The sequence below is a fragment of the Amblyraja radiata genome, chromosome 22 (assembly GCF_010909765.2).
Source record: "Amblyraja radiata isolate CabotCenter1 chromosome 22, sAmbRad1.1.pri, whole genome shotgun sequence".
NCBI lineage: Eukaryota > Metazoa > Chordata > Chondrichthyes > Rajiformes > Rajidae > Amblyraja > Amblyraja radiata.
Genome location: NC_045977.1, coordinates 22,713,720 through 23,002,077, shown reverse-complemented (window position 1 = coordinate 23,002,077; position 288,358 = coordinate 22,713,720). Strand labels below are relative to the sequence as shown.

At 44.2% G+C, this 288,358-nt stretch overlaps 5 protein-coding genes and 1 long non-coding RNA gene across 12 annotated transcripts in view; 4 read left to right on the top strand and 2 right to left on the bottom strand.

The window, feature by feature from the left end:
- LOC116985729 (coronin-7-like) overlaps positions 1–12,431 on the top strand; it is a 77,081-nt gene extending 64,650 nt beyond the window's left edge. Inside the window, exons 18-28 of the mRNA XM_033040664.1 lie at positions 863–949; positions 1,143–1,285; positions 1,910–2,014; positions 2,139–2,224; positions 3,976–4,117; positions 4,719–4,808; positions 4,926–5,042; positions 5,429–5,564; positions 6,448–6,539; positions 10,169–10,255; positions 11,983–12,431. Of these exons, the coding sequence (XP_032896555.1) occupies positions 863–949; positions 1,143–1,285; positions 1,910–2,014; positions 2,139–2,224; positions 3,976–4,117; positions 4,719–4,808; positions 4,926–5,042; positions 5,429–5,564; positions 6,448–6,539; positions 10,169–10,255; positions 11,983–11,991 (1,094 nt within the window). The 3' untranslated portion in view covers positions 11,992–12,431. The remainder of the gene's footprint in view (positions 1–862; positions 950–1,142; positions 1,286–1,909; positions 2,015–2,138; positions 2,225–3,975; positions 4,118–4,718; positions 4,809–4,925; positions 5,043–5,428; positions 5,565–6,447; positions 6,540–10,168; positions 10,256–11,982) is intronic.
- Positions 12,432–28,000: 15,569 nt separating this feature from the next.
- tbc1d24 (TBC1 domain family member 24) lies at positions 28,001–69,684 on the top strand. Of its 3 annotated transcripts, none has more exons than XM_033040660.1 (8): positions 28,001–28,113; positions 49,622–50,670; positions 53,785–53,790; positions 56,134–56,292; positions 59,595–59,658; positions 61,718–61,813; positions 63,664–63,931; positions 64,788–69,684. In XM_033040660.1, exons 2-8 carry the CDS (start codon positions 49,682–49,684, stop codon positions 64,940–64,942), a joined length of 1,737 nt encoding a protein of 578 aa, XP_032896551.1. In that variant the 5' UTR covers positions 28,001–28,113; positions 49,622–49,681; the 3' UTR covers positions 64,943–69,684. The 3 variants fall into 3 exon arrangements, with proteins under 3 accessions (XP_032896551.1, XP_032896553.1, XP_032896552.1); XM_033040661.1 differs by lacking the exon at positions 28,001–28,113 and adding an exon at positions 28,134–28,225 and having other exon boundaries at positions 49,629–50,670; XM_033040662.1 differs by lacking the exon at positions 53,785–53,790.
- A 3,901-nt stretch (positions 69,685–73,585) lies between these two features.
- LOC116985727 lies at positions 73,586–96,301 on the top strand. Its single transcript, XR_004415339.1, has 3 exons — positions 73,586–73,608; positions 77,615–77,617; positions 96,193–96,301. It is a non-coding gene; the product is annotated as an uncharacterized LOC116985727 (long non-coding RNA).
- A 2,223-nt stretch (positions 96,302–98,524) lies between these two features.
- On the top strand, positions 98,525–109,102 carry atp6v0c (ATPase H+ transporting V0 subunit c). The gene is made up of 3 exons (XM_033040659.1): positions 98,525–98,770; positions 104,728–104,911; positions 108,333–109,102. The coding sequence occupies exons 1-3, from the start codon at positions 98,695–98,697 to the stop codon at positions 108,535–108,537; spliced, it is 465 nt and encodes a 154-aa protein (XP_032896550.1). The 5' UTR covers positions 98,525–98,694; the 3' UTR covers positions 108,538–109,102.
- A 5,063-nt stretch (positions 109,103–114,165) lies between these two features.
- On the bottom strand, positions 114,166–132,597 carry trap1 (TNF receptor associated protein 1). The gene is made up of 18 exons (XM_033040658.1): positions 132,454–132,597; positions 131,484–131,615; positions 128,930–129,012; positions 128,680–128,820; positions 126,147–126,218; positions 124,903–125,063; positions 124,521–124,630; positions 122,745–122,818; positions 122,355–122,510; positions 121,806–121,926; positions 120,853–120,922; positions 120,215–120,362; positions 119,038–119,223; positions 118,336–118,474; positions 117,514–117,599; positions 116,806–116,951; positions 116,603–116,675; positions 114,166–114,431 (listed from the first exon to the last, which is right to left on the bottom strand). Exons 1-18 carry the CDS (start codon positions 132,578–132,580, stop codon positions 114,330–114,332), a joined length of 2,127 nt encoding a protein of 708 aa, XP_032896549.1. The 5' UTR covers positions 132,581–132,597; the 3' UTR covers positions 114,166–114,329.
- Positions 132,598–141,722: 9,125 nt separating this feature from the next.
- On the bottom strand, positions 141,723–279,337 carry LOC116985723 (CREB binding protein). 5 transcript variants are annotated; one of them, XM_033040653.1, is made up of 31 exons: positions 278,557–279,337; positions 274,616–275,331; positions 246,473–246,649; positions 244,381–244,636; positions 242,388–242,501; positions 241,828–242,061; positions 240,587–240,689; positions 236,668–236,802; positions 235,294–235,411; positions 234,529–234,724; positions 233,230–233,292; positions 232,468–232,565; positions 229,470–229,655; positions 224,104–224,529; positions 218,845–219,024; positions 217,703–217,898; positions 215,458–215,576; positions 211,307–211,546; positions 209,720–209,808; positions 201,534–201,644; positions 194,659–194,715; positions 189,393–189,470; positions 188,641–188,708; positions 184,740–184,890; positions 180,775–180,921; positions 179,699–179,812; positions 178,467–178,632; positions 160,096–160,263; positions 152,436–152,597; positions 148,842–149,123; positions 141,723–145,524 (listed from the first exon to the last, which is right to left on the bottom strand). In XM_033040653.1, exons 1-31 carry the CDS (start codon positions 278,639–278,641, stop codon positions 143,362–143,364), a joined length of 7,398 nt encoding a protein of 2,465 aa, XP_032896544.1. In that variant the 5' UTR covers positions 278,642–279,337; the 3' UTR covers positions 141,723–143,361. The 5 variants fall into 5 exon arrangements, with proteins under 5 accessions (XP_032896544.1, XP_032896547.1, XP_032896546.1 ...); XM_033040656.1 differs by having other exon boundaries at positions 201,534–201,614; XM_033040655.1 differs by having other exon boundaries at positions 217,703–217,871.
- Between the last annotated feature and the right edge of the window lie 9,021 nt (positions 279,338–288,358).

Below are 288,358 nucleotides of genomic sequence, written 5' to 3'. Positions count from 1 at the left end.
GTACTGACACTTCAGCGTCGGATCTCCCTGGGCAGGTCCTTTATTGGGGAGGCAATGTTGTAAAATGTTCCACTGAAACAGGACTTGGGGTGCAGGTGCACAAGGTGTTAGCTTGCGGATGTTGTCCCCATAGTAGGATGTGCTTGCACTGGAGCCAGGGGAGGGAGGGCTGACTGCTGAGATGATGGGGGTTGATGTATGAAGAGATCTTGACCAGGTTGGGTCGAAGGACATTGGAGAAGAGCGAGAGCTGATCTTAATGAACCACATAAGCTCTTGAGGAGGATCGGCAAGGTGGATGCAGAGAGGATTGAAGAGATTGACGGACCTTTGAACTACAGGGTCAGTGGTCTGTGGAGAGAGTGATGTTGAGGCATGAGAGGATCAGCCACAATTTTATTAAATGGTGTAGAAGCTGACGAGCCTTCTGTTTCTCCTGCCTCTAAATGTTCCTGTTGTCATTTCTAGCCCTTGTCCCTCAGCCCAAGACTTTCACTCCCACTCCACCACCTACAGTGGTTATCTCCCAGTCATCAGTGGTTAACCTAGTGAATGGGTCAACCTGTGAATGTAATCAGTAGCAGGGGGATCAGTAACCAGAGAACATCAATGGAAATAAAGAAGAGGTGACTTTCATTTGGTGAAAGGAGTTGATCTGATCTGCAACGTGCTTCCTGAGAGGGCAGTGGAGGCAGATTCTCTGAATGTAGGAAATGTCAGAGGGCTGTGGGGAAAGGGCAGGGCAGTGGGTGAAAGGAGAGCTCCTTCAGATGCACAGGCACAATGGGATTTCTTTGCTGTAAGATTCCACGAGGCTGGGGTTTTCCTGACTTCCTGGGTATGTTTGACTGTTTGGTTTCAGCTGGTGAAGATGCAAAGATCCGAATCTGGAGGGTACCGGCCGGAGGGTTGACAGATATGCTCTCCAATCCCGAGACCATTCTCCAAGGTGAGTTTTTGCGGAAAGACAGGCGATGATCATCTGGCGGCCCTTGTTTTACTGAATGTTATTGTAGGGAACAGAAATCATCATTTGTGGTATTTGTACATAGTCATGTGTCACAGTGATGGGTAGAGGGGTGCTTTGAGAGTTGATGCCATGCACCCATGTGTTGACTAAATCCGTTTTCCTTTCTTTACAGGTCACTCAGAAAAAATCTATTCCATCAGATTCCACCCACTGGCCTCTGATATCTTAGCTTCTTCCTCATATGACATGTCTGTGAAAATCTGGAACCTCAGCTCAGGGAAAGAAGAGATCATACTGAAGGGGCACACTGACCAGGTACAGAAAAACTCTGGTAATCGGCACCCTGTAAACTTCAGTAGCGGGCTTCACGGACTATTGGATATTGTTCCTGCTAATATACAAGCCCACTCTTATTTCACATTTTTATCTATCACACAAAGAATAAATTTTGCGCTGAATCCAGTGAATTGAAAGGGAGCAGGAAATATGCAATCTCCAGGCACTCGGGCTGGGGCTGCAAGCCTTATTGCTGACCCCTGGAAAGTCTTCTTGGTGTTCTTCTTGTATTTCTAGGACTTGGTATTTTAACAAATTATGTTTTTACACTAAGATCGTGTTTTTTGCACATTCTTCTTTTGGAAATTTTACGTGCGATTTATGTATAATTTCTTGGAGTATGTGTTATCTGAGTTATTCTGCAATACAGCTGCAAGCAGAATTTTCATTGTACCTGTCCCTCACTGCACTCACTTGACTTGAAAGTTCCTGTCCTCACAATCTCCTTCTTGCTTTCTCACACACTCACCACTTCTTCTCCCATCTTCCATTCTCTTGCTGTTTCGCCATCTTCCTTGGTCATGTGCTGCTGCCTTCTCTCCTACTTCATGCGTACCTGCCCCCCTTTCTCCTCCCAGCTCACATCTATCTATTCTCTTCCAGATCTTCAGCTTGTCGTGGAGCCCCGACGGACAGCATCTGGCAACAGTCAGTAAAGATGGCCAGGTTCGAGTGTATGATCCTCGGCGCTCCGTCGATCCACTTCAGGTGAAGTTCTGTCGTTTCTTCAGCTCGTACGTTGCAATATTTCCTCTCTTCGCACCCGCTGCGGCCAATGGAGTGGGGCAGTGTCTGAATAGGTGCTGATTCCAGCCCTGCTTGGGTTTTACAGGAAGGACCAGGTCCCGCCGGCAGTCGAGGGGCACGGATTCTGTGGGTGAGGCAGGGGCATTATCTACTGGTATCTGGCTTCAGCAGGTGAGCACAAGTAACATCAGGCAGAATGGGCCTGCATCACAGAGGTACTGGAGGGTGGGGGGGGGGGGAAGAGAGAGGGAGGGGGGAAGAGAGAGGGAGGGGGGAAGAGAGAGGGAGGGAGAGAGAGAGGGGGGGAGAGGGAGGGAGGGGGGGCGAGAGAGGGAGGGGGGGGGGGGGTGGGAGGGGGGGAGGGGAGGGGGGGAGGGGGAAGAGAGGGTGGGGAGGGGGAAGAGAGAGGGAGGGGGGAAGAGAGAGGGAGGGGGGAAGAGAGGGAGGGGGGGGGGGGAAGAGAGGGAGGGGAGGGGGGGGAGGGGAGGGGGGGGAGGGGAGGGGGGGGAGGGGGAAGAGAGGGTGGGGAGGGGGGGAAGAGAGGGAGGGGAGGGGGGGAAGAGAGGGAGGGGAGGGGGGGAAGAGAGGGAGGGGAGGGGGGGAAGAGAGGAGGGGGGGGAAGAGAGGAGGGGGGGGAAGAGAGGAGGGGGGGAAGATAGGAGGGGTGGAAGAGAGGAGGGGGGGGAGAGAGGAGGGGGGGAAGAGAGGAGGGGTGAAGAGAGGAGGGGTGTAAGAGAGGGGGGGGGAAGAGAGGAGGGGGGGAAGAGAGGAGGGGGGGGAAGAGAGGAGGGGGGGGAAGAGAGGAGGGGGGGGAAGAGAGGAGGGGGGGGAAGAGAGGAGGGGGGGGAAGAGAGGAGGGGGGGGAAGAGAGGAGGGGGGGGGAAGAGAGGAGGGGGGGGAAGAGAGGAGGGGGGGAGAGAGGAGGGGGGGAAGAGAGAGAGGGGGGAGAAAGAGAGGGGGGGGAAGAGAGGCGGGAGAGGGGGAGAGGACGGAGAGATGGAGGTGACGTCACTCGCAAGGCGAAGAAGACAATCGTAGCGCATGGGGGGGGAAGAGAGGGTGGGAAGAGAGGGGGAGGGGAAAGAGAAGGGGGGGAAAGAGAGGGGGGGAAGAGAAGGGGGGGAGAAAGAGAGGGGGGGAGAAAGGGAGAGGGGGAAGAGGACGGAGAGATGGGGGTGACGTCACTCGCAGGGCGAAGAAGACAATCGTAGGTCAAGTAAGACGGCAGCAAGCCGGGGGGAGGGGTAGAGGAGGAGGAGGAGGAGGGGAGAGAGGAGGTGGAGGGGGGAGAGGGACCTGACCCGAGATGGTTCCGACCTGAGACGGACCCGACCAGAGACGGGCCCGACTTGCTCGTTCTTTGCTCGCAGCGCAGTCTTCAGCTCTGATCTTTGGTCTTCAGTCGACGGGCCGACTGTTGAATAACAGGGGGAGGAGGGAGGGGTGGGGGGCTGACGTCACTCGCAGCGCGAACAGGCGAAGGCAGGCAGATCCATTGTGACGTCATCAGGGAATAAGCAGTTATTTTTTCCATGTTTCTTCAGATTTTCAAATGCATGAATTTTTCAGATAAGGCTATTTTTGATTTCGCGGGATAAATCTCTACCGGAATATGTAAATTTTTTATCGTTCGCGCGTCGTTTCTTCGAGTAGATGTGATCGCACACAAACAAATACACACACACACACATCAGAGTTTTATAGTTATAAGGATAGATGGGTCAAAAGCAGGCAAATGGGACTATCTTAGAATGAGCTTCTTGGTCAGCATGGACGAGTTGGGTCGAAGGGCCTGTTTCTCATGCTGTGTGCTCCTAAGTGTAATGGGCCCTAGAAACGGATCCCCCCGGACGTAAGTACGCATGTGTGTGGATCCAGGACGGCTGAGGGCTTGGCCTGATGCTCAGTGCTCTGTGTTGCAGCCGCAGTGAACGACAGATCTACCTCTACAAAGCGGGCTCGTTGTCATTGGGACCAATAGCAACATTTGACTTGAACTTAGCCCCGTCCACTCTCATTCCCTTCTATGATGAAGACACCAACACTCTCTATCTCACCGGCAAGGTCAGTTCCTGGAGGGTGTGTGGTGCTGTGAGCAATTTCTGGGAGATTGGGACCAGTGTATCCAAAGGTGATGTGAGGAAAACATCTTTTTACGCAGCAAGAGGTTGGGATCGTAAATGGCATCTTGGTGGGTGTGGAGAAGGGGACTGTATGACTCTTCCTGCTCCTCCCTCTGTCCCGCTCCCTCTTGGGCCTCTCCCTTTACCACCCTGCCTTACCCATCTCCCACTCTGGCCTCTGCTTCCCAGCTTGCTTAACAGAGAGTTGTGAATCTGTGGAATTCTCTGCCTCAGAAGGCAGTGGAGGCCAATTCTCTGGATACTTTAAAGAGAGAGTTAGATCGAGCTCTTAAAGATAGCGGAGTCAAGGGATATGGGGAGAAGGCAGGAACGCGGCACTGATTGTGGATGATCAGCATGATCACAGTGAATGGCGGTGCTGGCTCCAAGGGCCGATTGGCCTACTGCACCTATTGTCTATTGACTACTGAACGACAGATACCTGGCTGAGTGGTAATTGTGGGTGCCTTGTGTTGCGGGATACTGGTGATGTTCACTGTGTTGCCTCTTCCTTTGACACTAATGCTGCTGCATCCTCACAGGGTGATACTAGGGTCCACGTCTTAGAGGTACAGTCCGAAGATCCCTATTTCCTTCCGTGCAGCAGTTACAATTCTGCTAATCCGCACAAGGTAGGTGTAATATTACTGAACTTTCTCTGGGGCTTTACATGGACAGCTGACCAAGTCTTTACCCTACTCATCCAGGGGGTACCAAACTCGTGTCCACCTTTATCTGTTTCTTTCCAGGGACTCTGCTTCCTACCTAAGACTGAATGCAATGTGAGGGAGGTGGAGATCACACGAGCCTTGTGTTTGGGGAGCAATTCCTTGGAGTGCGTGAATTTCAAAGTTCCCCGAGTCAAGGTGAGAAGCTGGTGTTGTTGAAAATGTGGGACCCACAGGATATGTTGTGGCAAAACTGTGAGGAACTGTCCGGGCTCTGAAGTTTAGACATCAGCAGTCGATAAATCAGCAGACAGCACATCTGGGGAGCACTGGGCCAGCAAACAGCACATCTGGGGAGCACTGGACCAATAACGACACCACTGAGGGAGCACTGAGCTATGAGATGGCACATCTGGGGAGCACTGAACCAGTGGACACCACATCTGGGGAAAGCGTTGGTCCAGCAAAGCCATATCTGGCTGATTTGGGTGATGAGCAGGTTATACCTGTCCTTTCCCCATGGCTCCTTCTGCAGAACTCCTGTTATTATTTTCTGCTAATTATTCTTTAATTATTCTTCACAGAAAGACTTTTTCCAGGATGATATTTTCCCAGACACCACCATATGGTGGAGACCAGCTCTCACAGCCTCTGCCTGGCTGGCCGGAGCCAATGGGCAGCATCAGAAAATGGGGCTGAAGCCTGACAACATGACCCCAGGTACCTGCACCACCCCTACCTCCTCACCCCCCCCCCCCCCACAACCTCATTCCTAATAACAAGGGACGACCGATGCGTTGAGTCCCTAACAAATTATACACTGTGCAACCCAACACTCCCTCACTCACTCTGCCTCTTCACTTTCTCATTCATTCTCCCTCTTCACTCACTCCAACAGCATCCCTCTTCCCATTAGAACTGTCCCCTCCATCGACTCTTTTAAGTCAAGACTTAAAACCCATCTTTACTTTCAAGCCTTTCTTGACGTCCTCTGATGGAGGGCTATATGTATGTATTTATGTATGTACTTAATCTATGAACCACTGTTGTATAACGTTAGTACCTCCACCAATGTAAAGCACTTTGGTCAACAAGAGTTGTTTTTTAAATGTGCTATAGAAATAAAAGTGACTTGACTGACTACTCACTCACCTCACCCACTCGCCCCCTCTCCCTCTTCACTCACCCACTCACTCCCTCTTTCTTCACACACTCATTCACTCTTCCTTTCCCTTCACATATATATGATATCAAGGGGACCCCTGTAATGCAAACACTTTCCCATATTTATATACAAGAGATTGGAAATCTGAAATAAGAAATCCTGGAAACGTTCAGCAGCATTTGTGGAAAGAGAAACAGGATTAATGTCTACAATATACTCACCAAATTACAACTGCAGGCCACATCTTAAAGGCCAGTTGTATCTCTGCTGATGGTAGGATGTAGTTATGTGGCATCCATCCTATATTCTGACATGGATAAGAAGTAACAATTTTTTGATTGTGTTGTGCTTTAGCTCTGCTGTGTGTAATCTCCATCTTGGAGGGAACATGATTCCCATGTATTTGAGGCCAGTATTAATGGTAGATTTCTTCCACAGTGAGTGCTGTGCCTAAAGAGGCACCTGTCAAAAAGTACCAGCCCTCATCTTTCTACCTGGAGGAGAAAACAGATGAGGAGAAAAAGGAAGAGGTAATATTGACTTCAAAATATCTCTTTTATTAGCCTTTCTTTCTTCTTTGTGTGTGTTGTGTATGTCTCTCTCCCCTCGCACTTCATCCTGTGTTCTTTTTTATTGTCACTTCCTCTCTTTTTGTCAGTGTTTCTGTTTCTTTCATTATCTTTGTCCCACTCTCTTTGTTCATTTCCTTCTCCCTGTTAGTCTGCTTTTCACTGTTGCTATCACTGATAACTGTTTCCTTCATCCATCCTCTCTCCTCCATCCTCTTTAATCTTCACCCTTTGCTGTTTTTTAAGGAAATAATGTGATTGTATGTGGTTCCCATTTTCCACAGAGCACCCTCCATCAGCAGTCCTGCTCTTGTTAGTTTTTCCTTGTGCCTCACACCAAAGAATGACTTATTCAGAGTATCATTTACCGTGGATGAACAGTCGCAGGAACGGGTGATGGGAGATTCACAGGAAAGATCCAGAATTAACTCCGGCTTAACTGGAATTTTCATCACTATGATTGATAGTATTTTTCTAAGTACAGGTGATTAGAAATGTGGAGCAAAAATAGAATCTTAGAATTGTACGACACAGAAGCGGGCCCTTCGGCCCACCACATATATGTCGACCTTTTAACCTTTCTACAGTAATCCCATGGTTCCTTGAGGGAGGGGAAAGAGCGGGGATGAAAGGGACCTGGAGATAGGAGATAGTGTATGAAATAGGGGAAAAGGGCAGGGTGACTGTTCAAATGCACCTTAATTACACTTCCCAGTAGTCCTGCTCCTTTCCCCACCTTCACACACACATCTCCCATTCTCAAGGTCCTTATTTCCTTTATATTGCCTCTGTTTTCCCACCCCACCCAATTATTATTTATATAATGGTATATGGACACACTGATCTGTTTTGTAGTAAATGCATACTATGTTCTGTGTGCTGAAGCAAAGCAAGAATTTCATTGTCCCATCAGGGACACATGACAATAAACTCACTTGAACTTGAATTTGAACCCCCCTCCTTCTACAATGAGATTCCCAGACAATATGAGTGGTTAACATCACCTGCTGTCTCAGCCCTATTATTCTCACAGCTACTTTCGATCTCCCTACATATTTGCTCCTCTAACTCTCACTGACTATTGGTGGGGTCTATAATACAACCCTACCAAAGTGATCACCTCTTCTTATTCATGCAGTCTCAGTGGACTGTTGCTGTGTGACAAACACCCAACACTAGGAGCTGTACAGCAGTGGAAGAAGTGGTGTTGCTGTAAGACTTTCCAAAGGAAGTGACAAATATTGAATGATTGAATCTGCAGAACTGCCCGCAATACTCCGTGTGGACTAACCAGTGTTTTTTAAAGTTCCATCATAATGCCCCAACTTTTATAATCTATGCTCTGATCTGTGTAGACAGGCATGCATCTTCATAGGAAAAGGTGTGGGGTACAAAGACAGGAAGGTGATTCTTTATAAGTTCATGATGTTCATACAATGTTAGTATGCCATTCAACTGTGGTCATCACACTTAAGGAAAGACATGATGGCCTTATAGATATATCAAACAAATAACTGAACTGGTCTCGGGAATTTCAAATGCAATGTTAGGCTGGAGAGAAGCTGGGTTCCTCTTGGAGCAAAGATGATAGAGAAGAGATTTGATGGCAGTGGACAAGATCATTAACAAGATTAGCTTGGGTAAGTAAATTGATAGAAACTGTTCTCATTAGTCGCTGGGTTACGAAATGTAAAATAGATTTAAAGTGCAGGTCAAAAGATAAGAGAGTCAAGAGAGTTTTAATGTCATGTGTCATTGCCCGGCGCGGCTGTAAATTGCCGCGGACTTGCTAGCGTCCGCCGGGGGCTCCAACATCAAGACCCGGGGCAGGACCCTACATCGCCCGGCGTGGCTTTGAGTGGCCGCGGACTTGCTAGCGCCCGCCGGGGGCTTTGACCTCGACTTCGGGAGAGGAATGGAGAGCAGGGGAGAGACAAGTCTTTGCCTTCCATCACAGTGAGGAGGAGACTCACTGTGATGGATGTTTATGTGAATTGAATTGTGTTGGTGTGTGTCTTGGTTCTTTTTTTGTATGGCTGCAGAAACCAAATTTCGTTTGAACCTCATGTGAGGTTCAAATGACCAATAAAAGGTATTGTATTGTATTGTATTGTATTGGATCCTCGACTTCCTCATTCACAGACCACAGTCTGTCCATATTGGTGGAAGTGTGTCAGCCTCGATAACAATCAGCACGGGAGCACCTCAAGGCTGCGTGCTCAGCCCTCTGCTGTACTCACTCTATACTCATGACTGCATAGTGAGAACTCCATCATCAAGTTCGCAGACGACACCACTGTTGTGGGACGTATCACTGATGGAGATGTGTCAGAGTATAGAAGTGAGATCGACCGTTTGACCAAATGGTGCCAGCACAATAACATGGCTCTCAACACCAACAAAACCAAGGAACTGATTGTGGACTTTGGAAGGGGTAGGATGGGGACCCATAGTTCCGTTTATATCAACGGGTCGATGGTGGAGAAGGTCAAGAGCTTCAAATTCCTGGGCGTGCATATCTCTGAAGATCTCTCCTAGTCCGAGAACACTGATGCAAATATAAAGAAAGCACATCAGCGCCTCTACTTCCTGAGAAGATTACGGAGAGTCAGTTTGTCAAGGAGAACTCTCTCAAACCTTTGCAGGTGCACAGTAGAGAGCATGCTGACCAGTTGCATCGTGGCTTGGTTCGGCAACTTGAGAGCCCAGGAGCGGAAAAGACTGCAAAATGTTGTAAACACTGCCCAGTCCATCATTAGCTCTGACCTCCCTACCATCGAGGGGATCTATCGCAGTTGCTGCCTCAAAAAGGCTGGCAGCATCATCAAGGATCCACACCATCCTGGCCACACACTCATCTCTCCGCTGCCTTCAGGTAGAAGGTACAGGAGCCTGAAATCTGCAACATCCAGATTCAGGAACAGCTTCTCCCCACAGCCATCAGACTATTAAACTCAACTCAAACAAAACTCTGAACATTAATAGCCCATTGCACTTTATCTGCTTATTTATGTGTGTATATATATATATATTCAATGGTATATGGTCACACTGATCTGTTCTGTATTTATTTATGCCTACTATATTCTGTTGTGCTGAAGCAAGGCAAGAATTTCATTGTTCTATCTGGGACACATGACAATAAACTCTCTTGAATCTTGAATGTGTCCCAGATAAGACAATGAAATTCTTACTTGCTGCAGCACAACAGAATATGTAAACATAATTGAGAATGGGAGATAACGTTCAGTGTGTCTATAGAACATAGACCATATATACACAATAAGTAAATAGATAAAGTGCAATAGTAATAATAGACTGTTATTGTTCAGAGCTTATTTGATGTTATGTTTAATAGCCTGATGGCTGTGGGGAAGATACAGGGGGATGCGAGGAATTGGATCGGCACCTGAAGGACAATAATTTGTACGGCTGTCGCAATGGAGTGGAGAAGTAGATATGAATACTGGGGAGTCAGCATGGATTCAGTGGACTGAATGGCCTCCTGTGCCATACTTTGATTCTGTGAACAGATCAGATAGAATAGCCAGCCTTATATCGGGATGACTCATTAACTTCTCCCCTTGCAGCTGCTGAGTGCCATGGTGTTGAAACTTGGGAACCTGGATGATCCTCTGCCTCAGGATTCCTTTGAAGGGGTAGATGAGGAGGAGTGGGTAAGTACTATCGGTGGTGCACTGTGTGGGTGGCTGGTGGAGCCGGCAATAGGTGCGTAGTGTGGACAGGGTGCAACATGTCTGACGGTGATCTTCCTCCCCTCAGTGTACCTTGTACAGGAGTGTGCAGCAGAGTCCGAATTGCTCGCTCATAGGGATTACATAGAAACATAGAAATTAGGTGCAGGAGTAGGCCATTCGGCCCTTTGAGCCTGCACCGCCATTCAATATGATCATGACTGATCATCCAACTCAGTATCCCGTACCTGCCTTCTCTCCATACCCTCTGATCCCCTTAGCCACAAGGGCCACATCTAACTCCCTCTTAAATATAGCCAATGAACTGGCCTCGATTAGCACTGGGTCTCAGTTTTTTGGGGAAGATCAGCCATGTTCACATTAAATGGCGGTGCTGGTTCGTAGGGCCGAATGGCCTAATCCTGCACATATTGTCTATTTTACAATTTATATAAATGATCTGGGTAAATACTCTGAACTTTGGTTGCTAAATTTGGTAATGAACAAAGCTAGGAAATAAGTTGTGAAACGGACATAAAAAGGCCATTAAATTCTGCGTGGACAAATAGAATATAGTGTGGAATAATATTGCAACATGTGAAATTGTCCATTTTTAAACATATAATTCAAAATTGGGAGACTAGAGCTCCGATGGGTATCTGGTGCATATGTGAAGGTCGAGCAAGTAATAAGGACAGCTAATAGAATGTATTAGTATTGGTGTATTATTGGCATGTGTACTGAGATACAGTGAAAAATTTAGGTTTGTGTACTATCCAGGTAAATCACAGCATACATGAGTACAAAGGATAAAGCAAAAGAGAATGGAAACGGAGTATTGTCTTACAGCTACAGAGAAAGTGTAGGTAGAAAAAAGTGCAAGGGCTGCAATGAGTTGTTTATTGTGAGGGGAATTGGAATTCTGTGTAGGTACTGATCTAAAGAAGGATGTGAATGTGTTAGAAGCAATTCAGAGATTTATTGGACTAGTACATGGAATAAGCAGGCTATGTTAGGAAAAGATTGGACGGTCAAAGCTGAGAGGGGACATGAGGTCTCAGAGGTTATGGGGAGAAGGCAGGAGAATGGGGTTAGGAGGGATAGATCAGCCATGATTGAATGGCGGAGTAGACTTTATGGGCCGAATGGCCTAATTCAACTCCTATTCATTATGACCTTATGACTGGAACAGGATCTTGTGGTAGAATCTGGAACTGGGGATTGCTGTTTAAATATGGATTTCTCGCATGGGTCTTTGGAACTCTCTTCATCAATGGGAGTGGAAGCTGAGGGATTGTTTTTTTTTATAGGTAGAAGTGGATAGATAAGTAAGGATACAATGTTAGCATGGGTAAACAGTAATGCAGAGTTTAAAATTTCATTAATGATCTAATTAATGCCTCATTAATGATTTGAGGGGCTGATTTGAGTTGCATCCAAGGCTGGGAACAATAGTTGGAACTCCTTCTCTGCTGTTTCAAGAACCTTCTTTTTACTAGAAATGGACTGCAAAGTACCACACCAACCTCGTCATCCCCTTTCTGATGAGTGACACTGGATTATGGGTTGTTCGGTGCTCTCAACTCAGTACTATATCAAATTATCTTTCGATATCACAATAAAGTACTAGATGAAACAAATGTCACCCTCATGGCTCTTTCACAGTGCTACGTGTTAAAAGCTAACCTGCTTCTTTTCTGCTATTGCAGGATGACTAGATTTCAGCCAAAGACATTTCTCCGATCTTCATCTCCTGACAGACCCATCAGTCAACGGAGGAGCAACTTCTTCTCTGGTCAAGTGCCATTCACAAGATCATTAACGGGCAAGAGATCATTAACGGGCAAGAGACTGCCTCTCTCACCCCTCGTCACATTCACCATCTCCCTCACCTTTTGCTCATTCAGTGTCCCCCTCATCCCTTGCTCACCTTCACCATCACCCCAACGCTTCGCTTTGTGCAGCAACCCTCGCATCGCTGGCTGAAGCTTACCATTGCCCTCATTGCTCCCCACATTCACAAGGCCACCTTTGCTCCTGCCGCACTTGCTCACACCTCTCCTTGTGAATTTTTACCAGGGTCAATATTTTGCATTGTTGCTAATTATTTTATTAACAATCAGGAATGCATGTTTATTAAAAAATACCTCCAACCAAAGGTTGAAAGTTGTCCTGGTTTTTCATTGTCCATTGAGAGGAATGTACCCAGGAAATGGGAAACCTCAGACTCGATCAGCTTTTGACTGATACATAAGCCATGTCTTATATTGTGGTGTATGCTCATCAACTACCTCAGAACACACAAGACTGAAATGGAACTAAGTCCCTCTCAATCCTGAGAGGTGCCAAAGAAAATGATTACAATCGATGATTATAATCGGGATATTTTTAACCATGTAGACTGATCCAAAATAATTATTTTGCATCTCTGCCATGTCCTCATTTCCCATTACTAATTCCCAAGTCTCATTTAGATACTATCCTCCTTATTATATACATGTAGCTTTTACAGTATATTTTATACTATTGGCTACTTTACTCTCATACTCCATCTTCACCACTATAATTTGTTTTATCATCTTTTACTTATTTTTTTAAATTGCTAATCCTCTGGCCTACAATCAAACTTTGTAATATTTTAATTTGATACATCCAAGTCTGACTAGATATAACTAATTAACGCAGTAAATTATGAGCATCAAACAGTATTTTGTTTATAAGTAACTAGGACATTATTGAATCTGAACCAAGATGAAGTCTTTCACCTCTGCTTTGCTAATCCATTTGAGTGGTAAGAGGTTTGAACAGTTGCATTTCAATAGTTAACTGTATGTGAAGGCTTTACTCTCAAGTGGTGTGCTATGTTGCACACATATCAATTATCTTAATGTAGTAGGATAGGTTTCTGTTTTAACCATCTACAGATCATAAGATCTAACACCAAGAGTCTAGTTTACAAAGATCAATGATGGCAAGTTTTGATAAAGAACAAACTCTGACTGAAGATTTCTGTGCCAAGAAAGGAACTGTTAATAGTGATCAGGTACATTGTTCCCAATGGCCAAGCATTCATTCAAACATATTCCCGTGGTAAACAAAGATTGTGGGGTACTCTTGGCACTTAAATATATATAACTCTTTCTCATATATCACCAGCTCGAAATGCCCGAAAGCACTATTCAGAATTGTTGTACTTCATGGTTAACAGAATCTAAAATCAGCAACTATCCTCAACTATTAGATAAACTTAGAAAAAATATTTTATATTGGAAAACACTTCCTATATCCATGATTGGTAGAATAAGTGCCATAAAGATGGTATTTCTACCGCAGTTGTTATATTTGTTTCAGGCTATTCCTTTTTTTCTTCCGAAAACTTTTTTTTTTTAAATTGATAATATTGTCAATAGTTTTATTTGGGATTATAAAAATCACAGAATAAATAAAAAACATCTATGCAAAGCTAAGATAAATGGAGGATTAGCACTTCCAAACTTTTTATATTATTTTTGGGCTGTTCAGATTAAGAATATGAATTTCTGGTGGGTAAATATGGATCATGAACCGACATGGTTAAATATAGAAAAGGAAGACTGTCTACCTTTCAATGTAGGTTCGATAATTTTTGCACCAACGGAAGTACAAAAAAAATATTATAAAGACAACCTAATAATATATAATAATAGACGTATTTGGAAACAAATAGTTAAGACTCTACATTTGGATAATCTCTCATTTAGATTACCAATTATGAATAATCCATCGTTTAAACCTGCTATATTAGATGGGGGGTTTAAACAATGGGATGATTTAGGAATTACAAGGATAGAACACCTTTATAGAAAAGGAAAATTTCTTTTATTCCAGGAGTTACAAGATATTTATGGATTGTCTCCACAACATTTGTTTAGGTATTTACAAATTAGAGATTATATTAAATCCAATACACAAGATTATAAAAATAAAGAAGCAGGATTGTTAGACGAACTGTTTAATTTATATCCAAATACAGAAAAATTAATAGCCTATATATATAACATCATTTTGGATAAGGAGAATCCAATAACGGAAATATATCGTCAAGCATGGGAAAATGAAATGGGATTGGCTATAACAAAAGAAAACTGGGAAGAAAGTCTACAACGAATACACCGGTGTTCATTAAACGCCAGACATATACTGATACAATTTAAAGTATTATATAGGTTACATTATTCGAAAACTAAATTAAATAGTATTTTTCCGAATCTCTCCGCTATTTGTGATAAGTGCAAGAAAGCAGAGGCAAATTTAATACATAGTTTCGTTACATGTCCTAAATTGAATTATTACTGGACAGAAATTTTTAAAGTTATTTCTGAAGTCATCAAAGTTAAATTGGACCCTAACCCAAAGCTAATAATATTTGGAATTCCGGATTTACATCTATCACTTACAGTAAATCAAAGAAATTTCTTTGATTACTGTTTGATAATTGGGAAAAAAATCATATTGAAATTTTGGAAGGGAACATTATCCCCCACAACCAAAATGTGGGCAACAGAGATGATGGAGACGTTACATCTGGAAAGAATTAGATTTGTCCTATTGGACAAGTATAATTCTTTTGAACAGATATGGTCTCCATATATACAGTATTTAGAGAAGTAGCTGTTCTTGGCAACACATCTAAAATTAGCTCTATTTTATAAAGCAGAGGGAGCCAATCTTGTCTGAAAATAAACGAACTGGTAACAACTAGCCACATTTCTTTTATCCTGGATTAAATAACAAGGATCCATATGTTGTATTAAACCAATTAGATCTTTAATAGCTGCTTTCAGTTCAAGAGAGATCTCAGTCCTTTAAAATCAAGCTGCTAGAAATGAAAGTAAATTGGCAAACAGTTAAAATTGTAAATTTGTGTGTGTTCATCATTTCTGGCAGTCTTGGTATTCCTCCCTGTTCCCCAAACACAGATGTAGAAAAAAAGCAAATTATCTGAAGCTTAATCAGGAATTGCTGCAACACCCTACAGATGGGTTAACATATACGAACAGCCCCTGATCATTGGTCAGGTTGTGTGGAGAGAGAGAGAGAGAGAGAGGCAGTGACGACTACCAGATCTCTCTTGGTGATAGAAATTGAAGTGCCCAACCAGAGCACCATAGTTTTCTGGCTGAGAAGTAGGAATGGTACCCACAATACCATATAGTTAAATATATCACTAATCTGCTTGTGTAATTTTGGACATTAAGCACCACACCCTTATCCGATTCCTCTACTTTAATCTCAGGATCCATAACCCTCATTCTGTCCGTGGACCTCAGACTAGTGCCTAATGTTGTACAAAGTTTGTTATCAAAACCAATAGTAGATTATAATGCAGGATTTCATTTTGCATATCTGGCTGTTATATTTTGAGGGGGAACCTGCTGGTAGTTGGAAGTCTGTGATTGCTGTTTAGATCAATCTTCTTGAGGCCCATTTGATAGTGCATTGTGCAGCAGTGTACCCTAATTTGTAGAAGAAATGCATATTCAATTTGATCCTTCAGCTCTACAATATACTTCATGTGAGAGAACAGCACCAGTTGTAATCCAAAATAAAATGTCTAAAAATCAAGTCAAAGGCAAATCTTGGCCAAAAATCATCATTTATCACAGTGAAAACATGGAACAATCTTCCAAAGGAAGTTGTAGAGGAAGGTACAATATTGACAACTAAAAGACACTTTAAAAAATCCTGCAAAAAGTGCTCAAAGTTCATCAAATCAGAAATGGCTGAAATAAATGGTGAAATTCATTATACAAAACTGATGGAAATCATACCAAAATGTTGCCATGGTGATCTGTAAGGAACATAGTACTAGAACAGTACAGCACAGAAACAGGCCCTTCAGCCCACAATTTATGTGCCAAATATGATGTCAAAATCAATTCTTATCTGCCCACATGCAATCCATATCCCACCATTCCCTGCATATCTATGTGCCTATCCAAAGGTCTCTTAAATGTCATCATCATATCTAGGGTGTGTGCACTCCGTGAATGTTTGTAGTTTGGTATTGCAATCAAATGCCCCTTCCATGTGAGAATGCAAGTCACAATTTTCAAAATGAAGGTTTCCCACTCTGTTGGCAGAGTTGTTCTTGACAGCATGTAAGGACCCCAAGATGATCTTTGTGAGAGTGGGGGTGACCTTGGCTTACTCTGAGAGCATTTCTATTGGCTTACTACATGACGTTTGTATGACAAGCAAACATGAACGTTCTGCATGGTTCCTTGGTCAAAGTTAGGACTACTCTTGCTGCAAAAAAATCTCTGCAGCCTTCTTTCTGAGACATATCATATAAGACATTTTGCAATATTTTGGATAATTGAAAAGATTCACACGAGGTCGGAGCGGAACCCAATTTTCGTGGTAATTTCCCGTTGCCGAAAGGATAGTCCTATGATTGTCATTTTTCATCAGCATCAGTTGTAAGGTTTTAACAGCATCCTCGGGTCCTGACATGAAATATCACCTGTCTATTCCTTCCACAGATGCTGCCTGACCTACTGAGTTCCTCCAGCACCTTATGTTTTGCTCAGTCTTCCTTAGATGTTTGTGTATTTAAAGCTTAAAAAACACGCAGATGTTTCAGCTGACCTCCTGTGGTTTAAAAGGACCACAAATAGAAAAGAGAAACCATGTAATGTATTAAAAGATTAATTCATTAGTGCATGTCACATGGGTAAATTAAGTTACTTACCCTTGCATAATTCATCAAAAAATGCCTTTTCTTGAAAAACAAGTTGGGGTGTTTTCTATCAGCAAAGCATTTGATCCCAATTTTTTCAGCAAGGATTCAAGGGACTATCACTGGTTCATATAAGTAATCACAACAACAAAAAATCGAATTTAAATAGTGCACCTAATATAAATTGCCCCAAGATGTTTCACAGGAACATTAGTAATCACTGGTTCCAATTCACAAAAGGAGATATTGTAAGCCATTGGTTTTTAATGTGGTCTTAAAAGGGGAATAGAGAAACAGGGAGTTTTAGGGAGGAGACTTCGGAGACCAGAGTCTCATTGTGCAATTATTGAAGGCAAGATGCACAAAATCTCCTGAAATTGGAGAAGTAGTGGGGGTGTACTACGAACCTCCAAATAGTCATTGGGAATTAGAAGAACAAATGTGCCATGAGATTGCAGTCAGCTGCAGGTCAATTAAGGTGTAGTAGGGGATTTTAACTTTCCCAATATTGAGTGGGAAAATCATGGTGTGAAAGGCTTAGATGGGGTGCAATTTCTCAAAGGTGTTCAGGAGAGTTTTCTACGGCAATATGTAGAGGGATCCATGAGTGAGAGCAAGAGTGGAACTCGCTATCAAAACATGGACGGGACGGGGGACACAAATTTTTGGCACGCTCACACACGCGCGCGCGAGGCTTCGGAGGCTCAATCCAGCGCTAAAAGCGGAGATTGTAAAATCGGAATGACAAAAACTTGGGGGTAATGTCCCCACCTCTCAAAACATGGGGGCCTGGCCCCCCCGGGTTTTCTGCCCCTGAGTGAGAGGGCAACACTTGATCTAGTCCTGGGAAATTGGTAATGGCAAGTGATTGAAGTGTTCGTGGAGGAGCCTATTGGGACGAGTGATCACTGTTCAATTAGGTTTAAGATAGTTATGGATGGGGATATAGAGGGCCCATGTGTTAAAATGCTAAATTGGGGTAAGGCCAACTTTGAGGGTATGAGAGAAAGTGTCGCTCAAGTTGATTAGGGCAGGTTGTTTCAGGGGAAAGGAACATCAGCCAAGTGGGATGTCTTTAAAAGTGTGCTGACAAAAGCTCATAATATGCATGTCCATATTAGATAAGGGCAAGGCAGGCAAGGCTGACGAGAGAAATTGAGGCATTGGTCAAGAATAAGAAGGACCCATGGGACAGGTATAGGCAGCTGGGATCAAGTGTATCCTGGAGGAGTTTCGGGAACTAAGGAGCAAAGTAAAAGAGGAAATCAGAAGGGCAAAAAGGGGCTAGGAGATAGCTCTGGCAGGTAGCATTAAGGGCAATCCCAAGAGATTTTATAAATACATAAGGGGGAAAAGGGTAATGAGAGAGATTTGGACCTCTCGGGAATCAAAGTGGTCAACTCTGTGTTGAGCCACAGGGGATGGACAAGGTCCTCAATGAGTATTTCTCCTCTGTATTTACCGAGGAGAAAGACAGGAGGACAGAGGAACTTGAGGCAGTTAATGGAAGAGTCTTGAGAGCAGTCAGCGTTAAGGGTCGAAGAGGTGCTGAAGGCACTATCGTGTATGAAGGTAGACAAATCCCCAGGGCCTGATCAGATATATCCAAGGACATTGTGGGAAACCAGAGATGAAATTGCGGGAGCCCTGGTTGAAATTTACGAGTTGGCTTTAAATACTGGAGAGGTGCGGATAGACTGGAGGGTGGCAAATGTTGTGCCTCTATTCAAGAAGGGCTGCAGGGAAAATGCTGGGCGAACAAGGGCTGATTAGGGATAGTCAGACATGGGTTTGGACAAAAGGCATTTGGACGAACAAGGGCTGATTAGGGACAGTCGGCACGGGGTTGTACATGGGAGGTCGTGTCTCACAAATCTGATTGAGTTTTTTGAAGACATGACCAAAAAGGTCAATGAGGGCAGACCTATAGATGTATATATGGACTTCAGCAAAGCATTCGACAAGGTTCCGCATGGTAAGCTAATCTGGAAGGGTAGATCGCATGGTATCTAAGGAGAGAAAGCTGAATGGATAGAAAATTGGCTTCATGGATGGAAGCAGAGGGTGATGCTGGAAGGTTGCTTCTCAGACTGGAGCCCTGTGACTAGTGTGTAAGGAAGAACTGCAGATGCTGGTTTAAATCAAAGGTAAACACAAAATGCTCAGAGTCCCGCTGAGTTACTCCAGCATTTTGTGCCGACCTGTGACTAGTGGTGTGCTTCAGGTTTCGGTGCTGGGCCCGTTCATGTATGTCATCTATATCAATGATTTGGATAAGAACATACACGGCAAGATCAGCAAGTTTGCAGATGATACAAAAGTGGGTGGATTTGCAGATGGTGAAGATGGTTGTGAAAAATTGCAGCAGGATCTTGATCGATTGGCCAGGTGGGCCGAGGAATGTTTGATTGAATTTAATTGAACAGAGAAATGTGAGGTGTTGCATGTTGGAAAGTCTAACATGGGCAAGACCCACACAGTGAATGGTAGGGGTCTGGGGAGTGTTGTAGAGCAGAGGGATCTAGGAGTGCAGGTGCATGGTTCCTTGAAGGTGAAGTCGCAGGTAGATAGGATTGTCAAAAAGGCGTTTTGGCACATTGGCCATCAGTCAGAGTATTGAGTATAGAAGTTGGTAGGTCATGTTGTAGTTGTATAAGACATTGGTGAGGGCACATTTAGAGTATTGTGTTCAGTTCTGGGCACCATGTTATAGGAAAGATGTTGTCAAGCTGGAAATGGTACAGAGAAGATTTACAAGGATGTTGCCTGGGCTAGAGGGTCTGAGCTATAGGGAGAGGTTGAGCAGGCTGGGACTCTATTCCTTGAGGATGAGGGGGCATCTTATTGAGGTGTATAAAATCATGAGAGGAATAGATTGGGTAGATGCACAGAGTCTCTTGCCCAGCATAGGGGGATGGAGGACCAGAGGACATAGGTTTAAGGTGAAGGGGAAAAGATTTAATAGGAATCTGAGGAGCAACTTTTTTTACACAAAGGGTGATGGGTGCATGGAACAAGTTGCCATAGGAGGTAGTTGAGGCAGGGACTATCCCAACATTTAAGAAACAGTTAGACAGGTACCCATTGCTTCTCTGCAGACATACTGCCTGTCCTGCTGAGTTACTCCAGCTTTTTGTGTCTATCTTCGGTTTAAACCAGCTTCTGCAGTTCCTTCTTACACATTTGTACATGGATAGGACCGGTTTGGAGGAATATGGACCAAACGTGGGCAGGTGGGACTAGTGTAGCTGGGGATATGTTGGCCGGTGTGGGCAAGTTGGGCCGAAGGACCTGTTTCCACACTGTATCACTCTATGACTATGACTCTAGTGCATTAGATTCAGATTCAGAAAACTTTATTGTCTGTCGTAACAGAAAATCTTCTTTGACGTGGCTCAACATACAACCAGGACAATATACTGATAAGCAGTCATACAACACAGATTTCTGCGAGCACACACAGTGTGTAGTCAGAGGGTTCACAGACATGAGAAAGGCAAAAGGTGATTTGAGGGATCTCAAAAACAAGGACACATTTTTTTAACTTGAAGAATTGCCTAACCAGAGTCTATACAGGTTCTCATGTACAGCACTTTGTGGCAACTGTAGTTGTTTAAAGTGCTTTATAAATAAAGTTATTATTATTATTATTATTATTATCTCTCTCCAGAGATGCTACCTGTCCCGCTGAGTTACTCCAGCATTTTGTGTCTATCTTCAGTTTAAACCAACATCTGCAGTTTCTTCCTGCACATAGAATTCTGTGTCATTTATAGATCATGCCAAAAGGAGCTATCCGATTCATTGAAACTTATGGAAGAACAGGAGATCACTTGATTCATCACTTCAATGTTGACCAAGAAAGAGCTTTCCAGATCTTGGTCTATATCCCTGTGGCTAGCAGCACATCAAGAATCAGAATCAGAATCAGATTTTATTCGCCAAGTATGTTTTGCAACATACGAGGAATTTCACTGGCCAGGTCAGTCATACAATTAAAAGCAACAGATCACTCAAAACACATTTTAACATGAACATTCACCACAGTGACTCCTACACATTCCTCACTGTGATGGAAGGCGAAATAAAGTTCAAGTCCTTTCCCTTAGTTCTTCCTCAGTCGTGGGCCTCGAGCCCCCGTTGATGGGACGGTCTTGACTCTCGTAGCCGGCGGCGTTCGGGCCCTCCGCGTCGAGGCCATCCGCTCCCGCATCGAGGGGATGTCAGATCCCCCGCGCTGGGCAATCGAACCTCGAATTGTGGCTGGACGAACCTTCTGCGGCGTTGGAGCTCCCGACTCGACCTCACCCGAGACTGCGAGCCCTTGATGGTGGTCGTGGTGGGAGCGACCCAGGCAAGGGATCAGCTCCGAAGGTAAGTCCGCGCCCCGCGGTGGGGGTCACGACAGTCCGAGGAGGCTTCCAGCTCCATGGATCGAAGGCCGCAGAGGCTGGAGAATGTGATCCAAAAATTAATCACATCTCCGGGAAGGTAAGACCTTGAAAAAAAGTTTCCACCGAGAAAGAGTTGAGCCAGCCATGATTATTTGAAGACAGTGAGTTCCAGACCTCACTATCTTTAGGTAAACAAAATTCCACCAATCCCCTCTACTCCTTTTGTACTTTAAATCTATGCCTCCTGGTTATTGGCCTCTATACAAATGGAAATGTAACCCTCTTATTAACCTATCAAGTTCACAGAATGTTGTAGTCTCTGTGGCCTCCTCTGTTCCAGAAACATTTGTACCATTACCCATTCTGTAAACATTTTCTTTTCTTATTACTTTATTTCTGTGATTCCCAATTACCAATCATTATGTCAATGGAAGGTACACAAAAATGCTGGAGAAACTCAGCCGGTGCAGCAGCATCTATGGAGCGAAGGAAATAGGCAACGTTTCGGGCTGAAACCCTTCTTCAGACTGAAGGGTCGCTCCCACCTCCCTCAGTCTGAAGAAGGGTTTCGGCCCGAAACGTTGCCTATTTCTTTCGCTCCATAGATGCTGCTGCACACGCTGAGTTTCTACAGCATTTTTGTGTACCTTCGATTTTCCAGCATCTGCAGTTCCTTCTTGAACATTCTGTCAATGGAAATGGTTTATCTTTATTTGCTTTGGCAACTATTTATAATTCTTGACAACTTCATCCTAAATCTCTCCAAATAACAACGTAATGGTGATTCCAGCTAATCACCTCTGAATCCATTCCAAAGCCTTCATATTTTTTTTTAGTTCCGTTTCTTTTCTACCTTGTGGGGTCTAATATTTAACACAAGCTTCCAGTACTCTTGTTTGTGTCTCAACCAGTAATTTATCAACCAATAGTATATTTTCTTGTTGAAAATTTTTCCTATTCCCGAAATGTTTGGAAATAATTGTGTATTATTTACTGTATGAGTTTGCTATGTCTACTGATGGTGTAATGCTCCAGTGTCGAGTAGTTGTATAGTGTATTGCTGATGCAATTTATGGATTTTATCCACTTTCAGTAAGTACTTGCACTTCAGTTCATAGTGAGGTTGATGTCAGTGTTGTGATTAGCTCATTATGGATGTGTAAACTGATGAGGATTTAACACTGACTTTTTTTTTTGTCTCCACTGTTGCCAGGATAGTTCAACAGATGACTGGTACACTGCCAAATTAGTGAAAACCTTTTAATGAAAGAGAACAATAGAAAAGATCAAAAGGCAAAGTGGATGGGAATCCCAACTGGCCAGGCATTGTCTGTGATGAGGAAAGTGGACAGACAAGGCTTTGGGTTGGGACCCTTCTTCAGACCGATGTGTGAAATGATCAACATTTGAATAATGGACCTTTATTGCTGGGGTCAGGGCAGTTCTGTAGTGTGGAGTCAGGTTGGTACAAGGCTTATGTGGTGTCCTAATGCAGGGTTTCGATACTAAACACAACCGTCCCATTTCTCCACAGATGCCGCTCGACCCACGAGTTCCTCCGTCAGCCCATTTTTTTGCTTTGTTTTACAGTTGTTCATGTAAGGCACACTTTTGCAAATGGGTCAACGTCAATTTGAATCTTGACCTATGAGTTTGCACATCTACAAACCTTGTCTGTGATGGAGGTTATAATGGCATTTGTTCTTGAGCGGAATTATAGTCATACCACATTGGAGGCTCATTTGGCCCAACTCGTCTATGCTTATTAAGATGCCCACCTTTGCTAGTCCCATTTGCCTGCCTTTAGCCCATACCCCTCTAAGCCTTTCCTATCTATTTTACCAGAATGCTACCTATATTAGAGGGTATTACCTAATAGGAGAGTTTGGACAGACTTAAATTGTTTTCTCTAGAATGCCAGAAGTTGAGAGGCTGATAGAAGTAAATTATGAGAGGTGTAGCTTGGGTAGACAGTCAGAATCCTTTTCCTAGGGTGGAAATGTTAAAGAATGTTAGAAGGCATAGTTTTAAGGTGAGATTGGCAAAGTTTAAAGGAGACATGCAGCAGGGCAGGTTTTCCACACGGTGTGGTGGGGCCCTGGAACATGTTGCCAGGGTGGTGGTGGAGGCAGATATAATAGTAATATTCAAGATTCAAGATTCAAGAGAGTTTATTGTCATGTGTCCCAGATAGGACAATGAAATTCTTGCTTTGCTTTCAGCACAATAGAATATTGCAGGCATAAATAATACAGAACAGATCAGTGTGCCCATGTACCATTGAATATATATATATGCACACATAAATAAACATATAAAGTGCAGTAGGCTAATTAAAGTTCAGATATTGTTTGAGTTCAGTTTAATAGTCTGATGGCTGTGGGGAAGTAGCTATTCTTGAACCTGGTTGTTGCAGATTTCAGGCTCCTGTACCTTCTACCTGAAGGCAGCGGAGAGATGAGTGTGTGGGTAATATTTAAGAGGCTTTTAGATATATACATGGATAAACATGAAATCGATGGATACGAACCAGTGATGGAAATTGGGAGGTACGCTGGGGTACGGCGTTCCCCTAGTTTTCAATTTCCAGCTCGGGTTTAATGAGTACTGCAGAAAGATTTGAGTCGTTTCTCACTTTATTCAACTCAGACAATAGACAATAGGTGCAGGAGTAGGCCATTCAGCCCTTCGAGCCAGCACCGCCATTCAATGTGATCATGGTTGATCATCCCCAATCATTACCCCGTTCCTGCCTTCTCCCCATATCCCCTGACTCCGCTAACGAAAATGATTTGTTAACTGCCACTGTTAGCACTTGTTAACAGCCAGTAGTTAACAGTAGTTATACAATGTGTCATCAATACATCGATCCACATTCCTCAGTAAATGTAATTGTGTTTTAACACCGCATTCCTTTGAATAAAATTCAAGGGAGAATTTCTTAAACTCACGGTCAGGGCTACCGGACGGCGAGCACAGACTCAGGTAAAGTCACGTTATTTTATTATTCCACGTTATTTTATTTGTCTCCCTGCCTCCGTGCCTCCTCCGGCGCTCTCCCTTCTCCGCCACTCTCTCCTCTCCGCCGCTCTCCCCCACTCTGCCCGCTCTCGAAAACTTGATGATGTATTTTGGGAGGTATTTTGGTGAAAGGAGATGCATAAAATGTGCACATTTAAAAAATCAGGGTTCAGATATACAAACCTTCAAAAGCAAATGATATGCTACATTTTCAAATGGGAAATAATGCTTAAGAACCTAATAGAAAACTTGTATAAATCGTTGGTTGTGCCATAGTTAGAATATTGTGTTCAATTTTTCTGGAACGATATGTCCTTCAGCTAACAAAAATAATGAATAATTAGTCTGAGTTAGTCAATTAGTTAATGGTGCAGTAACGCTTGGCTAGCAGTCATCGTTGAATGGTATTCGATATACTAGTTAAGAGGAGAAGGATGAGTCAGAAAACAAGGCTCTAAATTTAAGTAAACTTTGGGAAAGTGAAGCAAAAGAGTAGACTATGTAGAGCATTGACAAAAAATGCGAAATGTTCCAAGATCTTCTTGGTAATAGACCTGTACATTTTTAATTGAATTGAAATTATTTGTCATTCAAAAATGAATGAAAAGAAATGGATGTTATCCCTAACAACTGTTCAGATAGACAATAACATGGATAAGGGAGAGCCAGTGGATGTAGTGTACCTGGACTTTCAGAAAGCCTTTCATAAGGTCCCACACAGGAGATTAGTGGGCAAAATCAGAGCACATGGTATTGGAGGTAGGGTATTGACATGGATAGAAAATTGGTTGACAGACAGGAAACAAAGAGTAGGAATTAACATGTTTAGATGCTGCTGCACCCGCTGAGTTTCTCCAGCATTTTTGTGTACCAGTAGGAATTAACAATTCCCTTTCAGAATGGTAGGTAGTGACTAGTGGGGTGCCTCAAGGCTCGGTGCTGGGACCGCAGCTATTCACAATATATATTAATGATTTAGATGAAGAAATTAAAAGTAACATTAGCAAATTTGCAGATGACACAAAGCTGAATGGCAGTGTGAACTGTGAAGATGATGCTATGAAGATGCAGGGTGAGTTGGATACGGGTGAGTGGGAAGATGCATGGCAGATGCAGTATAATGTGGATAAATGTGATGTTATCCATTTTAGTGGCAAGTACAAGAGGCAGATTATCATCTGAATGGCAGGTAGACACAAAATGCTGGAGTAACTCAACGGGTCAGGCAGCATCTCTGGAGCAAAGGAATGAGTGACGTTTCGGGTCGAGACCCTTCTGTATGGCGTCAGATTAGGAAAAGGGGAAGTGCAACGAGATCTGGGTGTACACTGAAAGTAAGCATGCAAGAAACAGTAGGCAGTGAAGAAAACTAATGGCATGTTGGCCTTCATAATGATAGGATTTGAGTATAGGAGCAAAGAGGTCCTTCTGCAGTTGTACATGGCCCTGGTGAGACCACACCTGGAGTATTGTGTGCAGTTTTGGTCGCCTAATTTGAGGAAGGACATTCTTGCTATTGAGGGAGTGCAACGTAGGTTCACGAGGTTAATTCACGGGATGGCAGAAATGTCATGTGATGAAAGAATGGAACGACTGGGCTTGTATCCACTGGAATTTAGAAGGATGAGAGGATATTTTATAGAAACATTAAATTATTAAGGGATTGGACATGCTAGATGCAGGAAACATGTTCCTGATGTTGCAGGAGTCCAGAACCAAGGGCCACAGTTTAAGAATACGGGGTAGGCCATTTAGAACTGAGATGAGGAAAACCTTTTCACCCAGAGTGTTGTGAATTTGTGGAATTATCTGCCTCAGAAGGCAGTGGAGGCTGACTCATTGGATGCATTCAAAAGAGAGTTAGATAGAGCTCTTAGGGCTAGTGGAAGCAAGAGATATGGGGAGAAGGCAGGAATGGGGTACTGATTGTGGATGATCAGCCATGATCACATTGAATGGCTCGAAGGGCCGAATGGCCTACTCCTGCACCTATTTTCTATGTATCTATGTAAAATGCTGGAATAACCCAACGGAACAGGCAGTATCTATGGAGAGAAGGAATGGGTGATGTTTCGGGTCGAGACCCCTTTTCATACTGATGTCAGGGATGAGTGGGACAGAGATAGAATGCAGTCGGAGACAGTAAGACTGGTGGGAGAACTGGAAAGGGGAGGGGATGGAGAGTGAGGGAAAGCAACGGCTATTTGAAGTTAGAGAAGTCAATGTTCATACCGCTGGGGTGTAAGCTACCCAAGCGAAATATAAGGTGCTGTTCCTCCAATTTGCGCTGGGCCTCACTCTGACAATGGAGGAGGCCCAGGACAGAAAGGTCAGATTGGGAATGGGAGGGGAATGGCGTGAATTCACAGCTTTATCCTGCGCTACTTAATCCAAGGGTGAGCGAACGAGCAGACAGACGAAAGCAACGATCATAGTGGAATAGATGACATTTCAGGTCGAGACCCTTCAGAGTGAGTCAGGGGAAAGAGGAACAAGAGATATAGACCGTACTAAGGCCAAATGAATGGAAGATATGCCTATATCTCCCGTTACCCTTGACTGTCAGTCTGAAGAAGGGTCTTGACCCGAAATGTCATCTATTCCACTCTATGATCATTGCTTTTGTCCATCTGAGAGAGATGCAAGAGTAGCTATGACATATAATACACAATAAACTATATTATAAATACACAATAAACAAGTTATGCATTCTTGTACTCTTACGTGGGTATGACCGCACATAAACCCCCCCCCCCCCCCTCCCTTCCTTACCAACATCAGCCTCACAGACCTTAGAGTACCCCTAGTTCCTAAAACCCATTTCCATCACTGAAACGAACAATGTGTAGGTGGATGAGTTTAGTTCAAGTCAAGTCAGGTTTATTCGTCACATACACATACGAGATGTGCAGTGCAATGAAAAGTGGCAATGCTTGCGGATTGTGCAAGAAAACTATAAAACAGAATGGAACAGAATCTTGGCATCATGTTTGACATTGTGGACCAAAGGACCTGTTCCTGTGCTGTACTGTTTTATGTCGTATCCACGTGCCTGTCCAAACGTTTTTTTAAACGTTGTTATTGCACCTGACCCAATCTCTTCCTCTTGCAGCTTGTTCCAAATGTCCACCACTCGCTGTTTGAGTAAAATTTGCTCCCAGATTCCTATTTAATCGTTTCCCCCCTCACCTTAAACCGGTGCTCTTTAACTCTCGACCCCCCCTACCTGGGGAAGAGGCTGTGTGCAGCCACCTAATCCATTGAGCAATGTTAACGTCTAGTATAGTTTGGCGGTGTGAAGCGCCAACTATTTGCGTCAAGCAGCTACAGCTTTATGTTTTAAGGTGACTCCATGGGCATCACCTTCTCGAGCATCGGTGGACATGGAACCGCCAGTGTCGGCCACTTGCACCGTCAGCTGCTCCTCACCGCAGTGCCATCAGACCTCGGGCGCTGCGGGGGTTGATTATTCCGTCGACTGGGGGTTGAATTTACCTCAGAATTAAAAAGACTATTCAATTAGTTCAGATTATCTCAGGCGCTTGGGGGGGAGGGGGTTGGTGCTGGCGCGCGCTTGCGCATTGGCGGGACGGCAGTGGGGAGTGCGCGTGCGCGGCGGCGCCGACAACGACAACGACAACTACAACGGACGACAGCTGCTCGAGACGGAGACGCGCTGACAGGAGAGCGGGAGACCTGAGCCGGTGAGACTCCGACAGGACGGCGGGGGACAAATTGACCGGCAGAGGGGGAAAGGGGTGGCGCGGCGGGGAACCGGGAACACGCTGACAGAGCGACGGCGCTGGACTCAATCAAGTACGGCTTGGCTGCCTTTTTAATTGCTCCTCGGGGAGTGTTTATGAAGCGATGGAGTCCGAGACTTAGCAGTCGCCCACTAGGGCCGTGCACCGGAGCGTCGGTCGGTGCACAGCTGCACGCTGGCCATCACACTCCGGCTTGGCTTGATCGGTTCGGCTTCAGAAGCCCGCAGGATGCAAACGAGTTGTCTTATTGTCGTACAAACCGGTACACGATTTGTAAAGCAAATGTAATCAAGAAGTACTGTAGTTTAAATGGTCAGAGTGTCAGGTGAGGTCTTTGGCCCAGCGTGGCCATGACAGCCGTGAAGTACCTATCTCTACTATCTCATTTTCCAGCACTTTAAGAACTAGACAAAACTAGACATTGGACAAAGTCAGCATGGATTTATGAAAGGTAAATCATGTCTGACGAATCTTATAGAATTTTTCGAGGATGTAACTAGTAGCGTGGATAGGGGAGAACCAGTGGATGTGTTATATCTGGACTTTCAGAAGGCTTTCGACAAGGTCCCACATAAGAGATTAGTATACAAACTTAAAGCATACGGTATTGGGGGTACAGTATTGATGTGGATAGAGAACTGGCTGGCAGACAGGAAGCAAAGAGTAGGAGTAAACGGGTCCTTTTCACAATGGCAGGCAGTAACTAGTGGGGTACCACAAGGCTCAGTTCTGGGACCCCAGCTATTTACGATATATATTAATGATTTGGACGAGGGAATTGAATGCAACATCTCCAAGTTTGCGGATGATACGAAGCTGGGGGGCAGTGTTAGCTGTGAGGAGGATGCTAGGAGGCTGCAAGGTGACTTGGATAGGCTGGGTGAGTGGGCAAATGCATGGCAGATGCAGTATAATGTGGATAAATGTGAGGTTATCCACTTTGGTGGCAAAAACAGGAAAGTAGATTATTATCTGAATGGTGGCCGATTAGGAAAGGGGGAGATGCAACGAGACCTGGGTGTCATGGTACACCAGTCCTTAAAAGTAGGCATGCAGGTGCAGCAGGCAGTGAAGAAGGTGAATGGTATGTTAGCATTCATAGCAAAAAGGATTTGAGTATAGGAGCAGGGAGGTTCTACTGCAGTTGTACAGGGTCTTGGTGAGACCACACCTGGAGTATTGCGTACAGTTTTGGTCTCCTAATCTGAGGAAAGACATTCTTACCATAGAGGGAGTACAGAGAAGGTTCACCAGACTGATTCCTGGGATGTCAGGACTTTCATATGAAGAAAGACTGGATAGACTCGGTTTGTACTCGCTAGAATTTAGAAGATTGAGGGGGGATCTTATAGAAACGTACAAAATTCTTAAGGGGTTAGACAGGCTAGATGCAGGAAGATTGTTCCCGATGTTGGGGAAGTCCAGAACAAGGGGTCACAGTTTAAGGATAAAGGGGAAATCTTTTAGGACCGAGATGAGGAAAACTTTTTTCACACAGAGAGTGGTGAATCTGTGGAATTCTCTCCCGCAGAAGGTAGTTGAGGCCAGTTCATTGGCTATATTTAAGAGGGAGTTAGATGTGGCCCTTGTCGCTAAAGGGATCAGGGGGTATGGAGAGAAGGCAGGTACAGGATACTGAGTTGGATGATCAGCCATGATCATATTGAATGGCGGTGCAGGCTCGAAGGGCCGAATGGCCTACTCCTGCACCTATTTTCTATGTTTCTAGACACAAAAATACTGGAGTAAGTCAGGAGATCAGGCAACATCTCTGGAGAAAAGGAATAGGCGACGTCTTGGGCCGAGACCCTTCTTCAGACTGAAAGTCAGGGAAGAGGAAAACGAGAGACATAGAAGGTTCTGAGTTATCCAACTTTTTGTGTCTATCAAGACTTACTTACATGGCTAAAATACGACAAGGTACATGGATAGGAGATGTTAGGGGGATAAGGACAAAATGTGGACAAATGGGGCTAGTTTACATGGGGCCTCTAGATTGGCATGGATGAGTTGGGCCCGAGGGCCTGTTTCTGTGCTGTATGACTGACGAAAATAAGAAACATTTAAAAAAATTTAAGTGAGCGGTGAAGGAAAGGCATTGAGAACTTAGCACCTTAAGAGTTTCGGTCATGGCTGATGACAGTGGAATGATTAAGGTCAGCAAAAGTCAATTCAAATAAAGTCAGGAGAAGCAAATAATTTAGAGTATAGCAGCGATGATGAGCTTTGAAGGTGGAAAGAAATGAAGGTGCTGAGAGAGTTAGGTGCAAAGGTGAGTGTTTCAGGGCTGCCAACATTGGGTGAGAGTTGGGAGTGAGAAATTTGCGAGAGACCAAGCCCGAGGGAGCATCGCGACCGGGGAGGGGGGGAGAGGTGCCCCCTCCCATTGGTATGGAACATTTGCATTTTTCACCTTGAAATTGTGCAATATGGTGCATACTGTAGGGAGTCTTATAACTTACACTTGAATGCAATATATATGCTTTAAATTGGATTGGAGTGTTTTTGAAAGGGGGGAGGCTGTGCGATCACTGATCATTGGCCTTGGGGGTACCCGGTGAGGGAGTGGAGCAACCGAGTGGGGAGATGGTGTGGAAGAAGGGTAGGAACTTTTTGAAATATTAAAATCGTGTTTTAGTGCACTGTAGAAGTATGATTTCAATGTTTTTTGTATGAAGTATTTTTAAGAGGTAACTTTTTAAGGGGTAACTTTATCCACACAAAGGGTGATGGGTGTATGGAACAAGCTGCCAGAGGAGGTAGTTGAGGCAGGGGCCATCCCAACATTTAAGAAAAAGTTAGACTGATACATGGATAGGACAGGTTTGGAGGTATGGACCAAAAGCAGGTAGCGTAGCTGGGACATGTTGGCGGGGGTGGGCAAGTTGCACCGAAGGGCCTGTTTTCACACTGTATCACTCTATGACTACATTATACCTCCACCATGCATGAATGCTTCAAAATCAAGTGATCGAGTTTTATTGCCATATACTCAAGCATAGAAACATAGAAAATAGGTGCAGGAATAGGCCATTTGGCCCTTCGAGCCAGCACTGCCATTCAATATGATCATGACTATTCATCTAAAATCAGCACCTCTTTCCTGTTTTTTCCCCATATCCCCCTCTCTCTCTTCCCTCTCTCTTCCCTCTTTCTTCCCTCTCACCCCTCTCTCACTTCCCCCCCCCCCACCTCACTCTTCCCCCCCCTCTTCTCTCTCTCCATTCACTTCCCCCCTGTCTCTCCTCTCTCTCCCCCTCTCTCTCCCCCCACTGTCTCCCTGTCTCCTTCCCCTCTCTCTCTCTCTCTCTCCACCTCCCTTTGAGAGTCTGTCCCTTCGGCACAGAGACTCTCGCGGCAGCGGCAGCGGCGCAACGCTTCTGACGGCCCGGGACATGCACTGCCCGGAGTGCTCCATGGCCAGAGCTGCAGCGAGCGACACACTGGCCCCGGCAAACACTCGTCCGTCCCGGCTCCCCGCATCTGTTCCGGCCGCTGGTTCTGCTCCCATCCCTCCCGCAGCCTGGCTCTCCAACACCCGTGGACCATGCAGTTTATCCGAGTCTTGAAATTTTCGTTGATCACAAACTTTCTCACCACTGAGCGTGAGAAATTTCTGATGAGCGTGAGGGCGTGAGAGTTTGCTTGAGGGCGTGAGAGTTTGCTTGAGGGCGTGAGTCTCACGCTCAAAGCGTGAGAGTTGGCAGCCCTGGTGTTTTGAATCTGACGTGTGGCTATCTGAGAGCTGATGTATGTCAATAAGCAACAATAATAGTATGCAGACACAAGGAAGGAAAAAGACGATGGTATGCGTTATGGCAAAGTTTTCACTGTAGGATGAGGAACACTATCCACAGGTATAAGACATGCAAGATGTTAAGGGGGTTGTGGTTTTTGGTGGTGTCAATATGTAATCGAAGTACGATCATGTTGTGAAAAATGACCCGATAAAGATTAATTTTGGAACTGAAGATGCTGGAGAAAAGTTCTGCTGATCCAGTTCTTGAAAGTGGTCGAGCATTGGGACAGTTTTGAAACAGTGAAATGGAGTGGCAGTGGAGGAGTAGAAATGAATGTCTTCAGCATACGTGTGAAAGCTATTTCTGAGTTTTCAGGTGATGTTGTCGAAAATCATATGAGGTTTTCTCTGTACATGTGATTACAAAAATATATGGATGGAAATAGTGGGGTCTAAGGCGAGACCTTTGTAAAAACTGAATTAATGGGAAGGGAAATTATTACTGGTGATTCTTTGGCAAGGATCTGATAGATGAGAATGGTTCCGTTCAATTGATGATAGTGGAAGTGTAATTGGCAGTATCAAAGTCTGCAGGTAAATTTGGAGGGATAAGGCAGGGTAGATAATCTATGTCATAAACAAGTGGGATGTTGTTTTGTGATTTAAGAGGTGTTTTAGTGAAAATATGAGTCTATACAAGGACGAAGACATGAAAAATAAAGGCAAGAGAATTGTTGCCCAAATTTGTAGTTGCAGAAATCTCCTGGTTAACAGGGGACCAAAGGATAAATAAGTGGGTTTTGAATGTGAATTGTAAAAAAAAAAGCTTATTCCTTGGAGGGCAGTGATAAAAAGGAGCAAGGTGGAATGGGCTAGGGGGAGAGGGGATGAATGGTGAGTAGTCCGAGGACACGGTGAAAGCTTTCTGGGTCTGCATTCACAGGAATGGCATATCAAGAGGGGAATGTTTATGTGCAGAGAGATTAAGGAGTGAGGGAGAATAATTAGGTAGGATATCAGTCAATTCCTGAAGGGGGAATTTAATGGAGATTAAAATCTTTCTGAATTAGAAGTAGAATGTGAGGGTTGAAAGAAGTGAAGACATCTCAATCAGAAAATGTTTAAGGCATTTGGATGAGAGTCAGATAATTTTAAATGTGTAAAGAGTAGTGGAGCTGAGTAAGATTCTCAAAGGTGGAGTAAGTGACTGAGAAGTAGGATGAAACCAAATTGTAATTTGAAGAGTCTTCCCCAAACTGCGATAGTCTGTGTGGGACATAGTGGACGGTATATCCAGGCAACAAGTATTCAGACAGTGGGGGTTGTCTGCTAGATTTCTCCTTAATACGGTTTGAGGACGGTTTGGTATACTCGGAAAGCGCACTTTTAATTTAGTGCACACAATAACAGCCGTTTAAGCTGTTTAAAATGTATCTTCATACTTGCTGTTAATAATAACAGCTGAATTTTGAGTCTGTAGATCTTGTTTAATTCATACTCCTCCAACTTAACAATGCCAAGATAAACACTTCAAATATTCACATGATCACATTAAATTGGAAACGGTTGTCTGAGCAGGAGCCTGTCTGGCAGCTTTCATGTCACTCCAAGGTTTGTTACATAGCATTGTGATTTTAAAGCAGGAGAAAAACAAAAATGAAAATTGATGTCCTTGGTATAGCCTTTCTAACCGTTTGCTTCAAGCCTCACGTTAGTTTTGTGTCTGTTGCTACTTTCATGAGGAAAGAGTTGGCCAGGACAGGATTTCAAAGAGCAGGACAATTATTCAGCATTAACACTAGTCCTGAGTGCTGCGACATGACCATGCGATCTGGCATTTATTGTCTTTTCAATCACATATTAAGCAGAAGCTGAATTATTATTATTTATTTTTCAATAAGCGCACCTATCCCCATCCACCCACAGGAAACTTTCAAACTTCCCCCAGAATTTATCTTCATACCTGTACTTGATTCATACTCCTCCAACTTAACAATGCCAAGATAAACACTTCAGACCAAATTTAAGTCTCTTATTATCTGCTAGGTTATTTCCTTTAGATTTTATAGCTGTTTTATTTATTTTTGTCAAGAAATTAATGTTCCAGTCAAATTTGAATCTTTTAGCAACTCTGCCCCCATAACAATTCTCCGGTCCATTGGAAATGGATAATTACTGATATATAGTTTGCTGAGGCATAGTTGTTCACAATATCCAGGACTCAACAATGCATTGCTAAACAAAGGAATAATAATGTTGGTGTGTGGTGCCAGCTGGGGACGGGTGTAAAATGGCACTCTTGCATCATATTCCTCATCTCCATAAACATTTTTTAGTGCTGATTTTAGCTTGAACACTCGCTAAACTGCACAAAACACTAGTTGTGTTCGCAAGAATTGTGAATGTCATAGATATGTACAGCATAGAAACAATGCCTTTTTATGCTAATCCCACTCGCCTGCATTAATTATATGCCCCCCCATGCTTGCTCCTTCAAGTAGGGTTGAAACCTAAAGAAGGGTTTCGGCCCGAAACGTTGCCTATTTCCTTCGCTCCATAGATGCTGCTGCACCCGCTGAGTTTCTCCTGCATTTTTGTGTACCTTGCTCCTTCAAGTAGCTGTCCAGACTCCAGATGCCTCTTAAATATTGTTACTGTTTCTGCCTCCACCACCTCCTCTGGCAGTTTATTCCAGGCATCAACTCCTCTTTGTGTGAAAAATAATGCTCAGTGTGGTTAGAAATATTCCTATTATTTCAGTGTGGGAAGTCACTAACTAGACATTGACAATTAATAGAATGTGATTCCATTGTAAATACTTTGCCTGCTTTCCAGACCATTAAAAAATATTTTCTTACATACAGCCCAGTAAAGTATTGCCATACTTCACATCCACGATTAGCAAAGTGTACATATATAGTCTGCTGAGCCTGCATGCAAGAGGCACCATGCAGGAGGTAGGCCAAGCCCTGGTTCCCTCTCCTACCAGCCTTGCTCCTCTCCGTCACGTCCGTCAAAGCCTATGCCTAAGTAGTTATAGATCATATTGCACAGAAACAGACTCATCAGCCCACTCGTCCATGCCAACCAAGATGCCCATCTAAGCTAGTCCCATTTACCTGTGATAGAACCATATTCTTCTCAACCTGTCACATCCATTGACGTCCAAATGTTTTTCAAATGTTGTTATTGTACCTGCTTGAATCACTTCCTCCAGCAGCTGGTTCCATAAAGGTGTGGGGAAATAGTTGCCCCCTAGGTTCCTATTGAACCTTTCCCCTCTCACCTTAAATGTTCCCTCTAGTTCTTCTTTTCCTTTACTGGAATCAAATACGACATTCACCCTTTCTATGCCATTCATGATTTTATACACCTCTATTAGATAATTCGTCAGTCTCCAGTGCAGCCTGTCCAACATCTTGTACAGCTTAACATCTCAAGGTATCTACTCCATATCCTTACTGATGAAGGCCAGTGTGCCAAAGGCCTTCTTCACCACCCTGTATACCTGTGACGCCACTTTTAATCCTCAATCTCCTTGTCTACAATATTCCCCATAGCCCTACCATTCATTGTGAAAGTCTTACTCTGGTTTGTCTTCCCAAAATGCAACACCTTGCACTTATCTGAATTAAACTACTGATGCCGTTCCTCAGCCCAGATGATCAACATCCCACTCTCATTCCTCAGTCTCTACAATACCCTCTATATGTGTCGTCTGTAATCTTGATAGCCATGCCTTGTATGTTTCCATCGAAATCATTGATATAGATGACAAACAACAATGAGCCCAGCACTGATCCCTGAGGCACACCTTTAGTCATGGGTCTCCAGACTGAAAAACAACTTTCCACAGTCACCCTCTGGTTCCTACCATCAAGCTAATTATGTATCCTCACTTAAAATCTCTTGGGTTTGGCAGTGAAGATTAAGAATACAATCTCATGACCCTTTTTTACTCTCCTAATTCCATCCTTTATTACAGTCTTGCATTCCCTATATTCCAGGGATTCATTTGATTCCAGTTGCCTGTACCTGACCTCTGCCTCCTTTTTTTCTGACCAGAGCCTCAATATCTCTTGTCATCCAGGGTTACCCATTGCTGCCAGGCCTGCCGTTCACACTAATGGCAACAAATATATGGCATAATTTTGCTTAAATCTCTGAATACTCTTGGTAGCTGGAGGAGGGTTGTGTCTCTTGGAAATCATGTTTATGCTGTTGTAATTTTTACCTGGGCTTTTCACATCATGTTGTTGGTTTGGGAATAGTTTATATCCATGCAGATTCTGTTTTATTCATTGTTTTTGAAAGTGTGGGCAAGCTCCCTTGCTCATTGTTGATCTGCCATTGAGTTAAATCATGTAAATGCAGTCCACTCGGCTGATTTTTGCTCCATGTTATTTCTTATGCCCCGCTTTGAAAAAAAATGCATTGATCACAACACAAATTACTGCAAAACAAACACTCTCTTCATGCCAACACTTGGCTGATCTGCGATGTCCCGTGTGATCCTCGTGTCCTTTAATATCTTTTACTTCAATCTGTTAACAAACATAAAATTAATATGTGTAGGAAGGAACTGCAGATGCTGGTTTAAACTGAAGATGGACACAAAGCTGGAGTAACTCAGCAGGATAGGCAGCATCTCTGGAGAGAAGGAACGGGTGATGTTTCGGGTGGAGACCCTTCTTCAGACTGGATGATCCATTGTCAAGAGTTCTCCCTTGTGTCATTGAATGAAAAGCACATGATCTAAGCAGTGATCTTGATGTGCCCAAGACTACCCAAGTCCAGCATGTGCTCAGACTGGCACTGACCATTTACTTTTTTTCAGACTTTATTTCAATAATATCTTCTGAGTGTAAACTTGCATTTGTGGTTCTAGCTTAAAATTGTACATCTAATAAGAGTGGAGAATGGAACTGACTGAATTGCTCCACAAAGACCCAGCCACAAATGTGATTGACCACATGATCACCTATGCTGTTATTGATTCTAGTACAGTATATCTATAGTTATTCCCCTGCCCACTTAGATTCAGCCAAGACTGGTTTATTAAAATGCCGGTTTGTGCCTTGCATGCATCCTACCACTCCACATTCCTTTTTGATTGTTTTGCAAACAATATTTTAATACTCTCTATTTGTCTTCTGTGCCAGATAAACCGAACTTTATTGCAGGACAGTGGGTTAAAGTATCCCCTCTGGCAGAGAAATTATTACATAAGCAATGCTTGTATTCTCTAGAACAAAGAAGGTTAAGGATTGATATAAGATTCAGGTTAATGAAATGAGTTGGTTGGGTAGCTGAAGAGAAATTTGTAGTGAAGAAATAGAAATAGGAAGACACAACAAAACTGAGTCTAATTTTGGTTGAAAATGGAGATTAAGGGATAATTTGACAGTGGCATTTAAAATATTGAGGGATGGTACAGGGTTGAGGTATACAGATTTTGCCAGTGATTGAGTGGATTAGAACGAGATATTATAGAAATATGATTAAATGCATGAGGCTAGGGAGGAAAAGCATTTTTCTCCACGGGGCTGAGGTTGTAGAACATGCTATTGCACTTAGCAATGAAAGCATGGACTAAGTTAACATTTAAAATGTTAGTTTATAGATTGCTGAAATAGGAATAAAGATATGGGTTTGAGATAACGGCCTAGATGGTGGGTAAACACACGTGTGCAAATTGGGCTGAATGGCATGTTTCTATATAATGTCTGCAGCTATTTTTGTCCTCAAACCATCTGGTTGGTTAGAAGATTGAAAGGTCCAGCAGATGAAACAGTAATTGTCATTCCATTTAAAAAATAAAACACAAGTTGTAGTTTGTTACTGTACATGTTCTTCAGATGACATTTTTGTATAATATTAGCACTCCTTAATATGTTAACCTGGTCCTCCTGGCTTAAATTCTAGCACTGCATTGGCCGCATCCATCGCGGGGCACACTTGGATTGTGAAGTGGGTTTGTTGGAGGTGGTGGGGGTTGGTGTGAAGGGAAAAGGAAGGTCGGTCCCGATTAATCGCTTAAATTACTAATCCATGTAAAATAGCACACAGCACAAAGCTAATGGCCACTTGAGCATCACTATAATAACCAAAGCTGTCCATTGTCACATGAGCCACTATTAAAGTTTTGTAATTGTAAAATAACTCAATAAAGCTGTTTCTTAATATGCTGAATGTATTGGCAGGGACTCGAGGTGGAAGATAAACTAAGTTAGCCGGTAATGAATGCAAGCAATGATGGATTATGTCGTTGTTTGAAAATAATGTCTTCCGTAATCGGACACGAGTTACGTGAAAGTTTCCAAGGTCATCTGCCAATATTGCAATGTAATTGTATTTTGTTTGGAAGATGTGTGTGATTTACCAGTAGTAGTGTATACAGAATTTCTTCTGCGATCCTCCCTGGATTATTGCCAGGAATTAGTCAACCAGTGATCTTGATGAGTAACTTAACCAAGCCCGGCTATCCTTAACTGACTGTATTATAAAATATTTTCAGAATCCTATTTCTTAATTTTAGATATCTGCCATTTGCATTACTTTGCTTATTGTATCCCTAAAGTTCCTTTTGGACTTTGTTATTTTTCTACTTCTGTATTTACAACCTGTATGCATTATCAGGCAGGAATATACTGTTGACTTTTGTGTGTTAAAAGCACTATATTGCATTGTAATTAGTCTTCTAAGCTAGATTAGTCACATGCAAGGTTGTAGTACAACCAATTTACCCAAGGTCAGCACCTCTGTATGATGTAGGAAGGTATTTGCACTCTGACCCAATAACCAAGTGAATTTTAACAACCAAACTTTTTATAATTTATTTATAAATAATAACCAATCTTTTGGAAATTCTTGGTGCAGGTGACTTTTTAACTTGAAGTGCTGCTTCTGATCTCAAACACAATACAGGGACTGGAGCATATCCATTAAAATATGATTACAATAATAATTTGTGGTGATTGACAGAATGCTGGGTTCTGGAAAGCAAGTTAGTCTTGAGTATTGGCATAAGAATGTTCCATAAGCAGAAATGATGGAAATTTTCAGCACATCTGTTTTGGTTGAGGACACTTCCAAACTGAAATATGAGCATGGGAATATTATAGTTTAAACAAATGGGAAGGACAATATATACTCAAGCTTGGAGTAAATTAATCTACAAGTAATGGACAAGAGAAACAAAGTGATATATAAATAACTTAAGAAAAGGCAAAACATTTTGTCAGGTGCAAACTTGAGGTATGTTGCACATATTCCATTTTGTAAGTCATTATTTAAATTGCAAGCACTCCATCATTCAGTGATTCCACTGACAGTTAAGAGCCTGTCCCACTTTGCGATTTGTTTCGGTGACTGCAAACGTCAGCGACTGACGCCTGTAGTTGCCCTAAAACCCGTCAAGTATAATGATACTCCGCGTCACTGTCACGTCAAGCTACGATACTCCACGACACACGCCTTCACAACACAAGAAGGTTACACCGAAGTATAATAATCACATTGGAAATGAACCTATCTGCAATAAATCTAAGGACCAATAACCTTTTAAGAAATAAATTCTTTATTTAATGTCAGCGTCACTGGGTGTCACCCGCAGGACAGCATATGTCAGCGTGTGACGGCGCACGACATGATAAGACACCCAGATGTCGCCTGAAGATTTTGAACATTCCCAAATCTAGAGGCGACAGGGAGTCACCGCGCGTCACTACATGCCACGTCACTACCACGTCACGGCCCGAACATGCCGCGACAACCGCTTTTCAGGTTGTCGCCGAAAATGTCGCCCAAGTGGGACAAGCCCTTAAGTTCCTATTCAGTCACTTACATGTCAATGCCCATTGCTGTTCAACTTTTCATCTTTTTACTAACTGGAGTTCAAATCTATACTTTTGTAATTAGCTGATATAGAATAGCTTAGTCTTTGAATGTTTTCATGTGAATCTCCCAGGTTCATAAGAGTCCCAGGCCTCCTGCACACTTAAAAACTTCAAGAGAGTTCAAGAGAGAGAGTTTTATTGTCATGGGTCCCTGATAGGACAATGAAATTCTTGCTTTGCTTTAGCACACCAGAACATAGTAGGCACGAATACTGAACAGATCAGTGTGTCCATATACCATTGCATAAATATATACACACACATGAATAATTAGACTGATAAAGTGCAAATAAACAGATTATTGGTTATTAATGTTCAGAGTTTTGTCCAAGCCGAGTTTAATAGCCTGATGGCTGTGGGGAAGAAGCTGTTCCTGAACCTGGTCGTTGCAGTCTTCAGGCTCCTGTACCTTCTACCTGAAGGTAGTGGGGAGATGAGTGTATGGCCCGGATGGTGTAGGTCCTTGATGATGCTGCCAGCCTTTTTGAGGCAGCGACTGTGATAGATCCCCTCGATGGACGGGAGGTCAGAGCCGATGATGGACTGGGCAGTGTTTACCACTTTTTGTAGTCTTTTCCACTCCAGGGCGCTCAAGTTTCCGAACTAAGCCACGATGCAACCAGTCAGCATGCTCTCCACTGGGCACCTGTAAAAGTTAGATAGAGTCCTCCTTGACATACCAACTCTCCGTAATCTTCTCAGGAAGTAGAGGCGCTGTTGTGCTTTATTTATGATTGCATCAGTGTTCTCGGACCAGGAAAGATATTCAGAGATATGCACGCCTAGGAATTTGAAGCTCTTGACCCTTTCCACGATCGACCCGTTTATATAAACAGGACTGTGAGTCCCCATCCTCCCCCTTCCAAAGTCCACAATCAGTTCCTTGGTTTTGCTTGTGTTGAGGGCCAGATTATTGTGCTGGCACCATTTGGTCAGTCGGTCAATCTCACTTCTGAACTCTGACTCGTCCCGATCAGTGATACGTCCCACAACAGTGTTATCGTCAGCGAACTTGATGATGGAGTTCGCACTATGACCGGCTATGCAGTCATGAGTATAGAGTGAGTAAAGCAGGGGGCTAAGCACGCAGCCTTGAGGTGCTCCCGTGCTGATTGTTATTGAGGCTGACACATTTCCACCAATACGAACTGACTGTGGTCTGTGAATGAGGAAGTCGAGGATCCAATTGCAGAGGGATGCGCAGAGACCCAGTTCTGCGAGTTTGGTAACCAGCTTGGAGGGGATGATTGTATTAAATGCCGAGCTGTAATCAATGAATAACAGCCTGACATATGAGTTTTTGTTGTCCAAATGGTCCAGAGCGGAGTGGAGAGCCAGCGAGATCGCATCCACCGTTGATCTGTTGTGGCGGTAAGCGAACTGCAGAGGGTCCAGGTTTTTGTCGAGGTAGGAGTTGATTTGCGCCATGATCAACATCTCAAAGCACTTCATCACCACAGACGTTAGTGCCACTGGTCGATAGTCATTGAGGCACGTCACCTTGCTCTTCTTGGGCACCGGTACAATTGATGCCCTTTTAAAGCAGGTGGGAACCTCAGACCTCAGAAGTGAGAGGTTGAAAATGTCCATAAAAACTCCAACCAGTTGGTCCGCACAGGTTTTTAGAACACGACTGGGTATACCATCAGGTCCAGGCGCTTTTCGAGGGTTCACCCCTCTGAAGGATTTTCTGATGTCGGCCTCTGTGACTGACTGAAATGCCATCACAGCGAATGGGGGCTCGAGAAGGCACATCAGTGTTCTCCCTATCAAAGCGTGCGTAAAACGCATTGAGCTCGTCAGGGAGTGATGTTTCACCGACATTCGAGCTGCCTCCTGATTTCGCCTTGTAGGAGGTGATTGCATTCAAGCCCCGCCACAACTGCTGAACATCTGTCTCATCCTCCAGTTTGGAGCAGGTCCCTTTTTGCCTTTTTGATGGCCTTACCAAGGTCGTATCTGAACTTCTTGTAGACCTCTGTATCATCAGACATGAATGCCCGGTGTCTGGTCTTCAGAAGAGTGCAGATCTCATTGTTCATCCATGGCTTCTGATTGGGAAACACTTGGAAACAGCAAGTGATTTACCGAAGTGAGGGTGAGGGATAGAGTGATAGGCATCCTTGATGGTGGTGCAGCAGTGGTCGAGGGTGTTTGGTCCTCTGGTGCTGCAGGAGACATGTTGGTGGAAGTTTGGGAGCAATTTCTTCAGGTTGGCTTTATTGAAGTCCCCAGCTATGGTGGTGAACGCCTCGGGGTAAGGCGTCTGGTGCTTGTTGACTATGGCGTGCAGCTCCTCCAGTGCCAGACGGACGTCTGCCTGGGGTGGGATGTAGACCGCGGTCAGGATGATGGAGGTGAATTCCCTTGGGAGGTAGAAGGGGTGGCACTTCACCGCCAGATGTTCGAGATGTGGAGAGCAGGAGTTGGACAGGACTGCCATGTCTGAGCACCACGCAGAGTTGACCATGAGGCAGACGCCCTCTCCCTTTCCCAGATGCCAGTGTACGGTCCATACGGTGGATAGAGAACCCTTCAGGCTGGACCGCTGAGTCTGGGGAGCTAGGGGTGAGCCATGTGTCTGTGAAACTGAACACAGAGCATTCCCTCAGCTTCCTTTGATAAAGCAGCCTTGCCCCTAAGTCCTCCACTTTATTTTCAAGGGACTGTACATTGGCCAGTAGAATAGTAGGGAGAGAGGGCCGAAGTCCCCTGCGCTTCAGTCTGGCCTGAAGTCCTGCCCGTTGGCCACGTTTCTGGACACAATGGAGGCCTCCCCTTTGTTTCCAGGTACTGTGTTTACTGTACCTGCTGTTTCTGCGAGCCTGCGCTGGAACGGGGATTCCTTCACAGATGGCAGCTCCAGCTCCGTAACGAATGGGGGTACCTTCAAAATCGGCAGCTCCAGCTTCATTGTTCCTGGAAGATCCAGCTCGTCAGCTCTGGAGGCCATCCCGGAGATTCCAGGTACAGTACCTGCGTTCCTCCGTCGGGTCGGGAGTTTTACAGCGAGCGTGAGAAAGTTTAAAGTCCTGGGCTCCCGCAGCTGCGGGAGAACGCGAAATTGCAAGAGCCTTCATGTGCTCAAGCAGCTTGTCCGAAACGGCACCGATTTCTGCTCTTTTCCAGATCCCGGTGAGTTGCTGGGAGTTGTAGATAATTATTTTCTGTTAATGTGCTTTGCAAAAGTCGCCGCAGGCAGGCGCCATCTTGTAGATATCACAACATTATCATTAAACCCGTTGACAAATGAGGTGCCATTGTTGTCTGGCAGGCTGACTTGGACCAACCATTATAGGCGGAGTATTTTCTTTATTGGTTTTATTTCTAATTAGATGACCATTTTCATGCTAACATTTATTTCAAGAGGGCTAGAATACAAAAACAGGGATGTCATGCTGAGGCTCAATAAGGTGCTGGTCAGGCCGCATTTGGAGTATTGAGAGCAATTTGGGGCACTGAGCAACGATGTGTTGGCTCTGGAAAGGGTCCAGAGGAGGTTTACAAGAATGATCGCTGGAATTAATGGGTTAACATATGATGAGTGATTGACGGCACTGGGCCTGTACTCGTTGGAGTTTAGTAAGATGATGGGGCATCTCATTGAAGCTTACCGAATAGTGAAATGCTTGGATAGAGTGGATGTGGAGAGGATGTTCCCACTAGTGGGAGAGTCTAGGACTAGAGGTCAAAGCCTTAGAATTAAAGGGCGTTCCATTCGGAAGGAGATGAGGAGGAATTTCTTTAGTCAGAGGGTGGCGAATCTGTGGAATTCTTGGCCACAGAAAGGCTGTGGGTCCAGGTCAATGGATATTTTTATGGCTGGGATCTATCTTTCTTGATTAGTACAGGTATCTGGGTTTGAGGGGGAGAAGGCAGGAGAATGGGGTTGGGAGGGAGAGTTGGATCAGCCGTGATTGAATGGTGGAGTAGACTTGATGGGCTGAATTACTTAATTCTGCTCCTATCACTTATGACCTTATGACCCATTTCTATATATAAATCCTATATTTTAAGAAAATCAAGGAACAGGTGGCTTGCCCTTCCCATTCTTGTGCGTATTGTCCATTTGGCAAGTCGTCAGCCTATTGAGTTGAAGGAAAACTAAAATACAAATAAATTGGTCATTTCTGCATTGTTGTCATTTGACCATCAAGTTTGATTATGTTGATAAAGCATTTAATAAATTGTGAATGAGTACAAGTCCTATCACTTATGACCTTATGACAAGTATGAGATATTCAGTGAACAAATATCCACTTGATATTTAGATTTTTTTAAAAATAAAATCCTAAATATCAAGTGGAAATATATCCACTTAATATTTAGGATTTTTGGACACTTGGTTAAGTAAGAGATGTTGGGGATTCCAACAAGAGATAAGATTTTGAGCACAAAATCACTAAGTGATATTGTTGAGTGAAGATGCAGTTTTAAGGACATGTATATCAATCTCACAGCTTCTTATATGTTCTCCAGGACCAATTAGGTTTGGGCAATCAGATATGGGAGAATAAAGGCCAACCTTGTCAGCAGTATTCATGATCTAAGAACTATTTTGGTAAAATGTGGTTAAAGTACTGTTATGCATTGTGTTTTGTTCTGCACTACTACAGATTAGTGATAATCCCAGATAATGTTGATCAAAATGTAACTATTTACATTTTTTTATGCCTCAGTAGCATTGACTTTGCTTCGTTTTTTTGTGGCAGTACAGCATGTCCAGTTGAATTGGATTATAACTTGTTTAGCTTGAGGCAGCGGAATCTCTTTTGTGGGGCATGATGTGCCAAATGTACATGGTGTACACAAGTTTCCAGACAAAATATCAGAATGAGGAAACTGTTGTATGAGACGATGGGATTGGATTGGTTTTATTATTGTCACATGTACTGCAATGCATGAACTGAAATTTTCTGTTTGCGTGCCAAAAGAATGAATCGTGACTTGCATTCATTGTCTGCTATCTACATTATCCTCCACGTATCCTGTCGACCCTTGTATCAAACAGTTCCAATTCAGTCAGGTATAGCTGGTAGGTAACACTCAAAATTCCAAGCAGTGAGCGCTTCCAACACTAATCATTCATATACAATGACATTACCTTTGCTGAGGCAGTCGTCATCATTAATGTTCTGTTGTGGTGGGTAGGAGTGGTCCCAATGACTTGAAACAACTTGACCATCTACATTACAGGAGCTACACCAGCAGAGCTTTAAACACCAGGATTACCTGGGGAACATTGGCCACGCACAATCAGAGAGATTTCCTTCATTCTATGTAGAAATAAACTGCAGATGCTGGTTTATACCAAAGATAATGCTGGTGTAACTCAACAGGTCAGGCAACATGTCTGAAGAAAGGGAATAGGTGACGTTTTGGATCGGAATCCTTCAGACTAATTCCTTCATTATATCCTTGCCCTCTCTACTTAAAACTTAAAACTGACTTGTTTTATCCATCTCCCAGTTCCTAAAGTTATTGACAAAAACCTTAACTCCGTTCCCTTTTTGGTAAGCGCTTCCTGCACTTTTTGTTTTTATTTTAGATTTACTACATCTGAAGTTTTTTTTGTAAGTTCAGCAAGATGGGTGCTGAATGGTTCTTTCAAAAGGAATCGCACCATCATTTCTATTTTCAGCCTTCTCCCAGTGTCAGTAGATGAGTGTTTATCCACCAACAGCCCAGAAACTGCTTTGATTGTAAGTTGAAAGATTCCCCAACTAATTTCCTTAAATTCTTGCAATGTTGTAAATTTGGTTCTAATTACCACATTGCCTGATGAAACAAAGGGGAGGATCATCTGAGGGAATTGTGTTTTGATCACTGACACCATATTATTACACTCCTCTTAAACTGTGTGACGCAGAAGTATCGCAATATAGCATTAACAACATTCTATCTGTAATCTTCGCATTAAAATTAATTGGTTGAGGATATTTTCTGGCTCTTGGGATTTGTGGTGAACCAGCAGGCATTCATGTTCTTGACTGCATTCAGACTTTGTTCTGACAATAAAGTCATATCGTATCGTATTACAGTACCTGAAATGTACGCAGAGCTGGTAAGACATCAAATGGTTACAGGTTGGAGATAACACTGTCCTTTAAAGCCAATATTTTGTCACTAACCCTATGAGTACAAATGCTGGAGGAACTTGGGGGAAGCATCTCTGGAGAGAAGGAATGGGTGATATTTCGGGTCAAGACCCATCCACAGACTGGGGAAGGGTCTTGACCCGAAACATCACCCATTCCTTCTCTCCAGAGATGCTGCCCCCAAGTTCCTCCAGCATTTTGTTTCCATCTTTAGTTTAAACCAGCAAATGCATTTCCTTCCTACACATTATTAATGGATACTGGGGATGCTCCCGAGTAGAGCCCAGTATACATCAACTTCATCTGTAGGCTAGTGGAAATCAGTTCAAGCATGGAAACAAGCCCTTCAGCCCACCGCCCATGCTGACCATCGATTACCCGTTCACACCTGTTGTACGTTATCCTACTTTCTCACCCACTCCCTACACACATGGGACAATATACAGAGGCCGATTAACCTGCAAACCCACACATCTTTTGGGATGTGAGGAAACCGGAGGACATGGAGAAACATCACGTGGTGACAGGAAGAACGTGCACACTTCACACAGGCAGCATCTGAGATCGGGATTGAACCCAGTCTCGAGCTATGAGGCAGCAGCTGCGCCAGTGTGCCACTCATCACAGGAGAGACAAAACATAAATACAAGTTCTTGCTGTCTGAAAGTGCATGGTTGTGCCTGAAAATTGGAATGGCTGTTGCAGGTATTTAGTGAATGGAGGATGAGAATGTAGGTTTCTGCAACCAGGAATTTTAGAAAAAGCCATTGAACAAATAAGCCCAGAATATGCAATATAAACTGCTCTATTCAGCCCTAAATAAGTTTGGATCACATGGGCTCACAGAACTCGGCCTTGAAGTTTGAACTCTGCAGGAATAAAGAGGACGAGTTTTGTACTTGCTTTTAAACTTATTTCAAACTAAAACAGTTGTGCTACTTATGTACCTACAGTTGTCACTATCTTTAGTTCAGTGACCTAGGTATTAATGAGCTCAAAGTTTAACACCAGTTTATTTATATTACATTGAAAGTAATTGTTTGGAATCAAGATGTCCAGATATTGTCAGTTGATCCAGCCTGTAAGATTTGTACACACTGTGTGTTGACTGTTAAACACTGACAGGATGATGACACATTATCAGCGCTCACAGTCTGCACCAGTGGCGCTGTTATTGGTCTTTGTTTTGACTGGATTAAACCACACAATAATATTTTGGATAATAAAGAACATATAGATCATGTCAATTTCTCATTTTTCTCTGTCAAAATAATCCTCCCAGGAATATTAAAATTTAATTTTATTGATCTACGTGGGAGCAAAACTGCAAATGCAAGAAAACCAAAATTAAATGTTTGCAGCACTTAGAGGGTCAAGCAGCATCAGTGGGAAGAGGGTTCTCCCTCCATAGATGATGCCAATTATTGATTTATAGACTGCTCAATCTTCTACTTTCATTCAGACAATTAAAAGATCTTGTGAAAACAAAATTAGCCATACAACATAAGAAGCAGGTCCTTCTGCTCAACTTATCCATATGACCACTGTGCCCATCTAAGCTATTCCCATTTTCCCACATTTATCCCATATATCTCTAAACATTTTCTATCCATGTACCTATCCAAATGTCTTTGCAATGTTATTGTAGCTGCCTCAGCCACTCCCTCTGGCAGTTTGTTCAATAACGTACCACCTCTGTGGGGAAAGGTCGCCCCTTGGGTTCCAATTTCCCCATTCACGTTAAACCTAGAAGGAACAAAGTGCCGGAGTAACTCAACAAGTCAGGTAGCATCTCTGAAGAACATGGATAGGTGACGTTTCGGGTCAAGACCCTTCTTTAAACTGAAGAAGGGTCTCAACCTGAAACGTCAACGAATGCTGAGTTACTCTGGCACTTTGTGTCCTTTTGTGCATTATCCAGCATCTGCAGTTCTTAAATCTAGTTCTTGATTGCTCAGCCCTGGAAAAAGACTGCATTCACCCTATCTATGCCCCTCCTGATTAAACATTGAGGAGAAAGATGTACTCTTTGGCCTGTATAACTACTTGCACTTTACTAAGTTTTCCTTAGTAAATTTGTGGATAGTACCATTGATATCTCGATGGTGAATGAAATTGTTGCAGTTATGAAGGATGAATGAAGTTCTCCATCTTCTGATGTGCACTGCAACTAGTGGATTATTTTTTAAGTGCTGGCAGTGTTGTGTGGATAAACCTGGCAGCTAGTTTAAAAACAACAAGATTACGATGTGTTTAATATAAAGCTGAATGAAATTTAAGAAATGAATAACCAGATAATCCCTGTTCTGTTGAAAGAATGCCAGGAAAATATCACCGCATCAGAATTGCGGCATGGTAATTTTTACATATACCTGAATGGAAAGCAAGGGCAGTAGTTTATTATTTCCCCATATAAAGTGAAAGGCCATTTATTCTTTAAAATTTTTTCATTGTATAGGTTGTGTCTGTTTATTGCAGTATTGTTAAGAGCATCACATTAAAAAGGACTTGTGAGACTTCTTCAGACTGATTGTAAGTAGGGAGGAGAAAGCTGGAAAAGAGAGGTGGGGTGGGACAAAGCCTGGCAAGTGACAGGTGGATACAGGTGAGGGGGAGGGTTGGATTGGAGGAAGGGACAAAGGAGACAGGAAGGTGTCAGATAAGGAAAGAAGATGAGTGAAATGTACAGGCAGAAGGTGGGATATAGGTGGAAGGCTTTAGGGATGATGGGTGGGGGGGGGGAGATAAAAGGAAATTAGGGATTTGGGGATGGAGTGTACAAAGGAAGGGAAAGGACCAGGGTTACTCGGGTAGGGGAGAGAGATGTGAGAAATGGGCATGCACTAGTGTGAAGGGGAGAGACAGAAAAAAGAAAGGGGAGTAAGGGGGTATTACTTGAAATTGGAAAATTCAATGTTCATACCGTTGGATTATAAGCTATTCAAACAGAATACAAAGTGCTATTCCATAGGTTTGCATATGGCCTCACTCTGGCAATGTAGGAGGCCAAGAGTAGCAAGGGGAGTTAAAATGGTTAGCAACCGGGAGATTCAGCAGGCCTTGGTGAACAGAGTACATATTGGCTAAAACAATTGCTAACCATTTTAGCTCCCCTTTCCATTCCCATACCAACTTTTCTGTCTCTGGCATGATTACCACAAGTAATGCTTACAGTTTCATTCTCTGTTTTTAAGGAAGAATGTGCTGGCAGTGGAGACAGTGCTGACGAAGTTCACTTGGTTAATTATCCGATGAAGAAGCAGACATATGAACAGAGGTTGAGCTGGTTGGGTCTGTTCTCATTTAAATGCAGCGAATGAGAGATGATCTTTTAAAGCATAAGACTTTGAGGAGGATTGGCAGGATGGATGATGAGAGGATGGATCCCTATCTAAAAATAGTTTCAGAATAAATGGCATCCGCATTTCAGAGGAGACATTTCATCTTGGAGTTTCCTAACTGTATGGAATTCTTAATCCCAAATGAGGTGGAGTCATTGAAGGCAGAGATTAACAGAGCAAGAGAGTCAAGGGACAGTGGAAGGGAGTAGGAAAATGGTGCTAAGGCCAACATTAGATCAGCCAGGTGTTGCTGAATGGAAAACAGACACAAGGTGCTGACTGGCCCACTCCTCCCATTTCTTGCATTCTTATGTAATGTCTTAAATATTACTGGTGCAGTGGATATAAAAAGCTAATTTGTGTTTTCTTCAGCCAACAGTGAAAACATGCATCATCCCTGAAGACTGAATAATCCACTCTTCCTGAACTGCAATGGAAAATTCAGTAAAGTCTTTGCCCATGACTGACATGCAGGGTAATCAGTTTGTCGCCTGGGACAAGATGACTGATCTGGAGAAGGACTGTCCTGTGGTGCCAGCTGTTATTGATGACGACCTATTAAAGCAATATGCCAGGCAAGGTTACTGGGCAAAGAGCCATTCTCTAAGAGGTAAAATATATGAACAAATCATCAAAGCTGTGCCGTGCAGGACTGTGACTCCTGATGCTGAGGTGTACAAAGATATTGTGGAGAAAATTACTGGGAAATGGAACACTTCCACACTTTCGCTGCCAGAATTTGTGGATGGTAGTACCATCCCGAACTATTGCCTGAACGTGGATGGGATTGATGCAGTCAGGAAGATTCTGCTGTGCATATCCAGCCAGTTTCCAGATATCTCTTTCTGTCCTGTGCTTCCATCAATTGTGGCGCTGCTCCTACACTACAGTGCAGGCGAAGCCGACTGCTTCGAGAAGGTGTGCCGTCTCCTGGCCTGCAATGACCGCACAAAACATTTCTTCGACCAAACGTTTCTGGCATACGAATCCTCCTGCATGACCTTTGGAGACCTAGCTAACAAATACTGCCAGGGTGCTCACAAGCTGATTGTGAGTTCTTCAGAGGATGTACTTGAGGTGTACTCTGATTGGCTGCGATGGATGTTTGGAGAACTTCCCTTTAACTATACAGCCCGTGTGTTGGATATCTTTTTTGTTGAAGGGTGTAAGGTCCTGTATAGAGTGGCATTGGCTCTCCTCAAGTTCTTCCAAAAATCTAGAGCCAAGCAGCCTGGGAAATCTGCCAACATTCGAGCTGACGTTCGGAGTTTTGTCCAGGAGATCAACAAACATGTCTCGGTTGAGAAGCTTTTGGAGAAGGCTTTTGCCATCCGTTTATTCTCCAGGAAAGAGATCCGTTTGCTCAGAGATGCTAATGAGAAAGCGCTAAAGAAAAAAGGCATAACTGTAAATCAAAAGAGGTATTTAATCTCTTTTATTTTCAACCTGAAACTTACTTATAAATCTGAATTAGGAGACCTAGCTTTCTACTTAAATATTATTTTCCAAATGTCTTGTCAGCAATTTAGTTAATTTTGATTCTAGACTATCTATAAGTATTAATTGAAGACTAACACAGTCTCCAAACCATTCTTAGAATGAAGAAACAATAGACTGCAGATGCTTGAATATGGAACTAAACTGCTGGAAAAACTCAGCGTGTCAAGCTGTATCTGTGGAGGCAAAAATAAGTTCTGGTGCAGGGTCTCAACCTGAAATGTTGATCCATCCTTTGTCTCCATAAACGCTGCCTAATGTATTAAGTTCTTCCAGCAGTTTATTTTTTTTGCTCTACATTCTTGGGAACTTTGCATGAAACTTCAGAGTTCTTGAATGTAAGATCCAGTTATACAATGACTCTGTTTCCTGTCACGGCTTCAATAGTGTTCACTTTAGTTCTGTGTCACGCTGGCATAATATGCACCCAGCAGTCATTTTGTCCAATGCACCTAGTTTCGCTGAGCTGTTGATCAAGGTGCAATATGCGCCTCCTGCTGTGTCTTTTGCTTGTGTTTCAGCAGCACCTCCTGGTGGTTGTGCCTGGATTCAGCAGGTGCCATATTGTGTGCTTTCTCCTCAAACTAATCTAATTACTTATTCCTTTTGTTTCTCTCTCTCCTCCCCCCCCCCCAACACCCCCCCCCCCCCCCCCCCCCCCAACTGTCCTCTTTCCTTCTCCCGCTCCCTCCACCACACTCTTCCTCCACCCTTGCTCTCCAATGTTTTTTTTCCCCATCCACTAGTGTGAATGTATTGCTCCATAAACATTGGCTTCATTTAAATCTTAGTGCTGGAGTAACCCAGTGGGTCAGGCTACGTCTGTGGTAAGAATTGATAGGTGACGTTTTGGGTTGGGTCTCTTCAGACTCATGATTTTTCTCACATATTTTACTTGGATTTTACTCAAGATTTCAGCATCTGTAGTAAATTGTAACACCATTTAAATATGTTATATTTCTATTCTTGTGCCTCAGCCTGAAAATGTCATCCCCCATGACTTTCATAATTGGCCTCCACAAAGAATGAATAGCATAGCAAAGGAACAAACTCACATATGCCTGTGCTAACAATGATGATAATTTAAATTGTACATCTGCCTGCACGGTCTATATCTCTGCCCACCCTCCTCCCCCATTCCCTGCCTATTGATGTGTCTGTCTAAATGCCTCAAACTCTTCTATTATTTCTACTTCTACTTCCCCTGGCAGATGATTCTAGGTACAACTCTCAAGGAGAAAAAAAAAAATGCCTTGTAAATCTTCTTTAAACTTTCCCCCTCTTACCTTACACCCATGCCCTCTAGTATTTGACATTTCCACCTAGGGAAAGACTGATTATCTAACCTATCTACCATTTGTTGAAGGATTGTGGAATTGGAAGCTATGGGAACAGGCACAGAAGAGAAGTTGAGGCCTGGTGAAGTTGTCTGTGGTAGATTTTAAGTTAATCAGCCTTGTCATTGATTTTCTATTTATTTGCCATTTCAGAAATATGTTTCTGCCAGAGTGTTTTAACTGAGAGATGGCCCTGAATATTGGGTTGCTGTCAGCCCACAGACGTGAATGTGACTTTTACCATCTCATAAATCTAGATTAGATTCAGAATTGGGTTTTAGTGCTGAAGGAATAATTTGGTAAGGGTTTTGTAGTTTGTTTATAGTACAGATTGACCAATAGAAACATAGAAACATAGATGCAGGAGTAGGCCATTCGGCCCTTTGAGCCTGCACCGCCATTCAATATGATCATGGCTGATCATCCAACTCAGTATCCTGTACCTGCCTTCTCTCCATACCCCCTGATCCCTTTTGCCACAAGGGCCACATCTAACTCCCTCTTAAATATAGCCAATGAACTGGCCTCAACTACCTTCTGTGGCAGAGAATTCCAGAGATTCACCACTCTGTGAAAAATGTTTTCCTCATCTCGGTCCTAAAGGATTTCCCCCTTATCCTTAAACTGTGACCCCTTGTTCTGGACTTCCCCAACATCGGAAACCATCTTCCTGTATCTAGCCTGTCCAACCCCTTAAGAATTTTGTAAGTTTCTATAAGATCCCCCCTCAATCTTCTAAATTCTAGCGAGTGCAAGCCGAGTCTATCCAGTCTTTCTTCATGTGAAAGTCCTGACATCCCAGGAATCAGTCTGGTGAACCTTCTCTGTACTCCCTCTATGGCAAGAATGTCTTTCCTCAGATTAGGTGAGATGTTAAAGATGGGAAAGTAATAAACTGTGTGTGACGGGCCATTGAATTTGGCACCTGCGATGCTAAAATGTTGGTCCTGGGGAAGGACTGTTATGCAAGTATGCTGATGTCCTTGTTCTGTACACAATTAACCAAATAAAAAAAACTAATGAATAGTTTTGGTTAAGCTTGTGTTCTCAAGTACATAATTTAAAGCCACAAATTATTCTGATTATTTTCTTAAATTGCCATTTTGTTCACTCTCTCAAAACCCCAGTGTGGATTGTGTTGATAAAAGAGAATTTGAGTACATGAATAAAGACTCCTTACTGAAATTATATGGGATCCAGATGAGACTGTGCCTGGAAAAATGTGTACAGATCTGGTCCCCTTGCCTAAAGAAGGATACAGTTGCAGTATAGCATCTAAATTTGGGGGAGGGAGCAGCGGATGTTTTCCTATAAGGAGAGATGAAGCAGATAGGGCCTGTATCATGAGGTTTAGAAGAATGAACAGCCACATCAGAAGATTAGTGGATAATTTGAGGTATAAAAATAGAGTAAAAAGAATGCCAAGGAAAAAGTCTATATGGATGTTTTTTAAACGTCATTTTTTAGAAAAATTCTCCAAACTCTTAGTGTGTGTGTGTGTGTATATATATAGAGACAGAGTAGGATATATTTAAAGGTGACTTTCTTTAGACCTTTTAAAGCATTATTTTATTTAGTGAGTAAAAGTATGTTCTTTTCATCTGCGATGTGAGAATGCATTGATTACTTTTTCTTTCTTTCCTACATTGATTCTGCGCTCTTTGTTCCTGTCAAACCACCTGATCAATATCCGATTTACAGAGAAAGGTAGGATGAGAATTTTCTCTATAAAATTTTAAATTCTATTGTCCCTTACCCCTGCAGATTAACACTAACTCGCTCGCTGCGGCTGCGATCTACAAAGGTACTATTAAAAGTCCAGAGGGATTATTTTCTCTGGAGCTTTGAAGGCTGAGGGAAGAACTGATAAAAGTTTATAAAATTGAGAGGCGTAGATTGGGTGCAGTCAGAACCCTTTTCCTATGGTGGTAATGTCAAAGATTAGAGGATACAGCTTTAAGATCGGGTGGGGGGGGGGGGGGGGGAACTGAGTTGTGGATGCCAGGAACACGCTGCCAAGGGTGGTGGTGGAAGCAGATATGATAATGTAAGAGTTAGTGGATTTTGAATAATCTCATGGAATGGAGAAATATTGGAGCATGTGAAGGCAGAAGAGAATAGTTTAACTTGGCAACATTCTCCGCACAGTTATTGTGAACCACAGGGCCTGTTCCTGTGCTGTACTGTTCAATGTTCGAAGTCCATGCCTGGTCTGATACCAAACAATAGAATCTGACGTTCCATGTTTATTCACTGGCTAGCAGGCTTGATCATCCAGCTTGGTAATGGGTGGTGAGTGAGCAGGGGATTGGTGTGGGGAGGGGAAAGTTGTATTGCATTTGGTACGACCGAGGAGGCAGAAAAGTGTGTGTCGGGCAGGGGGGGGGGGGGGGGGGGGGGAGGGAACTATTTGGCTATTCTTATTCTGGTGTTCCCTGACTTTTACTGGAAAATGCATGCATTCGTGTTTTCTTTTTGTAATGGGGCCAAAGGGATGATTCCTTAAATTCATGCTTTCAGAAGGTTGTTGACTGGAAGTTAAATTGGAAATGGTGCTGTAGAATTTCCAGTGTATTTGTATTATTTGATATTACAAACATATAAAGTATCAAGATCATTGTGTTGCCCTGCCACAGTCACTGGGCCACAGCTTCCAAGCTACTCTCATGTTGCCATTGTATATGAGACAACTCATCCTTATCCTGTAAAATTAACTGCCACTATTCTGAACAGGACTTGTCCGAGTTCTCACACTTGAAAGTGAAATTGTGAAAGTGTGCCTGATGTATCAATTTGTTCAATCATCCCTCTCCACCCCCTTCCATGCTTCATCTTATGAAAACCAACACACAGTTGATGACTTCGTAAGGTGCCAAAACTGCTGACCCATTGGCTCTGAACTTTATGCTCCGGACCACTTTTGCAGACATGGTGCCACTCCATTCTTATGATCACCCTAGCCACATCCAAGTGAAAACATGCAAATCCAACCAACAAAGGAGCTAACTAAATTGGTGCCTTGTATGTTTATCTTGGATCTCTATGTGTTTTGGCAGCTTTTGACTGTCTATTGATCTTAAATTGAAAAAGCAGAAAAGAGGTGATGGAATGAAGCTTAGCTGGCTTTGCAGATATGAGAGATTTGCAAAGTATATGAGTAAATGTTTGAGGGTTGACAGGGAAAGTGAAAGCAGGTGCAAAAAAAGTCCTGACTTTACACAAAGAGAGTGCAATAGTCTCCACTCCATATGAGTAGTAATCCACAAGTTCTATTTGAGGTTCTTTCATTTCTCCTCTTTGATTTGTCAAGGCAACAAATGGTACAAACGTCAGCCAATGGTGTAAAACTTCCCTTGCAGAGATAGAGTAGCTATGAAATGCAAAGACAAGGATGTTGTAATGGCATTAAATATTTAACTTGATGCAGTGAACTGGGGCATTTAATTTAAATAGGATGACAGAGCCAATTTGACCCAAATAATTAGCAGGTCATTTGGCTTAATGTTATGGAAGGCTGGGTATTTTCCCCTTTCTCAATTAAAACACCAATCTCAACCTTGTATTCTTTAAGTTAAATTTGTTGAACTGTAGAGATTGAATAAAAATCTCTTCTGCTAGCTTTTTAAAAAATAGTGTTATTGCTTTTTCCAGTAATTTTACATATGAAGAATTATCGCAGGAGCAGTATATTTAAAAAAAAGTTAGTATTAATAGGTTTTTACCCTTAAAGGCACAATTCTCCAGTTTGTTTGCACAGGTGCAGAATGTTTGCAACGACTCAAGTTTTCAGCCAAATTTTGATTGTATGTGTTGCTATGGAAATACTAAAGCTTGTACAACGGTGGCATAGGTGAATCTTTGGCTTTGCATGCATGTAACACATAGGTGTCAATAGGTTAACCTCCATTAAAATTTGAATGTGATTCTGATGGTGCTGGGCTACTATTCACTCTGCTGTTTCACAATCAACAGACAATACGAATGAGTCTACAGTCCTGATCCATTCCTTTATTTTGTTTTTTCCTGACATTTTGTATGGATTTCTTGCAGACACAATGTTCACCTAGCTGTCAATGTTGAAAATTTCACATCTAGTATTGTGAGTGCAAAGGAGATGCGAGAGATTTGGTCCTGGATCCCAGAACGATTTGCGCTTTCCCAGCCACTGTTGATCTTCACTACTTTGGACCATGGTTATAGTTTGAACAGGTAGGATTTCTCGCAATGAAGATTTTGTACAATTTCAAACTGTTTCCTGTGCGCTTAACAAGACAGGGCTAACTTTTTTTCTCTGTTTTCAGCCGGGCAACCTTGGCAGCTTTTTAGGTTGCCAGATGACAGTTTAGGTGGTCATTTAAGACGGCTTGCATGACGCGTGCGATAATGTGCTCGGACGAAGTGCATAGTTACCAATCGGAATTATGCTCAATGAAGCATTCACATATTATTTCTGCTTCAAATAAAGTCACAAACTTAACATATTCACCAATCAAGACATGATATATACCACAATGACATGCAGCAAAATTATAGTACAGTATCTCAACTCTTTTTACACGTTGCAATGATTGCAATTTCTATTATTTCTTTCCACTTCCAAACAAAAATGTGGTTGGATTATTCAGCGTATGATCAACCTCGGTGAGACCAAGTGCAGGCTTGGCGATTGCTTCGCACAACACCTCCACTCAGTTTGCAATAACCAACCTGATCTCCCAGTGGCTCAGCACTTCAACTCCCCCTCCCATTCCAAATCCGACCTTACTGTCCTGGGCCTCCTCCATGGCCAGAGTGAGGCCCACCGCAAATTGGAGGAACAGCTCCTCATATCTCGCTTGGGTAGTTTACACCCCAGCGATATGAACATTGGCTTCTCCAATTTCAGGTAGTCCTTGCTTTCTTCCTCGTTCCCAGCTCTCCCACAGCCTACTCTCTCCGCCTCTTCCTTTCTTTTTCCCGCCCATCCCCCCCCCCCCATCAGTCTGAAGAAGGGTCTCGACCCGAAACGTCGCCTATTCCTTCGCTCCATAGATGCTGTCTCACCCGCTGATGTTCTCCAGCTTTTATGTTTACCAATGGGATCTCACCAATGGCCACATCCTCCCATCTCCTCTCCTGTTGGCTTTCCGCAGAGACTGCTCCCTCCGTAACTCCCTGGTCAATTCGCCGATTCCCACCCAAACCACCCCCTCTTCTGGCACTTTCCCTTGCAACCGCAGGAAATGCTACACTTGTCGCTTTACCTTCCCCCCCCCCCCCGACTCCATTCAAGGACCCAAGCAGTCTTTCCAGGTGCAGCAGAGGTTCACCTACACCTCCTCCAATCTCATCTATTGCACCCGCTGCTCTAGGTGTCAGCTGCACTACATCGGTGAGACCAAGCGTAGGTTTGGCGATCGCTTCGCCCAACACTTCCGCTCGGTTCACAATAACCAACCTGATCTCCCAGTGGCTCAGCACTTCAACTCCCCCTCCCATACCTTTCTGTCCTGGACCACCTCCATGTCCAGAGTGAAGCCCACCATAAATTGGAGGAGCAGCATCTTGTATTTCGCTTGGGCAGTTTACACCCCAGCGGTATGAACATTGACATCTCCAATTTCAGGTAGTCCCTGCTTTCTCGTCCCCTTCCCAGCTCTCCCACAGCCCACTGTCTCCTCCTCTTCCTTTCTTCTTCCCGCCCCCCTCCCACCCTTATATCAGTCTGAAGAAGGGTCTCGACCCGAAACATCGCCTATTTCCTTCGTTCCATAGATGCTGCCTCACCCGCTGCGTTTCTCCAGCACTTTTGTCTACCCATTCACACAAGTTCTGTTATCCCACTTTCCTCACCCACTCCCTACACATTAGGGGCAATTTTACATAAACAAGTTAACCTACAAAGCCAATGCGTCTTTGGAATGTGGGAGGAAACCCACACACTTGCAGGGAGAATGTGCAAATTCAACACAGACATTGCAAATCCTCTTGCAATGAAAGCCACCATGCCTTTGGCTTTCTTCACTGTCTGCTTTACCTGCTGATGTACTGATGTACAAGCACACCCAGGTCTCGTTACACCTCCCCTTCTCCTACACCATTCAGATAATAATCTGCCTTCCTGTTCTTGCCACCAAAGTGGATAACCTCACATTTATCCTCATTATACTGCATCGGCCGTGTTTCCACCCACTCACCCAACCTATCCAAGTCACCCTGCAGCCTCATAGCATTCTCCTCACACTGCCACCCAGCTTTGTGTCATTGAATAATGTGCTTTACGTGTGAAAACTCTCAGTACTAAAATCATAAATGGAAGAAATGCACATTCCCACTGTAGTTTTGTTGTGCTATTCTTATAACAAATGTAAAGCACTTTGGCCAACGAGAGTTGTTTTTTAAATGTGCTATATAAATAAATATGACTTGACTTGACTAGTTTATTAATATCATGTGACTGTTTAAACTTGTTAATCTTTCCCATTATAAACTCCTGACTCGCGTGAATACTATATGGTCTGTGTGACACAGGAGATGTTTCCACGCTATATAATGAGAATCACTAGCTAAATTATGGTAAACCCATTCTCTGCTCACCGTCTTGCATCTTCCTGGTCTGAGCTACTTATACAGAACCCTTATTTGACCCATTCCAAGAGTCTTGCTCAAATTATTTCCCCAATAAAATAATTTAATCTGGACCATGGGTATAAAATCACTGGAAATAATGCATGGAAGCAAAGATATGTTGCTTCTGAATCAAAAGATTATGGTTCAAGTCCAACCTGGGACTCAGGGCTACATCTTAAGCTGTTGTTACAGTTTGGAGATGAGGGAATTCTAGAGCTGTGTCCTCTTGGATGACTGCTCTGCCTCTGTTTTCAGATTGGTGCAGTCTGCTTATAAATCCTGGTTATACAGATTGCTGGATCCCTACCAACCTTCCCTTGCCAGAAGCAATGTAAGTTTGTGAGCTTCAGACACAGTTTTTCACCCCAGTTCCATGGGACCTGTGTAACCATGGGGCTTCTGCAGTATCAGATGTTAGGGAATGACACTATAAATTATTGCAACAGATTTGTTGGGTAATCTTGCTCGATCTGTTGAATTTGTACACTCTATCTAGTTTGAAGGTTAATAACAGGAGTAATACTTTTCAGTGTATACTTATTTTGATGGAAAGATACAGCATGGAAATGGGCCCTTTGGTCCACCGAGTCCACACTGTCCATCGATCACCTATTTGCACTAGTTCTATGTCATCACACTGTTGCATCCACTCCCTACACACCAGGGGCAATTTATGGAGGCCAGTTAATCTACAAACCTGCACGTTTTTTGGATGTGGGAGGAAACTGGAGCAACCAGAGGAAACCCATACAGTCATAGGGAGAACATACAAACTCCATACAGACAGCACCTAAGTTTCAAAATTGGGTCTCTGATGCTGAGGCAGCAGCCCTAACAGTCTTTCAAACTTGAAGATTACAAAATTTGTCTAAAGAAGACAATGTTTTTTGGGTTTTTTTCAGATTTTATGCTCATTGCGAGGGGTATGAGCCAACCATCATTCTCATCAAAACCACAAAGGACGAGGTAGCATGTTTAATATGTTGGACATTATAATTTAATGTTTTTTTAAGCCAAGAGCAATGGTGACATCAAGTGCCAGCAGTAAATAAAATGCAAAGAGGCAACACCTACACGACAAGATAGAAGTATTAGTTTAACCAAATTATGGTGAGGAGAAGCCCTGTGAAAATTTGTAGCAATTAAAGGTCAGGATAGTAGACACATGTATCCTGATGATTATCACCCCAGAGAGAAACTGTAGGAGATAGTGTTGTGAGAGAAAGCCATGAATGACACCACGAAATGCAATGGATACGAGAATCGGGATTCTGTAGGTGCAGATTAGAAACAATATAAACGGGCACGAGTTGGTCATTTGTGCTCTTGAATTTGATCTGCCATTTAGTTGGATCATGGCTGATATGATCTTGGGCTCAGCTCCAATTTTATGCTTGTTCTCCATAAATGTCGGCTTTACCTATAGCCATAAATGTATCTTCCTCAGCCTTAAAAGTATTCAATGACTCTCCCCACAGATCTTTCAGTAGAGAATCTGAACAATCATTAGCTTCTGAGAAAATAATTTTATCTCCAATATTAAGTCCCCTAATTCTGCAGCAATAGATCTGGATTCTAGATCCCTTCATGAAGAGAGGCCTCCTTTACACATTTATCCTTCAAGCTCTCAAAGAATCCTTTATGCTTCCCCTCTTATTCTTCCAAACCTCAGAATGTAGATCCAATCTGCTCAACCTTTCCTAATAAGATACCCACTCCATCCCTGGAATCAATCTATTGAAGCTTCTCTGAACTGTCATGGTCCAAATACATCCCTCCTTAAATAAGGAACTATTATAACAAAACTGACGGGACCAACATTATACAATTATGGAGGCCAAAGAGACTGAAGATGCTGGAATCTGTATCTGAGGAGAGCACTCGAGGAACTTCGTGGGTCAGGCAGCATCTGTGGACGGAAATGGTCAGTCAGCATTTTGGGTCAAGATCCTAATGTCTCAGGTTGACTTAAGTGGTTGGAAGAGCATGCAAAATACTGGACTTTATATCTGAAGGTATTGAGGAGTATGGAAGTCATCATAAACTTTTATTAAGTATTCATTTCATAAAATTGATTAGTTCTATTTTCGGAAGGATGTAAAGCTTTCGAGATGAGATTAGCTAAAATATTTCCAGGGTTGAGGAACTTTAGAGATACACCGTGGAAACAGGCCCTTCAGCCCACCGAGTACGCACTGACAGCGATCAGCCCTGTCCACTAGCACTATCCTACATACATGGGACTATTTACAATTTTTACACAAGCCAATTAGCCTACAAACCTTTGGAGTGTGGGAGGAAACAGGAGCACTTGGAGGAAACCCATGCGGTCACAGGGAGAACATACAAACTCCGTACAGACAGCACCCGCAGTCTGGATCGAACCCAGGCCTCTAGCACTGTAAGGCAGCAACTCTACTGCTGCACCACTGTGCTGCCACAGTTCTGCAAATCAACTGGAAAAGCTTAGGTTGTTTTCCTTGGAACAAAAGGTTGCAAAAGATCTGGAGATATTTCAAATCATGAAGGGCATAGACAGAGTGGAAAGGCTGTTACCATTGGTGGTCAGGAATGGAATAACAATCTGAAAACTAGGATTCTTGAAGTCTGGAAGGAAACAGAAAATGCTGGAAACACTGAGCAGATCGGGCAGCATCTGTGAAAGGAAAAACCAAATCATAGCTCCAGAACTGTCAAAGGTTTTAAAGTGGAGATTGATAGGGTCTTGATTAGTAAGGGTGTCAAAGATTACTGGAAAAAGGCAGGAGAATGAGTTTGAGAGGGAAAATTAGATCACCCATGATTGAATGGTGGAGTAGACTCGCTGAGTGAATAGCCTAATTCTACTCCTATGTTTTACGGTAATGCAGTGCAGATCAATACCAGGAGCAGCGGGAATAAAAAATCTCAATGGATTAATGAAGAAGGTAGACAGGCTTGTGTCATCACTTGTTTCAGGTAATTCGAAATTGGGTCCTGCTGTCGGCTCTTGGCTGAATCTGTCATCGTGTCCTTGCTTTAACAGGTCTGTGGAGCCTACCTTTCAACAGACTGGAGCGAAAGAAGGCGAGGGGGAAACAAGTTGAGCTATTTTGGCACAGGGGAATGCTTTGTCTTCAAGGTACTGCCGGTGGTTTCCTTTCTGATTATTGCTGCTTTGTCTTTGGCTGATTGCTACTGAAAGGCAGACGTATATGCTAATCTAGCTTTGGCATATTAATGGAACCATGACAAACATAAAGTGTTTGTTAAAGCAGAATTGCAGACTAATTTGTAATGCCCGGTAAATGTACTGTGCCTAAAGAACAGCTTGTACTTATAGAAAATTATTTCTCGCAAGTGTTTACCCTTTGACTTATGAAACAAGATGTTGTTTGTGGGCTAATGTGAATTTTCTAGCTCCATACCGAACAGAATTACCATAATTCTCTGATATGTTTTTTTCGGAAAATCTACCTACCTATCAAATTATTTTAATCTTCAAATCTAAGCACAGGATTGACAGTAATGCTGTCCATTCGACTGGATATTCTGCAGCTTATTGTTTGTCTTTCCAACTCGGTTTTAAAAATTAGAGTTACGTTTGACTAAAGGAGCAGATTTTTTCTATTAAATACAAGATTTGGATGCTGGAATCTGATGCAAAAAACAAAGTGCTGGAGGAACTCAGTGGGTCAGCCTGACCCACTGAGTTCCTCCAGCAGACCTTTTATTAATTTGCCCTCTAAGAACAATTTGCATTCTTACAGCAGGTGGAGAATGCTTTGGGGAAACAACAATACAAGTACATGTCAATGCAGTACCTTTTAATGTGCCAAAATAACCAAGGGGCTTCACAGGAGTGTTACGCAAGAAGATAGGAGTAGGCCTGCCCCACCATTCAATATGATCATGGCTGATCTGTGATGGTCTCCTGCGTGCCAGTTTCTCTTTCCCTCCTTTCAAATATTTATTTCTCTACTCCTTAACGATCATCATAATCTAATCCTAATGATCATCTGATTTCCACTGCCTGCTGGGGCTGAGAATTCCAGGGATTCACTACCCTCTGAGTGATATTTCTGTACACCTCTGTTTTAAAATACCAGCTGCTTATTTTGTAGCTATGTAGCCTTGTTTGCAATTCTCCCTCTATCCTGTTTGTCCTGCCAGGTCCCCCTTGGATCTTGTATGTTTGTACATGATCACCCTCTCAATGAAAGACACAGCATGGAAACGGGCCCTTTAGCCCACCATGTCCATGCCGACCATTGATCACCCATTCACACTAGTTCTGTGTTGTCTCACTTTTGTATCCACTCTCTACCCAACTAGTTGCAATTTACAGAGGCCAATTAGCCTACAAACCCACACATCTTTGGGATATTGAGGGAAACTGAAACACCCGGAGGAAGCCCATGCGGTTGCAGGAAAAATGTGCAAACTCCACACAGGGAGCACCCAAGAACCAGGGTCTCTGACACTGAGACAGCAGCTCTACCAGCGCCCCACTGTGTCGTCATTCTTCTAAACTGTAACTGTCTAACCAAATAAGACACATAACTTCAACAGCAAACTAAACAACGAACTATTAGAACAGATGACCAAAAACTGGGCCCGGAAAAAGATTTGCATTTGCATATGGGACAAAGTTATTAATCATTTGGGCAAGCATTGAACAATACATAAACCAGCATAGGTTTGTTAAAGGCAAATCATGCAAGCCTTATTTGTCCAATGGTGCATTCATTTAGTCTGTTTTGCTACCTTTGTTTAGCAACATCTCTGTGAAATTCCTTGGAATGCTTTGCTGTATTAAGTGTTATATTAATAACTGCTTGTGTTGTCTCCTTGACATCCATTACAACCACTGCAAGTCTGGGGACAGGTCCTTTGAAGTTACTGAAATCAAAATCTGTTTCATATTCTCATTCTGTGTCTTGTGCATCTTCTGCCTGTGTCTTATATATCCATTTTTAATTTTATTCCTAGCTGCAACCTGAGATGGTGCGATATGAATGGGTTATCATTAAACATCCAGAGTTGGAAGCAGCTAAAGGTACAGCTAAAGACACAACGGCAGAGTTCCCTCAGCAGCCTGGTGTTCTGGACGCAGAGTTACCCGAGGACATGGGTTTAGTTGCTTCCTCCGAAGACCCCTCGGACAGGTTATCACCCTTTCTTGCTGCTCGTCACTTCAACTTGACCACCAAAGCAACAGCGATGTTCATGGCTGGAAGTCCAGAATCCATTATAGTCGGTAAGTGAAGTCTGGCTGCTATGAACTGTCTATATTTTGCCACATAAAATATTGTCAATTAAATCCAATCTTTAAATATCTGATTCCTATGCGGATCTCACTGGGTTGTACATCAAAACGTATTTGGCCGGCAAAGTAGTTAGATAAAGGAAGGATAATATCTGTGGCCCTTCTCTGCTTCCTCCATAGATTCCTTTAATATAAAGTATATTTTACATATGGTATGTTCTAGCAGTGGAGATAATTATTGATGTGTATGAATCAGTAATATTTCTTCCTTCTTTGCACATTGTCATAAAACAAAAACAAATTGACTAAGTTAGACTTGAAGAACTGCAGATTCTGGTGTATAAAAAGAAGTCAAGGAACTTTGTCCCACCCCACCTCTCTTCTAGCTTCTCCCCCCATGACAATCAGTTTGAAGTAGAGTCCCGACCCAAAACTACATCAGAGATGACGATAATGATACTTTATTGGTACAGATACCTAGGTACAGAGAATTGCATGCAACCCGGTAAATTCGCTACGTTTTGGCGCTGACAAAGTTACAAAAGTTCAAACATTCCTATCTAATTCCTGCTGCTGCCTGTAGGCCTCTGGAGGTCCTGGCCCCTTGCCAGGAACACCGTCGGGTGCTGCCGGACCCGCTGAGTAACTCCAGCATTTCAGAGGCCAATTAACCTACAAACCCGCACATCTTTGGGATATTGAGGGAAACTGGAACACCCGGATTGATATTAATAAACTAAACTGAAACTGAACTGAGCACTTTGTGGATTTTTTTTGTCTCTAAGTTAGCCAACTCCGTAAGCTTGTCAATGGAATTGTCAAAGTGTTGGTGTTGCCTCTCTACCAGGTGGTGGTGGCTGCCCTGCGTTGTACATCGATGAGAACCTGAACCGTGGCACGACTGGACGCTCCAGCACCTTTAACAATCATCCTCTGTGCTCGGAAACTTTCCAGATCAGCATGCTGGAGGTGTGGGGCTTCCAGGACAACGTGTACAGCTGAAGGCATCATATCATATTTCCAGGGAGCTCTTCAATCATATCGTCCCTTTTTATACAGGATCCGGCATCTGCCCACTGAGCTGGATTCCTGCGAAGATGTTTCTGATGGTGCAGTATTATTTTTACCTCCGGCGCTGAGTTAGAAGTAGGAGAATGAATCAGACTTTGGTGAGGAGGTAGAAATCAGGTCCACTATGATAGCACTCAAAGAGCAAAAAAACTGCAGGAAAACTAATTTTAAAAATGTTGGAGATCTCTGGTATCCGAGGAGAGAGAGAGAGAGAGAGAGAGAGAGAGAGAGAAACTGTTCATGATGACTGGCATTGAATTGAAAAGTTAATTCTGTTCCTCTTACCACAAATGCTATTTGACTCTTGACTATCTCCAGTGTTTTGTGCTTTTTCATTGATGAAAGTACTAACTGTATGTTTTTGACTTGCATATCTTAAATAGAACACAAAGTGCTGGAATAACTCAGCAAGTTAGTCACCATCTCTGAAGAACATGGAAATGCAAAGTTGGGGTTGGGATCCTTCAGACTGGAGTCTAGAATCTGACCAGCTGAGCTACTCCAGCACTTTGTTCTACACAAGATTCCAGCATCTCCTGTGTCTACACTTATCATAAACCTGTCTGTAGCAGATGTTTCAGCCATGTGAATTGGTCCCTCTGTAAGGAAGTTAAATGCCGTTCAGTGAAATAGCACTATATTTCATTTGCTGTACTGAGAATATGCTAGAAATTTGACCTCAGCCGTGTGCACTTGATGCAGAATGCAGGAGTGTCGTCCACCTCTGGCTTCAGTGGAGCTGAATTTCAGATGTGGAGTACAATAAGCAGAACCATCCTTATGCTTGGGACAAATTCCTAATCCCTATTCTGTCTTTCTAATACGTTATTTAAAATGGTTGTTAATTAAGTTGTCATGAGAAATTAAGTTCCAATGTGCACTGTATCAGATGATAACCGTGCACTGATGATGTGGGAGACTGTTTCTGTGCATGATGAGGTTGGAACAATGCCACTGTTTGTAGGGAGCTGACTGCCAAGCAAATTGGGTTCATTTATGAACATTACTTAAAGAAAAGTTTGCTTTTAATCTAATTTGGTCAATGTTATGCACAGTTCTAAAAGTTTTTTTCATATCATTTCAGTATTGTTTTTTAATTTGCACTTTTCAAGCTAAATGCAGGTAGCAAAACACTATTTCTCGTCAAGTGCACTATTTTACTTTAGGTGTAGACTAGTTGATGAGGCCAAAGGTTTGCCAACTGCAAGCTACGCCTATTCATCCTCGACATCAATTAATGCCCTCAGCTAACCCTGATATATGTTGAGATTCTGTCTCAAGGAGCAACTACACTTATCCTTATCTCATCCATAGCCCAGTTTTGGAAACATAGAAAATAGGTGCAGGAATATGCCATTCGGCCCTTCGAGCTAGCACCGCCATTTAATATGATCATCCACAATCAGTACCCCATTCCTGCTTTCTCTCCATATCCCTTGATTCCGTTATGGAATCTCTTGATTCTCTCTTGAAAACTCCATCTTGAAAACATCCAGAGAATTGGCCACCACTGCCGTCTGTGGAATTTTCTGCCACAGATTCATAACTCCCTGGGTGGAAAGGTTTTTCCTCTTCTCAGTCATAAATGGCCTACCCCTTATTCTTAAACTTTGAACCCTGGTTCTGGACTAGCCCAACATCGGGGACATTTTTCCTGCACATAGCCTGTCCAATCCCTAAAGTATTTCTTGTTTCTATAAGATTCCCTCTCATCCTTCTAAATTCCAGTCAATATAAGCTCAGTCGATCCATTCTTTAGCAGCTATCGCTGGCACGCTGGGGATCAGTTCATCAATGCTGGCTCCTGAGTGCAGCTGGCACCTTTAACATAATGGCGTGGCTGACTCAGGGAATCTATCATTGCTTATCATAAATGATGTTAAAAATAGTTAAATGTCAAGCAGAAGTGTGCACAAGTAACAATTCTTTCCACAGTATTCTACATCCTTTAAAAACAAACTGAATGGTAACGCTCAGTGTTATGATCAATCTCTTGAAAGCAGTTGCTTGTTTGTTTACATATAGTGGATGTCATGTCTCCTGAATTTTGTACGCCTGTCCTTTCATACCACGACTAGAAGATGAAGATTCACTCAAACTTTGTTCTCCCCAGCCAGGTGAAGTGTAAGCTGAAACATTGAGCAGGTAAAATTCCTTCAACACAAATCTTCAGAACATAGAGAAGTCTTTTTGACCATCTTTAATCAAGGAGATGGTTGTGAGCTTCATTTAAAAAAAAAAAAGTTTTTAAGGTGTACCATCTTGGAGAGGTTTGAGCGTGTGTAAATTGCTTTCATCTGTTAGCCGTTTAAAAATTCCAATGTTCCCACCAATATGAAAAAGGAATTGCAATGTCATTTTAACACCTTAAGCTCAAAACCACTGGTCCTTACTAGAAAATGGTCCCATCCACTGGGTTGAAATAAGAATTATCCTGCTTGCAATACATGAATTAAAGATGCCTGTCATACATTGGATAGAAGTGCCCCAGTCATTTGTACAGAGCATGAAGTTGGGGCCACTATTTCCATCTCTCTCCTTGGTCATTTATTTTACTTGAGGTGCTTCAGGGAAATCAGCGGTTTGGGCATCAAGCTGCTGCTTAACCCATTGGATATCCCAACTACCGGCAAAAGATCGCTCATCTTTAAATCCACCCTTCAGAATTGCTTGTGTAGAAAAAGAGTTTTAAAAAATAAAAAAATTGTCTTCAGTATCTTGTCTGAAGTTGAGCTTTTAAGATAACGCATGACAACCTTCACTAACTGGACACTGAATGACAAATGATCGTGAAAAGCAATGACCGCAATGGGGATGCAGTAAGAGGGAGGGCTTGTACTTCAGTGTAAAAAATCATTGAAGCATTGGCTGGTGTAACACAAGTCTGTTGGATATGAAAGAAACTGCCCTCAAAATACCCCTTGCTGCACCAATCCGCTTAAAGCCTGAGGGTCAGTGTGACAGAAGCTGCTGCTTCTGGTCACTGCATCAAGCTTGCCTGTTTGAAGGTCTCCCATCACCGGTATTCGTGGGTCAATTGTTTCACTTTGGGTTATAATGTTTACAGAACATTGGCTTCACATTTGCCAACATATCTTGTAGAGAGCATCCTGAATTATCAGAGTAATTTTCATTTGCTCAGGCTTTACAAGTTGAATAATCATGAAATCACTCCCAAGATCACCAGTCAAAACTCAAAATATCATGGTTCTTGGACAGTTCAATTGTTGCTTTCACAATTCAATTGTTATTTTAGATAAGTGCAATATTTTTTTCTTAAAATCAGTTAATCATATCATGGTAAACCTGGCAACATACAGAAATTAAGACTGCATTAAGTGGGATGTTTTTACATGTGTCCCAGCCAATATCTAGCAGCAGGAATGCCAGCAGTAGAGTTGTTCCTGCAAAACCAGTGGGCACACAGTGCCATGTTTCTGGAAAATGGGGACAGCTTTTTACTTTCATAACCAAACCATTGTAAATATCACCATGCAACTGTGACCTCGTGTTTGTATTTCATTCTAATGCATTACTCTTGTGAAAGTGGTCTATTGTCAATGTGAATGTTCTCGGTAAGTGCTGTGTGTGATATTAGACTTGTCAATTCTATTTATTAAGTATTATGTTTGAAGCTAATGACAGTTGGAGTGAGTGGTGTTTTTGGGTCCTTCATTGTAGCCGTAACCCATCTGTCCCTCGAGCTTCGTGATCTGTCTGTACCGAGCCCCTTCTGCATTGTGATAGCGCTGAGTGTTATTGTGGCATTGCAGCACTGTCTGGTTGCATCCATGTGCATTGTGTGGTCCATCCACACAAAGGACCCAGCCGGGAAGCAGCAAATGCGAGATCTCTATTTCTGAAGCCCCTTATATGGTGGGTGGAGGAGCCCCACTAATGACCCGAGACCCCACATGAAAGTTAGAACCAGTCCATTCTGCGATGATATCTCCTGCCGTCCCTGTAGCCTACAGATGCTCACAACTCCAACAAGCCTAGGTGTTTGTCTTTAAACTATGTGATCGATACATATCTTCTGCAACTTAATTGTAAAGGTTAATGTGTAATTTTAAGATTGCCCCATGTAGATATATTACTAGCTCTGTTTTCTACCCCTTATTTTGCTTGCTGACACACTTGCGTCCTTATGTGAGAGACCTTTGTACTATGAAGTCTCAGTGGAGCTCTATTCTGATGCCATTGCACCTGTACTGGCAGCAGTCTGTTAGTACCATTGAGTGAGTTGCAAGTGCTGAAACAAAGAACATATCCATTGTTTCGGTCTAGTGGTGACTCTATGGGTGATGTGGACAAGACTCCATTTTGTCAGATCTTGGTTCTAAGCATCTGTGTCACAATGTGTTCTCGCTCAGCTAGGTGAGTGAATGTGCACAGTGTAACGCTGTGTTCATGGATGACTGCATGAGCTGCAGACAATCGAGGAATTGTACGGACCCAGGGAGCACCATGGACCTCTCACTGCTTCGGGCTACTTCTCTGGAAGTTGTCAGATTTGTGTTGTTATCATGAACAATAGTCAGTCAACCTGTCTGACCATTAAGTGACTGAAGCTAACTCGAATGTACTCATGGGGAAAATAACATCTGCTTAAAGAAGAAAGCAGTTGTCGCCGTTGTTAAACTTGATTGTGCAATAAAGTGTGTAAACTGAAACTTGTCTACATTATTAACAAATGACGGAGAATTTACAGAAGTCCAACTCGTCCTCATGAAAGTGCTGATCAAATTAAACTTCAACTTACACATAGGAGGAGGCAGTCCTTGCGTGGGGTGCAGGGTAGAGTGGGATGGAAGGAGGTTAATTGACCACTGGAGAGGAGTATCCATTGGTGCCATTGGGATGAAGTAAAGTGGATCCTCTGGAAGAGGCTCCGATGGCCTTCCTTGTTCATAGGGGGCAGATGTCTGCACCTTGCAGGCCAGCTGATCAGCAGTGCAGATGTTTGTGGGAGCTTATTGGCTTACTGTGCACTCTTCACATTTAACAATAACGGCACTTCAAAAGGCAGCTGACAACTGTGTCAGCTTTCAGTGGGGGTGGGGGGAAGGGGGGTGGCAGGAGTTAGCAGCTTCAAAATCGTGGTCCCAGCACCTAGATGTACTCACAAAGAAATTGCACTAGCACCTCTATTACAAGTTTAAAGAGATTTGGCATACTATAACAAACTTCTACAAATGCACTGCAGGTAATACCCTGAGTAGTTGGATCATAGCCTGGTATGACAATTCCACTGCATGAAAATGAAAGATTGCATAGAGTGGTGGACTCAGCCCAGTCATGGGCACAGCTCTCAACCTCCATCAAATGTATCCACATGTGGCGCTGCCTCAAGTAGGCTGTACCTATCAAGGATCCCCACTATCCAGACCATATCCTCTTCCAGCTGCTACCATCAGGCAGAAGATACAGAAGCCTGAAGTCCTGCATCTCCACGTTCAGAAATAGCTACTTTCTTACGACGATCAGGATCTTTAACTGGACTGCACAACACTAATCAACTTCAGCAGTGGAACAGTATAGATCACTTCTTGAACTACTTGTTTTTTAATTGTGTATCTTAGTACTAATGTCTTTTATAGTCTCTTTCTTTTCACTGTCACAAAATTTTAGGTTAATTTGTGTATGATTCATGTTCATGTATTGTCTGTCATACTGTTGCAAGCAAGATTTTCACCGTACTTGTGCATATGGCAATAAACCAGACTCAACACTCTTGTGATGTGGTGCAAGGTGGTAATGCAGCAAAATCCGACTTGGTAACCCAATTATTCAGAACGCCCGATGGTTTCGCATCTCGCTCCGTGAGTGATGTTTGTCCTTCACGCTCATATGGGCCTGGTTCCTATGATCCCTTTAAATTTGATATGTTGCAAAAATTATTATAATACCATGTAACAACATAATAAATAGTAGTGAATTAAAAGAGTGATGGGTATTAATAGGAATAACATCCAGCTGTCTGGGAAATCTGCCAGTCCAGTACAACCAAAGACAAGATGGTAGGAGTAGGCCAATGGACCTCATTAAACCTGTCCCACTATTCAATATGATTATTGAACTTAAGCTACTTAACTCCTTTACTTTAGACTTTAGAGATACTGCACAGAAACAGGCCCTTCGAACAACTGAGTCCGGGCCGACCACCGATCACCCATCACCTGTACACTACTAGCACTAGGGACAATTTACAATTTTTCCGAAGCCAATTAACCCATAAATCTGTAGGTCTTTGGAGTGTGGGAGGAAACCAGAGCCCCTGGAGAAAACTCATGTGGTCACAGGGAAAATATACAAACTCCATACAAACAGCACCCGTAGTCAGGATCGAAGCTGGGTCTCTGGTGGTGCTATAAGGCAACAACTCTACTGCTGTGCCACTGTGCTGCCCTCTTCTGTGCCAGTCCCCTGAAAGCCTTAATTCCTCAATCTTTCAAACATTTATCTATCTCCACCATAACTAAATCTAATGATCTGGCATACCCACCCCAATTCCTCCCCTCCCACCTCAGGGGCAGAGAATTCCAGAGATTCACAAACCTCAGAGGAAATCTACACGCATCTCAGTTTTAATTGACCGACCTCTGTATCTTCTGTGTGATTCTCCTAAAGACCAGAGTGTGCCAATTACCAGAGTTATACTGCATGGGGATAGAAGACCTTTACTAAAACCATCTGACCCACCCCATTAATTCTGGAGATATTAACTGTTCTTGGCTGACTTTCTGTTGTGTTTGTGCCAAGACTTGAGTGTGAGGCCAAAAGAATTACTGAGTCGTCATGGGAAAGTATTCAGTCGAACATTGTCAGTGGGAAGAAAGTGTGCATTAATGCAAAGGGCATAGTCTGATCCATTTAGAAATGGCAAGACGTTTGACCAGACTGACTCATGGTCAATATATAACTGCCAATTAGTGTCTCTGACCAATTGAAAATGTTTTCTCCTTCCTGCAGTTTGCAATGGGTCCAGTGGAGGGAAACAGCGGGCCATGGTAATGAGCAATGGTCAGAAGATAGAAACAAAATGCTGGAGTAACTCAGCAGGACAGGCAGCATTTCTAGAGAGAAGGAACACCAGCATCCGCAGTTCCTACACAAAGAATGGCCACAGTTCAGTGAAGTAGCCCTTATTGCTTCTTGTTTACTGAATCCTCCCATGCACGTGGGTGAGGGTAGCCGAGGAGAAATCGAAGGTAGTCAAAAATGCTGGAGAAATTCAGCGGGTGAGGCAGCAACTATGGAGCGAAGGAATAGGCGACGTTTCAGGTCGAGACTCTTCTTCAGACTGATGGAGGGGGGGTGGGCGGGGAAAAAGGAAGAGGTGGAGACAGTAGGTTGTGGGAGAGCTGGGGAGGGGAAGGAGGGAGAAAGCAAGGAATTTCTGAAATTGGAGAAATCAATGTTCATACCGCTGGGGTGTAAACTACCCAGGTGAAATATGAGGCGCTGCTCCTCCGATTTGTGGTGGGCCTCACTCTGGTCATGGAGGAGGCCCAGGACAGAAAGGTCGGGTTCGGAATGGGAGGGGGAGTTGAAGTGCTGAGCCACCGGCAGGTCAGGTTGGTTAATGCGAACTGAGCGGACATGCTTCTAGCCGGTGGCATGTCAGATTCCATGAGGAAGAGCAGCATCACCCTAATCTACAAGCAGAAGGGGGAGATGAAAGATATAAGGTATTGGAGACCCATCACATTGTTGAATGTTGATTATGAGATCCTGTCTAAGACCATTGCCAACCGGGTCAAGTCTGCTCTGGGACGGGTGATCCAGATTCAGATTCAGATTCAGATCCACCCAGACCAAACCTGCACTGTACCTAACAGGAACATCTCAGACAGCCTGGCGCTGCTGAGAGATTCCATTGCCTACGTGCAGGACAGACGGGTGGATGTCTGCCTCGTCAGCTTGGACCAGGAAAAGGCCCTCGACAGGATATCGCACACGTACATGAGGGACGTGCTCTCCAAAATGGGCTTTGGGGAGGGAATCAGAAATTGGATCCAACTGCTCTACACCGATATCTGTAGTGCAGTCCTAATCAATGGGTGGGAATCAGACAGCTTACCCGTCAGGTCTGGAGTCAGGCAGGATTGCCCTTTCTCCCCTGTCTTGGTCATCTGTTGTATTGAACCTTTGGCCGAGTCCATCAGGAAGGACGCGAGCATAAGAGGAGTGATATTGCCAGGCAGTGGGAGCACTCAGGTCAAAACCTCCCTGTACATGGACGATGTTGCCGTCTTCTGCTCGGATCCAGGTTCAGTCCGTAGATTGATTAGCGTCTGCAACCAGTTTGAGTCGGCCACGGGAGCCAGGGTGGAACGCTCCCTCTCCATAACAGGGAAAAATTTGGTCATCAGGTGTGAGGTGCTCTCGGGCTGCTGTACTTGGCGCAAGTGTGGCCTGTCCCTCCTACGCCACATGGATCACCTGAGCCGTTTTCCAGTTCATCTGGGGGTCGAGGATGGACCGGGTGCGACGGGCCACAATGCACAAGTCAGCAGACAACGGTGGGTAAAAGCGTGCCTAACGTCGCCCTCACCCTGATGGCAACCTTCGTGTGTGGCTGCATCAGGCGGAGCGTAGAGCCAAGGCACGCGAGCACCAAGTGTCACTACCTGCTGAGGTGTTGCGAAGGATGGGCCTGGCGCAAATGCCACACAATGTGCCAGTCAGCTGGACATTGCCGCCCCATCTGTCGTCTGTGGAAAAGTTCTTCCGGACCAACACCTTTGACCACAAGTCCATCGGGCAGTGGTCAGCACGGAACGTCCTGCAGACAATGCAGGGAAATGACTCCATGGATCCTGTGGTGTGGTTCCCAGAGCAGACTGCCCAGCTTGTCTGGCAAAATGCCTCATCGCCAGAACTCATCAACAAGCACCAAGACCTGGCTTAGCTGGCGGTGAGGGGAGCCCTCCCAGTCAGATCCTTCCTGCACCGTCGGAACCTCACTACCAGCGCAAGCTGCCCTCGGGATGGCTGCTATGGAGAGGAGATGGTTGCCCACCTCTTTGCAGAGTGTGGATTCGCAAAGAGAGACTGGAGAGGTCTGCAGTGGTCCCTGTCACGGTTTATTCCGAACAACCTGCTTCACAGAGGACTGTTCCCAGGGACGCATTCAGAGACTGACATCGAGTGCTGCTGGAAGGTCATCAACTCGGTGAAAGATGCTCTTTGGTCAGCCCGAGCATTGTTGACCATCCAGCGGAGCGAGATGTCCGCCAGGGCCCGCTGCAGACTGCAGGAGCACATGCTGGGGGACGCACACTGAATCTCGGTGCAGCCAACGCCAAGGCTCGGTGGGGGAGGACCACAGTCTAGTGTCATGGGGGGCAGGGTGTGGTGGAGAAGCCCCTCAAAATAAGGGAAGGGATTCCACGCTAGTGGGCCACATGAGTGGCAAGGGTGTGGGGTAAAATTATGATTTGGGGAAACTGTATAGAATGTATGTATAGTCTTCGAGAATGTCGGATGGGGTTTTGTATGGATCTTGTACTGTATATAATTATTTCTCGAGTAAAGTATATTTTGAAATTAAAAAAAAGAACTGAGTGGAGGTGTTGGGCGAAGCGATCGCCAAGCATGCGCTTGGTCTCACTGATGTAGAGCAGTTGACACCTGTACATTGAGTACAAATAGTCATCAATGCTGAGTTGAACTTCATGGTAAGTAGAGGTGCATAGAATAGTACAGCACAGGAACAGGCCCTTTGGCCCACAATGTCTGTGCTAAACATGATGCCAAGTTAAACTAATCTCTGCCCGCATATAATCCTTATCCCTGTATATCCATGTGCCTATCCAACACACCACTAATGTATCAGCCTCCATCATCACCCCAGGTGGCTTGTTCCAGGCATCCATCATTCACTATGCAAAATAAAAATTTGTCCCACACTTTAAATGTTGCCCCACTCACCTTAAAGCTGTGCCCTCTAGTAGTAATCGTTTCATCCATTATAGGATGTAAGCTGATGGTAACTATTGACCATGATGTCCAGAAAATGTTCTTGAATTTTTGTAAAACATGCCCTGGATTTTTGAGAGGGCAAACGATTTAATGTCTAATCTGAAGGTCAGCAGCTGGGTTCAGGATTCCCTCAATACTGCCCGTCGATTTATACAGCACTTTCTTGGAATCACCCATCCAGCAGTGTGCCTCCTCTTCAGTAGTTCCTCTCTGAAAACGTCCCCAGAACTGCCTCTCCCACAGTGCTGCTCCCTCGGTATCGACCTTTCCACAGTGCGTGACCCAACGATTGGGGTTTCACTTGCAATATTGGGGGATTACACTGCAATATTCCCCCAAGAACTCTGATGGGGAAGGCTGTTGGAACCGAACACCCTGTTAAAGCCTAAACAGAGTTGAGTGTAAAGATTCCAAACATGTGACAGTGCTTATTGGGATAGTGCTGGACTTCTCATTCCAGGCAAGGTCTTTATCCCATCTCGTTCCATCCATGAACAATTATGTGACAATGACAATAACTCTTGACAATATGTTCCACTCCAGCGCTAGTAGAATTGCCTCCACTGCCCTTGTGTGGCATTCTGCAGCCTCATTGAGTTTGCCAGCAATTCTGGACAGCTAATCAATGAAACCTTCCAAGTGTCCAAGGGACCTAGATGGAAATTCCAATAACTTATTTTCAGTTGAATCCTCATGAACCAAGTCAATAATGACTTTCAAACCATTGGTTTTTACCGAACTAAAACACTTGAATTTAGGAGATTGAGAGGGGATCTTATAGAAACGTACAAAATTCTTATGGGGTTGGACAGGCTAGATGCAGGAAGATTGTTCCCGATGTTGGGGAAGTCCAGGACAAGGGGTCACAGCTTAAGGATAAGGGGGAAATCCTTTAGGACCGAGATGAGAAGAAACTTTTTCACACAGAGAGTGGTGAATCTCTGGAACTCTCTGCCACAGAGGGTAGTTGAGGCCAGTTCATTGGCTATATTTAAGAGGGAGTTAGATGTGGCCCTTGTGGCTAAAGGGATCAGGGGGTATGGAGAGAAGGCAGGTACGGGATACTGAGTTGGATGATCAGCCATGATCATATTGAATGGCGGTGCAGGCTCGAAGGGCCGAATGGCCTACTCCTGCACCTATTTTCTATGTATCTATGTATCCCCAACTTCTCTCATTACTCATACCAATTAATCTAATGCACTAAGGGATCTGTGTCTATTCTGGCTTATGAAGCGCTGTGTTAGACACACATAGACAGAAGGGTTCCTTGTAGTAAGAAACTGTTTGGGGTGCAATGATAGTTCATCAACTGTCTGGAGAGGAAAGCGTTACCTAATGAATGATCTCATGGAATCCCATAGCTGACCAGAAATAAAGCGGTGAGGGGAGTTTCTGCGTGTGTTGAGCACTTGGCAAGACTGGTACCATCACGGTCATTCCTCCTTCTCCCCACCTTCGTCTGGGAGAAGATACAGAAGTTTGAAAGTGCATACCACCAGATTCAGGAAGAGCTTCTTCCCCTCTTACCAGGTTTCTGAAGGGTCCTTCCATAAGCTAGGGTTCTGTCCGATTCACCTTGGATTTTATCAATGGAACTGATGCACTACAATGCTGAAAACTATTTTCTTCACTCTATCTTTCCCTTTGCTCTTACGTTTGTACTTAAGTTTGACTTGATTATTATGTATGATATTATCTGAAGAAGGGTCTCGACCCAAAACGTCACCCAACCCTTCTCTCCAGAGATGCTGCCTGTCATGTTCAGTTACTCCAGCTTTTTGTGTCTACCTTTGATTTAAACCAACATCTGCAGTTATTTCCTACACATATTATCTGATCTATTTGGAGAGCACACAAAACAAAGCTTTTCTCTATACCTTGGTACATGTGACATTAATAAATCTAAACCTAAACCCTGAGCTTGGGTGAGACCCCATCCCTGCTTAAGATGGAGTTCCGGCGCTGAACTGTCTTTGCATGGGTGATGTCCTAGATTATCCATTGGCGATAGTCAGGCCAAGGTTAATCTTACTTGCCAGCCCCTGCACAAACATCTGAATCTCACAGTTTGGACATTGTTGAGAGAGTGTAAACTGATTTACATGGTCCAGACTGGAAGTGAACACCTGTAATTCTCAGAAGACAGTAGGGGATAGGCTGGGGCTATCTCAGGGTAAGGCTGAGGAGTGACCATTAGGTCAGAGGGTGGACAAAATAGATGTGGGGGAACTCCAAGGACAGGGGTATAAACATACAGAAGTCACAAAGAGAACCAGGAACTTGGGGTTAACCTCTGTAGGAAGTGCTGAGAATGTGGAACACTGCACCACAGGATATGGTTGAGGTGAACAGTGTGCATGGACCCAAGTAGATCAGGAGGATGAAAGCAAGGAGATGGACCTTACCCAAAACAAGGTGGTCACAAGGTTGTTGGAAATCAGTTACCCCAGGCCTCGGAGATTACTACAGGAGGTCAGAGAGCCATAGAATTGTTCACTGTGTCTGTGCTAACCATACAAATATCAGTTGCCTACATAATTCAAATATCCCTTTATTCTCTACTCATTTAAGTACGCCCAGAGAGTGGTGAATCTGTGGAATTCTCTGCCACAGAAGGTAGTTGGGGCCAGTTCATTGGCTATATTTAAGAGGGAGTTAGATGTGGCCCTTGTGGCTAAAGGGATCAGGGGGTATGGAGAGAAGGCAGGTATGGGATACTGAGTTGGATGATCAGCCATGATCATATCGAATGGCGGTGCAGGCTCGAAGGGCCGAATGGCCTACTCCTGCACCTATTTTCTATGTTTCTATGCCCAGATTTACTTTAAACAATGTTACTCTTCGTGCCTCTACCATGGCCTCTGGCAGTTCATTCCAGTTACCAACTAAGCTTTGTGTGAAAAATTTACTCCTCTTATCCCCTTTAAACCTCCTCCCTCTCACCTTGAACCTATGTCGTCCAGTCTTAGTTTAGTATTTTTTTGTGTGACGTGAACAGAGGTACAGTGAAAAGCTATTCAGTCAACAAAATCAACTGTACAATCAACCTGTCCACAGTGCACAGATACTGGATAAATGGTACAACTTATAGTGCAAGACAGTCCAGTAAAGTCTGATTAAAGATCATCAAGTTGGGATGCAAACTCTAAACAGCATTGGTCCCAGTACCGATCCATGTGGAACACCACTACCAATCATTCATCCACTTTATTTCCCTTCTTGAAGCCATTCTATTGTTTCATCCCTTGCTCTGCCCCTTCTGACCTTAGTCATCAGATGCTAGTTTACACCGAAGACAGACGGAAAATGCTGGAGTAACTCAGCGGGTCAGGCAGCATCTCTGGGGAAAAAGAATAGGGTATGTTTTGGGTCGAAACCATTCATCAGCCTGAGAGTCAGGGGAGAGGGAAACTATTATAGATGTTTATTGAAAGTCTTTAGAAAATCTATATTTGTAAAATTTGCAACCAAACTAGAACATGGAGGGTCAAATATCCCAATTTCCGACTTCAGGGGGGAAGAAAGGTAGTTGGGTCCAGCACTCATGATACCCAGGGTGAGTAACCAATTGGACATAACATTAGCTTGGTGGTAGGAAGCAAAGGGTGGTAGTGGAGAGTTGTTTTATAGATTGGAGGCCTGTGACCAGTGGTGTGCCACAGAGATGCTGTATCCCTTGTTTATCGTATATATTAATGATTTGGATGAGAAACATTAATGATTAGAAAGTTTTCAGGTTGCGCCAAAATTGATGGCATAGTCGATAGCAAAAGTTTCCTAAGGTTACAAGATCTAGAACAACTGGGAAAGTGCGTGAGGGGATGGCGGTGTGCCGTTAAGTTTGGGATGTTAAACCAGGGCAGGATATACACAGTGAATGGCAGGCCCTGGAAGTATGACAAAACCTGTATGACAGTGCAGGTACATAGATCCCTGAGATGGGCAACATGGATAGACTGGGTGGTGAAGAAAGCACATGTTATGCTTGCCTTCATTGGTTGAAGTATTGCGTACAAGAGTTGGGAAGTCATGTTACAGCTGTACAAAATGTTAGTTAGGCTGTATTGGAGTATTGCATGCAGTTCTGGTCAGGGCTGTGTAGTCGAAGTCGGAGCAATTTTGATGCTGCTGAAGTCGGAATCGGTACAAAAGTCCCGACACCGACTCCAACCTCAACATAAATTTCAGAGACTATGTAAATCGGAAAAAATCCCCCCTTTTAAACATACCGCATACTTTATTTCCACCCGAGAGAAATGGACAAATGGCTAAGAAACTAGGAGTTTCTCTGGCAAGGGAGAGTATCAGAAATGTTATACAGGTACTTGAAGAAGCCAAGAAAGAAAAGGAAAAGCTTAGAAAAACTCTTAAGGGGCGGTTCATCTTCATTAAAATGGATGCCACCCACCACTCATCACAGAGTTGACTATTTTGCCATCAATGTGAGATTTGTTGATGAAAACAATAAAATAGTAACTCAGTCATTAGGAGTAAAGGACACCAAGGCACATCATGAGAGCATTCATCTCTAGAACTTAGTGGAAGGAATTTCGAAAGATTTTGAAATTAAGAAAGACCAGATTCTATGCATCGTCACTGATAATGCTTCAAATATGCTAAGCACAATAGAAAAGATTAATAAAGTTGAAGAAGAAAAAGTCACTACTGAAAGGGAGATCTCTGATGTAGATTCTGAAACTGAAACAGCAGAAATAGAACACAATGATGAAACTAGATGATATTGTTGAGGAGGCATCTCAGCTCTGTCTAATCCAACATATGCGTTGTGCTTTACATACTTTGCAACTAGCAATAAGAGATGGATTGAAAGAAATCCATGCAGCTACTCTGATAGGTAAGGGGAGGCAAGTAGCCACAGCAGCCAGGATCTCTAAAATTGTTGCTATCCTCCAGAGACGTGCAGGGAAGGGAGCTATTTTGGACCAAGCAACTCGCTGGGGCAGCACATACTGTATATGATGGTTAAGCGTTTGCTTGACCTGAAACCCTTTCTAGAAGACATTGATAATCCCAGTGTCTTAATAACTAAAAGTCAATGGAGGTTGGTATCACAATTAGAAGCTCCGCTTGCTCACCCTTATGCAGTCACCAAAAAGCAGATGATTTTACTCCTGGAACATTCCTATGGGAGTGGGAAAAAATAATATTTCACCTATCCAAAGCTGGAGGATTAATTGCTGAAGGAATTGTATTGTCAATGAAGAAAAAAGAGGGTCTGCTACTTGAAAATCAGATCTTGTTAGCTGCTATCTACATAGATCCAATGAACTGAATCTTGTTGAGCGAAGATCAAATTGCTAAAGCAAAAGAGGCCCTCTGTGATGTTGCATTTCGGATAAAAGGGCTACTACCTGAAAGGTCAGAACCACAAAATGAAGATGGGAGTTCCAAATCCTTCACATCCTTTTCAAATGATGAAATCAGATTTTTGCAAAATATTTAGATAAAATTGAACAGTTGAGAGCAAAGCATTCACATTAAAACATTAAATGTGCGCAGGCAGCCTTTTGATGTCAAACTAATGGAATTTAAGCAAGACTTTCTTGGTGATTTAAAAGAAGTAGAGAAATATAATTGCTCATCTAAACTTGCATCTAAACAAGAAGTCATCCCTGCTTATCCAGAAATAGTAAAATTTGCAGCTATGATAGTAACAGCCATACCACCCACTCAGGTCAGCGTGGAGAGACTGTTCTCCGCACCGAAAATAATTAAATCAGATTTAAGAGCTTCAATGAAAGAGGATCTGGCAGGAGCAATTCTGTTCCTAAGCACAAGTTATTAATAAATTTTAGGTATGTACTTTTGTAGCAAACCTAACTACCTATGCATTTAGTTTTAATTTCTATTGTACTTGAGAATTTTGTTGTCACAATTTAGCCATTTAGCTTTTACCTGTGACCTTAGTTTAATACATTTTGGAGTAATGCTTTTATAATTTTTATTTAATTCAATGGAATTTTAATTTTGTCATAGTCCTGTATGTAATTTTTTTTTCTTTTAGCATAATTAATTATGTATTTTTCCTCAAGAATAAATAATTAAAAAAGCCACAATAGCATAGCTACAACCATTAGACTCAAAACTTTAAGGACATGGGTTTAAAAGGTAGCCTGATGATTCATGTTTAAGAAGGAACTGCAGATGCTGGAAAAATCTAAAGTAGACAAAAAATGCTGGAGAAACTCAGCAGGTGAGGCAGCATCTATGGAGAGAAGGAGTGGGCGATGTTTCGGGTCGAGACCCTTCTTCAGACTGATTCATGTAGTTCTTATGAATTGCCATCTTGCGTAATGTCATTATAGCAGATTTAGAATTATTATACCTGGGGGTCGTACACAAGAAATCAAGGAGTCAGAGTCTGGTGTTTTGGGTATCGACTCCACAACCCTGGTTCTGGTCACCATATTATAGGAATGATATGATTAAACTAGAGAAACTGCAGAAAGGATTCATAAGGATGTTGGAGGGCTGGAGTTATCAGGAGAGACTGTATTTGCTGGGTCTGTTTTCCCAGGAGCAAAGGAGACTGAACTGTGACATGATAGAGGTATGTATAATTATGAGAGACATACTTGTACTTCTATTCTACTGCTCCACTGAAAGTTAGCCAGTCTGTTTCCCAAGATAGGCGTGTCTAAGGGCTGTTATCAGGCAACTGAACTGTCCCATCACCAACGAGAGAGCCATCCTGACCAGCCATCTACCTCATTGGAGACCTCTGAACTATCTTTAATGCTAGCTGAGGGCAGAAAATGCAAATTACTGGAAGATGTTTAACATACATGTAGAATGGGCAAATAATTAGCACAGAAACGGGTCATTTGGCCCACCACATCCATGCCATCTTTATTTGTTCATTCATTCGTTCATCCCATTTGCCTGTATTAAATTAATACCGTCCTGTGCCTTGCCTATTTAAGTGCCAATGCTTCTTAAACCCTGTGATTGTAGCTGACTCTACTGTCAATCTGGCAAAGAGTTCAAGATATCTACCATTCTATGTGTCAAACATAATGGTGAGGTAGTATTTGTGAGAGGGAGTGAAGAGATGAGGCTTATTATCCAGAAGCTGATAGTTTTGTTTGTGCAGAGGAACAAATGGATCTCGATGTAAAATTCAACAGTCACTGAAGTTGTGCCACAGATTCGCAGGACCATAGTAAAAAATAAAGCGGCAAGTTTATTTCTAGAAGGATAAACTAAAAGTATAAAATATATGCTGAATTTTACTTGGGCAGCTTACAACCCACTTACAACATTGATTTCTTAAATTTCAAGTAACTCCTGCATTCCCTCCCCTCTCCACTTCCACCCACCCCCCTCCTCCGCCCTAGTCGTCCTACCAGTTCCACTGTTCGCATCCTTGTATCCCTCTTGTTATCAAATCGTCCCCAGCCAACAATGGGTCATTATGGACTACACCCTTCCTAAGGTCATCCATTGCCAACCCTGATTTGTTCTGGTCTTTTCTCACCTCCAGTTTATTCCCCTCCCCACTTCTCCTTTCAGTCTGAGGCAGGATTCCCACCCGAAACGTCACCTATTCTTTTTGTCCAGAGATGCTGCCTGACCCGCTGAGTTACTCCAGCATTTTGTGTCTATCTTTGGTATAAATCAGCATCTGCAGTTCCTTCCTACACATACTGAATCACAACTTGGCGAGGGCCACTGAAGGTTAGTTTCAGTCACGGTATTACAAATTAATATAGAGGAACTGCAGAGGTTTGTTTATTTATAGAGATGGTATCAGAAATATAAAGATTTACATGTCAGGAAAGTATGAACTAACAATGCCACTTTGCTCCTGAGAAGGAATGAGTGTGAGGTGACTTAACAGGTGTTTAACATGCTGAAAGGCTTTGATAGAGGATGCAGAGAGAATGTTTTCATTTCTGGGGAAGAGCAAAATACAGTGGTCCCCAAGGAATCTAACAGACAACTCGGAGATTTCGGAAAATTAAAGGGCATGGAAAATTGAACATAAAACTTGGAGAAATCCTTTAAGTAAGGGAGCGCGGTGCAGTGTGTGCCTGTGACGGAGCACAGTCCAGTGTGTATCTAAGAGAGAGTGCAGTGTGTGTATGTGAGCACAGTGCAGTTTGTGTGTGTGTGAGGGAGCGCAGTGCAGTGTGTCTGAGAGTGTGCGGTGCAGTGTGTGTCTGTGTGTGGGGGCGCGGTGCAGTGTGTGTCTGTGTGTGGGGGCGCGGTGCAGTGTGTGTCTGTGTGGGGGCGCGGTGCAGTGTGCATGTGTGTGTCTGTGTGTGGGAGCGCTGTGTGTCTAGTGTGAGGTAGATGTGATTATTCATTACTTTTTGCACAACTTCATCTCCTGCTGCTGAGGGTTGAAACAAGAACAGAAACTTGCTCTCTTTTCAGCTTATGTTTCCAGCAAATGGATTACTTGCGATGGAAATCTCTGACCTTCAGCACTACTGAAAGAAGAAGGAAAGGTGGAAAACAGGAAGAGGGTTTATATATTAACCAGATCTTCTATTTGGAAATAATTTTCATGGGACACTATTGTGAAATGTGCTCCATGTTTTTGGCTGTTTCTGCATTCCAGTAGCATCTGCATCACCTGCTGCAAAATTGCGGCTGACTTAATTTCTTGGCAAAGTAGTAAATAGTCTAGTGTAAAAGGAGTTGCTGAGTGTGACTTCTGTTCACGTGCTCTGTTGCTGTGTTGTGAGCTCTCCCACTTCCTCTCAACGTTAAGGCACATTGTGTAACGTCTCAACTAATTCCATCCCTCAACAATGTGCGACTTTCCTTCCTCTGAACATCAAGTGTACTGTTGCCTAATCTTGCTCACACCCTGGAACGCAAAACCGTACATAGAACAGGCCCACAATGTCTTTGCCGAATATGCAGCCAATTTAAACTAAACTCCTCTGCCTGCACCTGATCCATATCCCTCCATTCCCTGCAAATCCACATACCTATCTAAAAGCCACTTAGACACCTCTATTAGATCTGCTTCCATCGCCACCCCTGGGCACCCACCATTGTTTTTAAACACATCTTGCCCCACACATCTCCTTTAAACTTTGTCCCTCTAACCTTAAATCTATTCTTTGATATTACCATCCTGGGAATTAGGTTCTGACTGTCTACCCACTTACCCACACTTCTCATAATTCCCATTTGTCTGCGTGTAGTCCGTAACCCCCCTAAACCTTTCCTAACCAATGTCATGTACTTGCCTCTACCACCTCCGATGGCAGCTCATTCCATGTAGTTATACAGCTGTGGATATTCGGCCCAACTTGACCATGCCGTCCAAGATGCCCCATCTGCATTTGGCCCATATCTCTCTAAACCTTTCCTATCCACATACCTGTCCAAATGTATTTTCAATGTTGTTGTGGTACACTTCTAGCACTTTGATTTTTGCTTAATATTCCAGCATCTGTACTTTGTGTCTCCGAGTTAACATTTTCGGTGAAGGCTCTGAATCAGACAAAAGCTCTTCAATCAAATCGTAGCTCTACTTCTTTTTGTAGATGAAGTCCGTGTATACCAGCAATGGTTTGGATGTAAGTTTACTGAAATCTGCAGACTAATGTATGACCATCATTATGGGTTGTACACTGTAAACTAGGATTGTGTACAATGAAAGCAATACCTTGTCTCTTGTAAACACAGGCAGTATCATTCTTAGGTTTTGGGTTGTTCTGAGATTCTGCAGCAGATCTTTGCTCCATAGTGCTTCCCTCGTGTTGGTATTGGGTTATTATTATCACGTACTGAGATACAGCGGAAAATATTGTTTTGCGTGCTATCCAGTCAAATTAAGCCATATAAAGTACATTCCGTGCAAAGGAGAACATAAATAGTGTAGAATATAATGTTGTAGCCACAGAGGAAGTGTAGAGTAGATAAAAATGTCTAATTAGTTTGGAAGATCGGTAATACATCCTAAGCTTATGAAAGGACCATTCAGTAGTCTGGATATGGAGATATGTTTGCTAGGTGTTCTATAACACTCCCTACCATTTACTGGTGTAAGTCCTGCCCTTGTTTGCCCTAGCAAACTGTAATACCTTGATTTATCTGAGTTAAACTCCATCTGCCTCTCATCAAGATCCTATTGTAATGATAGTTAACCTTTCCCATTGTCCAATATACCACCAATTTTAGTGTCATCCACAAATATACCATGCTATTTGCATCCAAATCGTTACAGTACTATAAATAGTATATGACAGTGGACCCAGCACCGATCCCTGTGGCACAGCACCACTTTCTCTGCTAGACCAACGACTGCATTTCATACACTCTTGTGGAATTTGTCAATTTTATTACCTGTGCCACTAACTTTCAGGGACAGGATGGACGTGGTGGGCAGAATGGCCTGTATCCATGCTAAACGGCTCTGTGATTGTGAGATCAAGCCCTGGGCTGGGAACATTATCTGTTGTGGGTCTAAGTGAATTTGCTGGTTTGAGGTGTTGGGAACCAACCCCCACTTCTCAGTGTCAGGGCTCCCTGGGTTTGATGGTACCTCAGGCAGACATTGCTCATTCTTTATCAAAAGCACCTCCTCCCACTTCCCGATGATCTCAACCACAAAGGAAAGAATTTTAATCTTGTTAACTTTTATAGATTGAAATTTGTCAAGAGTCAGGAGTTGTCTTCACATGAACCCTTTGGCAGTAAATCTCAAAATCAGTCTTCAGTTCATTAATTCCATGAGCCATTTCAACTCCATCAACTCCAATCAATGGATGAAAAGAGGATTCATAGCCACTGCAGCCCACGAGTCAACAATAAAATCTCTTTTTTAAAAATAAAATACACAATGTGCTGGAGTATCTCAGCGAGTTGGGCAACATCTCTTTAAAACATAGGTAGGTGGTGTTTCAGGTCAGCACTTACACTGGAGAGAGAATGGAAATGTGGAGAGAGAAGTCTTGTTCCTTCAGCTGAACCCAGGATCCCTGAACATTCAAACCCTGACATACCATTCAGGGCAGGCCAAGAATTGAGCCAGAGGAGAAAATGAAACTGCTGGAGGAAATGGATGGGTTGAGCAGCATCTGTAAAGGCAGAAGGATGTTCAATGTTGTGGATCGAGACCCTGCATCAGGGCAGTGTAGAGGGAGGGATGAGACAGAGGTGGCAGGTGGTACACAATGAGGGGGAAGGGTGGGACTGGGTGGGGGAGGGAGAAATGCTTAAACACAAGCTGATGAACTGGTGGAAACGTTTTAAAATGGAAATGGAACTGAGTGAAAAACACCCTGAATGGGGAAATAAAAGTAGATAGAATGTGTATGGTATGCTTGCCTTCATTAGTCCTAGGCAATGCTTGCATAGCATCGAGTACAAGAATCAGGAGTTCATGTTGCAGCTTTATAAAACTTACTGTAGGTTAAGCCACACTTGGAGTATTATGTAGGGTTTTGATCGCCCCATTACAGAAGAATGTGGAGGCTTTGGAGAGGGTGCAGAGGAGCATCGAGAATGCTGCCTGGATTAGAGGATATTAGCTGCAGTGAAGAGGTTGGACAAACATGGATTGTTTTATTTTGGAGCATCGGAAGGCGAGGGGAGACCTGAAGTGCATAACATTATGAAAGGCATAAATAAAGTAAATGATCAAAACATTTTTCCCAGGGTGGAAATTTCAAAAAGTAGAGGGCAAAGTTTTAATTTAGAGGGTCACATTTCAACAGATGAGCGAGGCACTTTTATTTACATAGGGTGGTGGGAGCCTGGAATGCGCTGCCAAGGGTGGTGGTGGAGGCAAATACAATAGCAGTGTTTAAAAGGCTTTTGGATAGGCACGTGTAAATGCAGGGATATGGATTATGTGCAGGCAAAGATTAGTTTATCTTGGCATTATGTTCGGCATGGAGATTGTGATCTGAAGGGGGTACTGTTCCATGAATGGGGTAGGTGTGGGGGAAGACAATGAGACAATGACCCTGCTGTATCTTACAATCGATCAGACGGGTGCTGGTCACGTATTAGTGACAGGCACTGATGCCCTTTGCAATAATGTTCATTCATAAAATCCACCCGCCCATCCAAAATGCTTCTTGAGTGAATCAAACCCCTGGTTTCCCGAGCAGGGAAGGGGCAGAAAACAGAAAGTAATATAGAAAATACAAATGAAGGGAGCAGAGAAGTAGATGGCCGGAAGGCAGGAGTGGTGCTGTGTACAGAGATCCCACATCATCAGTCACATGCTCACCAAACCACAGTCTGGGAGGCTGCTGTGTGGTTTGTGATCAACTCATGACCCTGGCTCTGCCTCTTCGAGAAAGATCTGTAAGACCCAGCTTTACATTGGCTATGAATCCATTATTTCCTGCAGTACAATACTCTACTTACAGGACTATTACTAACCCAATAAATGACTGTGCATTACATCTGTGGAACATCATCAACAAATAACTTCCATCACAATCGTTTAAACACATAATTGTCCAATCACACATTCTGTGATCATCTTTCCTCTCCATCCCCTTCCCTGGAAATGAATCTTCCAGCTTGCTGTGCTAAACACAATATGTTGCATTTTCACCCAGAGTTGTGAATCTGTGGAATTCTCTGCCACAGATGGCAGTGGAGGCCAATTCACTGGATGTATTCAAGAGAGAGTTAGATAGAGCTCTTCGGGATAATGGAATCAAGGGAAATGGGGAAAAAGCACGAACAGGGTACTGATTCCGGATGATCAGCCATGATCATATTGAATGGCGGTGCTGGCTCGAAGGGCCGAATGGCCTACTCCTGCAACTACTTTCTATGTTTCCATTTATACAGCACTGTTACAGTGGAAAGTTGTTTTCTCAGAGGATCCATGCATGAATATTAGAATAGACAGACTACGTCAGAGAGTGACACCAAGAACTGCAGACGCTGGAATCTTGCATAAAACAAAGTGCTGGAGGAACCTAGTGGATCAGGCAGCATCTGTGGAGGGAATGGACAAGTGACGTTCAGGTCAGGGCCTGTCTTCGGGCTGAAGGAGCAGAGGGAGGAGAAAGCTGGAAAAGAGGTGAGGGCAGGACAAAGCTGGGCAAAGGCGGAGAGCAGGTGAGGTGGACGATGGCAGATGGGTGGACGAGGCCAGAGATAAAAAAAATGCAGGATATGGAAAGAAGGGTGAAACGTAAAGCTAGAGAGAGGGGTATAGGTGGAATGGAACAGGAGGGGAAGGGATCAGGACAGTTGATGAAATGGGTGCACATCAGGGTGTGTGCGTGTGGGGGGGGGTACAGGAAAGAGAGAGGAAAAAAGAGGGCAGGATGTGATCTAAAACTGAAGAATTTAATGTTCCTACTGGAGTCAGGGAGGCATTGAAGATTTAGATGTTCTCAGTGTCCTTGTAACCTGCTCTTCACCACCCCCAAGTACACAGCATTTGGCCCTTCTTCCATTTGCTGTTTGTGGGATCGTGCTGTGTGACTAATCGTGCAGTGGTCAGCATTACCTGACCAGCTATGGACGGCCACTCATGGCAAGTGAAGTTCATCAGACATAGGAGCAGTAGTAGGCCATTCAGTTTCAATCCGCACACAAATTCAGCTGTTCACCCTCAGTAATTTGTATATATTCCCATGCATTTACACTAACATAAAACAGTACAAAGGAACAGGCCCTTGGCTAGTGTCCATACTGAAAATGATGCCAAAATAAACTAATCACTGTCTGTGATTCATATTGCTCCTTTCCCATCATATCCATGTGCCTAAAAGCCTCTTAAACACCTGTGTAAAAAACCTGTCCCGCACATCTCCTTTAAATTTTGCCTCTATCTCCTTAATGCCCCTGTCCCACTTAGGAAACTTGAACGGAAACCTCTGGAGACTTTGCACCCCACCCAAGGTTTCCGTGCGGTTCCTGGAGGTTCCTGGAGGTTTTTGTCAGTCTCCCTACCTGCTTCCACGACCTGCAACCTCCGGCAACCACCTGCAACTTCCGGGAACCGCACGGAAACCTTGGGTAGGGCGCAAAGTCTCCAGAGGTTTCCGTTCAGGTTTCCTAAGTAGGACAGGGGCATTAGGCTGTGTCCTTAGTCTTTATCACTTCCACCCTGGGAAAAAGGTTCTGAATGTCTACCCTATCTATGCTTCTCATAATTTTATATACTAATTCTCCCCTCAACCACCTGTGTTCCAGAGAAAACAATCCAAGTCTGTCCAACTTCTCCCTGTATCTAATACATCTCGACAATCTCACAGATTTATTGAAAAGTGTTCTAACTGTGGCCTTTGAAAAACTATGCCATTATTGCAAAAGGAGAAACCATTTCTTTAAATGCTGCCGTGCCCATGGAAATCGCTCGCTTCCAAGGCAGTCTGTACACCTGTTAAAACATGAAGATTCTGATATCGAGTACCAAGAGCTACCAGCAACTCCTCCAGTCGCTCTTCCCGAGCTTGAAGATAACATTCATAACATATACTCCCTGGTTGCTTCCACTAACAAGCAAGTCGACCCTGAGGTCTCACTTCGTGTCAACAATAGCATTACTGTTGCAAAGATCAACACCGGAGTCAAATGCAACGTCATGTCATTATCCGAATTTACATGGATCAAAAATGCCAAACGTATTGTAAACACTTTGGCCACTTTGTTAGCCTATAGGGGAGGGCAGGTGCATCCAATTGGAGAAGCTGAGCTGAACTGCCACCTAGCATCACAAGCTCACAAGCTGAACTTTTTCATTGTCCGTGGGAAGGTTGCAACTCTGCTTGGCATTAACACGTGCCAGGACCTAGGACTGGTAACTTTTGGGCCTACTGTCCATCAAATATCTCCTGCCGAGGGCTCCACCCAGCAGATACTTTTCCAGTACAAGGAACTATTTGGGAAGCTCCCCATCAAATACAATATTGTCACCGATGCAAATGTCTTACCGGTCGTACGAGCACCACACCGCATTCCACATGCTATGCGTGACAGAGTACACAATGAGCTCCAGCGGATAGTGTCCCTGGGTGTCATTGCCATGGTTACCGACCCATCCGACTCGGTTTCCACCATGGTGGTTGCAACAAAGAAAAACAAAGAAGAAATCCAAATTTGTATCAACCCCCAGAGACCTGAACACAGTGATCAAACGCCCGCACTACCTGATGCACACGGTGGAGGAAGTTGCTGCCCAGCTAGGCAGTGCCTCTGTGTTTTCCATTCTAGATGCCAAAAGTTTATTCTGGCAGATTCCGCTGGACCCCGACTCGTCCAATCTCACCACGTTCAGCACTCCCTTTGGCTATTACAAATTTTATTTACTCTGCCAGCGAAGTATTCCAACGTACAATGGAACATTTATTTACGGGGTATCCTTGTGCCATCATTGTCGACAATATTCTCGTTGCTGGACGTGATATTGGCTGAACATGATGCAAATTGAAAAAAATACTGGATCGTGCAAAAGACATCCATCTCAAGCTCAACCCCAACCCTCGAAGTGCAGATTTCGCGCCAGGAGGTCCATTATGTCGGACACGTATTCACCAGTGATGGCCTCAGACCTGACCCCTCCAAGACCATTGCCATCAACGAGATGCCAGTTCCCACTAACGTGACAAGTTTGCAGAATCCTGGGAATGGTTAACTACTTGGGGAAATTCATTCCCAACCTCAGCAAAATATCTGCCCCCCTACTTCAACTGACTCACAAGGACACTGCATGTGAAACAGAGCACCAACCGCTGGTCACCATTCTGAACAAACCCATTCATGCTGCTCCTGCTCACCTGCAACGGATGATGATGCAGCTACAGAGTTTTGGTTTTACCCTAGTCTACAAAAGGGGCAAGGACTTGCATCTGGCTGACACGCTATCAAGAGCCCCACGAAAAACCTGCGAGCAACAGTCATCTGAAAACAACCAGTTCACAGTAATTATAGTGTCGTACGTACCTACAGAATGCCTAAGCAACCTGGCAGAGCATACGGCTGCGGATACAACTCTACGGCTACTGTCCTCAGTCATCCGGCGTGGCTGACCAGATAAACAATATCGCGCCCCACTTCCTATTCGCCCATACTACCTGGTTCACGACGAACTGGTACTGCAGGACGGCATCATAATCAAGGATCACAAAGCAGTCATCCCAGCTGCACTACGGGACAAATACTTTGATGCCATCCACAGGGATCACCCTGGCATGGAAGCAACCTTACTACGAGCAAAGAGCATGTTTTCTGGCCCGGAATGACCAAATTTGTGCGCGTGAAAGTTCAAGCCTGTGCCGTCTGCAACAGCCTGATGCCACACCAACAGGTGCAGCCCCTGCTCTCACACCCTGTTCCTCCTCTACCTTGCTACTGACATATTCGAGTGGTGTGGCAAACAGTATCTGGTTCTCGTTGACTCGTATTCGGGCTGGTTCGAAATCGACCTGCTCCAAAGCATAACATCCGATGCAGTCATCCAAAAGCTTTCGCGCCATTTTGCCGTACATGGTGCCCATGCACGCCTCTTGTCAGATAACGGCAGTCAGTTCACTAGCCAGTGTTTCAAAAACTTTGCTTAACGATGGGATTTTTGCCATGTCACCAGCAGTCCAGAATTCCCACAGTCAAACAGACTTGCAGAACAGGCTGTCCGGAGCGCCAAGCAATTAATGGAGCGCTCACACCTTGCAAAATCCGATGTCTACTTGGACCTGCTCAATTTAAGAAACATCGTCTATGACTCAATACTGGGGTCTCCTGCCCAACGCCTGATGTCCCGACAGAACCGTGCTGCAATGCCTGTGCCCCAACAACTGCTGCAGCCACAGGTTCGTTCACCACTTGCCGTAGAGAAACAACTCCAGCTAAAACGCAATACCCAAAAGCGATTTTTCGATAAGTCCAGCAGACCTCTCTCCAGTGGGTAAGTCGTTCGCCTTCAAACCAACAAGGGCTATGGCCGTTTGGGTTTCATCCACAGTTCCGCAAAAGAGCCGTGTTCATACCTGGTGAGTGCTGACAGGGGGGATCGGTTACTGTATTAATCAGTCAGCACCTAATAATGTACTTATTCTTATTTATCACTTTATTTTAGATGTGTTTCACTTTTTATTCCTACAACGAAAAATGTAGATTGGTTACTTTACTTACTAACCAATGTAATGCTTTATTATTATAAGGTCCGTCTACTACCACACTGTTCATATTATCGCAACCCGACATATGCTGGCAGTCAGTGCTGCTGCACAGTAGAAGTTGCATGCTGTAGTGTGTTGTATGCATTACTCAATAATACTGTTGTACCAGATCAGTGAGTATGCTTGGTTCATTCAACACCTCCCACATCTCAAAGACGTGTGGGTTTGTAGGTTAATTGGTCTCTGTAAATTGCCCCTTGTGGGCTGAAAGACCTGTTTCCACACTGTATCTCTAAACTAATATATGGATAGCTGATCAGGTGAACAGAGGAAGCAGGCAACATGGGGATACGTATGATCTTGTTATCTGGTGCAGCAGAGTTGAGAAGCCGAATGGCCTTGTCCTTTCGGTTCTGTGTTTTGCCATGAGAAATTGCACAAGAATGTAAGCACAACCGAATTGATGTTTCCTCCTGTGGGAGTGTCTAGGACCAGAGGACACAGCCTCAGACTAAAAGGACTTCAGAAAGGATATAAGGAGGAAATTCTTTAGCCAGAGGATGGTGAATCTGTGGAATTCATAGCCAGACGGATGAGGAGGCCAAGTGGTTGAGTATTTTCAAAGTGGAGATTGACGGGTTCTTGATTAGCAAGAGTGGTAAAGGTCCCACGCAAAAGATTAGTGTGCAAAGTTAGAGCACATGGAATTGGGGATAGGGTATTGACAAGGATAGAGAACTGGTTGGCAGACAGGAAGCAGAGAGTAGGAATTAACGGGTCCTTTTCAGAATGTTAGGCAGTGACTAGTGGGGTGCCGCAAGGCTCGATGCTGGGACCCCAGTTATTTACAATATATATGAACGATTTAGACGAGGGAATTAAATGTAACATCTCAAAGTTTGCAGATGACACAAAGCTGGGTGGCAGTGTGAGCTGCGAGGAGGATGCAATGAGGCTGCAGGGTGACTTGGATAGATTGGGTGAGTGGGCAGATGCAGTATAATGTGGATAAATGTGAGTTTAGGTAGATTATTATAGATCCAAGGCGTAGCTATGGGCGCTCACATGGGCCCTAGCTATGCCTGCCTCTTTGTAGGGTACATCGACCAATCCCTGCTCCAGGTGTACACTGGCCCTATCCCAGAACTCTACCTCCGCTACATTGAGGACTGCATCAGTGCTAATTCCTGCACCCATGCAGAACTCACTGACTTCAACAACTTCACCACTAATTTCCATCCTGTACACAAATTCACTTGGACCATCTCCGACATCTCCCTACTGTTTCTAGATCTCACCGTCTCCATCACAGGAAATAGACTATTGACCGACACATCTACTACAAACCCACTGACTCCCATAGCTACCTTGACTACACTTCTTCCCACCCTGCTTCCTGTAGACTCTATCCCCTACTCCCAATTCCTCTCTCTACGCGCATCTGTGACAAGGATGAGGTGTTCCATATCAGGGCATCGAAAATGTCCTAATTCTTTAGGAAACGGAGGTTCCCCTCTTCCATTATAGATGATGCTCTCACTAGGGTCTCCTCGATATCCCGCAGCTCCGCTCTTGCTCCCCCTCCCCCCAATTCGAAACAAGGACAGGGTCCCCCTTGTCCTCACCTTGCATACGGCATATAAACCTCTAACATTTTCGACACCTCCGACGGGATCACACTACTCGCCACATCTTCCCATCTCCACCCCTTTCTGCTTTCCACAGAAACTCCCTGGTCAACTCGTCCCTTCCCACCCAAACCTTCCCTTCCCCGGGTACTTTACCCTGCAACCGCACCTACATCTCTCCTTTACCTCCCCCCTCGACTCCATCCAAGGACCCAAACAATCTTTCCAGGTGAGGCAGAGATTCATTTGCACCTCCTACAACCTCATCTACTGTATCCGGTGTTCCAGGTGTCAACTTCTCTACATCGGCGAGACAAAGTGCAGGCTCGGCGATCGTTTCACTAAACACCTTCGCTCAGTCGTCTTAACCTACCTGATCTCCCGGTGGCTCAGCACTTCAACTTCCCCTACCATTCCCAATCTGACCTTTCTGTCCTGGGCCTCCTCCATTGTCAGAGTGAGGCCAAGCACAAATTGGAGGAATAGCACCTCATATTTCGCTTGGGTAGTTTACACCCCAGTTGTATGAACATTGACTCCATCCCCTTCCCAGTTCTCCCACTAGTCTTACTGTCTCCTACTACCTTCTATCTTTGTCCCCTCCCCTGCCATCAGTCTGAAGAAGGGTCTCGACCCGAAACGTCGCCCATTCCTTCTCTCCAGAGATGCTGCCTCACCCACTGAGTTACTCCAGCGTTTTGTGTCCACTTTAGGTAGATTATTATCTGAATGGTGCCAGATTAGGAAAATGGGAGGTGCAATGAGACCTGGGTGTGCTTGTACATCAGTCACTGAAAGTAAGCATGCAGGTACAGCAGGCAGTGAAGAAAGCAAAGAGCATGTTGCGAGAGGATTTGAGTTTAGGAGCAAGGAGATCCTACTGCAGTTGTACAGGACCCGGGTGAGATCACACCTGGAGTATTGTGTGCAATTTTTCGTCTCCCAATTTAAGGAAGGATATTATTGCTATTGAGGGAGTGCAGCGTAGGTTCACCAGGTTAATTCCTGGGATGGCAGGACTGACATATAATGAAAGAATGGGTCGACTGGGCTTGTATTCACTGGAATTTAGAAGGATGAGAGGAAATCTTACAGAAACATATAAAATTCTTAAAGGATTGGACAGGCTATATGCAGGAAAAATGTTCCTGATGTTGGGGGAGTCCAGAACCAGGGGTCACAGTTTAAGAATAAGGGGTAGGCCATTTAGGTCTGAGATGAGGAAAAACTTTTTCACCCGGTGAGTTGTGAATCTGTGGAATTCTCTGCCTCGAAAGGCAGTGGAGGCCAATTCACTGGATGTTGTTAAGAGAGAGTTTGATTTAGCTCTTAGGGCTAAAGGAATCAAGGGATATGGGGAGAAAGCATGAACGGGGTACTGATTTTAGATGATCAGCCATGATCATATTGAATGGCGGTGCTGGCTTGAAGGGCCGAATGCCTACATCTACACCTATTTTTCTATGTTGCATGGAGAAGGCAGAAGAATGGGGTTGAGGGGGAAAAATAAACCAGCCATGATGGAATGGCAGAGCAGATTTGATGGGCCGATTGGCTTAATACCGCTCCCATGTCTTATGGTTTCAAGGTTTTCAAGGTCAGTTTATTGTCACATGTACCAGTTAAGGTACAGTGAAATTCAGATTGCCATACAGTCATATCAATAAAGAGCAACAAGACACCCAAATAAATTTTTTAACATGAACATCCACCACAGTGACTCCCCCACATTCCTCACTGTGATGGAAGTCAAAAAAGGTTCAATCCTCTTCCCTTCTTTGTTCTCCCGCGGTCGGGGCACTCGAACCTTCCGTTGTCGGGGTGATCAAGCTCCCGCATCGGGGAGGAACCTCAGCTCCCCACGCCGGGTGATCTGACTCCCGAGTCGGGGCTGATCGAACCTCCTGCGGCTTGGGGATTCCCGACATCAGTCTCTACCCGAGACAGTGAGCTCCTCAATGTTGAAATCCACAGGAGGGACGCGGTTGGAGCGTCGATCCCAGGCAAGGGATCGCAGGCTCCGATGATAAGTCCACGGCCTCGCGGTGGGGCTCAAAGTCAATCTCGAGCAAGGCCGCCAGCTCCATGATATTAGGCCACAGAGCAACCGGAGATACGATCCGGAAAACAATCACATCTCCGGCAAGGTAGGAGATTTTAATAAGTCTCTCCCCTCTACTCCCCTCCCCCCACACATAAAACAAACCAGAGAACGTTAACACAATACTTTTTAAAACACATTAAAAATAACAAAAAAGGCGAAAAGACGGCGCCACCCGATGATGCCACTGACTGTGCTCCCCACGCACTGGGTAGTAAAGATACTAGAGGAGCGCCTCTATAATCTTTGCTGGGTAGTGTGTCCCTGTGTGATGAACCGACCTACAACAAGAACTCCACCGATACCACCCGGCTAGAATAAGATATCTTGAATAAGATAAGAATAAGATATGTTGGCTTTAAACTAAATTCGAGTGGGGAGCCTGTCTTCATTGTTCTTGTGAACTCAAGGTCACTGCTTGGAGCCCCGACCGCGGGCATTTCTAGCCACTGTCGGGAGAGATATTTAGATTTAGCTCTTAGGGCTAAGGGAATCAAGGGACATGGGGAAAAGGCCGGAATGGGGTACCGATTTTGGATGATCAGCGATAATCAGCGGTGTTGGCTCGAGGGGCCGAGTGGCCTACTACTCCTGCACCTACTTTCTATGTTTTTGAGATCGTGTGTCCTGAATGTCGTCAGAGGGAGATGACTGCATATCAGCGTAGTGTTGCACACCCCGTCCGGCACGATCAACCAAGTCTCACCGCCTGTGCATCTGATGCTTTACAAATGTAGGGTGGTGTGATATGAGGCATATGTCCATGCTGAAACAGCCCGGCGTAAGGAACGCTGCATTCACTGCTCGCCCCGGCTACATTCACCGTAAGGGTACCCAAATAATGCATTTACTGCAAGATAATAATAATAATAATAAATTTTATTTATGGGCGCCTTTCAAGAGTCTCAAGGACACCTTACAAAAATTGAGCAGGTAGAGGAAAAACATGTAAGGGGAATGAAATAAATAGTAGAGACATGACTAGTACACAAAGTAAAGACAGAATTCAATACAAAACACCGTATGAGGCAATTAATGCACAGATGAAAAGGGACGGGGACGTGGGGCTAAGGATAGGCAGAGGTGAAGAGATGTGTCTTGAGGCGGGACTGGAAGATGGTGAGGGACACGGAATTGCGGATCAGTTGGGGGAGGGAGTTCCAGAGCCTGGGAGCTGCCCTGGAGAAGGCTCTGTCCCCAAAACTGCAGAGGTTGGACTTGTGGATGGAGAGGAGACCGGCTGATGTGGATCTGAGGGACCGTGAGGGTTGGTAGGGGGAGAGGAGGTCAATGAGATATGGGGGGGGCCAGATGGTGGAGGGCTTTGTAGGTGAGGATCAGGATTTTGTAGGTGATCCGGTGGGAGATGGGAAGCCAGTAAAGTTGTTTGAAGACTGGAGTGATGTGATGCCAGGATTTGGTATGGGTGATGAGTCGGGCGGCTGCGTTCTGGACCAATTGGAGTCGGTTGATGTAGGTGGAGCTGATGCCAAGGAGAAGTGAGTTGCAATAGTCCAGTCGGGAGGAGATGAAGGCATGGATGAGTCTTTCAGCAGCGGGCGGTGTGAGAGAGGGTCTGAGTTTGGCGATGTTGCGGAGATGAAAGAAGGAGGTTTTAATGACATGGCGGATGTGAGGCTCAAGGGAGAGGGTGGAATCAAAGATCACGCCAAGGTTGCGGGCCTGGGGAGATGGGGAGACAGTGGTGCCGTCGATGGTGAGAGTGGGGTTATTGATTTTGCTGAGTGTGGCTTTGGAGTATATGAGGAGGAATTCTGTCTTATCGCTGTTGAGTTTGAGGAAATTATGTTGCATCCAGGTTTTTATAGCTGACAAACAGGAGTTGATATGGGAGAGGGAGGGGGGGGGGGGGGTTGTGGGTGGATTTGGTGCCAAGGTAGATCTGGGTGTCATCAGCGTAACAGTGGAAGTCCAGATTGAAGTGGCGGAGTATCTGACCAAGGGGGAGGATGTAGATGATGAAGAGGAGGGGGCCGAGTACGGAGCCTTGGGGAACGCCTTGAGTGACTGTGGCTGTAGCAGAGGTGTGGTTGTGGAGAGAGATGAAGTGGGATCTGTTGGAAAGGTAGGAACGGAGCCAGCTGAGTGCAGAGCCTTCAATGCCGAGGTCTTTGAGTCTGGTGAGCAGGATGTTATGGTTCACTGTATCGAAGGCTGCGCTCAGGTCGAGGTGGATGAGGATGTTGAGGGAACCAGTGTCAGCAGAGGTGAGGAGGTCGTTGATAGCCTACCGCAAGACTCCCACCATTAATACATTCACTACAAGGTTCCACCACTCTTGTATTTCCCCCTCTAATGTATTCTCGAATCTTGCATTCCCACTCCTGCATTCACCACTCGACTCCTACATTATGCAAGGCTCCCCAACGAATGCATGCACCGCAAGGCTCCCACTCACTCCCGCCTCCCCCTGTTCATTCACAGCCACGCCCGCAATCGTCAGCCGGCACAGCGGCCAGGGAGAGAGGGGAAGCAGGGAGGCAATACAGCTGGCAAACATCATAGCAAGCGCAACAAAGACCCGAAATTATCCATGCAGAACACTTGTCATCGGACGATGGTAGCGAGGGAGATCGGTGCACGGGAGATGAGAATTGTGTTGAACGGGTGCATACACCCCCCTCCCCCCCCCCCCCGGACGGCGGCGGTGGTGCGGTCCCCGGGCGCGGTCACGTGGCCACATACGCCGCCATTTTGTCGGGGTTTGTATTTAGTCGGAGCCGGAGCCGAGTGGGAGCGAGTGTGTGTGTGTGACAGCGGCGTGTGCGAACAAACAAACCGGTGGGCAGCAGGCCAGTCCACCAGCACAGCAACTACAACCCAACCGCATCTTAGAGCCGACCACTAGAAACCTGACACAAAATGTCCAGTGCTGAATCTCCCGAGTATTCGCCCTTCTTCGGGGTGATAGGCGCCTCGGCCGCCATGGTGTTCAGCGGTAAGTGCGGCCTCGGGGGCGGGCGGGAGGAGAACCGGGCTGGGCTGGGCTGGGCTGACCGCGCTCTTCCTGGGCTGAGGGGCTTTATGCAGGTAAAATGGCCGCGAATGACTGTGTACTTGTCATGTCGTCTCTTCGCCTCAGTCGCTTCCTGCGGCGGATCCCCTCGCCCGCCGCTCCTTCTTCGACGACGACGGTTCGGGCCCCTGCGGCTCATTCCGTGGTTGTCGAGGCGGCTCTCGGGTGTTTACGGCGGCACAGTGCTGCAGCGCGGAGGCGGTGAGCGCTCGGCAATTTCCGGAGCGGGGAGTCCCGAGTCAGTCATATGACTTGGGTGCGGGTTTCACCTACGTGGACTGCAACATTTTCCTATCTTTTCTAATTGGGAAATATTTGGATGACATCCTGCATCTTCAAAGATCAGCTCTGTCCTCCAGCCATTAAAGAGCAAAGCCTCTGCCACGTCACTGAAATTATCGGACTGACGTTGCAAATTTTCTAGGGATGTTATAGGATTGATTTTGTATAGCATGATCATTTGCAGAGCCGTATGTTTGACTGCATAGGAGGTGTGATCTAGTTTTAGCACTGACAAATTTGAGCTGCAACTGGCGTGTAATTTAGGAAATTGTTGCCATTTTGGATTGCTGTTTTTTTATTTGACATTTGAGTATGTCAAATTTACAATATCAAGCCTTTGGAGATACTGTCTTTGAAGTGGATGTTTAACCAAAGGCTTGTCTATTGTTCCAAAAATATCCCCAGGCACTGACCTGAGTTGTCATTGCAAAGGTGTGGAAAGGTACCAAGAAGGGTCCTAATCTTAAACATCACCTCTCCATGTTCTCTACAGATGCTGCCTGACTTGCTGAGTTACTCCACGCTTTATGTCCTCTTTGTAATCCTGATAGATGATTGGTTTGTTAAAGTGAACACCAATTTAGGCTTCCCTTGGCCTCTTGAGATTTGTTTCTTAAACCATTATTTCAATCTCCAATATGGTCTCATTAAAGTTCAAGTTAGAGCTGTGGTTTTCTTTGACTAATTTAGCAATATAGCTGGCCTGGGTGTACACAACTGTAAAACTTTCCTAAAACTGGAGGTGACAATTTATGGAAGTCTTTCAGTGAAATCCTTAACCCTGTTAAATGAAAAAGTCTAATTGAGTTAACCAAGACTGAGTGAAGTACTGCTGAAAAATCTTAAATATCTGTGGTAAGAAAAATGGCTAGTGTTTTTTTGTGTCGGAACTACCCAGTAACCGGTTATCTTGGTTGTCATCTGAGACATACTATCAGTAGTCTGGTCGCGACTCGAAACGTTGTTCATTTCTTCACTCCAGAGATGCTGCCTCACCCACTGAGTTACTCCAGCATTTTGTGTCTTCCTTCGATTTAAACCAGCATCTGCAGTTCTTACACTATCAGCATGCAACCTCATCTGCAATGATCAACCACAAATTGGTTAACAAAATTAACATTTGAACAGATGTCAAACTTTACAATTTCAGATTCACATTCACATTTACAACATCAACCCTTATTGTTCATAAAATGTCCCCTAGCACTACTTGAACTAAGTTATCCCTGGTCAATGTTTATCTCTATTGTCCAGTCATTGCTGTGTAGAATTTAACTGCATGCAAGTGCTCATACTAATAGTACTGGAACACCCCGAGGACATAAATTGGTGGTAACAAATGCTGTAGTATAAATGCAGATTCTTCAAGAGGTTTGGCTGTGGCCTCTGCACACAGCACCCTCTCTCGTTCATTTTGAACTGCCTGTAACAGCCATGCTGTCCTTGAATTGCCACTCCTAGACTTCAATGTGTTACACGGGTTCCAGACAAAACATTTTAACTCTGCTAATGTTTAGTACACTGGGACTGTTAATTAATCTTCCTGCATCTGATATCACTGGAATTACTATGTGAAAAGTGATAATGTCATTTGCCAGGCAATGCTGCAGCATCCTCTTTAGGGGATTGAAATTGGCCACATTTTATTTGAGCCAATAAAATGGCTCAAATTATTTTTGCAATCATGCATTTGGATGGTATGACTGGTAAATGCCGACTGGCAGCACTATAGAGGTACCATTTCCCGTAATGTATTTAAGAAAATGATAAATTTGACAACATAAACATTGTAGATTGGCAAAAATCAAATTCTTCTCGGAGCATGCAGTTTCCTTGATCATGGTTGGTATTGGGGATGATACAATCTGTATACGGTAGTATTACGCTGCTTGGCATTTGATACGATCGCAGATTGTAACCAAGTCTGCATTCCTGCCTAGTCCTCCATAACACTTCATTCCTCTGCCGTAATTGTTCAGATTCAATTTCCACTACTCTTAAGAGTTCCAAAGTATCAACTCTCAAATACTGCCTTCTGTTTCATTCCTGCTGTTTGATTGTCCAGCAGAGGGAATGTTCCCTCTGCATCTACCCTGCCAAGATCCCTCTGATCTTGTAGAGACAAATGGTATTGAGCAAAAAAAAATAGTGCTGGAGGAACTCAGTGGGTCAGGCAGCATCTGTGGAGGGAATGGGCATGAGGTTTTGGGTCAGGACCCTTCGGACTGAATTATATGCTGCCTGACTCACTGAGTTCTTTCACCAGTCTTTTTATTCCTTCGGATATTGCTCGAATTAAGTTGTCATTTGGCATTCAGTGGTACAGGTGCGGCCTGTCTGATGTTTCTTCGTTACACAACCCATACATTAGATTAAACAAATCTTCAAGCTTGTTAAGTGGGCATATTGCCGTTGAATTTCAGATTCCCGCCAGCTTGTTCCAACATTTTATTCTTAACTATATAAAATTAACGGTGGAGGGGGTTCATGAGATGCTAGCAATCTGAAGTAAAGTGAGCTGCAAATGGCCTGTTTGGAAAAAGCCTAGGTAAATGCTGCCTTCAGGATATTTGCATTTGAATATATGTGATATTTAGAATAGCTTAAACTATCAATCAATCAATCAGTTTTATTCGTCACATTGCACATAAAGTGCAAGTGAAATGAATTTGTCAGCAGCGATACAATGATAAAGAACACACAAACACAATAAAAATTTAACACAAACATCCACCGCAGCATTAATCACTGTGGTGGAAGGCACAGAAATTGGCCAATCCTCCTCCATTTTCCCCCGTGGTCGGGACCTCAACCCTCCGCAGCCATCGCTGTGGGCGTCCAGATGGTAAAAGGACAAGGTAAAAGTCAAGGTAAGTCCAGGATCGGCTCTTCCCCACCGGAGACTGTGGCTTCAGGCTGGTGTAGGCTGGCGGTCGAAGATTTAAAGTTCGCGCCGCAGCCAGAAGCACCGCAGACTGCAGGGCCGACAGACGAAGCTCCCCTCCAGGGATCCCCGGCGAGGGACTACGCTCCTGATGGTAAGTCGTCGCCGCGCCCGCGGTAGAAGTTGGCTGCGGGCCAGCGGCGGAAGCTTCTTCTACGCCCCGGGTCCCCAACGTGAGATCCCGGGCTCTAGACGCCGCGCCATCTGGAGCTGTGCAGACCGCGGCTTCAGGCTGCCGGCTGCCACGGGCCAGCGAAATGGAGTGCTCCCCTCCGGCGAGCCCCAGCGAGAGCTCGCCCACCGCTGAAGCCCCGGGCGCGTCTCCGGGAAAGGCAGCGCCGATCCTTGTTGATAGGCCACGGGGGAGGCGACCTGGAAAAAGTCACCTCTCCGTGGAGGAGGCGACCGAAGTGGTTTCCCCCTCACCACCCCCACTCAAAACGCACAGAGGAACATTAAAAACATACTAAAAAAACAAAAAAAGTAGAAAAAAACGGGCACGCTGCTGACAGGGCGCCGGCTTGTAGCGTCCCCACCGACCATCATGTCTGGTGGTGCCCTTCCTCATTTAATGTCACTTGTTGAAATGAAGCTGGTTTGGGTTAGATTAATGATTTGCCAGATTGCTTAACGACATTGTTCTGTGATTTGAATTGTTCATTTATCTTAAACTTGCATCTAACTTGGTCAGCTCCCGTTTCTGTACATGGTACGAGTATCAAAGTAGAGTTGATGTGCATGAGTGGCTTTCAAGGAAATTAGATGGAAGCGACAGGAATGTTGTAAATCTCCTTAACCTTGAAGTTGATCTAAATAACTTTTTGCTATTTATTTTCTCAAAGCAGCTGTAGACTTAAACCGTAGCAGAATAATCTTGTCCTGAGCTGTTGAAACGCGTTCTTCCCAAATCCAAAAGTTATCTTTGGTTGTGGCTTGCTAGAACTGGTTTGGAAGTTGAAAACATCGCCTAACATTGACTAATAACTTTGGGTTTTAATCTGTTTGCACAACTAAAATATTCCCTCTCCCTTGAAAGTGGAACGGCCCAGTTTAGGGAAACAAATGGCAATGGATACCAGTTGAACTGGTTGACTTTGGATTTGTATGCTGTCATTTGCTTTGTCTTCAGCTCTTTGCTTAAAGGAATGCTGTTCTGATTGCTATAATCACAGCTTTATTAATCCAGTTTTGTTCCTGTAGTTTCAACAAGTACATTCCACAATCGTGGAGGTTCCATAAAATTACTGAAATGATTTTGTATTCTGGTTTATAACCTTTAATCATTGCACGTTGCCCAGAGTTGGTCTGAGGTGCCTTATGAAAATGATTGAGCATTAGAAATGACGCAGCAAGGTCAAATCCTTTTTAAGATTGGAAGAACGGTATGGGAGTTCCAGAGAATGGGTGTGACTGAAGGCTGTGCCAGTACTGGGCTGACAACAAGGGAGAGGATTTGGCTGGTGGAATGGGACAAAGCCTTGCATTTGAGAACCGCTTAAAATACATTGCATGAAGGAGGGGTGGAATAGGCATCTTGGCGTGTACTTCCAAGGTCCTTAAGTAGCATGGCAGTTGTGATCAAGCCATGAGATATTAGCTGAGCGATTCCAGTATTGCTTGAGGTGATTTTAGAACTCCAGGTTTCATGATAGTTTGAGTATTGCACATAATTCTAGTCACAATTCCAGTGAAGGTGTTTATATTGGAGAGGTGCCGATATAAGATATTCCAAAGGACTATAAATTGTAGCTGTGGAGATTTGATGGGGCAGAGTGTTTAATTTTGGAACAAGGCTGGGGAAGATTTAATTTGGCATGCATGAAATATGTCAGAAACCAAAGGAGATGGTTGCGGGTAATGACATGTACTTGAAGAACCTACCTGCAGATAAAGTGATGCAAAGAGATTGGGTTGTTATCCTATCTTTTTGAGACTATATTGTAAATGGCTGCACTAATTCCTCAGTCTTTCATTCAAGTTTGTGATTTCTGATTTATATTGAAGGTGGAGTAACTCAGTAATTGATCCAATCAAATGGCAAATGGATTTGAGATCAAACATTGCACACCACTTGTTCCTATTTGTAATTTTCCACCCCACTTTTCAATTGGAAGAGTCCCATAGGTTATAGATTATGGTCTCTGCCCTGGATATTGGCAAATGGTGCATTTTAGTTCTATCTAAACCTCTGAAAATTGACGTTAAAAACATTTGTGGGCTGTAGTTCTCACAGTGAACTTGCTCTTTGGTTAAAGATGGCATTGAGGCTGAGTGGTAATAGGCCTGTCCAAGACTTTCTATATTCTGGATCATATGAAGATTTTGAGCATTCCTTTCTGCAATCTTTAAACTTTCTATTGGATTTTATTCTGGTTAAAATGGATGATTTGCCAGTAACAATGATCGCAGCTGACTCGACCATCTGCTGCCTTCCTGTGCACGCTGCAGATCTGTGGAAGCAGTACACTGAATTATGTTGATGAATAATTTCTCTAGCTTCTGCTTCCAGTTACCGCTGTTCTGACTTGCTCCTGAGCAGTGTTGCAGCTAATGTACCAGTTTATTTTCAACGTGTGAACCATTCAAAGCATCTTGTACAACTGGGAATATATTGGATTTGAACAAGTGTTTAATTGGCCTCTTTCCTCCATAGCTCTAGGAGCGGCTTATGGAACGGCTAAGAGTGGTACAGGAATTGCTGCCATGTCTGTCATGAGGCCTGAACTAATCATGAAATCCATCATCCCTGTCGTCATGGCAGGTATCATTGCTATCTATGGACTGGTGGTGGCAGTGCTAATTGCCAATTCACTCACAGAAAAGATAACATTATTCAAGTAAGTCTCTCGCTCGGATACTTCACAGGTTGTTGTATTAAATTAACTAATTTTGTCAGCATAAGGAAGTGAATAGTTATGGGTGTTGTAGAAAGGTGACATTCATACTGAGTCAAGATCAGACTGCCTCCAGAACCTGCAACCTGAAGCTTTAATGTTTGTCTTTCCCATAGTGCGTGCGTTTTGGGCTTATTCCATTTAGATGATTGTAAGCCGCCATCTTGGTGGTAATGGGTCTACAAACTGCCTTGGTTGTCCTTGGGATATTTGTGGATATCATATAAGCTGCTCCACGATACCTAAAGAAAGGGTTGGCAGTAATTGCAGGGCAGAGCTTGTCAAATAATTTTAAAGGCCTTTGACAAAAATAGATGGAAAGGACTGGGGTGGCAGGGAGCGGAGTGGGTATGAGAAAGAGGGGAGTGGAAGGGAAGCTCTAGGACTTTGTCTTCAAAACAAGAGTAGTATTCTGAAATTGGCATATTGGTGGGTACAGTATTGGAATGGGCCTAGTAGCAGACAGCACTGTTTAAAATTGGTTTATTTTAATGTCCAGAAATCAAGATGGCAGCTGTGATTGCCAGAAACAATTTGTCACTGGCAAAATACACCATTTTAAGCGGTAGCTGTACACTTTAATCTCTTTGCCTCACTGGTGCTTTATAATTTAGTGGCAAGTAAATACTATCATTGAGTCTGTGGCAGAGGTGGAGCCAAATTGGAGAACTACCTAGCAGCACCTGATGTTTTGCAAGTGACCTTTGAGGTGTGGTGTCATGTAGCCTGCAGTTTGCTTTAGTCTTTTTAGCTTTACTTTGGCTTGGATGTTGTGCATGTTATTCCAGAGGAGCAGTCTGGCTCTAAATAGATTGCTGTAGGTGTACTTGAAGTGACAAGAAAATGTGATCTTGCAGACGTCTCCAAATAAGGACCTAACTAGTATCCACAACTGGGCAGGGACAGGCATTGTTAAAAAAAAAAAATTTTTAATTGTTCTACAGTTGTAGAATGGGATATTGGGGCTACCAGGGAATGGGCAAAGGATCTTTTATCATATAGTGAAAATTCTGAGTTTGTGGTTTGATGCTTGGATGAATTGCCCCTAAATGCATTATTTCCCTGAGCCAGAAGGAGATTTGTTCTAGAGCCTTTTTCAAATTACCATTTTGCATTTTTAGGTGGTGACTGCTGTTAGAAACCAGGCATAAAATGAATCTATGAAGGAAGGAACTGCAGATGCTGGTGTAAACTATAGACACAAAAAGCTGGAGTAACTCAGCGGGTCATACAGCACCTCTGGAGAAAAGGAATAGGTGACGTTTTGGGTTGAGACCCATCTTGCTGCAGTGCTGAGTTCAAGGTCTAGTTAGGTGATGCTTCTGAATTGTGCAGAGGAAATTCACTAAAGTGTTTGGAGCCTTGTTGCTACTGTTTGTAAAATATTGTGGTGCTGTTCCCTTCAGCATAGTTGTGCGGTGAGAACAGAATCAATAGATTAATGTTACCTGTCGATTGGTTTGGGTCTGCTGAGGATTGCTTGTACAATTAATCAGTAGCAGCAGCTAAACAAGTAAATATGGAGTAAGTTATTGTGTAAGAATTCAGATCTTTGAGCATCTGCCCTTGGCATAAAACTGAGATTGGGACTAATATTGAGATACAGGAGCTCTTGCTACCTTGATGTATTAATCGGCATAGATCGTGTAACAATAGATGTTGAATTCAGCAATTCCTGTTTATCCTGATGTCATTGTTGGGTAGAGACAATGTGATGCTATTACAGCTTTGTTTGCCTTCATGTATTTGTTGGCCTTTAGTGGTACCTCTGTCAAAGATGAGATATAATTTTGGAATTAGTGGCTGAGTTATACCTGATCATGAGTCTCTGAATTCCCAGAAACAAGATGGCTAATGGAATCTCTGTTGTCATTATATAATTGCACACGGAGGTTTATAGCACAGCCATAATATCTGAACCCAGCAAGGAATCTCCATGGCTCACGTGAGGGACGTTGGGCAGGCCAGGGTGGGTGGCATGGCTGCTAGCTGCTACAATGTGGGATTTTGAGCTGCTCTCTTTTTTTGCTGTATCGCTTTCCTAGATCAGATGTCTCCAGCAGCAAGCTCGCTGGGCTGGGAGCACTGGATCCACTTGATCTCTCCACATGGAGAAGCACTGACATGACTCGGGGATGTCCTGTGCTTGCGTTGTCCAGGGTGCAGCCAGGAGTCCATGCTGGGCAGGCAGGTTTTCGCACCAGCTATCGGGGTAGTGCCTCTGCTGCGGCTCTACCAGCAGAGATATTGCATATTCTCTGGAAACAATATATGGTTGTCTTTTTGACAGTAAAGCTGGCTATCTGCTTGATTAGAAATTCAAGGTCTAGTTCACCCCCCATCAGTCTGAAGAAGGGTTTCGGCCCGAAACGTCGCCTATTTCCTTCGCTCCATAGATGCTGCTGCACCCGCTGAGTTCCTCCAGCAATTTTGTGTACCTGCTTGATTAGAAATCTCTGCAGGTTGCCAATGTAACCATATTGTAGAGGTGCTGCCTGACCCGCTGAGTTACTCCAGCATTTTGTCTATCTTCGGTGTAAACCAGCATCTGTAGTTCCTTCCTACACGTATAGTAATATTGGCTTTAAACCTTCTAGTTGTAACATTTGATTAGAATGGGTGACTATGGGTATTAAATACTTTATCAGACATCAGAATTGCCATTGGAAATCATCTACATGCATCATTCAGTCTGTGTAGTTCGCAAACATTTGACCTTGCCATAGTTAATAATAGCACGAGTTACTGAACTTTGCCCTTGCCGTTAAATTTTGAACTCTATAGTGAAGTTTGTGTTAAAGAATCCATTGACTAGAAATTCTGCTAGATCAATGATGATCATCATCTAACCATTGAACCAGGGTATTTATTCTCTGACCTGTTTCTCAGACAATGTAGAAGTTACCTAGTTAAATCTGATGCTGCCTACATTCAGATTCTTATCATCCTGCAGGACTAGATCTGTGTTCCATGTGCACCTTCTTAAATCTAACATCCATCGTGGACCTTCTGCACAGATCCTTTGGAATTCCTTTTGTGTATGTTGCATGTCTGTGGATAATTATTAACCTGACTAGTACATTGGTAACTCATCTCCATGGCTTTAAACATGCCCACTTCTCCTGAATGTGGGCTTCATTCCAAATGTAAAGATGTGACATTCCCTGCCTGCAGTGGGTTATTCTGGCCTGTGACCATGCCTCAGTACTCACACTAGCCTGTGGTGACCATAGACTAAAGGAGCTCTGAGTGTAAAGTCAGTGTGAACATTCACTTGGTGTTACTCTACAACTCGAGCCATTGATGTGTGGTCTCTAGCTTTCTCAGCAGGTCGAACGGTTTAAACTTTTTTTTTGTGTTACAGGAGCTTCCTGCAGCTCGGTGCTGGATTGAGCGTGGGACTGAGTGGTCTTGCTGCCGGCTTTGCTATTGGCATAGTAGGTGATGCTGGAGTACGAGGAACTGCACAGCAGCCGAGGTTATTTGTCGGAATGATCCTCATCCTTATTTTTGCTGAAGTGTTGGGACTGTATGGCTTGATTGTTGCTCTGATCCTTTCCACAAAATAAATCTCACAAATATAACATTCAGCTCCATTCTAATGGTCTTAACTCCAGAATGTGTACAGTTGTCTCAATTTGGTAGTCAATCTCTTGTAAATGCACAATGTTAGTGATTTGTCTGTCGTGTGTGTATTAGGTATTGAATTTGGTTTTAAGAGCTGGGTTTAGTGGCTCCTAGACACGCGTGCAATTTCCAATCCATATTACTGTTGAGGAGCACTCAGATTAAATTAGAATTGTAAATTTCATTTCTTTCACTGGATTTTATTTAAGATACTCATACATTATTATAATGGAGCAAGATTTCTGGAGTCCCCATGATATAGTAGATTGTTGCACTGTCAGTAACTGTGTTGCTCAGATCTCCTTGGATGTAATAATTGGTAACGATTGGATCTGATCATAGTCCTTTTGTGTACTGGTATTGGAGTGAGTTCTACTTGTGTTTTTAACATCCTGAGACACATGTAAATGTTTCCAGTAGTAAAATGTATGGCTAATCATAAGGTGTGCAACCAGCTGTGGGCTTCACACTTCTGATGTTTCCAAATAAAAAAAATCTCCTCCACTATGTGGCAGCTGCCTCACATTTTATTATCTAAACACTGTTTTGGTTCAAGAGCATCTATCCTGCTGGAATTACAAACATGTGGCAGCAGCATACTGGAAGCCAGCATTGTTGATTTACCAGCCTGCTACTTGGATTTGTGCAAAGTGTCAGTTGCTCTGTGGTGCTGAAGTCAGTATCTGAAACTGCAGAATCACCCACCATGTCACCTGCTGATCCAGATCAGAACCCTGATCGAATGCTGGTTTGAGTTGAGCTCCATTTTCTACTTTTTGTACAAACATAGAAAATAGGTGCAGGAGTAGGCCATTCGGCCCTTCGAGCCTGCACCGCCATTCAATATGATCATGGCTGATCATCCAACTCAGTATCCTGTATCTGCTTTCTCTCCATACCCCCTGGTCCCTTTAGCCACAAGGGCCACATCTAACTTCCTCTTAAAAATAGCCAATGAACTGGCCTCAACTACTTTACTGTGGCAGAGAATTCCACAGATTCACCACTCTGTGTAAAAAATGTTTTTCTCATCTCGGTCCTAAAAGACTTCCCCCTTATCCTTAAACTGACCCCTTGTTCTGGACTTCCCCAACATCGGGAACAATCTTCCTGCATCTAGCCTGTCCAACCCCTTAAGAATTTTGTACGTTTCTATAAGATCCCCTCAATCTTCTAAATTCTAGCGAGTACAAACCGAGTCTATCCAGTCTACAAGATGGAGGCAAGCACCAGGTTGTAATGTGCCTTGCCATATATCAGCAGTTCTGCTTCATGCTTTGATATGGTGGCGCAACGGTAGAGCTGGTTGGCATAGGCTTAGGTGGCCGACTGGCCTGTTTCTGCACTGTATCGCTAAAGTAAACTGATCACCTGTGCCTGAAGCCACATTCACGTGGGGGGGGGTGTGGCAAGTCTTGCCTTCTCCCTATATCCCCTGACCCCACTATCTTTAAGAGCCCCATCTAGCTCTATCTTGAAAGTATCCGGAGAACCGGCCTCCACTGCCCTCTGAGGCAGAGAATTCCAGACTCACAACTCTGTGAAAAAGTGTTTCCTCATCTCTGTTCTAAATGGCTTACTGCTTATTCTTAAACAGAATATCCAAAACATCCTTGTCCAAATCATTAATGTACAACATGAAGAGAAGTGCCCCAGCACCGGGGGAACTCCGCTAGTCACTGGCAGCCAACTTTAACAAGTGCCTTTTATTTCAACTCTTTGCCTTCTGCCATCCAGCCAACCCACTATCTATGCTAGTATCTTCCCTTTAATACCATGGACATTCGTCTTCTCAACAGTCTAACGTGCGGCCCCTTATCGAAGGTCTTCTGAAAATCTAGGTAAACAACATCTACAGACTCCCTCCTCTCTGTCTTGCTATTAACTTCCTCAAAGAACTCCAGCAGATTCATCAGACAAGATCTCCCCATCATAAAACCATGCTGACTTTGGGCTATTTTATTTTGAACTACTGCATAATGTCATCCTTTATAATTGACTCTAGAATCTTACCAACCACAGAAGTCAGTCTAACCAGCCTATAGTTTCTGTTCTTCTACTTTGCTCCCTTGTACAGCAGGGTGATATTTGCAATTTTCTATTTCCAAACTTTAGTGACACTAAGGCCACCTTCAGAACCCTGGGGTGCAGTCCATCCAGTCCAGGTGACATCCACTCTCAGACCTTTCTGTTTTCCTAGTGCCTTCTCCTTGGTAATCGCCACTCCACTAACTTCCACCCCCTGACTCTCTAGCATTGCAGGCACACTGTTGGTGTCTTCCACTGTAAAGACTGATGCAAAAAAGATATTTATTGATCTCCAGTTATCACTTCTGTATCATTCTCCAGCAGCCCAAAGTCCACTCGTGCCTCTTTTTTTACTCTTTATATATCCATAGGCCTCCTGTTAAACAATTACGATGTACCGCTGTCATCTGTGTTTTGCATCCAAGGCTGGCACTGGAGTTGTATGAGGGATTGTACAGTTTCCAATCCTGCTACCATAAAACTTCATTCACCCTAACTGCTGTGTTTGGTTCCTCCCAAGTTCTGGAGTGCTTTAAGAATGGTTTTTGATAATGCCCGGTGTAGTATTGGGGGAATTTCCCACCCTAAACCAAATACAATGTTAAAAGTAGTCGCCTGATTAAACCCAAAGCCCCTTATCCATTCTGTTTATTCACTAAATTTATGAGATTTCAGTTTCCATTCCAATATTCAATCTGTCTCAATCTTCTTGTGTCCCCTCAGCAAGGACAATGCTGCAGTTGATTAAATAAACTTCCTTTGCCACAACTTTCCCTTGTTCATAAAGTCACTGGCACGGACATTTTTATTTTCCCAATCTTGCTCTTGCCAGCCTACCCCAGGACAACAGCAGGGACAGTGTGATGTTATTTTCCAGCTGGTAACAGCTCATTAATCATTCTCTGAAGTCCCTAATCCTGTGTCTGTCATTGCTCCAGAATGATCCATGACCTTCAACCTTTCCTCCGCTAGTGTCTTTCAGTCCAGCTCCAGGGAAGCACTGCATGGTTTGTCCCCCTTCAGTGGAAGCTGCAGCCAAATAGAAGGTCCTGACCTGAAACATCGTCTATCTAGGTCCTGACCTGCTGAGTTACACCAGCACTAAGTTCCAGGCAAGATTTCAGCATCTGCAGTTCCTGGTGTCTAATTCACACAATCAGCTTGTCAATCCTAAAATGCTAAGAATAGCTTAGGAGTGCAAAGAAAATTTATGAGGCTGCTGCCAGGACTTGATGGCCTGAGCAAGTCTTTTATCCAAGGTAGGAGAATCAAGAACTGGAAGATTATGGGCTTCAGGTGAGAGGTGAAAGTGCCCAAGAATTTGATCAGCTCTTTTTTTTTTCTAGACATGCAGCATGGAAACGGGCTCTTTGGCCTGGAGTCCATGCTGACCATCACCCTAATTCTGTTACCCAATTTTTGCACCTACTCCCTTTACACCAGGAGTAAATTATAGTGGGTCAATTAAACTAAAATCCTGCATGAATTTGAAATGTGGAGGAAACCCATGTGGTTACAGGGAGAACATGCAAACTCCACACAAACAGCACTTGAAATTATATCAAACCTAGGTCTCTGCTGTGAGGCAGCAGCTTAGCTGCTGTCCTTGATAGCACCTGGGATACTTTCTCTGTGTCATGGAACAGATAACAGTGCCATCCTAAGGACACTGCAGAGGAGGTGATTTATAACAAACTGCGTCGGATCACACACAGGAATTAACGTTGCTGCTGTGAGCAAGAAGAAACTTCTTGGCCACCCTTGCCTTTAGCCTCACCTTTAGTGGTGATCTGTGATTTGGAGTCCTGCCTATGAGGCCTGGTCCCTCAACTCCTCCAACCTTATATCATTGCCTCTTTTCCACCCTTTGCCACTCAGGAGTGTTTTATTGTCTCATGTCCCAGATAGAACAACAAAATTCTTACTTGCTGCAGCACAACAGAATATGTACAGTACAAATTGAACAATATGATAGACGATAGATGCGCAGTGCCCATATCTCTCTCCATTCCCTGCATATCCATGTGCCCTATCCAAATCTCTTAATGCCACTGTCGTATCTGCCTCCACAACCAGCCCTGGCAGAACTTTCCAGGCACCCACCGCCTCCATGTAAAAAATCTTGCCCACACATCTCCCTTAAACTTTGCCCCTCTCATCTTAATGCTGACTCACCCTGCATTTGATGTGGTTAAGGCAGTGAAGTGACGGGTGAACAGTGGGACAGGTTTGAAGGGCCATATGGCCTCCTCCTGCTGTTTGTCTCACTGGCTCCGTCTGCAAGACTCATTAACGCAGTGTTTGGTTTGCAACAGCGTCAACTATTCACCGGATTAATATTTCACGGCCAGTGGAGATTCAGCGACTGACACCAATTCCGGTAGGCTCAGGCTGGGCCTGGTGTAGAGAGGGACAGGGTTTATCTGCTCACCATCACATCCCCCTGCACCAGGGTCCCACCGGGCTATGCCAGGCCTCAGCACTGTGTGGGGGGTGGTATTGGGCACAGGATGGGGAAGAGATGGAGGAAGTGGAGAGTTGGAGGAGGGGAGGAGGTGACTACTTGTCTTGCTTTGAGGTGCTCAAAGACTGAATTAATCCTGAAAATTGTGATAGTTTGGCCCATGACTGCTCAGAACAGGGAGAGAGATGGTGAAGGCTGAGAAGAGATAAGACAGCTGGTGCCTGGTACACCGAGATCGGCTCAGTTACGACACTGCAGCCAGGAGTGCAAATGCCAGGATACAGCCAACCACAGACATGATCTGTACACCAGCTCCGTGCAGAGCCATTGCTTGCATCTGCCACTCACAGCCGTTCGCCTTCCCACTGCACACACCAGCCAACACCGTTTATTTTTAGACAGCACTTCCCTGTTGCAAATCTCATCTCCCACCATTTCTCCAGCTTTTATCTGGAAACATGCTCCATTCAGCCCATCCAAGCTCTGTACTAGTGCAATCCAGAGATGCTGCCTGTCCCGCTGAGTTACTCCAGCATCCCATTGTATTAGTCTCTTATATCTCAATATCTTTCCAATCCGTGTACCTGTCCAAGTGCCTTTTAAATGTTGTTATTAACATAGTTTAGTTTAGGGTTACAGCATGCAAACAGGACCTTCGGCCCTCTGAGTCCACGCCGACCATCGATCACCAGTTCCCACTAGTTCTGCTATCCTATTTTCTCATTCACTCTCTACACACTCTGGGCAATTTACAGAAGATCAAATAATCTACAAACCTGCACGTCTTTAGGATATGGGAGAAAACCAAAGCACCCAGAGAAAAACCATGTAGTTACAGGGAGAACGTACAAACACCATACAGACAGCACCCGAGGTCAGGAACAAACCTGGGTTTCTGGTGCTGTGAGGCAGCGGCTCTGGCTGCATCACATTACCTGCCTCAACCATGTCCCTGGCAGCTCGATCCATAGACCCCCCCCTCCCTCTGTGTGGAAAAGCTGCCACTCAGGTCCCTTTTAAATCTTCCCTCTCATAGGTAAAACATCACAGGATAGGGAGGCTAGTACAGAGTGAGACATCAAAGCTCGTAATGATTTTATTCACAGATTATATTATAGTGTGTAACATTTGTGTAATTTCACAGTCTAGGCGCAGGGCTGGGAGTGGGTGTCACTGGGGGATCATTGACATGGAGTATTACCGCACGTCACTGGGGTGGGTGACTGACCGATGGGTGATGCCTTAGCTGCGCTCCAGGGCCCGGCTCAGCAGCTGGTTCAGCCGCCCGATCATGGGGCGAGGGTCGTCGTTCAGCCCTGCGGCGATCATGGCGTTGTCATAGATCTGAAATGAAGCAGACTCTTGGTCACAGCAGGTCTCCGGAGGCCTCTGCTCACACCCAGCCTCACCGAACGCAGCACTCTCTGGAACCCGAGCCCACCGAAGGCATGGAACACAGCCTCACCTCCTGGTGCCCACTGGGGTGGCACACGCTGCCCCTCGGACAATTCAGAGCAGCAGGGAAACAGGCCATTTGGTCCAACTAATCCATGCTGATCACAACACCAACCAAGGCTAGCCTCACTTGCATGGGTTTGGGCCACCATTCCAATGCAGTTCCTACCACGCCCTCTGGCAGCTCGTTAGCAAGGCTAGCCCCACCAGCCTGTGGTAAAAACCAGTTGCTCAAGTCCTCATTAAATCGTTTCCCTCTCACCTTAAATCTTTATCCTCCAATCCTAGACACCCTGACCTGGATAAAAGACTGATTATCTACCCCAGCTATGTCCCATAACAGTTTCATACACCACCGTCTACATCTCATAATTTTATATATCTTATCAGGTCTCCTCCCCCCCCAACCTGACATTCCAGAAAAACAATCCAAGTTTGTCCAAAATCTCCTTATGGCTAATACCTTCCAATATTGGCAGCATTGTAGTAAACTTCCTCTGCACCCTCTTCAAAGCCTTCACATACTTCCTGTAACGGGGTGACCATAACTGCACGCAATACTCCAAATATGAAGTTGCATCATGACTTCTTGACTCTTATACTTAATGCCCTTAATTGTCACTTTCATAGAGCTATGCAGCACAGATGCAGGCCCTTCAGCTATGCCAGCCAAGTTGCTGCATCTACACTAGTCCCACCTGCCTATGTTTGGCCCACATCCCTCTAAACATTTCAGGGAGCCTTAGGACCCAAGATCACTCTGTTCATTAATGCTGTTAAGAGAAGCGGATCTAAGATCCATCAAAGAGGCAGCAGGGACACAATGGGCCGAATTACCGCAGAATGAAATCACACAGGCTGCAAACTTCCTGCTACACCTGGGCGAGTGAGTGAGGGAAGAACGGCAGACAGAGGTATGGACAGTAAATGAAGACAGGGAGGGTAAATGAAATCTGCCTACCACCTCTCCCCAGGCTCAGAACCTGTCCGCCCCTCCCTGCAGTACCGACCACCGCCAGCAGCAGCAGTGCAGCCCGCCCGCCCGCAGACTGCTCACTGCCGCCATCATGTGGCGGGCGGCAGCGCTGCAATGATCTGCAGCACCGGGTCAGGGCAAGGCCAAAGTGTGCTGGAGTAACTCAGCGTCAGGCAGCATCTCTAGAGGACGTGGGTAGGAGACTTTTTGGGTCTTCAGACTAATTATAAGGGGGAGGGGGTTGACAGGCAGATGGTTGGAACAAAGGCAAGAGATAACAGTAGGTGCAAGACAGGTTTGGGGTATTGCAGATTGTAAAAGCCAGAGAGGAAGGTAGCGGGTGTGGGGGGGGGGGGGGGAGAAATGGGCGGCAGTCCAGGTGGGCACAAGCGAGGGAAGAGGCATGTGTGGGGGAGAAAGGGGGGGGGAAGGGTTAGTTAGACGTTACCTAACCTTGGAGAATTTAATGTTAATACCATTGGGTGATATGCTACCCAAGCAAAATATGAGGTTTGGTTCTCCAGTTTGTGTGTGGCCTTACTCTGACAATGGAGGAGGCCCAGGACAGAAAGGCCAGTGTGGGAATGGGAAGGGGAGTTACACCGGTTAGCAACCAAGAGATCTAGCAGGTCTTGGTGGACCAAGCGCGTGTTCAATGAAACGGTCGCTTAGTCCGTGCTTGGTGTCGCCGATGTAAGGCCATCCAGCCACCCTGCCACAAACCTGCTGCTATCAATAGCTCAATGACACTTTATTGTCACAGGAAGTCTGTAGCAATGGTGTGGGGATACAGGAATTAATCCAAGCAGCAATCAAAAAAATGTCTAGTTGCAATACGAGCAAAAATGCTGCCAGGTGGTGTCGTCCAAGTCACAGTGCACACAGCATACAATAGTACAGCTCAGGAACAGGCTCTTTGGCCCACAATGTCCATGCCGAACATGAAGCCCAGTTAAACTACTCCCCTCTGCCTGCAGAGTCTGGATTACACTCCTGCCATTTGAAGGGCGCAGGACCTCAGTGCTCTAAACTGGACCCCTCGCAGCCTTGCCACAGTGCCGGATACCGATGATGGACCCCTCACCTGGTCAAGCAGCAAGCAGGCCAGCTCCGGATCGCCATCCCGCAGCTCGTTCAACTTCTTGATCAGGACGTGGCTGCAAAAGGACACATTGTGAGGGGCAGCTCTGCCAGAGTCACTGAACCACCGCCATCCCAAGTCTGCTCCCTTTCGGCCTGAGCCTTCTCCCACCCTCCATCCACAGAGCCCCCTCCCTAGATGCTGACCTGCTGTTGATCTCCAGGGTAGGCTGCAGGACCTGTGCCCGCTCCTCGCTGGAGCCGGCCAGCTGCTGTGTGCGCAGGAAGTGCCGGGCGGCGCCCATCTCCAGCACCGTCACCATGGCCGGGTGTGTGTCCAAGCGCGGCGTCAGCTGTTAAGGGGAGATACAGACTGATTGCACCCAGCACCAACACCCCTCCCCCCCCCCAACCCCAACCCCTCGTCGCAAACGCACATGTAGAGGGGGAGCGAGGGGTCTAATCGAGGTCTACAAACCCACGCGGGGACCATTGGGACCTGTTGCCACAAACCTCTCCGCACAACAGGGCATATGCATCCCAAGCGCTGGGGGGAGGGGGGAAGAGACTCACACCGTGCACAAAACGTGAAATGCGGCGGGGGAGCGGGGTGGTGGTTTACATTGTTGTTGGAAAATGGGGGGATTGTAGGTAATGGGGGGAATAGGGAGAGTGTAGTGAATGGGATCTGTGTAACAGATTGCAGTGCCAGAAGTCACAAATTAATTGCAGGAAATGGGATTAGTGGATGGCTGGCATGGATATGATGGGCGGAATGGTCTGTCTATGTTACGTGATTCCAGACCCTTCAATGGCCACTGCGTGAGGAAGGTGGTTTACTCAGTGGGTCAAGCAGCATCTGTAGGGGAAGGGTGGTTGACGCTACAGGTTGGGGCTCGTGCCTCTGACTGTTACCTTGATGTTGGCCACCCGCTCTCCGAGACCGTTTCTCATCCAGGCCACCAGCCCCTCCGCCTCGGCATCAGACAGGCGCTCCGTCGCTGGAAGGAGAAGTGTACAACATTATGAGAGGTGTAGACATGGTAGGCTGTCAGATCCACGAGGCCTTTGGGGGTCCGTTCTATCGACCAATGGGGTCACGGCTTAAACTGCGCCGTCTTCACAACCCGTATAATTATAATTGTTCAAAATGACAGTTTGAGACAATGTGAGTTCAACTGTTGCTTTTCAAACCTCTAGCAGACCCAGGCTCTCCGGTCCCCGTCTGATCGACCAGCCGCTGCTACTGCACTAAATCTTCACCTGACACATGAGGAACAGCAGGTGCTGAAATCCTGAGCAAAGTGCTGGAGGAATCCAGTGGGTCAGGCAGCATCTGTGGAGGGAATGGTCTGAAGAAGGGACCCAAATGAAACATCGTCTGACCATTCCCTCCACAGATGCTGCCTGACCCGCTGGGTTCCTCCAGCACTTTGTGTTTTGCTAAGGATCTTCACTGATCCCACTGCAGCAAGAGTAGTTCAGTGTGAGTGCAACACACCCTGAGTCTGGCCGGGCGTGGCCACCCCACTCTGTAGCTTCCTTGCCCTGGCCCCGCAACAGTAACGCACCCACCACAGTACCTGCCCACACCACACCCACCACAGTACCTGCCCACACCACACCCACCACAGTACCTGCCCACACCACACCCACCACAGTACCTGCCCACACCACACCCACCACAGTACCTGCCCACACCACACATACCATTGTACCTGCCACCGGGGGTCGTACCTGCCTTGCTGTCCTCGTACTTCTCCTCCTTGTAGTGGTCCACAACGATGCCGGTCTCCACCGAGATCATCTTCTTCTTGTCAAACTCACGCAGGTGCAGCAGAGTCAGCTCATCAAACTGGTCGTAGCAGAAAAGAACCTGCAGCGGGCACAACAAGGGGGGTTTTACAGTCACAGTACGCAAACAGGCCCTTCGGCCCACCCAATCCATGCCAAACAAGGGGCCCCTGTCCCTCAAACCAGGGGTGTCAGACCCATTTTAGGTCACGGGCAAAATGTGACTTCATGCGCGCCGGATCGTGCCGCGAACGCAGCCCCATCCGGCACTGCGGACAGCTGCAGCCTGCTCTGGCATCGGGTAAATCATCCCGTGGGCCAGATCGGACCCCTGTGCGTTTCACACCCCTGCTCTAAACCTTAAAAGACACAAAGTGCTGCAGTAACTCAGCGGGTCATCTCTGGATGGGTGACGTTTGGGGTGAGGTCATAGGGTGAATGTGCAAACACCACACAGACAGCACCTGAGGTCAGGATTGAGCTGACAGCAGGTTCCGGTACGTGTGACAATGGAACACTCCCGATTGGCGATGAGGAGGGGCTGCAGCCCCAGTGGGGGCTTCCCTTCTAAATCACCACCCCCCCCCCCCCCCCCCCGCGCCCCCACTTTGCTCTAACCCCACCCCCGCACTCCCCCACTCTCACCTCCATCTCCTTCTGCTTCATGGCCTCGAAGTAGGGCGAGTGCAGTGCCAGTTGGCGTGTGGGGGCACACAGGTAGTAGATGTTGCGGCTGCCAGCCTTCATCCTGCCGCCGTACTCTGCCAGACTGCTCACCTCTCCCGCCGGCAGTGCCGACGACTCGAACCGCAGCAGCTTCCCGATCTCCTCCTGGAGGAATAGGGCGCCCGTTAAAGGCAGCAGCTCCACCACAGCCGGGATGGTGCAGGGCTGGAGGGGGGGAGCGGCAGCGGCAGGACAGGCCCCGGCACTGCACTGGTGCCAATGTGGCACTCCTGCAGCTGGGAATGGCACTGCTGCTGTGGGCTGGTGTGCAGGGTGACAAGAGGTGCCCAGGCCCAGTCTAGGGAACTGCACACTAGACGTCGTGTTTGGTGTAAAGATGCAGCATGGAAACAGGCCCTTCGGCACACCGAGTTCCTGCTGACCATCGATCACCCGTTCACACTAGTTCTATGTTATCCCACTTTCTCACCTGCTCTGTACACACTAGGGGCGATTTACAGAGACCAATTAACTGACAACACCCGCACGTCTTTGGGATGTGGGAGGAAACCTGAGCACCCACGTGCTCACAGGGAGAACGTGCAAACTCCACACAGATAGCACACACGGTCAGGATCGAAACTGGGTCTCTGGCGCTGTGAGGCGGCAGGTCTACCCGCCGCGCCACTCTGCCAGTCTTATGTATGTGAGCGTTGGATAGAGATACCTCTCCCATCATAAACAGACCAGCTGTCCACACACTCCCATGGCTGGCTGGGAGCTGCTACAAATGTTTACTGAATCCATTTCCCAGGGTGGAAATGTCAAAGACGAGAGGGCATAACTTTAAGGAGAGAGAGGGGCAAAGTTTAAAGGAGATGTGTGCGGCATGTTTTTTTTTTACATAGAAAGCGATGGCTGCCGTGGATGGTGGTGGAGGCAGATGCGAGAGTATGTTTAGGAGTCTTTTAGATAGGCACATGAATATGCAGAGAATGGATGGATGTGGATCACGTGTAGGTAGAGGACGTCATCTTAACCTGGGATCATATCTGCACAGACATTGTGGGCCGAACGACTTGTTTTAGTGTTCTACGTTGCACTGAGTTGGGGGTGGCAGGGTGGGGCAGTGGTTCGGTGTGGGGGTGACACAGACCTTGACGTTCTGGTCTGTGGCCGTCACGATGCCCTCGCGGACGAAGAGCCCGTAATCATCGTAGAACTTGAGGAACTTTTCCGGATCCTTCTTGCCCTGCTCCAGGAGGAACTTGATCACCCGCTGCTGCAGCACCTCCCGCAGCTTCCTGCCACCAAACGCAGTCGTGAGTCGCCGGGACGGCACGGGGTGAGCACTGCGCTGGGGCACGGGGAGAGTGCTGCACTGGGGCATTGGAAGAGAGCGCTGCGCTGGGCACGGGGTGAACACTGCGCTGGGGCACGGGGAGAGCATTGTGTGGGTACGGGGTGAGCACTACACTGGGAGCCTGGCCGTCTGGGACAGCGGATCAGCAGGACCCTGGGGCCACTGAGCAGGTGGGGGTGCCGCGAGGAAATCAGAGACCACCAAGGGGCACAGGGACCATCGAAGGGAGGGAGAAGAGTGGGGTCCCGGGATCACCGAGGGCAGGCCCCACCCCCCCCCCCCCCCACGTTGCGGGGGAGGAGTCCCGGAGTGAGCAGCATCAGGACCCTGGGCTCAGAGTGTCTCCCCCCCCGACACCCACCCTCCACCATACCTGCCCCCCCATCATATCCCCCTGCCCGACCCACCCCATCTCTCCCCAGCACCCCTACCTGATGAGTGCGCTCTCCTGCAGCAGCTCCCTGCTGAGATTGAGGGGGATGTCCTCACTGTCCACCACACCTGCCGGGGACGGACAAACAGACAGACGTGAGGGTGGCCCAGCAAACCTCCTCTCCTCTTCCCCACGAGAGGCCATCGAGGCAGCACAATGTCACGTGGACAGGGGCATGGATAGGCAAAGTTTAGAGGGAATATCCTCGGTCTCCTCCATTGTCAAAGTGAGGCTAAATGCAAATTGGAGGAACAGCATCTCATATTTTGCTTGGGCAGCTTACAGCCCGGTAGTATGAATGTTGATTTCTCTCGCATCAGGTAGCCCTGGCATTCCCTCTCTCTCTATCCCTCCCCCACCCAAGTCGCACCAGCTTCTCATTTTCACCCTACAAACAACTTTCAATGGCCTGTTTCCTTTATCATCGTTACATTTTGCATATCTTTCATCATTGTTCTTTATCTCTCCACATCATCGTCTAAATCTCTCGTTTCCCTTATCCGAAACCAGTCTGAAGAAGGGTCTCGATCCGAAACGTCACCCATTCCTTCTCTCCAGAGATGCTGCCTGTCCCGCTGAGTTACTCCAGCTTTTTGTGTCTATCCAAGGTTTAGAGGGATATAGGCCAAACATGGGCAGGTGTGACTATTCTGGATAGGGGAAGTTTGGTCGGCATGAGTAAGTTTGGCCGAAGGGTCTTTTGACTTTTAGACTTAAAAGATACAGTAGAGAAAGTCCCTTCGGCCCAGAGTCCACGACGACCAATGATCACCCCATACACTAGCACTATCTGTACACAATTTACAGAGGGCCAACAACCCCGCACGTCTTCGAGATGTGGGAGGAAACCAGAGCACCCGGAGAAAACCCATATAACGGAGAACGTGCAAACATCACACTGACAGCACACAAGTTAGGATTGAACCTCCTTGTAGTGGTCCCCAGACTTACCCCGGAGGAAGCGCAGCCACTTGGGCAGGATGTCGCTGGCCTTGGTCAGGATCAGCACCTTGCGGCTGTACAGAGCAACACTCGAGCCCATCTCCCTGCTCACATCAAACATACTCGGCTTCTGCACGGAGAGAGGGACAGCCTCTTTATGTTTTGCCTCAACGAAGTCTACTATTCTGACTGTACAACTGTTGCACTTTTGTGATTTATGAATATAGTTTGATGTACAGCATGATTTTACGGAATCATTTGCTAAGACTTTAACTGTATCTAGGTAGGCTACAATAACGTGTCATTGCACCATTGTATGCCACCTTGGTCAGCATGGAGACAGTGGGCCGAATAACCTGTATTTGTGCTGGATTACTCTATTTTGGCTCCCACCCCGTCCCTCACCGTGCCCAGTGCGCACAGCTACCCTGGTTACGGGACGGTGTACCAGTGCGTGCTATTTACGTGGGTGCAGCAGTGAGCTGCCCCCTGCTCGGCCACCCAGCACCACCACCCCCCCCTCCCCCCCAGCCCAGAGCCGGGCCCGCTGCCACCCACCGTGTCGGGCACGTAGAAGACACTGCGTATGTTGAGCGGGGCGTCGGCACGGTACTGCAGCACGTAGCGCGGCTTGTCATATGCCTTGGCCACGTAGCGGTAGAACTCCTCGTGCTGCCACTCGCTGATCTCCTTGGGGTCCATCATCCAGAGGGCCTAGAGCACAGGCACAAGGTGTGAAACAGGCCAGCGGTGTAAGCTTGGCGGCTGGGGAACCGCACGCGGGGTGGAGGGGGAAATGTGCCAGAGGGAAGACGGGCCGGGCGATTTTTGCACCGGGCAACAACAGTGGCAGGAAACAGTGACAGGAGGGGGGGAGAGAGGGATTTGTGCCGGATGGGGCGGATCTGTGTCCGGAGGGTCCCTTCTGCACGTGGCCGCAACACCCACCTGCAGCGTGTTCAGGCGACGGCCATTGAGGTAGATGGGAAAGCTGACAAAATTACTGTACTTGATCACCACCTCTGGAAAATGAACCGAGAGCAGCGTTAGAACAGTCACAGACTCCCAGCAACAGGGTAGTTAGACCGGTTACCAGCTATAACCCAAGCCTCAGACCTGGTCACCAGCAGTAAACGGCTCAGTACTTGTAAACTTGTACTGAGCAGCTGAAACATTGTTGCATCATCCACAGGACGGCGCAGCTCTGAGCGACCCCCCCCCCTCACACAGCAGCCCCAGACCCACCCACAGTACAATCCCACCCCACATGCAAATCTGCCCAGCTCTTCGGATGAGACGATGTTGACCAGTGATGCAGCCAGACCCCAGACACATCCAGCTGTGGGCCCCAGTTCAAATTCAGCAGAAATCTCCGGCTGAGCTCCAGTACCGAGAGCTTCACGGAAAGTTTCAGGTTTATCATTGTCACGTGTGTCAAGGACGGAGAAGCTTTGTTTTGCACAGTATCCAATAAGATCAGATAATACTATACATGAATACAATCAAGTCAAACTCAAGTACAATAGGTAGAGCAAAGGGGAAGATACAGAGTGCAGAATATTGTTCTCAGCATTGTGGCACATCAGCTCCAATGTCCACGGAAGCCTGATTACAGAGGGGTAGAAGCTGTTCCCGAGTCTAGTGGTGGGCACTTTCAAGCTTCTGTACCTCTGCTGGACTGCATAGTATTTATGTATAGAAACATAGAAATTAGGTGCAGGAGTAGGCCATTCGGCCCTTCGAGCCTGCACCGCCATTCAATATGATCATGGCTGATCATCCAACTCAGTATCCAGTACCTGCCTTCTCTCCATACCCTCTGATCCCCTTAGCCACAAGGGCCACATCTCCCTCTTAAATATAGCCAATGAACTGGCCTCGACTACCCTCTGTGGCAGAGAGTTCCAGAGATTCACCACTCTCTGTGTGAAAAAAGTTCTTCTCATCTCGGTTTTAAAGGATTTCCCCCTTATCCTTAAGCTGTGACCCCTTGTCCTGGACTTCCCCAACATCGGGAGCAATCTTCCTGCATCTAGCCTGTCCAACCCCTTAAGAATTTTGTAAGTTTCTATAACATTCCCTCTCAATCTCCTAAATTCTAGAGAGTATAAACCAAGTCTATCCAGTCTTTCTTCATAAGACAGTCCTGACATCCCAGGAATCAGTCTGGTGAACCTTCTCTGCACTCCCTCTATGGCAATAATGTCCTTCCTCAGATTTGGAGACCAAAACTGTACGCAATACTCCAGGTGTGGTCTCACCAAGACCCTGTACAACTGCAGTAGAACCTCCCTGCTCCTATACTCAAATCCTTTTGCTATGAAAGCTAACATACCATTCGCTTTCTTCACTGCCTGCTGCACCTGCATGCCCACTTTCAATGACTGGTGTACCATGACACCCAGGTCTCGCTGCATCTCCCCTTTTCCTAGTTGGCCACCATTTAGATAATAGTCTGCTTTCCTGTTTTTGCCACCAAAATGGATAACCTCACATTATCTGATTTATCACATTATCTGATAGTATTATCTGATCTGATTGGCATGCAAGACAAAGCTCTTCACTCGGTAGATGTCACAATTACAATCCTAGACCCATGACAGGAGTTCCTGAGGGTGTAGCAGAGCAGGAAGAGGGGAGGGTGGAAGGCAGGGGGAACACCCCCCCCCCCCCCAGGGTCAACACACCTGATGTCTCACACCTCGGGCACCTTCAGCCTCTCACCTTTGACCCGGTCTTCATTGGCAAACTCCTTGCAATCTTCCTTCAGGTGAATGACAATCTTGGTCCCCGGCGTCACGTCCAACGCTTCAGTCACCTCGAACATGCCCGAACTGAAGGCAGAGAAGTCCAGGGTCAGCAGTGTGGCAGCACTGCCCACGCCCCCTCCAACACCACGCTCCCTCCTCTCACCCCTCTCCCTCCACCACACTCCTCCGCGCAGCGACCCTCCCCTCCATGACTCCACCTTCTCTGTGACTCCCCACTCTCTCTCGGTGCCCCCCCTGCCAGGCATAGTTTCTCACCACCCCTCCCCAACTCGGCCCGGTGAGGGGTGGTCTCTCACACCCCAACCCCCCCCTCGGTGCGTGATGTAGTCTCTCACCCGTCAGAGACCCAGTGGTGTGCGGGGCTGCTGGGCTCGGCGGCCTGGGTGAATACCTCCACTCTGTCGGCCACCATGAAGGCGGAGTAGAAACCAACTCCAAACTGCCCGATGATGCTGGAGCCGGCCTCGGCCTGGCCCTGCAGCGCCTGCAGGAACGCCTGCCGCAAGCAGAGAGGTCAGTCCAAGCCCGTCAATGCCTTTCCCTCCGCCCCGTGGCCCTGGGAATGACCCCTTGGCAATGACCCGTAAACATGATGCATGCCGGGAGAGGGGGCACAGCCACTAATGCAGGTGTCGGGAACCACAGTGCCAGAAGCTGCTCTGACAGTGCCAGAAGCTGGCTGTCTGCTCGAGTTCTCTGATCATCAAGATTCAAGAGTGTCATTTGTACCAACAGGGCGGCACAGCGGTAGAGTTGTTACCCCACAGCGCTAGGTACCCAGATTTGATCCTGACTATGGGTGTTGTCTTTACTAAGTTTGTACATTCTCCCTGTGACCTGGGTTTTCTCCAGGTGCTCTGGTTTCCTCCAAAATCCCAAGGACGTACAGGTTTGTAGGTGAATTGGGTTTGGTAACATTTGTACTAGTGTAGGGGTGACAGCTCGGATTGGCTGGGCCGAAGGACTTGTTTCCGCACTGTATCTCTAAAGTCTAAAGTAAAGTCTAACAGAACAATGAGATTCTTACTTGCAGTAGCATAACAGGCCCTTTAAACACAGTACACATTGATAATATATAATCAAACATTCAATAGAAATGTCACGTTCTGACGTGAAGGGGACATGGATTTTAACACCTTTTCTCTACAGAGGCTGCCTGACCCACTGAGTGGGACCGGCATTGTGGGTGTTGAATTAAAGAGACATACCAGGACTGCAACTGCAAGTAAGATTCATCCAGACGCACCTGGCCAGGATGGCATTGTCTGTGGAGACACATTGACCACCCGAGAAGGCAGAGCAGGCAGGGGTTGACTTGGAGGCACAAGGATCTGCAGGTGCTGAATGTTGAGCAAAACACAAAGTACTGGAGTACTGCAGCAGGTCAGGCAACATCTGTGGAGGGAATGGGGAATGGACAGGCGATGTTCTGGGTCTAAAGGGTCCCAATCCGAAACGTTGCCTGTCCGTTCCCTCCACAGATGCTGCCTGCCTGCTGAGTTCCTCCAGCACTGTGTGTTTTACTCAGCGAATGACGCAGCTTGTAACAAGAACATTTGACCCTCTGAGGCCATCCTACCTTTGATCCCGAATGTGCAATCGTTCCCAGATTCTGAATGAGCTCTTCCCTGGTCATCCCCAAGCCCGTGTCCTACAGGAGGGAGGGGGTGGGAGAGGGGAAATAGGTTACCGGCAACGTTTAAAGCAGCAGCTGGGATGAGCACAGAACAGCCACAGACTGGCAGCCCCACCAGGGCCCCACCCTCACCCCCACTACTCTACATCTCAAGAACCAATCTTGAACGCCTTAAATCATAAGTCATATGAGCAGAATCAGGCTGTTCCGCTCATCAAGTCTACTCTGCCATTCAATCATGGCTGATCTATCTTTCCCTCTCAACCCTTTCCCCTGCCTTCTCCCCATAATCCTTGACACGCTTACTAATCAAGAACCTGTCAATCTCCGCATTAAAAATACCCAATGACTTGGCCTCCAAGTTGCTCAGCATTTAATACCGGCACATCCGATTTCATCTTCTCCCTCTCAAACTGCAGGTTGAATTTGATTATATTATGGTCACCACCTCCTATGGGTTCCTTTACCTTAATTACATCAAATGGTGAGCTTTAGCCTGTAAGGCAGGGTGGAGGAGAAGGCAGGGAGCGGAGGGGGGGGGGGGGGGGGGGGGCAGGGGGGTGGGGGGGGGGGTGGTGGGGGGGGGGGCACCCATAAAGACCAGCACAAGGGCGGCTAATCACCATGGTTTCTACAGACACCCCCCATTTCCTCAGGACGGGTTACCCTGCCCCCACACCACCAGGATTTACAGCTGCCAACATTTGGAGATCCTGGAAGCAGTGGCACAGCTCGACAAGGTGGCCACGAGGGCATCCGGCACACTGGCCTTCATTGAACGGGGGGGGGGGGGGGGGGCAGAGTACAGGGGTTGGAGCGTCATGTTACAGCTGTACAAGACGTTGGTGAGATTGCACCTGGAGTAATGTGTACAGTTCCGGTCGCCCTGCTGTAGGAAGGATGTAATTGTGCTAGATATGACGCGGGAAAGATTCACAAGCATGTTACTGGGATTGAGGGGTTTGAGGTATCGGGAGGCCAGATCAGTTTTCCCTGGAGTAAAGGAGGCTGAGGGGTGACCTTAAATCACAAGGGGCCCAGATGGGGTGAACAGTCCCGGTTGTGTTTATCCTAAGGTAGAGGAGTCAGGCAACTTTTTCCATTCAGACAGTGGTGAGTATATGGAACGACCTGCCTGAGGCAGTGGTAGAGGAAGGTACAATTACAAAGTTTAATAGACATTTGGACAGCTACACGAATAGGAAAGGTTTTGAGCGTTACAGGTAAGTGGGACCAGCTTAAATGGGGCATATTGTAGCAATGTTACAAAATTTTGAGATTTTAAAAATCAAGTCTGTAATTTATCCCATCAGATAAAGCATAAAAATAAGTTTAATTTGACATCTAATTCACTTTCATATCTCAAGTATTTAAAAAGTTATGGCCATTTTCATACTCGGAAATGAGCATCTTGTTCCCTATTGATTTTCTATGGACATAACAAAAAAGTTGTGATCGTGAACAGTCAAAAGCCCATAACTTTCTTAAAAATTAAGAGAACTGAATGAAATTTTCAGTTATCATAGATTGAAGCATTCTGAAACAAATATAAAATAATCTTACTTGGATGACCTGAAATTAAAGCATATAATTAGTTAGTTACCTAATTGTAGCTAATTTCAGACTTCAATTACTAGATCTAAACATCTATCTATTTCTTAATAAATGATTAACATTTTTAAATAGCCTAAATGTCCAAATAATATTCACAAATAATTCACAATAAAACATGATTTTTAAATCTCATTTACATTAATTTATAGGCCAAATGGAAGGAATTCAGTGTTCAATTGCTGTAAATAAATGCCCATTTAAATCAGCTTTCTAGTGGGTCCCTGTGGAACGCGCTGGTTTAGAACGTTCACATTGTGGTAGATTTGTGCCTCAAATGCCCAGAAAAATACTGCGCGATATAATGGGCCCAAATTGAGCTACTCGCAATATTAAATTTTGTATAAAAGGATCTTTAGAAGCCCTTTTGAATGTAAAAATATACAGCATACCTTCTGCTATTTTCTTTATGAGACTCTGCGGTTGATGACGGTCGCGGGTTTAAAGATTGATTTTTAAACTACTATAACTATTATTCAAGGCCTTTAAACCTAATAATAGCTTTTGCGACGGGGTCTTCCAGCGATTTTTCGTTAATAATTAACTAGGCTGAACATTTTCGATTGGAACAGCTTAGAGAAAATCGCGTTTTAAACCCGCCCCCTCTAAACGGCGCCAAAATCGCGCACAGCCTCAGCAGCAGATCTTCAACGACGCTTCAGGTAGGCTTTGCAACATACCTACATATTGGTCGACATGGACGAGTTGGGCTGAAGAACCTGTTTCCCAGCTGTATGACCATGAATCTCCATAACCAAGTGTGTTTCCCCTGTGCTCTGGTTTAAGAATGGGACTAACACAGGATGAGTGTAATTAGGTGGCTGATGGCTGGCATGGCCTGGTTCTCTTGGGTTAGGATTCTCACCTGCACGGTTAGGGTCCTCTTGTCCACGTCGGTCTGGAGGTGGATTTCCAGCGGTCCCTGCGGGTTCCCACTGCTCACCAGCCGATGCCGCAGCTTCTCCAGGGCGTCGCTCCCGTTGGAGATCAACTCCCGAATGAACACCTGCAGTCAGCAACCGGATAAAAACCATTCAGGCAGAGGCAACGGCAGCGACCACGATCGGCAGCAAGGCAATGGAGCAGCAGAGCTCGGGGAGGGGGGCATTGCTCACCTCCTTCTCGGAGTACAGGGAACGCGCCACTATATCCAGAAGCTGCTTGGTCTCGGCCTGAAATTCGTGCTTCGATAAAGATCCTGTGTAAGGACATGCAGTGAGAGCAGAGTTCAAACAAACCGACAAGATTGTCAGACGGAAGGAGTAAAGAACCGGGGCCATTCCTCTCTGCAGAGGGAGTACCTCTGCAGAGGGGAGAATCAGGAACTGCTGAAAACCACGTGGGTCTTGTTTAAACAAACAAGAGTGCTACTCCTCTTTTGTCACGGATCAAAGAAAATTAACCGGAAACTGAGCTAGTGAGGGGAGTATAGAGTGGCAAAAACAGGTAGAGAGGTGAACTGTGTAGGCATAGCGTGCTGCATGATGTGAGCAGAGACAGAGGCAGAGTGCGGGAACTGAAGTGTTCAATTGAGTATAAGGGACAAAGAAAAAATATATTTTTTTAACGAAAAGAAACGGTGGTGTGTGAAGGGATCAATGCTGTGGCTAAAGGGGGGGGGGGGGGGGGGTGTTATGGGCAAGTGCAAGGAAGCTGTACAAGGCTTTGACAAGCTCACACTGCAGCTCTGTGTTGCCCTGGCCTCTGTATCTACTAGAGGACAGACCATGGAAGGGGTGGCGCTAGAAATCAGCAGCTCAATGCCCAGTGCAGGGGGCTGCCCTACAGGGGACAGAGCAGGTCTGACTGGTACCTCCCAAGGGAGCAGGACGGGGAGGGTGACGGCCCGGGGGTGAGAACAGCCGGTCCTTGTCCCGCCCCACCGGGTGTCGGGGGGGCTCAAACGTGTGGGGTACTTGTGGTTGAGCAAGCCCCCGCTCAGCCGGAAGTATTAATCGGACCCAGGCGCCGTAATCCATCCCGGGAGCCGGTCAGACACAATTTGAGCCTCCTTTCCTCGACACCCTTCATCTCCCTCCGAGACACAGGGAGGCGTATCCTGTACAGGCTCCTCCTCCACACACTGCACTTCCTCGCCCTGGTCCACCGTCCAGACACTAAGTGGCGGTCGGTGTTGCCTTCCGGCCGCGAGGGGCCCCCCCGGTGGGGGTCCCTCTACGCAGGGATTCTCCCCCTCTACATTGGGGACCTGGGGTGGAGGGTATTGCACCGAGGTGTTCCCTGCAACCTGTTTCTCTCGCGGTTCACAGACTCGCCAGCCGCCTGCCACTTTTGCGGGCTGGAAGAGTCTGTGTACCACGTGTACATGGAGTGCGTGAGGCTGCAGCCACTATTTGAATACCTAAAGGGGCTGCTCTTGCCTTCTGACTGCATTTTTCACCCACCATCCTCATCTTTGGACACCCTGTGCGTAGGGGAGAGGATAGGGCTGAAGATGTTCAAAAGGGAACTGCAGATGCTGGAATATCGAAGGTACACAAAATTGCTGGGGAAACTCAGCGGGTGCAGCAGCATCTATGGAGCAAAGGAAATAGGCGACGTTTCGGGCCGTCTGAAGAAGGGTTTCGGCCCGAAACGTCGCCTATTTCCTTCGCTCCATAGATGCTGCTGCACCCGCTGAGTTTCCCCAGCAATTTTGTGTACCTAGGGCTGAAGATGTCCTGGTTGGGTTGCTCCTGGGCCTGGCCAAGCTGGCGATCCGTGAGTCACGGCGCCAGGCGGTGGAGGGCTCTACCCGAGCTGGCTGCCTGCCCCTTTTCCGGGGATACGTCCGTGCCCGGGTGCAGTTAGAGAGGGAATACGCACTGTCTACGGGAACCCTGAGGGAGTTCCGGGACCGCTACTCTACAGGGTGTAGAATGTATCCTCAATAAGGATTGTATCATAATTGTATAACAGTTTATTATGGATATATGTTTGTATTGTATTATGGTGGTGGGTTCTGGCTTGTTTTATTGTAGTGTAAATATTTTTTAATAATTGAATAAATGTTTTGATTATATTAAAAAAAAATTAAAAAGGGAGCTGGACGGATGATCGCACTGGACATACAAGATGTGGAAAGCATGAGCAGATTACAAAACTGCAGGCTGTTTTGTCACATCAGAGACTGGGCCCTGGTGTCGGGCTTGGAAAATGAAAATAAAAATCAATTATTTTTTTACAGAGGGTGGTGTGTGCCTGGAATGCACTGCCAGGGGTGCATGGAGGGATATGGATCACGTACAGACAGAGGACACGTCAGATTGGATCATGGTCGTTATGGGCAGGCCAGGCCGAAGGGCCTGTTCCTATGCTGTACTGCTCGATGTACTAAAGGGCTGGCTCAATGCTGTAAATAATTTCCCCGAGGTCAGAGGGAGTCATTAGGAATGGACAGAAGGGCAGAGATGGGAAGCAGAATCACCCAGACCCAGGGTTGTGGCAGGCACCTGGTGTCTGAGCTTCTCTCTGCACAATTGGTGGGGACTGGAACGACCCAAGTGGGCGAGGGGAGGCAGATACGACAGTAATGTCAGAGCAGATCATTACCAGGGGGACCCGCATGTCCTGGGGAGAGAACTGGGCCAGTGTGGAACCGTCTAGACTGCCAGGCTGCCAGACATCATCCACATTACAAACTCAGTCATCCACGTCTGCGCGACCCACCTTTCAGTTTCTCTGAGTCGGTGATAATGTTGTGCAAGGATTCTTCCTCCGGACTCTGAGCCGACTGCGTGCTGTATGGACGCCAGGGGAGCGAGCCGGCACCCGGCAAAGATGGGCACTGCAACGTCCTGCCTGCAAAGATGCCCATGAACAGGCATCAGTAAACGAACATAAACGTCAGCGGGTTACCCCCCCCCCCCCTCCCCCTTTGCCACAGGAGCTGCTTCTCTTGTTGATCCCTCGCCCAGCCCAGGCCGTGGCGAGCAGCCGCACGGTTCGCGGTAACGCCACCCAGACAGTCAGCATCTGCTCCTGTCTGACAAACAAACTGTTGAGGAGCTCTCTCGGTGCAGCTTCCCGATCCCAATCCTGACCCTCCCTCCACCCCCAGATGCTGCCCGACCCGCTGTTCCTCCAGTGGACCGACTGTCACCCAGAATTCTCATCTCCCCCTCCCACCCCCCGTCTTGGGCACATTATAGGAAAGATGTTGTTAAGCTGGAATGGGTAGAGAAGATTTATGATGATGTTGCCACGATTTGAGGGCCTGAGCTATAGGGAGAGGACGAGTAGGCTGGAGCTTTATTCCTTGGAGCCCAGGAGGATGCGGTGTGATCTTGTAGAGGTGTATAAAATCATGAGAGGGATTGGTAGATGCAGTCTCTTGTCCATTGTAGGAGATTCGAGAGCCAGAGGACATAGGTTTAAGGTGAGAGAGGAAAGGTTTAATAGGAACCTGAGGGGTAACTTTTTCACACAAAGGGTAGTGGGTGTATGGAACAAGCTGCCAGAGGAGGTAGTTGAGGCTGGAACTATCTCGATGTTTAAGAAAGTTCGGCAGGTACATGGATGGGACAAGTTTGGAGGGATATGGACCAAGCGCGTGCAGGTGGGACACATGCTGGTCGGTGTGGGCAGGTTGGGCCGAAGGGCCTGTTTCCACGCTGTAAGACGCCATGACCCCTCTGACCTGCCGCTGTGCAAGTCCTCAGTCCCCGCACCAAGTGTCGGGGCGGCCGCGGAGCCTCAGGTGACGGGACGAGCCGGCGCAGCGCAGCCAGGATCCCGCGGCCGCGACTCGCTCCGCTCTGCGCCATCTTGTCGCGGAGTGACGTCAGGGCGCCGCTGGGTCCTTCCTGGTGCCGCAGCGGCGGACCTGGGAAGAGCTGCCCACTCAGCGCCTGATTGGAAACCGGAACATTCAAAGAATAGACAAAAATATAAACATCTGACCGTTGCCTCCCACTTCACTTTCTCGGGAAGTCTTCCCGCCACAACCTCCGCATTTCCCCAGCCTCGCGCTGCCTCCCTCCTGCCAGATCTTCTCCCCAGCCTGACATTGGTTTTGTCTTTGTGTGCCTAAAAGGTGTGTGTGTATGTATGTGTGTGTGTAGTGTGTGTATATGTCTGTGTATGTGTGTGTGTGTGTGTGTGTAGTGTGTGTATATGTGTAGTGTGTGTATGTCTGTGTATGTGTAGGTGTGTGTGTGTGTGTGGTGCGTGTGTATGTGTGGTGTGTATGTGAAGTGTGTATGTAGGTGTGTATGTGGTGTGTATGTAGTGTGCGTATGTATGCGTGTAGTGTGTGTATGGTGTGTATGTGTAGTGTGTGTATGTGTAGCGTGTGTGTGTATGTGTAGGTGTGTGGTGCGTGTGTATGTGTGGTGTGTATGTGTAGTGTGCATATGTGTGTGTGTATGTATGTGGTGTGTATGTGTAGTTTGCGTATGTGTGTGTGTAGTGTGTATGTGGTGTGTGTATGTGTAGTGTGTATGTAGTTGTGTGTGTGTAGTGTGTATGTGTAGTGGGTGTGTGTGTAGTGTGTGTGTGTGTGTAGTGTGTATGTGTAGTGTGTGTGTGTGTGCGCGCGCAGCTGAAGTGTCTATAACCAGGGTCACCATCTCAAAATGTGAGATGGACAACGATCAGAATGACACCCCAGAATTCTCCACCCACGAGTTTTACGGCAGCTAGTCATAGTCACACAACAGGGAACCAGGCCTTTCAGTACAACTCATCCATGCCCCATCTAATCTATGGACATTTACCCGTGTTTGCCCCATATCCCTCTAATTATTTATTTTCAATGTACCTATCCAGTTGTTATGGTACCTGCCTCAATTATCTACTCTTAACATCTCGTTCCATACACCCACCACTGAAAAAGTTACCTTTTAGGTTCCTATTAAATTTTGCCCCTCTCACCTTAAAGATGTGTCCTGTTTTTGATTACCATACCCTGGGAAAAATACACTGTGCGTTCACCCTATCCCCTTCATGATGTTATACACATCTATAAGATCACCCCTCAGCTTTATGTGTTCCAAGGAATAAAGTCTTAGCCTGCCCAACCACTCAATAGATCAGGCCTTCAGGTCCAGGCAACATCCTTGCAAATCGTCTCTGCACTCTTTTCTGCCTAACAATATTGGTCTTACAGCAGGGTGACCAAAGCTGAACACAATTCTCCAAACGCAACCTTGCCAACGTCATGTGCAACTGTATAGTTCACAGTTTATTTAGGGACTTCCTGATATTAAGAGAATCAAGGATATAAGAACAATGCAGGAAAGTGGTGAACATGTACAAAAAAGGGACTGCAGATGCTGGTTTACAACTGGATAGAGTCTGACGAAGGGTCCCGATCCAAAATGTCGTCTGTTCTTCAGAGATGCTGCCTAACTCACTGCCTTTTTTTTTTGCAGGAAATTGGTGTTGAGATAAAAGCCACAATTTCATTAAATGGCAATGGGAGCCGTAAGGAGCCACATGGTCATCTCCTGCTTCAATTTATGGCCTTATGTCCTGCAGCAATGAAGTCAGGATGATCAGCACTCTTCCAGCCCTGCATTCATACCATACCTGCCTCACACACAATGTCACACAGGCATCTCCCCTTATTAGTGATCCAAGAACAATCTTTGGTAGGCTCCTTGTAAGTTTCTATCAAAGAAGTATACCTATTCCTTTTCTGAGCCGTTAATACAAAGAAAAATAAAATATCATTGTGAACTCCTCAAACAGCAGATGATGGAACTACTCAGCAGGCCAGGCAGCATCTGTGGGCAGAGAAACACAATCAGCATTTCAGTTCAAAGACTGAATTTCAATTTAAGGAACCTGATTGGTTGAGAAATGCTTTAAAATGTTGAGGTTGAGAAAGCAGGTAGAGCTGCTGACTCAGCACCAGTTATCCGTCTTTGATCCAGAACACAGGTGGCATCTGTACGGAGTTTGCACTTTCTCCGTGACAGCGCGGGTTTCCTTCGGGTGCTCCAGTTTCCTCCCACATTCCAAAGGCATGCGGGTTTGTAGGTTAATTGCCCCCTGTAAATTGCCTCTTGGGAATAAATGAGAAAGTGGGTTAACAAAGAACTAGTGTGAATGGGTGATTGATGGTTGGCGTGGTTTCCATGCTGTATCTATAATCTAAACCAAATAATCTGCATTTATCTATGATACTTGTGTTTCAATCCGTTTGTGAGATTCTTCAATTATTTCATACATTCAGGATTCACCCAAGTCTTCAAGAGTCAAGAGTGTTTTATTGTCAAAGTGTTTAAGAAGGAACTGCAGATGCTGAAAAATCGAAGGAACACAAAAAAGCTGGAGAAACTCAGCGGGTGCAGCAGCATCTATGGAGCGAAGGAAATAGGGTCTGAAGAAGGGTTTCGGTCCGAAACGTTGCCCATTTCCTTCGCTCATAGATGCTGCTGAACCCGCTGAGTTTCTCCAGCTTTTTTGTGTACCTTTGTGTTTTATTGTCATATGTCCCAGATAGGACAATGAAATTCTTGCTTGTTGCAGCACAACAGAATATGTAAACATAGTACATAACCAGAGAAGAAAAAAAGTTTAGTGTGTGTATACCAAAGATCCTATAGCGAGCAAGATAGTCCACTCCTGCTAAATCCAATGGGCTGACGTGTAATACGCAACAGAGCAGAACGTCGGCCTTCTCTTCGGCCATTTCAGTAACCCGACCCGACTTTGTATATCCCTCTCGCAGTGTAATCAGCATTGCGGGGGAACAGTTTGTGTGTGCGATATAGGGTTAGATTCATAATTCTGTTAATTTATAATTCTGTTAAATTTTGTTAAAGATTAATATGTTAACAAATTATGATTCTGTTAATTGTCTTTTTTTATGTTTTTTTAAAAACATTTATTTTTAAATGGCTCATGTGCTGTGTTTGAGTTGATTTTTGTATTACACTTGCACTCTGTAATTCATCTAATCACACTGGGATTGTTCCTTAATGATTTTTTGTGTCTATGGGAGTGTTTTTCAACAATAAAATGGGTCTGGTCTTCCCAATAGCCAGAGAGTGGAATGAGATCTGTCTGTAATGGCGGGGTTATCTAAATGAAGTATTTAACAAAACAAAAATTGTTTTGAGCTAGATTAAAAAATGATGTATAATTTAAGGTTGGTATATTCAGCGAGCATACAACTGATTAGATTGTGTAGGAAAGAACACACATACACACACATATATGAATATGATATAGATGTATATAATCATATAACACACACATATATATTTCTCCAGATTTTGATATATAATGATAAACTTTATTTTGGACACAAGGCCCAGACAAGGGACATTACATAAAAACACATTACAAACCTCCCCGCAACTTTACCCTGGCGTCCCAGCCGTGCTGATCCGAGCCAGACTTCCCACACGCTGTGGAAAGAACATAGGCATCTTCTTGCTTTTTATTGTGAGGCAGAGAGGCAGAAAGAAAATGAGAAGATTTTTATCAAAGATCTTTGATTTTTACGAGAATGTTTCCGTAAACGGCTTCCGTCTCCGCACTAGTATCTTTGCTCCGCTATGGGATCTTTGGTGCAGAGACGGAAGCCGATTACGGAAATGGGGTCGAAGATTACCCATGACTCTGTCCATGACCCTACTTCGTCTTTTTCGTCGAGTGGACTATTTTGCTCGTTATAGGATCTTTGGTTATACACATGCACACATACTCAATAAATAACAAATACAGTGCAATAATAATGATAGTATGTTGCAGTTCAGAGCTTATTAGTTGTCGTGTCCAATAGCCTGATGGCTGTAGGGAAGCAGCTGTTCCTGAACCTGGACGTTACAGTTTTCAGGCTCCTGTACCTTCTTCCCGATGGCAATGGTGAAATGAGTGTGTGGCCAGGATGGTGTGGGTCTTTGATGATGGTGGCTGACTTTTTGAGGCAGTGACTTCGATACATCCCTTCGATGGTGGGGTGGTCAAAGCCGGTGATGGACTGGGCAGTGGTCACAAATTTTGCATTGAATTGAAAAATAGAAATATTCAAGAAAAACAAGTTTAAATGAAAAAAATGCACACATAGAACATAGAATAGTACAGGAACAGGCCATTCGGCCCACAAATTTCTGTGCTGATCATGATACCCCTCTATTCCTTGCATATCCAGATGACTATCTAAAGGCATCTTAAACGCCAGTATTGTGTCAGTTCTACCACCATCGCGAAACTAAACCCACTAAATTCTTCCAGCAATTTGCTTTTTCTTCCAGATTCCAGCATCTGCAGTCTCTCGCGTTTCCACGTCATATAACCATATAACAATTACAGCACGGAAACAAGCCATCTCGGCCCTACAAGTCCGTGCCGAACAATTATTTTCCCTTGGTCCTATCTGCCTGCACTCATACCATAACCCTCCATTCCCTTCTCATCCATATACCTATCCAATTTATTTTTAAATGATACCAACAAACCTGCCTCCACCACTTCCACTGGAAGCTCATTCCACACCGCTACCACTCTCTGAGTAAAGAAGTTCCCCCTCGTGTTACCCCTAAACTTCTGTCCCTTAATTCTGAAATCATGTCCTCTTGTTTGAATCTTCCCTATTCTCAAAGGGAAAAGCTTGTCCACATCAACTCTGTCCATCCCTCTCATCATTTTAAAGACCTCTATCAAGTCCCCCCTTAACCTTCTGCGCTCCAGAGAATAAAGACCTAACTTATTCAACCTTTCTCTGTAACTTAGTTGTTGAAACCCAGGCAACATTCTAGTAAATCTCCTCTGTTTTGTTGACATCCTTCCTATAATTGGGCGACCAAAATTGTACACCATACTCCAGATTTGGTCTCATCAATGACTTGTACAATTTTAACATTACATCCCAGCTTCTATACTCAATGCTCTGATTTATAAAGGCTAGCATACCAAAAGCTTTCTTTACCACCCTATCTATACGAGATTCCACCTTCAAGGAACTATGCACGGTTATTCCCAGATCCCTCTGTTCAACTGCATTCTTCAATTCCCTACCATTTACCATGTACGTCCTATTTTGATTTGTCCTGCCAAGGTGTAGCACCTCACATTTATCAGCATTAAACTCCATCTGCCATCTTTCACCCCATTCTTCCAAATGGCCTAAATCACTCTGTAGACTTTGGAAATCCTTTTCATTATCCACAATCTTGGTATCCATTATCTTGGTATCATCTGCATACTTACTAATCCAATTTACCACACCTTCATCCAGATCATTGATGTACATGACAAACAACAAAGGACCCAACACAGATCCCTGAGGCACCCCACTAGTCACCTGCCTCCAACCCGACAAACAGCCATCCACCATTACCCTCTGGCGTCTCCCATTCAGCCACTGTTGAATCCATCTTGCTACTCCTGCATTTATACCCAACAGTTGAACCTTCTTAACCAACCTTCCATGAGGAACCTTGTCAAAGGCCTTACTAAAGTCCATATAGACAACATCCACTGCTTTACCCTCGTCAATTTCCCTAGTAACCTCTTCAAAAAATTCAAGAAGATTAGTCAAACATGACCTTCCAGGCACAAATCCATGTTGACTGTTCCTAATCAGACCCTGTTTATCCAGATGCTTATATATATCATCTCTAAGTATCTTTTCCATTAATTTGCCCACCACTGAAGTCAAACTAACAGGTCTATAATTGCTAGGTTTACTCTTAGAACCCTTTTTAAACAATGGAACAACATGCGCAGTACGCCAATCCTCGGGGACTATTCCCGTTTCTAATGACATTTGAAATATTTCTGTCATAGCCCCGGCTATTTCTACACTAACTTCCCTCAATGTCCTAGGGAATATCCTGTCAGGACCTGGAGACTTATCCACTTTTATATTTTTCAAAAGTGTCAGTACTTCTTTTACTTTGAAACTCATAGTATCCATAGCTACTCTACTAGTTTCCCTTACCTCACATAATTCAATATCCTTCTCCTTGGTGAATACCGAAGAAAAGAAATTGTTCAATATCTCCCCCATCTCTTTTGGCTCTGCAGATAGCTGTCCACTCTGTCTCTCCAATGGACCAATTTTATCCCTCGTTATCCTTTTGCTATTAATATAGCTGTAGAAACCCTTTGGATTTACTTTCACCTTACTTGCCAAAGCAGCCTCATATCTTCTTTTAGCTTTTCTAATTTCTTTCTTAAGATTCTTTTTACATTCCTTATACTCCTCAAGCACCTCAATTACTTCATGCTGCCTATAATTATTGTAGATCTCCCTCTTTTTCCGAACAAGATGTCCAATTTCCCTTGAAAACCAGGGCTCTTTCCAATTTTTACTGTTTCCTTTCAGCCGAACAGGAACATAAAGATTCTGTACTCTTAAAATTTCCCCTTTAAATGTCCTCCATTTCTCTTCTACATCCTTCCCATAAAACAAAATGTCTCAGTTCACTCCTTTTAAATCATTTCGCATCTCATCAAAGTTAGCCTTTCTCCAATAAAAAATCTCAACCCTAGGTCCAGTTCTGACCCTCTCCATAATTATATTGAAACTAATGGTATTGTGATCACTGGACCCGAAGTGCTCCCCAACGCATACCTCTGCCACCTGTCCCATCTAATTTCCTAACAGGAGGTCCAGCACTGCCCCAGTATTCCCAGTATTCAGTGGTGTGTGCCCACACCACGATCCAAGACAACCTCTGATGCTCGATAGGAGCGATGCAAGGGCGTAACAGGATCGCAAAGGCGAGGTTAATGCACTTTAAGAAAGGCCGAGGTTGAATATCTGGAGTGATGCAAAAGCTGTTGTTATTGTGCTTCTGAGAATAAATGAATTACAATTGTAATATGCTGAAATCGGAACTTCTAGGCATTTGGAATTAACGTGGCATTAGTATAAATGGGCAGGTGATGGTGGGTCGAAGGGTCTGTTTCTATGCTGTATCACCACCTCTTGAACATAGAACAGTACAGCACAGGAACAGGTCCTTCGGCCAACAATGTTTGTGCGAGGCATGATGCCAAGTTAAACTAATCTCCTCTCCATGCACGTGATCCTTATCCCTCCATTCTCTGCATATCCATGTACCTATCCAAAATCCTGTTTAACACAACTTTCGTATCTGCCTCCACCATCACCGTGCATTGTAGTGCCCACTACTCTGTGTAAACAACTTTCCCGTTATACTTTCCCCCTCTGACCATAAAGCTATGTCCTCTACCTGCTGACATTTCAACCCTGGGAAATAGGTTATGATTGTCTACCCTATCTATGCTGCTCATCATTTTATATACTTCCTATCACGTCTCCTCTCAACCTCCAATGTTAAGGAGAAAACAATCCAAGTTTGTCCAACCTCTCCTTATAGCTAATGGCCTCTAATCCTGTTACACTTCTTCTGCACCCTTTCTAAAGGTTCCACATCTTCTGCAACGGGGTTACCAGAACTGCACAAAATATCTCTATCTGTTTCATGGTAGACTTGAACGCTTTGTGTAGCACCTTTGAACAATCTCGTCAAATTCACCTACAATCAGATTCAATCCTCCCATCCTAAACCATGCTAGAAATCACCATCTCTACATCATCAGGTAACAGCGAGTTGTGGGATGAGGACACCGCATGTGCTGCAGATGCCATACTGAGACAAGTTTCCAAAGGATTTTTTGTCAATGTTCCTCTCAAGTATCTTGGGAGGTTTGACATTAAGGGCACTGCATAATTAACAGAGTCATACAGTGCGGAAACAGGCCCTTCGCCCAACTCGTCCACGACAACCAAAATATCCTATCTATGCTAGTCCTATTTGGCTGCATTTGGCTCTATATATCCCTCAATATCCCTCATATCCCTCTAAACATTTCCTGCATATTTTTGGAATCTTGGCCTGAGATGAATAAAATTGAAATGCTGGCAAGAACTTTTACATTGAAACTCTCACCGTCTTTTGAGAAATAGAGTCATAGATTCATAGGGTCATACAGCACTGATAGAGGCCCTTTGACCCACCTCGTCCATGCCAAATGCACCACCTAAGGTAATCCCATTTGTCTATATTTGCCCATATCCCTCTAAACCTTTCCTATCCATGTGCCTGTGCCTGTCCAGTGTCTTTTAAATGGTGTTATAGTACCTGCCGCAACTACCTCCTCTAGCAGCTCGTTCCACACACCCACTACCCTTTGTGTGAAAAAGTTGCCCCTCTGGTTCTTATTCAATATTTCCCTTCTCACCTTAAATCTCTGCCTTCTAGTTCTTGAGTCTCCTATCCTGGGTAAAAATTGTGCACTCACACAATTTATTCTCCTCATGATTTTATACACCTCTATAAGATCACCTCTCAGCCTCTTGTGCTCCAAGGAATAAAGTCCTAGCCTGCCCAACTTCTCCTTATAACTCAGGCCCTCAAGTCCTGGCAACATCCTCATAAATCTTCTCTGCACTGTTTCCAGTTAAAATACAATAAATACAAACCACTGCGTGCAAGCATTCGCACACACACACACATAACTGGGCATGTGAAGTTATCTTCATGTTAATTCTAAAATAAGCATTTTCACAGAATTATCACAAATAAGCCACTTGAAAGCAGAATAAACGGTGAAATCCTGTAAAATGAATGTCCTGGGGAATGAGAAAGCACGTTAAACAGACACCAGAAACCACAAAAAGTTTTCAAAAACCAAACATGTCACATAAATCGAGGAGAGGAGAGAGAACAAAGACACAGTTGCTGCAGAATTTACACACATGATCCAATAATACAGGTTTTATTTTCATAGATTTTAAATGTGGTCTAGATAAGGTCAGATGAAAGGGATCTTGCATCTTAAAGCTTGCAAGGATCTCACAGAAGACAGGCCATATCTGCCTCCCAGTGTACATATGATCAATGCCACACAAAATCAACTCAAACAGAAACATATATAGAGCAAAAATAACCAATAACCCAAATACGCACCCACTGACTTCAGTTGAATGTATCCAGTGTCCAGGTTTTAATATTCTGACTTATCACAGTTCAGTACTTTGTTGATTTTGCATAATTCAGAATCACATACATAAACACCTGCATGCAGGCAGCTCAGATTAACCTTCAACCGAAAGAACTAGGTAATCTGATGGAATCGTTCACTGTCCCATCAGTAACCATCATTCTATACACTTGGCTGAAGTATAAGTTACACAAGTGGCGAGACCAGTGTGAGGCTGCATAGAAATCACGCCTTAAACGTTACACGCTGTATAAAAATTGTGGCATTCCAGAATTTTATTTCCTATTTTTATAAATGTTAATCGGCAAAACAAAAGCAAGACAGGTTACTGAAAACCTTGTGTTTGGGGTAAGCAGGGCTGGATTTCCCCAATCACAGGAATTGGTGACTATTTCTGGTAGTAATGTGTCACACAGGAGGGAAATGGTGTCCATGTGAGGATGTTTTTGCGTGTGTGTCTGATTGTTACACTTGTGCACATTTGTAATCGTGTATGTGGGTGCATTTGTGTGATTGTGTAGGCGTGCACTTTGTGTGGCTGTGTATATATGTATATTTGCGTGATTGTGTGTGAATGCTTATTTGCATGGACGTCTGTATGCGAACGTGGCCTGAGATTGGGATCATGGAGCAGGTGTAGGCTTCTGTTTTAAAAGCACTACTTTAAAAGGTAAGCTCTTTCAATTCTGGAAAGCTGAATTTGGAGGTCTACACTTGGTGGGATTGATCAACACCTTTAACAGTGGTGGGGAGTGTTAAGGAGTGGATTTTAAACATATATTCCCTTTTATTTTTAAAAACATTGCTTTAAATACTAAAGAAGTACAAACCTGTTTTCTGTTGCACACAGTTTATTTAACAATATGGTATATAAGTAAGAAATGAGTTTTAACCAGTTTATACAGTGATTGAGTTTTGTTTCCTTATTTATAGTAATTATATAACTTGCATGATTTACACTATAATTGCTTTCTTCTCATTTCAAGTTTCACAGAGAATGAAGGAGGAAAAGGAAAGATATTTCTTCTATTAAAATCACCACAATCTATCAGTGATCATCCTAGTTTCACTAAAACCAGTTTATCATGAAACAAAGCAACAATTTCTACATCTGCAAGACAAGGTTTGGCTTTAGCCAGTACATATGTGCAATGGTCTATTCCTATCTATACAAATTCAATACTTGAAACGCCCGCACAGACTTCACTATAGAAAAACCTTCCCAGAACACGGCAGAAAATTATTGGTATACATTATATGTTGCATTTTTAAGGAAAACTTTGTTCCTGGTTTTTAAACACAAAAATGCTTAAAGTCTGAAAAGTACAAAATAAAAAATATGAATAATATAATGAACGCATTCATTTCCATTTAAAAAACTCAGGCAGAGTCATTAGCAACAAAGGAAAACAAGAAACAAAATGAAAAAAAAAAAAAACAAAACTCGACCAGAATATGCAACCAGTCTGAACAAAAAATATATTCTTTGTATTTTAACAGCAAGTCATCCCAAAAAGTCTAAGGAAGTTGCAGTTCCTTCCAGGGGTCTGCACGGCCCCAGACAGCTGAAATTTTCAGTACAAAAAAAGTATCAGGAAAAATTTCTCCCAAAATGCTACAAGTTTTCTTCCACAAATTTTTCTAGTGTGTCACATGTAATGGTGGTGCTTGTTAGGCTGGAGGTGTCAGTGCCCAGTCCTAAGTCGCCAGTGGCGCTGTGTATAGCACTAATGCTTGGATTAGTCAGTTGTGGAAGCATTGCACTCTGTTCTGGGGTGCTAAAGTGTCCCTGATCCATGGGGTTAGCCTGGGATGCTGCCAGTCCAGGGTGCGGGGAGCCGGTCTGTGGCGAGATGTGGTGAGGGGAAGGCTGCGGTTGTATCCTGGGCGAAGGGCTGGAATGTGGAGGCTGGGACTGGGGCCGTGGGGAGGGCACCGGCTGTGGCGATCGCACCTGGTTGCTGAGGGAAGTGGCGATCTGCTGGTTCTGCAGGTGAGAAGGCTGCGGCTGTCCTGAGAGCATGTGCTGCTGGGGGCTCATGGGGTTGGGCTGTACTGACGAGCTCATCTGTTGCTTCAGCTGCTGCTGCTGGAGGATGCGCTGCTGCAACGTCTGCTGGATGGTGGGAGGCCCCTCGCCCGCTAGCTGGTTCATCTGCCCCAACTGGCTGATTTGCCCCATCGGCATGTGTTGCTGCATGCGTTGCTGTGGCATGGCTTGTGGGTACGCTGGTCCTTGCGGTTGCTGGAACTGGGTATGACCCGCCATGCCTGCAGCCATACCAGCACCCTGCTGTTGCTGCTGCTGTTGTTGTTGGATGAGCTGCCTCCTGATCAGCAGATCCCGGTACTGGGGGTTGATGGCCGGCAGGTTGGGGTTGTGGCCGGGGTTCATCATGCTCATGGTTTGACTCTGGTTGTTCAGGCTGCCTAGGCCTTGCTGCTGCGGGGACAGGGCAGGTCGCTGGGCAGCTGCCTGCATGGGACTCAGGTTCTGCAGGGGGTTCTGCATACCGGCCTGAGCGTGCATGCCCGCTTGCTGCACCCGGGGCTGGGGCTGAGCCTGCGCTTGCATGCCGGGCTGGCTGGCCTGGTACTTGGCCGTTCGCTGCTTTATGAAGGCCGCCATTAGCTGCGGGTTGGACTTGAGGATGTTCAGCACCTGTTGTTGCTGTTGTGGGGAGCTGGGCGACTTCAGCGTCCGTAGCAGGTCCTGCAGCGCGTTGGGGGAGATGCTGCCTCGCGGCAGCTGCTGGGAACTGGGCATCCTCTGTCCGGCCGTGGTCTGCGGCGACATCTGCATGGCGCCCCTGGGCATACCGGGCTGCAGGGGCTGCGACAACGTTGTCCCCTGTGGCCACTGCCCCGGCTGCATGCTTGGCATGGCCTGCCCCATCGGCAGCCGTGCCACCTTCATGTTGACCGGCGGCATCTGCCCCACGGGCCCCATCTGCTGCCCCATCATGTTCTGGCGCGCCATGCCCAGCCCGTTGTTCATGCTGGCCATCTGGTACAGGTGGTGCTGCTGCTGAGCCTCCAGCTTGATCTGTCTGGCCACCTCCAATGCCGCAGCGGGAGGGGGCTGTGTGGGTGGGGGTTGTGGCAGTGCCGGCACCTGGTTGCCGGGCTTCCCCTGCGGGACAGCGGCGGGGGGCTGAACCCTGGGCGGGTTGGGGAAGCCAGCGGGCAGGTTGTTGGACGGCGGGGTCTGGGGCTGGGGCTGGGGTTCAGGGGTCTGCGGCGTGCCCGGCGGCTGCTGCTGCTGCCCTGTGGGGGTGACGGGCGCGGCTGAGGTAGGGGACGGCAGGCTTTGCTGAGGCACATTCCCCCGCTGCATTGTGGCCATCCTCCTGCGCAGCATCTGCGCCTGCTGCAGACGGTGTTGCAGCTGTTGCTGCCGCAGCTTGTGTTTGATATTGAGGCAGAAGGGCACGGGGCATTTGTTCTCTTGGCAGTGCTTGGCGTGGTAACAGCAGAGAGCAATCAGCTGCTTGCAGACGGGGCAGCCTCCGTTGGTCTTGCGCTTGCAGCCCTTGGTGTGTTGCACCACCCGCTTCATCTTCTGGCAGGACGGCAGCGAGCAGTTGGCGTTGCGGCACTGGCAGGCGTGCACCAGAGACTGGATGCAGCGCTGGATGCTGAGGCGCCGAGACTCCTGTGGGCTCTTGGACAGCGGGTCGGGCTGGTTGCCGCTCTCGTCGTCCAATCCCAGGCCCCACTTCACCATTTTGTGCTCGTGGCCTTTAATGTTATGGCAGTTGACACATAGATCGTAATCCTAGACACGGACAAAGGAAAGAGAGATGAAAACCACTGCATTATAATGAACAAAGAGTCAGAGTGTACAGCAAGCTCTTTGGCCCACCTTGTGCCTTACATGATGGATTCTTAGAACAGCTTGTATTGGAGCCTACCAGGGAGAAGGCAATTCTGGATTTAGTGTTATGTAATGAACCAGATGTGATAAAGGACCTCGAGGTTAATGAGCCATTAGGAGGCAGTGACCATAACATGGTCAGGTTTAATCTACAATTTGAGAGGGAGAAGAGTAGATCGGAGGTGTCAGTGTTGCAGTTGAATAAAGGGGACTATGTGGCCATGAGGGAGGCCAAAGTTGACTGGAAAGATACACTAGCAGGGATGACAGTGGAACAAAAATGGCAGGTGTTTCTAGGAATAATACAGAAGGTGCAGGATCAGTTCATTCCTCGGCGGAAGAAAGATTCCAAGGGGAGAAAGGGACGACCATGGCTGACAAGGGACGTCAGGGATAGTATAAAAATTAAAGAGAAGAAGTACAACGTAGCAAAGATGAGCTGGAAGCAAGAGGATTGGGTAATGTTTAAAGAACAACAGAAGATAACTAAAAGGACAATACGGGGAGATGAGGTACGAAGGTAAGCTAGCAAGAATATAAAGCAGGATAGTAAAAGCTTCTTTAGGTATGTGAAGAGGAAAATATTAGTTAAGACTACAGTTGGACCCTTGAAGACCGAAAAAGGTGAATTTATTATGGGGAACAAGGAAATGGCAGATGAGTTGAACAGGCACTTTGGATCTGTCTTCACTAAGGAGGACACAAACAATCTTCCCGATATAGTAGTGGCCAGAGGATCTGGGGTGACAGAGGAACTGAAGGAAATCCACATTAGGCAGGAAATGGTGTTGAATAGACTGATGGGACTGAAGGCTGATAAATCCCCAGGGCCTGATGGTCTGCATCCCAGGGTACTTAAAGGAAGTTGCTCTAGAAATCGTGGATGCATTGGTGATAATTTTCCAATGTTCTATACACAGGATCAGTTCTTGTGGATTGGAGGATAGCTAATGTTATCCCACTTTTTAAGAAAGGCGGGAGAGAGAAAACAGGGAATTATAGACCAGTTAGTCTGACATCGGTGGTAGGGAAGTTGCTGAGTCAATTCTAAAAGGTGAGATAGCCGAACATTTGGATAGCAGTAGCAGGATCAGTCTGAGTCAGCATGGATTTACGAAGGGGAAATCATGCTTGACTAATCTTCTGGAATTTTTTGAAGATGTAAGTAGGAAAATGGACAAGGGAGAGCCAGTGGATGTAGTGTACCTGGACTTTCAGAAAGCATTTGATAAGGTCACACATAGGAGATTAGTGGGCAAAATTAGGGCACATGGTATTGGGGGTAGAGTGCTGACATGGATAGAGAAGTGGTTGGCAGACAGGAAACAAAGAGTATGGATTAACTGGTCCCTTTCAGAATGGCAGGCAGTGACTAGTGGGGTACCGCAAGGCTCGGTGCTGGGACCGCAGCTATTTACAATTTACATCAATGATTTGGATGAAGGGATTTAAAGTAACATTAGCAAATTTGCAGATGACACAAAGCTGGGTGGCAGTGTGAACTGTGAGGAGGATGCTATGAGAATGCAGGGTGACTTGGACAGGTTGGGGGAGTGGGCAGATGCATGGCAGATTAAGTTTAATGCGGATAAATGTGAGGTTATCCACTTTTGTAGCAAAAACAGGAAGGCAGATTACTATCTAAATGGCGTCGTTAGGAAAAGGGGGTCCTTGTACATTAGACTATGAAAGTAAGCATGCAGGTACAGCAGGCAGTGAAGAAAGCAAATGGCATGTTGGCCTTTATAACAAGAGGAATCGAATATAGGAGCAAAGAGTTGTACAGAGCCCCAGTGAGACCACACCTGGAGTATTGTGTACAGTTTTGGTCCCCTAATTTGAGGAAGGACATTCTTGCTATTGAGGGAGTGCAGCATAGGTTTACAAGGTTAATTCCCGGGATGGCGGGACTGTCATATGCTGAGAGAATGGAGCAGCTGAGCTTGTACACTCGGGAGTTTAGAAGGATGAGAGGGATTCTCATTGAAACATATAAGATTGTTAAGGGTTTGGACACACTAGAGGCAGGAAACATGTTCCCGATTTCAGGGGAGTCCAGAACTAGGGGCCACAGTTTATACCAAGAATAAGGAGTAAACCATTTAGAACGGAGACGAGGAAACACTTTTTCTCACAGAATGGTGAGTCTGTGGAATTCTCTGCCTCAGAGGGCGGTGGAGGCAGGTTCTCTGGATGCTTTCAAGAGAGAGCTAGATAGGGCTCTTAAAGATAGCGGAGTCAGGGGATATGGGGAGAAAGCGGGAACGGGGTACTGATTGAGGATGATCAGCCATGATCACATTGAATGGTGGTGCTGGCTCGAAGGGCCGACCAAGTTGGAATACAGGGCTAATTTCACACTCTTCTAAATGCTTCCTCTCCTGAAATGTCGCTTGTTCATTCCCTCCCCTGATGCTGCCTGACCCAGCATTTTGTGCTTTACACAAGATTCCGGCATCTGCAGTTTCTTGTGCGTCCATCAATATATTTGTCCAAATGTCTTTTTAAAGTAATAATTTTATCTGCTTCTATAGCTTCCTCTAACAGCTCATTCCAGATACAGACTACCCTCGAGTGAAAAAGTTGTCCCCGGTCCCTCTTATATCTCTCCCCTCTCACCTTAAGCCATTGCCCTCTATTTTTGGAATTCTCTACCCTGGGGAAAAGACCGTGAGCATTTACTTTATCCATGCCCGCACACAATACTCCAATCGCCTCAAACCAAAGTATTAGAGCTGCAATACGACTTCCTGACATTTATACTCAATGCCCCGACCAATGAAAACAAGTGCATAAGTGGGTGGCACGATGGCGCAAACCAGCGCCAGAGTCCCGGGTTCAATCCTGATTATTGGTACTGTCTGTATGGAATTTGTACGTTCTCTCTGTGACCACGTGGGTTTTCTCCAGGTGCTCCGATTTCCTCCCACACTCCAAAGACGTGCAGGTTAGTAGGTTAATGGGAATCGGTAAAATTGTCATTAGAGTGTAGTGTACAGGGTGATTATTGGCCAGTGCGGATTTGGTGAGCCAAGAGGCCCGTTTCCACGCTGTATATCTAAAGTCTAAAGTACCATTAGCCTTCTTTGCTACTTGTGTTAACACTTTCAGGGATCGATGGAGTTGGACCCAAGGTCGTCCATAATGGCCGGTGACTAGTTTTCTTGGGTCCCTCTAATGGGGCTCAGTGAGGAACCATCATGGCAAGCGGTCCTTACCTCACACACCGTGCAGTGCCACCGTGTTTCCACGTGATGCTTGCACTCGTTGCAAGTGTAAACGAAGCGGTCCTGGCCTTGGTTGTGCAGCTCCACCAGCATGCACATAGTGGACCACTTTGCCCGGCGCAGCGACGAGAACTCCAGGTGCTTGTCCCTGGCGATTGTTAGGAATGCATCTCGGCCGTCCATCAAGTCACAGCCGAGCATTGAGTCGGGGTCCACGACAGAGGGCAGGGTGTTCACCACAGGACCGGCATGGAAGTGGATAACAAAAAATACCTGAAAAACAGCCCAGCACCCTCATTACAGTGAAACAGCAGAGACAGGTAGATCAATGCAGGAGTGATGGTTAATGCTAGCTAGAAATTCAATGTGAATAGACACAAGGAACTGCAGGTGCTGGTTTACGAAAACAAAAAAGACAAAGTGCTGAGTAACTCAGCGGGTCAGGCAGCATAAGGGGAGGGAGTGGCTACGTGGCGTTTTGGGTCGGGAGCCTTCTTTATGTGAAGAAAGATCCGAAATGTCACCTAGCAGTGTTTTCCAGAAACCCGCTAAGTTACTCCAGCACTTTGTGGAGGAATCAATATTTTCAATGTTTTCAAACATTTAGGTTTTTGTTTGGGTGCCATCCAATCAAATCAGATAAATGCACAATCTAACAAACATAAGAACAACAAGTTGAGCAAAGAAAAAAATACCAGAGCGCAAAATAGATTCATGATTATTACGAAGATAGACACAAAATGATGGAACAACTCAGCGGGGCAGGCAGCATCTCTGGAGAGAAGGAATGGGTGACGTTTCAGGTCGAGACCCTTCTTCAGACTGATGTCAGGGAAGTGAGCGGTAAGACTGGTCGGAGAACTGGGAAGGGGAGGGGATGGAGAGAGGGCTACTTGAAATTAAAGAAGTCAATGTTCATACCATAATGGGAGGGGGAGTTAAAGTGTTGAGCATCGGGGAGATCAGGTAGGTTTAGGCGGACTGAGTGGAGGTGTCCAGCTAAACAATCGCTGAGCCTGCGCTTGGTCTTGCTGATATACTGGAGTCCGCACCTGGAACAGCGGATACAGTAGATGAGGTTGGATGCGGTACAAGTGAATCTCTGCCTCACCTGGAAAGACTGTCGGGGTCCTTGGACGGAGTCGAGGGGGGAAGGTATAGGGACAGGCATTGCATCTCCTGCGGTTGCAGGGGGAAGTACTTGGGGAGGGGGTGGTTTGGGTGGGAAGGGACGAGTTGACCAGGGAGTTGCGGAGGGAACGGTCTCTGCGGAAAGAGGAAAGGGGTGGAGATGGGAAGATGTGTCGAGTAGTGGGATCCCATTGGAGGTGGTGAAAATGTCAGAGGATTATGTGCTCTATGCTACAGCTGATGGGGTGGAAGATGAGGACAAGGGGGACTCTGTCCTTGTTACGAATGGGGGAGGGGAAGCAAGAGCGGAGCTGCGGGATATCGAGGAGACCCTAATGAGAAACTCATCTATAATGGAAGACGGGAACCCCCATTCACTAAAGAATGAGGACATCTCCGATGACCTGGTGTGGAACACCTAATCTTGGGCACAGATGCCGCGTGGATGGAGGAATTGGGTGTAGGGGATAGAGTCTTTTCAGGAAGCAGGTCTAAATAGAAGAAACGGAGGGTTTTAAGACCTTCCTGGGGGGGATGGAGGTGTAGAGTGACTGCATAGTAAAGATGAGATAGTGGGGGCCTGAAAGCTGAAGTCATTGAAGTGAAGAAAGAACGCATGGATGTCTTGGACATAGGTAGGGAGGGATTGGGCCGGGGGGATGGGATGGAGTCGATGTATGTGAAAATTAGTTCATGAACAAGCAGAAACAATGGGTCTGCCAGGGCAGTTCTGTTTGTTGATTTTGGGGAGAAGATAAAATCGGGCCGTGCGGGGCTGGGGAACAATAAGGTTGGAGGCTTTTGAGGACAGCCAGCCGGAAGTAATGAAATCTGAAATGGTGTGTGATATTAAGGCCTGGTGCTAGTCTGAGGGATCATGGTCCAAGGATACATAGGAGGAGGTGTCGCCTGGTCTCAGCCCGGTAGAGGTCAGCGCGCCAGGCTGTCACGGCACCTCTCTTGTCGGCGGGTTTGATTATCATGTCAGTGTGCTGCAGAGTGAGCGGAGGGCTGTACGTTCAGAGGGGGAGAGGTTAGAGTAGATAAGGGGAGTGGAAAAGTTGAGATGGATGATTTCACATCGGCAGTTGGAAATAAAAAGGGGAGAGGGCCATCCGGGCGAGTCCAAGAGGAGGGGGACCGGTGGAGATGGGAGAAGGGGTCGTCGCTGGGTGGTGAGGACTCCTTCCCTTAGAAAAGGGCATGGAGGCGGCGGAAGAAAAGCCCTACATCGTGGCGGGCCCGGAACTCGTTGAGGTTGGGGCGGAGGGGAACAAAGGTGAAGCCTCTGCTGAGGACAGACTGTTCCGTATCAGAAAGGGGGAGGTCAAGGGGGGGACGGTGAAGACGCGACAAGGGTGGGGGTTGGGGTAGGAGGAGGGCAGGTGTGTAGATGGAGGCCGAGGCGATGTCTGGTAGGGGGGGATAGTGAGTGTTCAAAGAGGAGGGAGGCATGAGGACTAGTGTATGGGTGGGGGGTAGCCCTGTAATTATAATAATCATAAGAATAGTCTATAATTATTACCTTTCTTCAGAGATGCTGCCTGACTCACTGAGCAACTCCAGCACTCTGTGTCTTCTTTTGTAAACCAGCACTGCAGTTCCTTGTTTCTACAAAAAAATTTCGAGTTTGCCTTTGAAGCACTAACATTAATTTAGCAGAGGATGAGGCAATTCTGTCCTCTCTGCCAGATAATCTTTTATCTCTCTCTCTCGCACAACACTCCAAAACCTTGGCTGCTGGAAACGCAGCAGTGGCTACCTCTGCGGTAATAAACAAAGCTGCAGCAGTTCTGCAAGGATTAAGCATTAACTGATGAGATATAATAGGATTAAGTAGGATTTTTCATAAACCTGAAATCTGATATGATAACATTTTCCACCTTATAAAGGTTTTCTGGAGTTCTACTGGTGATGATTTTCCTCCGAGATGTCCACTCCCTACATCTGGGATGGATCTGTTTTTGCAGCCTCAAGAGGTTCTTACTCCACTCCATTCCACGTACTGAAACTGGACACCAGCAAACTGCTTGGTCAAGGGGGACGTATTTCATTGCAGATCAATTCGACCACAAGTACAGTTACAAGGGAATTTGATGGACTTGGTTGTACTAGGGACTTGGGGGGCATTGTATTTATATTGTATTGCTTGTATTAAAGCATTGTATTGCTACTTTATTTTTATATATTGAACTTCTTGTTGTTTATTATAGTGTCTACTGAGGACTATGTACACATACCTCTTGTGCTGCTGCATGTAAGAATTTAATGATTCCATTTTGGAACATATGCCAATAAAACACTTTTGTCTAGACAGGAGTGCGGCCCTTCTACCTCATTCACCCCAGTGACTACTAGCTTTCTTAATATTCAGCAGATATGTTTGAGTAGAGCATGATGTGAAAACAAAGCATTGCTCAGGGTGGCTGAGTTTAAATCGCATGCAGACAGTACCTCTTTATGCTTTTCCATCGTGGCATACAGCTTCTGTGACAAGTCATTGGCCACGTTCGGCATCCCAGGCTTTTTCTTGCTAGCTCGACTGATGCTGCTCTTATTCTTATTAGTTTTCTTATTGTTCTTTTTCTTTGCATTTTTGCTGTCTCCTTTCTTTCCCTGGAATATATATAAGAGGGCACTTAAATTACTTCACAGTAGTCTTTTTCGAGATTAAAGTACAAACTGCTGGAGTCACTCAGCAGGCCAGGCAGCATCTCTGGAGGATATGGATAGGTGATGTTTCGGGTCAGGACCCTTCCTCAGACTTTTTACGGTTACTTTCTATGGAACATAAAATATTTTACCCAACTTCTTACAACTTTGCCAGGTGTATATAATCAAAAGGTAATCATGCTGGAATTCTGCATATTTATAAACACCTCTGTGAAGGAATATGGATTTACTCTTTCTGTATTAAACCACATGACCTTGCACCAAGCCAAGGGGTTGCACTTGAACAGAATATTGTAACAGAGGACTCCCTGGTCAATTCGTCCCTTCCCACCCGAACCACCCCCTCCCCGGGCACTTTCCCTTGCAACCGCAAGAAATGCTACACTTGTGGCTTTACCTCCCCCCTAGACCCCATTCAAGGACCCAAGCAGTTCACCTGCACCTCCTCCAACCTCATCTATTGCATCCACTGCTCTAGGTGTCAGCTGATCTACATCGGTGAGGCCAAGCGCAGGCTTGGCGATCTCTTCGCCGAACACCTCCGCCCGGTCCGCAATAACCAACCTGATCTCCCGGTGGCTCAGCACTTCAACTCCCCCTCCCATTCCGAATCCGACCTTTCTGTCCTAGGCCTCCTCCATGGCCAGAGTGAGGACCACCGGAAATTGGAGGAGCAGCACCTCATATTTTGTTTGGGTAGTTTGTACCCCAGCAGCATGAACATTGACCTCCAATTTCAGGTAGCCCTTACTGTCTCCTCCCCTTCTCAGCTCTCCCTCAGCCCTCTGGCACCTCCTCTTCCTTTCTTATTCCCGCCCCCCCCTCCCACCCTACATCAGTCTGAAGAAGGGTTTCGGCCCAAAACGTTGCCTATTTCCTTCGCTCCATAGATGCTGCCGCACCCGCTGAGTTTCTCCAGCATTTTTGTCTATCTTTCATTTTCCAGCATCTGCAGTTCCTTCTTAAACATTGTAACAGAGGGATCTTGCGGATCCAAGTCAACCACTCCCTGAATGTGACAACACAAGTAGATAGATTGGTAAAGAGGGTGGCTGGCGCTGACGATGGCTGCTACGGTGTACTGCTCCTTGCTGTTTTGTATGTGTTTGTTTGTTTGTTTGTGTCTTCTGTGGAAACCCCACAAAGATCACTTTCACAAGGGAGATACTCATTTACATCAGACATATGATACCTCCAAACATCGTTCGGGTTTATCCCACTCGCTGGATTATTTGGACATACTCGTTGGCGGGGCTGTGTTCAAGGTCGAGAGACGGAGAAGGACACGTGGGAAGTGCTCTGGAGCACTCACCCGACTCTGGAGACGAGGATTACGCACACTGTTCCCGAGTATATTCCTTGCAAATCTACGTTCTCTCAACAACAAAGTGGACGAACTGCAACTCCTGTGCCAAACAAATAAGAACTTCTCTCGAGCCGCAGCCCTCTGCTTCACCGAGACCTGGCTGTGTGAGTTGACCCCGGACAATGCGCAGCAATTGGCTGGCTTTCAACTACACAGAGTGGACTGCGAAGCAGAGGCAGCGAGAAAATCAAAAGGCAATGGAATATGCTTCTACACTAACCAGGACTGGTGCAGCGACATCACGGTACTGTCTAACTTCTGTTCTCCCAATCTAGAATCCGTCTTTATAAACTGCAAACCTTTTTATTCTCCGAGGAATTTACCTCTTTTATTCTCACTGGAGTTTACATCCTCCCCCAAGCCTGCGTACGTGAGGCGCAAACGCAACTCGCTGACCGGGTCATGAGGGTAGAGAGTGACTTCCTGGACTCCATGGTCATTGTTTTGGGGGACTTTAACAAGGCTAACCTCAGCCAAGACCTTCCAAAGTACAGACTTCAAGTTACCTGCCCCACCAGAGGGGAGAGAACACTCAATCACTGTTACACTTCAATCAAGAACGCATATCACTCTGTTCCCCGGGTGGCTCTGGGTCTCTCTGATCATTGTTTAGTTCAACTTATTCCCACCTGCAGGCAGAAACTAAAATCTGCTAAGCCTGTGGTCAGAACAATGAAAAGGTGGACAAGCGAGGGCATTGAAAACCTACAGTCCTGCTTTGACTGCACGGATTAGAATGTGTTCAGGGAAGCCTCGATGAGTGTACAGACACTGTGACATCATATGTCAGCTTTTGTGAGGACAGTTGCATTCCCACGAGACCCCGGATCTGGTTCAACAAAGACAAGCCCTGGTTTACAGCAGAACTCAGACAGCTGCGCTAGAGGAGGCCTAGAGCGGGGATGCAGGCCTCTACAGGCAGGTCAAGGACAAGCTGAGAAGAAGAATCAGAGCTGCTAAGGAATGGTACTCTGAGAAGTTGAGGAGCAAGTTCTCAGCTAGTGAATCTTCTTCAGTTTGGAAGGGCTTGCAAGAAATCACCAGCTACAAGAGGAAAGCACCCGCTCCTTGGACAATCAACAGCTGACCAACGACCTGACTGAGTTCTACTGCAGGTTAGATAAGCAGAAACTTAACCCTGGTACCCCCTCCCCAACCAACACTTCACACCTACTCATAGCCTGACTCCAGTTTGCAAAGACTGGACCCTTCCCCACCCACTTCTCCCCAACCACCACTTCATACCTACTTACAGCCTGACTCCAGTCTGCAAAGACTGGACCCTTTCCCACCCACCCCTCTCCAATCACCACTTACAGCCTGACTCCAGTCTGCAAAGACTGGGCCATCGTCCACCACCCGCCCCCTCCTTGCTGCCCAACATCAGTCAGGCCACTTCTCCATCACTAACAATAGAAATTGAGGAGGGCGCGAGGCTGTTCAGAAGACAGAAAAGCCGGAAATCTTCAGGACCAGACAATGTTTCCCCCTCTACCCTCAAGCTCGGTGCTGATCAACTGGCACCGTCTACAGACATTTTTATCCAGTCCCTGCAAACCTGTACTGTCCCTGCCTGCTTCAAACCTGGTGAGACCACACCTGGAGTATTGCGTACAGTTTTGGTCTCCAAATCTGAGGAAGGACATTATTGTCATAGAGGGAGTGCAGAGGTTCACCAGACTGATTCCGGGGATGTCAGGACTTTCATATGAAGAAAGACTGGATAGACTCGGCTTGTACTCGCTAGAATTTAGGAGATTGAGGGGGGACCTTATAGAAACTTACAAAATTCTTAAGGGGTTGGACAGGCTAGATGCAGGAAGATTGTTCCTGATGTTGGGGAAGTCCAGGACAAGGGGTCACAGCTTAAGGATAGAGGGGAAATCCTTTAAGACCGAGATGAGAAAAACATTTTTCACACAGAGAGTGGTGAATCTCTGGAACTCTCTGCCACAGAAGGTAGTTGAGGCCAGTTCATTGGCTATATTTAAGAGGGAGTTAGATGTGGTCCTTGTGGCTAAAGATATTAGGGGGTATGGAGAGAAGGCAGGTACGGGATAGTGAGTTGGATGATCAGCCATGATCATATTGAATGGCGGTGCAGGCTCGAAGGGCCGAATGGCCTACTCCAGCACCTATTTTCTATGTATCTATGTATGTATCTCCACTATTGTCCCTGTACTAAAAAAGACAAGGATTACTGGTCTTATTGACTACAACCTGTCGCACTGACCTTTGTAGTCATGAAGACCCTTGAAAGACGTGCTGGCCAAGCTAAAAAATATTACAAACCCCCTGCAGGACCCTCTGCAGTTTGCATGCCAAGGCAATAGATCGGTGGATGATGCAGTCAACCTGGGCCTGCACTTCATCCTCCAGCACCTAGACCGCCAGGGGACCTACGCAAGGATTTTTTTGTGGATTTTGGCTCTGCATTCAACATCATTGTGCCAGAGCTATTACACTCTAAACTCTCCCAGTTGACTCTGCCTGAACCCCTCTGTCAGTGGGTCACCAACTTCCTGACAGACAGGAAGCAGCATGTGAGGCTGGGAAAGCACATCTCGGAGCCGTAGACCCTCAGCATAGCACCGCAAGGCTGCGTGCTCTCCCCACTCCTCTACTCTCTCTACACCAAGGACTGCACCTCCAGACTCCTCTGTCAAGCTTCTCAACTTTGCGGATGACACAACCCTTATTGGACTGATCCAGGATGGGGAGGAATCTGCCTACAGACAGGAAGTGACACAGCTGCTGTCCTGGTGCCTTCGTAACAACCTGGAGCTCAATGCTTTTAAGACAGTGGAATTTATAGTAGACTTTAGGAGAGCTCCCCCTCCCCTCCCCCCACTAACCATCAACAACACCACAGTCACATCTGTGGAATCTTTTAAGTTCCTTGGAACCATCATCTCCAAGGACCTGAAATGGGGGGCCTCCATCGACTCCACAGTCAAAAAGGTCCAACAGAGGATGTACTTCCTGCGGCAGCTGAGGAAGCACAATCTGCCACAGGCAATGATGGTCCAATTCTATACAGCCATCGTAGAGTCTGTCCACACCTTCCCCATCATGGTCTAGTTTGGCTCAGCCACCAAGCACGACATCCGGAGGCTGCAGCGAATCGTCCGATCAGCTGAGAAAGTTGTTGGCTGCAACCTTCCCCCCATTGACGAACTGTACACTGCAAGAGCCAGGAAGCGAGCGGGTAAGATAATCTCTGACCCCTCACCCTGGCCACAAACTCTTAGAAGCACTTCCCTCTGGAAGGCGACTCCGGACTGTCAAAACCGCCACAGCCAGAGTACTATAAAGCTGCAACATACCTTCCTAACTCTCATACCCGACGGATGAAGACAAGTGTACTGAATGAATGAATAAGTTTATTGGGCAAGTATGTACACATACAAGGAATTTGCCTTGGTGCTCCTCTCGCAAGTAACAACACGACATACAATAACAATTAAGAATGACACATAAAACATGAATAATAAAACATTTAACTGTAATCCGTCAGGTATGAGAGTTAGGAAGGCATGTTGCAGCTTTATAGTACTTTGGTTAGGCTGCATTTGTAGTATTACGTGCAGTTCTGGCCACCCTATTACATGGAGAACATGAAAGCTTTGGAGAGGGTGCAGAAGACATTTACCAGAATGCTGCATGTATTTAGAGGCTATTAGAGGTTGGACAAACTTGGATTGTTTTCTCTGGAGCCTAAGAGGCTGAGGGGTGACATGATAGAAGTATAAGAGAGGCATAGATAGGGTAACCAGTCAGAACCTGGGGTAGAAACGTCTGGGTACCCAGGGTAAAATGTCAGACTAGAGGGTATAGGTTTAAGGTAAGAGGGTCCAAGTTTAACAGGTTTAACAGGTTTAACAAGTTTTATTTTTATTTTTACAGAGACGTGGCGCCTGGAATACGCTGCCAGTGTTCGGGTTGGAGTTAGATATGAAAATCTCCAAAGAGTGCTTTGCATAGGCATGTGAATATGCAGCAGTGTGGGTCACAAGCAGGCAAAGGAGAGTAGTTTAACTTGGCATCATGTTTGACACCGACATTGTGGTTCCTGTACAACTGCAATAGGACCTCCTTGCTCCTAAACTCAAATCCTCTCGCAAGGAAGGCCAACATGCCATTAGCTTTCTTCACTGCCTGCTGTACCTGCATGCTTACTTTCAGTGACTGATGTACAAGCACACCCAGGTCTCATTGCACTTCCCCTTTTCCTAATCTGACACCATTCAGATAATAATCTGTCTTCCTGTTCTTGCCACCAAAGTGGATAACTTCACATTTATCCACATTATACAGCATCTGCCCACTTACCCAACTAATCCAAGTCACCCTGCGGCCTCATAGCATCCTCATCACAGCTCACACTGTCACCCAGCTCTGTGTTATCTACAAACTTGGAGATGTCACATTTAATTCCCTCATCTAAATCGTTAATATATATTGTAAATAACTGGGGTCCCAGCACCGAACCTTGCGGCACCCCACTAGTTACTGCCTGCCATTCTGAAAAGGACTTGTTAATTCCTACTCTTTGCTTCCTGTCTGCCATCCAGTTCTCTATCCATGTCAATACCCTACCCCCAATACCATTGCACACTAATCTCTTGTGTGGGACCTTATCAAAGGCTTTTTGAAACTCCAGATACTCCACATCTACTGGCTCTCCCTTATCCATTCTACATGCTACATCCTCAATAAATTCCTGATTACTTAAGCATGATTTCCCCTTCATAAATCCATGTTGACTTTGTCACTGCTTTCCAAATGCGCATCTGTAACATCTTTAACAATCGACTCAAGCATCTTCCCCACTACCGATGTAAGGCTAATTGGTTTATAATTCCCCAATTACTCTCTCCCTCCTTTCTTAAAAAGTGGGGTTACATTGGCTACCCTCCAGTCCGCAGGAACTGATCCAGAGTCGAGCATTGGAAAATGATCACCAATGCATCCACGATTTCTCGGGTCACCTCCTTGAGTACTCTGGGATGTAGACCATCAGGCCCTGGGGATTTATCTGCCTTCAGTCCCAACAGTTTACCTTACACCATTTCCTGACTCATGTGGATTCCCTTCAGTTCCTCCCTCCCACGAGATTCTCGGTCTCCTAGTATTTCTGGGAGATTGGTTCTGGCTTCACTAAGGAAGACATAAACAATGTACTTGTTTAACTGTTCTGTCAATTCCTTGTTTCCCATTATAAATTCACCTGTCTCTGATTGTAAGGGACCTACATTTGTCTTCACTAATCTTTTCCTTTTTACTTGTCTAAAGATGCTTTTAGAGTCAGTTTTTATATTCCCCACAAGCTTTCTTTCATGCTCTTTCCCCCCCCTCTTAATTAACCTCTTTGTCCTATGTTGAGTTCTAAATTTCTCCCAGTCCTCCGGTTTGCTGCTTCCTCTGGCCAATTTATATGCCTTTTCCTTGGATTTAACACTATCCTTGATTTCCCTCGGTAGTCATGGTTGTGCCGCCTTCCCCGTTTAATTTTTTCGCCAGTCAGGGATAAACAATATTTGGTCTTTAAATCTTTGCCGTTGCATCACCACCGTCAACCCTTTAAGTATAATTTGCTAGTCTATCCTAGCCAATTCCTGTCTCATACCTTGAAAGTCTCCTGTCTTTAAGTTCAGGACACGAGTCTCTGAATTAACCGTATCACTTTCCATCCTAATGCAGAATCCCACCATATTATGGTCACTGTTGCCCAAGGGGCTTTACACAACAAGATCGCTAACTAATCTTTCCTCATTACACAATACCCAGTCTTGGATGGCCTGTCCTCTAGTCGTTTCTTCTACATATTGGTTTAAAAAATCATCCCGTATACATTCTCCTCCTCAGCACTGCTACCAATTTGGTTGGCCCAATGTATATGTAGATTAAAGATCATGATAACTCTTGTATTATAAGTGTGGTTCTATCTCAAAGCAATTTATGAAAATTTGTAAAGTGCAACCCTTGCTGCTTCAGAGGCCGTAATCGAAGCGTTAAAGCATTCAGTACATTTAATGTCTGTAACTGCCATCGCAGCCACTTCACAACACTCACCTCTGGCATTTCACTGGGAATGCTATTTTCCTCTCTCTTTCGTTCCTCTTCCTCCTGTTCCAATTCTTTTATGCTTTCTTCAAGAACATTGGGCCAAAAATCACCCTCGAAATAAGGCAACTCACTTGCACTGGTCAACCGGTCTTCTGTCGCTTGTTTGAAGATATCCTGCCAGAAAATCACAACTAAATTCACATCGAATGACATGCTGTTTTTCACATGGGATTCATGCAGCACTGTACGTACACATGGAAAATGGTCAAAGCTTGTAGCATCATGTTATTTAAATAAGATACATATTGCCCGCTACTATCCTCTGATTATCGAGAAATTTAGTGTCCCAAATGTCATTATCTTTGCCCTTTTGGTAACGTGATACTAATGTTGTGTCAGAGCTTCAAGATATTTGTACTAAAAAGGATTGATCTACTGAAGAAGGTTTTCCACATACTTAGTAAAAGCAGGGCTGCCAACTCTCACGCTTTGAGCGTGAGAATCACGCCTTCAAGCAAACTCTCACGCCCTCACGCTGATCAGAAATTTCTCACGCTCTGTGGTGAGAAATTCCGTGATCAACGAAAATTTCAAAACTCGGATAAACTGCATGGTCCGCGGGTGTTGGAGAGCCGGGGCTGAAGGAGGGATGGGAGCAGAACCAGCGGCGGGAACAGATGCGGGGAGCCGGGACTGGCGAGTGTTTGCCGGGCAGTCGAGTGTTTGCGGGGCTAGCGAGTCGCTTGCTGCAGCTCTGGCCATGGAGCACTCCGGACAGGGCAAGTCCCGGGCCATCGGGGGTGTCGGAAGCGTTGTGCCGCTGCCGCGAGAGTCTCTGTGCCGAAGGGAGGTGGAGAGAGAGAGAGTGAAGGTGACAGGGAGACAATGGGGAGAGTGAGAGGGGGGTGAGAGGAGAGAGAGGGGAGAGACAGAGGGGGAGTGAATGGAGAGAGAGAAGAGGGAGAGGGGGTGGAGGGAGGTAGGGGAGAGAGAGTGGGAAGAGTGAGGTGGGAGAGGGAGGGGAAGAGAGAGGGGTGAGAAGGAAGAAAGAGGGAAGAGAGAGGGGGTGGAGAGGATAGGAGAGAATGGGTGGGAGAGAGAGAGATGGGGGGGGCAAAGAGAAAGAGGAGATAGAGAGCGAGGGGAGAGAGAGCCAGGGGGAGTGTGAGGGGAGAGGGAGAAATGGGGAGAGGGAGAGAGAGGAGGAGAGAGAGATGAGAGAGAGAGAGAGGGGGGAAGAGAGGTGAGAGGAGATACAAAGAGAGCGAAAGAGAGGGGAGAGAGTGTGTGGAGAGGGAGAGGGAGAGAGAGAGAGGGAGGGAGAAATAGAGAGGGGGGGGAGAGGGGGAAGCGAGGGGGAGAGAGAGAGGGGGGGGAGAGAGAAAAGAGGGAGAGAGAGAAGAAAGAGAGGGGGAGAGAGAGAGGGGGGAAAGAGAGGGGAGAGAGAGAGGGGGGAAAGAGAGGGGAGAGAGAGAGGGGGAGAGGAGAGAGAAGAGGGAGAGAGAGAGAAGAAAGAGAGGGGAGAGAGAGTTAGGGGAAAGAGAGGGGAGAGAGAGGGAGAGAGAGAGGAGAGGGGTCGAGAGAGAGGGGGGAGGGAGAGAGGGGAAGAGAGAGAGAGGGAGAGAGAGGGGAGAGAGAGAGAGAGGGGAAGAGAGGAGAGAGAGGGGGGGAGAGAGAGGGGGAGAGAGAAGAGAGAGGGAAGAGGGGAGAGCGTGAGAGGGGGAGACAGGGGAGAGAGGAGAGACAGAGAGGGAGAGAGGAGAGAGAGCAGAAGAGAGGGGGGGGAGAAAGAGAGAGTCTCTGTGCCGAATTCACCCAGGTGACCGGCATGGATCAGGCTGCAGCTCGGTGCATCCTGGAGGACAACCAGTGGCTGCTGGAAATAAGTACCAAGCACTGGGTAGAAACCGTGGAAGATAGTGGACTTCAAATGGGGGTGGTTGGTGAAAGCATCCTGCTTGCCTGCTAGATTTTCACTTACTGGAACTGCAGGAAAAATGTTCCCGATGTTGGGGGCGTTCAGAACCATGGGTCACAGTTTAAGAATAAGGGGGTGGGGGGGTGGGGGGGCAGTTAGGACTGAGATGAGAACAAACTTTCTTCACGCAGAGAGTTGTGAATCTGTGGAATTCTCTGCCACAGAATGCAGTGCAGGCCAATTCACTGGACGTTTTCAAGAGAGAGTTGCATTTAGTTATTGGGGCTAACGACATCAAGGGATATGGGGAAAAAACAGGAAAGAGGTACTGAATTTAGATGAATAGCCATGATCATATTGAATGGCAGTGCTGGCTCGAAGGGCCGATGGCCTATTCCTGCACCTATTTTCTATGTTTCCATGCTTGAGTATATGCCAATAAAACTCGATCACTTGATTTTGAAGCATACATGCATGGTGGAGGTATAATGTAGTCATAGAGTGACCTTCGGCGCAACTTGCCCACTCCCGCCAACATATCCCAGCTACGCTACCTGCTTTTGGTCCATACCTCCAAACCTGTCCTATCCATGTATCAGTCTAACTTTTTCTTAAATGTTGGGATGGTCCCTGCCTCAACTACCTCCTCTGGCAGCCTGCCTCAACTACCTCCTCTGGCAGCTTGTTCCATACACCCATCACCCTTTGTGTGGATAAAGTTACCCCTTAAAAAGTTACCTCTTAAAAATACTTCATACAAAAAACATTGAAATCATACTTCTACAGTGCACTAAAACATGATTTTAATACATCAAATTTCAAAATGTTCCTACCCTGGGAGGGGGGACCCTTCTTCCACACCCTCTCCCCACTCGGTTGTTCCACTCCCTCACCGGGTACCCCCAAGGCCAGTGATCAGTGATCGCACAGCCTCCCCCCTTTCAAAAATGCTCCAATCAATTTAAAGCATATATATTGCATTCAAGTGTAAGTTAAAAGACTCGCTACAGTATGCACCATATTGCACAATTTCAAGGTCAAAAATGCAAACGTTCAGTACCAATGGGAGGGGGACACCCTCCTCCCAACCCCCTCCTCCCAACCCCCCCCCGCCACCCCCACCCCCGGTCGCTATGCTCCCTTGGGCTTGGTCTTTCACAATTTCTCACTCCCAACTCTCACCCAATTTAGCAAAGATTTTAGCAAGAAGATTAAGCAAATATATTAGTAAATTGATAAACCCTGATCAAACGGGGTTTATACCTAAAAGATACTCATTTAATAATCTGAGACGCCTGTTTAATATAATGTACTCGCATAAAGTAGAGGAAGAAGATATATCAATTATTTCTTTGGATGCAGAGAAAGCATTTGATCAGGTAGAGTGGCAATACTTATATAAAGTACTACAAAAATTTAATATGGGAGAGAATTTTATAACATGGGTAAAATTATTATATGATAAACCGATGGCAAGAATTTTAACTAATAACATGTTATCTCAAAAATTTCAACTATCAAGGGGTAATAGGCAGGGATGTGCACTATCACCCCTGCTATTTGCCCTTATGATAGAACCCCTGGCTGAAAGTATAAGAATTCATCCGAATATTCAGGGCTATAATACCAGGGACTCAAAGAATAAAATCTCATTATATGCAGACGATATACTTTTATATATTACAAAGTCACAAACGAGCATACCAAATTTATTAAACTTAATAGAGGAATTTGGGTCTTTTTCTGGATATAGAATAAACTGGAATAAAAGTGAAATCATGACATTAAAACCTCAAGAACCTACACACTTACTGAAGTTCCCCTTTAAAATCGCAACAGAAAAATTTAAATATTTGGGTATTCAGATTACTAGAAAATATAAAGCATTATTCAATGCTAATTTCATGCCTTTATTAAATAAACTTAATACGTTGATTAAATTTTGGAAAACACTTCCCTTATCATTATTAGGTAGAATAAATGCAATAAAAATGATCTTCCTACCACAATTACTATACCTATTTCAATCTATACCGGTATATATACCAAAATATTTAAAAAAAAATTAGACTCTAATATTACTAATTATATTTGGGACTATAGATCACATAGAATCACAAAAAAACATTTATGTAAACCAAAAGAGGTCGGGGGACTTTCACTTCCGAATTTTATGTATTATTACTGGGCAGTGCATATTAAGAATATGATTTATTGGTTGGATAGTTCTACCCAACAGACAGAATGGATAAAAATGGAGAAGGAGGATTGCCATCCTTGTAATATAGGAACGATCCTCTTCTCCCCAAAAAAACTGAATAACACAATATATAAGAAGAACCCAATTATATATGGTACAATAAGAATTTGGAAACAAATAAAATTATCTTTAAAATTAAGAAATCTATCACTGTTAATGCCAATAGCGAATAACCCTTTATTTAAACCATCTCTTATTGATAAGACATATAACCAATGGGAAAGTCTCGGAATTAGAAGGATCGGGGATATGTACGAAATGGGACACTTACTATCATTCCAACAACTACAATTAAAATTTAAATTGAAAAACAACCAATATTTTAAATATCTTCAGATTTGCGATTTCGTGAAAAAATATATACAAGGATATCAAAAAGTAACTCCTGACTTATTGGAAGAAGCAATGAATATTGAAGCTGACTCACAAAAATTAATATCATATTTATATAATAGTATTCTAAATATAGACCTACCATCGACAGAGGTACTTAGAGAAGAGTGGGAACGGGAACTAATGATAAAAATTACGAAGGTTAAATGGGAAAAATACCTGATATATATTCACAAATGTTCAATTAATGTAAGACATAATCTAATTCAATTTAAAATTGTACATAGATTATATTATTCAAAAACAAGATTGAACAAATTTTATCCAAATATATCCGCCACTTGTAATAAATGTCTAGCCCAAAAGGCAACTATAACACACTCTTTTAGTTTCCTGCATAAAACTTTATAGATTTTGGAATGATATTTTTGAAATATTTGTGGTGCAACACAATTGTAAAAAAAATAACTGTTTCAGGACTGGACGAGGGTTGGTCAAGACTATAAATAATGATCTCCTTTTCTTTTTTTATTTTCTTTTCTTTTCTCTATTCTCTCTCTCAACTTTCTTCATTTACTCGTTTTCTTTTTTCACACACTATATATTTCACATCTTTCTATCTATTATCTAACTTCTTTTTCTTATTCTAATCTTTTTTCAGTGTAATAAAAAAAAAAAAAAAGTTGTACATAAAATGTATTATGAAAATATATATTAGGCCCTTTGGTGCCATATGACTGTACTTACTTCTAATAACATAAAATATTTTTTTTAAAAAGTGTAAGTTAAAAGACTCGCTACAGTATGCACCATATTGCACAATTTCAAGGTGAAAAATGCAAACGTTCAGTACCAATGGGAGGGGGACACCCTCCTCCCAACCCCCCCCCCCCCCCCCCCCCCCCCCCCCAACCCCGGTCGCTATGCTCCCTTGGGCTTGGTCTTTCACAATTTCTCACTCCCAACTCTCACCCAATGTTGGCAGCCCTGGTAAAAGTGATAATATCAGGCATTTTAGGTACATGACAAAATGAAGGATTTCTGCTTCTGTAAAACCTGCTTGTCATCTTTTGCAAAAGCTGTAAGACTATGAGGATCATGGCTCCAGAAAGTCTGTGGCCTGGGAAGGGGTTGAATAGATGTTGATGTCCAGATGGCCTTTGTTAATATGTATGAGATTTTGCAGAAGGAGCTAGGTCCTGTTGCAAATGCATGCTTGGGATTGGTTGGGGAAATGTTGGGTTACAATAATATTGGGAGAATAATATTGCAGTCTTCCCGCCACTAATGATGATTGGTCCAGGAGAGGGCCCCCACCCAAGATGTTTACTTTACCTGGGAGAATGTTTCTTTACCTAACAGAAGTGGTAAACAGCCACGGTCTGACTTTCGCATCGGTTTTCCCCGTTCTGCTAGTCTGACGATGAATAGGTCATTCAAAGGTTATTTATTAGTCACGTACACCATAGGTGTAGTGAAATGCTTATTGCCAATGCAGCATATTAAAAAAACATATTCCGGTAGAGATTTTTTCCATGGAGTCCAAAAACCCCTTATCTGAAAATTTTATGCTTTATTTCTCGAGTTATTAATGAAAATGTTCAAGATTCTGACAAAACTTTGAAATAAAAACAACTCTTTCCCTGATGTCACAATGGGTCTGACGGTGTTCCTCACTGCTCTCTCCACGCTACTCCCCCCCCCCCCCCCCCCCCGCTGCTGCTGCTCCCGGCCTCCTCCTCTCCCCCTCCCACTCTCTTCTTCCCCCCCTCCTCTCTCTCACCCCCCCCCCTTCTCTCTCCCCCTCCTCCTCTCTCCCCCCCCCCCCGTCCTCTCCTCCCCACCCCCCCCCCCGGAGTCTCTCCCCTCCCCGGCCTCTCTCCCTAGTTTCCTCCTCCTTAATAACTCGAACGACATAGATTAATTGGCTTGGTATAATTATAAATTGTCCCCAGTGTGTAGGATAGTGGTAGTGTGCAGGGGTTGCTGGTCGGTGCGGACTTGGTAGGCCGAAGGGCCTGATTCCACGATGTATCTCTAAACTAAACTAAATAAGCTCTGTAGGAAAGAACTGCAGATGCTGAGTTTTATTAAACTCGAAGGTACATATAAAATGCTGGAGTAACTCAGCTGGACAGGCAGCACCTCTGGAGAGAAGGATTGGGTGACTTTTCGAGTTGAGACCCTTCTTCAGCTCCTACCCAACAGCCATCGACCTCTTGAATATTACAAATACTAACTAAACTAAGAACTACGAACCATCTTGGTTGCACTAAGGACTTTGGGGCTTTTTAGACTTTAGAGTTACAGCGTGGAAACAGGCCCTTCGGCCCACCGAGTCCGCACCGACCAGCAATCGCCCCGTGCACTAGCACTATCCTACACACTGGGGACAATTTTACATCTTACTGAAGACAATTAACCTACAAGTCTTTGGAGTGTGGGAGGAAAGCGGAGCACCCGGAAAAATCCACGCGGTCCCAGGGACAACGTATAAACTCCACACAGACAGCACCCGTAATCAGGATTGAACCCGGGTCTTTAGCACCGTGAGGTAGCAACTCTACCGCTGTGCCACTGTGCCGCTCCAAATAAAGTTTTTTAACGTATGATTGTTTTTTTTGTTTATTTGCGTTATCTATGAATAGATCTATCTATGAATAGATAATGGTTATATGAATGGATATTGTGTTATCCATGAATACTGTGCTTGCAGGCTTGTTATGCTGCAGCAAGTAATGATTTCATTGTTTAAGAAGGAACTGCAGCTGCTGGAAAATCGAAGGTAGACAAAAATGCTGGAGAAACTCAGCCAGTGAGGCAGCATCGATGGAGCGAAGGAAATAGGCAACGTTTCGGGTCGAAACCCTTCTTCAGACTGATGTGAGGGTGGGGGTGCGGGGGGGAGGAAGAAAGGAAGAGGTGGAGCCTGAGGGCTGAGGGAGAGCTGCGAAGGGGAGAAGAAAGTAAGGACCACCTGAAATTAGAGAAGTCAAAGTTCACACCTCTGGGGTGCAAACTGCCGAAGCGAAATATGAGGTGCTGCTCCTCCAATTTACGGTGGTCCTCACTCTGGCCATGGAGGAGGACCAGGACAGAAATGTCGGATTCGGAATGGGAGGGGGAGGGGGAGGGGGAGTTGAAGTGCTCAGCCACCGGGAGATCAGGTTGGTTATTGCGAACCGAGCTGCTGCTGGAAGGTCATCAACTCGGTGAAAGACGCTCTTTAGTCAGCCCGAGCGTTGTTCACCACCCAGCAGAGCGAGATGTCCGTCAGGTAATGTTGCCGACTGGCCGGCTGCAGACTGCAGGAGTATGTGCTGAGGGACGCACTGAAGCTCAGTACAGCCAACGGCAAGGCTCGGTGGGGGATGACCACAGTCTAGGGTCCTTCCGCCGCTGGACATAGGGGGCAAGGTGCGGTGGAGACGCCCCTCAAAACAAGGGAAGGGATTCCACGCCAGTGGGTCACATGAGTGGCAAGGGTGGGGGACAAATTTGTGAAATTTGAGCAATGTATGTAGACTGTATTGAATAATTTGTATAGCCTCCGGAAATGTCGGATGGATTTTTTGCACGATTTATGTATTGTATATTTATTACCTGAATAAAGTCTATTTTGAAATTTGAAAAAAAATTGCGAACCGAGCGTAGGTGTTCGACGAAATGATCGGCAAGCCTACGCTTGGTCTCACCGATGTAGAGCGGCTGACATCTAGAGCAGCCGATGCAATAGAAGAGGTTGGAGAAGGTGTACGTGAACTTCTGCCGCACCTGGAAAGACTGCTTGGGTCCTTGAATGGAGTCAAGGGGGGGGGTAAAGCGACAAGTGTAGCATTTCTTGCGGTTGCAAGGGAAAGTGCCCGGAGAGGGGGTGGTTCGGGTGGGAAGGGTCGAGACAGGGGAGGAGATGGGAAGATGTGGCAAGTGGTGGGATCACGTTGGAGGTGGCGAAAATGTCGGAGGATTATTTGTTGTATGTGACGGCTGGTAGGGTGAGGACAAGGGGGACTACCCTTGTTACGAGTGGGGGGATGGGGAGTGAGAGCAGAGTCACGGGGCCCAGGTGAGAGCCTCATCTATCCCTGAAGAATGAGGACAATGCCCTGGTGTGGAACACCTCATCCTAGGTGCAGATGCGGCGTAGAGAGAGGAATTGGGAGAAGGGGATGGAGTCCTTACAGGAAGCAGGAGAAGTGTAGTCCAGATAGCCATGGGAGTCAGTGGGTTTATAGTGGATGTCGGTCAGTAGTCTATCACCTGCGATGGAGATAGTGAGATCAAGAAATGGTAGGGGAATGTCAGAAATAGTCCAGGTGTATTTGAGTGCTGGATGGAAGTTAGTGGTGAAATGGATTAAGTCAGTGAGTAGTGTGTGGGTGCAGGAGGTATCACCAATGTAGTCGTTGATGTAGAGGATGTAGAGTTTGGGGATAGGGCCACAGTACGTCTCGAATGATTTCATTGTAGCATTTTTTGGTGCACATACAATTATAAACTCTTCTTGCCTCTCGCTGCAGGTAACAGAGAGTCTAAACCCAAGGCAAGGACCCGCGGCGGGGGGGGGGAAAGAAAGGCGTGGGCCCAGCCGGAACGGCGTCTGCCAGGACTGGGTTCAGATTCAGTCGTTCCCGCTCCCGCCCGGCGACAGGAGAACGGTTTCCTGGACGCCAGGCTGACCAGTGGCAAGGCTCTGACGCCACGGATGGAGGCAATGGACCGGGAGGGCAGACACCGCAGCCCCCCATGGGCCTGGAGAAACGGGCACTCGTCTTTTTTTCCAAATCATCCCGTGGGTCGGATTGGACTCCTTGCCACCCAGGATAAAAAGCAGGCTTCACCCCCCCCCCCCCCCCCGCAACGCAATATTCCACTACTTACCCAGAGCAGACACGAGGCATCGAGGCGATCTCTGTTTGTGTGGAGTGAAAATGGTGATCTGATCCCGCCAGGGCCCACTGCGCACGCGTGGAGAGATAGCGTCATTTTGCTTCGCCGTCACCGGCTTCCCCCAACTGCGCAGGCGCAGATGGTTGCAATTTTCCCCCCAAATCATCCAGCGGGCCGGAACCAGAATTTCAGATAATTTCCGTCAATGTGGAAACGCTGATTGTGCTCCAACTTTTTTTTTCTCTCGAGATTTTTTCTTACTCTGGGAAAAAAAGGGGGCGACTGCACCCAACGCATCCCCCCCCTCCCCCCCCCCCCCCCTTTTCGGACGGCCATGTGAGTTGTGGCCAGAAGGAGGGGTTGGAACCCTGGAGGGCGTGAGACATAATGAGAAGATTATTTGGCAATATAGTCAGTGAGATCGCAAAGGAACTTATTGGGCTGTGGAGACAACATCATGAAGGATTAAGAGAACGTAGAGGCAGCAATAATGCCGAACTGGCAGGAGGCAGCTTTAAAACTTGGAATAGAATTAAAAGATGATGAAGGGAATAAACCTCTGGATACCTTGAAAAAGGAATGCGGATGTGCTTATAAAGAACATAGGGAACGGGAGACTAAGAGGACCCCTGAAGGAAAAGTGATACTTGTAGAATTAGAGTTGAGGGACTCGTTGGTTGGCTTTGGTTTGGAAGGGGGAGACGAGGAATATTTGGAAGATTTGGAGAGTATGCGCATTAAGAGAAGTTTTCAGCCTCCACCTTATTCCCCTTGCGCTCCCGATATGTCACCTCCACCTCCAGCACCTTATGTACCTCACAGACCTCCTGTGCCGACAACACCACCCACATTCCCTGCTGATAGTGATCCTGTAGTATCACTTTCTCCCCAGACAGCAGCACCAGCACAGAGTTCCTTGACCCCAACAGCTCCAGCACTAACAGATATTCCAGTAGCGCTCAATACAAGGAGCAAGACAAAGAAAATAGCACCCGTATTTCGAGAAAAAGAGCGATCACCAGAACCAGTTTACGAACCTAAACCTAGGAGAATAAGACGACTACCCAGAGAGAAAAGACATGCTTTTAAAAAGTACCGCCTTCCCCCAAGTGATGAGGATGATACATCGGAGGGTGATGTAGTCTCTGGGGACACTGAGAGTGAGTCGGACAAAGGAAAAAATTATGCAGGCTGAGCAATTATCTCGCCGCCAGTTTCCAGTTAGGGAGATGCCTAACCCAGCCTTTGATCCGGCTAATGCAGTTAGTGCCAACAATCCTCGAACCATTGATGTGTACTCCCCATGGAAACCAAATGAAATGGTGGCAGCACTGAGTAAAATACCTGACAGAAAAAAAATCACCTGCTTCCTTTGTGGACTATCTCCGGAACACAATGCGGATTCGATAGATTTGTGAGCTGTAATACAATAGATCATAACTCCTACAGGGCATACCAGGTTCCTAGCCACTTTAGGACACCCAACTCATGAGGCACTGGCTAATGTAATCGCCAATAACTATGCAAGAGAAAATGCAGTTTTAACTGCCCTTGCCACTACCCTCAAAAAGCCAATAGACATCGCTAGGATTCTGGATGTAAGACCAAAGAAAGGAGAGGGAGCAGATGAGTTTCTAGAAAGGTTCTCGGAACTATATTTGGATCAGTCGGGAGATTTGAATATTCGGAATGGGGTAAATTCTCCCCAGTACTGCACAATTTTGTTAAATTGTTTGCCAACTAATATAGCAGAAGCAATGAAGACAAACAACATTGATTGGTCAGAATTTCGTGTGCTGACTTCCGGTTGGCGCCACGATGTGAGTGGAATCGCGCCATTACAGCTCCGCAAAAAACTGAATTTAAAACGGGGGTAAAAGGGTCAAACAAACGCACTTACCACAGGAGATTGATTGCGAACGGCTCCGGCAGCGTTTAAAAGGTGCGTGACGTCATCAGGCGCGCGATTTTAAGAAGAAATTATGACCCAGCGCTCCCCTCCCCCCACCACTGGAAAAAAATCTACGAGAAGGGAAACTGGCCTCAGCTCGGGTGCTGCTTCTGCTTCTCAAGAAGATGTCTCACAGAGGAAAGCTGAAATGGAGGAACTCAAGACTACCATTCTAGGTGAGATAAAGAAGCATAGGAAGGAGTATATGGAGGAGATAAAGAAGCAGAGGAAGGAGTATATGGAGGAGATAAAAAGTTTAAAAGCGGATATGCTGGTGTCTCACGAGAAAAATAAAGAAGACTTAATAAAACAAGTTATAACGACGGTAAAAAGTATGATGGATGAGTGGAAGGAAAAGGCTAATGCCGAGTTACAAACTCAAATTGAGGAGGTAAAGGATATAGCTGCTGGGATGGAAAGAAAGCTGGATGACAAGATAGATCCTACTATAATTTCGCTAGACCAACAAGGCGAAGCAATTAAAGAGCTAACTAAGATTGCTGAAGTGAATACTAAGGAGACCGAAAAACTCCGTGCCGAGAACAAACGCCTCTTAGAATTATTACGTAAAACAAACGAGAAATGTATTGATCTGGAGGGACGCCAACGCCGTAAAAATTTGCGTATAGTTGGTCTGAGCGAAGGTCGTGAGGGGAGTCAAGATCCTCGAAAATTTGTTGCAAAACTTTTAATGGATATTCTGAATTTGGATCATGAACCCCTGTTGAGCCGTGCACATAGGGCTCTAAGACGGGCCCCTGGGATAGGTTCATCGCCCAGACAAATGATTGTAAAAGTGGCCTTTGACCATGTCTTCGAAGAAATGATGAAGATAATAATAAAAAAGAGAAACCTGAAATACGAGGGAGACAACATCAGTATTTTTAGAGACTACCCAGCAGAAGTGGCCAAGAAAAGATCACTATTTAAAGAAACAAAAGGTATCCTGAGGAATTTACAGAATACTAAGGATCTGAGATATGGCTTGATGTACCCAGCAACACTGAGAGTAACTTATGATGACAAGGAATATCGTTTCGTTAAGCATACTGAAGCATTGAAATTCGCCCGAGGCATACAGCAGAAGCCAGAAGATGAAGAGAGAGAAGACGCGGAGGAAGAACCCGAGGGAGAAGGAGAGGACTGAACTTTTATCATCGACCTGTGGTTATGAAATACTCACTTAGAAGGAAGTGGAATAATGGACATTTAGTTGTAGTTCTGTATTAATTATTAGAAAATATTTAATTATTCCATGATAATAGTATTACATATTATAGTATTAAATACAATTGATATTAGTAATTAGCAAATAGTAATATGAATAATAGAAATAATTACTAAGTACTAAGTATATAAAGTTAGTACCCCACCCCAATATATATAGCATTTGAGATAGGAGCTGGTATAATTAACATCTTTTTTTTTAATTAAAAAAACGGAAGTCTTTAGATTAATGGCCACGTTAGTGTGGCTTTCACCTTCACATACTACACACTATACAAGTGTAGTTTCTTTTTTTTCTGAGCACCCTATTAACACCCTTTACTTTTTTTTTATTATTGATATTTCTTATTGTTTTTGTTTTTTATTGATCTTATATTATATATTATTTGAATGTAGATGTGAAGGATATTGTGTATTTAGTTTAAGAAGACATAGATGCGGATTAAGGTGGATAGAATTTCTCATTGGATTGATGTCCGGGTGCTGGGGGAGTCAAGAAGGCTACTCCAAAAAAAGCCACCCTAATAGTAAAATGCATGATATAAAGGTGAAGATTGGGGGTGATGGAGTAACCTTCTGCAGTTGGAATGTAAAAGGAATTAATGAACCAATTAAAAGGGGAAAGGTGTTAGCTCAGTTGAACAGATTGAAGACAGATGTCATTTTCCTTCAAGAGACTCATCTTAAAAAAGATGCTCAACATAGATTAACAGCTAAATGGATTTCTAAGGTGTATCATTCTACATTTATTCATAAATCTAGAGGAGTTGCAATAATTATTCGCAAAGGTATACCTTTCATACAAAGTTCTATTATAGAGGATAAAGAAGGCAGATATGTAATAATTACAGGGGAATTATATTCAAAAAAGGTAATTTTAATGAATATATATGCCCCTAATTTTGATAATCCATTATTTTTTAAGAAAATATTTAATAATATTCCTATATCCACTCAACACAATTTAATAATTGGAGGTGATTTAAATTGTACTTTAGATAACTATCTAGATAGATCATCTGCAAAAAGGAAAGCTGCCTCGAAATCAAGTAAATTCATAAATGCTTTTATCAATACATCTAATATTAAAGACATCTGGAGGTTAGATAATCCATCCGGACGAGAATATTCTTTTTTCTCGCCCGTACATGGAACCTATTCGAGGATAGATTATTTTTTAATAGATTCTAAATTACTTCCTTTTACGTATGATGCAAAATATCATAATATTATCATCTCGGATCATGCGCCATTAACATTTAAGATAAAATTAAAAGATATATCTAATAAAACTACTACCTGGAGATTTAACCCTCAGATATTAAAGGACAATGACTGTTGTAAATATGTGATGGATCAGATTAAATTATTTTTTGAAACTAATGATAATCCTGAAACTTCTCCATCACTATTTTGGGACACATTTAAGGCATTCATGCGTGGCGCAATAATATCCGCACAAGCACATCTCAATAAAGAAAATCGAAAAATAGAACAAAATTTAGAAAATGAGATAAAACGTCTAGATAATGAAAATATAAAACAGCCTTCCAAAGAGTTAAGTAATAAAATTGCATCAGTAAAATATAGATTAAATAAAATATATTCTAATCAAGTGATTAAACTTTTTCAACAAACTAAGCAAGTGTATTTTGAATTTGGAGATAAGCCACAAAAATTACTAGCACGACAGCTTAGAAAATTAGAAGATGAGAAGATGATACACGGAATTAGATCTGAGTATGGAAATATATTAATTACTCCAAAAGATATTAATGATAGATTTTTACAATATTATAAAAATCTTTATTCGTCAAAACTAACAGGACAAACAGATAGTATGGAAATATTTTTACAAGAATGTCAAATCAATAGCTTAGATCAGGAAGGTAGAGAATTGTTAAATGCTGAAATAACAGTAAAAGACATTATAGAATCAATTAGTTCGCTAAAGAACGGAAAAGCAGCGGGCCCAGATGGCCTGAGTGCAGAATTTTATAAAAAATTTCAAGATCTGATTTCTCCAAGATTACAAATAATGTATAGATATGCATATGACCAAGGAAAATTACCAGAATCTCTAAATGAATCCACAATTACACTCATCCCTAAAGTAGATAAGGATTTGGAAGATCCTGGATCATATAGAGCGATTGCCCTTTTAAATACAGACCAAAAAATATTAACTAAGGTCTTATCTAGGAGATTAAGTTTAGTGATCTCTAAATTAATACATTATGATCAAACAGGTTTTATCCCAAAACGTTACTCATCCCATAATCTCAGACGTTTGTTTAATATTATATATTCAAAAAGAATACGAGATACGGAACTAGCGGTTATATCACTAGATGCAGAAAAAGCGTTTGATCAGGTGGAATGGATGTATTTATTTAATATAATGGAAAAGTTTCAATTGGGGGATAGATTTTGTAAATGGGTAAGAATTTTATACTCGAATCCTATGGCAAGAATTTTGACTAACCAAATTTTATCAGCCAAATTCAAACTCTCTAGGGGATGCAGACAGGGATGTCCGTTATCACCCTTATTGCTCGCATTGGTGATAGAACCATTGGCGGAAAAAATTAGATCTGAACCTGAAATATATGGCTATAATACTGATACAACAATTAATAAAATTTCTTTATATGCAGATGATGTTTTGATTTATATTACAAAACCGGAAATTAGTATTCCCAACCTGCTAAACATTATAACTAAGTTTGGTGCATTTTCTGGGTATAGGATTAATTGGGATAAAAGCGAGATTATGCCAATAACAGGAATAAATCTAAATACATTACAACAAGACAAACTTAAATATTTAGGGATTAACGTAACTAAAACTCATAACTCATTAATAAAATCCAACTATCCCCAACTCTTAGATAAACTTAGAAAAAATATTTTATATTGGAAAACACTTCCTATATCCATGATTGGTAGAATAAGTGCCATAAAGATGGTATTTCTACCACAGTTGTTATATTTGTTTCAGGCTATTCCTTTTTTTCTTCCGAAAACTTTTTTTTTAAAAATTGATAATATTGTCAATAGTTTTATTTGGGATTATAAAAATCACAGAATAAATAAAAAACATCTATGCAAAGCTAAGATAAATGGAGGATTAGCACTTCCAAACTTTTTATATTATTTTTGGGCTGTTCAGATTAAGAATATGAATTTCTGGTGGGTAAATATGGATCATGAACCGACATGGTTAAATATAGAAAAGGAAGACTGTCTACCTTTCAATGTAGGTTCGATAATTTTTGCACCAACGGAAGTACAAAAAAAATATTATAAAGACAACCTAATAATATATAATAATAGACGTATTTGGAAACAAATAGTTAAGACTCTACATTTGGATAATCTCTCATTTAGATTACCAATTATGAATAATCCATCGTTTAAACCTGCTATATTAGATGGGGGGTTTAAACAATGGGATGATTTAGGAATTACAAGGATAGAACACCTTTATAGAAAAGGAAAATTTCTTTTATTCCAGGGGTTACAAGATATTTATGGATTGTCTCCACAACATTTGTTTAGGTATTTACAAATTAGAGATTATATTAAATCCAATACACAAGATTATAAAAATAAAGAAGCAGGATTGTTAGACGAACTGTTTAATTTATATCCAAATACAGAAAAATTAATAGCCTATATATATAACATCATTTTGGATAAGGAGAATCCAATAACGGAAATATATCGTCAAGCATGGGAAAATGAAATGGGATTGGCTATAACAAAAGAAAACTGGGAAGAAAGTCTCATTAAACGCCAGACATATACTGATACAATTTAAAGTATTATATAGGTTACATTATTCGAAAACTAAATTAAATAGTATTTTTCCGAATCTCTCCGCTATTTGTGATAAGTGCAAGAAAGCAGAGGCAAATTTAATACATAGTTTCGTTACATGTCCTAAATTGAATTATTACTGGACAGAAATTTTTAAAGTTATTTCTGAAGTCATCAAAGTTAAATTGGACCCTAACCCAAAGCTAATAATATTTGGAATTCCGGATTTACATCTATCACTTACAGTAAATCAAAGAAACTTCTTTGATTAGTTTGATAATTGGGAAAAAAATCATATTGAAATTTTGGAAGGGAACATTATCCCCCACAACCAAAATGTGGGCAACAGAGATGATGGAGACGTTACATCTGGAAAGAATTAGATTTGTCCTATTGGACAAGTATAATTCTTTTGAACAGATATGGTCTCCATATATACAGTATTTAGAGAAGTAGCTGTTCTTGGCAACACAGCTCGGCGTGCACCCTGCGGGATTTGGTGAGAATAATTCATTTTTATATTGGAATTAACATATATGTCTTTATTGATACTATCACTTGTAGTAGTGTTATTAATAATACATATTGTGGTTTCTCAATTTTTTTTAATTTTTTTTTTTTTTCGTTTCTCTTTTCTTTCTTATATATAATCAAATTATTATTTAATCACTCTCTTAATGATTTATAACTGTTCTATTCTTTCTCTATCATTATTTCTAAAAAAAATAGTAGATAAGTATTACTAGTGTTTTACTTAATGCAAATTGAATTAATTTGATATAAAGTTGTTTGAAGCATTGTAATTGATTACCTTTAATAAAAAAATATATTAAAAATAAAATTAAAAAAAAAGAATTTCGTGTGCGGACGTGGCGCCGACGGACGAGAAGCCGAAGCAAAGAAGTGGAAGCCAAATAACCGAATGGACACGAAGCCGAATCGCCAAATAACCGAATGGAAACAAAGCCGAAACACCAACTAACCGAAAGGGCGGGACGCCTAAATGCAAACTAACCAGAAGGCTGCGTTGCCTAAAAGCAAACTCACCGAATGGCCGCTCTGCCGAAACGCCACCTACCTGAAAGGCGGCGTCGCCTACAGGCCAATGGACCGAATACCGCTCAACAGAAAAGTCAGGTAACGGACATGACGTTGCCGGGAGGGGGGGGGAGCGATTGGGCCAGACCCCCGCGTCACTGTGGAGGGATGAACATTGTACCACACCTCCGGTCCACCCGACCCACAGCCCGCGGAGGGTGACCGTGGGAGAGTGGGGGCTGACCCGAGGGATGAGCACCTTCGGCCGCTTACAACTTGGTGCTTGGGTTCAGATTGCCCAGTCACCTTTGGCTTAAGCTTTGGAGCTGATGATTTAAACATACCGTTCTGTAATCAAGTTTAGGTGGAATTAATTGAATTACATGCTGTAGCTTTAAAACTTAAAACTCAAAATTAAAATGGAAAATATACATAGCAAGAAAGCACACCAATGTTCCTTAGAATACCTACCTCCTTAGAAGGCTTGGAAGTTCAGCATGTCCCCAACAACTCTCACCAACTTCTACAGATGCGCCATAAGTCTTTTATCGGGATGCATCGCAGCCTGGTTTGGGAGCAGCTCCATCCAAGGCCGCAAGAAATTGCAGAGAATTGTGGACGCAGCACAGACGTAAACCAACCTCCTTCCTATTAACTCTATCTGCACTTCACGCTGCCTCGCCAAAGCCACCAGCATAATCAAGGACCCGTCTCACCATGGCCATTCCCTCTTCTGCTTTCTGGCATGAGGTACAGAAGTTTGAAAAGGCATACCTCCAGATTCAGGGACAACTTCTTCCCAGCTGTTAATAGGCAACTGAACTGTCCTCCCATCAACTAGAGTACAATCTTTCCTTTAAAGGAGCTGGGTTACATTGATGAATGCACGTTAACTACTTGTTACAGCAGGGATAGAACAATAGAACTTCAGAACTAACCTTGTAATCGTGTATGATTCGTTCAGCAAAAGCTTTATCCAGCATTTTCCTATACCATTCCTGCAACCGTTTGGGCTTGGGAATCTTCTGATCGACCGGGTGGCAATGGAAGATGTAATCATCACCTTCACTGGGAGGACATGCCCATATGTGGCCCTGTGTATACCTGTGCATGACAGTGGATCACAGGTAAAATAAAGCATTGAGCTGTAGCCACAAATTGTTCTGAAGTACACAGGGAAAAGTGCAAGCACACCCATATATTGCAGGCTAAACAGTTCAAAGCTTCTTTATCTGAATGGAGATTATATTTCCCTTGTTTTTCCCGTTTCACAATACATTTTCATGTAAGTAATCTTTGGCTTTAAATACCTGTAGCAGTACTTCAATACAGAAGGAATGGGAGCAAGAACAGATCACCCAGCACATGATGATCACGGCAAGACCTCCAGCTCCACTCAGTGACATTGTGCTGATTTCCACTTTCCCACCTTATCGCCACATCCCTTGATTCCTCAGGCAGCCGAACATTGATCAAGCTTTCTTAAGTGAAGAATTCCAAACTTTCACAACTGTGTGAATGAAGACATTTCTCCACGCTCAGGTTTTAAAACCCCCAGCCAAGAACACTGCCTCTCATCATCCAAACTGTTAGGTATTTAAAACTAAAGATTACTTACTACAAAATGTATCATAATAGAAAAACAAAGGAAATATAATTGGAATAGAAGTATTTTGTTAGGAAAAAAGGACTTAGGATTTGTATGAATATTGAGAATGCACATACGCAAAGAGCGTGTCTAAATGACAAGAAACATTTTCTCATGCAGAAAAGTACATGGATGGTGGGATGGCTACAGTTCTTTTACAAAAGAAAATTGATTAACTATTCAATGAAGAAGACATTTCCAAATGAACAGATCAAATTGTTAATCAGTTGGGATTGTAAGGAATTATTGAGTATCAATGCACCCTGGCTGAGATATAGGAATCATCATCAGGCATGGGTGAGGTGCCAGGATAACTAGAAGATGGCTAATGTTGTGACCAGATGTCTGCAAAGAAAAACCTGGGAACTTTGGACCAGTGAGTGTAACATCTGTGGAATGAAATTTACTGGAGAGGATTCTGAGAGAAAAGATATACATGCATTTGGAAAGACAGGAGTTGATAGGCAGTAGTCAGCATGGTTTTGTGCGGGAGAGCTTGTCTCAGGGAAAATTGGAACTTACCCAAGCTTCTTCACATATTCCAGGTAACCAATTAAGATTTCATGATAGACTGCAGTTCGGAGGCATCTTGGGCGAAAGAAGTGAATACTATCAAGGTATGATATGTACACACGCCTGCAAGAGAAATAGTATCAGACATTAGCCAGAATCAAGTTCATTAAAGCTGAAGAGGTACCGAGTCGATAAACTTGCCAGCTCTTGAATGTAATAAAAAGGAACTACAGATGCTAGTTTATGCAAAAGATAAACACAAAATCTGGAGTACTCAGCGGGTCAGGCAACATTTCTGGAAAAAATGGATAGGCGAGGTTTCGGGGTGGGACCTTTCTACATTAGTCTGAAAAAGGGTCCCGACCCGAAACATAACTTATCCATGTTCTCCAGAGATGTTGCCTGACCCGCGGACTTACTCCAGCATTTTGTGTCTTTTTATTAACCAACATTTGCAGTTCCCTGTGTCTCCAACTTGTGTTTAACCGAACTTCAATTGATGAAAAATAGCAAAACACAAAATACTAGAGGAAATCAGCAGGTCAGGCAGCATCTGTGGAGGTAATAGAGAGTCAATGCTGTGGGGGAGAAAGCTGGAAAAGAGAGGTGGCAACGGATCAAAACCTAGCAATTGATGAGTGGAGAAACGAGAGAACGGCAGATTTTGGTCCATGGGTCACAGGAAAGATGTGACTGTGGTGAGATCAACCCCCCATCTCTCTTTTCCATTCCCCCTCACCTGGTGTGCACAGATTTCCCCCACCAATTCCCGCCTCTCATCTGCATCCAGTTGCCAGGCTTGTCCCACCACCACCGCTTTTCCAATTTTCTTCCCCCTCTCCATCAGTCTGAAGGGTCTCGACCTGAAATGTCGCTTGCCCATTCCCTCCACAGATGGTGTGTTAACCTGCTAAGTTTCTCCAGTACTTTGTGTTGTACTCAAGATTCCAGCATCTGCAGTTCCTTGGGTCTCCATTGTTAAAGTCAGATGAAATTTCACTTGCCCTTTCCCAACTGTATATGACCCAAAAGAGACTGTATCTAAATAACCTGCTAAGTATTTTGCAGGTATGTTGTGCCAGTACCTTGTATTGGGAGTTGGACAGTCAGAGCCATATTCCTGTACATGCATTCCAAAGAAACAGACATCCACACCGTCAATCTCCTCAAAAGCAAAGAGCGCTTTTGTTCTGTAAGGAAACGTTTCTGACATTTCACCGGTATCCACAAACCTGAAATATAATAAGCCACAATTAGGCATTGAGATTAGATCACAATCTTCTCCCAAGCACGAGTACAAAAAAAGTCTCCTATTTATAAAGTGAGACTATGGTAGGAATTGCATGAATTGAGAAAATAAAGTCTGATTAACATTAAACCATCTACAGTACCCCCCATAATGTTTGGGACAAAGACCCGTCATTTATTTATTTGCCTCTGTACTCCACAATTTGTGATTTGTAATAGAAAAAAATCACATGTGGTTAAAATGCACATTGTCAGATTTTATTAAAGGGTATTTTTATACATTCTGGTTTCACCGTGTAGAAATTACAGCTGTGCTTATACATAGCTCCCCTCCCCCCCCATTTCAGGGCACCATAATGTTTGGGACACATGGCTTTACAGGTGTTTGTAATTGCTCAGGTGTGTTTAAATGCCTCCTTAATGCAGGTATAAGAGAGCTCTCAGCACCTAGTCTTTCCTCCAGTCTCTCCATCACCTTTTGAAACCTTTATTGCTGTTTATTAACATGAGGACCAAAGTTGCGCCAATGAAAGTCTAAGAAACCATTATGAGACTGAGAAACAAGAATAAACCTGTTAAGAAACATCACCCAAACCTTAGGCTTACCAAAATCAACTGTTTGGAACATCATTAAGAAGAGAGCACTGGTGAGCTTACTAATCGCAAAGGGACTGGCAGGCCAGGGAAGACCTCCACAGCTGATGACAGAAGAATTCTCTCTAAAATAATGAAAAATCCCCAAACATCTGTCCGACAGATCAGAAACACTCTTCGGGGGTCAGGTGTGGATTTGTCAATGACCACTGTCCGCAGGAAACTTCATGAACAGAAATACAGAGGCTACACTGCAAGATACAAACCACTGGTTAGTCGCAAAAATAGGATGGCCAGGTTACAGTTTGCCAAGAAGTACTTAAAAGAGCAACCACAGTTCTGGAAAAAGGTCTTGTGGACAGATGAGACGAAGATTAACATATCAGAGTGATGGCAAGAGCAAAGTATGGAGCAGAGAAGGAACTGCCCAAGATCCAAAGCATACCACCTCATCTCTGAAACACAGTGATGGGGTGTTATGGCTTGGGCATGTATGGCTGCTGAGGGTATCGGCTCACTTATCTTCATGGATGATACAACTGCTGATGGTAGTAGCATAATGAATTCTGAAGTGTATAGACACATCCTATCTGCTCAAGTTCAAACAAATGTCTCAAAACTCATTGGCCAGCGGTTCATTCTACAGCAAGACAATGATCCAAAACATACTGCTAAAGCAACAAAGAATTTTTTCAAAGCTAAAAAATTTAATTCTTGAGTGGACAAGTCAATCACCCGATCTGAACCCAATTGAGCATGCTTTTTATATGCTGAAGAAGAAACTGAAGGGGACTAGCCCCCAAAACAAGCATAAGCTAAAGATGGCTGCAATAGAGGCCTGGCAGAGCATCACCAGAGAAGACACCCAGCAACTGGTGATGTCCATGAATCGCAGACTTCAAGCAGCCATTGCATGCAAAAGATATGCAACAAAATACTAAACATGACTACTTTCATCTACATTACATTGCTGTGTCCCAAACATTATGGTACCCTGAAATGGGGGGTGCTATGTATAAACGGTGCTGTAATTTCTACATGGTGAAACTAAAATGTATAAAATTGGCCTTTATTAAAATCTGACAATGTGCACTTTAACATGTCCCAAACATTATGGAGGGCACTGTAAAACTAACCGTTAGTTTATCCTTACTTTGCAAAACTTCCCATGAACTCTGAGCAAAAATAACAAAGCCAGGCAAAAAATCAATAGCAAAATGCTGCAGCTGCTAGATATCAGAAAATCCTGGAAATAATACGTTGGTACGGATTGCCTGACTAGCTGTGTGTGTTTCCCGCATTTTATGGTGTTACTATACTAGTAAATGTTGGTTATCTCCAAATGAAGGAGCTTAGTTACATTCCTTCTCACAGCCGGTGGTCATGAGCAATGAAATATCTAGAGCAAACTCCTGCTTAGTTTAGAGATACAGTGTGGAAACAGGCTCTTCAGCCTACCGGGTCCGTGCCTACCAAAGTTCAGAGGTACACTAGTTATGTTATCTCATTTTCACACACTACACATTAGGGACAATTTATAGAAGCCAACTAACCTGCACATTTTTTGAGTGTGGGAGGAAGCCGGAGCACCCGGAGCATACCCACACTCTCACAGGGGGAACGTACAAACTCCGTACAGACACCACCCATAATCATGATCGAAACTGGGTCTCTGGCTCTGTATGGCAGCAACTCTTCTGCTGCGCCACCATGCCGCCTTGTAATCGGATTTCCTTTTACTATTCCAATCGGATTTCCTTTTACTATTCCATCAGATGTCTTTCCTTTTCTTTTTACTTCATTATATCCTTCATTGCTCTCATCTAACTACCACAGCCTCAATCCTCAACCTTCTTCCCCATTTTTATCTGACTTTTTCAAGCTCATCTTGTCCAAGGCCAATCCCATTTATTTCTGGCCCTTTTTACTCAACTCAGGAACATCTTTCCATTTGCCAGCTTCCATGCTGACATTGATTGACATCCCCATCTCCTGTTGGGGGACACAGTGGTGCAGCTGGTAGAGCTGCTGCTTCCCAATGCCAGAGACACAGGACAAGTGTGAACGGGTGATCAATGTTCGGTATGGACTCCATGGGCTGAAGGGCCCTTTTCCAGGCTGTATGTTTCAATGCAATTAAAAATAAGACCGCATTAACCGACGAATCATCCAACTACAGTTCTATCCAACAAGACTAAGGAGTTGGTGGTGGACTTTAGGAAGAGAGGAACACCCCTATCCCTGTCTCCATCAATGGTGTGAATGTGCAGTTTACCAGGGAGTACAAATACCGTGGAGTGTACCTGGACAGTAAACTGGACTGGCCCAGGAACACTGAGGCCCTGTACAAGAAGGGACAGAGCCGGCTGTACTTTTTAAGAAGGCTCCGCTCCTTCAACATATGCAGTAAGATGCTGCAGATATTCTACCAATCGGTGGTAGCCAGTGCCATCTTCTTCGCTGCCGTGTGCTGGGGCAGCAGGCCAAAGGCTGCGGACGCCACTAGGATCAGCAAACTTATCAGGAAGGCTGGCTCCGTCCTGGGGGTGGAGTTGGATTCATGGGAGGTGGTCTTGGAGGGGTGGATGTTCCTCAAACATCGGAGCATCCTGGACAATACAGCTCACCCCCTCCATGACGCACTGGTCAACCTGAGGAGCACCTTCAGCATCAGACAAGTTCCACCAAAATGCAGGAAGGAACGCCTCAGGAGATCCTTCTTCCCTGTGGCTATCAAACTTCACAACTCCTCCCCCTTTTGTCATGGGATAGACCGACCCCCCCCCCACCGTTCACTTTAATTTCATGTTTCATGTATTTTGTGTTTTTATGACTGCTGGCAGATCAATTTCCCTCCTGGGATAAGTAAAGTTATATCATATCGTATCTTCAACTTCACCTATCTCCTGCGAGCTCTTCAGATTTATCACTGCTCTCACAATTTTGATTTTGTGTCGGCTTGTTCACAACACTGATGTGTCCACACAAAAGCCTTGAATATGTATGTATTTTCACCCCAGCCCACCTCAAAGTCCAATGTTCATCTATAGCTGGCTCATCATCCAGACCACAATCTTTGCCTTTGCCTTCACAAGACACCAAGTTTAGCTTAAGTTTTCAAACACATCCTCAGGGGTAAAATATAAATGAACTCCTCAGCAGGCACACCCTTCAGTGCTACACCATCTCCTGCTGCTTGTTTACTTGCCTGCTTTTCATTCCTGGTTTAACTTCCACTGTTTTATCCGAGCTAGATACTACACGGACAAAAACTTCCCCAGCTTCAGGATGGTTCTGACGCCGTAGAAATTTATTCACTCTGTCTTCCAAATGATTCCCTAACCTGGTTGTTTGTAACCCTGGGAACAGAAACTCAGCATAAGTAAACTCATCAGAGACAGTAACAATCACTTTATGAACTTTCTTTCTCTTAAGTACAAAAACCTCTGACTTCCTTCCAACATGTTGATCACATTGATATAAATGAATGATAAACAAGGGTTCAAATCCATCACAATGTATAATGATATTTTATCAACAGATCTTAAAGATCTCATAGACACAAGATGCTGGAGTAACTCAGCAGGACAGGCAGAATCTCTGGAGAGAAGGAATGGGTGACGTTTCGGGCCGAGACCCTTCGTCATCTTCCTTCAGATATCTTCCTTCAGATCTCTTGCCCAGAATAACAATTTAAACAAAGTGGATGTAGCTGCACCTTATTCTCAGCCACTCTTGCTTTCAGTAGTAGGCCAGGTCCAGCACAGATTCCCATTGCCAATTAAAACCAAAACCAAAGGATAGGTTGATGAGCAGGCTAGGACTTTGGAGCATAGATACATAGAAAATAGGTGCAGGAGTAGACCATTCGGCCCTTCAAGCCAGCACCACCATTCAATATGATCATGGCTGATCATCAGTACCCCGTTCCGGCTTTTCCCCCATATCCCTTGATTGCCATGGCCCTAAGAACTAAATCTAACTTGAAAACTTCCAGTGAATTGGCCTCCACTGCCTTCTGTGGCAGAGAATTCCACAGATTCACAACTCTCTGGATGAAAAAGTTTTTCCTCATCTCAGTCCTAAATGGCCTACCCCTTATTCTTAAACCGTGACCCTTGGTTCCGTACTCCCCCAACATCGGAATCATTTTTCCTGTATCTATCCTGTCCAAACCGCGAAGAATTTTACATGTTTCTATAAGATTCCCTCTCATCCTTCTACATTCCAGTGAATACAAGCCCAGTCAACCCATTCTTTCATCACATGTCAGACCCGCCATCCGGGGAATTAACCCGATGAACCTACGTTGCACTCCTTCAATAGCAATAATGTCCTTCCTCAAATTAGGAGACCAAAATTCCAAACAATACTCCAGGTGTGGTCTCATCAGGGCCCTGTACAACTGTAGTAGGATCTCCCTGCTCCTAAACTCAAATCCTTGCGCAATGAAGGCCAACATGCCATTAGCTTTCTTCACTGCCTACTGTACCTGCATGCCTACCCTCAGTGACTGATGTACAAGCAGGTTTCGTTGCACCTCCCCTTCTCCTAAACTGACACCATTTAGATCCTGTTCTTGCCACCAAAGTGGACCACCTCACATTTATCCACATTATACTGCATCTGCCATTCTTCTGCCCACTCACCCAACCTATCCAAGTCACCCTGCAGTCTCATAGCATCTTCCTCGTAGCTCACACTGCCACCCAGCTTTGTGTCATCAGCAAACCTAGAGATGTCACATTTAATTCCCTCGTCTAAATCATTAATATATATTGTAAACAGCTTGGGTCCCAGCACTGAGCCTTGCTGCACTCCACTAGTCACTACCTGCCATTCTGAAAAAGACCCGTCAATTCCTACTCTTTGCTTCCTGTCTGCCAACTAGTTCTCTATCCATGTCAATACCCTACCCCGAATACCATGTGCTCTAATCCTGCACACTATTCTCTTGTGAGACCTCGTCAAAGGCATTTTGAAAGTCCAGATACACCACATCCACTGGCTCTCCCTTATCTATTCTACTTGTTACATCCTCAAATAAATTCCAAAAGATTAGTCAAGCATAATTTCCCCTTCATAAACCCATGCTGACTTTGACCGATCCCGTCACTGCTTTCCAAATGCGTTGCTGTAACATCTTTAATAATCGACTCCAGCATCTTCCCCACTACCTATGTAAGGCTAGCTGGTCTATAATTCCCCGTTTTCTCTCTCCCCCCTTTCTTAAAAAGTGGAGTTACATTGGCTGATCCAGACCGGAGAGAACATTGGAAAATGATCATTAAATGCATCCACGTTTTCTAGGGCCACCTCCTTGAGTACTCTGGGATGCAGACCATCAGGCCTTGGAGATTTATCTGCCTTCAGTCCCAACAGTTTACCTAACCATTTTCTGACTAATGTGGAGCATAGGAGGATGAGGGGTGATCTTAGAGGTGTATAAAATCATGAGAGGAATAGATGGGACAAACATAGTCTCTTGCTCAGAGTAGGGAAATTGAGAACGTGAGGACATAGGTTTACGGTGAGGAATAGGTTTACGGTGAGGAAGGAAAGATTTAATAGGAACCTGAGGAGTAACCTTTCTTACACAAAGGGTGGTGGATGTATGGAACGAGCTCCTGGTGGAGGTAATTAAGGCAGATGCTATTGCAACTTTTAAGAAACATTTAGACAGGTCCATGAATAGGATGGGTTTAGAGGGATATGGGCCAAACGCAGGCAGGTGGGACTCATGTGTTGGGAGGATACGTATTTCCCGGCAATGAAGATGCACCCCCATTTTGAGTTGCTAAATTTTGAAAAAAGGCTGGCGGGACAGGACGAAGGGTTTGGTTTAGTCATTAGAAAGGAAGATGTGAAACTCCTTCAAGGAGGTAGAGAGGGAGAGAGGGAGAGGGAGAGGGAGAGGGAGAGGGAGAGGGAGAGGGGGAGGGTGAGGGTGAGGGGGAGGGGGTGAGGGGGAGGGGGAGGGCCTAGGACGGAGCAGACAGCCTTCCGCCCAGTAGCTACCCGCCAACCACCACCTCCACCGGTTGTGCCTGAAGGACACCATGGCTGGCTGGCGGGCGGGCAGGCTGAAGGCGCTGAGGTGGCGGCTAGTTTCGCTGCCCAGTCCCGGCGGCCGCTCGCAGCCACCCGCGCTACTGAGTGAGTTGCTAGCATGATCCCCGACCACCTCCTTCTCAACACTCCTGCCCTCCCCGCAACTTTACCCCTGGGGCAATACTTTGTGCAGCCCAGGCCGTGCTGACCCGGGCCAGACTCCCCACATGCTGTGAAAGGAACTCTTCCCCCCCCCAGCGGCGCTGTCCTTTTACAGCCGCTTCCCATGTTGATGTACTGAGGGATAGCCAAGTCGGCCTTTCTTGGCTAACAATCTAACCTTCGGCCTCCAAGACGCAGGTAAATTTTTGAGCCTTATTTTAGAGTAAAAAATAGCGTCTTCATTGCCGGGAAATATGATAGGCACATTAGCACCAATGAGTGAGGTTTTGATCATTTAGTATCGAGCTGCCTAAAGATGAAAGATTGAAGTGCAACTTGGCACACAAAAATGGTGGTGAACAGCAATACTTTTTGAAAATATTCATAGTATTTCTTAAGTGAAATTTTGTTGATTAATTTTATATTTCATTACATGTGGAGGAAGGTGGGGGTTAAATTTGTGACATTGTGCATAAGTGTGATTTTTATACCCCCCATGCCTGTAGCCTAGGCTCCTTGAGATTAGAAACTGTAAAATATAAAGATAACTAAATTACAAGATGACATCCGTGTTTTTAATAATTTTATGGAATGCACAAACGATGGTATTGTAATGGTTTAATCAGGTCTAATTTGTGGAGTTCACTGTAATCTAAATGGGTGAGACAGTGTAAGTTCCCTGTTAGAGCTGTAGATGATTTCAAATGTATGAGGGTGGAACAAGGCAGGCCATGGGATGTGTTGGAACACCCAATTATGGAGGTATGGATGAGGATTCCAACCTTGCAGAATTAGGCCACATTTCTCAGATGGAAAGAGGCACAGATATGGTCAGACGTTTTGTTCATCTGAAGATCAAAAATTGTGCACACCTCCTAAGATATAGAAATACTTACTTTTGGAACTGTATTTATTCTCTTTTCTCGTTTTACCCGCTTTTTTCAAGCAATTATCACAAACAAAGCTGTAAGAGAAAATCAATATTAATATTTGATTTACATTCATGATATCTGAACATTTCATTTTGAAGTTAGGCACTATCCTAACTTTCAGAAGGTAAAGACTAAACACCACTCAATTTTATGTGCATCAGTCCCTACTTCCATCTTTTTCCAATTTCTAAACCTAGGAGAGACAATTATTTTTAATTTGTGGTATCACAAATATCACACCATAAGAATTTGGGCCTATTGAAAGACACAAGAGAAATAAATTAAAAAGGACATGTGAATCATAAATATAAAGGTGCTCAATCTCAGCTTCTAAACAAGGCTGTGTCTCCAGTATTTAAGCTGCTGTTCACCAGGTCAATCCCAGTATTTGACTGTTAAATACACCAATGCATGTTGCTGTTGGCAATTCTACCGAAGAAAAGTACAGCACTTGGAGTTCCAGTGTCAACGCAAAGTAGGCCAATTTACAAATGTGGGATGTTGGAGTTATGAGATGATCCAATGTTCTTTTCTACAGTGTGCCAGTGGAAGAAAGAAACAATGCAAATACACTTTTAGGAACAGCCTGAATGTAAGGGATGAATGTTTTATGAAAATGATATTAATAGCGCCTAATTTAAACATATTATCTTAACAATCCGTTCACCCAAAGATCAGTTAAATAGCACACAACCTACTATCTAAACAATACCCACCCTGAAGGCCAAATAGTTTCATTATGGAGAACGCAGATCTGATGCATTTTGCGACCACATTCTTTACATTCAAAAAATCTAAAATAAGGAAATAAAATTGCAGGTGACCATTTTGAAAACACATTGTTAGCTTTGAACATCATTAATTCAAGCTGGTAACATTACCAAATATCCAACTCAATTTCAGAGCAAGATAACTCTTCTGCAAATTCTGCAGAGACCTGAAACTAAATTACTGCTCATGCATACACAGTGGAGGCCAAGCTTCTATTTTCTGGCCAAACCTACCATTAAATTATTAAAAGACAGGGTGCAATAACTACAAACTTAAAATTTAAATAATTAAAATTAGCCAATTCATTAGCACTTCCTGAAGAGTGCTCATTATAGCAAACAGGACATTGGAATAGATAGACACAAAATGCTGGAGTAACTCAGCAGGACAGGCAGCATCTCTGGAGAGAAGGAATGGGTGATGTTTCGGGTCGAGACCCTTCTTCAGACTAATATATATCCTTGGTACACAAAAATGCTTGAGAAACTCAGCGGGTGCAGCAGCATCTATGGAGCGAAGGAAATAGGCGACGTATCGGGCCGAAACCCTTCTTCAGACTGATGGGGGGTGGGGGGGAGAAGGAAGGAAAAAAGGAGGATGAGGAGCTCGAGGGCGGGGGGATGGGAGGAGACAGCTCGAGGGTTAAGGAAGGGGAGGAGACAACAAGGGCTAGCAAAACTGGGAGAATTCAACGTTCATGCCATCCGGACGCAAGCAACCCAGGCGGAATATGAGATGCTGTTCCTCCAATTTCTGGTGTTGCTCACTCTGGCAATGGAGGAGACCCAGGACAGGGAGGTCGGATTGGGAATGGGAGGGGGAGTTGAAGTGCTGAGCCACCGGGAGTTCAGGTAGGTTATTGCGGACTGAGCGGAGGTGTTCGGCGAAACGATCGCCTAACCTCCGCATAGTCTCCCCGATGTAAATCAGCTGACATCTAGAGCAGCGGATGCAGTAGATGAGGTTGGAGGAGATACAGGTGAACCTTTGTCGCACCTGGAACGACTGCTTGGGTCCTTGAATGGAGTCGAGGGAGGAGGTGAAGGGACAGGTTTTGCATTTCTTGCGGTTGCAACGGAAAGTGCCCGGGGAGGGGGTGGTACGGGAGGGGAGGGAAGGGAAGAATTGACAAGGGAGTTGCGGAGGGAGCGGTCTTTGCGGAAGGCAGACATAGGGGGAGATGGGAAGATGTGGCGAGTGGTGGGGTCACTTTGGAGGTGGCGGAAATGGCGGAGGATTATTTGTTGTATTTGCCGGCTGGTGGGGTGAAAGGTGAGGACTAGGGGGACTCTGCCCTTGTTGCGAGTGCGGGGATGGGGAGAGAGAGCAGTGTTGCGGGGTATGGATGAGACCCTGGTGCGAGCCTCATCTATGGTGGCGGAGGGGAATCCCCGTTCCCTGAAGAATGAGGACATTTCCGATGCCCTGGTGTGGAACGTCTCATCCTGGGAGCAGATGCGGCGTAGGTGGAGCAATTGGGAGTAGGGGATGGAGTCTTTACAGGGGGCAGGGTGGGAAGACGTGTAGTCCAGATAGCCATGTGAGTCAGTTGGTTTGTAGTGTAGCCATGTGAGTCAGTTGGTTTGGGTTGATTGCGTCCGGATGGCATGAACGTTGAATTCTCCCAGTTTTGCTAGCCCTTGCTGTCTCCTCCCCTTCCTTAACCCTTGAGCTGTCTCCTCCCATCCCCCCGCCCTCGAGCTCCTCCTCCTCCCTTTTTCCTCCCTTCTCCCCCCAACCCCCCATCAGTCTGAAGAAGGGTTTCGGCCCGAAACGTCGCCTATTTCCTTCGCTCCATAGATGCTGCTGCACCCGCTGAGTTTCTCCAGCATTTTTGTGTACCTTCGATCTTCCAGCATCTGCAGTTCCTTCTTGAACAACATAATATATATCCTTAATCAGCCTGCAAAAGGGTGTCGGCCCGAAACTTCACCCATTCCTTCTCTCCAGAGATGCTGCCTGTCCCACTGAGTTACTCCAGCATTCTGTGTCTATCTTCGATTTAAACCAGCATCTGCAGTTCATTCCTACACACCAGGACATTGGAAGAATCTGCAGAAATCAACGATGTAAGTAGCGAGCTGCTAACGCATTTAAATGTATTAGCGCCACTGCGAACTCCCGAAGATAGCGACTGCAAGGGAATCCCCGAACGGAGAAAAATCCCTGACCTCGCGGAGGCGCGCAGGTACAGTAAGTACTGTACCTGTAAACACCGGGGAGGCCTTCATGGAGTCCGGAATTGAGGCCGTCGGGCAGGATCTCCCAGCAGCAACGGAGCTGGAGGTGCCGACTGTAAGGGAATCCCCGATCTCAGGGGAATCCTCGACCTCGCGGAGACTCGCAAGTACTGTACCCTTAAACACCGAGGAGGGCTTCATGGAGTACGGACTGGAGTACGTCGGGCAGGACTACAAGACTGAAGCGTAGGGGACTTCGGCCCCCTCTCCCTACCATCCTACCGGCCAACGTACAGTCACTAGAAAACAAAGTGGAGGACTTAAGGTCAAGGCTGCTTTACCAAAGGGAGCTGAGGGAATTTTCTGTGTTCTGCTTCACAGACACATGGCTCACCCCCATCTTCCCAGACTCAGCGGTCCAGCCTGAAGGGTTCTCCATCCACCATATGGACCGTACGCAGGCATCTGGGAAAGGGAGAGGAGGAGGCGTCTGCCTCATGGTCAACTCTTCGTGGTGCTCAGATGTGGCAGTCCTATCCAACTCCTGCTCTCCACACCTCGAACATCTGGCGGTGAAGTGCCGTCCCTTCTACCTACCGAGGAAATTGACCTCCATCATCCTGACTGCGGTCTACATCCCACCCCAGGCAGACGTCCGTCTGGCACTGGAGGAGCTGTACGCCGTGGTCAATAAACACCAGAAGGCTTACCCAGAGGCATTTACCACCGTATCCTGGGACTTCAACAAAGCCAACCTGAAGAAATTGCTCCGTAACTTCCACCAACATGTCTCCTGCAGCACCAGAGGATTAAACACTCTTGACTATCAAAGACGCCTATCGCTCTATCCCTCGCCCTCACTTCGGAAAATCCGACCATTCAGCTGTGCTGCTTCTTCCTGCATACAGGCAGCAACTGAAGAGCGCACCCCAGAGATGAGGACTGTACAGAGCTGGTCGGGGGGGACGGGGACAGAGGAACAACTCCAGGACTGCTTCGAGTCTGTAGACTGGGCAATGTTCAGGGACTCGGCAACGGACCTGAATGAATACGCCACAGTCGTTACAGACTTCATAAGGAAATGCATGGAGGACTGCGTTCCAACAAAAACCTTCCGAGTGTTTCCTAACCAGAATCCTTGGATGAACCATGAGATCCGCATTCTTCTGAAGGCAAGATCCCGGGCATTCGGGCTTGAATGCCATCACCTCCTACAAGACGAAATCAGGATGCGGCTCAAACGACAGAGAAGCATCACTCCCTGTTAAAGTCATAGTCACAGAGGCCAACGTCAGAAGATCCTTCAGAGGGGTGAACCCTCGGAAAGCACATGGACCTGATGGTATTCCCGGTCGAGTTCTCAAGACCAGTGCAGACCAACTGGCGGGCGTTTTTGCAGACATTTTCAACCTCTCACTTCTGAGGTCTGAGGTTCCCACCTGCTTTAAGAGGGCATCAATAATACCGGTGCCCAAGAAGAGTAAGGTGATGTGTCTCAATGACTATCGACCAGTGGCACTAACGTCTGTGGTGAAGAAGTTGGTTATGGTGCACATCAACTACTACTTCGACAAGAACCTCGACCAACTACAGTTCGCATACTGCCACAACAGGTCAACGGAGGATGCAATTTCACTGGCTCTCCACTCCGCACTGGACCACTTGGACAATAAAAACACCTACGTCAGGCTGTTGTTTATAGACTACAGCTCGGCGTTTAATACCATCATCCCTTCCAAGCTGGTTACCAAGCTCATGGAACTAGGCCTCTGTGCACCCCTCTGCAATTGGATCCTTGACTTCCTCATCCACAGACCACAGTCTGTTCGAATTGGAGGAACCACTTCATCCTCCGTAACAATTAGTACGGGAGCACCTCAAGGCTGCGTGCTCAGGCCCCTGCTTTACTCACTCTATACCCATGACTGTGTAGCCGGTCATAGTGCAAACTCCATCATCATGTTCACTGCTGACACCACTGTGGTTGGACGAATCACAGATGGGGACGAGTCAGAGTATAGAAGTGAGATCGACCGACTGACCAAATGGTGCCAGCACAACAACCTGGCTCTCAACATCAGTAAGACCAAGGAACTGATTGTGGACTTTAGTAGGGGAAGGTTGTGGACCCACAATCCTGTAGTAAATGCCTACTATTTTCTGTGTGCTTAAGCAAAGCAAGAATTTCATTGTCCTATACAGGGACACATGACAATAAACTCACTTGAACTTGAACTTGATATCAACGGGACAATGGTGGAAAGGGTCAATAACTTCAAGTTCCTGGGCGTGAATATATCAGAAGATCTTTCCTGGACCCAGCACACCGATGCAATTGTAAAGAAGGCACATCAGCGACTCTACTTCCTGAGAAGATTACGGAGATTCGGCATGTTGAAGAGGATTCTCCTAAACTTCTACAGGTGCACGGCAGAGAGCATCCTGACTGGTTACATCTTGGCCTGGTTCGGCAACTTGAACATCCAGGAGCGAAAAAGACTACAAAAAGTTGTGACCACTGCCCAGTCCATCACCGGCTTTGACCTCCCCACCATCGAAGGGATCTATCGTAGTCGTTGCCTTAAAAAGGCAACCAAAATCATCAAGGTCCCACACCATCCTGGCCACACACTTATCTCACCACTGCCATCAGGAAGAAGGTACAGGAGCCTGAAGACTGTAACGTCCAAGTTCAGGAACAGCTTCTTCCCCACAGCCATCAGGCTATTAAACACAACAAATAAGCTATGAGCTCTGAACTGCAAAAGACTATATTATTATTTGTTATTTGCACCACATTTGTTATTTATTGAACTTTTTCTTTTTTTTCCTGTTATATACAATGTTTACATATTCACATATTCTGATGTGTTGCAGCAAGTCAGAATTTCATTGTCCCGTCCGGGACATATGACAATAAAACATTCTTGACTCTTAGTCCGTTTTGGACTGAGGAACAAAGTGAGCGACACACTAATGGTGAAATAATAATTGCATGTGACAGGGAAGAATGATAATCCAGAATACTTACGGCTCAGGATCCAACGTGTCATTTTTTTTCTTTTCAAACTGATCTTTTGAAATTGTTCTGAGGAAAGAAAAACATTCACAAAGCTTTGAGATAAACAATGCATGATACTTGCCCCCAACACCTGATTTTCAATACAAAGACTAAATGCTACACCATGTCTGCATCGCACACAATATTTAATGTTATTTGTGACAATGAACGAGCAACCATTCTGTGTAGCCAATGTACAGGTAGATGGCCTGAATCCAGGCCTATACAAACAATCATACACAGTTAATATGACAGTTAATGTGAGACACACCCCACTTAACATCTCTCCCTTCTTACAGAGAAATTACAAATCTTCGTTTGAGGAAATAAAAGCAGAAAATAATGGAAAGATTGAGTATGCCAGGTAACATCCGTTGAAAGTAAAAAGTATAATCTGTTTTAAGTTGCAAAGAAAGAGGAGTGAGGAGAACAAAGGAAATGACTGTGTTCGGATGAAGAAACTGAATGACATAAAATGCGGCTTGTTGATTGCCAGCAGATTAAAACACAGTAGGTAATATGACTCACAAAAATGCTGGAGAAACTCAGCGGGTGCAGCAGCATCTATGGAGCGAAGGAAATAGGTGACGTTTCGGGCCGAAACCCTTCTTCAGACTGATGTGGGGTGGGGGGGAGAAGGAAGGAAAAAGGGAGGAGGAGGAGCCTGAGGTAATATGACTCAGTCATTTCTGATCTTTTATATCAGTGTGACTTTCATTATCTTAACAGCCATATCTTAACATTGAAATCAGTCTGGAAGATTCTCAGCAATTCATTACTCAAGTAGAAAATTCAAAAAATTCACTTTTCTCTGAGCAAATAAATTTCTTCTCATCATCAGTATCCTAAATTGAGACTGACACCACTGGTCTACCCTTTATCCACCCTGTCAAACCTCAGAAGAATTTATATGATTCAATAGAACCATGGCTGTTAAACATTTTAATATGTCTTCAACAATGACCAGGGACTTTATCCACAGACAGTGGTAGAATCACATCCATTACCAGAATTGTGTCACCCTGTGGAATGTTCAATCTCATAACCACCTGACTAAACTAAACCAAACTAAATGGCTGGGTATTTTCAATGATTAATAAACATGTGTGTCACATATGTGGGTGCCAAACTCATGGATCTGGGACTCAACATCTTCCTCTTGACTCTGAACCAGAGAGACACAAGAGAGAAGATTGCAGGATGTGGGAAGTCAGGGGCACTGCTGGTGTCTCTGACCACTACACCTGTGGGAACTGTGTCCAGATGCAGCTCCTCAATGACCGAGTTAGGGAACTGGAGCAGCAGTTGGATGACCTGCGGTCCATCCGGGAAAATAAAAGCTTCCTGGATAGGATGTCACTCCAAGAGTACAGTAGGTGCGACTGTTAGAGACGGAAAGGAAGGGATGAAATGAGTGCAGGAGACTTCAGTGGAAGTACCTCTTGAAAACAGGTACACCCTCCTGGGAGGTGTCGGGGCAGACCACACTTCCAGTCCGAGCGGCGGACAGATCTGTGACCCGAATCCTGGCGCCGAGGCTCGACCAGCGAGACCGACGTCAGGCAGAGCCGTAGTGGTAGGTGACTCCATTGTCACTGAGAACAGGAGATTCTGTGGCAACAGGCGAGACTCAAGGATGCTGTGTTGCCTCCCTGGTGCCAGGGTCCAAGACGTCTCAGACCGACTTCAGCACATCCTCGAGAGGGAAGGGGAGCAGCTGGGAGCAGTTGTGCATGTAGGCACAAATGACATGTGTAAGAAGAGGAAGGTTCTGCAACGTGAGTAAAGAGAACTAGGTAGGAGGCTGAAAAGCAGGACCTCTTGGGTGGTTATCTCTGGTTTGCTTCCAGTTCCTCGTGCAAGTGAGGGTGGGAACAGGGAGATAAGGGATCTCAATGTGTGGCTGAGGAGTTGGTGCAGGGGGCAGGGATTTAGATTTCTAGACCACTGGGATCTCTTTTGGGGCAGAGATGACCTGTACAAAAGGGACAGGTTGCACCTTAATTGGTGGCGGACCAATATTCTGGCAGGCAGGTTTGCTAGTGCTACACGGGTGGGTTTAAACTAAATAGTGGGGGGGGGGGGGGAATCAACATCATGGAAGCGTATGCATGCAGTTAACGGGAAAGAGAGTGTAGAAAAGATCACGTTGAAACTAATAGGGCAGGGGAATGGGAACCAATGCAAGGAGACAAGGGGACATAAAATGAGGACAGAAGCAAAAGGTAGAAGGCTGAAAAGAAAAACAAACCTGAAAGCTTTGTATCTTAATGTGAGGAGCATTTGTAATAAACTGGATGAATTGAATGCGCAGTTAATAGTTAATGAATATGATATAGTTGGAATTACAGAGACATGGCTCCAGGGTGACCAAGGCTGGGAACTAAACATGCAGGGGTATTCGATATTCAGGATGGATAGACAGAAAGGAAGAGGAGGTGGGGTGGGATTGCTGGGTTAAAGAGGAGATTAATGCAATGGTAAGGAGAGACATTAGCTTGGATGCTGTAGAATCTGTGTGAGTAGAACTGCGAAATAGCCACGGGCAGAAAACACTTGTCGGAGTTGTATACAGACCACCAAACAGCAGTAGGGAGGTTGGGGATAGCAGCAAACAAGAAATTAGGGATGCTTGTCGCAAAGGTACAGCAGTTATCATAGGCGACTTTAATCTATATATAGATTGGGCCAACCAAATTGGTAACAGCGCTGAGGAGGAGGATTTCCTGGATTGTATACAGGATGGTTTTCTAAGCCAATATGTAGAGGAAACAAGTAGTTGGCAGGCCATCCTAAACTGGGTATTGTGCAATGAGGAAGGATTAGTTGGCAATCTTGTTGTGCGAAGCCCCTCAGGCAACAGTGACTATAACATGGTGGAATTCTGCATTAAGGTGAAGAGTGACACGGTTAATTCAGAGACTGGGTCCTGAATTTAAAGAAAGACTTTGATGGTATGAGACGGGAATTGGCTAGGATATTCTGGTAAATCATACTTAAAGGATTGACGGTGGAGATGCAATTGCAAAGATTTAAAAATTGCCTGGATGAAATCCAAAAATTGTTCATCCTGGTCTGGCAAAAAAACAAAAAAAAAACAGGGAAGGCGGCTCAACCGTGGCTAACGAGGGAAATTAAGGATTGTGTTAAATCCAAGGAAGAGGCATATAAATTGGCCAGAGGAAGCAGCATACCGGAGGACTGGGAGAAAGGGGTTAAGAGGGGGGGAAAAAGAGCATTGAAAAAAGGGTCCTTTTTAGAGTGGCAAGCAGTGATTAGTGGGGTGCCGCAACACTCAGTGCTGGGACACCAGTTAATTATAATAAATATTAACAATTTAGACGAGGGAATTAAATGTAACATCTCCAAATTTGTGGATGACACAAAGCTAGGTGGCAGTGTGAGCTGCGAGGAGGATGCTATGAGGCTGCAGTGTGACTTGGATAGGTTAGGTGAGTAAGCAGATGCATGGCAGATGCAGTATAATGTGGATAAATGTGAGGTTATTCACTTTGGTGGCAAGAACAGAAGGCAGATTATTATCTGAATGGTGTCAGATTAGGAAAAGGGGAGGTGCAACGAGACCTGGGTGTCCTTGTACATCAGTCATTGAAAGTAAGCATGCAGGTAGGTACAGCAGGCAGTGAAGAGCTAATGGCATGTTGGCCTTCATTGCGAGAGGATTTGAGTTTAGGAGCAAGGAGGTCCTACTGCAGTTGTACAGGGCCATGGTGAGACCGCACCTGGAGTATTGTATGCAGTTTTGGTCTCCTAATTTGAGGAAGGACATTATTGCTATTGAGGGAGTGCAGGGTGGGTTCACCAGGTTAATTCCCGGGATTGCAGGGAATGATGAAAGAATGGGTCGACTGGGCATGTATTCACTGGAATTTAGAAGGATGAGAGGGTATCTTATAGAAACATATAAAATTCTTAAAAGGATTGGACAGGCTAGAATGTAAAAATGTTCCCGATGTTGGTGGGAGTCCAGAACCAGGGGTCACAGTTTAAGAATAAGGGGTAGGCCATTTAGGACTGAGATGAGGAACAACATTTTCACCCAGAGAGTTGTGAATCTATGGAATTCTCTGCCACAGAAGGCAGTGGAAGCCAATTCACTGGATGTTTTCAAGAGAGAGTTAGAGTTAGCTCTTGGGGCTAAAGGAATCAAGGGATATGGGGAAAAAGCAGGAAAGGGGTACTGATTTTGGATGATCAGCCATGATTATGTTGAATGGCGGTGCTGGCTCAAAGGGCCAAATGGCCTACTCCTGTACCTATTTTCTATGAACAGCTTCTTCCCCACTGTTATCAGTCTCTTGAATGAACCTCTCATATGCTTCGGATGAATTCCCGGTCTTCCAGTCCACCTCATTCCAGCCCTTGCACTTTTTTAAATCTGCAATTTCTCTGTACCTGCAACACTACATTCAGCACTCTTTTTATTTTCCCTTGTACTACCTGATGTACTCACGTATGGTATGATTTGTCTGGTTCTGGATAGCATGCAAAACTAAGTTTCCTCTGTATCCCGCTACACATAAACTAATACCTAACACCAAAAGAGCATTACAATGGAAAGTATTAAAGACGGAACTAGAATTTGTCTCTATAAGTTTTTTTGGTCGATTGTTGCAGAAAGGTTCAGTGAAATTAACAAAAACAGGTCATGGATAACTGAACAAGTTATGCAAAGTACAGAGCTAAACAAAGTCAAAACACAGGGAATCCATATGTGGTCTCCATGTTCGAGTTCATTTCATGCAAGAAAACTTGAATGATTGATGATATACAAGCTGCACTTCAGGGAGAAACAGCAGATTTCTGGTAACGGTGACTGTCCCCAGTTTACAAGAACTACACAAATCATCAAAAGGGTTCTGAAATCCAAAGTTCATTTGTTTGGAGGATTCAGACGTGACTCCCTTCTCATAGAAAAGTTAGTCAGCTTAGTGTTTCATGCCCAAGTATTTTAATTATATTCAGCATTTTGAATATTCAAAAAACACTTTTATTAGGATGTTGTCACTGGTAGGTAGATAGTCAAGAAGGCTGTTGGTACATTGGCTTTCATCAGTCAGGATACTGAGTATAGGAAGGAACTGCAGATGCTGGTTTAAACCAAAGATAGACACAAAATGCTGGAATAACTCAGCAGGACAGGCAGCATATCAGTCTGAAGAAGGATCTCGACCCAAAACGTCACCCATTCCTTCTCTCCAGAAACACTGCCTGTCCCGCTGAGTTACTCCTGCATTTTGTGTCCATCTTACTGAGTAAAGGAGTTGTTACATAACAGTTGTGCAAGATATTGGGGAGACTACACTTTGAGTACTAGGTTCAGTTTTGGTCACCTGAACTGAGCTGTAGGGAGGATGTCATTAAGCTGGAAAGAATGCAGAGAAGAATTATGAGGATGTTGCCAGGATTTGAGTGCCTGAGCTATAGGGAGAAGTTCAACCGTTACAGAGGTTAAGCAAACTAGGACTTTATTCTTTGGAGCTGCAGAAGCTGAGGGATGATCTTACAGAGGTGTATGAAATTATGAGGGAATAGATAGGATGCATGCAGTATTTTACATAGTGCAAGGGAATCAAAAACAAAGAGGACATATGCTTAAGGTGAGAGGGGCAAGATTTAATATGAACAAGAAGGGCAACTTTTTCACTCAGAGGATGGTGGGTATATGGAACGAGCTGCCAGAGGAGGTTGGTGAGGCAGGTACTATAACAACATTTAAAAGACACTGGACAGGCACATGAATAGGAAAGGTTTAGAGGGATATAGGTCAAATATAGGCAAATGGGACTACCTTAGATGGTGCATTTGGCATGGATGAGGTGGATCAAAGGGCCTATTTCTTTGACCCTATGAATCTATCTCTCCAAAGATGGTGAGAGTTTCAATGTAAAAGTTCTTGCCAGCATTTTGTTTTTATTCATCTCAGGCAAAGGTTCCAAAAATATGCAGGTGTTATTTGGGAAATCAAGTGCTCAGTCAGGATATATTTTAGATATACGTTTATTATTGTCACATGTACCAAGGTACAGTGAAAACATCATAAGACATGGGAGCTGAATTAGGCCATTCGGCTCGAGTCTGTTCCGCCATTCGATCATGGCGGATGTATTTTTCCCACTCAACCCCATTGTCCTGCTTCTCCCATTAGCTTTGACGCCTTTACTAATCAAGAATCTATTAATCTCCGCTTTAAACATACCCAATGACTTGGCCCCCATCCCTGACTGAGACAATGAATTTGACGGATTTACCACCCTCCGGCTACAGTTATTCCTCATCTTCATTCTAAAGGTACGTCTTTTTATTCTGAGGCTGTCCCTCTAGTCTTAGACTCTCCCACTAATGGAAACATCCTTTCCACATCCAATCTATGTAGGCTCTTCATTATTTGATAGATTTCAGTGAGATTCCGCCCCCTGTTTTGCATGCTATCCAAACAGATCAGATATACCATACATAAATACAATCGTCAAACTCACGTACAATAGATAGAGCAAAGGGGAAGATGCAGTGCAAAATATAGTTCTCAGTATTGTACTGCACCAGTTCCAGAGACAAAGTCCAAAGTCCTCAGTGGGGTAGAGGTGAATCGAACAGTACTCTAGTTTATGAAATGATCCTTCAAAGGCCTGATATTAGAGGGTGAGAAGTTGTTCTCGAGTCTGATGGTGTGCGCTTTCAAGCTTCTGTACCTTCTGCTGGACGGGAGCAGGGAGAAGTTGTTTGTTCCAAAATATGAAGAATAAACAATCAAGGTCGTCATCATTAATTCAATTCCACAACGGAAATGACAACACACAGAAATAAATGAAAGTGCTACTTACGTTTGTGGCTGGGTAGGATCGTCACCCAGAGTGACACTGTCGCCTTGGATCTCATTGAAGCACTTCTCACAGAAGTGATACCTGTCAGCAAGAAGGCCATATTTGGGTGAACTGCTCGTCCACAACACAGCCAGCCCAGCAACGGAGCCACCAATCAGAGGGCAGGTCACCACGGCGAGAGGTTTGGTTGGTTGATTGATGACATTACGGGTCAGTGTTTTACCAGGGTTGGGTCAGGTCAATGTGGACAATGGGGAGGGGAGGTTTAAGAAAAAAGGGGAAGGAACAAACAGCACAGACAAAGTAAGACGGAACACCAAGACAACACAGAGCAGAAAGCCAAGGCAAAGCATATATTAGCATTTGGTCTCATTGGATAGGTTAAAAAGCAACACCACTACATAATTAAATTAAATCATTAAAATTTGATTCATGGGCATGTTGCATCTTTGGATTATTAGTGATATTACCAAAAAATAAATTTAGCATTTTCTCACTATAGGCTAGGTTACGGTGAGTAGAAAACATTGAAAAACATAGAAAAATAGGTGCAGGAGTAGGCCATTCGGCCCTTCGAGCCTGCCAGTGTAGTTATGCAGAGGGCAACATGCCCATCACTGCACCATGTTCCGGCAGTCTGCTATCTTTTTGTTTAACTTTGTTAATTGCCAATGAGAATTTTCCCTAAATAAGTTAAGAATCAATCTTCCTCGCTGAATTCTCAGTCAATATTCTGAACTGTTTGCAGGTGTGCAGGAATTTAGTCAACACATTGCAAATTTTAAGGAGACAATTATCCCTCTTCCATCCCACTTATGTCCAGAGTCAGGCTTTACAACAGGTATCATCGAAGGGGAGGGGCGTAACTGTGGCTCGCAAAAGCATGAACAAGTCATGAGCATGCAGTGTGTTTTATGGTTCACTTATTGCACTGTCAATAGTAAGATGCATGGAGGAAAAATTTTAAGTATGGGGGAAACTGGTGTCATTGCAGTTGGGCTAGGCAGCGATCAAATGCAAAGCCTCACATGAAGAAAATTTACACTATGCATGTCCACAGCTCAAATATTTAACAAATATTTGACTTGTAACTAAGCCTGAAATAGTTTGCTTTCTCTTCCTAAGGTTTATCCCCTCTTAAAATTGGCTGGATTCCTAAATCAAGTCTTGGGGAACAAGACTACAAAATGCCTTGGGGAACAAATTGCCAAAATAGGACAAACTTGTACTAGAGTTATATTAACTTGACAGAAATCACAAATGTACATGCCATCATTCAAATCCTCAATTAATATTTGAATGTCACATAACATACAGCATTTGGAGTTTCTGAACTGTCACGAGTGCTTGTTAATTTTAAGAAATCTATTGTGATACAACCACTACCTATAATATGCCTCTACAATATCTTATAATCTGTTTCATGGCTTAGACTTGAACAAATTTGGAACGAGTCAGGCTTGGTGCTGACAATGTGGCGTTAACCTCCAAGCCTGATGTGGAGACCACATATTAAAATTGCTGAATTTCAATTAAAACAACTCACTAACCAGTGAAAACTCACTGGTACTGGTCTGAGGTAAGCTAAAATGAAGCCCTTTTCAGGCATAGTTTGTAAATATGAAGATTCCAATAGTACCCTTTAATCAGGACAGTGGTGCAAGCTTGACAACTTTTGCCTGGACCTAAAATTCCAGTTGCTTTACTTAAATTAATTTTCTACCATTTTCCAGTGTTGCTTTTAAACTCTTTGCAATAATTGAAATCTGAATCAAGGTAAAAAAATAATACTTGGCCTAACTATGCACTCTAGACCATTAGAAAACCCAAATCCATGCTAAAAATTGAGTGATAAAATAATAAAAAAGCTGCTGGGCTGCGATAAGCTGCATGGCCACGGAACAAAGCAAATCTGTTCACCTATAGTAATAGTAAGGGTAACTATGCAAGACAAAGATTCACAAGAGTTTGAAAGTGAGGGGTGAGCAAAGGGAAAGTGAATGTATCCACAAACCAGTACCAAATATTACACAGAAGACATAAACAGATCAATGCAAAATGTATATTAGAACTAAGGGTGCCACAACTTAAGCATGTATTACAATAACAAATTTAATTTCTGTAATTCACAAATTACAACAAGTATTCTGATTTATAAACTTGTTTCTGCCCTAACAAAAACAATGCCTAACATGTCTTCTTCTTCTTGCGTATGACGTGCACAGCCTAAAGTTGTAGGACAACTTGTTCTATTTGATCTTATTTGATTGTGCACTTGTTTAAAAGCAGACTTACCTTTCATTTGTGGATATCTTGTCAGTGGTGTAACTGGGAGATTCCAAATTGTTTTTTAGCACAAGTACTTAATGGGATGTGGGGCAAATTGCACATGCAACTCCACCCAGACATGCTGTTGCAGGACAGGCCAGCCAGTTGCTCCTTCACAGAGACCTTTCCTCTGCCGCCCCTTGGATCAGGCAACCAGAGGTTAATGATGGCCGGTGCCGGCTATCCCAAGGATGGGCTCTCTTGTACTTTAAACAAAGCACTCATGCCTGCCTCAGCCAAAGGCTTGTGTGCACTCCTTGGATTTGGACACAGTGCAATTCAGGTGATGCTACATAGTATTTGGCTGCAAGCACAAGCAGCTCATAGTTTATTCCGAACAGCTCAGTCACAGAGAACTCTGTGATTTACGGACTGTTCCCAGGGATGCATTCAGAGACTGACATCGAGTGCTGCTGGAAGGTCATCAACTCGGTGAAAGACGCTCTTTGGTCTGCCCGAGCGCTGTTCACCACCCAGCGGAGCGATATGTCCGTCGGGGAATGTTTCCGACTGGCCCGCTGCAGACTGCAGGAGTATGTGCTGAGGGACGCGCTGAAGCTCGGTGCAGCCAACGCCAAGGCTCAGTGGGGGAGGACCACAGTCTAGGGTCCTTCCGCTGCTGGATATGGGGGACAGGGTGTGGTGGAGACGCCCCTCAAAATAAGGGAAGGGATCCCACGCCAGTAGGCCACATGAGTGGCAAGGGTGGGGGATAAATTTGTGAAATTTGAGCAATGTATGTAGACTGTATTGAATAATTTGTACAGCCTCCGAAAATGTCGGATGAATTTTTTGCACTGTTCATGTATTGTATATATTTATAACCTGAATAAAGTCTATTTTGAAAAACAAATAATTTTACTAAAAGAATTAAAAGTCAAACTATAATTGAGCTGTCTTAAGATGGATAAAAGTAGTATAATACATTGCCCTGCTAGATAATGTTCTGGAAAGTTTATAAAGGGGCTTTATACACTTTTATATTCAGGGCAATGTTTACAGATCGGTTGTGTACATTGCAGTGTATAATCCGGAGTCATAATTCTCTTTCTAATATTGCATAGCAATAAAATGAAAACAATATCCATCTACCAGATGTAGTGTTGGTGAATAGAAATATTTAAATACAGTAAATTCTTTAAGTTAATAGCTGATAAATAGTAACTGCAAAATTCTAAAGCGATTTAATTTCCATAATCAGAACAGAAACAAGAGCTTCTCTGACAATTTGTGAAACAGTATTACAGTCACTGTTACAAATTAACGATTTCACAAAACAATATAAAGATATTCTCAATATCATGGCACCCTTAGTCTAAGCAAATGTGTGGTTCCTATAAAAGGTTCAATTTACAGACAGTTTTATTTCTAAAAAAATCCAATCTTACTACCATTTAGAATAAGATACAAGTTTTTGTTCCAAAGCAATATGATGTGAAAGAAAATGATCTGTCAAATGCACACATATTAAAGAATATATTAAAGAACTGAAGCCAGTGAACAAAATTAACCTTAGGTATCCTGATTATACGGCCTGTCTTTGCCAGCTATAGATATTATAGCTACCATGATGTTCAACTAGTCAGTTTGCTTTGACTTTCTTATAGTTACGGATAGACACAAATCCTGTGGTCAAACTGAAGGATTTTGCACCTGGCCAAATAAATTTGTTTTACTTTTACCACAAAGATTTCCATGGGTTGATCTCATTGGTAAGATATATGAATGCAATTCCTGATTTTATGCATTTGGGAAATTGCAAGTGAGTTTTTGTGTAAAATCTAATTTCTCTTACTTTCACCGAAACCACTTTCAAAAGAGTATTCCATACTCAGTACAACATTGTTGCCTTTGGTTATGAGTGGATGTTGCTTTCTGGTAAAAACTTGGCACTGCTGTAAATGTAACTGTGTCCACATGACCATAAAGAAAGGAGAAACAACCAATAGGTGGATGAAGAGCGTGAGCTGTCGGCCCCTTGTTGGCTCTTTCATTCACACCCACCAAGCTCCTGCCTCACTGCAAGGTTCTGAATGGCACCAGGAAGTTCATTCATTCATATATCTGTGTACACTCAGCAAACATACACATTCACACTCAAATAATAACAACGTTAAAATAGTGGCATTCTGGAAGGGAAAAAAAACATTTAATCAAGTTGCACAGTAACTTTAAAATGCAATGTTAAATAGATTTGTAAATATGGAGATAGTTTTCTGACAATAAAATCCAAAATTTAGCTACGGTTTCAACTGCTTTTATCTTTATCAGTCTGTAAAATACAATACAAATCTGAATTCTCCTGAAATCCTATAGAACACTAACATGGCAGCTTGGCATGAGCAGACCAGATTCATCAGAATTAATTGGGCCAGCTTTCTGAAGAGGAAGACAAAGAGGCATGGATTTTCAAAGATGGTTGAAATAGTAATTAAAAGTACATCATTGCAATATTATGGGGCCTGCAACACATTACATCTTCTAACAATTGCTACACTTGTGGTTAATTATTTTTGTCTGTGATACATTTTACTTATGTAATATGAACTCTGTGATTTGGTAAATTCTATTAACCAAGATCTGCTGATTTATACTTTAGCTTCCAATTGACTCCTCTGAACGTTACCAGGGATACCGTTAACCTAGCAAATTGTTTAGTATTACCAGAGTGTTGTTTTGGTGCATGAAACCTTGCAGGCTGACACTGCAGTCTGACACATTCGTAAAGGGACAACTCTCTATACAAGCAGTGTTTTTTGAAGTACAGATACATACATCCTACGTTCCTTGGGTGCCAGTTAAAACCTTGCCAGTGATCCCTTTCTGTCCAGCAGCTCACAGCCACAGCACTTCACACAAAATGCTACTGAGTTCAACAACGGACAGCTGGCATTGATCAATGTAGCTGCAGTACAGTTATAGCAATCCCAATGAACAAGATTCATCAACCAGAGTTGTGAATTCACCCAGAGTTGTGAATTTGTAGAATTCTCTGCCACAGAAGGCAGTAGAGGCCAATTCACTGGATTAGTTTAAAAGAGAGATAGATAGAGCTCAAGGGGCTAACGGAATCAAGGATTATGGGGAGAAGGCAGGCACAGGTTACTGATTGTGGATGATGAGCCAAGATCACAATGAATGGCTGTGCTGGCTCGAAGGGCCAAAAGGCCTCCTCCTGCACCTATTTTCTATGTTTCTAACTCAATAATGGATCATTGAAACTCTTAGAGGACAAACCACGTGCATTTCAGATAAAGTCATTTAAATCCTCTGTACATTTCAAACTTGCTTTTTCCCTTTAACTCCCAACATTTCAGGTTTAAGTAGGTGATCTGTTATTAATGACCCCAATTTAAAGATTCTGTCAGGTGAGTTCGAACATACAAAACAAAACAGATTAACATACGTATTTTAAAAGCCTTTATAACATCTAGCTAGGAGCATAAAAGTATAATTATGGACTGCTAATTACCAGAGCTGCAAATTCAAAAACACAATCAAAACCTGAAATATTGGTTGGATTTAGTCAGCTCTTCAAAGGACCGGTATCAAATGTAGTTATTACCGCCTAATTACTGTTTGATTCTAAAATGATCTATATACAAATCTGTTCATTCCATTTCCTCAGCATATTCAACAAGCCCCGCCCACCTAGTCTGTTTACATAAAGCACTAAGGTTCGGGCAACAGTCATAACAATCATTCCTTTAACCTGTGATTTATGAGATTTGACTCAAGGTGAATATAGGTAGACCTATTGCCGCTTAAGACATGAAAGAGGAGTACATCCTGCACAATGCAGAACGTGCTCATCATCTCCTGACAAGCTAATTTCAAAAATGAGTTTTAAATTCCATGGCTGCCTCGCCGATGGTCTGTCTCGTCTTTTTCTTTCTTTGTGTTTTTAGTTTGTTGTAAAATGTATGTTTTAGTTTATCTTTAGTTTTGTATTATGCGGGGGATGTTTTTTTATCTCTTTCCTTGACGGAAATGCGACTTTTTCCGTGTCGTGTCTCCGTCCGCACTGTGCCCTAACATCGTAGAGCTGGCGGCCTCTTGCTGGGACCTTAGGAGCTCCAATTGCGGGAGCCTGCGGACTTAACATCGTGGAGCTGGCAATCCCTTTGCCAGGGATCGACCTCGGAGCTCCAATTGCGGGAGCTTGCAGACTTTAATATCGTGGAGCTTGCGGTCCCTGGTTAGCGACCGACTTTGGGCGCGCCAACCGCCCCGATCGCGGGAGCTTCGATCTCCAGCTGCGGGAGCTTCAATCGCCCCGACTGCGGATAGTTCGACTCCCCCGACCGCGAGAGAAAAGGAGGAAACGAAGATAAGACTTTATTGCCTTCCATCACGAAGGGGAATGGGGAGGAGCCGCTGTGGTGGATGTTTATGTTAAATTTTTATGTAGTTATTGTGTCTTGGTGTTTTTTTGGTATGACAGTATGGCAAATCAAATTCCTCGTATATTGCATAACATATTTGGCTAATAAATTACGATTAAACTTAGACATAGTAAAGAAATCATTTTTCTTCATGACATATTTATCCAAAGTTATAGATCTTCCCCACAAGATGACGGATGTGCGGGAGTGGGCTCCGTCTGTGTATGGCAGCCTGCCCGCAGTCCGTCTCTTCACCTTTTTTTTATTTTAAGTCCTGTCCAAAATGTTAGTGGAGGTCTTTTATGTGGTGGGTGGGGGTGGGGAAGGGGGAAACTTTAATTCTTAGTCACCTACCTGGTCGGAGAGGCAGCATCCCTCCGAGCTGCTTCTTCACCCTGTCCTCGCGGCCTACCATCGAGAATGGAGCGGCATTTCCTGTCGGGACCGGCCGGGACTACAGCTTCGGCGGCGGCGCAGCGCAAGGACACCATCACGGAGCGGGGCCACGGAGCGGGCGATGCCTTGCCGGGTCGCCGTGCAGTAAGCTCCGGAGCGCTGTGGCCGCCGACACCCGGCATCGCGGAGCTGTGGCTGCGGGCGTCCGGCCGCGGGCGGCGCTGGATTTGGAGCGCCGCGGAGCCAGGGATCGAGTTCGCCGGGGTCGGAGCTCCAACCGGCGCGGCCTGAAGTCTACGAGTGCCCCGGTCTCCGGTGAGGAGGCAGCCGCTCCAGACTTTCCAAGCTGCTTGAGGAATTGTTTCACCCGACGCCAGAGTTCCATCTTCACGGCAAGAGGGCCCTGAAAATCATCGGACTGGCTGCAAGGCCACAAATGGGCCCCGACCTCGGGTGTTTCAGAGGAAGAGGACTTAACTTTCTGTTGCCTTTCCGCACAGTGGAAATTTTTGATTCTGTTGTGGGGGGATGTTTGTGTTGAACTCTATAAAGTGTTGTGTCCATTTTCTTTCTTTCTTTATTTTTAACCTTTTTCTATGGTGTGTATGGAAACTTATTATTTAATTTATGTAAAGCACTTTGGTGTCAATGCAAGTTGACTTAAAACGTGCTATATAAATAAAACTTACTTACTTACTTACTTACTTACAACAATAATCAAATGCCGCTACAAACGCAATGGACCAAAATAAATCCCACAATCTATCCTAACTAACATATACATTTAGAATATGGGACCATCAAAACAGCAAAATCTCAAATAAATCAAAGTATTAAACAGTTCACAGTAACAGCTCCTACAGACCCTAATTCAGTGGCTTCCATCACCAAAGATTTAATTCATTCTAGACTTATAATAGTTGTACCACAGAAATAATCAAAATTACGCTTTTCGAAAGTTTGCCTGCAGCCGGGCAATGAACCTGGTTTGTCACCAAGAGAACAATTTCCATTCTGTGCCATTGTCACCCTTCCTTCACACAATATGCAACAACCCCACCCCTTACATTTCCTTACCTGTTCTGATAGCTGAAATACGTGGCGTCGCGAGGGATTGTACACAACTGTTTACCATAGCAGCACAATGTCTGAGGGGAAAACTCATACTAAAAAAAGAAAATGCAAAATAACAATTGAATCTGGTTAAAACCATGGCAATGTGTCAAACAGTTACATTCAGTTCAGGAGCAGACAAATTAAATGCAGCAAATTTAGTCTTCTCAGCACTTCAGTAATGTGAACATTCTGTGCTTCTTATTAACATTAACTGTACAGATTTTAATGCAGATTAGAGACAAAGGGCTAAAACAAACTCACAACACTAAGATAAACTGAAGACATGCATGGTCATATACCTTCGTGCTATTTGTGAAAATTGATTTACGAAGGTGAAAAATATTGGATCTGGAGAATCTAACAATTTCCCACTTCTACAATCAGGTCTAAAGTTTATTAAGGCATGGAAGGTCTTAAGGCTTCACAATGGTATTTGCTTAGCATGATTGATTTAAAGATGCACCATGGAAACCGTCCCATTGGCCCACCGAGTCCACGCTAATCATTGATCACCCGTTCACACTAACTATATGTAATCCCACTTTCACATCCACTTCCTACACTGTATGGACAATATACAGGGTCAATTAACCTACAAACTAATCTCCCTGCTAAATATTCATGTTTGTCCTACAATCATTAATATATATTGTAAACATTTCTGGTCCCTGTATCACCCCACTGTTTGTAATATATAACTGCTTCCAATAAACAACTAGTTATTGGTTGTCAAACTAGATGAGATGCCATCATCCCTACTCACTGTATCCTGCCTGTTGGTCCATCTATGCCAATATACTATCTCTGGCATCTGTGACCTCAAATGTCAAGCTCTTAATTTTGATATCTCTCCAAGTGCTTCACATCATACCCGATTGCCTTTGCTTGTGTTGATCATTAATTTTCCATATCATGAATACTTTGTTCATTGATACAAAACCGTTGTTACTTTAAGTCACCTTTTTTTACTCAATTTGCCTCTTGCCGTCAATTTCTCTGCTATGCACTCATGCACTTTTGCTTTCTACTGTTCTTAACTTAATTTCTGCCCTTGCTTTTCTCTCTCCTTAGACCCCTGGCTAAGTTCTCAACCCTCTGGCATTCCACTTTGAACCCCTCCCTCCAACAGCACCAGAGTTGGGGATAACTCACTACATGGATGCACTCTGATCCGGTGGGTTTTCACAGCTCTTTATTTCATATTTCCAAAATCTGCTGTTGTTGTTTTTGTTTTACAATTAATGTGTACAGAACTTTCACCTTAACCTTTGTTAAGGTGAAAAATTAAGATAAAAATATCTTGGAAGAAGATAACATGCAAACAAAACATTTCTCAAATTTTATTGTAAGTCTTTGATTGTCATAAATGAATACTGCCCTCCATAGTTACAAGACATGACAGTAATTTTCTAGAACTGACAAGAGTGATGACAATTAAAAAGGTAAATAAAAAAATTCACACCAATGACAGATCGACGATGCAAACTGCATATTAAATATTTTTTATATCCAAAGCACTTTAGCCTCTTTTGAAATAAAGGAGCTTACCTTTCGTCCACAACAGTAGCCAAGAGACTGCATGACGGGATCAATCTCCTGCTCGAAGACCTCGGCTAATTTTGCACAGTATTTATATACACGGGAGGTCTTGCGATTGTACAACCATGCATTGTTGAACATCAACCATACATCTTCTACATACTGCCATGGCTCCTGGTACTGCCCAGTATCCAGCTTCCGTTTTATTGTTGACAGATCCATAGGATTCTTCACTATGTCAAAATAATCCTGTACAGGAGATGAGAAGGAGAAACATTCAGGCAGCAATGTCAATGCTGTGCGGTCTCCAAGTATAACTCAATCCCCTCTGCAGGTTTCAGAACAAAGCTCGAGGACTACATTTTCCTCTCAGTTTGTCTGAAACACAAGTGTGGATTTGAGAAACTTAAATACTTTAAAATGAGGTAAAATTGTATGCAAATAGTCAGCATTCAATGGTCGAGGTAACTTCAAGGCTATCAGTATCCATTCTTCATGTGCACACTTTAAGTAAAAAATGGTAAAGCCTCGCTACATTTTGAACATTTTTATTTTTGCTGAAAAATATTTTGGTTCCGAGTCACCACTTTCCCAAGTGGTTCTTATATTTCTTCATTACAGAAACAGTTTAATCCCAAACAGTTGTTAAATTATGTTGGTATATTTATGTCGGTAGATTTGCAACATATCCACCGATTATTTCAAATATTGTAATAGAGCGCAGACTCGGTTCTTCTTCTATCTAGAAGGGCATTTTAATTGTCAAACAAGTTTGAACTTGAATAAATTTGAATGTTTAGTAGGTAAAATAACAAGTGGTTGGGTGGTTGCTGGTCAGCGCAGATTTGGTGGGCCCATGGCCATTTTCAGTAAGACTTTCTGTCATGCCATACTAAACAATGGATCATTGTAACAAATACACAGAAAACATCACCACCCTGTCTATTTGCACTGCTACTTTCAGGGAACCACGGACATGTACCCCAGGCTACAACGCTGCTCAGGGGCATCCTATTTACAGGACCAGCCCTACCTTGATTTAACTTACCAAAATGCACTTGTCCAAATTAATTTCCATTGCCAATTCTTGGCCTACTTTCCCAGTTGACCTAGACCATGTGGTACTCTAATATACCCTTCTTCCCTGTCCACTATACCACCAATTTTGGTGTAATTCACAAACTTACTAACCATGCCTCATCTCATATCATTCTCATCCTAGTTATTAATATAGATGACAAAGAACAGTGGACCCAGCATCGATCAGTATGGCACACCACTGATCACAGACCGCCAATGTGGAATTCTGTGTCTGTGGAATTCTCTGCCTCAGAGGGCAGTGGAGGCGGGTTCTCTGGATGCTTTCAAGAGAGAGCTAGATAGGGCTCTTAAAAATAGAGGAGTCAGGGGATATGGGGAGAAGGCAGGAACGGGGTACTGATTGGGGATGATGAGCCATGATCACATTGAATGGCGGTGCTGGCTCGAAGGGCCGAATGGCCTACTCCTGCACCTATTGTCTATTGTCAATCTAAAAAACACCCCTCTTCTACCACCTTCGGACTCCTACCAATAAGCCAATGTTGTATTCAATTGGCTAACATACTGGATTCCATGTGATCTAGCCAGATCTGTTTGAAGAACCTTTGGCATCAGTGCACTTTATTTATTTAGCGAATGCAAAGTCCTTTAGCCAAGCAGTTGCCTCTTGATCTGCTGTATGAAGGGTGACAAGTCCTCCTTTGAGTCTTTGTTGAGGGCATGCTTCAATGATGTGTTACATTGTTTGCTGTTCTCCACAAGCACACCGTGGGGTTGGGCTGCTGCCCCATTTGTGAAGGCTGGCCAAGCAGGGGCCATGTCCACTGCCAAAAGTGTATGCGACAGCTCAGGGCTTAGTGGGCTGTGTGCAAACCGTTTAAGACATTTGGGCAGGTACATGGATAGGGTAGGTTTAGAGGGTTATGGGCCAAGTGCGGGCAGGTGGGACTAGTGTAGATGGGGCATGTTGGTAGGCATGGGCAAGTTGGGCTGAAGGACCTGTTTCCATAGGGCAGGAAATATTGCAGGTAGTGGGGTGGGGTGCTCAGCAAAGCTCCCTCAGCATTTAACAGTACTAAATATCCAAACTCAATACTCTGTGAGTGTTACGAACCGGAAATTTGACTGGCTGAAGATCAAGTGGGAGGTGGGTATCCTGCAGTTGGCTCACCTCTCCAATTTACAAGGCACATGAGGATTGAGATGCTAAATCCTACAGCTGTTCAAATGAGTGCAGCTCCAATAATAACCAAGCCCAGTATCATTAGGAAAAAACACCCATCCACCATGCGATCATACACTTCTGCCTCTAGTGGGGCACCACCGTAGTGAAGTGGCACTGTTGTACACAGTAATGTTTCTTTGACTGGTGGCGCAGCAGTAGAGCTGCTTGTAGCGCCAGAGACTCACTCCGGGTGCTGTCTGTACGGAGTTTGTACTTTCTCTTTGTGACCGCTGGGTTTTCTCCGAGATCTTCGGTTTCTTCCCTCACTCCAAAGACGAGCAGGTTTGTAGGTTAATTGGCTTTGTATAAGTGTACATTGCCCCTAGTGTGTGTAAGATAGTGTTAGTGTGCGGGGATCACTAGTCGGAGCGGAGTCGGTGGGCTGAAGGGCCTGTTCCGCACTGTATCTCTAAACTAAACTACATCTCCCAAAGTCCACAACCTCTAGCTTCTAGGAAGCAGAAAGGAAGGACAATGCTAGTAGCCCTCACCGAACTTTTGTCTAATTCATGCCCATCCAGATGTGGCTATGTTCCTTCAGTGTCACTGAACATCTTAAGATTTCTTACCTAACAGCACTGTGGGATATGTTCACCACACCAACTGCAGTGGTTCATGAAAGGTGCTGACTAACATAGGAATGGTTATTGTACATGGATTATATTACCAACATCACAATGAGCAAACTCAGAATCAGTTTCTATTGCATCAAAAACCTACTATCATTTGCAACCACCACACAATGCAGCAGGTGTGCGGTTAAACTTGCAACTTAACTCGTTTGTGGATCTAAGAAGCAGGCGGTTTTAAATTTTCTCAGACTAACCACTAAACCACCAGCTTCCTCCAGAACAAAGAAAATGAATATCAGGCTGACAGTCTGATTGATTCAGTATTTTCCCTGAGAAACAAAAATATAATCACTGCATATATCGAAGTAACTACATTGATCAGGTAAAATGCAAGGGCCACTTTAAGCCATACAATGCTGTCAGTCTATCTTCCAGAACCTACCTCATGTTGGAAACGCCAAATTAGAATCTTTGCAACAAATAGAAGAGTATTTGATACAGCTTGCAATAACTTTACATGGGAGTACAACCAAATAAACATTAACAATCGATTCAGGGCATTTGTACATAATATAAAGGAAACATCATGGTCCACCATATGGCAGTAGTTTCCAATGATTTCAAATGGAACAGTCTTTATTTAGATGTCCAGATTAGATGTCCAGGACTTTCTCATATGCGTTGCCTAATGCACAAGTTCCAGACTATGGACAGTAATGGTCATGGTAACTGCTTAAGAAGTTCCGTGACTGGACTCCCAAGGCCAGCCGTGGCACAGTACACATGATTTCAATGGAGCTTGTGCAGCTGAACAGAAAATTGTAAAGGGGACCATGTACTTTAAAAAAAATCTGCACTTTCTCTACAGCTGTAACACTATCCTATGCACTGTTTCCTTTCTCCTTTTGCACTACCTGTTTTACTCATGTATGGTATGGTTTGCCTGGATAGCACACAAAACAGTATTTACAGCATTTCGGTAGATAGTGGAGTGCAGGAGACTGAGGGGTGATCTTATAGAAATGTATAAATTGATGAGGGGCATAAATAGGGTGAATGTACATTTTTCCCCCAGGGTAAGGGAATCAAGAAATAGAGGGCATAGGTTTAAGGTGAGAGGGGAAAGATTGAAGGGCAACATTTTCACACGAAGGACGGTACTCACATCTCCATGTTACACTTTAACATATAAAATGTTCAGCTGCATGAAACCCCAGCTACAAAAAAAAACTGTCACTGAAGGCATGGTTGAAACATCATCTAACAATACTAGCAGCTGCACACGGTAACAAGGTCAAACATATTCACCAATTAGTACTCACAGGAATTCCCAACAGTGAGGGATCTACAGGCTGCCTGAATGGCAGCGATTCTGGGTCTTGACGGTACAATGCTTCAAGCGTGGGCATAAGTGCTTGCCGCAGTTCTTCTGGTTTGAAAACTAACAGAAGACAAAGATCAGTGAGGTCAGCTCATCACAAGACCATGCTCTAGTTCAGTAGATAATGACACATTGCTTCTGATACAGTGCATTCAGAAAGTATTCAGACCTCTTCACTTTTTCCACATTTTGTTATGTTACAGCCTTATTTTTAAATGGATTAAATTCATTTTTTTATCATCAATCTACACACAATACCCCATAATAAAAAACAGGCGTTTAGAAATGTTTGCAAAGTAATTAAAAAGAAATAACTGAAATATCACATTTACATAAGTATTCAGTCCCTTTACTCAGTACTTTGTTGAGGCACCTTTGGCAGCGATTACAGCCTCAAGTCTTCTTGGGTATGACGCTACAACCTTGGCACACCTGTATTTGGGTAATATCTCCCATTCTTCTCTGCAGATCCTTTCAAGCTCTGTCAGGTTGGATGGGGAGAGTCGATGCACAGCTATTTTCAGGTCCCTCCAGAGATGTTCGATCAGGTTCAAGTCCAGGCTCTTGCTGGGCCACTCAAGGACATTCACAGACTTGTCACAAAGCCACTCCTGCGTAGTCTTGGCTGTGTGCTTAGGGTCGTTGTCCTGTGGAAGGTGAACCTCCGTCCCAGTCTGAGGTCCAGAACGCTCTGGAGCAGGTTTTCATCAAGGATCTCTCTGTACTTTGCACCGATCATTTTTCCCTCAATCCTGACTAGTCTCCCAGTTCCTGCCACTGAAAAACATCCCCACAGCATGATGCTGCCACCACCGTGATGAGCGGTGCTTGGTTTCCTCCAAATGTGATGCTTTGCATTCAGGCCAAAGAGTTCAATCTTGGTTTCATCAGCCCATGGTTGTTTCTCATGGTCTGTGCTTTAGGTGACTTATGGCAAACTCCAAGAGGGCTGTCATGTGCCTTTTACTGAGAAGTGGCTTCCATCTGGCCACTCTATAATAAAGGCCTAATTGGTGGAGTGTTGCAAATATAGTTGTCCTTCTGGAAGGTTCTCCCATCTCCACAGAGGAACTCTGGAGCTCTGTCAGAGTGACCATTGGGTTCTTGGTCACCTCCCTGACCAAGGCCCTTCTCCCCCGATTGCTCAGTTTGGCCAGCTCTATGAAGAGTCCTGGTGGTTCCAAAGTTCTCCCATTTAAGAATGACGGAGGCCACTGTGCTCTTCAGGACCTGCAATGCTGCAGAAATTGTTTTATACCCTTCCCCAGATCTGTGTCTTGACACAATCCTGTCTCAGAGGTCTACGGACAATTCCTTAGTCTTCGTGGCTTGGTTTTTGCTCTGACATGCACTGTCAACTGTGGGACCTTATATAGACAGGTGTGTGCCTTTCCAAATCATGTCCAATCAATTTAATTTACCACTGGTGGACTCTAATCAAGTTGTAGAAACATTTCAAGGATAATCAATGGAAACAGGATGAACCTAAGCTCTATTTTGAGTATCATAGCAAAAGGTCTGAATTCTTATGTAAATGTGATATTTCAGTTATTTATTTTTGATTACTTTGCAAAAATTTCTAAACACCTGTTTTCGCTTCTTCATTCTGGGGTATTGTGTGTAGATTGATGATAAAAAAAAATTTTTTAATCCATTTTAAAATAAGGCTTTAATGTAACAAAATGTGGAAAAAGTGAAGGGGTCTGAATACTTTCTGAATGCACTGTATAGTCAATTGTGCTTTCATCAAAAGGTTGCAGTAGCTTTTAGGAGATGGCACACTTGGAGAGTGGGTGCTCATCTAGATAACAGCTCTATGTTCACCAGGTTCAGATTATAGCAACCATTATAAGAGAGTTTTAAAGCACAGATGTTCCCAAGGAATGGACAGCTTCCAGTGATATGACCAAATGCCCACAAAAACCAAGTAAATCTGTTTCCCTTTCAGTCCTCACCTGTGCGGTTAGGGCTTGCCTGTGTGTGAATAAAACTCTTCATGCTGTGGGCTTGACTGCTTTGGCCTAATGCTTGATAGCACACTGCTGCTGGAGATCATGCACAAAACAATTACTGTGCAGCACTAGCTTCATGTACCCAGGGGTGTGAAATAATTCATATGCAACATCCCTGAGAGCTGGGTGCAGAAGCTATTTGAATGGTATATGAGTTTACTATGAAACACCTACACTTTCGACGTGACTGTGGAGGCGATGCTGATGACTGAGATGATGCATTGGCTCCAGTCTCCTCCTCCTCTTCTTTGGGTTCGGTTTTAATTTCTGGTTTCTCCTCCTCCTCCACCTCCTCCATTGCATCCTGCTTGTTTTCAACACTTTCGTTACTCTCTTCCTTCAGCTGTGGACATGAAGACACCTCGTCACTCTGCAGATAGATTAAAAACACAAAGCTACAGTGCCCTCCATAATGTTTTTTTCTATTACAAATCTCAAATTGTGGAGTGCAGAGGCAAATAAATAAATGATGGGTATTTGTCCCAAACATTATGGAGGGCACTGTATATCCCTCGATACTTGGAAAATGCATCACTTTGTTTCATTTCTCCTTGTTAATTTTCATTATATACTCCTGAAATCTATCACAACTTTCCTTACTTTTCCCCATACATCCACGTTTTGTGTAATTTGCTTTGATTAGAAATGGTGCTCTGTACACCCACACCCAACATTATCACACATTAAGAAAACTGGTGGTCGTGGTAGACCTCTGTGTAACACATCATTTTCTACAGCCCATGTAACACCCAATCAATTCATCTCTGTGTTCTTCCCTGCCCAAAGACAATTTTGTACTTGTATTGTCACTAGCCCTTTAATTCTTTGGGATTAAATTTATTGACAAGCTTTTTGTGGCACGATATCAAATGCCTTTTAGCAGTCCACGTGCACAACACCAAACCCTATTTCCTCAACAAAAAAATAAATCTATTTAGTTAAGTACAACTTGTCTTTAACAGCCCCATGCTGGGTTTAACGTACTATTACTACATATCTGAATAACTATTAAATGTGTCCCTGATTGTTGTTTCCATCATGTCCCCCACGTTCACGGTTGAAGTGTCTGCACATCATTGCTGGGTTTATCATTTCTCTCCTTATGTGCAGTGGGGTAGTAATTACAGTCCTCCAGCACTCTAGCATTACCCCATTGTCAAAGAAAAAAGGAAAATGATGGCCAATACCACCACATTTTCAACCCTTACTTCCCTGAGTCACCTAGGATGCAGCCCAGCTGGTGATTTATCTACCAAGGGTACAATCATTTTTGGGGGGAATACTTCAAGAGTTGTGATACTTGCTGACTTCTGTACCTCGGTTTTGACTTCCGTCTGGGCTTCTGGTGGCTCGGATTCCACTTCGTCCATTTTGGCCTCGGTTTTGGCTTCAGACAGCGGTGCTTCGGTGATGAGCTGCTGCGAGTTAGTGTCTGTACTAGCCACAGAGGCTGGGGTGGCCACTCTACCATCCATGCTTGCCGCAGATTGTGAGAGCTTTAACATTTAGAACAGAAACACACATGTTTCAATTGTAAAGATAGCTGCATCGTGCAATGAGAAATGGTGAACAAATAACCTAACATTAACAAATCTCTGGTGCAAGAGTTAATGGCAACAATCTAGATCATTTGTGATCTAGCAATCACACTACATATTTAAGCATAAACTATATTGGTGCATAGATTGTGGGATGGTTACAGAAACAGCACCACTGGTTTGACAGTTGAATTATAAGCAATAAAACATTATTGTTTAGTCTAGTTTATTGTCATGCGCACCGAGGTACAATGAAAAACTTTTTTATTGCATGCTATCCAGTCAGTCGAAAGACTATACATGATTACAATCAAGTTATTCACAGTGCACTGACACAGCAGAAAGGGAATAACATTTAGTGCAAGATAAAGTCCAGTAAAGTCTGAACAAAGATAGTCTGAAGGTCTCCAATGAGATGGATGGTAGCTCAGGACGCTCTCTAGTTGGTGATTGGATGGTTCAGTTGCCTGATAACACTGTAGAATTGCTTTATTCTATTTGAGTGTTCAAACGTTTTGTAAACGACTTAACAGGCACAGGTCTGGAGTTTAAATCATCTTTAATCATAAGATATAGTAGAGCAGTACAGTGAGTTGTTAGTTCATCGCTACTACTAGTATAACTACGCAATGTAGGAAATGGTCTACTAATGCGACCCGAACGCATACGGACAAACCCCTCTCCCTCCGTACCAGAAAAGTCAGTGGGGCTGGGAGGTGGGGAACCCGAAAAAGAGAGTGCAGCCGGAGACACTTGAGGAGACCGGCGGGGTGAGCATGCGGGAATTTTAACGTGGGTGGATGGGGTAACCGACCGAGGCAGAGAGTGCATGCTGGGACCAGGGAGAACAGGGGCAGCAGAGGGTTTGAACGGCAGAGGCGGTGCATATGGACCGGTAGGAGCTGGTCGAGGTTCGGTCGCAAGCAGTAGATGTTGATGGCTGTGCTGGTACAGAACACCATCGGCGTTGATAAGGTAGGAACGAGGTTCTTTGGATGAGCCTACAACAAAACCCAGATGGGTAGGTCCCACAGCAGCCTGCAAACGGACCACTTGACCTTGCATTAGAGGTTTTAGTGGTTTGCTGGACTTGTCATAGGAGCGCTTCTGAATATCTTGTCTCTCCTGAATGCGCATCTGGACCGCAGTGGGTTTGAGCACCTGTGGCCTCAGCTGTTGCTGGGCAACGGGTAGTGGAGGTCGTGTTGTACGAGACATCAGCCGTTGAGCGGGAGAACCCAGGACCCCGTCCCTGGAAATGTTTCTCAGGTTCAGGAGGTCGAGGTAGACATCAGACTTGGCAAGATGAGAACGTTCCATTAGTTGTTTTGCGCTCCAGACGGCACGTTCAGCTAGGCCGTTGGATTGGGGGTATTCAGGGCTGCTGGTGACATGATGGAAATTCCATCGTCTGGCAAAGTGTTTGAATGCGTGGCTGGTGAATTGTCTTCCGTTGTCGAGAGAGTGTCGGCGATGAGCATGTCTTTGCCTTTTTTGTAAATGATCTTGAAATCAAATTGCTGGAGCTACATCATCATGCTCTGCAAACGTGCAGGCGCTGCGTGAATAGGTTTGTTCAGGATGGTTACTAGTGGTTGATGGTCAGTTTCGATTGTGAAAGTTTTCCCAAAGATGAAATCTTTAAATTTGGAGCATGCGAAGACAACAGTTAGCAGCTCCTTTTCGATTTGGGCATAGCGCTGCTCGGTGTCCGTCATGGTGCGAGAGGCACACGATACAGGCCGCACTGTGCCGTTGGCAGATGTTTGAATGCAGGCTGCGCCCAACCCGTATTGGGAGGCATCACAGGTAATTGTGACTTGTCGCATCAGGTCGAAGTATGTCAAGGTGGGAGCGCTGGCCAGCTGTAGTTTTAAAGTCAAACACCTGTTGGTGTTGCTGGTACCAGATCCAGGCAGTGTCCTTGTGGGTGAGCTGTCTCAGTGGCAAGATGAGTTAGCTGAGATTGGGTATAAACTTTCCTAGATTGTTGACCATACCCAGAAAGCATTGAAGGCTGAGTACGTCGGCAGGGGAAGGCATTTCGTTGATGGCTGCAGTTTTCTTAGGGTCTGGCTTCAGTCCATTGTAGGTGAATACGTGTCCGACATAGGTGACCTCGGGAACGCGGAACGTGCATTTCTTGGGGTTGAACTTTAGGTTAATCTCACGTGCCCTGTCCAGAATCTGCTTTAAATTTGAGTCATGCTCCGCTAGGTCCTTGCCATGCAGCAGCATGTCATCAACAATGATAGCGCATGGGAAACCTGTGAACAGCTGTTCCATGGTTCTCTGAAAAACTTTGCTAGCCGAATTGATACCAAATGGCATTCTGAGAAATTTGAATCTGCAAAATAGTGTGGCAAACGTGGTGAGGTTCGAGGACTCGTCATCTAGAGGTATCTGCCAGAACGAGCTTTTTGCATCTAGCACGGAGAACACTGTTACGCGACCGATTTGAGCCGCGACGTCTCCGATAGTTCTCGTCAGATAGGGTGGGCGCTTGATGGCTGTGTTTAGGTCTCTTGGGTTGATGCACACTCTGAGCTCATCTTTATCTTTCTATTTCGTGACAACCATGGTGGAAACCCAGTCTGTAGGTTCATTGATTTCAGCCAGTACACCCATGGACACCATATTTTTAAGTTCAGTCTGGATTCTGTCACGCCTGGCATGTGAGGGGCACGGACGGCTGGGACGACGATGGGGTCAATGGCGATTTTGTAAGTCACAGGCAGCTTGCCCAGTGTATCATCGAACAGATCTTGGTAGTTTTGAATCGGGTCATCAGATATTTGTAGCTTGTGGACGGAGCGGCCGAAAGAGACTAACCCCAGGTCCTGGCATGCATGAATTCCCAGAAAAGTCACAGACTTTGATTTTAGGACGTAGAAAATCAGATTTTTTGTGACATTTTCCAATACACACTTGAAGCTAGTTTTTCCAAGGGGGTACATCACCTCCCCCCCATAGGCATGCAAGGTAGAGGCGTCTCTAGTCAAGGTCTCATTATTTCTTATCTTGTTGTAGACGCTCAGCGACATTACATTCACGCGCGCTCCAGTATCCAATTTGGCCTTCACAGGCTTGTTATTAATTAGCATGGAAACAGAGTGATCCAAAAGCTTACCAGCTGTGTGTAGGAGAGTGTGAACAGTAGACTCTTCATATGAGCTAACTGGATCATCCTCGCGGGCAGCTTCGAGCTGTTCTTGGTAGTCGGAGAATGTTTGGTCTTGTCGCAACAGGTGTAGATTAGATGCCAAAGTGGAATTGCGGTTCCCGCGGGACCCGCAGCAAACGGCGAAGTGGTTCATTTTCTTGCAGTAGTTGCATGGCTTGCCGTTCGCTGGACAGAATGGCCGACCTTTGTTGTGGAAGTAGTTAGTTAGGGCACCTTTGCGGCGGTTCATTCACAAATTTTCTGCTAGTTTTCAGCATGGCGTGTTTAGTGAAGCCCGTCTGGTTTATACTCTTCTTATGAGTGTCAAACAGGTCGCTCAGTGGGGCCACAACCTCCGACATATGGCAGGCATGCACAGCTTGTTCGAGAGTTAGGTCAGCATTACGGAGTAGTTCTGTTTTGAGCTTTTGATCAGACATACCACTAATGTGTTTGACACATATCAACTCGTTCATTATTTCACCGAGGCGACATCGCTGAGCCATGTATCTCAAGTCGCAAATGAAACGTTCAACAGATTCGTCAGGAAGCTGTTGTCTCGCGAAGAATTTAGCTCTTTCCAGGATGCGGTTAGAAGGCAGGTCACACAGTTCACGGAATTTACGCAGCAGGACATTGGGGTTACGCATAGTCTCGGCTGGTACTAGTACCTGACCAATACCGTTAAGTACAGCTTGCGCAAATTCGAAGGTTTGCGGGCGAATCAGAGCCTCGGGTCCCGCCAGGTTTAGCAAGAGCAAAGCCTTGACCTCATCTGGATCATTACGATGGACGATGTTGATATAGTGTTCGTAGTCAATCTCGAAAAGCCTCCATCGTTCTCCAATGTCTGAATCAAAGATGAGCTGAGCTGGCTTGCGGCACGAATGAGCCATGGTAATAAAAGATCAAACTAATAAAACGCAAATAAAACCCGGTATACGGACGCAGTGGGTTACTTCACGCTTTCTGACACCATGTAAATGACTTAATAGACACAGGTCAGGAGTTTAAATCATCTTTAATCATAAGGTATAGCAGAGCAGTGCAGTGGGTTGTTAGTTCATCGCTACTACTAGTATAACTACGCAATGTAGGAAATGGGTGTTAATATAAAGTGTACAGTAAGGTGGAGTTAGTGATGCTACATTACTCTGATTGGTTCACATGCAATAACCAATCTACACTTTTCATTGAAAGATTTTTGAGATTAGACAGGAATATCTGAACTATTTACAGTTCAGCCAAAAAGTGATGAATTAACTTGTAAAATCTTAACCAGTAAATGATATTGAAAATGGAGACACAAGAAACCGCATATGCTGGAATCCTGAGCAAAGCACAAAGTGCTGAAGGAACTCAACGGGCAGCAGCCGTGGAGGGAATGGTCAGATGACGTTTTGGAGTCAGGGCACTTCTCCAGTCTGAAGAAGGGTCGACCTGAATCATTGCCTGTCCATTCCATCCACTGACCAACTGAGGTGCTTTGACCAACTGAGGTGCTTTGTGTTTAAATCGGTGATATTGAAAACTCCAGGGATTTAATGCCTAAAATTCAAAATGTCTCCACATTCTTTACAGCATTTAAATTACTAATGAAAAGTGTTACTAATTTTATAAAAACTATGATTAGCATAAAAAGGAAAAAAAAAAAGATTCACCGATAGCATGAAATACTCAGCTGTCATTCACACAAATCCTTTTTGTTCTAAGCAATAAAATGAAAAAATACTGGGAATTCTTGGAATTCACTTCTGATGATGTGTCTTTGACCTGAAACATTAACGTGTGTTCCTTTCCACTGACTGTTTTCACCATTTTGTTTTCATTTTGGAATTGCATTATTGCATTTTATTTTGAGCAAGACTACTTACAGGAGTTGTAGGCTGAGGTGGCCCGACCGACTGTTGCATTGGCTGTGGTGTTGTTACCGACTGCTGTGATTGTACTGGTGTTAGAGGCTGCGTCGGGGTTTGGGTCCTAGGTGGAGTCTGATTTGGGGTGGTACTCCGTGCTGGTGTTGCTGTCGGTGTTGAAGTCTGACCTGAAGAGGAAGCTGGAGTGGAGGCCTGAGACTGGGAAGTTGCCGGTTGAGGAGAAGTCATGCCAGAAGGGGCCGAATGCTGGATGGATGGCATACTTCCAGCAGCTGTGGCAACGGCAGAGGCAGAGATGGAGGCGGGGGAAGGAGTTTGCCGGAGAGTTGGCTGAGATACCGGTGGACAATGCATCTGAGCACCCGATAGTCCAATCATGTTTACAGTATTGTTCAAAGGCAGGGTGGTTCCAGGGGCCTGTGTCTGCAAAACAAAATAGACCCCACAAAATGTCTTACTAGTTCATTAATACCAGGGTTTGCTACATTTGCTACATAATAGTTAAAGGAAATTTAACAAGTTTAATATACTGAGTGAAATGGGGAAGTTTCAAAGGCACATAAAGTGCACGAATGCAGTCGGAATATGTCAAAGCGTATCTTCCACGTCGTATTTTACATTCTATTATATTGTATTTTACATATTATTACTGTATGCTATTTATAAACAGTTTTAATTTACTGGATCATGAACAAACATAGTTCTAAAGAATGGGAATGAAACATTCACCTAGAGATAAATAAAACCACACAGGATACTGGTGCTCAGAGCAAATTTAAATGTATATTTTGTATTGAACAACTGGCAATTATATCAACATGTTCTGAAGCTTTAAATGCATCTACAGAATCTGGAGAAACATTATTCTCTACCCTATCAAACCTCTTAAGAACTTTGTACATTTCAATGCATCCTCTCCCACAGCTCCCTGGAGAGACTGGAATCTATTTCCAGAAAAATAGACTGGAATCCGGCTGGCACTGACGATGGCTGCCACGGTGTACTGCTCCTTGCTGTTTTGTATGTGTTTGTTTGTTTGTGTCGTCTGTGAAAACCCCACAAAGATCACTTTCACGAGAGAGGTACTCATTAACATCAGACATACGGTACCTCCAAACATCGTTCCGGATTTCTCTCACTCGCTGGATTATTTGGACATACTCGTTGGCGGGGCTGTGGCTGTGTTCAAGGACTAGAGACGGAGGAGGACACGTGGGAAGTGCTCTGGAGCACTCACCCGACTCAGGCGACGAGGATTACGCACACTGTTCCCGAGTATATTCCTTGCTAATCTACGTTCTCTCAACAACAAAGTGGACGAACTGCAACTCCTGTGCCAAACAAACAAGGACTTCTCTCGAGCTGCTTCCCTGTGCTTCTCCGAGACCTGGCTGTGTTTTCGACACCGGACAATGCGCAGCAACTGGCTGGCCAGAGTGGACCGCGAAGCAGAGGGAAAATCAAGAGGCAATGGAATATGCTTCTACACTAACCAGGACTGGTGCAGCGACATCATGGTACTGTCTAACTTCTGATCTCCCAATCTAGAATCCTTCTTTATGAACTGCAAACCTTTTTATTCCCCGAGGGAATTTACCTCTTTTATTCTCACTGGAGTTTACGCCCCCCCCCCCCTCAAGCCCGCGTACGTGAGGCGCAAACGCAACTCGCTGACCAGGTAATGAGGGTAGAGAGTGACTCCATGGTCATTGTTTTGGGAGACTTTAACAAGGCTAACCTCAGCCAAGACCTTTCAAAGTGCAGACTTCTTGTTACCTGCCCCACCAGAGGGGAGAGAACACTCAATCACTGTTACACTTCAATCAAGAACGCATATCGCTCTGTTCCCCGGGTGGCTCTGGGTCTCTCTGATCATTGTTTAGTTCAACATATTCCCACCTACAGGCAGAAACTAAAATCTGCTAAGCTTGTGGTCAGAAGAATGAAAAGGTGGACAAGCGAGGGCATTGAAAACCTACAGTCCTGCTTTGACTGCACGGATTGGAATGTGTTCAGGGAAGCAACCACAAGCCTTGATGAGTTTACAGACACTGTGACATCATATGTCAGCTTTTGTGAGGACAGTTGCATTCCCACTAGAACTTGGATCTGGTTCAACAACAACAAGCCCTGGTTTACAGCAGAACTCAGGTAGCTCCGCCAGTCTAAAGATGAAGCTTACAGGTTGAGAACCTGAGAAGAGGAATCAGAGCTGCCAAGAAAAGGTACTCTGAGAAGTTGAGGAGCAAGTTCTCAGCTAGTGACTCTTCTTCAGTTTGAAAGGGTTTGTAAGAAATAACCAGCTGCAAGAGGAACCAGCTACTAATTACCAGAGCAGCCCCCCCTCAACCAGGAGTGCCAGCACCTCCTTATCTTTTTATGCACGATTTGAGGCGGGGCCCTAGCTCTCCGGCTAACAACATCGTCTGCGCGCTGGCTAGTGAGGCTTTACTGAGGCACACCGCTGGGGATGTGCAAACATTCTCGGTGGCTGAGCACGACGTGAGGAGGGCTCCGGCGCGTATGAATACGAGGAAAGCTGTAGGCCCAGATGGTATATCTGGGCAAGTACTAAAGTCTTGTGCTAATCAGCTAGCTCCAGTGCTCACCACAATATTCAACCTCTCCCTGGCCAAGTGCGTGGTCCCTGCCTGCTTCAAGAGATCCACCATTGTACCAGTGCCTAAGAATGCCTCTCCAGCCTGCTTGAATGACTACCGACAGGTGGCCCTCACCTCGGTGCTCATGAAATGCTTCGAGAGGCTGATCAAAAACTACATCTGCGCCTTCCTTCCTCGCACCATGGATCCGCTGCTGTTCGCATACCGTTCAAACAGATCCACGGATGATGCGGTCTCCCAGGTTTTGCACACCATGCTCTCTCACCTTGACAGCCAGAAGGGAGGGTATGTGAGGCTGCTGTTCATTGATTTCAGTTCAGCTTTCAAAACCATAGTCCCCACCAGACTTGTTGAGAAGCTGCTGGAACTGGGACTGAACACTCCCCTGTGTGCCTGGGTCCTGGACTTTCTCACCGCCAGGCCCCAGGTGGTCAAGCTGGGGAGACCATCCAAACCCCTCATCCTGAACACAGGATCCCCCCAGGCCCTTCAGCCCAACTTGCCCACACCCGCCAACATTACAAACACCCTCCCCCTACTTGGTTGCTCCACTCCCTCGCCGGGTACCCCCCCTCCCCCCCAAGGACAGTGATCGCTAAGCCCCACCACTTTCAAAAACACTCCACGGCCCCTGGTTCAGATGGAGTGCACTGCCAGATGTGAGCGGGGAACTGAGGCCAGTTGTCCGTGATGTCTGCATCCCAATGCTCAGCGCTTCGTGTTTCGGAGTTGGCTAATGTTATTGATTTGTAATTAGCCTGATTTGTAATTAGTTGACAAAACCTTAATTTATTAATCCGGAATATCCAGGGGGATGGGATAAGTGCAATATTAAAATGACATGCAAGGTGTCGGGCTGTCTGTCACAACATACAGCCCCGATAACCCATTATTTCCTTCAGTTAAATATTGGGAAGGTAGCACTATTGTCATTTGCCACTCAACTATTATGTTTGTTTACCTCACTGACTATTTCTAACCCCCCCCCCCCCTCCAAATTCCTTTGACAGGTTGAATAAAAATGTCCCCAATCTCGGTGTTTTATTAATTGAACCCGTAGATGAACATCCTCAAGGAGTGTAATCAGATGGAAACTGATTCAGATGCGATGTTTAAGAGCTTGTTCAAAGAAGGGGCATATTTTAAAGGAGTGACAGAGATACTTGCAGGGGAATGTGTGAGGAGGTTATTATTTTTCTTACGTTTTAGTTTGAACCAAGATTCAAAGTTTAATATAGTAATTGTGCTGATACTGACTCCAACCAACCACGTAATGAATATCATCCATTCCGGAGGTTTTATTTTTCTGATGACATTTAAACTTCACTTGGATTTCAATCACTTCAATGTAAAAGTAATTGGGAATGGGGAGCATTGGAACAAAAAATTTGCCCTCGGTACATATTAACTGTAATATAATAATGTATGCATGTGGTAGGTGTAATCAAAACAAACATTCTTTTATCATTGTTGTGTTATGAATACCACAAAAAATACTATGTACTCTCAAGATCACAGTAAATAGAATATTATTGCTTAAATATATAGTTATTGGACGTTGCATTTCAGAATATTTCCAGCTGAGAGGAAGACAGCAAAATAATGAAAATATTGGGGGTGAAAATGACTTCAGGACAGTTTGTTAGGAAAATGAAGGAAATGGTAACATAATACTTATACAGCTGAGTGAGTATAATTTTGTGAATGAGAAATTGTGTTCAACCAATTGATGATTTCTTTGACAAAGTAACTAACATGTTAGATAACAAGGAAGCCAATGGATGCAGCAAATTTTGTTATTCAAAATTTGGTCCGTGAAGTGCCCCATGAAAAATTACCGCATTAGATAAGTACCTGTGGACTTGAACTTAATAGGTTAAGTCCAGGGGGTCAGATATGGGTCTTTATGTGTAGGCCAGATATATTGTCAGTGCAGAGGGGCTAGGAGCAAGGAGCATCCAGAGTCAAGGTCTGGAATAGTACTAGTCAAAGCTGGGACAATGGGAGTGTTCAGCACTGGGAACCTAAGCAGGTAAGCAGCTATGATTAGGGTAGAATAGGGGGCCAGGTGGACTCAGGGTCAGGAATGAGAGAAGGTATGCAACTGGAGTCAGGGTCAGGAGTAATACCAGGTGTGCAGTGAGACCCAGGTTGGTCAACATGAGCCAAGTGCTTGATTATAATCTGATTTCCATACATGAATACACTAAGATCATTCATGTGCTGCACCTGTTGATCAGAGCCTGGCTCTACTGTGGAATGTAGTTAGGAATGTAATTTAGCCTAACCCTATTCATAGCTAATCCAATTTAAAGCATAAATATTGCATTCAAGTGTAAGTTAAAAGACTCGCTATAGTATGCACCGGATTGCACAATTTCAAGCTGAAAAATGCGAAAGCTCCGTACCAATGGGAGGCGGGACACCCCCCTACCAAATTACCCCCCCCCCCCCCCCCCCCACTCCACCGTCGCTACGCTCCCCGAGGCTTGGTCTCTCTAAATTTCTCACTCCCAACACTCACCCAATGATGGCAGCCCTGTGACATGGACAACACACACTGCCTACACCATCCAGGATTACAGTGAAAACATCTGATCCACTTAGACAGCATTAAAAGTCATGCGCTTATTTACAAAGACAAAGTTATGACACATCAACATAAGCAAATTACATAGATTGTCATTCCTTGAAACATGATAACATTGGTGTTAAATTAATACGCAGATTCAAAGCCATTACCTGATTCATTACAGGCTGGTTTGCAGGTTGAGAAATCCCCACATTATTGACATTCATTCCACCAGAGGCTGGAGGAAACTGGTTCTGATTCAGAAACTGGTTTTGGGGAGAAGGCTGACCAATGTTGTTGGCATGCACTCCCATCAGACCTTGAGGATTTGATAGTCGGGAAGGTGACATGCCCATCTGGAAAATGACAAACAAATTATTAGAATAAACGGAATATTTGAGTTTGAGTTTAGTTTATTGAATTTAGTTATTGTCACGTTTACTGAGTGTTGAGTAAGTCACACATACTCACGGATCTGGTACAACAGTATTTATTGAGTAACACATACAACACTCAGCAGCATATCAATTCTACCGTGCTGCATCACCAACTAACAGCACACGTCGGGCTGCGATAATATGAATGGTGTAGTAGTAGGCTGAGCTTATATTAATAAAGCACTACATTGGTTAGTAATGTAACCAATCTACACTGAGGTCCAGTGAAAAGCCTTTGTTGCGTGCTAAGCAGTCAGCGGAAATACAATACATGATTACAACTGAGCCATCCAGTGCACAGATACATGATGAAGGGAATAACGTGAATAACGTTTAGTGCACGATAAAGCTAGTAAAGTCCGATCAAAAATACTCCAAGGGGCTCCAATGAGGGAGATGGCAGTTGAGGGTTGTTCTCTAGTTGTTGGTAGTGTAGCGGCAGATTTTTATATCGTTCAAGAGATTACTCCCTCTAGCCGCTAAGTGGACTGCATTATTAAGGAGAATGTCGTTATACGCATGTGAGCTCTCCGTCAGAGACCTTCAGAGCTTCTTCACAGATAAATCTTCATAACAGTCTTTTGATTAATAGATTCTTTATTGTTGATGAAAAACAACAAGGTACATCCAAACTTCTTCCGACTCTTAACACTATAATCTTCATCGAACTCCAGCTTATCGCTTTAAAGGTTAGAAAACTCCTCGTGTCTCCGTTACCCTCCGCATGGTCAAAGGGTATGCCTTCCCCATGCTGGTCTCAAACTAAACTAAAAAACTAAGCTTCTGCACAAGAAACCTAGCTCCAAACACGCCCTAAAATACGTCATAAATCCCACCCACAATATAACGGGCAGTCTAAAATTTAAAGACACATGCCATAATTAATGACACACAAAACAAGCCAAATGGCTACTACAGGTAGGATGGTTCAGTTGCCTGATAACAGATGGGAAGTAACTGTTCCTTAATTTGGAGGTGTGCGTTTTCACACTTCTGTATGTTTTGCCTGAGGGGAGAAGAGGGAGTGGCAGGGGTGCGACTCGTCCTTGATTATGTTGGTAGCCTTGCCGAGGCAGCTTGAGGAGTAAATTGTGTCAATGGAAGGGAGGTTTGTGTGATGGTCTGGGTTGCGTCCACAATTCTCTGCAATTTTTTGCACTCTTGGATGGAGCTATTCCCAAACCATGCTGTGATTAATCCCGATAAAATGCTTTCTATGGCGCATCGGTAGAAGTTGGTTAGAGTTGCTGGGAATATGCCAAACTTCCTAAGCCTTCTATGGCTCTTTACAGATTTACATATATACAAACATGAAATAAGAGAAGAGTAGACGACTTAAGTCCCTTAGACCTCCTCTGTAATCACAGCTGATCCAATTGTAATCTCAACTCTACATTCCTGTTTACCTCTCAGTATATCAAGAATCAATCAACTTTAGCCTAAAGAATATTGAACACTTGACTCTTCTTCCATTACCTGTTAAAAAGTGACCCTTGACCTTCAGAAAGAAATATCACAAGATCCATCTTAAATGGGTGCTCTCTTATTTTAAAGAATGATTTCACATTCTAGATTGCACCTATACAACTTGAAAAAAGTATTTCAGCCATGATCATATTGAATGGCGGTGCAGGCTCGGGGCCGAATGGCCTACTCCTGCACCTATTTTCTATGTTTCTATGCAAACACTCAGCAGGTCAGGTATTATCTTGGATTGGGAAATAAACTCAGGTTCGTCAATTCAGGTGACAGCAGTGATCTGAAATGTTAACTGTTTCTCTCATAAGCTGCCCGACATCTGAGCATCTCTAAAATGTTGTGATTTCAGATTTCCAACATACAGATTATTTTGCATTTGATGTGCCTTTATGAAATGCCTTTAAGGTGATAAAATACTAAGCTTCTCTCCCAGACCACACCGCCTAAAGGATCAAACTCAATAAATACAGGAACTCTTTCCCCAAGTATCTTCTTCAAATGTAAATTTTTATTAGGTAAACACAACTGGATAAGACCAGGGATAATTAGAATGAAAGTTTTAAAACTGACAATGTAGATTATTGAGGAAGGCAAAACTGGCAAATTGGCTAAAGCTCAGCTGCGATTTATGATGGGTCGTTGATGAAAGGCACTGGATTATTTAACCTGTTATGACAGCAGAATGAAGAAAGGACTCAAAGGGGCTGAAGTAGGAAAGAAAGTAAGGAAAAGAAGTGGGGGGAAAAAAGGAAACTGGGATATCGTTTATACATTCCACTGCATTAACTTAGTAATTTAAAAAAAGCCACTCACTTACTTCATGGCTGTATCTGATCCAGAAAGTTTGTTACACATCTTATTTCTTTTTAGTAATCTTAAATAGATTCATTTAATGCATTTCACTATTCCTTAAACTTGGATCACTACTTATTCTGGGCCAGATAGCTGGGTAGAATTAGCACTTACACACAACAAATTTCAATTGACCCAAAGACTCCCTCATTAGTAAATATATCTAAAGTAACAGCAATTCTCCAATCTCATTACCTATGGAACAGCTGAACAGAAAAGTAATTGCGTGTAGGAAAGAACTGCAGATGCTGGTTTAAATCGAAAGTAAACACAAAATGCTGGAGTAACTCAGCGGGACAGACAGCATCTCTGGAGAGAAGGAATGGGTGACGTTTCGGGTCGAGACCCTTCTTCAGAAAAGTACTGTAATTACCGTTGGAATAGATCCCATGTTGCTCACCTGTACATTATGGTTCATGGGAGGAGTTGCACGTGGTCCTATGGGTCCCTGTGGCATCTGAACATTCCCCAAAGACATGGGCCCAAACTGGTTCATACCTGAAAGAGACACATCCTTCTTGGTAGCTGGAATGCAACTGCACAAATTTAATTCTGTTTTCCTTCGAGAGATTTTAGCATTAGTTAGAGGCAATAAAAGCAACACTGGACTAAACTAGATGAAGGCAGATGATGTTTCCACCAGTTGCCTCTACGAACAATAGGCTCCACCCAATGATGTGGGATCTAGGCACTGGCACACCATTTCAGTGGATACTATGTGATCTTTCTTGTAATGACTGATAACCGAGGGGTCAATTGTTGGTGGCATTGACCATTTAACATGGGTTCCAAGCCAGCCTGGACCACAAAATGTGCATTTGAAGAGCCATGATCGGCAAGGCTACGATCAGGTGCTGCAAGGTAGGATTGGGCAGAGTTGCTCTTTCTCAGCCAGCACGATTTTAGAATGATTACTATTATATACCAATTTATAACTGCATAAGATCTGCAAAATCTTAAAATGTCCCTCGGTGGGACAGAGTCCATTTCCATGCTGTATCTCTGAGCCAAAATACTGCCGGCATTTCACAATGCAATTTCCATACATGGGAGTTTTCAAAGCATCTCTATAGTCAGCATTGTGGTATATTTATCAATATTACTATATAATTATATAATGACATTTATTAAATAAGAAAAATACAAAAAAATGATTACTTGCCTTGAGACCCAGGCATGCGATTTATGATTTGATTTGGCACATTTGGCATAGACAAGGGTCCATCTAAAAACAAAAGAAACTTGTCAGAATTCCACACATCAAAAACAACATGCCCTAAAAGCACGACTTCAAGACAAGTCAAGAGAGTTTATTGTCATGTGTCCCTGACAGGACAATGAAATTCTTGCTTTGCTTCAGCACAACGGAACATAGTAGGCATTGACTACAAAACAGGTCAGTATGTCCATATACCATTATATACGTAAATACACACATGAATAAATAAATTGATAAAGTGCAAATAACAGATAATGGGCTATTAATGTTCAGAGTTTTGTCCGAACCAAGTTTAATAGCCTGACGGCTGTTGGGAGGTAGCTATTCCTGAACCTGGTTGTTGCAGTCTTCAGGCTCCTGTACCTTCTACCTGAAGGTAGCAGGGAGATGAGTGTGTGGCCAGGATGGTGTGGGTCCTTGATGATATTGCCAGCCTTTTTGAGGCAGCGCCGGTGATAGATCCCCTCGATGGAAGGGAGGTCAGAGCCGATGATGGACTGGGCAGTGTTTACTACTTTTTGTAGTCTTTTCCTCTCCAGGGCGCTCAAGTTGCCGAACCAAGCCACGATGCAACCGGTCAGCATGCTCTCTACGGTGCACCTGTAGAAGTTAGAGAGAGTCCTCCTTGACAAACCGACTCTCCGTAATCTTCTCAGGAAGTAGAGGCGCTGATGTGCTTTCTTAATAATTGCATCAGTGTTCTCAGACCAGGAAAGATCTTCAGAGATGTGCATGCCCAAGAATTTGAAGCTCTTGACCCTTTCAACCATCGACCCATTGATATAAACAGGACTGTGGGTCCCCATCCTACTCCTTCCAAAGTCCACAATCAGTTCCTTGGTTTTGCTGGTGTTGAGGGCCAGGTTATTGTGCTGGCACCATATGGACAGTCGCTCGATCTCTCTTTTATACTCTGATCAGACTTTGTTCAGATAATTATAACTGAGGTATAATTATTGGTCAGATCTTTCCAATATCTCCCCGCTTGCCTTTGAATACTGAGATAACAAGCAAGAATGCAATTTTACACTTTACCCAACACCTCTGACAGCAGAGCAGTCCCTCGCTTCTATATTGATTTGTCAGTCTAACTTTGGCACTGAAGTGAGTTGAACCCTTTGTTCACTATGTAACCCTCCATCTTCACATGGTGAGGCAGGAGTGTTACCATTATGCATTGAATCCACATGCTGCGAATTGTTAAGACTCCCTGTAAATGAGATATACAGGAAACATACTTACTGGGTGGTCGGACAGACTGGACCTGAGCCATACCTGGTGTCTGTGACATACCAGGTGGTTGTCCTCCTGGTCCTGTCAAGGCACCCTGGTTTGGCAATATTCCCTGCTGCTGTTTTTGAAGTCGAGACCGTCTTTTTTCCTCGAGCTCTTTCTGAATCTTGTAAATCTTCTCTGCAAGTAAGTGATAATATTCATCCTAAATGAAAAAATAAGAAAAAGGTCAAGATTTAATATCTGCTTCTTCTCTTTAATGGAGGAAACGGGCTCTGATGAAACCTTCATTTTTATCTGAAATTGAGAGATCTTTGTAAGAGGATATAACTGTGAACTGCTATACCTGAGCAAAACACAAAGTGCTGGAGGGACTCAACAGGTCAGGCAGCATCTGTGGAAGGAATGGGCAGATGACATTTCAGGTTGGGACTCTTCTTCAGACCTAAGTTCCTCCACCACTTTGTATTTTGCAAAGTGTATTTAGTTGTTTCTAGGCAATGTCAATTAAGCAAGAAACAAAAGATTCTGGAATTGTACAGATCTTCTTTAGCATCTGATGAGTAAAAACTTGAGATTACACCTGAAACATGGCTATTGTCAATATCAACAATTGTAATTTTAATCTGTTGTAACAAAATTATGGACAAGTTGTTTTGAATAAAGGTTTCCAGTATGTACAGATTATTTATCTAAAATGCTTCATTTAACACAACAGCATACTATATGCCTTTATGGGAATTGTGGCAAATCATCTCAACTGTGATTACTTACCCTACTATTTGCAGATTCATACATATCTCCTTCCACTTTCCGAGCGTACGCCACAAGGTTTTCCATGCGACGATCCTTCAGTGCTGCTGGGTCAGGGGTTGGAAATATGGCTTGCACTCTGTGGGAGAATGGATACAGTAGCTCACGACAATTTAACAATCAAAAAGAAACTTTCATTTGTGTAGCATTGTTCCCACTATTAAGATGCCCTAAAGTGTTTTCCAAACAACAACTAGATGATTACATGTTAAACGCCTAAAATAGAACATGGAACTGTACAGCTCAAGAACAGACCCTTTGCCCCAATGTCTGTGCCAAACACGATGCCAAGATAAACCAACATCCTTTGCCTGCACGTGATCCATATCCCTCCATTCCCTACATAGGCACGTGAACTGAAACGCTATTATCGTATCTGCCTCCACCACCATCCCCGGCAGCAGTTTCCAGGCACTCACCACACTATGTGGAAAAAACATACCCCTCATACCTTCCTTACACTTCCTTACACATACTTCCTTAGTCCCTCTCGCCTTAAAGCTATGTCCTTTAGTCTTTGACATTTCCACCCTGGGGGAAAGTTTCTGACATTCTACGCTGTCTATGCCTCTCATAATTTTATATACTTGTATCATGTCTCCCCTCAAAATCCAACGTTCTAGAGAAAACAATCCAAGTTTGTCCAACCTCTCCTTGCAGCTAATATTCCCTAATCCAAACATTCTTCTGGTAAATCTCTTCTCCAAAGCCTCTACCACCCTTCCTGTGGTCAAGGTATAAATACTGGACACAATATTAGAGACTACCCTGCACTTCCTCAAATGGTAACAAGAGGTTACATCAACCCAACAGGACACAGATGAAAAACTTGAAATTATTTAATTTAGGCAAAGCATTTCACGACAATGCACAGGAGCCTTATCCAACAAAAGTCATACATTAAATTCACAAGTATACCAGTCACACACATTAATTAATGTAACACAAATATTTCATACAGAGTAATTCTTCTGGTTATTTTCTCTCTGAGCATTATCTTGCACACATTTCTAATTTTTATATTCCACTAAAGATGTTCTTTTAAGGTCAAGTAAGTTAATGTGTCTAGCTCAGTTTCACTAGCCATCAGTAGATCAACATAATTGTGGAAGAAGGAACTGCAGATGCTGGTTTAAACCGAAGATAGACACAAAAAACTGGAGTAACACAGCGGGATAGGCATGTCTGGAGAGAAGGAATGGGTGACATTTTGGTTCAAAACCCTTCTTCCAACTTATAATTGCCTCTGCTGCAACAGCACATCAAATATCAAACTTCTATTTATGGAGAGGTTAAGAGGATTTTTGAGCTTTTTGCAATCACATAAATACTTACAGTTTATGAACTAGGTGATTGCGCAAATCTTGAGTTACGTGTTCGTGCCATGGTTTTCGAACACCACTAGTGGAAGGTGCTGCAGTCGGCAACGTGCTTACATTACCAACATTTGTGCCATCATTCATTATTTGGCTAAAACAAATCAGGAAACAAGTATTACTTAAAGTGAATCCCACGTTATTGTGGTGTATTAATTTTTAGCATTATTTTTAGCATAAAAATGCAAATAATATATACAAAACCCCTAAGCTCCCAATTAGTTTTAGTCAGCAATCCATGTTTCAAATACAAATTCTGTACCCAGCCAAAGCTTTATCAATTCAGCTGAATCCAAAAGATAAAACAATCCACGATGGATGGCAGTGCACTCATTTTAAAGCATTGAAAATGTTTACTTGATTTTGCTGAGACCAATATGGAAAATGTGCACAAATGTAGCTAAGCTTTTAAATAGATTTGAAAAGAAAATGTGATTTATAAATGCAAAATGTAACAAAAAAACAAGCTGTTATTTGCATTATTGTAGTAAGACACATTTAGCATTTTACTTTTGGGCTACAAAAAACAATTATGTTATCTTCAAGGCTTTATAGTTAACTTTTACAGGTACAGGTAATAGCAAATATTTGTAATAGTTCAATTTCTCCATTCTCCAGCGAGTACTTCTTCATAAGCTATAGGAGCAGAATTAGGCCATTTGGCCCATCAAGTCTACTCCAGCATTCAATTATGGCTGATCTATCTTTCCCTCTCAACCCCATTCTCCTGCCTTCTCCCCATAACCCCTGACACCCGTACTGATCAAGCCGACTACTTACTACTTACGACTACTTAATTTGACCAGGGTCTATCTATGCCTTTCTGATTCAGCTTTCAGAATGGCTGAGGATGTAGGAATAATTTTTTTTGGTGGAACAAAATCTTGTGAAAATAAGGAATTGAGAACTTACTTACATTTATTAAATACAAGTTTCTCTTTACTTTCTACATTTTCTCTGTGGTGATAACACATTTTTCGGCACTTGGTTTATTTTCTGTTGTGCACTTACCTGTGTTCATGTATGATGTGATTTGCCTGGAAATTCCCACTAAACAAAGTTTCTCAATGTATCTTGTTACAAGTGATGATAATAATAAACCAAATAAAATCTCACTACTTTTGTTCCATTTAGTCAGCATCCCATCTACAATTATTTCCATATTTCCTTACAACATAGATGGAGGCTATTCATAGAAACATAGAAAATAGGTGCAGGAGGCCATTCGGCCCTTCGAGCCAGCACCATTCATTGTGATCATGGCTGATCGTCCCCTATCAATAACCTGTGCCTGCCTTCTCCCCATAACCATTGACTCCACTAGCCCCTAGAGCTCTATCTAACTCTCCGTTAAATCCATCCAGTGACTTGGCCTCCACTGCCCTCTGTGGCAGGGAATTCCATAAATTCACAACTGTCTGGGTGAAAAAGTTTTTTCTCACCTCAGTCTTAAATTACCTCCCCTTTATTCTAAGACTGTGCCCCCTGGTTCTGGACTCGCCCAACATTGGGAACATTTTTCCTGCATCTAGCTTGTCCAGTCCTTTTATAATTTTATATGTTTCTATAAGATCCCCCTCATCCTTATAAACTCCAGTGAATACAAGCCTAGTCCTTTCAATCTTTCCTCATGACAGTCCCGCCATCCCAGTGATCAATCTCGTTTCAGCTCATCACGTTTATGTTGCCTATCACTGCAATCTCATTCCCCCACTAATGTTTCCCTATTACATTTTCTCCCACAAGTCATCAATTTCCTCCTCATCTCCCAGATTTTGCAACTCATCCATACACAGGGGGGCAATTTACAGCAACCAATTGACTTATTAACGCCAAACCTTTGCATCGTGGGAGGAAACCAGAACACAGAAGAAATCCACAGTCACAGGGAGAATGTGCAAATTCCACACAGACAGCACCCGTGGAACAAAACGAGCCTGGTTAAAGTGGTTGCTTTTTTAAAAGAATTATCAAAGGTAAAAAGAGCAGAGCCTCAGAGGAGGAAGGACAGAGAAAGGGATGGATAGAGCAGCTGAGAGAGGTGGAAAGATTAAGAGAATTCCAGGTTTGGGCTGTGCTCTCAGTTTACCTTCCCTTCCATCCATTAGAAGTTTATTACCTATTTGGATCTTTGAAGAACCAGCTCAATTTTTCTATGCCTGTCGGAATGGACACAACCTCCAAAATTACATGTGTACAAAGGAACTGTAGATGCTGGTTTAAACCGAAGATAGACACAAAAAACTGGAGTAACTCTGCCGGACAGGCAGCACCTCTGGAGAGAAGGAATGGTTAACGTTTCGGGTCAAGACCCTTTTCCAGACTGATGAGGGATAAGGGAAACGAGAGATATAGACAGTGATATAGAGAGATAAAGAACAATGAATGAAAGATATGCAAAAAAGTCACAATGACAAAAGAAACAAGCCATTGTAAGCTGTTTGTAAGGTGAAAATTAGAAGCTCGTGCGACTTGGGTGGGGGAGGGATAGAGAGAGAAGAAATGTCGGGGTGACCAGAAGTGAGAGAAATCAATATTCATACCACTGGGCTGCAAGCTACCAAAGCGAAATATGGGATGCTGTTCCTCCAATTTGGTTTTAGCCTCACTCTGACAATGGAGGAGACCGAGGACAGAAAGGTCTGTGTAGGAAAATTAAATTGTCCAGCAACCGGGAGGGCGAAGGTGTTCTGCGAAACGATCGCCCAGTCTGTGTTTGGTCTCGCCGATGTATAAGATTCACATCTTGAACAACGGATACAGTAGGTAATGGTTGGACGAGGTGCAAGTGAACCTCTGCCTAACCTGAAAGGACTGTCGGGGGTCCCTGGACAGAGTCGAGGGAGGATGTATAGCGACAGGTGTTACATCTTCTGCGGTTGCAGGGGAAGGTACCTGGGTAGGGGGGGGTGGTTTGGGTGGGAAGTGATGAGTTAACCAGGGAGTTGAGGAGGGAACGGCCTCTGCGGAAGGCGGAAAGGGGTGGAGATAGGAAAAATGTGGTTAGTGGTGGGATCCCGTTGGAGGTAGCGGACATTTCGGTGGATTAGGTGTTGTATGCGACGGCTGATGGGGTGGACGGTAATGACCAGGGGGAACATCTCGGATGTTCTAGTATGGAACACCTAATCTTGGGCACTGATGCGGCGTAGATGGAGGAATTGGGAGTAGGGGATAGAGTCTTTGCAGGAAGCAGGGTGGGAAGAAGTGTAGTCGAGATAGTTGTGTGAGTCAGTGGGTTTGTAATAGATGTCAGTTAATAGTCTATTTCCTGTAATGGAGTCTGTGAGATCAAGAAAGGGGAGGGAGGTGTTGGAGATGGTGGTTGATGAAGTCCATGATTCTGCATGGGTGCAGGAGGTAGCATCTTTGCCCAAGGTGAAGTGTTTAATACTAGAACATTCGAGATCCTGGTTGCTGGACACTTTAATTCTCCTTCTCATTCCTACACAGACCTTTCTGTCCTCAGTCTCCTCCATTGTCAGAGTGAGGATAAACGCAAATTGGAGGAACAGGCATCTCATATTTCGCTTGGGCAGCTTACAGCCCAGTGGTGTGAATATTGATTTCTCTCACTTCAGGTAGTCACGACATTCCCTCTCTCTCTATCACTCCCCCACCCAAGTCGCACTAGCTTCTCATTTTCACCCTACTAACAGCCTGCAATGGCCTGTTTCCTTTATCATTGCTACTTTTTTGCAAATCTTTCATTCATTGTTCTTTATCTCTCCACATCACTGTCTATATTTCTCGTTTCTCTTATCCCTAATATGCATTCCTTTCCAGAGATGCTGCTTGTCGAGTTACTCCAGCTTTTCGTGTCTATCCAAAAATTACATTATGTTAGCAGGTCTTGTTGAAGAATGAAGATTCCTTACTTTGGTGTAGCAAGGGAAGGTGGAAGAGCAGAGTCAGACATCAGGTTTGACTGATCAGGCGTTGGAACACCCATCCCTCCAACCACATTCATCTGATTCGTACCTGATGCGAGAAAGGAGAAGTCAGTAACTCAAGCAACAGCTCAAAACAGTTCAAAATGTATGTTGTTATTATTAACCAAACAAACTAGGCACATTTACAGGAATACAATTCACTGGCATATACCAAAGAAAACAGGTGATCCTTACATTGCAGGGGGAGGAAGGGTTGCGTTTCTAGAAAATGGTCTGGATCGTGATTTTCTTTAATGCAAACACCCATCACCTGCACACGCATCAAGAAACGCACGTTGCGAAATAAATCTTGTGTTTATTTAATTACTTTTTCTTCATACAGATTCCATAAGAGAGAATTTTATTACGTATGCCAAACTTTTGTATTGGTGAATTTGGTGAACACCAAGCTCATCCATATTCTGCTATATTATGGGTTTGGAGATTGGCAGAGCTGGTTAAAGACAAAAGAAAATTGCCCAGGAGAGAGAGGGTAGATTTATGGCAATAATCCTCTCTTTTATTGACCTGTACTTTCAATTCTGAGGGTTAAGTTTAAGAATCACTTGGAAATGCAGGGACTAATCAGAGATAGCTTACGTCGCTTTGTCAAGGTCAGAACTTGTCTGACCAATCTGACTGAATTTAATGAGGAGGTAATAAGTGTATTGAAGAGGACAGTGCAGTAGACTTCAGTATGATGTTCAACAAAGTCCCACCTGGGAGACGTCCAAAAGGTTAGAGTCCATGGGATGATGGGAAAATTGGATCCAAAATTGGCTTGGCAACAGGAGACAGAGACTCATTTTGTGATTGTAACATACATGAAAGATTTGGCTATGAATGTAGGAAGCATGACCAGTAAGTTCACAGATGATACAAAGGTTTGTGGAGTTATTGGCAATGTGAATAGGTAGTTTTAGGCTTGAATGAATGTGAAATGAGCTGAGAAATGGCAGATGGAGTTTAATTCTAATAAATGTGAAGTGAAGCATTTTGGAAGAACTACTGCAGCTAGGACATACACCATGAATGTAATGACTTTAGGGGTATTGAGGAGCATAGAGACTTTGGCATGCAAGTACCAGAAATACATTGCCAGAAAGAATGGTGGAGCTGATAGCTTTTAAGCAGTGTTGAGGAGATTTATCTAATGTCTTTGTGCTGAGGCCTTACAGCATACTTACCCAAAGGGTTTGGCCTCATTGACTGATGGACTTGAGGCTGTGCTGTCTGCTGGCCTTGTACCTGAGGCTGTGACTGCGCTTGTGGTTGGTTACCATAGGGCAGACCAAGTGCGGCGTATGCTCTCTGCATTGAACTGGGGTCGATAGGATTTGAATTGCTGGATGTGCCTTGTGGACTACTCCCAACTGAACCCACTGTATTTGGTAATCCACTTGGCAAAGAGCCTAATAGGGCTGCAAGGTAAAATGTGGTAAAATTATCATTTAGATATAAAGCTGAACGGTTGTTACACATTATGCAAATATATAGATAACTTGCAAGCAAAGGTTACACTTCACGGAAATATTAAATTGACAAAATGCGCATCAATACTTTTCATAACTTTCCGTGTTCCTTTTCTGAAACAGGACAATGAATGTGTTTATATATGATCTATTCTAAAGAAGGGTACAAAAAAATGTCTTTGATGTAGAGAATGTCCATAGGGAGCAAGTTCATGGCTCAGATATGCATTCACTTATCCTGCCAATATTTCCACTTTGTAATGAAGGTGACTTACTCTGCTGATTCCTCTTGTCACTGGCGTTTTTCAGGGGTAGACATACAGGACAGTCATGTCGAGTGCAGTTTTTCCAGTGAGAAATGATCTGTCTTGATGATGCACAGTGAGCAACTGTGTCAGAAAAAAACAGAGCCAGAGATCTAACATTAACATGGGGGGCACATGGTCAGAACTAACTGGGCAGCTGCAAATCATAAGCCTTTGAAACATTAATCACAAGCTAAAACTTACAAAACCACACTAAAAAGACTGGCACAGCTGAGAATGGATAAGTGCAATTTGAAACATGAAGGTTCACAGCTATGCAAGTTAATAATGCGATGGGGGGGTAGTTTCAATTTTACACTGAGTACCCAATGTCAGTTACAACATCAGAGCGGGTACGTAAAAGAGGAGAGTTACACAACCACTGTCACACAGAGCCAGCTATCCTTTCACAAGACCCAGCCATTGTATCGATATAGTACAGCTCACCCCCTCCCCATGACATTATATGTTAGAAGGTGGGATAAAATATTTCTAGGGTAAATACAAAGTTTGAAATTGCATCAGCTATATACGTCCTGTGATATTTCTTACATCAACACCTTTCAGAATTGTACAACACAACACCAGAAAATAATTTCCATCCAAACCACATCCGTAACCGTCGAACATTAGAACCAGATAATACCATAAATTCCACAGATCTAATTATGAATTTCATTCCAAAATCACCTAAATTCTTTAAAAAACAGTGAACCAAAGATCATTTAAAAATTGTTTTAATGCTTCCTCACTATTTATATATTTTTAATACCACCGTAATGAGGATTGAAAATTTTGCAAAAGGCAAAAGAAAGTATTTTGTGTTCTGGCGCTTTAATGGCTCAATGACTGTTAAGTATCCTGACTGCAAAAGGACACAGTTTATGTTGGTAAAGTGGTCAAAACATTTCTGCACCAACAGCAAGTTAATCTATCGGGCACATACATAGATGTTCTCAAAAGTTCTGAATATAGGTCAGAGTGAAAGGAAGCCATTCAGCTAGTTGAATCTGCAGCAGCTCTCTAGGAATACAGTAAATACAGTTAATCCAACTCATCTGCCTCCCCCCCACTACAGACATGCAATATTATTGTTTTACAGACACTTAGCCAGCTCCCTTTGAATACTACAACTGAATATACCCCCCAGTACTATTCTTGTCAGTTCTGTTTCTCCATAGATGCTATTTGACGTACTATTTTTTTGCACTTTTATTATTTGAGAAATTTACGCTGATTTGCGCAGCATGGTGGCGCAGCCATAGAGCTACTGTCTCACAGCACCAGGGATCCGGGTTCAATCCTGACTACGAGTGCTGTCTGGGCGGAGTTTATGTGTTCTCCCTGTAACCGCGTGGGTTTTCTCCAGGTGCTCCGGTTTCCACCCACATCCCAAAGGTATAGGTTAATTGGCTTCTGTAAATTGCTCCTAGTGTGTAGGCTGCAGAAGTGGGATAACATAGAACTAGTGTGATGGTCGGTGTGATGCCGTTGGGCGTTTCCACGCTGTATCTCTAAACTAACCTAATCAAACCTTATAAAGCTGAATCTCCATACACAAAAATCCACACAGTAAACTTTCCGTTAAGTGCATCCTTTATAAACCAATGTTTTTGGATGAAGTTTCAACAACTGAAACTCAGTCTACACATATTGTGATAATTTGATCTTCAAAGCCATGTACAGGGAAACAAATAAAATGAACACCCTTTAAGATTCAATCCTGTTTATTATCACATCCACTAACATAAAAATGTACTTAAAGAATACAGAGAGGTCTTCTGACCAATACCATTGTATATATTTAATAAATGAATAAACATACATTTACTAAGGGTTTTAAATGTTCATTAGTAGTCAAAATAGATAACTTTGACGTCCTTATCTGTAAAACTCTATTTGAACCTCTCCATTTCTGACTACAACGTGCAGTTGCACAAAGGGTAACAGCAAGTATACTTACCCTGGCAGGACTTGCCTGCTTGACAGTGAGTCATGTGATTCAGGACGTTTTTCATGGTTCGGCAGTGTGGTAGTGCGCAGGGCCGCACCTCACCATTTGCCTGTTCCCTCCGCTGACATTTGTGGGCATGAAGCAGTAGGACCAGCTGCTGCTGTATCAGTTTGCGTTTTTCTGGATCAGCAGTTGGTGCCGATCCCATTCCTTGTGTTGGCACCTGGGATGGTACTTGTACCATTCCTACTTGCTGAACCTGGGAGGAAGAAAGGAAAGAAAGGAGGAAAGAAAGGAGGAAGGAAAGGAGAAAGGAAAGGAGAAAGGAAAGGAGAAAGGAAAGAAAGGAGGAAGGAAGGAAAGGAGGAAGGAAAGGAGGAAGGAAAGGAGGAAGGGAAGGAAAGGAGGAAGGAAAGGAGGAAGGGAAGGAAAGGAGGAAGGAAAGGAGGAAGGGAAGGAAAGGAGGAAGGAAAGGAGGAAGGGAAGGAAAGGAGGAAGGAAAGGAGGAAGGGAGGGAGGGAGGGAGGGAGGGAGGGAGGGAGGGAGGGAGGGAGGGAGGGAGGGAGGGAAGGAGGGAGGGAAGGAAGGAAGGAAGGAAGGAAGCAGTGAGAAACAGACTCAAAATTAGGATCTTTTTTCTCAAATGAAACACAAAAAACATTTATAAATGAAATTGAACACAGAGGTACTTGGTGAATATGGTGTTCACTCCCACCACAGATGCTGCCTGACCTGCTGAGTTCCACCAGCACTTTGTGTTTTGCATGAAACTAACGAATAAGCTATGGCTTTGACATGCAGATATGGAGCCATGCAGCTCGGAAACGGGCCCTACAGCCCACCTTGTCCTTGCTGACCAAATTGGCATACTGGGCTTGTCCCATTTGCCTGCATTTGTCCCACATCTCTCTTAACTCTTCCTATCCACATGTCGGTCCAAATGTCTTTTAAAAGTCATAATTATATCTGCTTATATAGCTTCTTCTGGCAATTCATTCCAGACATGGACTACCCTCTGAGTGAAATGTTACCCCTGAGGCAACTCTTAAATCTCATTTTGAGGCTGTGCCTAAATTTAGAATAATCTACCCTGGGGAAAAAGACCGAGTGACTCATAAACCTTTCTCTCGGGTTGGCAAGTCATTCAAACCAAGTAAAGCCACCTTCCCTAATTTAGTGTAATCAAGGCAAGAAATGTTAAACATGTTTTCCTCTCATCCCTTTGACAGTAACTGAAACACAGCTGGAAGATAATGCAATTTAGGTAGTTGGCAAACCCCACCCTCTTTTAATAATAATTTAATTAAACATCTGAAAAAGAGCATTATTAACATCAGCAAAATGCAATGCATTATCAGCCTTTATGCACTGGTGAAAATACGTATTTTTTTAAAGATATAGCATGGAAACAGGCCCTTCAGTACACCGAGTCCATGACGACCATCGATCAACCATTCACACTAGTTCTATGTTCAAGAAGGAACTGCAGGAGCTGGAAAACCGAAGGTCTTCAGTCTGAAGAAGGGTTTCGGCACGAAACGTTGACTATTTGGTACCCGCTGAGTTTGTCCAGCACTTTTGTCTACCCACACTAGTTCTATATTGTCCACTTCCTACACACACGGGGCAATTTACTGAGGCCAATTTACCTACAAACCCACACGTCTTTGGAATGTGGGAGGAAACAGTAGCACCCACACGGTCACAGGGAGAGCGTACAAATTCCACACGGAGAGCACCCGAGGTAAGGATTGAATCCGGGTCTCAGCTTTAAAAGCAATAAGTTTAGTTTATTATTGTTACGTGTACCGAGATAAAGTGAAAAGCTTTTGATTGTGTGTTATTTAGTCAGCTAAAATACTTTACATGATTACTATCAAGCCATCCACAGTATACAGATAAAGATGAAGCTCATAACTTTAGTGCAAGTCCAATAAAGTCTGATTGAAGATAGTTCGAAGGACTCCAATGAGGGAGATGGAAGGTCAGGACCGCTCTTTAGCTCACTGGAGACCTTCAAACAATCATCACTCTAAGCATAAAATTTAATTTTAGGAACAGTTCAATTGTTTGTAATAAACAACAGTAGCACAATGCTTACCATGTTCGGCACATTTGTAACTTGAGTACCCTTTAAATCAGCTGGAAATGGAGGCAGACTATTCGAAAGGCCACTTTTGTTTTGCAATTGAGGTCCGACCCCTGTAGCGCCTAACTGCTGTCCACCTGCTTGACCATATCCTTGTCCGAATAGGCTTGTATTACCTGATATTCCCATCTGCAATAAAAAGGTTAACCTGGTTATTCTAGTCAATGAGTTTTGGATCACTCCAGAAATATAATTCAGTTGACATTTTTATTATTTCAGTTAGAAACAAAAGGACAGAATTTCAAAACTGTGTCATGTAATAAAGAGGACTCCATATCATAACGACATGTAAACCGCTCAAAATTAACTTGCATCAACATCTTTAGTTTAGTTTATTATTGTCATGTGTACCGAGGTCACAATCCTCATGGTGCTGTGGTGTTTGGCTGTGTTTTTTTTATTTTCAGTCACCAAAGGATGGGTTAATAAGTTCCTTCTGCTACTGAGTAAGGCAAGTCAATACGAGTGGTCATATCAACTCAGCAGGTCAGGCAGCATCTCTGGAAAAAAGGAATAGGTGACGTTTCGGATTGTGACACTTCACCAGACTAAGAGTAAGGGAGGGGGATACTGGAGGTATGGGAAGATACAGATCAAAGCAGAGCCTGCATCAATGACTTGGAAAAAGTGGAGCCCACAATGGTCCATTGTTGGCTGGGGACGAGGTGATAACGAAGGAATACAAACGGTGAAATTAGCTAGAACAGAGTAGGGGAGGGATGGAGAGAGAGGGAATACAAGGGTTACTTGAAGGTAGAGAAATCAATTTTCATGCTGCTGGGTTGTAAGCTGCCCAAGCAACATAGGAGATGCTGTTCCTCCAATTTGCTTGTGGCCTCACTCTGACAATGGAGGAGGCCCAACAGAAATGTCAGTGTGAGAGTGTGTCGGGGAGTTAAAATGTTTGGCAATCGGTTGATCGTGTAGGCCAAGGCGGTCACCATATTTTAACCTTGGTCATATCAAGTGTTCGATAAATTGTAGTCTTGGCTGAAGCAAGACAATTCAACAATATGCTACATAAATTTCAGATAACTGACTTCAAATGTTTTACTTAAGATTGTCGTTGATTGTCCCACCGCAAATTGGAGGAGCAGCTCCTCATATTTCGCTTGGGCAGTTTACACCCCAGCGGTATGTACATTGAGTTCTCCAATTTCAGGTAGTCCTTGCTTTCTCCCTCCTTCCCCTCCCCATCCTAGCTCTCCCACAGCCTACTGTCTTTGCCTCTTCCTTGTTTCTTCCCCCCCCCCACCCCCCACCCACACCTCCACATCACCCTGAAGAAGGTCTCGACCCGAAACGTCACCTATTCCTTCGCTCCACAGATGCTGCCTCACCCGCTGTGAGTCTCCAGCATTATTGTCTATCTTCAAATGTTTTACTTTTAGTTATCATGATTCTGCTGGGAGAATTGGGACAGAGCTATAACCAGCTTGATGCCTCTGGGTCAGGGAGGGAAAAATCAATCCTGGTATTCATCCCAGACTTTCTCAAAGTCCCCAGCAGTCTGGTTCTGTTAGTTACCTGCCATTGTATGGGTTGAGTGATCCTGATATTTACTTGGCATTAGGTTAAGGTTCATTATTGTCTCGTATACTGAGGTTCAGTGAAAAGCTTTGCTTTGCATGCTATCCAAGCAGATCGGATAATACTATACAAAAATATAAGTCACTCAAGTGCAATAAATTGAGCAATGGGGAAGGTACAGAATGCAGAATATAGTTCTCATCATTGCAGCACATCAGTTCCATTTGAATGAGTCAGGTGATCCTGGTGTTTACCTGGAAGGGTAAGTACGGCACAAACTTACTTGTTAATCATCAGCCCTGTCTGAACATCTACCTCTAGCAAACGTGGGCCACATCATTTTCTAAGCAATTGAGAATGACACTAAACTCTACAATCATCGACAAATATCTTCTTTGACTTTATGATTGACAAAGGGTCTTTGATGAAGCAGCTTGAGATGGTTGGGCTTAGAACAGAGAACTCTGCCGAAGACCTGAACTGGGACGATTGACCCTCAATAGTCACAACCATCTTTGGAAGTTTTCTCCCTCTCGATGTCCAGTATCGGTGCTTTAGAAAGCAGTTAATTGTTAACGTGTCACTTTATCACACTGTTAATATTAATCTCCAAAAGCAAGGCAGGCGGAAATAGGATGGAAGTAGGCCTTTGACACACCGAATCTGCTCTGACCATCAAACACCAATTATTAAACTCATTTAACTCTTCACAAATTCCCATCAACCATCAGGTTCTACCACTCATCTGCACCGGCAATTTAGAGTGGCCAACTAACCGACAAACCTGCACATTTGTGAAATGTGGGAAGAAGCTGAAGCACCTGGGTGAAGCACGTGGTCACAGAGAGTCTGCGCAAACTCCATATAAACAATAGTGCACAACAATAGTGCATCAGGATCCATAGTGCATAGAGCAACTCTGAAAATGTGCTATCAGATATCTTTTTTACAACACAATTAACAGAGAATGGTCTTGATCCATCACACTGTGTGTTATGGTCCCACGTGCTCCTGCAGTACTGAGTAATGCTAGTGTCTTTGGGTTGTTGGTTAATTAATTTAACCACTGTAACACCACCAAGTAGTGCTGATTATCATAGAGTCATAAAGTGTTCCTGCCTAATATGCCAAGCTCTTTTATTTTTAAGGCACAGATAGGTAGAAAGGTAGATACAGTGGCTTGCAAAATTATTCATACCCCTTGAACTTTTCCACATTTTGTCACATTACAACCACAAACGTAAATGTATTTTATTGGGATTTTATGTGATAGACCAACACAAAGTGGCGCATAATTGTGAAGTGGAAGGAAAATGATACATGGTTTTCAAATTATTTTACAAATAAAAAACTGAGAAGTGTGGCATGCAAAAGTATTCAGCCCCCTTTACTCTGATACCCCTAAATAAAATCCAGTGCAACCAATTGCCTTCAGAAGTCACCTAATTAGTAAATAGAGTTCACTTGTGTGTAATCTAATCTCAGTATAAATACAGCTGTTCTGTGAAGGCCTCAGAGGTTTGTTAGAGAACATTAGTGAACAAACAGCATCATGAAGCCCAAGGAACACACCAGACAGGTCAGGGATAACGTTGTGGAGAAGTTTAAAGCAGGGTTAGGTTATAAAAAAATATCCCAAGCTTTGAACATCTCACGGAGCACTGTTCAATCCATCATCCGAAAATGGAGAGTATGGCACAACTGCAAACCTACCAAGACATGGCCGTCCACCTAACTGACAGGCCGGGCAAGGAGAGCATTGATCAGAGAAGCAGCCAAGAGGCCCATGGTAACTCTGGAGGAGTTGCAGAGATCCACAGCTCAGGTGGGAGAATCTGTCCACAGGACAACTATTAGTCGTGCACTCCACAAATCGGGCCTTTATGGAAGAGTGGCAAGAAGAAAGCCATTGTTAAAAAAAAGCCATAAAAAGTCCCGTTTGCAGTTTGCCACAAGCCATGTGGGGGACACAGCAAACATGTGGAGGAAGGTGCTCTGGTCAGATGAGACCAAAATTGAAGTTTTTGGCCTAAATGCAAAACGCTATGTGTGGCGGAAAACTAACACTGCACATCACCCTGAACACACCATCCCCACTGTGAAACATGGTGGTGGCAGCATCATGCTGTGGGGATGCTTTTCTTCAGCAGGGACAGGGAAGCTGGTCAGAATTGATGGGAAGATGGATGGAGCCAAATACTGGGCAATCTTGGAAGAAAACCTGTTAGAGTCTGCAAAAGACTTGAGACTGGGGCGGAGGTTCACCTTCCAGCAGGACAACGACCCTAAACATACAGCCAGAGCTACAATGGAATGGTTTAGATCAAAGCATATTCATGTGTTAGAATGGCCCAGTCAAAATCCAGACCTAAATCCAATTGAGAATCTCTGGCAAGACTTGAAAATTGCTGTTCACAGACACTCTCCATCCAATCTGACTGAGCTTGAGCTATTTTGCAAAGAAGAATGGGCAAAAATTTCAGTCTCTAGATGTGCAAAGCTGGTAGAGACATACCCCAAAAGACTTGCAGCTGTAATTGCAGCGAAAGGTGGTTCTACAAAGTATTGACTCAGGGGGGCTGAATACTTTTGCACGCCACACTTTTCAGTTTTTTATTTGTAAAAAAATTTGAAAACCATGTATCATTTTCCTTCCACTTCACAATTATGCACCACTTTGTGTTAGTCTATCACATAAAATCCCAATAAAATACATTTACGTTTGTGGTTGTAACGTGACAAAATGTGGAAAAGTTCAAGGGGTACGAAAACTTTTGCAAGTCACTGTAGATACTCAATTAGTACGGGTGTCAGGGGTTATGGAGAGAAGGCATGAGAATGGGGTTAAAAGGGAAAGATAGATCAGCCATGATTGAATGGCGGATTAGACTTGATGGGTCGTATGGCCTAATTCTGCTCCTATCACTTATGAACTTTTCCGCAAAGAATTAAAATCACCCTGGATTTCAACGATACCTGCAGAATCAGCACTGACTGACTTAAGCCAACAAACAAGAATAGATGCACATCTTGCTGGGATAGTGACACATAACAGGAGATTTTGGCCAGCAAAAGAGAAGAGAAACACCAGACAGAGGATAGCAGGCAAATGCTGCAATAGAGTTGCCTGAGACTTTCCCAGGACAACACAGATAACACAGTTCCCCAGGATAACACAAACAGCCAAGATAGCGACCACAGACTAGATCTTGTGGCAGCTGTGACTTATGGACCATGACAGTTGCATCAGCATGGTCATTAGGGTGACTGAGAAATTTATTGTGTGAGAAGAGAGAAATAATCATTTAAAATATCCAAAACCACCTTTCTACTCAAATTACATGGTCGAGAGTCAACATGGTAAAATGGGCTATGTTACAATAACTAAAATCTGCAATTGGGGTTGGTGACAGACCATCCAACACATTTTGGTCTGTTCGCAACTCCATGCCAGCCTATGCGTGGCTCAGGATCTTGCTGAGGCCAATTCACAAGCTGGTCTTGACCTCCGTGATTAATACAAGTTCACAACAAATTGTGAAATTGTTCTCAAGCACAGAGGTAATTCATTGAGAACCATGGTAACAAAATGATCATTCAAGGAAAGACTATATAAAATGCTTACTACACTTTGCATGTACAATCAATGAGCAGCAGACAGCATGCGATAAAAGTATTTTAAATCAATGCATTTTTAATGCTAAAAACTGACATTATGCTAAGTTTCATTGTTGCAAACTCAGTACTCAAAACTTCATCTCACGCTCAAATTTGCAAAGAAACATAATATTAGTTGCAGAGTGTTGCATTAAATATAAGTAAAGTTAACTGAACACTTGTTGAAGGTATGGGTGAAGTGTGGAAGAATAAATTTACATGAATTCTGCCGTGCGGAAAATTTTATTCTCCCATAACTGTCTTGTTGAATGGCAACAGATTGGGAGCCTCAACTATGGGAGGAGAGGGAGAGAGGGGAGAGTGTGAGTGTGAGTGTGTGTATTTATTGTTTGTGTGCGATAACATCTACTCGAAGAAACGATGTGCTAACGGGAACATTTTTACATATTCCAATAGATATTTATCCCATGAAATCTGAATTGCCTTATCTGAAAATTTCATGCATTATTTCTTGACATTTATGAAAATGTTCACAAATCTCAGGGGGCAGAGAGGGAGGGGGGGGGGGGGGGGAGAGAGGGAGGGAGAGAGAGAGGGAGAGGGTGTCTCTCTCTCTTTTCTCTCTCTCTCTCCCTCTCCTCCCCCCCCTCTCTCTCTCTCTCTCTCTCTCTCTCTCTCATAATGTGGCGTTTTGACACCTTTAAATATATTGCCAAAAGAACATTTGCTGCAGTTATGTCCTTTGGCCATCTCTTGTCAGTTAGTGTCATGTTTAACCTGTCAGGTGGGTATAGTCCTTTTTAACAGCTATTATCATAAAATGCCTTTAGACATTTCCTTGCAACCTATATATTTTGTTGTGGATAAATGATGTGGGAAGCTAGTGTTTCTGTACCAATAGCAATAACAACCCATGCTATGGCCATGTCATGATAATTTTCGGACCTTCACAGAAAACATGCTTGCATCAATCTGTAGTGTGCATGGTTAAGCATATATGTTACCATGGTCCAGGATTTATTGACACAGATTGATCATATGCTGAATAATCCAACCACATTTTTGTTTGGAAGTGGAAAGAAATAATAGAAATTGCATTCATTACAACGTAAAAATAGTTGACATACTGTATTATAATTTTGCTGCATGTCAGTGCAGTATATATCATGTCTTGATTGGTGAATATGTTTAGTTTGTGACTTTATTTGAAGCAGAAATAATATGTGAATGCTTCATTGAGCATAATTCCGACTGGTAACTACGCACTTCCACCGAGCACATTATCGCACGTGCCATGCAAGCCGTCTTAAATGACCACCTAAACTGTCATTTGGCAACCTAAAAAGCTGCCTAGGTTGCCCGGCTGACAACAGAGAAAAAAAGTTAAGCGAGAGCCCTGTACAGCCACTTGACATAATGGGTTTAACTTGACATAATCAGCCCTTGATACAAAACACTGAATTTACAAAACAAACTATCTACTGGAGGAGCTCAACAGATCGAGCACCATATATGGTGGGGGGGGGTGAATTGTCCGTCAAAAATCCTGTCTAGGTCTTCCAGCATCTGCAGTCTCTTGTGTCCCGTTGCGTAAACAAACCACTTTTGAAATATATATGGAAAAAGATTCCTACAAAGATATAATCAAAGTATATCCATCTGTTCAATTATAGTTGATTAAAGCAGAATGTTACTCCAAGAAGTGCATCGTGATTTAGAAAAGGCAGAGATTTTACAATGAGTCATGGGTGTTTAATTGTAACATGTACCAGGAATGCATAAAGAAACTCTTAAGGGCCTGTCCCACTTACGTGTCCTTGGCACACAAATTAACCTTGGCCGCGACGGTCCCGCGAAGGTTGCGCGCGACTTCATTCAACCGCACAGCCGTCTGGAGCGCGTGACGTCATTTGAAGACGGACACAAAATGCTGGAGTAACTCAGCGGGACCGGGAGCATCTCTGGAGAGAAGCAATGGGTGATGTTTCGGGTCGAGACTCTTCTTCAGTCTGAAAAAAGGGTCTTGACCCGAAACGTCATCCATTGCTTCTCTCCAGAGATGCTGCCGGTGCCGCTGAGTTACTCCTGCATTTTGTGTCTATCTTCGATTTTCTTGGCCCCGCTCTGGGAGTAGAAGTGGGGGTGGATCCGGACCGCAGCGGCCGAGCCCCAGGCCGAGTTCGGCGATCGTTTGCCTGCTTCTGCTGCTGTTGCAGGTGAGACGTTGCGTCGTGCCAGGGTTTTGGGCCTGTCCCACTTTGGCCGTCAGTTATGCGACAGGTCATTGGCGCGCGAAGATTGTGTTCGCTACAAAAATTTCGGAGCCCCGCGCGATGTCGCACACAACTACATACCCCTCCGCGCTTCTCAGTGTGACCGGCCCCGCGCGGCCATACGATGCCCGTGCGCCTCACGCGACCACGAGGTCGCGTAATTTGCGTGCCAAGGACATGTTAGTGGGACAGGCCCATTACTTGCTGCGGCTTCACAGGCACATTAATACAACACAATTATATACAATAAATAATATGCAATAAATTAGCAGTTATACGAGGGAACCAGACCACAATAGTGCAAGCCGAACTACATAGTGCAACCTTAAGAGAGGGGAAAGGGTTAACCATATGGCTCTCATCAGAATCAATCACACGTGCTCCTGAGGATGATAGTGATCAGGGAAAATGTTACATGTCAGCAATAACTGCAAAATTGAGAACTGGAAAGTAAGGTAAAACTCAGGGAAATTATAATCACTGGGAAAGTGTTAGTGGAGCTACAAGCTGATAATCCTATGATCTGATGGACCATCACAGTCATTGTCATTTTCTTCATGCCCACTCACTATTTGTTAATTAATTTGGTTATTTGTATGCTCTGTCCTTTCTTCTGGAACTCTCTGCCACAGAAGGTAGTTGAGGCCAGTTCATTGGCTATATTTAAGAGGGAGTTAGATGTGGCCCTTGTGGCTAAAGGGATCAGGGGGTATGGAGAGAAGGCAGGTACAGGATACTGAGTTGGATGATCAGCCATGATCATATTGAATGGCGGTGCAGGCTCGAAGGGCCGAATGGCCTACTCCTGCACCTATTTTCTATGTTTCTATGTTTCACACAATCCTCACCCCAGTCATTCACCTTCCTAGTTATTTGATGTTCTAGAACTCTGTTCAGCATAAATTGGGTGTCTTCCGGCCAAACTTCTCTAGTTAGTTTAAGGGTACTTAATTGGTTGAGAAAATAAATAATCTTCCTTGGAAAATATTTTACCTCAGCAGACCTGTGCAAAATGTTGCAAGAACCATACCAATGTTCAACAAAAACGTTTCCGTTTGTATGTGATAAACCTGCTTCATTCACAAAATTGTGATATTAAACTAACAGTACAGTTCCGTTGTGCACTCTATATTTCCAAGTTTAATGCCAAAACATAACCCTTTGACATTTAAAGTGGCATAAGGGTGTCCACAATATGGCAGGAGTATTTCCAAAGAAGATGGGAGAAAGCTTGTATTCTGCATCTTTGCATAACAAAAAGATGCATTAACCACAAAACTTAAAATTACAAAGATGTATTATACAGGGAAATAAAATTACAAAGATGTATTATACAGGGAAATAAACTGTCATTATTTTTTATCCCAATGTATACATCCCTAAATCCACTTACATTTTGACATTATTTCCTAATGGACCCCACAGAATATGGTCATTAACTAAATGTTAGTTGGGCCAGCAATGCCCTACCCCACAGAAGTAAATGTTTTAAAAAATAATGCCTATGGTCTGAACTATAATGCAACTTCTAAAATAGATTGCAGATTCTGGACCTGTACTGCACTAATCATTCTATGTAACATAAAGCTGAACAATACTTCAAAACATCTAATAAGAGTGTTATGTTGAAAATGTAATCGTTTACAACATAAGCATCAAAATAACTACCAGCAATAGTGTTATTTCTGAAGTTATAAGACAGCTCAATACCAAGGTGTGATGAGATTTACTAGTGCATACAGTGCCCTCTATAATGTTTGGGACAAAGACCCATCATTTATTTATTTGCCTCTGTACTTCACAATTTGAGATTTGTAATAGAAAAAAATCACATGTGGTTAAAGTGCACATTGTCAGATTTTAATAAAGGCCATTTCTACACATTTTGGTTTCACCATGTAGAATTACAACAGTGTTTATACATAAGTCCCTCCATTTCAGGGGACCATGATGTTTGGGACACAGCAATGTCATGTAAATGAAAGTAGTCATGTTTAGTATTTTGTTGCATATCCTTTGCATGCAATGACTGCTTGAAGTCTGCGATTCATGGACATCACCAGTTGCTGGGTGTCTTCTCTGGTGATGCTCTGCCAGGCCTGTATTGCAGCCATCTCTAGCTTATGTTTGTTTTGGGGGCTCGTCCCCTTCAGTTTTCTCTTCAGCATATAAAAGACATGCTTAATTGGGTTCAGATCGAGCGTTTGGACACTCAAGAATTGACCATTTTTTAGCTTTGAAAAAACTCCTTTGTTACTGTAGCAGTATGTTTGAGATCATTGGCTTGCTGTAGAATGAGTTTTGAGGTATTTGTTTGAACTTGAGCAGTAGGATGTGTCTATACACTTCAGAATTCATTATACGTTTGTAGTATCATCAATGAAGATAAGTTGTATCATCAATAAAGTTAAGTGAGCCAGTACCTTCAACAGCCATACATGCCCAGGCCATAACGCCACCATCGTGTTTCACAGATGAGGTGGTATGCTTTGGATCTTGGGCAGTTCCTCTCTCCTCCATTATTTGCTCTTGCCATCACTCTGATATAAATGAATCTTTGTCTCATCTGTCCACAAGACCTTTTTCCAGAACTGTAGTTGCTCTTTTAAGTACTTCTTGGCAAACTGTAACCTGGCCATTCTATTTTTGCATCTTGCAGTGTAGCCTCTGTATTTCTGTTCATGAAGTCTTCTGAGGACAGTGGTCATTGACAAATCCACACCTGGCTCCTGATGAGTGTGTCTGATCTGTCAGACAGGTGTTTGGGGATTTTTCTTTTTTTAGAGAGAATTCTTCTGTCATCAGCTGTGGTGGTCTTCCTTGGCCTGCCAGTCCCTTTGCAATTAGTAAGCTCACCAGTGCTCTCTTTCTTCTTAATTATGTTCCAAACAGTTGATTTTGGTAAGCCTAAGGTTTGGCTGATGTCATTAAAAGAGTTTTATTCTTGTTTCAGTCTCATAATGGCTTATTTGACTTTCATTGGCACAACTTTGGTCCTCATGTTGATAAACAGCAATAAAAGTTTCCAAAGGTGATGGAAAGACTGGAGTAAAGACTAGGCGCTGAGCTCTCTTATACCTGCATGAAGGAGGCAATTAAATACACCCGAGCAATTACAAACACATGTGAAGCCATGTATTCCAAACATTATAGTGCCATGAAATGGGGGGAACCATGTATAAACACAGCTGTAATTTCTACACGGTAAAACCAAAATGTATGAAAATACCCTTTAATAAAATCTGACAATGTGCACTTTAACCACATGTGATTTTTTTCTATTGCAAATCTCAAATTGTGGAGTACAGGGGAAAATAAATAAAGGATGAGTCTTTGTCCCAAACATTATGGAGGGCACTGTAAGTGTGAATCAGTTTTCAATATAAATGAAAGTAGTTGATAGATGTAATGTGTTACTGGCTTAAGATACTGCAATCTTCTTAGATTTTTCACAGAATTACCAGTGCTTTAAAATATCCACTTTATCCTTCATAGAAAATAGTGAATGTTGCATTGTTAATAAACATGTCACATCGACTATATACACGGGTAGATGATTACCTGTGCCATACATACAATAACAGCTTTGCATTTCAATCCTTTCACAGTAACAAACATGATGTGGCCGAAACAACAGATACAACAGTGTAAATTATAATTATAACTACCTCAATTATAATTGGAATGTAACCTCTCAACGGTAACAGTTTTGAGCTGGTACTTCTAACCATCACACAAATAACCATGAATAGAAAATGCTGTTGAAATACATCTATCTTATTACACTTCTAACATGCTCGGATTTCAGCTACTTTTTGATGTATTATGTCCCTTTCCCCACAGTTACTCAGCTGAGCGCCATCAGCAACAGCTGGGAACTAAGAAAAGTGCCATACATTAGTTTACAGGAAATATTTCCATGACATGAAAACAGGGAATCAAGTCTAGTATTCCTTGATAAACATCCTTATTTAAAATTCTTAGCATTTTTAGATAGCTATTTTTCAGGGTATATGTTTTCTTTAGAAAAAACATTACATTTCAACAAAAATAATTTTTTACTCCAGAACTCCGTCCACAGATTTGACTGTTTTAAACTGTCTAACCAATCATAAGGACTTCCATTCATATTTCATTTCTTCCCTTTTCCCCATTATTATCTTTATCTTCCCCAGAACCCAATACGTAAATAACCTTCAGGAAGTTACTTTTGTGCTTCAACACAATAGATTGATTGGAAGTTTAGTACAGGTACTGTAATTCCACATAAAAACTGATAATCTACAATAAGTTCCATTCTTGAACCTATACATTCCTTTTGTTTTGGATGAATAAAATAAACATGTCTTTAAAAAAACCTTCCACTTGGTGTTTATAAGAATCCACTTCCAAAAGATTTCTCTAATCAGTGCACATGTAACAAAAGAAAATATAAATTTTCCGTAATACACTATCACTCATGTACTGATTAACTACTTGGTTCCTTTAGGGTCACTTGTTTTGTTCTAATAGGACCAAAATTAAAGATGAAGCACAGATATAAGGACAAGATTTAAAAAGCACGAGGGTAAGATGGGATGCCTTCTATTCAGCTAACATACTCAGTAAAGTACACAAATATAAACTCAGTGACAGATTTACAGCATCCAACATATCAGAAGACCAAGAAACTCCATATCAGTCGACATTTTGAGATGGTGAATTCCATGCACTATTGACAGAGGTTAACAATAACACTGCCTCTGCGTTTACACTACGATTGTGTACAAATTAGAACACATTTATTTAAAAGATTATTTATGTAAAATTAACATATTATTACTTTGTTCATTTGGGATGCAGTGTGGAGGGAGATGGAAGGATATGGAGGAAACTCAACTCCAGATCTCCATTTATTAGCGAGTTCAGTATTTCGAAAAACGCAAGGAATCATGGGATTTGTCAAAGGTCACTCGCGATAAACATTCTCGGCAACTGTGCTGTTGCATGTATACCAGGCATGTGCCGTCAGGGTAGGCAAGGTAGGCACTGCCTACCCTGACTAAAATTATAAAATGGTAATTATTAAATATAAATAGTAAAGGCATGGGAGAATAATGCCTACCTAAGAGATCAATCTCTTAGGTAGGCATAATTCTCCGTGCCTTTCATCCGCAGTACATGTAACATGCAAAGGTCTGTGCAGCCCACGTGCCGTCAATGATGCTTCAAGCCATCAATTTCCAGGGGACTGAAGCAGCTGAAACTCTGCCTTTGCAGTACTGCGCATGTGCAGCAGCATACTGCGCATGCGCAGCGCAAGTTTCTTGGCGGGTTTTTCAAACATGGATTGCCATTATCTTAAGAATATCTTAAGAAACAAAGAGAGAAAAATGGAGTTTGCGTACAAATTATGTGGTAAGTAGATTTCTTGGTGCTATATTTTTTTAAATACCATATTTCCCGGCAATGAAGATGTTATTTTTTACCCAAAAATAAGGCACGAAAATGTACATGCGTCTTGGAAGCCGAAGTTGGAAGGTTGTTAGCCAAGAAAGATAGACTTGGCTATCCCTCAGTACAGCAACATCAAGAACGATGTTGTTGTACTGAGGGATAGCCAAATCTATACCTCATTGCTGGCAGCTGATGGGAAGCGGCTGTAATAGGACAGCGCCGTTGGGGAGGGGAGAAGGAGGGGGTCGGGAATCATGCCAGCAACTCACTTGCCGTGACGCTCCAGACGCGGAGCCACCGCATTGTGGGCGGGGGGAGAAGTAGCTCGGATGGCTGCGAGTGGCCGCTGGGACCGGACAGCTTGGGTGGCTGTGAGCGGCCGCCATCTCAGCTCCTTCTGCTGGCCCCCGCTCACCTCTGGCAGTGCTCTCTGTCTGAAAACCTCTCTCCTGCCGCTCGTCGGCCTCACTCATGTCAGCTGCCTCCCGCAAATCCTTAAATTCCGACAGCATGATCAAGGGACCAATTGAGGTTACTCGGCTGTCGGAATTGAAGGATTTGCGAGAAGCGGCAGACATGAGCGAAGCCAGCGAGCAGCAGGTGAGAGATGTTCAGACGGAGAGCACTGCCAGAGGTGAGCGGGCCGGCAGAAGGCGCTGAGGTGGCGTCCACTGTCCGGTTCCAGCAGCCGCTCGCAGCCACCCGAGCTACTTCCCTCCCCGGCCACAATGCGGTGGCTCTGTGCCCGGAGCACCGCGGCAGCGGTGAGCGAGTGAGTTACTGGCATGATCCCCGACCCCCTCCTTCTCAATGCTCCTGCCATCCCCGCAACTTTACCTCATGACCAGACTCCCCATATGCTGTGAACGGAATTGTCCCCCCAATTGGTCCCTTGAACAAGTATTGTCATTCAATAAGATCACAACTGATTCAACTTGTGCTCCCGTTTTTCCCACAATCTCTCCACCCCCCCACCCATTCAGTAATTCAGAATGAAGGAGATTTGGAAGCCTTGGGCAAATTGCTTTAATCTTTTTATTTTTTTTGAGCGTGAGAAATTCTATGTCCCACCAGCCTTCTTTCAAAATTTAGCAACTCAAAATGGGGGTGCGTTTTCATTGCCGGGAAATACGGTACTTTATTAAGAGATTTGGCTTTTGAAGACTTCATAAAAGTCGACTGACAGCTTACAGAGAGAACAATCTGCGCATGCGCAGTTAAAGATTTAAAAAAAACTAACTGACTGCCTACCGTGAGTAATTACTCACGGCACGTGCCTGATGTATACAGACCAGCGTTTCATCCGTAGTCAGGATCTAACCCGGGTCTCCGGCGCTGCAAGCGCTGTTGAATTGCTACTGGACCGTCCCCTCCTGAGTATCCCATCCCTGTCCGGGGGCGGCTGGAGATGTCCGGGGCTACCCTGGACTGACAGGACACCGTCCCGGAGCAGTGGTGACCCAGGTTTACAGCCATCGTGGAGAAGCGCTAACTCCAGCTTAACTCTGCCTGTCCCGCCGGGTTAACCGACAGCCCTGGACTGACAGGTCACTGGCCTGGAGCAGTGGCGGCCCAGGCTTACAGCCAGCGCAGAGAAACAGCGCTAACCCCACTGCTCCGGGCCGGTGTCCCGTCAGTCCAGGGCTGTCGGTTAACCCGGTGGGAGAGGCAGAGTTGAGCTGGAGCTAGCATTTCTTCGCCGCACTGCGGGGCTCTCACTTAACTTTTTTTCCCTGTTGCCAGCCGGGCAACCTTGGCAGCTTTTTAGGTTGCCTAATGACATTTTAGGTGGTCAATGAAGAAGGCTTCTCCTGAATGCATGAAAGCAAAAGTTTCAATTAGCCCCTTATCTGTTAATGACTTCCCACAAAGCACACCTTACAACAGATATTCGGATAAACATTCACAATATGGCACAGGTCCCATGTGCTTGAATTTTGCAGACTGCATCTGGTTCATTTTTCACCTGCTGGATAATTCTGAGCTTGGATAAAGTAACGGGTATCAACAGTTTAGAATATAGACAATGAAAGACTTTGCAAGTTCTAGCTGTATTGGACATTTAGTCAAAAATCAGCACATCAGAATGTATCTAAGGAAATACTGCAAAGAACCAGATGAATGATTACTATTAAAATGATTTCAAAAGTGCTTAATTGGTTGTAAAGCATTTTGAAACCACAGTTACGAAAGGTACTGTAGAAATACACCTTTTTTAAAGCAAAATACCAAAGTGATATACACTAGTTATCTGAGGCGACCACACCACGATAGATTGGAATGGGATAGATTGGAATGAATAATACTCAAATTGAGGGAGCAGCTGAAATTAGTAGAAATTACAGAGGTGTGTATACATGGTACCCCCATTTCAGGGTACCATAATGTTTGGGACGCAGCAATGTAATGTAAATGAAAGTAGTCATGTTTAGTATTTTGTTGCATATCCTTTGCATGCAATGACTGCTTGAAGTCTGCGATTCATGGACATCACCAGTTGCTGGGTGTCTTCTCTGGTGTTGCTCTGCCAGGCCTGTATTACAGCCATTTTTAGCGTATGCTTGTTTTGGGGGCTAGTCCCCTTCAGTTTTCACTTCAGCATATAAAAAGCATGCTCAATTGGGTTCAGATCGGGTGATTGATTTGGCCACTCAAGAATTGACCATATTTTAGCTTTGAAAAACTTTGTCGCCTTAGCAGTATGTTTGGGAACATTGTCTTGCTGTAGAATGAACCGCCAGGCAATGTTTCGAGGCATTTGTTTGAACTTGAGCAGATAGGATGTGTCCATACACATAAGAATTCATTATGCTACTATCATCAGCAGTTGTATCATCAATGAAGATAAGTGAGCCAGTACCTTCAACAGCCATACATGCCCAGGACATAACACCCCCACCACTGTGCTTCACAGTTGAGGTGGTATGCTTTGGATCTTGGGCAGTTCCTTCTCTCCTCCATACTTTGCTCTTGCCGTCACTCTGATATAAGTTAATCTTCGTCTCATCTGTCCACAAGACCTTTTTCCAGAACTGTGGTTGCTCTTTTAAGTACTTCTTGTCAAGCTGTAGCCAAGCCATCCTATTTTTGCAGCTCACCAGTGGTTTGCATGTTGCAGTGTAGCCTCTGTATTTCTGTACATGAAGTCTTCTGCAGACAGTGGTCATTGACAAATCCACACCCAATTCCTGAAGAGTGTTTCTGATCTGTCGGACAGGTGTTTGGGGATTTTTCTTTATTATAGAGAGAATTCTTCTGTCATCAGCTGTGGAGGTCTTCCTTGGCCTGCCACTCCCTTTGCGATTAGTAAGCTCACCAGTGCTCTCTTTCTTCTTAATGATGTTCCAAACTGTTGATTTTGGTAAGCCTAAGGTTTGGCTGATGTCTCTAACAGTTTTATTCTTGTTTCTCAGTCTCATAATGTCTTAATTGACTTTCATTGGCACAACTTTGGTCCTCATATTGATAAACAGCAATAAAAGTTTCCAAAAGTGATGGAAAGACTGGACGAAAGACTAGGTGCTGAGAGCTCTCTTATACCAGCATTTAGGACAATTAAACACACCTGAGCAATTACAAACACCTGTGAAGCCATGTGTCCCAAACATTATGGTGCCCTGAGATCGGAGGACTATGTATAAACACAACTGTAATACCTGAACCTTGAGCCTTTGTGCTATTGTGTTTTCAAGTGATCGGCCATAACTATTTGGTTGAGGGTTGTGCTGTACAATGACCATTTGACATTCATTTGCAGGTGCCATAGACATTCTGAACCTATATGCTTTCACAGTTACCTGCTTCTATATTAGGATATTTTACTGACCAGACTCTTCACATATTTGTTATTAAAAAAATGATTGTCATTTAAAAATGCAGTTCTACAAACTGTTAAGTGCTCTTAACCTTCATTGACTCCAAAGCAATATTAGGATGCATCAAATCTGTGGCACTTGCTCTTCATAATGATTAAACCTGACCAACTGCTGAATACTGAAACATATATGGAATATATAACTGCAAAAAGAAATGTGAATACAAGCATTCTGTTCAATGTTGAGGAGGATTAGTAGCAAAGTAAAAATGTTTATTCTAAAATTCAAACAGGAAGTCTTGCAATTGGATAAGAACCAATCTCTTACTTAGCTACACAATGCCACATACTTTTTCTGACAGGTCTGATGTCTGTGATAGTTTGCTCATTAGATCCCCAAAACTGGGAATATTTGAATTTAACTGATCAAATGATAAAAGGCTCCAGATACCCTATTTCAGCACCACTTTCCTGTACTAAATCCCTATTTGCTTGTTTATAAGGGGTGTGCAATTTCCAGAAAGAAAATAAAGTTCTAAAGTTATTTAGTGCGGGGAAGTTAATGTCTTCCACCATTCTATCGATGCTAAGGCAAAGAAAGACAATGAGACACTATTACTGATGGGATCACTTCTGCTGCTAAACCCATTTTCTCGCGGATGGACAGGCTTGCTTCAACTCATGAATAAAGCACCATGTATTAATGATATAATCCACTATCCTTAAAAGCAGCAGCATTCAGACTGGCTTATAGCAGCATGTCCAATCAATGGTGAGGGTCCCACATGCCTCCCCTCCTATGCAGTTGAAGTTTCATACTTCCGGCTGACGCAGGACAGGTACATTTCAAATCACCAAATTTGCAGCACCGTGAAGCAGAACTGACTTCAGCCCAAGACTTTGTTGAAATGTTGATTTTGTTGTGTTTCCCAAACACTAATTGATAAAAAATGTTAAAACCTCAAAAAATAAATTCAGAAATTCCAGACCCATCAATGTGTATTCGCATTATTCAATATGGTGGTTCATGTGGAATAGAAAATTGATCCAATTATCAATCAGTATTTTCATTCCTCTCCTGGTCATAAAAAGTTGACGAAGTATGCGACTATACTGCTCCTTCACCGCCAGTACAAAAACAAACACTGTTAATGCCACAATAATATGGTCCAACACTGTACTGGGTAAGGCCAAAAGTGGTCTGTAAGAGTTTGGTCAAAGAAGTAGATTTTAAGGAAGTCTTAAAAGAAGAAAGTCAGGCAGAGAGAGAGAGAGAGAGGTAAAACAAAATTAGGGAACTCTTTTTTGGTGCCATACACAAATTCAGTGATTAAAAATGGGATGATGAAGTGGCCAGAGTTGGAGGAGTGAGGGGAGGGATGTATGTATTTGTAAATGGGAAGCTTGTTCCAAATGGAAATCTTTCAATTGAAATCAGCTGGCTCACTGAGTGCTGCTTAGGTGTTTAAAAAGATGAAATGGGAAATCACAGGGGGTTGTTGTCATGAGTTAGGGTTTGGCAATAATGCAAGTTAGGTAAGTAGTAAGAGAGCATCTTCTGACACAGTTTGTAGGTTACTTGTGAGAATGAGGTAGGGCAGGGGTGCTTGGCTCTCCTATCATAAGGGAGGTTATGCATGCTCCAATGTTCCAGACAACCACATTTACAGGAATTGAATCCAGTTGGAGTTCTGTGTTCTGTAGGAGTGCATCTGAGGGTGAGCATTTTATGGAGATTCTATTTGGGGATGTGATCATACTACAGCTTCAGAGTGACAAAGGTACACGAGTGACTTGCAGATAAGCAGGGGTGGGCAGGTGAGAACCCTGACAAATGTTCCTTTTTCAGACTGTTGGTGGGACAGGTCCTTGAATGTAGTCAGCCACAATTGTGGAGCTCCAACATAGGATGGGTGGAAGAAGAGTGAGAACAAGAGTGACATTGGGTCAATAGTTAGTAAGTAATATATATTTGTGACTCTAATAGTATGTTAACTCCCTAGTACCAGGGCCAAGGATAACTCTGGCTGCAGTGTATGCTGAACAGGGAGAGTGATCAGCTGGAAGCCATGATCCCAAATGAAACAAATAGAGATATATGTCAGGACAGAAACAAATGCCGAAATGTTGGAAGAACTCAACTAGCCATGTAGCATCTGTAGAAAGAAACCAATTTTGATTCAGTGACCCTTTAGCTCAAGGTAACTAGAACAACATTTTAGCTTCTGTCTGGGCACTTGGTAACTTTCGAGTTGGAGGATAAGGGGAGACCTGATAAAAGTATATAAAATTGTGAAGGGCATAGACATGGTAAACTATCAGAACCTTTTTCCCATAGATGGATATGTCAAAGATTAGAGGGCATTGCCTTAAGGTGAGAAGGGCAACATTTAAAGGTGTGGGGCAAGTGTTTTTACCTGGGGTGGCGATTGCCTGGAATGTGCTGCTAGCGTTGATAGTGGCATTTAGGCAACTTGCATAGGCACATGGATATAGAGGGATATGGATTATGTGCAGGCAGAAAAGATTTGGTCCTGACATCCGATTTGGCACAGACATTGTGGGCTGAAGAGCCTGTTCTAGTGCTGTACTGTTCTGGTCTCACAGCAAATTCTCCAATTTTTCGCAAACTGCTTTCACTGTATCCCATTATGCTTATGCTCCTATCTCTTCCTGTTACTTAGAGTGACTTGCTAATGGCCAGTACATGCTCCTTATCGCTTGATCTGCCTAATAGTGTGTCTGACACTCCCTCTTTCCCACAGTTCTGCTTTGAGGATTGTAACTCCTCTATTGTTTTCCCAGTTCTGAGGAAGGGTTGCAGACTCAAAATGTTAAACAGTTCCCACTTTCCACAGATGCTGCTTGACTGGCTGAGTTCTTTCAGTGTATTTTCCCACAGCTAGAGTTTGGAGAACAAGAAAGTTCAAAAAGCAGGTGCTCAAATGAAATAATATCAGGAGTACTTGAAGCGGCACGCTGAGTACAGGAATTGGAGGGGAGCAGACTGCAAGAGGAAAGGTTGGAGATTTGTGAGATATTAGAATGTTTCTAGGCTAGGCCAGGCAAAATAATTTAGACATGGTGCATTTTGATGGGGCATGAGTAACCTGACTCTCTGACTCTGACAAATGTTCCTTTTTCAAACTGTTGGTGGGACAGGTCATTGAATGTAGTCAGCCAGAAGTGTGGAGCTCCAAATGCTCAACGGCATAGGAGGGGTGGAAGAAGAGTGTCAAAAACTAGATGGCAGGTGAAGGGGTACTTTCCTCGGGAAAAGTTAAGAGTGGAAATTAGAAAATAGCAAGTAAAATATATGACAAAATCAAGTCGAGCAACAAAGAGGGTCAAAGCAGAGAAATTGTTGATGCCAACTGATTGGTTGGTACTATATTCGAATGTTTACAGCATTTACAATGGAATTAAACAACAAATAGAAGGAAATGGATATGATTTGTCATTATAGAAACATGGCTATAGGGTGACCAAGGACTAAATATTTTAGTGTTTGATACATGGGTAGAATGGGCAAAAGAAAGTGGGTGGTGTAACATTATTAATGATGGGGATCTGTACAGTGGTGAGAAATGTTCTTGGAATGACTGATCATGAATTCGAACTGGAATTATTTTTTGTCAAGCTAAGAAATAGCAAAGGGCAGAAAACATTGGTAAGAGTTATTTATTGGCCACCAAATAGTAGCTGTATATCATAAGTTATGTGCAATACTGCCAAAATCGTGAGAGTAACTTGCAAAGACTGCTGTAATAAGGTTGAAGATTATTTTTTGGGATGTTTATAAGATCCTTTTCTTGATCAATATACTGTGGTACCAACTAGTAAAATATATTTGATCTTTTTGCATAATAATAAAAGGTGGTGTTACAATCAAGAGCTCCTGAAAGTGACCATATGTATGACAATTTAACTTTGAACAAATTATTTACTTTCAAAATCAAGACAGAATGTAGGTTTAAATAAAAGAAGGCATGTTGGGTGCTGGTTGTGATTGACTGGGAGAACATCTTGCCTGTCACACCTTTCGAGCAATTAAAGTAATTCAGAAATGTAAGGCAAAAAACAACAGGAAGTGGTTAATTTCTTTAACAAAGGAAACTGTTAAATCTAAGAGGTTTGTAAGGGTGGCAGTATGGTTCAGGATTGGGAACACTTTGGAAATGCACACAAGACCAAGAAACTGATGACTGATAGAAGACTTGCTTGACAAGAAATGGACTAGGAGCTTTAGTGGGTGAAAAGGAAAGGACGAAGAGCAATAAAAAATAGACATTAAATAATAACAGGATGTACCAGAACCAATATGGATTAATAAAAGAAAAGTCATGTTTGACTATTCTTTGACGATGTGAGCAGTAGCATAGACAACAGTAAACTAGTGTGTATAAAGTATTTGGATTTTGGGTAAGAGTTCAACAACTTCCCCACAAGTTGATCAACAAGGAGATAATTAGTTATTAAACAAAGATTAGAATGAAATAGTTGGCAAGCAGTGGTAAATGGGATATCACGTGGATTGATGCTTTCAATCTATCAACAATTTGACTTGGAACTAAATATTTTTTAATTTGCAAATTATATAATCTTGGTGGGAATGAGTATTGATGCAAATACAGAGAGGTCTCAAGGAGATGTAGATGAGCTAACAATTAGTGAGAACATGACAAATGGAATACAACATGGGAAATGTGGTGTTATCCTTTTTAGTATACTTAACAGAACAGCAGAATTTGTTAAACGACAAGAGATTGAGTGGAGCAAGGTTCAAAGAGACTGAGTCACCAAAGGCCAACATTCAGTTACAATTCAACCGCATTTAGAGGGGCAAATGGCACGTCCACCTTTAAGGAGTAATTATTATCTCAATCGCACAAATCCTTTGTAAGACTGCACCTGGAGTATTGTGTACAGCTTTGGTATCTTAACTAAGGATATAGAAAAAGATACAAAGTGCTAGAGTAACTCAGCGGGTTAGGTGAGCATAAACGTTAATAGATGTTTCGGGTCAAGACCCTTATTCAGACTGAATTATATTAATTGAGTAAAGAAGGATCCCAACCTGAAATGTTGCCTATCTATGTTCTCCAGAGATGCTGCCTGACCTGCTGATTAATCCAGCATTTTGTAAACCAGCATTTATGGTTCCTTGTGTCTAGGAAAGAATATACTTGCCTCAGAGGGAATGCAATGGCAGTTTGCTGAACTGGTTCAAGGAATGGCAGGTTTATAGCAAGAGTGGTTGATTATACTTAAAGCATGTTGTAAAGTTTTCAAAGAATGAGATCTCAAACCTATTTAAGGGTTTTATGTTGAGTCTACATCCAGGAGGCACAGTCTGAAGGGAAAAGGGGTAAGTTGTTTAGAACAGATTTCTTACGAGGGTGAACTTTTGGAATCTATTTCCAACAGATTAATATCTCTGGACATTAAGGAAATGGGGGTAAAGGGATAGTGCTGAGGAAGAATGGCTATGACAACAAATGGAGCAGACTCAAATGGCATGATGTGCTAATCCTGCTATTTAAATCTAGGTGGTTAGTAAGATGGCAAAGTCACAGAGAGTTTTGAAAGTGGAGAATTTAAAATATGATGGCTTAACCATGATTTGGTTTGAATTGGCTTATTGGCACTTGAAGAAAACTGTCAGATATGGTGCAATAGCTGAGGATCAGACCACTTTCAATATAAACTAACTTGGGTTATATGAAATGTGTAGGAAGGAACTGCAGATGGTGGGTTAAACCAAAGATAGACACAAAAAGCTGGAATAACTCAGCGGGTGAGACAGCATCTCTGGAGAAAAGGTGACGTTTCAGATCTGACGAAGGGTCTCGACCCACAACGTTACCTATTCCTTTTCTTCAGAGATGCTGTCTGACCTATTGAGTTACTCCAGGTTTTTGTGTGTATCTTTGGGTTATGTGAAAGCCACAGATGCAGGAAACCTGAAGGGTTTTGATTTGAGACATAAACTGCTGCTTACTACAGATGCAGCCGGACTGGCTGAGTGTTCCAGCATTTTGATTGTTCTGGTTTATAAATATGTGGAATGAAAAAGGTAACCAACTGCAGTACAATGGGATGGGAGAGTTACTGAATTCCTCCAGCAGTTTGTTTGTTTGGGGTTCCAGCAGTCTCTTACATCTCCGTGGCTATAAAACTTTGTGTAATCTTAAATCGTTTGGCTGTTTTTCTCTTGGATTTAGAAAGAATATACAAATGGACGGCCAAAATTTGTACCAGTTCCATAAATGGAAGTTTAAAGCGGAAATGTTCCATTAAAATTCCGGAGGTATTACGATCTCTCAAGCCCCCGCAAATTAGATGCAAAAGCGGCGTGGTGGCACAGGTCGAGCTGATGGATCTGTGCGTGCGGTTTGTCAGCGCCGTCTTTGGAATGAACACACAAAAACTAGCTACTTTTGGAAACATCTCTTAACGCGACCTCGTTCAGAGAGCAGCGCAACCAACCGCTTGCTTCCTGTCCTCGTCCACCTGCCGTGGCGTTTCAGTAGCCGGGGACCAAAACTAAATTTCCAGACGGAACACCCAACTCGATTTAGTTCGAAATCGCGATTATCAAAGCTCCTACGAATGGGGTTAAGAGGCAGCTCCACGAACAGGGAGATCACAAGCATACGGTGCGTGGACAGTGGTTGCCGCTGCTGTAGGACACGCTCCTTACAAGCAGCTCTTGCTGCCTTATTTCCTGCTCCGGTGGAAAGCTTCCAACCGAGCTTGGCAATAATGCAGGACACAGTATTCCTGCAGAAAGGTGGTGCGCGGGATTTTACACTTTAATACACACATTAGGGTAAACAAATTCACCCGCCGCTCACCAGATCTGAGCAATACTTAAAACTCAAACGAAAACCCATCCGAACACCGTGTTACAAACTACAAGACCCCCGCCTCATTCCGACGCACGTTTTTAATACCAACGTTGGTATTCTGGGAGGAGATTTCGTTACATATCCATTTATATAATATCACAGATGAAGAAAGGTCGGCTCGTATTACAAATGTTCCTTTTTTAATAAAAGAACAAGTAGTCGGGCGCTTCGGGTGTTCAGTCCTTGGTTAAAGCCCTGTCCCAGGCCAGGCGTGGCAGCCGGAGCAGCACGGACGCTTGCATCCCACAGTCAAAGGCTTGTTGGTGTGTAACTTTACAGCAACGTTCACACCTCTGCGGATGGATACATGTTAGCATTGGTTCAGCTGGTTTATTATTCAGGTCGAGGAGTACTCTAGCTGTACATTACTGCTCAACAGCCTAGGTCTGCAATAACCGAACACACTGACCCTTCGACCTAACGAGTTAATGCACATGAATATGCCAAATCTAAGCTCATCCATTTGGCCCATATCCCCCCACAAACCTTAGAGAGACACAAAAAGCTGGAGTAACTCGGCAGGACAGGCAGCATCTCTGGAGAGAAGAAATGGGTGACGTTTCGGGTCAGACCCATCTTCAGACTGGTTAGGGATAAGGGAAATTGGAGATATAGACAATGATGTAGAGAGAGAAAGAACAATGCTGGGTTAAAACATGGTCGGAGAACAGGAGACATCACAGAGGGGGAGCAGTGAGAGAGGATGTTGCAGAACTCTTGTTGGAGAGAGAACTTCTTCAAAGTAGACATACCTTGAGGAGATTTCGCAATGGAGCAGACGAAATGTGTTGGAAGATACTGTAGATGCAGGTTTAAACCGAAGATAGACACAAAAAACTGGAGTAACTAAGCAGGACAGGCAGCATCTCTGGAGAGAAGGAGTGCGTGACGTTTCGGGTCAAGACCCTTCTTCAGAAGTTTCCCTTATCGAGAGTTCTACAACATCCTCTCTCGCTGCTCCCCCCCCTGTGATGCCTCCTACTCTACAGCCACATTTTAACCCAGCATCGTTCTTTATCGCTCTACATCATCGCCTATATCTCTCGTTTCCCTTATCCCTAACCAGTCTGAAGAAGGGTCTTCAAAACGCCACTTCAAAAAGTCACAGAGCAATGCAGCAGGGAAACTGGCTCTTTGGTCCATCAAGTCCATGCTGACCATCAGACACCCATTTCCACTCATCCCTTCTCCCTCATTCCCATCAATCCACAACCACACTCCGATTCCTACACATTCAGAGGCCAAGTAACCTCCTGCCCTCGCGCCTTTCCAATGTGGGGGAAAACTGAAGCACCTGGAGAAAACCTACACGGTCACGGGGAGAACGTGCAAACTCCACATGGACAACACTGAGTCTCTGTCACTGTGAGGCAGTGGCTCTGCCAGTTGAGCCAATGTGCTGCCCAAATCTACTGTCTCAAACAACAAGATTCAGAAAAGTTGGAAAGGGTAACATAATATCCATGGCTAAATATTTTCAAGCAGGAGTTTAAAACAGTTATGCATCAGTTCATTATGCTTCAGCCAATGGATAAAAGTAATCTCTAATCTGGTACCATTATGGAGTCATAGAGTGATACAGTGTGGAAACAGGCCCTTCGGCCCAACTTGCTCACACCGGCCAACAATGCCCCAGCTACCCTAGTCCCACTTGCCTGCGCTTGGTCCATAACCCTCCAAACCCATCCTATCCATGGTAGACAAATACTGGAGAAACTCAGCGGGTGAGGCAGCATCTATGGAGAGAAGGAATTGGCGATGTTTCGGGTCGAGATCCTTTTCGATGTCCTATCCATGTACATCAGTTGAACATTCAAACCCCATTTGGATACATAACGAGTTGGCCACATCTGATACATCAAACCCCCCTTTGCCTCCAGATACTGCTTGACTCGCAGAGCTCTTCCAGCAGTTTGGTTTTTGGCTTCACTTTGCTCTACTGGATGCAAGTAATCACAACGTGAATCTGAAGAAGGATTCCGACCCGAAACGTCGCCTATTCCTTTTCTCCAGAGATGCTGCCTGACCCGCTGAGTTACTCCAGTAGTTTGTGTCAACAATTCGCTCTCAGATATCACCAAAGATGTAATTTAATTAGTTATTAATTTCATCTGTTGTGGGCGACCTTGCTGTGTGCAAAGTGCCAAAACAACATTGGCTGCACTTCAACTTGGCAGTGAAGTGCTCTGGGATGCCCCACAGACGTCAAATAATACACAAAATTCGCTCTTTACAAATAATTATGATGACTACATATCCATTGTCTACACCCCCAGCCGCCCTTTCTTCACCCAACTACTGTTGTCACTCCTAACTCACCAGGATCAGGTCTCCCGAACTGAAGATAGACACAAAAATCTGGAGTAATTCAGCGGGATAGGCAGCATCTCTGGAAAGAAGGAATGGGTGACGTTTTGGGTCGATGCCCTTCTTCAGACTGGTTAGGGATAAGGGAAACGAGAGATATAGACGATGATGTGGAGAGATAAAGAACAATTAATAAAAGATAGGTGAAAAAGTAACGATGATAAAGGCCATTGTTAGCTGTTTGTAGGGTGAAGATGAGAAACTAATGCGACTTGGGTGGGGGAGGGATAGAGAGAGAGAGGGAATGTTGGGACTACCTGAAGTGAGAGAAATCAATATTCACACCACTGGGCTGTAAGCTGCCCAAGCGAAATATGAGATGCTGTTCCTCCAATTTGCGTTTAGCTTCACTCAAAATCATTATCAAATTCTGCAGAAAAAAGCAGCAATTGGATTTGGATCAAAAGGAGAGACAACAATTGGGCTGCAAGATGAAGACAGGAGGGTATGGAATTGAGGGGGGGTGTAACTGGGACGCCAGGTATCACCGTTGAGCCCTCTGGAGATGTTGTGGGTTTATCAATGAAACGTCAAAGAAGGAGGTTGCCCACCTGATGACCCCGATGACGTACCTACCCTACCTTTCACCACTCCAAACCCACTGCAAATAGCAAGAGTGCCGACTTATTACAGGGATTGAAACATCAAGTCCTATTAGCTCTACAATAGGACTTGATGAGAAGTCAATGGAAGAGACCTAGGACAGAAAGGTCTGTGTAGGAATGGGAGGGAGAATTAAAGTGTCCGGCAACTGGGAGAATGTAGGTTCAGGCAGGCTGAGCGAAGGTGTTCCGCGAAACGATTGCCCAGTCTATGTTTGGTCTCACCAATGTATAAGAGTCCACATCTTGAACAACGGACACAGTAGATGAGATTAAAGGGGGTGCGGGTGAACTTCTGCCTAACCTGAAAGGACTGCTGGGATCCCTGGACAGTCGAGGGAGGAGGAAAAGCGACAGGTGTTGCATCTTCTGCGGTTGCAGGAGAAGATACCTGGGGAGGGGGTAGTTTAGGTGGGAAGAAATTAGTTAACCAGGAAGTTGCGGAGGGAACGGTCTCTGTGGAAGGCGGAAAGGGATGGAGATGGGAAAATGTGGCTAGTGGTGGGATCCCGTTGAAGGTGACGGAAATTTCGGAGGATTATGTGTTGTATGCGACGGCTGATGGGGTGGAAGGTAAGGACTCGGGGACTCTGTCTCTGTTGCGACTAGGGAGAGGGGGAGCAAGGGCAGTGAAAACACATTAAACATTAGTGTGTTTAATTGAACACATTATCAATATTAATCAATCAATTATTTAATGTAGGGTGGTACAGTGGAGTAGTTGGTAGAACTTGCCTCACAGCACCGGAAACCTAGGTTCAATTCGGACCTCGGGTGTTGTCTGTGTGGAGTTTGCATGTATTCCAGTGACAGTGTGGGTTTCCACCCACAACCTAAAGATGTGTGGGCTTGTGAGTTAATTGGCCCACTGTAAAATGGTCCAAATGTGTAGGGAGTGGATGAGAAGGTGGGATAACAGAACTATTGTGAAGAGGTAATCAATGGTCGGCATGGACAGTACACTGAATGGCCTGTTTTTTTGCTGTGTCTTTCAGTCAATTTAATCAATAAAAGGAAACAAGATACAAATTGGGTAAATAAGAGGATCATCTACAGAAATAATACATGGATAATAAAGCATGTGGAAGGGAGAAAGTGAAGGAATGGGGGGAGGTGTGAGATGAGAAAATACACACACAACACAGGTATGTGGAGAGTGTATCATGTGAGGCAAACACAAACTCTGCTTACAGCTTAGCATGCAGAACCGTGAGATATGGGGCACGTGGGCAGGAGCTGCCTGGAATACCCAACACTGCAACCACAATGTTTTACTGCAGGCCGCAACAAGCAGCGGGCCACCCCACAGCAGGCCCTTCAATAAAGCTGGGGAGCCATCAGTTTTACCAGCAGGATGGGAACACATTGTCATCTAAGCAGGAGGGGCTAATTGGCCAGAACACTGTTCAGCTCACTGCCTCAACCGTTACTTTGACCACTGATTATTACCAGCAGACATATGTTACATAATTACATTGTAAATAGTTATTAATAAACAAGAACCAGTGTTATGACACTCATAATAAATGTTAAAAATGACTTACTTTTGCCATCGCCCCAGCTTGCTGTGCATTCAGACCCACGTGTGCCGATCCCTGGGCTAGAGTCTCCGCTAACACACTGCCAGAATTTGAATACTGCGTTCCCCCACGGCCCCTGCCGGCAGCACCCAACGATCCATTCAGCACCTGTCCCTGGCCTTGCTGTGATTGCTGCATCAGACCTTGGCTACTGTTGCTGCCCAGTAGAGCTTGGTGTGTGTGACTGAGATTGGTGTTGATGCCGATCCCGCTCTGAGCCGTCAGGTTGCCGCTGGCAGACACCAAACCCGACGCTGCAGCGTTATGATGTTTCGGCTCTCCATGTTTTTGTGCTTGTGTGTTCAGTGCTTGAGAGCCAGATGTTGAAGAACTCGAACCACTGGCTGCCAGTCCCAGATTGGAAGGGGAAGTCAGCCCCTGATTGTGAGAGCCTTTGCCCATGTTGCTTACATTGGAGCTATTCTGCTGGCTCTGGACAGAATTGTCCATTGATCTACCAGGATTGTTGTTGGAGTTCACATTGATCAGCCCTGCAGTGAGACTGGAGCCACTGCCAGCACGCAGAAGTTCCGAGAGCTGCTTGTGTTTGGAAGCAGCATCCTGACCAATGACATTGCTCAGCTGGCCCAACTCACCACCGTTGGGCAGTCCGAAAGAATCAGATGTTCTGATCAACTCATCAGGTAAATCATTTTCTAAATCAAACGACAATCCAAAATCTAAAAAAGAAGATCCACTGTATTAGTACCAGATTAGTCAAAGTAAGCCTTCTTCAATTGGCTCAAATGTAGTATTAAAGACAAGTTTGGCACAAAAAACAAGTATAAGATTCAACAAGTTATTCCATAAAAGACCAATGCTGCATGTAATGCGCAACACTTGTAACCCAAATCAACCCCAAAGGTGTAGGCTAACACACTTCCAACTACACAGAAAGTTTGCACAGAAAGTAACTCTCTCGGCTTCTCTCAACTTTCAAAGACAATTTGGAAATAGTGCAATAATAAACAAAATGGTTCTCAATAATTACATTCTTCAATTAATTTGATGTTTAAATTATTTTAGAAAGTAAAATTTAACTTCATCAAATCAACAGTGCTGTCTTCCCAAGCTTTGCAGCCATTTACACCTTTGGAATCACAATATACCGTATTTCCCGGCAATGAAGACGCTATTTTTTACCCTAAAATAAGGCCCGAAATTTTACCTGCATTCTAGGTTAGAATGTTAGCGAAGAAAGATGGACTAGGCTATCCCTCAGTACAGCGGCTGTAACCGGACAGCACCGCTGGGGAGGAGAGTTCCTTCCACAGCGTGTGGGGAGTCTGGCTGGGGTCAGCACGGCTGGGCCACCAGGGGTAAAGTTGCGGGGAGGGCAGGAGCATTGAGAAGGAGGGGGGTCGGGGATCATGCCAGCAACTCACTCAGTAGCTCAGGTGGCTGCGAGTGGCCGCCGGGACCAGACAGCGGAAATGCAGCTAGTCCCGGGGCTCGCAGGCGACCTGGGCGCTACAGCCAGTTCCCGCACTCGCAGGCATCCTGGGCGCTACAGCCAGCCCTGGGGCAGGCGACCTGGGCGCTACAGCTAGTCCCGGGGCAGGCAAGCTGGGCGCTACAGCCAGTCCTGGGGCAGGCGAGCTGGGCGCTTCAGCCAGTCCCGGGGCTCGCAGGCGACCTGGGAATAAAAGCTAGTCCCGGGGAAGCGAGGGATTTGGGAACGGCAGCAAGTCCCGGGGACACGAGGGATCTGCGGCCAGTCCCGGGGCACGCAGGCAATCTGGAAACTGCAGAAAACGAATTGAAAAACACGTGAAAACCATGTAATATTAGTATGTATTATTACTAATTACTAATTTAGTTAGTATGTATTATTACCTCCATTTATTAACTATGGCGATAGATGTGGTCCGCCATCCGCTCACAAACATGGGTTCTGGCCCCTATGCAAAAAAGGTTGCCGACCCCTGGTCTAAACCAAACCCTTGATCCTGTCCGCCAGCCTTTTTTCAAAATTTTGCAACTCAAAATGGTGGTGTGTCTTCGATGCAGGTACGTCTTCACTGCCGGGAAATACGGTATCTTGCTGATTTGGATAACCGTTTTTAGAACACCGTATCAAAGCCCTGAAGTAAATTTTCCACATATACTTGTGAAAACTTTATAAACTAACAAAGCTGACACTGGCTTACATTGAAAAACATTTTTATTACATTGAAGAATCCAAAGGCGAGGCTTGGGATATAATACGTCAAGGTAAAGCTTGGTTTCCACAGTATGGATCTTACCAGAGACCAGATGCTATATTACATCTTAAAAAGTTGAATACATCTGATCACGCACACTACTGATTTTTTTTAAATGAAATTGCATGATGCAATCAATATTCTAATGCTCACAGTGATTGTATATCCACAGTATCATTCTATGTCAACTATTATACTATTGAACTTGCTATTTGTTATTTATATTGAAGATAAGAAAGGGCAGGTCTACTTTTAAAACCAACATAAGCCATGTCATTTTGCTTAGTTTGTACCCTACAAATGCCTAACATCGGTGTTGCCAATTTAACAGTATAATGTACTATCAAAGTATAGGAACACATGGAGAGCTAGCAACAATTATTTGACAACATATGGTGGTTTAAACTTTACATAGTCTCAGTGCTTTGCAGCATTACTATTTCCCCATATTATTCCACAGCTTTAACCAATCATTTCTGGCCATCCGTCACTACTTTTAACTTGTAATATAACAATAACCTCTCATTATGGTTCTCTCTCTGGTTATTGTAATTTGTCGAATGCTGGCCCACCATTAGTGGTTTTAGTCCCATTTCTTATTGTATGGAATAACTCACGACTGGCTGTATTTGTTAATACCCAAAGGTTTGGACAATTAAATGAATTACTCAGTTCAGATTGAGAGCATTTGAACTGATCATTTTGCTACCCAACATGGAATGAAACGTAAATTGTGGGGTTCTGACAATCAGCACTGTATATGCCGCAGTTTTCCTCTACAACTTTCTATTCACAAAATAAGGAAGCCGCTATTGTTACTTAGAATCAGATGGACTTTCTCCAATCAATATGAGAATCTTGAAGACACAGGAAACAACAGATGCTGGAAACTTGAGCGAAATGCAAAGTGCTGGAGGAACTCAGTGGGACAGTCAGCATTTGTGGAGAGAATGGACAGATATATCCTTATCTATAGAACTTGTCTATCCATTCCCTCCGCAGATGCTGCCTGACCCACTGACTTCCTTCGGTACTTTGTGTTATGCTCAATACTAGAATCTTACATTTAATACTTCCTTCATTCAAACTAACTAAATAAGTTATCATCACAAAGCAGTAGGAAGACCACATAAGAGATCAAACTACTTTTCACTTATCAACATTTTCTTTGATAAACTTTATATACCATCAGTTTATTTTAGTTTAAACAGACTTTAAGCATCTGAAGACACGCACATTTTCTCCAGTAAAAACCGCAGATCAAATGCGCCAATTATTGAACATGGACGTTGAGGTATTTAACAAAACTAAGCAATATCTCATTTTACACCCATCAGGAATATTCTTTTTTTTTGCTCGTCTCAGTCTATTATTTTATCCCTTTTTCTTCCTTATGTGCAAGATAGCGTGGCACAAATATCAACAAACACAATTGCTATTATAAATGTATTTCGTTTTGTTGTTTTCTCCGGGGAAAGTAGCAAAACAAATACTTCCACTAGCCCAACATCACTGATTAAATGCTCTGATTAACCCATTTCCAATCATGTATGGGGTTTAAGATGAGACCCCTATTAAACCACAGACACACACACACATTCAAGAGGCCCGCGGTGCTGACTGCAGCCCCGAGAGTTGCAGGGTGTTGGGAGATCATGCAAGCGAGTGGCCGGTGGTGCTGGGTCCGGGTCCCCACCTTACCTGTGCTGTCACTAGCCGAGCGCGCCGGCGAGTTGAGTTTGGGCCGCTTGGCAGACGGTGGTCCATCCAGAAGATTCTCGGCCATTTTATCTCTGCGTTATGCTTTATATATTACTGCTACTTTCCAGCGCGTTTCATGTGATAAACATGGAGAGGTGAGGGAGGGGAGGGAAGGGGGTGGGGAGACGGAGGCCGCCGCAGCAGCGTCCCTGCCAAGCCCCGGGGCCTGAGCTTACCGCCGGCTCCTCACCCCCACCGCGCCGCCATTCTGCACTCCCCTCACACTTGGGAACAATTCAAATCGATTCCCTACTGGTCCCCCTTCACATATATTTACACTTTTACAAAAATAAATGGGGTTTTTTCGGGGTTGTAAGGGGGGGGGGGGGGGGGGGGGGGGGGGAGAACCGAAGGCGGTCAGTCAGGCCTCATTGTGGGCCGCGGGGCCCAGGCCAGGCCGGGGACTGCCGCCGGGTCGTTGCCGGCTGAGGCGATGAAAACAATACTTGGCCTGGAGAGTCAGTCCGGCTCAGCCGAGGGGGTAGGGATTGAACCCCCCTCACCCGCTCCCCTTCCTCCTGTCGCTTTCCCCCCCGGAGACAGGCGCCCGGACCGGCGCTAGTTTGACGGCCAGGTGGATTTCGGAGCCGAGTGCGCGCACTGGGGGATCCGCAGGGCGGCCAGCGTAGCTCCCGACGCCGATAAATTCTTCCGAAATTTCGGACGAAAATCTCCACCAAAATGGCGGCTGTTGATCTTAAAGTTTTTTTTCCTCCTGACGTTCCGTCCACCGAGAGGCAGGGGGGTGGGGCCACGGGCGCCGGCACGGAAATTACCGAAGCCTTTCGGTGCTCATTCGGGGAAAGCCTCGACGTCACTTAGGTCTCCTCCTGACGGAACGTCCACCGAGAGTGGGGCGGGGCCTCATGCCGCAAACACGGAGATTGCCGTTCGGCGCATGTTCGGAGAAAGCCCCGACGTCACTCGGAGACGAGAGGAAAGCGGGCGCAGGTAAACCGACGTGCAACACGTCGCCGATGACGTAACTGCAATTACATAATGCACACCTGAAGCAGAAATGCGAATGAATTGTAACATTGCCAGCGATCGCAGGCGCTCAGAGCAGGATAATTAAATGGCCTCAGTGATTTGTTATTTTTAGTAAAAGTAGCGCAAATTCAATTAAATCTATTCGCAGTATTATCATTTTTAAAATTCTTCACGTCATGAACTGATCCTAGAATTTGAGCGAGCCACATAAAAACAGATAACCTAAGGGCGCTTTGTAATCTATAGTTACCTCAGCATTTTGTTTTGCAGTTACTCCAGCACTTTCTGTTATACGCTATGCTGCTGCCTTACCCCCTGAGTTGACCTAGCACTGCGTTCTAAGCAAGATTTCAACACCATGTGTCTCTTGGCAAAAAACACAGGTTTTATCAACAAGATAGACTTGTCTCTTGGCAAAAAAACACAGGTTTGATCAGCAAGATAAAATGCTGGAGTAATTCAGCAGGTCAGATAACATCTCTGGAGAAAAAGGATGGGTGGCGTTTCGGGTCTGAACATTTCTTAAGGTAAGAACTTTGAAGGATGGAGATGATAATGTGAAACGTTGCCTCGGGTTTCTCTTTCTCCACGGATTCTGCCAAGCCTGGATTCTTTGTTTGTTTTATTTCACATGCTTAGTATCTACAATATTTTGTTCTTGGGGCACATTGCGAAGTTCAGAGTTTTGACCAAGTCAGTCGAAGGCAGAGTGGGGCTTCTAAAAACAGAAGTACGCACGAGAGCTAGGACCGAGGTCGGCAGAGTAGGCTGGTTCGTTCAGACTGCAGAGGGGATATTGATAGGCGAGCGATGTTTCGGGTCGGGACACTTTTTCAGACCTTTGGAATCAGGGAAAGAGCTTCCTGAGCCGCTGAGTTCCTCCAGTACTTTATAGACTACAGAGCCGGTTTAAATACGTGTTGCTGCTGAAGGAATTCATGTGTGGAGGCGAAGGGAGAGTGGATGTTTCGAGAAGATCATCTGTCTGAACGAATGCTTCCTTATCCACCGAGTTCCTGCTCTAGATTTCAGCGTTCGCAGTCTCTCGCGGCTCCGGTTTAAAACAAATATATTGTAAAAAGCGAATCGTTGTCAGATTATGAATTAGCACAAGCGTACAGTGTGTCAACGAGAGAACGAAGCAGTCAAGATGCAAGTATCCAAATTTTGAATGAACACAGGTTTAGGTGGTTCAGTGGAAGCTCGATCTGATTATTTTTTTTAAAGTATTGATTATAATTTCAGTAGCAAACAAGTTGCAGAATTGGAATTTGCATTAAAGACATGATCACAAAAACCATAAGGTTCAGCTGCCGACAATAATGAGCGTTGCCAACGTGGCAATACGCCGGTGTTCATGCTGCCACCACGGTTACTGGAAGTCGTTTCCGTTCACCTAATATAAGATTCTAGATACATCATATAAAGATAATGACAGGTCTAAAACACTTGAGCACCAGTAAGGTGATTGTGAGCCAGAGTTTGGTGTTATTAGCACGGCGTTATGTCTCATATTTAATTATTGTCAAAGGATGAGAAAGAGGAGTAGGAAAGGCCAGATTCTTGGGGTCTAGAGACCTGGGAGAATCAATTTCATTAACTAAGAATGACACCAAGGGCAGTGCATGGAACTGGGCAAAAGGGTTAGAATAGAAGAGTGGTTTGGTGTAATGAGTGTTGCAGAGGTGTCGAGAACAAAGACGAATAATAAATGAAGTCAGTCATAATTACTGAAAAGGGTTACTTAAATTGAGTTTAGACTAGCTATATTCCTAAGTAAAGGAATCTTTAAGAATTTTGGGTAGGTAAAGGAATTTGGAAAAGTGGCAACTTTCAATAACAGTTGGAAATATATGGCGACTTGAGTAAAAATAAATAGAAAAGGCTGAATGTAAATTAGGTAACGAGCACTTCTTCCACACTACAGCTACGTGCAAATAGATTTGTAAAAGAGTGGTCTTGTGCATGTTCTGGTGTTGAAGAGGCATTGTTTTCTTATACACATTTTTTGGAGATAATGAACCCAACTATTGACGGAGGAAACACTTAAGTGCATTATATGTCAGCGTGGACATATTTAGGAGAACACTCATGAAAACCGTGAAAGGAAGTACTTTTGTTACTTTTTTGTATTTATAAAAGGTTTTCCTTGGTGCAGAAGTGAAGAAAAATTACCACCCTTATCGGATCCTATCCACGTAAATCTACCATATGAAATGGCCCAGCAGTCTACAGGCAATTTAGGATACTCGTTAAATCCTGTTAACAAATAGGTGAGCAAAATAAATTTTCACTGGAGATTTTGATAATGTTTGCCCAGCGTCAACTCGCGCCTCAGTTGTTTAGTTGAGGATAGGGTTGGGTAATTGGTTTATTAATAAGAAATATTTACTGTTCTAAAAGTAAATAACTGTACAAATCATTAGTTGAATGCTAATTATGAAAATGATTTCATCTGCTAGAGCAGTAGATAATTTGTTTGCACCATAAAATCTGGGTGCCATGTCAGCATACACATAAAATTACAGCCACTAAAGCTAGAGTAACACTTAAAATTACCGCACCTTTTGCTTGATTAAATATTGATCATTACTGGGCTCAAAATAATGATTCACTGAACAGTTTAAGCAATTAGTTTAATTTGAGTCAGTCAATGTCAATACCAAAAAGGAAGACGACTGCAGGTGTTGGAATCCGAAACAACAAACAATGCAGTGAAAAAGGCAGGCAGTGAAGAAAGCGAATGGCATGCTGGCCTTTATAACAAGAGGAATCGAATTTAAGAGCAAAGAGGTGGCAGCAATGCAACATTGCGGATGCCGGCTGCCGTAAAACTCCAAAGAAGAAGAAGCAGAGCAAAGAGGTCCTTCTGCAGTTGTACCGGGCCCTAGTGAGACCACACCTGGAGTATTGTGTGCAGTTTTGGTCTCTTAATTTGGGGAAGGACATTCTTACTATTGAGAGAGTGCGGCGTAGGTTTACAAGATTAATTCCCGGGATGGCGGAACTGTCATATGCTGAGAGAATGGAGCAGCTGGGCTTGTACACTCTGATGTTTAGAAGGATGAGAGGGTATCTAATTGAAACATATAAGATAGTTAAGGCTTTGGACACGCGAGAGGCAGGAAACATGTTCCCGATGTTGGGGGAGTCCAGAACCAGAGGCCATAGTTTAAGAATAAGGAGTAAGCCATTTAGAACGGAGACGAGCAAACACTTTTTCTCAGAGTGGTGAGTCTGTGGAATTCTCTGCCTCAGGTGGAGGCAGGTTCTCTGGATGCTTTCAAGAGAGAGCTAGATAGGGCACTTTAAAATAGCGGAGCCAGGGGATAAGGGGAGAAGGCAGGAACGGGGTACTGATTGGGGATGATCAGCCATGATCACCTTGAATGGCGGTGCTGGCTCAAAGGGCCGAATGGCCTACTCCTGCACATAATTGTCTATAATGCGCCGGACGGCTTCTATGGGTAAAAAGGAATGGGCGACGTTTCACGTCAAAATTATGCATTAGGACAATGGCTATTGGTATGTTTAGATTTAAATTGTAATTGTTGCATCATTTTTGGTTCTGTCTCTTCAGTGTATGGAATACCTCCTCGTTGTCTTTTTAGCTGCCTTCACCTTACTTGCTTTTGAAAGCAAGATCATAATTGTGGTGGGTAATGGTCCCTAGCCACGTCCTCAAAAGCTGCGAGGACCAACTAGCTGGAGCATTCAAGAAGGTGGACAAAATGCTGGAGAAACTCAGCTGGTGCAGCAGCATCTATGGAGCGAAGGAAATAGGCAACGTTTCGGGCTGAAACCCTTCTTCATACATTCAGAGCATTCAAGAATATGTCTTTTAAATGTTATAGTACTTGCTTCAACCACCTCATACCTTCTCGGGCTGCTCATCCCATATATCCACCAATGTTAGTGTAAAAATGTTTCAACCAAGATCAAAACTTATTGGAGCAAAGAAAGCAGGTAAGTGGTCTTCAACAGGGAAAGAAGCTGTTCCTGCGCGTGTTTTCAAGTTTTTGGGCCTTTTGCCTGATGGAAGAGGAGTGACAGGGATGTGAGTAGTCCTTAATTATGTAGGATGCTTTCCCAAGACAGTGCACAGTATAGGGAGGTTAGGGGGAGGGGGTTAAAGAGAGGAGGCCAGCTTGTGTGATGAGTGGGGCCATGTTCACAACTCTGCAATTTCTTGCAGTATTGGATAGGGCAATTGCCAAACCAAGCTATCTATGTTGCTGCTGGACAGGATGCTTTCTCTGGTGCATTTATAGAAATCGGTAAGTATCACTGGAGACTTGCCGAACTTTCAAGTGAAGGCGTTGGTGTGCATTCTTGGTTGTAGTGTAAGCAGGGTTGGACCATTTCCACTTCAGCAGAATGATACAGACTGGGGTATGTACTCCACCTTGTTTCCTGAAGTCAGTGATCAGCTCCTTTGTTTTGTTGGCATTGAGAGGTGGTTAAATTCCAGCTGTCAATACACCACCCAACAGTTCTTCTGATAGAGATCCTGCTATAGCCTTAAACAACCTCCATCATTATCCACATCACCAATTTTCATGTCATCTGCAATCTTGGTATTCATATCCCATACATATACATCTAAGTTATTAAAGTATCTCAAAAAGCAAACGGCCCAACACTGATGCCTGTGATACGCTAGTTACAGAGCTACAATCAGAAATACATCCTTGCACCACTACTCTCTGTCTCGCATCGCCAAGCCAGTTTGCTTTGGATTCAATGTACATACCCTCAACCATCCTACTGTGCTGGACCTTGTCAATTACCTTATTCAGGTCCATATCTATTGGTCTGCGATCATCAATTACCTGTGTAAAAAACATTCTATTGCGGCACTCCATGGGTCACAAACCAATGCCGACCACTTCTAATTAGTTGTTTAAGAAAGAACTGCAGATGCTGGAAAAATCTAAGGTAGACGCAAATGATGGAGAAACTCAGCGGGTGAGGCAGCATCTATGGAGCTAAGGAATAGGCGACGTTTCCGGTCGAGACGCTTCTTCCTGCAGAAATGTCGCCTATTCCTTCGTTCCATTGATGCTGCCTCACCCACTGAGTTTCTCCAGCATTTTTGTCGACCTCTAATTAGTTCCTGCCTTTCCAAAACGAATTAAATCCTATCCCATAGAAATTTCTCCAACAATTTTTCTACCACTGATAAAGCTCACCACTCCATCGTTTCTTGAAGACAATCAGGAAATATTTAGCTTCTCTGCCATTTCTTTAGTTCCCCAAAATAATTTCTCATGTCTCAGTCCATAAGGGACACATTAGCTTTTGCTGCTTTCCCCCCCTTTTTCCAGAACTACAGCGGTAATTACAATAGTAGTTGTAAGAATATACTTGTGTGCATTTGAAAGCAGAGGTTCAAGTCATTAAAAAAGCACATAAGAGAAAACATTTTGCATTAAGCATCCAAAGTCAAAGGACCTTTACCAAACTGCTCCAGTGAACTCTGCCCACTAGCCAGCAATGAAAGATTCATGACAAAGTCCTAAAATATGCAAAAGTTCACGATAAAATAGGCCAAAGTCAGCATGGATTTGTGAAGGGGCGGTCTAGCTTGACAAATTTGCTGGAATTCTTTGAAGAAGTAAATAGCAGGACAAAAGAGTCAGTAATGTTGTTTACTTAGATTTTCAGAAAGCCTTTGATATGGTGCCACATGTTAGGCTGCTTAGGAAGATGAGAGCCCACGGTATCAAAGGGCAGATACTAGCATGGATAGCAGGTTGGCTAGCGGGCAGAAGACAGAGTGGCAATAAAGGGGGCTTTTTCTGGTTGGCTGCCAGCGATCAGTGGAGCTCTGTAAGGGTCGGTGTTGGGGCCACTTCTCTTCACGTTGTATATTAATGATTTGGACAAGGCGACTTAAACTTTGTGGCAAAGTTTGCGGATGATACGAAAATAGGTGGAGGGCAAGGTAGTGTAGAGAAAGCAGGGACTCTGCAGAAGGACTTGAACAGGTTGTGAGAGTGAACAGAGAAATGGCAGATGGAATATAGTGTAGCAAAGTGTGGAGTAATGCATTTTGGTAATAGGAATAAAAGCATAGACTATTTTCTAAATGGGGTGAGAATCCAGAAATTAGAAATGCAACAGGACTTGGAAATGCTGGTGTAGGATTCCCAAAAAGTTAAACTGCAAGTCGAATCGGTAGTAAAGAAAGCAAATTCAATGCTAGCATTTATTTCAAGAGGGATTGTATGCAAAAACAGGGATGTAATGTTGCGGTTCTATAAGGGGTTGGTAAAGCCGCATTTGGAATATTGAGCAATTTTGACACCATAACTGATAAAGGATGTGCTGGCTCTGGAGAGGGTCCAAAGGAAGTTTACAAGAATGACCACACGATATGTAGGTTAACCTATGATGAGCGTTTGTCGGCACTGGGCCTGTACTCGTGGAGTTTAGAAGAATGATGGGGGGGGGGGGGGGGGGGGGGGCTCATTGAAACATACAGTATAGTGAAAGACTTGGATAGAGTGGATGTGGAGAGGATGTTTCCACTAGTGGGAGAGTCTAGGACTAGAGGTCAAAGCCTCAGAATTAAAGGACATTCTTTTAAGAAGATGAGGAGAAATGTCTTTAGTCAGAGGGTGGTGAATCTGTTGAATTATTTGCCACAGAAGGCTGTGGAGGCCAAGCCAGTGGATATTTTTAAGGCAGAGATACATTCTTGATTAGTACAGGTGTCAGAGGTTATTAGAAGGCAGGAGAATGGGGTTAGGAGGGAGAGATAGATCAGCCTTGATCAAATGGCAGAGTAGATTTGATAGGCCGAATGGCCTAATTCTACTCCTATTACTTATGACTTACGACCTTATCACTTCCTCAATCTCAGGAGCATCTCTCAAAGCCAGATATGTTAATGAAATTCACCCGTGCCTCCAGTGAAACAGAGGTTTTTGGCGGTTGAATGTGAAAACCCGCCACTAGGCTAACTGTGTTCTTCAGCCTCGTGCGCTTCATACAATCATTTGACATTCCAGCTAAGGCTAGCCGAAGCAATGCACTCTAGCAAGATCTTCACCACCCTGTTGACCTGTGTTGCTGCCTCCAGGGAAATCATTGGTAATATATGCAAAGCAACAGCAGTACCTTCTCCCATAGAACCGAGGCTCTAATGATCTGAGTGGACCACATCATTCACATACATGACAAGCATGGGCAGTTCTGTCATGCAAGAGGTAACAAGTGGAGAAAGACAATTCAAGAGTATTTTAAAATCTTCCTTTAAAAACGAATGAAACAGTCTCATCAACTCAAGGGTTTGTCTGGCTGGCGATGTTCAAAAATCTGGGAAAGCACTGAATATGAAGTGTCTATAACAGGAGCAAGTGAAATAAAATAAAACAGCAGAATCTACTGAACAACCTATTCAATTGCACCATCAGGCACACTTTGACAGTCTGTACCATTAACCAAGTTTAAAAATGAATCCATCAATCCCTGAGGGAGTTGGCTGATGAAAATACAATTCTAAGCTATCTATTCCATTTACTAACCTGTTGAATTATTCAGTATCTTCCATTTCTCTCAGACAATGCTTTATTGGGCAACAATGTTATCTAAACGCAACAACATTGATCTTTAGGTATTGTTCAATAAATACTTAACACCTTTAAACCTATTTGTGAGCAATATAATTTGACTGAAAATATCTGATGAGTAAGACTGCTGACTTGAAGAAACCAATTTAAAAGGCAACACTTCCCAAATGCAGCATTGGAGTGCAGTACAGTGCATCTCCATACTCAGATCAGAACTACCATCTTAGCAAAGACAACACGGGGAGTGCAGGTCTTCTACACAGCTTTAAAGTATGGCAAGAAACTGTGCATAGTTTTGAATCCACATTTTTATTGCAGTCTGAAGTTCTCTTTTTCTGGTATGTCTTTTAGGAAAGTGACTCATCCCCAACCACTGTCATCAAAAACTTGGGCCTCTGAAATAGTTCCTTTAGATCACTGACCCATTGCAACATGTTTACACAATGATCATCATCAGTTGGGATGCAGGAGGTTCCTCCACGTTCCACAAAGATCAAATTTTGTATTTAGATAATTTAACTATTTGCTAATACATTTTAAATCTGAGAGAAAGGAAAACTACATTGGACAAGCAATGGGAAACCCTGCAAAAACACTATAGGAATGTTTGTCATAATCATGGGTATGGTACAGAAAAGATAAATATTCTAGATCACAAATTCTGATTTGGACCCTTCAGATTGCTGAAACACTATTCGTAAAGCAGCTTACGCTTTACGAGAGCTAGGTTTTCAGACCCAGCTCTCATACATGGAGGAACGAAGGTGACTGTTCCTAAACCCAGCATTTTACTCTTCACATCCCAAATGTGCCAGAACAGTAACTTCTGTATTTTAAAAAAGTGTGTTGATTCAGGAAGATCAGGATTGAAACATGAATTTTGACATGTTGGACACCGACTGATCTCTCCAACAGCAATGAGATACATTTCAGATCAATCTCCTTGGTTCTTGGATAAAATACCCAAGATGCTGTTCAAACTTCCATTGTTCTCCAGCCGTTCTGTTTACACCTCCATGAGACATTTAACACTACAGGGGCGCAATGCCCACCATGAGTAGCTCATCTACAAAAAACTGTCAGCTCTGAGTTCTACAACTGAGACAAAACTGATACCAAGTTTGACCAACAATCAGCATTTCTGATTTCAGGCAAATAATCTTGGTTATTAAGCT

What these genes read in the sequence shown, in the direction of transcription:
- tbc1d24 (XM_033040660.1), top strand. Translation starts at nt 49,682, where the DNA reads ATGGAAAATTCAGTAAAGTCTTTGCCCATGACTGACATGCAGGGTAAT. An exon ending in TCAAAACCACAAAGGACGAG is followed by an intron (nt 59,659 to 61,717) that starts GTAGCATGTTTA and finishes TTGCTTTAACAG; the next exon opens with GTCTGTGGAGCCTACCTTTC. An exon ending in GGGAATGCTTTGTCTTCAAG is followed by an intron (nt 61,814 to 63,663) that starts GTACTGCCGGTG and finishes TTTTATTCCTAG; the next exon opens with CTGCAACCTGAGATGGTGCG.
- atp6v0c (XM_033040659.1), top strand. Translation starts at nt 98,695, where the DNA reads ATGTCCAGTGCTGAATCTCCCGAGTATTCGCCCTTCTTCGGGGTGATA. An exon ending in GGCCGCCATGGTGTTCAGCG is followed by an intron (nt 98,771 to 104,727) that starts GTAAGTGCGGCC and finishes TTTCCTCCATAG; the next exon opens with CTCTAGGAGCGGCTTATGGA. An exon ending in GAAAAGATAACATTATTCAA is followed by an intron (nt 104,912 to 108,332) that starts GTAAGTCTCTCG and finishes TTTGTGTTACAG; the next exon opens with GAGCTTCCTGCAGCTCGGTG.
- trap1 (XM_033040658.1), bottom strand. Translation starts at nt 132,580, where the DNA reads ATGGCGCAGAGCGGAGCGAGTCGCGGCCGCGGGATCCTGGCTGCGCTG. An exon ending in AGAGGACCCTAACCGTGCAG is followed by an intron (nt 126,219 to 128,679) that starts GTGAGAATCCTA and finishes TCCCTCCTGTAG; the next exon opens with GACACGGGCTTGGGGATGAC. An exon ending in TTGCACATTCGGGATCAAAG is followed by an intron (nt 125,064 to 126,146) that starts GTAGGATGGCCT and finishes TGCTTGCGGCAG; the next exon opens with GCGTTCCTGCAGGCGCTGCA.
- LOC116985723 (XM_033040653.1), bottom strand. Translation starts at nt 278,641, where the DNA reads ATGGCCGAGAATCTTCTGGATGGACCACCGTCTGCCAAGCGGCCCAAA. An exon ending in TTACAAATGTGCCGAACATG is followed by an intron (nt 244,637 to 246,472) that starts GTAAGCATTGTG and finishes TTCCTTTCTTCC; the next exon opens with TCCCAGGTTCAGCAAGTAGG. An exon ending in CCATGAACCATAATGTACAG is followed by an intron (nt 229,656 to 232,467) that starts GTGAGCAACATG and finishes GTCATTTTCCAG; the next exon opens with ATGGGCATGTCACCTTCCCG.